Here is a 205,427-nt window from a genome sequence, read left to right as displayed (position 1 = left end):
ATCCTCTGCCTTGCGGCGCCGGCACACCGGGTTCTACTCCTGGTTGGGGCGCTGGATGCTGTCCCGGTTGCCCCTCTTCCAGGCCAGCTCTCTGCTATGGCCCAGGAAGGCAGTGGAGGATGGCCCAAGTGCTTGGGCCCTGCACCCCATGGGAGACCAGGAGAAGCACCTGGCTCCTGGCTTCGGATCAGCACGATGTGCTGGCCGCAGCGGCCATTGGAGGGTGAACCAACGGCAAAAAGGAAGACCTTTCTCTCTGTCTCTCTCTCTCTCTCACTATCCACGCTGTAAAAAAAAAAAAAAAAAGAAAAGAAAAAAGAAATACTCTCTGCTTATTTGACCACAGTAATAGGTATTCAGGGAGCGTATTCCATTGTTATCATCAAATTAGTGTGCATTTATCTTTGTACACCAAAATAAACTTGTTTTTAAAAATATTTATTTATTTATTTGAAAGTCAGACTTACACAGAATGGGGGGAGAGACAGAGAGAGATCTTCCATTTGCTGGTTCACTACCAGATGGCCGCAATGGCCTGGGCTGGGCCAGGCTGAAGCCAGGAGCCAGGAGCTTCTTCCAGGTCTTCCATGTGGGTGCAGGGGCCCAAACATTTGAGCCATCTCCGCTGCTTTCCCCAGGCCATTAGCAAGGAGCTAGATGGGAAGTGGAACAGCTGGGACATTAGCCAACACCCACTTGGGATGCAGGAATTGCAGTCAGGGACTTTACCTGCTATGCTACAATGCTGGTCCCCTCAAAATGAATTTATTTTTATTTCTTTATTTTTAATTTTTTTAAACCAGGGGCAGATGTTTAGCCTAGCAGTTAAGACACTGGTTAAGACACCTGTGTCCCACATCAGTATGTCTGGATTTCATTTTTTTTTTTAAGAGTTATTTATTCATTTATCTGAAAGAGGTACACACAGAGAGAAGGAGAGGCAGAGGGAGAGAGAGGTCTTCATCCTCTGGTTTACTCTCCAATTGGCTGCAACGGCAGGAGCTGTGCTGATCTGAATCCAGGAGCCAGGAGCTTCTTCCAGGTCTCCCACGCGGGTGCAGGGGCCCAAGCACTTGGGCCATCTTCTACTGCTTTCCCAGGCCATAGCAGAGAGCTGGATCAGAAGAGGAGCAGCCAGGTCTTGAACCACCACCCATATGAGATGCTGGCACCGCAGGTGGTGGCTTTACCCGCTACATCACAGCGCCGACCCCAAAATGAATTTGTTTTAAAAAATTTTCTTAATCTATATGGTAAAGAACTAAGGGTAGACTTTAAACACTGAAGATGACCTTCAGTCAGTAGCCAGCTAGTCAAAAACCATGGTTCTCAGTCATACAAGTGCAAGGAAATGAATTCGACTGCCAACCTGAGTGAACTTGGAAGTGTATCTTCCCAACATGAGCCTCCAGATGAGAACTCAACCCTGACCAACATGTAATTGAAGCCTTGTAGAGGATCCATCTAAACCGTGCCTATCTCCTGACCCGTAGAGACTGTGAGATAATAAATATATGTGTTTCTAAGCTCCCAAGTCTGTAGTAGTTTACCATGCACAGTAGATAACTAATGTACTCTTGCTGATAGATATTTGAATTATTTAAGGTTTTCTGTGACTATCTGTTACAGTAACATAACCACTCTCATCCATGTGTCCTGAATAGATTAGTTTCTGTAGGATAAATAACTCAAAAAGGGCTTTCTAAGGCATAGGATATGTCAGAAAAGATTGAGATAGTAAATACTTTAAGTTCTTTGGGTCAAATTATCAATGTTGCAGCTATTCAATTCTGCTGTTATTGTACTAAAGCAGTCATATGCCTATTCTGTGGTACATGAATGAACATGCTTTCTGTGTTCCAACAAAATTTTATGAACTCTGGCCTTTTCACCAAGATGGCGCTGAAGGCGAAGAAGGAAGCTCCTGCCCCTCCTAAAGTCGAAGCCAAAGCAAAGGCCTTAAAGGCCAAGAAGGCAGTGCTGAAAGGCGTCCACAGCCACAAGAAGATCCGCACGTCCCCCACCTTCCGGCAGCCCAAGACACTACGCCTCCGACGGCAGCCCAAATACCCTCGGAAGAGCGCCCCCAGGAGAAACAAGCTTGACCACTATGCCATCATCAAGTTCCCCCTGACCACGGAGTCTGCCATGAAGAAGATAGAAGACAACAACACTCTGGTGTTCATTGTGGATGTCAAGGCCAACAAGCACCAGATCAAACAAGCTGTGAAGAAACTCTATGATATTGATGTGGCCAAAGTCAACACCCTGATCAGACCTGATGGAGAGAAGGCATATGTGCGGCTGGCTCCTGACTATGATGCTCTGGACGTTGCCAACAAAATTGGGATCATCTGAACTGAGTCCAGCTGGCTAATTCTAAATATATGTTTTTCCACCATAAAAAAAAAATTTATGAACTCTGATAAGTCAATTTTGTGTAACAGTCACATCACAGGATATTAAACTTTTGATTTGTTTCCATCACTTAAAAAAGGAAAAATTTTTCTTGGATTGCAGACTGTACATAAGTAGGTGGTGGGACAGATTTGCCCATGAGCCATAGTTTCCAGACCCTCGGGACAGTTGCATCTTCAATTTAGAAGATGGAAAAATGTTGTTTTCTGAAATGATTGTACCAATATTTCTGGCATCAGTAGTGTGATGTCTACTAGTTCTCTCATGGCTTCCTATCCTCACCCACACTGGGATGATCAAACTCCAACGCATCATGCCATTGTGCTGGGTGTCCAGGAGTCCCTCATCTGCATCTTCCTGGTTATTACTGAGGCATGGTAATTTTTCATATTAATTAACCACATATTTGTCTTGTGAATGCCTCTCAAGTCTTCTCTGCCTTAGAAGGGAAGATTTGGCTTTGCATTATTGATCTGAGTTATTTCTATTTTTACACAGGCGGATTTGAAGACTGTCGTTAGATGTGCTGTATCTTCTCCCCGTGCTGGGTTTGTTTTCCTGCCTTTTGTGGTGGCATCAATGCAATATTAAGCTTTCAACTTCAAGAACGAGATGAATCTTTGTTTTTATTCATATTTTCGTTTATGTTCTTGGTAGTTTATGGTTTACTTCATATGTCTTTTTCCTCAAAAATCGTCTATTCTTTATTAAATTATCTCATAATAGCTGATGGGCTTTTTGTTTTTGCATTATATTTTCTTTTTTTTAAGATTTATTTATTTATTTGAAAGTCAGAGTTACCCAGAGAGAAGGAGAGGCAGAGAGAGAGAGGTCTTTCATCCATTGATTCACTCCCCAATGGGCTGCAACAGCCAGAGCTGTGCCAGTCCAAAGCCAGGAGCCAGGAGCTTCCTCTGCGTCTCCCACATGGGTGCAGGGGCCCAAGGATTTGGGTCATCTTCTACTGCTTTCTCAGGCCATAGCAGAGAGCTGAATCGGAAGTAGAGTAGCTAGGACTCGAACCAGCACCCATATGGGATGCCAGCACTGTGGGCAGTGGCTCTACCCACCACACCACAGTGCTAGTCCCCAATATATATCTCCTTTATGGGTGGCAGGGATCCAATTACTTGAACTATCAGCATCTCTCCCAGGGTCTGCAGCAGCATTAGAGTCAGGAGCCAGAGATGGGTACAGAACCATGGCATTCTGATGTGGGATATGGGCATCTTAACTGATGTCTTAATTACTAGCCTGAATGCCTACCCCTACATTGCTTTTCAAACATGTGTGTATATGTATGTAAGTATGTAATGTCTGTATGCCTTTTTGTACCTACATGAATATATAGGCAGAAGTGATAGAGAGCTCTGGAGGTGAGGCTAGAGTAGGCACGATGGGCCAAGAGTGAGCAGAAAGAAAATAACTAGTGGGGATTGGTATCGTGGCTGAGAGGGGTAAGCTGCTGCCTGTAATGATCTTATATCAGAGTGCTGGTTTGAATTCTGGCTGCTCTGCTTCTGATCCAGCTCCCCACTAATGTGCCTGGAAAAACAGTAGAAGACACCCCAAGGATTTGGGCCCTTGCCACCCATGTGGAAAATCCAAATGGAGTTCCAGGCTCCTGACAATGGCTTGGCCCAGTGCCAGCTGTTACGGCCATTTGAGGAATGAATCAGTGGATGGAAGATATGGCTGTGTGTGTGTGTGACTTCTTCTCTTTCTCTGTAACTTTTCCCAAATAAATAAATCTCAAAAAAAAAAAAAAAGATTGATAAAAGTAGATTAGAAGAGAAAATGGATTTATTAGGGTACTTCAAAAATTTTGTTGAAAATGGAATGAAAATGTTTATTTTTATTCATTTTGAAAAGCAGAGAGAGAGAGATTTTTTTTTTTTTGACAGGCAGAGTGGACAGTGAGAGAGAGAGACAAGAGAAAGGAGAAAGGTCTTCCTTTTCCGTTGGTTCACCCCCCAATGGCTGCCGCGGCCGGTGTGTTGTGGCCGGTGCACCGCGCTGATCCAAAGGCAGGAGCCAGGTGCTTCTCCTGGTCTCCCATGGGGTGCAGGGCCCAAGCACTTGGGCCATCCTCCACTGCACTCCCGGGCCATAGCAGAGAGCTGGGCTGGAAGAGGAGCAACCGGGACAGAATTCGGTGCCCCAACCTGGACTAGAACCCGGTGTGCCGGCACCACAGGTGGAGGATTAGCCTAGTGAGCTGCAGCACCGGCCTGAGAGAGATATTTAACTGCTGATTCACTTCCTAATTGTCTACAACAGCTGGGCCTGGGTCAAACCAAAGTCAAGAACAAGGAAATCAAACTGGTTCTCTCACGTGGGCAGCAGCAACTCAAGGACTTGAACCATCACCTACTGCATCTCGGTTTGTACATAAGCAAGGAGCTGGAATCAGCAGAGCTGAGACCTGAATCTAGGAACTCTGACGTGAGATGTAAGCATCCCAAGAAGGTTATTAACTGTTGTACCAACTTGGAAATCCATACATAGTTTTTTATAATAAACACTCATGAATTTTGGATGATCCTTTATAGAAGGTTTTCCAACTTTTTTCAACAAAATAAATTTAGCTTTCGACTCTATTTTCCATGAATTTTTTGAAGTCCCTTTGTATGTGTGCAAAGGTAGTTGTGGAATGTCAGGTTACAAAATAACATAACTACATTAATATTGATGGGTTCCCGTCTAGTTTCCCACAAATGCTTATCCTGAGAGGCAGCAGGTGATGGCTTAAGTAGTTTGGTCCCTTCAACCCATATGAGAGACCCAGATGGAGTTCCAAACTCCTGGCTTTGGCCGTGGCATTTCAGGACTGTTTTCTCTACATTTGCCTTCCTAATGAGAATTTCGTATTAGTTATGTAATTAGTCCACTTTTGTAAGAGGATTTCTACTCTAGTCACCTGGTCTGAGGGCCACACGTGGAGGTAAGACATGAATGCCAGAGCTCCATGTGATGAGCCTCACTCTACCTCAGCCTACAGAAGTCTCAGCACATGCTTGAAGGAGATGCCTCAACTCCTTCCCACATCTGCAGGGGCAGGGGGTTGATGCAACTACTAGAAATGAATATGTAGAGATCAAAGACTAAAGAAGCAATAGAGAAGAAGACATTCAGATGAAAAATAATCAAGTACCATTTCCTACCAAACTGGCAAAGGTTTGTCTACTGACTCTATGCAATATTGGCATAGGGTAAAAGGACAGCAAGGACAGTTGAGGCTTGAGAAGTTAGTAGAAGCCATATGAGGGGCACAGGGGCCAGCAGAAGGTTAAAGCCCTGGCCTGAAGTGCCAGCATCCCATATGGGTGCTGGTTCAAGTCCCAGCTGCTCCTCTTCTGATCTAGCTCTCTGCTATGGCCTGGAAAAGCAGTAGAAGATGGCCCAAGTCCTTGGGGCTCTGCACCCATGTGGGAGGCCCAGAAGAAGCTCCTGGCTCCTGGCTTTGGATCGGCACAGCTCTGGCTGTTGTGGCCATCTAGGGAGTGAACTAGCAGTCTCTACCTCACTCTGTAACTCTTTCAAATAAATAAAATAAATCTTAAAAAAAAAAAAATGAGCTGGTGCTGCAGCTCAAAAGGCTAATCCTCCACCTGCGGCGCTGGCATACCGGGTTCTAGTCCCGGTCGGGGCACCGGATTCTGTCCCGGTTGCTCCTCTTCCTGTCCAGCTCTCTGCTGTGGCCCGGGAGTGCAGTGGAGGATGGCCCAAGTGCTTGGGCCCTGCACCCGCATGGGAGACCAGGAGAAGCACCTGGCTCCTGCCTTTGGATCAGCGCGGTGTGCTGGCCGCAGTGCGCTGGCCGCAATGCGCCGGCCGCGGCGGCCAGTGAGGGGTGAACCAACGGAAAAGGAAGACCTTTCTCTCTGTCTCTCTCTCTCACTGTCCACTCTGCCTGTCAAAAAAAATAAATAAATAAATAAAGAGGGGCATAGCTTTGTCAAGTCCATTAAGGAGCTTATAATAAGAACAGGGCAGGCCAGGGTCTTGAGCAGCTGTTCTAAGGGGAATTCACTGAGAGGCAACCAAACTGGGAATGGGCAGAGCAGTTAGGAGGTGGTGCAGCATTCAGCTAGGTATTTCAGTTTCTTGGAATTGTGACAGCAGTGAGACTGGAAACAAATGGATGAGTAAGATATTGAAAAGAGATCTGACAGGTGTTGGTGATAATTGCATATTCCTTTTTTTAAAGATTATTTATTTGAAAGGCAGAGTGGTAGAGGGAGAGAGAGACAGAGAAAGAGAGAATTTCCATCTTCTGGTTCACTCCCCAAATGGCAGCAATAGCCAGGGCTGGGCCAGGCTGAAGCTAGGAGCCTGGAATTCCATATTCTGTGTGGGTGGGTGGCAGGGGCCCAAACACTTGGGCCATCCTCTGCTGCTTTCCCTGGTGCATTAGCAGGGAGCTGGATCAGAAGTGGAGCAGTGGGAACTTGAACCAGTACCCATATGGAATGTCGGCATGACAGGCACTGGCTTTGCTTAGTGTGTCACAATGCCAGCCCCATAACTGCATATATTCTGTTTTTTTTTTAAGATTTATTTATTTATTTGAAATTCAGAGTTACACAGAGAAAGGAGAGGCAGAGAAAAAGAGAGAGAGAGAGAGAGGTCTTCCACCACTGGTTCACTCCCCAGTTGCCAACAACAGCTGGAGCTGCAACAATCCGAAGCCAGGAGCCAGGAGATTCTTCTGGGTCTCCCACATTGGTGCAGGGGTCCAAGGACTTGAGCCATCTTCTACTGCTTTCCCAGGCCATATCGGAGAGCTGAATTGGAAGTGGAGTAGCCAGGACTCGAACCGACACCCATATGTGATGCCGGCACTGTGGTGGCAGCTTTATCCTCTACGCCACAGCGTCGGCCCCTGCATATATTCTGAAGGGGAGTACAGGACGGAGCTGGTATCTGTATTAGCTAGGGTTCAATCTGCAAAGCCATACTTTTTTTTTTTTTTTCTTTTTTATAGGCAGAGTGGGTAGTGAGAGAGAGAGACAGAGAGAAAGGTCTTCCTTTTTGCCGTTGGTTCACCCTCCAATGGCTGCTGCGGCCGGCACATCATGCTGATCCGAAGCCAGGAGCCAGGTTCTTTTCCTGGTCTCCCATGGGGTGAAGGGCCCAAGCACTTGGGCCATCCTCCACTGCCTTCCCGGGCCATAGCAGAGAGCTGGCCTGGAAGAGGGGCAACCGGGACAGAATCCGGCACCCCAACCGGGAGTAGAACCCGGTGTGCCGGCGCCGCAAGGCGGAGGATTAGCCTGTTAAGCTACGGCGCCGGCCGCAAAGCCATACCTTTATGGAATAAATTTATGGAAGGCTTTATGGAATAAGTTTATTAAAGGAACTAAATGTTAAGAAGTTTGTGGGAGAAGGTGGGCAATTGACTCTCTGAGAAAAAGAAATGTAGGATTAGGAAAATCTCAGTCTCAAACCCAGGGACTTCAGCTACCGAGGTGGGACTATTAACAGGAGGACGATGGAGAAGAGTCGGGGAGTATTTGCTTCCGTGGGTCCTCAGGCAGGCAGCGGTGGTAAGCCTGGGGCTGCTGCTGTTCAGCAAGGCCTGTACTGGGGGGACAAGCTGAAGGCAGAATGAAGGTGGCAACGGTAAGCTGAAACCTGCTAACACTTCTGCCTTTGTAAGTAAACTCGTGGGATGATGACAGCTCCAGATGTCATGTCCCCCCAAAACCCCACCCAAGTTCCTTTTAGGCCAACTCTACTGTGGAACCACACAGGAAAAGAGATTCTGGGGAACATAGCTTGCAGCCTAACCAAGCTGATGGTAGAAGGAGATTCTAGAGTGTTAGTCTGTTTTCATTACCTTTGGCTTTATTGCTTCACAGTGTTCTGAACTGTGACAGAGGTTCCAAGTGATGTGTGTACATTCCCCACAGGGAGGTGAGCCATCCAGGCCGGGGGTCCTGCCACCACCACCACCACCACTCAAGCTGGCGGGTCAGAGCTGAAGAAGGATAAAGCCGGGGCAAAGACAGCTTAGCAACTCCAAGTCATCATGGAAATGAACAGTGCCCTAAGGTACAGTGTCTGGATGTTAGCTGGATAACAGATGTAGTCAATAAATAACTGATAGTACTTTTTTTTTTTTAAAGGTATATTGATTTATTCTGAAGGCAAAGTGACATAGTAACTAAGGAAGTAATTCAGCTTCCATTTGCTGATTTACTCCCTAAATGCCTGTAATAGCCACTGCTGGGCCAGGCAGAAGTCAGGAGGCTGGAACTCCATCCTGTTCTCTCATGTGGATGGCAGGGACTGGAGTACTTAGGCCATCTTTTGCTGCTTTCCTGGGCACATTAGCAGGGAGTTGGATGAGAAGTAGAGCAGCTGGGGCTTGAACTGGAACTCAGATGTGGAATGTGGACACCACAAGCAGTGGCTTAACATGTTGTGCCTCAATGCCTGCCCTGGCAGTATTCGTTTTCCTCTAGTTTCTTAGTAATCATGTGAAATCTTGGCCTTCTGTTAGACTATCACACTGAGGAGTGATATATTACGGTACGTTGTACAAAGGAATACTTCCTTCTCTATGCCCTTATTCTGCTGCATTTAAATATAATTTATTATAGATTGAATATTCCTAATAAAAAAATCTGAAATGTTCCAAAGCCAAAATGTTTTGAACACCGACATGATGCCACAAATGGGAAATTCTACATCATGAAACCTTGTTTCCAGCATAAACTTACTGAAGGTTTTGCATAAAATCACATTTAGTCTATGTGTATTATTAAGTGTATAAAACATTAATACACTTCACAGAGTTGGATCCTATTCCCAAGGTATCTCATATATGAAAATATTTCATAATCTGAAAAATATATGAAATCTGATACATTTCTGGTTCCAAGCATTTCATTTTATGTTTTATTTTTAATTTTTAAATTTTTAAAAAATATTTATTTATTATTTATTTGAAAGTCAGAGTTACACACAGAGAGAAGGAGAGGCAGAGAGAGAGAGAGAGAGAGAGAGAGAGAGAGAGAGAGAAAGAAAGAGGCCCTTCGTTCGCTGGTTCACTCCCCAACTGGCTGCAACGGCCAAAGCTGTGCTGATCTGAAGCCAGAAGCCAGCCGATTCTTTTGGGTCTCCCATGCGGGTGCAGGGGCCCAAGGAGTTGGACCATCCTCCACTGTTGAAGCATTTTAGATAAGGTATATTCAACCTGTATTATGGCTGAATCAGCATCTGAAAGATGATGCATGACATTCTAAGAGTGGCTCTATGTTTGAGAGCTGTACTATGACTTTCTTCTAACTTCATATAAAAAAATGAAGTTCAACAAAAGCAATTGACTCCAGATCAAATTATGGCAGTATGGTACTTTATGCCCTGTCCCAAGAGCCCATCAAAGCTCATAAAAACTATATTCTTTCGCCGGCGCCGTGGCTCAGTAGGCTAATCCTCCGCCTTGCGGCGCTGGCACACCGGGTTCTAGTCCCGGTCGGGGCACCAATCCTGTCCCGGTTGCCCCTCTTCCAGGCCAGCTCTCTGCTATGGCCCGGGAAGGCAGTGGAGGAGGCCCAAGTGCTTGGGCCCTGCACCCCATGGGAGACCAGGATAAGCACCTGGCTCCTGCCATCGGATCAGCGCAGTGCGCCGGCCGCAGCACGCCTACCGCGGCGGCCATTGGAGGGTGAACCAATGGCAAAAAGGAAGACCTTTCTCTCTGTCTCCCTCTACTGTCCACTCTGCCTGTCAAAAAAAACAAAAAAACAAAAACAAAAACTATATTCTTTTATGAATGTTACCAAAAATAGTAAATAAAATGTTTGAGAGGTAGGTGCTTGGCACATAGGTTAACACATCACTTGGCGATGATGGCTCAAGTACTTGGGTCCCTGTCACCCACATAGAAGACCTGAATTGAGTTTCAAGATCTTGGCTTTGGCTTGGCCTAGCCCTGGCTATTGCCATTTTAGGAGTAGGTCAATGAATGGAAGATCTCTGTGTTTTGCTCTTTCCTACTCTCTTATCTTTCCAGCTTTTTAAAAAAATTTTTAAATAAAATTTGCACATATTTTATCTAAGATTTAATGGGCTGTGTCTCAGATTTTCAGTCAACTTTCAGTTGGCTTTTTTTTCTTTTTAAAGATTATTTATTAGAGAGGTGGAGAGAGGGAGAGACAGAGAGAGGTCTTCCAATCACTGGTTCACTTCCCAAATAGCTGCAATGTTTGGAACTGGGCCTATCTGAAGCCAAGAGCCAGGAGTGTCTTCCATGTTTCCCATGTGGGTACAGGGGTTCAAGCAATTGGGCCATCCTCTGCTGCTTTTCCCAGGCCATAAGGAGGGAGCTGGATCAGAAGAGGAGCAGCCAGACTTGAATAGGTGCCCATGTGCGATGCTGGAGCTGCAGGCAGAGGCTTAAACTACTACACCATAGCACCGGCCCCTCCAATTTTCAAATGGAATGAAAATAAATACCTTTAAAAATTTTTGTGGGGGGCCAGCACAGTGGCATAGCAGGTAAAGCTGCTGCCTAAGGAGCCAGCATTTCATATGGGCACCAATTGGAGTCCTGGCTGCTGTTCTTCCAATCCAGCTCTCTGCTATGGCCTGGGAAAGCAGTAGAAGATGTTCTAGGCCGGCGCCGTGGCTTAACAGGCTAATCCTCCGCCTTGCGGCGCCGGCACACCAGGTTCTAGTCCTGGTTGGGGTGCCGGATTCTATCCCAGTTGCCCCTCTTCCAGGCCAGCTCTCTGCTATGGCCCGGGAAGGCAGTGGAGGATGCCTTGCACCCGCAAGGGAGACCAGGAGAAGCACCTGGCTCCTGGCTTTGGATCAGCGCGATGTGCCGGCCGCAGCAGCCATTGGAGGGTGAACCAATGGCAAAAAAGGAAGACCTTTCTCTCTGTCTCTCTGTCTCTCTCACTATCCACTCTGCCTGTCAAAAAAAAAAAAAAAAAAGATGTTCTAAGTACTAGGGCCCCTGAACCCACGTGGGCAACCTGGAAGACGCTCCTGGCTCCTGGCTCTTGGCTTTAGATTGGCATATCTCTGGCCATTTCAGCCATTTGGGGAGTGAATCAGAAGATGGAAGACTTCTCTCTGCCTCTCCTCTCTCTGTCTGTAACTCTATTTCTCAAACAAATAAACAAAAAAATAAAATTTTTAAAAACAATCTTTAGGGGCTGGTATCCTGGCTGCGGCACTGGCATCCCATATGGGTGCCGGTTCTAGTCCTGGCTGCTCCTCTTCCAATCCAGCTCTCTGCTATGGCCTGGGAAAGCAGTAGAAGATGTCCCAAGTGCTTGAGCTCCTGCACCCACGTGGGGGATCCGGAAGAAGCTCTTGGCTCCTGGCTTCGGATTGTTGCAGCTCCAGCTGTTGTGTCCAATTGGGGAGTGAACTGGCAGATGGAAGACCTTTCTCTCTGTCTCTCTCTCTCCTTCTGCCTCTCCTTCTCTCTCTGTAACTCTGACTTTCAAGTAAATAAATAAATCTTAAAAAAAATTTTTTTTAGATATTTGATATATATGTGTTTTGGTGAAAGAGCTTAAAAGTTTTGTTAGGACCTAGTTTTTTCCCTTCTATATTTGCCAGTCCATTTTCTTTGAGGAGTCCTCTTCCTCCTTCCCCCCACTAACTGATAATCCCCTTGGATGTGGACCCCATGCTGGTAACTCAGTCTTCTAGGTCAGATTCTGTGGTCTCGTGATACCATCTCTACCTAGATGAAGAACTAGACTCCTGATTGTGCACTACAAGGGGAGTCTGTCCTTGGCTCCAGTTGATCGGTTAAATTCCTTTTATTAATGGCTTGGATGGCACTGTGAACTTTTCCTCTCATAGCTCAAAGAGTAGCTTGCAAACCTTATCCTATGCATCTTAGCATCTTGGCCTGTTGTAGTTATTGAAGAAATGACTGAATACTGTCATAGTTTGAATATGATTTTGGCCCCAAACTCTTCAGGACCAAACACCAAAATTATCACTTAATGATACTAAGAGGATGGAAACCTAATCCAACTATAGTGGTTAGGAGGTGAGGCCTAGTGGGAGGCCATAGGTCATTGATGGTGTGCTCTCAGAAGGTAATTCTTTGAGAGGATTGTTAGAAACCTGAGTGGGGCTGATCCTTGCTCTGCTCCCTGGCTTGTCACATAATCTTTCCTCCACCATTTCTATCTCCAACCCCACTAGATGTTAAGACAATGGGAAGGTCTAGTCTTGGACAAAAATGTGAGCTAAATGAAACTTTTCTCTCGATAAAATCAGTTGCCTTAAGCATTTTGTTGTCATAATGAAAAACTGACTCATGTAGGTGTTGGACAACATGGTTGATGAAACTGAACTGTTTACGAAATTGATGAAATTTGGAGATTGGCTTTAAAATAGGAAGTGAGGCCAGCTCCCATTTGAAATACAAATCTTAGATCTCAAACAGACACCTTAGTATACCTGGGATAAAATACGGTTACTTCTCTTAGTATTTGTTGGATGGCCAGTCGACTTTGTAAAGATTTTGCTTAATTTCTTTCAGGCCCATACACATCATTTTCTGACTGGTTGAGTACTCATTATGTGTTTTGTGGGCAAATTATGGAAAGGTAGATCAGAATATTGACTTCTGGACCTATATAAAATTTTGAGGAGTCAAAGCAAATTGTAATTATAAAGACTTGCTTGTAGACACTCTTATTGTATTATTCCTGGTATGTAAATATCTTTTACCCTCTTTGCAGAGTGTTTTGGAAACAGAGGAAGTGGAATTTAAGAAAATCAATATTTGATTCAGATGTGTATCTTCCACTTTCAATCAGCAAAAAGTCTTCTAAAAAGAAAAAGTCAAAACTCTCGAAAAGAATTAAAGACCAGGAGGAGCAGCAGGCCCATGACCTCATGATCACATTCCCCTGTTCCACATGCAAACAGGAAATTGATATACCTGGTATTTTTGGTCATAAAAAGCAACATATAGCTTTGGCTACGTTGGGTTTCCAATGGATGGGTGGAAAGACACCACAGCTCTCAATGGTTGCTAGTCACAGACAGTTTATAATTTCTAAAGTAATGTCATCTTTTATATTCAATGAAAAAATCCTACAGATAATTAACGATGCTTTTGAGGTACTTAGGAAGAAACAAATACCAGGATACTATAAGATTTTAGATAGCATTGACAGGAGCTCCACAATCTCTCAAAAAATCTGTCATCTGTTAATTAAAGGAGTAGCTATTTGTGAAGACGGGAATTCTACATGGAGGCATGACATGAATGATAAATACACTATAATGAATAACTTTGGCAATAAACCCAATGTGTGTTTTTTTGGTTTGTTTGATGGATATTATGGTACTGCAGCAGTCGACCTTGCATCAGTGGAACTACCAGTTTTACTCCTCCATCAACTTGCCAAATTTGATCCTTCCTACCAAATGACACCCGAACAGCAACAAATGATCGATTCCTTTCATACCGTGTTTAGAAAAGAATACACAGCAATCGAAGATCTCTTCTCTTCCATACACAAAAGGACAAGAGGGCTGAGGAGTGAGTATGAGAACATACACAAAGCCTTTGCAAAAGCATTTTGGAGAATGGATAGACTTTTACGGCTTGGAAGGAAAGAAGTATCTAGGATTCGATGGAGTGGCTGTTCTGCAGTTACTTGTATATTAGAGGGCAGCATTAAAAATCCTCAGGCTAAAAAAAATTGGAAAGCAGCCAGTAACACTGATAGATTGACAGTCCCTTCTCCGACGACGCCACAGATAGTTTCTGGAGTATTACACATTGCAAACACTGGTATGTACATTGAATCACACTATATAACAATTTAGCATAAAATTTTTAAATTTATTTTATTTGAAAGAGTTACAGAAAAAGGGACAGAGAGACAAGGACAGTGATCTTCAATCCACTGGTTCACTTCCCAAATGCCCACAACAGCTGGGCCTGGACCAGGCCAAAGCCAGGAAACTAAAACCCAATTCTGGTCTCCCATGTGGGTGTCAGGAACCCAAGGACAGGAGTAACATTAGTAGGAAGCTGGAATCATAAGCAGAGCTGGGATTCAAACCCAGGCCCTTTAATATGGGATATGGAGGTCTGAAGTAGTTTCTTAACTGCAGTGCCAAATGTCCATCTTACCTTACCATTTTTGATTCCTAGACCCAAATCCTTCTTGCTTCCAGAATTATTTAGTGATTTACTGGTGCCTAGAAATTTCATTGACCAATTTAAGAAACAATAAATAGCCACAGTTTAATTGCAGATTATAGGCACAAAAATAGTTGTAATTATTTTTCAGAGAGGCACAGATATAATGTGATAAAAAATTTGCATTTTCTAAACACAGTAGCTATGAGTTGTTGATGAAGATGAAAAGTAAATCTACTACATATGCTTAGGCTTGAACAATATGAATGCATTTCACATACTTCCTTTCAGGAAAATGGAGTTACAGATGGAGAGAGGGAGAGACAGAGGGAAAGGTCTTCCATTCACTGGTTCACTCTCCAAATAGCCACAATGGCTGGAACTGGGCTGATCTGAAGCCAGGAGCCAAGAAGCCAGGAGCCAGGAGCCAGGAGCTTCTTCTGGGTCTCCCACATGGGTACAGGGGCCCATGCACTTGGGCCATCTTCCACTGCTTTCCCAGGCTGTTAGCAAGGAGCTGGATTGGAAGTGGTGTAGCCGGAATTTGAACTAGCACATTTATGGGGTGCCAGTGCCACAGGTGGTAGCTTAACCTGCTATACCACAGTGCCAACCCTAGAAAGGTTTATTTTTTAAATATTTTTTAAAATTTATTTTAAAGGGGGAGTTATATAGAGAGAAAGAAAGAGAGAGAGAGAGAGAGAGAGAGAGAGAGAGAGAGATTCACCTTCCATCTGCTCATTCACTCCCTGAATGGTTGCAACAGTCAGGGCTGGTCCAGGATAACTCCAGGAAGCTCCAGGAGTCTGGAGCTTCCTCCGGATCTCCTACGTGGGTATAGGGACACAAGCACTTGGGCCATCTTCTACTGTTTTCCCAGGCATGTTAGCAGGGTGCTGGTTTGGAAGTGGAGGAGCTGGGTCTCTAACTTGTGCCCATATGGAATGCCAGCGTCACAGGTGGAGGCTTAACCTGCTCCACCATAACGCTGGCCCCAGGTAAGTTTTTGATGATTAACATAGTTGCTCAAACTGTTTGGTTATTCTAATAATAAATACATTTGTAATAGACCATTCTGATGCTCACTGGACAAGTAGTTTCAGTTTCATCACAGAGAGAATAACACATAATTCATGCTTCAGTTTTATGGGTATGTATTTTTTTTCTATAATATTGGCTGTGTTATTTTAAATTTATTTCACAAAGCAATTGTACTGATCATCAGTGCTTAAGGTCTTAGCCTAGGAGCTTTCCAAAATGGAAATTTCAGAAGTTAAAAGTTTTTGTCAAAGTCATCCTGAGTTCCAGGAGACGCTAAAGTAGGATTCCACTATCTTTTTTATGGATGAATTACTGTTAGTGATAGTGTTCACTTATTCAGCACTGAGTACATAATAATTTCCACTTTTTTTTTTTTTTTAATTTTTGACAGAGTGCACAGCGAGAGAGAGACAGAGAGAAAGGTCTTCCTTTGCCGTTGGTTCACCCTCCAATGGCTGCCACGGCCAGCGCTGCGGCTGGCACACCGCGCTGATCCAAAGGCAGGAGCCAGGTACTTATCCTGGTCTCCCATGGGGTGAAGGGCCCAAGCACTTGGGTCATCCTCCACTGCACTCCTGGGCCACAGCAGAGAGCTGGCCTGGAAGAGGGGCAACCGGGACAGAATCTGGCGCCCGGACCGGGACTAGAACCCGGTGTTCCTGGCGCCCCAGGCGGAGGATTAGCCTAGTGAGCCAAGGCGCCGGCCCACATTTAGTCGTCTAACAACTCTCTTATCTGACGATATCTACATATTGTTAATTCAGTGTTTCCGATGAGAACATGGACACTTGGGAAAGTGAGATCATTCGTTTAAGGTCTCAGATATGAGGGAATTGAACTGGAAATCAAGGCCACTATATTAAGTAACCTCTCAAGGGAATTCCTCCCAGAGTGTAAGGAGCCTGGGCCCCAGGGAGTGGGACTTTGTAGCAGAGATGGCTTTGTGAGGACCAGATACTTACAAATATGTTTGAAATGTCAAGGTCCCTGAAAGTTTTGTCTGAGCCAAATGTGAAGTTTTCAGATAAAGCAATATCCAGAAGCCAAGTGCGATGTCTGTTACTCTGAGATGCTACATGGCTTCACAGACTGATAGTTTTCAGATTTCAGGCCAATAGGAGACCTCAGTCATAGCCTTGGAATTGGGACCCCTATTAGAAAATTTCATTAGATGTCAGTATTACTGTAAAATTAAGTGAGAGATGGACGTCATCATTAAATGTCTAGTACAGAATGATTCACTGTTTCAAGACTCGTTACCATGTACTTGGTTCTGATATCCAGATCAAACACTTGGTTGGATTTAATTTTCAGGCCTACACAATTGTTTTAAACTGATTTCATGCAGGAATTCCATATCTTAATAGAAACACATATACAGGAAAAAAATTCATATTGCAAAAGGGAGAAGCTGAGGTCATGATTTATATTACACAAAAGAGTTCTTGAAAAAAAGGCATTTAAAATGGGTTTCTTACAGCCAACTAAAAAAATGAATTTTCACACAAATTTATCACAACATATTTTGTATTTTTTTTTTAAGATTCATTTATTTATTTGAAAGTCAGAGTTACACAGAGAAAGGAGAGGCAGAGAGAGAGGTCTTCCATCCTCTGGTTCACTCACCAATTGGCTGCAATGGCCGGAGCTGTGCCGATCCAGAGCCAGGAGCCAGGAGCTTCTTCCGGGTCTCCCACATGGGTGCAGGGGCCCAAGGACTTGTGCCATCTTCTACTGCTTTCCCAGGCCATTGCAGAGAGCTGGATTGGAAGTGGAGCAGCAGGGTCTCGAACTGACACCCATATGGGATGCTGTCACCTTCAGGCCAGGGTGTTAACCTGCTGTGCCTCAGCGCTGGCCTCATATTTTGTATTTATAAAGCAAGATCATTGATAGGAAGGAAATTAATTTGTGTGTATGTGAGTGTGTGAAATTCCTGAGAGACTAGTGTTGTCACAACTCTGGAATTAAAAAAAATAATCTTTACCTTATGATGAAACGTTAGAGTGAGTATAATGATTAAGCCACTGAATAAATATTGAATTTGTGTTTGTGGAAAAGGTACTCCCAAACTGATATTCTTGATTTTTTTTTTTTTTTAACAGGCAGAGTGGGCAGAGAGAGAGAGAGAGAGAGAGAGGTCTTCCTTTACCATTGGTTCACCCTCCAATGGCCGCTGCGGTCAGTGCGCTGTGGCCGGTGCACCGCGCCGATCCGAAGGCAGAAGCCAGGTGCTTCTCCTGGTCTCCCATGCGAGTGCAGGGCCCAAGGACTTGGGCCATCCTCCACTGCACTCCTGGGCCACAGCAGAGAGCTAGACTGACTGGAAGAGGAGCAACCGGGACAGAATCTGGCGCCCTGACCGGGTCTAGAATCCGGTGTGCCGGCGCCGCAGGTGGAGGATTAACCTATTGAGCTGCGGCGCTGGCAGATTTTTTTGTTCTTAGCACTTCTCATTTATATTGTATTTTACAATTGTTTTGGTATTTTTGTCTTTTACATAATTTAATCATTATAAGATGAATACACATACACATGCTACCGGCAGGGGGAGGGTGGCAGAGAGAAAAGTTGAAATTTTCCTTAGTATATAAGATAAGGTAACTGCATGTAGGACTATTCGAGGACCAAAATGCTTCCCAAAGTGGCTGCACTATTTTGCTATCCCAACAATGTGGATGAGGGTTCTTATTTTTCCACATTCTCCTCATATTACTCTTTTAGATCTGGCCATCTTAGTATCAAGTTCTGTCTTATTCTGATTTTGATTTGCATTTCCCCAATGACTAATGATGTTGAGCCTTTTCCATGAGCTTATTAATCATTTGATTATCTTCCTTAGAGAAATGCTATGCTATTCAAATATTTTGTTTATTTTCAGAATCAGGTTGTTGTGTTTTTTATAATTTATATACAAATTCTTTATCAGATATATGATTGGCGATGTTTCCGTCCATTCCTTAAATTGTTTATTCACTTTCTTAATGATGTCCTTTGAAGCAAAAATGATTTTAATTTCCATGAAGTCCAATTTATCAATTTTGCTGGTGTTATTGCTAGTACATTAGGTGTTAAATATAAGAAGCCATCATTAAATGAAAGGTGAAAAAATTTACACTTGTGTTTTCTTCCAGGAGTTTTATAGTTTTATCTTTCACATTCAGGCTTATGATCCATTTTGAGTTACGAGATAGGGGTCCAACTTCAAAAATTTGCATGTGAACATTAAGATGTCCTAAGACTGCTTGCTGAACAGATTTTTTTTTCCATTGAATTGTGATATTGCTTTTACTAAAAAGCCAATTGATCAATGTAAAGGCTTATATCTAAGGTCTCTATGTTGATTTGGTCCCATTGATCTGTAAGTCTATTCTTATACCTTATCCTTGATGCCTCCAGCAATTGGATTCTCCAGCTTTGAAATTTTCAACTTTGAGCTTTAAACTTTTCTTTTTCAAGATTGTTTTACATATTCTAGGTCCATTGTTTTCCATATAAATTTCTTTTTTAAAGATTTTATTTATTTATTTGAGAGGTAGAGTTACAGACAGAGAGGGAGAGGTCTTGCATCCACTGGTTCACTCCCCTAATGGCCCTTGGAGATGAGCTGATCCAAAGCCAGGAGCCAAGAGCTTCTTCCGAGTCTCCAACATGGGTGCAGAGGCCCAAGCACTTAGGTCATCTTCTACTGCTTTCCCAGGCATTAGCAAAGAGCTGGATCAGAAGAGGAGCAGCTGGGACTGGAACCAGCACCCATATGGGATGCTAGCACTGCAGGCAAAGGATTTATCTACTGCACCACAGTGCCAGTCCTTCCATACAAATTTAAGATCAGCTTATTAGTTGCTAGAGTCCAAGGGGGACCTCCCATCCATTGGTTCAGTCTCCAAATGACTGTAGCAGCTGGGGCTAGGCCAAGCTGAAGCGTGGGGACAGGAACTCAGTCCATATCTCTCATGTTGGTGGCAGGGACCCAACTACTTGAGCTAATACCCTGCTGCCTCTCAGGGTGTGCGTTATCAGAAAGTTAGAACCAGGAGCAGAGCACTCCGATAGGGATGTGTGCATACCAAGCACAAGTGCCCCCCTTATACTTTATTCTGTTTGATGTTACTTTAAATGTTATTTTAAATCTTTTTTTAAACCAGAGCGTTTATTGCTTGACTAATTGTTGAAATTCTCAAGATGAACTGGCTGCACCAACTGCCCTCTCAGGTTTAGGTGTTGTTCCTTCATGGAGTCCAGGCCTGAATCTGTGGTATACAATTTTTAGGTGCCTCATCCGACCAGTCCCAGTAGTATTTTGTCTTTTAGCCTTGGCACTCCAGTTATACTTTCTCTTGTTCTTGGCAGGGTAGCCACATTTGCCACTGGTCGACTTCTGAAGGTGGTGGGCCTTAGAGCCGCAGCGGTGGCACAGCGTGTGCGTCTTGTTGCGATGCTTTCCAAATGATAACATTTCCTTCGTCATCTCGCTTCTGCAGCCAAGACCAAAAAGCCCATAGTTTTTTTTTTTTTTGGACAGGCAGAGTGGACAGTGAGAGAGAGAAACAGAGAGAAAGATCTTCCTTTGCTGTTGGTTCACCCTCCAATGGCCGCCACGGCCGGCGCATGGCTCTGATCCGATGGCAGGAGCCAGGTATTTCTCCTGGTCTCCCATGGGGTGCAGGGCCCAAGCACTTGGGCCATCCTCCACTGCACTCCCTGGCCACAGCAGAGAGCTGGCCTGGAAGAGGGGCAACCGGGACAGGATCGGTGCCCCGACCAGGACTAGAACCCGGTGTGCCGGCGCCGCAAGGCGGAGGATTAGCCTAGTGAGCCGTGGCGCCGGTGAAATAGACTGCTTTTGAACTCACCAATGTTTTCTTCTATTTGATCTAGCTTGCTACTGATGTAATCAGCCTTTAATTTCATTTTTCATAAAAGATTTATTTATTTATTTGAAAGGCACCGCTACAGAGAGAGGAGAATAAGAAGGAGGAGGAGGAGGAGAGAGAGAGAGTGATAGAGAGAGAGAGAGAGAGGAAATCTATTCACCGGTTGACTCAACAAATGGTCACAATGGCCAAGACTGGGCCAGGCAGAAGCCAGGAGCCAGGAGCTTCATCCCAGTCTCCCACATGTGTGGCAGGGACCAAATACCTGGTCCATTTTCTTTCTTTCTTTTTTTTTTTTTTTAAATTTTTGACAGGCAGAGTGGACAGTGAGAGAGAGACAGAGAGAAAGGTCTTCCTTTTGCCGTTGGTTCACCCTCCAATGGCCGCTGCGGTAGTGCGCTGCGGCCGGCACACCGCGCTGATCCGATGGCAGGAGCCAGGTGCTTCTCCTGGTCTCCCATGGGGTGCAGGGCCCAAGCACTTGGGCCATCCTCCACTGCACTCCCTGGCCACAGCAGAGAGCTGGCCTGGAAGAGGGGCAACCAGGACAGGATCGGTGCCCCGACCGGGACTAGAACCCGGTGTGCCGGCGCCGCAAGGCGGAGGATTAGCCTAGTGAGCCACGGCGCCGGCCCTGGTCCATTTTCTACTGCTGTCCTAGGTGCATTAGCAGTGAGTTGGATTGGAAGTGAAGTAGCCTGGACTTGAACCAGTGCTTACATGGGATACCAGTGTTGTAGGTGGTAGCTTAACTCACTGCACCACAATGCCAGCCCCTAATTTCACATTTTTAATTTTACCTCTCAGTGGGTTTTTTCTTGGTGTTGTTTGATTACATCCCTTTTTCAAATCTCTCTCTCAGAATATTGAATTGCTTCTCCATGTTCTCTTGGATTTTGTTGAGTTGCCTTAAAATCTTGAAATTTGGGGCTGGTGCTGCAGCTCACTAGGCTAGTCCTCCACCTGCGGCGTGGGTACCCTGGGTTATAGTCCCAGTTGGGGCGCCAGATTCTGTCCTGGCTGCTCCTCTTCCAATCCAGCTCTCTGCTGTAGTCTGGGAAAGCAGTAAAAGATGGCCCAGGTCCTTGGGCCCCTGCACCCACATGGGAGACCAGGAGGAAGCACCTGGCTTCTGGCTTCAGATCGGTGCTACGCCGCCCATAGCGGCCATTTGGGGGGTGAACCAATGCAAGGAAGACCTTTCTCTCTGTCTTTCTCTCTCTGTCACACTGTCTATAACTCTACGTGTCGAAAAAAATCTGCATCCAAACATTTGCAAATTTCAATTCTTAGATGGTTGGTTTCTGGCACCTGATTTTGCCCTGTGGGTGAGGTCACAGTTCCCTGGAAGTTTTTTGGCATTTTAAAAAAGATATTTATTTATTTACTTACTTATTTGAAAGTCCGAGTTACAGAGAGAGGGAAAGATAGAGAGAGAGCTGTTCCATCTGCTGGTTCACTCTCCAGATGGCCAAAATGGCCCAGGCTGAGCCAGGCTGAAGCCAAGAGCCAAGAACTTCATCCAGGTCTCCCATGGGGATGGCAGGGGCCCAAACACTTGGGCAATCATCCACTGTTTTTCCCAGACCATCAACAGGGAGCTGTATCAGAAGTGGAGCAAGCGGTACACAAGCCACTGCTCACATGGGATGCTGGCATTGCATGTGGCAGCTTTACCTGCTGTGTCACAACACTGGCTCTTCCCTGGAAGTTCTTGATGCCAGTTTGTATACGATGTCATCTGTGCATTGAAGCACTAGTTATTAGGGAAATCTGGGTTTGTTCGTGGATGTTTTTCTAGAAATTCTAAGCACTCTATTTTCTCTGAGCCTATGGCTATTTCAGGGCTAGACAGCACCCTATGTTGTGGGTGTTCCAGGTTGCTGGGGATGTATTTTTACAGACTCAATCTTAGAACACTTCCCCAACAGAGATTTGTCCAGATCTGTAGCTGATGAACTGAGAAAGTGTCTGAAAAGGGGAAGTCCGTCCTTCCCTTGGTATGTGGTAGGCTTAGACTTCTTGCGCTGTGTCCATGAATTCCACAATGCTAGATTGTATCCAGAACCCTTAGCCCACCAAGACCAAAGCTTACTCTGCTATGGTCTGTCTGCTGCTGAATTGGGCTCACCACCTGATGCCACATCTCCTGGCAATTGGTGATGTTGGCTGGTGTGTAAAACTGCTCATCTGGGCCAAATTATGGCTCAGCAGGTAGTCACTGCCTGCAGTGACAGCATTCCATACAGGCGCTGATTCATGTCCTGGCAGCTCCACTTCTTATCTAGCTCTCTGCTAATGGCCTAGGAAAAACAGTGGAAGATGGTCTCAGTGCTAGAGCCCCCACTACCTCCCTGGGAGATCTGGAAGAAACTCCTGGTTCCTGGTTTCTGCTTGGCCCAGCTCTGGCTGTTGCTGCCATCTGGCAAGTAAAGCAGTGGATGGAAGACTCTCTGTGTGTCTCTCACTTTCTCTCTCTGTAGCTCTGACTTTCAGATAAATAAATACATCTTTAGACAAACAACAAAGCTCTGCTCTCCAGGACCATGGAACTCTGCTGGGCACCGAGGCAGATCTAGATGCCCCATCTGCAGTTGCTAGCCTGGGGACAAGGACCGTTAGGATCTATTCTTTGCTGAGTTCTATCTACCTGGCACCAATTCCTAAAGAAGCCTTCTGATTCTTTGCCATTTGTCCAGGGTTGCAGGAGAAGTGACAGAGGTAGCTCCTCATCTCAGGCAGGCTCTGCATGGCTCACACCTGGATCTTACACACATCAACCCCTGTGCAATGCTGGGGGTGCACACCAGACCTGCAAGAGGCTGGTGGTGATGAACATCAAAGCAAGATTTTTCAGTGGGCTCAGGTCTCCACCTGATACCTACTGGGTCCAGTCCAGAGACTGTCCACAAGTAAGCGGCCCCATATATCGGAAACCACTAAGATCTGCCCAGCACTGTGTCCCACAGCACAGCCCTGTGTTGCCAGGTTTCTGCCCAGGTTGGGTCTCCCAGATTGGCACCATGCCGGTCACACCTGGGTTCCACGTTTAGAGGTCCTGACAAAGTCCAGGAAGCGCCCACATGCCCCCAGAGACTGGCATGGTGTACTATGCCAAAATGTGCCTGACCTCCTGGAGTGCAGGCCTCTGCCTGATATTGGACAAGTCTGGGTTCAGTCTGTGACCACTGGCCAGCAGCTAGAGGCCTTTGGACTGTATCGGGGCCGGGGCTTGACCCAGCAGGCCAGGCTCTGAGCTCAGAGGTTTGGTCCTACGCTTCCTCTTCTGGCTTTTCTGCACAGCTGGAGTTTCACATTCTGTACGTGCCTGGCTGAGGAAGCTTTAAATTATCACCCCACAGGTGAGTGGGGAAAGCCAGGGCTGAATCCAAATGAATTTTTTCGCAGTGAGCCTGACGCTGGGTTTCAGTCTCCTCCCTATCCCAAGCAGGAGGCATCCTGCCTGCCACACACCGTGGAGTTTCAGGGAGGTGTGACCGAGGCAGCTGTTTCCTTCTTGTTTTCTTTCTTTTTCTCAAATTTAAATTTATTTCTTTTATAAATAGTCATTTTATTTAATTGAAAGAGAAACAGGGTTGAGGGGGAGAGAATAAAAGAGAAAGACTAAGCTTCTATCTGCTGGTTCACCCTGAAAATGGCTGCAATGGCTAAGAGGGGGTCCAGGTCCAAACCAAGAGCCAAAAACTCCACCTGGTTTCCCATGTAGGTGGCAGAGGCCCAACTACCTGGGCTGTCTTCTCTTGCTTTCCCAGGTGCATGGAATGCTGGTGTTGCAGGTGGCAGCTTTACCAGCTGTGCTACAATCCCAGCCCCTTTGTTTTCTTCAAGGAGACTTTTCTTATGGTTATAATAAGACAAGGCACTCTGGCCTCTCACCTGGCCTTGGTAGCTGTGGTGAAAGTGACAATGTGTGTGTATTCCTCGTTACATTGGTCTCTTTGTGGGGAAGTGCTCACTGGAGCCTGTTGCTCAGCTGTCTTGTCAGTTCCATTCATTATCTTTATAATTTTTTAAGGTTTATTTTATTTTAAAGATTTATTTACCTATTTGCAAGTCAGAGCTACACAGAGAGAGGAGAGGCAGAGAGAAAGAGAGAGAAGGAGACGTCTTCCATCTGATGGTTCACTTCCCAGTTGGCCCAACTGGATTGGAAGTGGAGCAGCCGGGCCTCGAACTGGCTCCCAATATGGGATGCAGGTGCTTCAGGCCAGGGTGTCAAGCTGCTGCGCCACAGCGCCGGCCCCAAGGTTTATTTTACTGAAAGGCAGAATTACATAGAGAGATCTTTCATCTGCTACTTCATTCGCCAAATGGCCACAACAGCCAAGGCTGGGCCAGTCAGAGCCAGGAGCAGGAGCTTCTTCTGGGTCTCTCACATGGGTGCAGGGGCCCAAGCATTTGGGCCATCCCCCACTGCTTTCCTATGTACATCAGCAGGAAACTGGATTAGAATCAGAGCAGCCGGGGCATGATCTGGCGTCCATATGGGATGCTGATGCCACAGGTGGCAGCTTTACTCGCTGTACCACAGTGCTGGCCCCTCACTCATTATCTTTAATTCATTTTTTCTACAAATTTTGGGCTACCTTTGTATTATGCTGTTGTTTACAAGGACTGTTTAGTGATGTCTGTTAGTAAGTGTTGCTTTACAGTATTCATGTTTTCTAGTTCCTTGTTGATCTTTTTCTTAGCTGTTCTATCCATTATTGAACACAGAATGTTGATGATGTCAACTACTATGACAGATGGATTATCTATTTCTGTTGCCATTCTGTCCATTTTTGCTTCTTACATTTTGGGATTCTGTGCTTAGGTGTATGTTTTTATAATTATGTCTTGTTGATAGATTTGATCTTTTCATTGCTTTAAATGTTCTTCTGTCATTTGCAATAATTTCTATATTAAAGTGATGATACAAGTAAATTTGTTCCAGCTCTTCTTTGCTTATTGTTGGAGTAGTATATATGTTTTCATCTTTTTACCAATTATTTCAACTCAGTTATGTCTTTGAATCCACAGAGTCTATTTAATAGCATATAGCTGAGGGGCCGGCACTGTGGCATAATGGGCTAAGCCTCCGTCTGCAGCGCTGGCATCCCATATGGGTGCCATTTCTAGTCCCGGCTGCTGCTCTTCCTATCCATCTCTCTGCTACGGCCTAGGAAAACAGTAGAAGATGGCCCAACTCCTTGGGCCCTGCACCTGTGTAGGAGACCTGGAAGAGACTCCAGACTCTTGGCTTTAGATCGGTAGAGCTCTGGCCATTGTGGCCATTTGGGGAGTGAACCAGCAGATGGAAGACCTCTCTCTGCCTCTCTTCTCACTGTCTGTAACTCCACCTCTCAAATAAATAAGATCTTTAAAAAAATAGCATATAGTTGAGACTAGTTTGTGTTAGTTTTCTGTGACTGTTAGGAAATTAAATAAATTTGGTGACTTCAACAATAGAAATTTATTCTTTCACAGTTTGAGAAGTCCAAAATCGTATAGACTGAATCAAGATGTGAACAAGGGAGTGTTCCTTCCAGAGGACCTACTGGAGAATATATTCCCTGCTTCTCACAGCTTGTGTTGGCTGACAGCTTTACCTGATTGTGGCAACATAACAGCAATCTCTACTTTTGTAGTCTCATTTCATCTACATTTTCTGTGTCTGTTGAAAATCTCTCTTCTGATTGTATTTATGACCCACCTGGACAATCCAGTAGGTACAATTTAGGCTTATTAATCACTTCTTTGAACTATTTACCAATAGGGTAACAAACTTGATATCTTAAGGACCATTATTTGGCCTGTTACCAGCTTTTCTTTTTGTCTCCATTCTGCAAACCTCGGACTTTCAAATCCACTTATATTTAATGTAATTACTGGGGTCAGCATTGTGGCAGCTTAGCTAAAGCTTCTGCTTTTGATGCCAGCATCCCAAATGGGTGCCAACACCAGATGCTCCACTTCCAATCCAGCTCCCTGCTAATGCATCTGGGAAAGCAGTGGAAGATGGCTCAAGTCCTTGGGCTCCTGTACCTATGTGGGACACCCAGAAGAAGCCTCTGGCTCCTGACTTCAGTCTGGCCCAGTCCTGGCCATTGTGGCCATGTAGGGAGTGAGCCAGTGGATGAAAGATCTCCCTCTCTGTCTCTGCCTCTCTCATTTTCTCTAACTGTGCCTTTCAAATAAATAAAATAAGTCTAAAAGAAAAAAATGTAATTATTGATAGGGTAGGATTTATATCTTCCATTTTTCTGTTTTGTATTTGTCTTATGTATTTTGATCTGAAACCAGGAGCCCAGAGCTTCTGGGTTCTCCCTCATGGGTGCAGGGGCCCAAGCACTTGGGCCATCTTCTACTACTTTCCCAGGCCATAGCAGAGAGCTGGATCTGAAGTGGAGCAGCCAGGACTAGAACCAGCACCCATATGGGATGCCGGCGCTGCAGGCAGTGGCTTTACCCTCTATACCACAGCGCCGGCCCCTATCTATTTTTTGATCCTTTACTTTTTCATTACTGCCTTCTTTTGTATTAAATACATATTTTCTGGTATACTGTTTTCATTTTTGTTTCTTTAATTAAATTAAAAATTTATTTTCCTGGTAATTGTCCTAGGGATTAAAGTTAACCACTTAAAAACAATTTGCCTTAGATTAATGCCAACTTAATTTCAATAGTATACAACATTTTTGCTCTGGCATAGCTCTATTCTGTATGCCCCCCACCCCTCCTTTGTACCTCATTTTCATACAAATTACTCCTTTATACATTGCAAGCCTACAAACAGTTTTTTTTTTTTGGGCAGGCAGAGTGGATAGTGAGAAAGAGAGACAGAGAGAAAGGTCTTCCTTTTTGCTGTTGGTTCACCCTCCAATGGCCGCTGCGGCCGGCGCATCTCGCTGATCCGATGGCAGGAGCCAGGTGCTTCTCCTGGTCTCCCATGGGGTGCAGGGCCCAAGCACTTGGGCCATCCTCCACTGCCTTCCCGGGCCATAGCAGAGAGCTGGCCTGGAAGAGGGGCAACCGGGACAGAACCCGGCGCCCCAACTGGGACTAGAACCTGGTGTGCTGGCGCCGCAAGGCAGAGGATTAGCCTGTTAAGCCACGGCGCCGGCCACAGTTTTTTTTTTTTTTTTTTTTTAGATTTTATTTTATTTATTGGAAAAACAGAGTTACAGAGAGAGGTAGAGCCAGAGAGAGAGAGGGAGAGAGAGGTCTACCATTCCACTGGTTCACTCCCCAAATGACTGCAACAGCCACAGCTGAGCTGATCCAAAGCCAGGAGCCAGGAGCTTCTTCCAGGTCTCCCACACAGGTGCAGGGGCCCAAGCACTTGAGCCATCTTCCAATGCTTTCCCAGGCCATAGCAGAGAGCTGGATCAGAAGTGGAGCAGCCAGGACTTGAACCGGCACCCATATGGGATGCTGCCACTGCAGGCAGCGGCTTTACCCACTATGCCACAGTGCTGGCCCCAACAGTTTAATAGCTATTATTCACAGAGTTTCCTTCTGAATTCAAGAAAAAAGATTTAAAACAAAATACATTTTTGGTGTGTTTGATATTCTCTTTATAGTTACCATTCCTTGTCTAGATTTGAGCTGCTGTCTTCTGTTTTCATTTTAGCCTAAATCACTTCCTTTCACTTTTTCTTGAATGCCACATATGCTAGTGATTAATTCTCTCATTTTTTTATTTGCCAATGCCTTATATTCTTCACTTTTTAAAAGTAGAGTTCTGGGGGGTGACTGATGCAGTAGCTAAGATACTGCTTGTGATGCCTGCATCTCTTATCAGAGTGCCTGGGTTCAAGTCCACTTCCAACTCCAGCACTCTTGCTAATGCACCCCCCGCCCCCAAGAAGTAGCAGCAGGTGATGCCCAAAGTAGCTGGGTCCCTACCACTCCTGTGAAAGGCCAAGATGAGCTTTGGGCTTCTGAGCCTGGCTCAGCTCTGGTTGTTGCAGGCATTTGGTGAATCAATCAGTGGAAGGAAGATTTATTTATTTGTTTGTCTCTCTCTCTCTGCCTTTCAAATAAATAATGAACAAATAAACACATTTGTTTTAAAAGAGTAGGGGTGGGCCAAGTCTTCTAGCACAGCATTTTCAATCATCATTTGTAATGTTTGTATTCCATATCAGAATGCCTAGAGTACTCTGTGTTTCTTTTCTTTTTTTCTTTTTTTTTTTTTGACAGGCAGAGTGGACAGTGAGAGAGAGAGACAGAGAGAAAGGTCTTCCTTTGCCGTTGGTTCACCCTCCAATGGCCGCCGCAGCTGGCGCGCTGCTGATCCATAGGCAGGAGCCAGGTACTTCTCCTGGTCTCCCATGGGGTGCAGGGCCCAAGGACTTGGGCCATCCTCCACTGCACTCCCTGGCCACAGCAGAGAGCTGGCCTGGAAGAGGGGCAACCAGGACAGAATCCGGTGCCCCAACCGGGACTAGAACCCGGTGTGCCGGTGCCACGAGGCGGAAGATTAGCCTAGTGAGCCGTGGCGCCGGCTCTGTGTTTCTGATCCAGCTTCTTGCTGTTGCATATGGGAGGCAGCAGATGAGGGTCCAAGTACTTGGGTTCCTGGCACCTACATAGGAGTTGTGGCTAAAGCTCCTGGCTCCTGGCTTTGGCCTGGCCCAGTCCTGGCTGTTGCAGGTATTAAGGAAAAGCACCAGGGGGTGGGTGGGGGTCTCTCTTTCTCCCCCTCTCCCACCCTCCCTCTCCATCACTGTCTTTCAAATAAAAAAATAAATCTCAAAAAAAAAATTACAAAAAAACCCCCCAGACATTTGGTGCAGTAGATAAGACATGACTCTGGATGCCCACATCTCGTATTGGAGTTCTTGGTTCAGGTACTTCCCGCTAATGTGTATTCTAGGAGGCAGTAGTTGATGGCTCTGTGACCCATGTGGGAGACCCAGAATGAATTCTGAGCTCAGCCTGGCTCAGCCACAACTGCTGCAGGCATTTCAGAATGAATCAGAGGATGAGATCTCCCTCTCTCCTTCTACACAATACATAACACTGTTAACAAAGGATAGGTCTGCTGGGTATCAGATTCTAGGTTAATGTGCACATAGAATGTCAGCAACACAAGCAGTGCTTAACCTGCTGTGCTACAGTGTCACTCCCCTAGTTACTATAGCTCTTGTCACGGTTATATCATTTCTCATTCCTTTAAATTTAAGATATTTTTGTCTTAATATTAAAAATACACTTATTGTAAGTAGCATATATTTGGGTCTTGCTTTTTGATCCACTCGGACAGTCTCTGCCTTTTAATTGGGTGCCTAGTTCAGTCATATGTAATGTAATTGTTGGCATGGCTGGATGCAGATTTATCATTTAGGAATTTTTCCCTGTATATTTGATGTGTTGTTTGATTCTCTCCTTTTTGATGATCTTTATAATTATTTTTGCATGAATCCAATCTAACTCATTTCAGTTATTAGCTATTACTCTTAATTGTATTATTTAGTGGTTCCTTTGGAAATTATATTGTATATCTTTCTTTTTTCAGTCTATATAAAAGTAATACCATATCACTTTACATAAAGAATAAAATCTATACAATAGTATACCTTAATTTGTTCCTTCTCAGACTTTATGTTATTTGCTTACACATTTTTATATGAGGGAACTTTAAAAAGTTCATGGAAAAATGGAAGAAAAATAAGTTTATTTTGGTGCTATAATGTATGCATATATACATATTTTATGTGTAACAAATATTTGCTATCATTGCCATTTCTTTCAACAATTATCTTTGGCAGATTTCTATAAGAAAAAGATATATGCACCCATACTACATTCATGGTATTCTTTTTTTTTTGTATAGATTTGGTAGATCTATTTGGTATCATCTTCCTTTTGCCTGAAAACTTTTCTTTGCATTTGTAATATAGGTCTTCTGTAGATTTTTCCCTTTAATAGCCCTATATTGTTTAATAATTAGATTCATTTAAAAGATATTTTCTTAGCAATTATTAAAGACCTAGTTTCACTGATGAATTCTAATAAACATTTAAAGACAAAATATGGGGTGGGAATTTGACTTAGAAGTTAAGACACTCCTTGGGATACCTCAATCCAATATTTGCATGCTTGTGTTCAAGTCCCAGCACCAGATCTGATTCCAGTTTCCTGCTAGTGTGCACACCAGGAGAGAGCTGGTGATGGCTCAGGTAGCTGGGCAGGTGCCACTCACCTGGGAGACACAGACTGAGTTCCTGGTTCCTGTCTTCGTCCTGGCCCAGCCCAGATTGTTGCAGGCACTTGGGAGACTGAACGGGAATGCCCTCACAGTCTCCCTGCCTTTAAAATAAAATAAATGAAATAAAAATTAAAATGTAGGATGCTCTCCATTTAAAATTTTTTAAAGAAAAATAATAGCACAATAAGATATTCTTTCAGAAAACAGAGAATCAAATGCTTTCCAACTCATTTTAAGAGACCAACATAAACCTAGTATCAAAACTAAATGTAATTTTCAGAAAAGAATCAGAAGTATAGCCTTAATTGATGTAGGTGGAATTATTATTTAGATTATAAAATCTAGGAATAACATAAAAATAAAATATGAACCAACAGATTTTTCTTCTCCTTCTCTTGTGTATTTCCTTTCCTAAAGGAATTTGTACTTCTCTGTCTTCATAATGGTAGTTATCAACATACTTCTAAGGATTCCCTGCAGTGTTTCTTGTGGTCTGGTCTGGTGATCAATTCCTTCAACTTTTGTTATGGAATATCTTTATTCTTCCCTCACTTCTGAAGAACAACTTTGTGCAGTATAGTATTCTTGGCTATCAATTTTTTAAAAAAATTTTCAAAGATTTACTTGAAAGGCAGAGTGACAGAGAGGGAGAGTCAGAGAGAGAGAGAGAGAGAGCTTCCAATGACTTGTTCACTCCTCAAATGGTTGCAACAGCCAGAGCTGGTCCAGGATGAAGCCAGGAGCTTAGAACTCGTATGTAGGCAACAGGGCCCCAAGTATTTGGGGCCATCTTCTATTGCTTTCCCAGGTGCATCAGCAGGGAGCTGGATCAGAAATGGAGCAGCCTGGACTAAACTCTAACACAGGATACCAGCACCACAGGAGGTGGCTTAACCTACTGAGCCACCATGCTGGACCCAGTAATTTTTCCTTTAGAATGTTGAATATTTCACTCCATTCTTTCTTGGTCTGTAAGGTTTTGTCAAGAAGTCTTGTCGGGCCGGTGCTGTGGTATAGTGGATAAAGCTGGCGCCTGTAGTGCCAGCATACCATATGGGCGCCAGTTTGAGTCCCAGCTGCTCCACTTCTGATCCAGCTCTCTGTTATGGCCTGGGAAAGCAGTAGAAGATGGCCCAAGTCCCCTGCATCTGCATGGGAAGACCTGAAATTAGCTCCTGGCTCCTGGCTTTGGATCGGCTCAGCTCTGGCTGTTGCGGCCATTTGGGGAGTGAACCCGTGGATGGAAGACCTCTCTCTCTCTGCCTCTGCCTCTCTGTAACTCTGCCTTTCAAATAAAGAAATAAATCTTTAAAAAAAATTGTGTCATTAATTTAACAAGAGTTCTCTTATAAATGACTTGATGCCTTTCTTTTGTTGTTTTTAGAATTTTTTTGACAGTTTTAGTTGAATATTTTAAATGTCCTTTGAACTTCCTGCATTTGGATATTCATATTTCTCCCCAAGTTTTCAGCAATCATTTGATTGAATATGCTTTCTATGGTTTTTCCCCTCTTCTGAAATAATCATAATGCAAATGTTTAATAGTGTCATGTAACTCTCACTTTTGTTTGCATATGATTGGATTATTTTTAAAGAAAAAAAAAACACTTTCTTTAACCTGAGAAAATCTTTAACTGTTCAGTTTTTCTACTAAGGCTCTCAAGTATACATATATTATTATTATTATTATTTGACAGAGTTAGTGAGAAAGAGAGACAGTGAGAAAGGTCTTTCTTCCGTTGGTTCACCCCCAATGGCTGCTACGGCTGGAGCTATGCCGATCTGAAGCCAGGAGGCAGGTGTTTCTCCTGGTCTCCCATGTGGGTGCAGGGCCCAAGCACTTGGGCCATCCTCCACTGCACTCCTGGGCCACGGCTGAGAGCTGGACTGGAAGAGAAGCAACCGAGACTAGAACCCAGCGCCCATATGGGATGCCGGTGCCGCAGGCAGAGGATTAACCAAGTGAGCCTTGGCGTTGGCCCTCAAGTATATTTTCTAAATTCCATTTTTTAAATTCTTTAGCACAAAAACTTGATTTTTTTTTAATTTATTTATTTGAAAGAGTTAGAGAGGTGGGGAAGACACAGAAAGAGAAAGATCTTCAATTCGCTAATTCACTCCCCAAATGGCTGCAACAGCCAGGGCTGAGCTAGGCCAAAGCCAGAAGCCAGGAGCTCCATCCAGGTCTCCAATGTGGGTGGCAGAGGCCTAAGCCCTTAAGCCATCCTCTTCTGCCTTTCTCAGGCCATTAGCAGGGAGCTGGATCAGAAGGGGAGCAGCCAGGACACAAACCAGTGCCCATTGGTATGTTGGCATTACAGGGACTGTACCTACTAATCTACAGCACTGGCCCCACATTTCTGTATCTTGCTAAATTGCTCATTCATGAATTGTCTTCCTAATTACATTGTGATTGACTTCATCACAGTGAATTCCATTAAAATCATTATTTTGAGATGTCAGGCAATTAATTGATTTCTATTTTTATAGACTGTTGCTAGATTTATTGTCTCTTCGGAGGTACAGGGTACCTATTTTAAAATGCCTTGTCCCCCCTATACATTGATTTTTGTGCACCTGGTGCGCCATTTGTTTCTACCAACTTTGTAAGGTGGCTTTTGCAGAAAAAGGGTCTTCTGCAAGTCAAGTGTACTAATATGTTGGCTGGATGTGCTGTTGTTGACTTTGGTTCCGAGCACTTTTTTGTAGTAAGCAAGTAGTTGTTTCAGATGTAATCAATGGTAGCAGTGTCTACAGGTGTCTTAATGGCCTAGGCCTTAGGGAATTGCATAGAGTTGGGATTCAGGTCTTCCAGATCAGATAGGATCACTGGGAACTCTGGGTTTGCAGTGCCATTGTAGAATAACATGCCTGTCAGTTTTCTTCCACGAGTCATTTTAGTGCATGGTTTGTGTTGTGGGCCCAGGTGGGTGCACTGTAGTGTGCCCAGTATTGGTGTGCAGTGTCTCAGTGCCTGAGGGCTATATAGGTCACGTCACAGGGCATTCAGGGGCTAATCTACTCAGGATGCCTGCCCAGCTGCTTCTTGGGGCTGAGTGCGCAGGGTTGATCCTCAGGGCCTCAGTGTGCCCAGCTTCTGAGAGCAGACTGTTCAACTGGTTTTTATGGCCACATAAGGTGGACAGAGCTCCATGTTTGGTCAAGGAATGTACTAACCGCTTGCTTCCTAGTGGTGATGGTACATATGTGGGCCCACCTGGCTGCTTCCCAGAGTAAAAGATGCATGGATAGGGCCCCTGAATGTCTTCAGAGCCGTGGGAAGGTGGGCTGGATCACCTTGGATTCGCAGGGCTGAGATGGCAGAGCTACTGACAGCTGCTGCCTGCTCCCAGTTGGGCCAGGTCTCAAGGCTGCTGTGCTGCTGTGTCTCTGCTCTCCTTTTGTAGTCCTGTGCCCCATTTCTTGCCCCACTCTCCAGGAAGTTTTTTTCCTGTGTTGTTAGAGCTTGAGGGTAGAGGTTTTTTTTTTTGTCATCTGGCTAACGCAGCTTGAGGCTAGCATGCAGGTAGCTGACTTGGCACTTAGAACTGGACTTAATTTTTTGTTTCCCCCAAGGGAGTAGCACCCTTCTCCATGCTGTGCTTCTTGGAATTGGGGGAGGGATGTTGCAGTCAACTCTTTCGATCTCCATCTGACAGCAATGCTTCACCCACTTAGTCTTTCTGTCCAATCATATTAACTGCACAAACCTCAGCCTTCTAAGCCTAAATTCTTATACCTAAAAAAATTGAAGGCTTAGAATTGCACTTCCATAAGCAACAAACATCCAATTTCAGGTATAGAACCATGTTTAAAACCAGAATATCCGCAAACTGATGAAACCTTTACTTAATATATACTAAATCGATCTTCTGTATATAATTAAAAATGAATTTTTTTTTTTTTTTTTGACAGGCAGAGTGGATAGTGAGAAAGAGAGACAGAGAGAAAGGTCTTCCTTTTTGCCGTTGGTTCACCCTCCAATGGCCGCTGTGGCCGGTGCATCACGCTGATCCAAAGCCAGGAGCCAGGTGCTTCTGGTCTCCCATGCTGGTGCAGGCCCCAAGGACTTGGGCCATCCTCCACTGCCTTCCCGGGCCATAACAGAGAGCTGGCCTGGAAGAGGGGCAACCGGGATAGAATCCGGCGCCCCAACCGGGACTAGAACCTGGTGTGCTGGCGCTGCAAGGTGGAGGATTAGCCTGTTAAGCCACGGCGCCGGCCAAAAATGAATCTTGATGTGAATGTAATGGGAGAGGGAGCGGGAGATGGGAGGGTTGCAGGTGGGAGGGAAGTTATGGGCGGGGGGGAAAGGCCATTGTAATCCATAAACTGTACTTTGGAAATTTATATTTACTGAATAAAAGTTAAAAAAAACCAGAATATCTTCTTAGGTGAATCTGGCATAATATCCAAAGAATTTTATTTTTCCATGATAATCTCCAAACATCACTAACCCCCATCTAAGAATAAGTAACTTCTTAATAAATCATAACTTTTTATCAAGAAAAATTGACTGCTTGAAAATTATGCTCCTAAGATCATTTTCCCTGACTAAAACAAGAGCTTCTTCCAGGTTTCCCATGCAGGTGCAGGGGCCCAAGGACTTTGGCCTTTCTCCACTGCTTTTCCAGGCCATAGCAGAGAGCTGGATCAGAAGTGGAGCAGCCGGGACTTGAACTGGCACCCATATGGGATGCCACTATTGCAGGTGGCAGCTTTACCCGCTACACCACGGCACTGGTGCCTAGATGTTATTCTTCACTAGTTGTATTTTAATATTAAATGCAATACAAAGGATCTTCAAAAAGTTCATGGGAAACACGTCATAGAAAAAAGTTTTTGCACTAATCTTTTAATTTTTGACAGGCAGAGTGGACAGTGAGAGAGAGAGAGAGACAGAGAGGAAGGTCTTCTTCCTTTGCCATTGGTTCGCCATCCAATGGCCGCTGCGGCCGGCGCATAGTGCTGATCCGAAGCCAGGAGCCAGGTGCTTCTCCTGGTCTCCCATGCGGGTGCAGGGCCCAAGCACTTGGGTCATCCTCCACTGCCCTCTTGGGCCACAGCAGAGAGCTGGCCTGGAAGAGGGGCAACCGGGACAGAATCCGGCACCCCGACCGGGACTAGAACCTCGTGTACCGGCGCCGCAAGGTGGAGGATTAGCCTGTTGAGCCACGGCACTGGCCTGCACTAATCTTTTAATTCTACCTCTCGTGAACTTTCTGGAGTACTCTTGTATTTTAGAATCTAAAATTTGCTTAATTTAATGAAGGATAAATTGCTCTCCTAGTTTGAAACCAACATTATGGTGAATTGTCCAGTAGTATTGTCAATGCCACACATTTAAAAAGTATTTTACATGGCTTGCATTCTTAGCATTGAAACACACAATTATTAAACAGTATACTGTCTATTAAATCTTTGGGATAAATTTTTTTTTTTTACCAGTTACGTCACAACACTGGTCCCTAAAATTTCTTGTTCTAAATAACTTTTTTCAGGTAATGTGCAAGTAGTCTTATGCAGAAATGGGAAAGGTTTTTGTCTAACCAAAGAACATACTACGCGAAACATAAATGAAAGAAGAAGAGTACTTCAGAATGGAGCAGTAATTAGCTCAAATGAACCATACGGGCTCCTAGAAGGGGAAACAGAAATCACACGAGGACTTGGATTTCATGGAAATCTCAGACTGAAAAAATTCGTTATCCCAGCTCCTCAAACTACTTCTGTCCCCATTGATGACTTATGTCAATTCCTTATCTTAGCTACTAATGGACTTTGGGAAGTTCTGGACAAAAAGGAAGTCATTGCACTGACAATAACAACGTTCCAGATATATAAAGAAACATACTATTCTACCAAGCAAAACAAACCTCTAGCATCCAATACATCTCTGCTTCTTCCAATCAGTGTACCAAGCATCAATAAGTCAGAAAGTCACATCAATGTGCTGTTTAAGTGTAAGTCTGAATCTAAAGAATACATGTCAACTACAAATTCAAGTAATTTGTTGGGTTCAAAATATTCAGAAAATTTTTATAACCCTGAAAATGTTCAAATATTTCCACCTGAAATGACTAATCATGAACCCTGCAGTGAGAAAGACTGTACAGATGGTGGTAACACAAGTGAAAAAGAACTATGCACTAAGAGTTTCTATGAAAGTGCAGCTGAGTATGTTAGCCATAAACTTGTAAATGCTGCTTTAACTGCTGGTTCCAGAGACAACATTACAGTTATGGTAATATTTCTCAATGGAATTAATGATCAGTTTCTGACATAAAGAAGTTCCAATTATCCAGAGCACCAAAATATAATGCCAGACACTTCTTCAATGAGCCAAATATTGGGAAACTCCATTAATACCATGCAAATAATTGTTAAGAACACAGTAAAGAAAATATAAAAGCAAAGTTTAGGTTATATAGTATCATTTGTATATGTTCACTGCTTTAAAATCAAAAAAGAAAAAAACCACTACTTGCTTTTTATACCACTTTATTCCAACCTGAGCACCTCAATATAAAACTAAACACTGGTGAACTGTTTTCCTTACTAATTCTGAATTACTGTAATGTACAAGTTCTGCTAGCAGTTCAACACTTAAATAGATTAAATCATCTGACACATGGTAGATTTCATATAATGAAAATACCTAAAATAATTAGTGCAATATACTGAACCGATCAAAATAAAATGAACTTTGGAAAACAAGGCTGTAAGATTGTTACTACCATTGCAATACTTATGTTACAAATTACAGGAATATTGTTTATTATGGTTCTTCCCATGTAAGAACAACTGAAACCCCTTCATTTCAAAGGGGGAAGAGAAGTTAATTAGATGTTTTAGTAACTGTACATTTTGTATACTTTAAGCAACTCTTAAATATTACAGAAAAGTAATAAACATACGGAGACTACAATGCAGTACCCTATTTACAGTACAGCTGAAGATCAAATTTAAAATAATCAAGTTTAAATGTACATAATTGTTAGTGCATTGACTGTATTATGTTCAAAGGGAACAAAGGCTCCCTCCTTGCCCCCAAACAAGACCTATGTAATAGCCAGCAGTGATTAAATAGAAATCACAGATACCTGGTTTCACATATATATTTTTTTCTTGAAGAGCTCACATGTCTGAAGGGGAACACTATTCACTAAGTGGCATTTATCAGTTATCATATCCCTAAAATATGATGGGGTTACATTTGAATTTTTTACCCATTTAAAAAGTAACAGGACTGGTTATAATTTAGATGTCACTAATGCTCATCTTCCCCCAGTCCTCTGGAGGTTTTTCTTGTGGTTAATTTATTAAAATGTGCACATGTACTTTAAGTACAGATACCAAGAAAAATTGCTATTTGTCTGAATACTGTATCTAAGCATAAATATGCTCAGAATCTCCTAAAAATGTTTTCTGAAAAGCCCAAATAAATTCCAAGTCCTTTTCATAGATGACTACTGTGTTAGTTTGGAGAAAACTGGCTCATTAACTGAGGGTCCAGATAGTCATTGGTCTCTATTTCTAGTGATGAGAAATGATTATTACCCTTAACCTTCCAATGAAACAAGTGTACACACAGTACTCACTTTCCCTTTCTATTGCTGAAACATTAGTCAGAGGGACACATGCATGTTATTAAAAATTAAGTTCAAAAACACTTAAAATAATTCTGTATTAGAAACCTGACTCTATCGTAAGTCTCTTCTTTTTGGAAGTCATACTGGGCCGGTTAAATGCTCCAATTCCACTGTTATTTACATTTAGGAAGCAGAAGAATTTTCCAGCTAGTTCAAACTGGAGGTTTAGTTACTACAACACTGACTCCTGGTTGGTTGTGTAGGTTCAGTGAGGTCTACTCCTCTTCCTCTAGCAGAATTTCCTCCTGGATTCTGTGGTTCATTCTTTGGCAACTTTTTAGCTATGAAATAAATTTTCAAAATAAACAAAATTAGAACATTCATATTAAAACACACAGATCCTAAACATGACTACAGCTATATATAATTCTTTACATAGATTCATGTAAATGTCAGAAAAGCTTTAACTTATTTCATAATTATTAATACTTTTAATATTTAAAGATTATCTCCAGCCATTGTGTATAAAGCTCATGTAAAAATGTTTTCTGGACTGGCAACATTTTGAACAAATCAGGATATAAATAAATTTCATTATCACCACCACTACCCTAACACACTTTTTCCTCTACTTATAACCTAATTACCACTCAGAATGACAGATTATATATATCGCATTTTCTTATCAATTTCCATGGCCTCTTCTCTTTCCTTCAGTCAGATTTTCTCCACTTATGGGCTGATAAAGAATCTTAGTATGTTAGTGCCTAACACGTAAATGGCTTGACCCTGAAGTCTCTGTCTCTAAAAACTAGCTCTCAATTCTGTTTTCGTCAGATTTCTTTAGCTTTTCAGAATTGGACAAAACCCCTTAAAAACAGCAGTTACTCTGCTAAATTCTATAAAAGCTAATGGCTGTTAATTTATCCACCAGATGATGTCTGTCTCAATCCCCCAAGATTTTGTATGTGTTGGATTTACTGTTTGAGAAAGAGTAATATTAAATATGCTTAAGTGTACTGACTGTAATAAAGGTAACCGGACACACTAGTCTCTATCAATCTCGGGGATGGCCTATTATAAGACTAACTTTACCATAGTCCTAACTCAGGTTACTCAGAAGTTGAATGTGCTGCACTTCAAATCACAAAACACTTAGCTATATTTTGGATCTTTTATTTGTTCTACGTTTTCCAATCAGCATTAATCATCTGCGGAATTCTGATTTTGGACCAGGTACCGGGTACAAGAACTAGGAGAATCGAAGTTTGGGAAGAAAGCCTGTGCTTTGGTCACTACTTTAGGAATGGCAGCCTACATGGTAATATGGAAAAATTTCCAGTTAACACATACCCTTGATGAACGGTGAACACTCATAACAGGGACATTTGATCGGCTAGCATTATGAATTACATTATATTTAATACAAACTTAGATTTTCATTCATTTCTCCCTTTGGCATATTTCTCTATGGGCTTCCTTTCTAAAAGATTTATTTATGTGAAAGACAGGGAGAAAAAGAGGAAGTTATCAAGATCTTCACATGCTGGTTCACCCCCAGATGGCAGCAATGGCCCAGTAAGTCTTGTGTGGATGTATTTTCTTCTTTTTTTAAGATTTATTTTATTTACTTGAAAAGCACAGTTACATACAGCAAGGGTGAGAGAGAAACTGGTGGTGGGATGGGGGAGACAGAGAAATATATCTTCCATTTGCTGGTGCACTCCCCACATGGCTGCAACAGCCAGGGCTGGGCCAGGTCAAAGCCAGGAGGCAGGAGTTTCTTCCAGGTCTCCCACATGAGTACAGGGGTCCAGGGACTTGGGCTACCTTCTGCTGTTTTCCTAAGCACATTGGCAGGAAGTTGGATCGAAGTGGAGCAGCTGGGACTCAGACTAGTGCCCACATGGGATGCTGGCATTGCAGTTGACAGCTTTATCCGCTATGCCAACACAGGACCCCTCTAAAATTACATCTGAGTGAGGTTAGAAGGGCGAAGGAAAAAAATTGGAATGCACACCTTTTTAGTCCCTGAATTGGTTAAGAATGGTGTGATTTAAGTTATTGATATTGTGAAGGAAACAGGACAGCCACAATTCCACTTACACTTAGGATTTCTTTCAGGAAACACTGCAGTTTAAGGAAAAAAAAAAAAAAAAAAAACAAAAAACTAATCTGTAGGCTAATTTCTGCCTAGAAAGTGACCTTATCAGCACATTTGAATTAAAGACAGAAATTAAAATACTGAAAAAGAAATCAAATTATGTCTAAATATTACATTAATAGTTTTGAGTGTATCTTCCTTTTATAGTAGTCTCCCCTTACTTGCAGTTTGTTAGCCATAATTCCATAATGTGTAGACAATCACAGACAAAAATATTAAATTGAAAAATCCAAAGATATAATTCATAAGTTGAAATTCACATGTCCTTCCTGAATAGTGTGATGAAAGCTGGCATGATCTTATCATGTCTGCGTGGGATGTGAAATCCCCTTTGTCTAAAGGCCCCACGTTATATACCACCTGCCCACTAGTCACTCAGTCACTGTCTCTGTAAAGATTGAGTGTCCTGGGGTTGGTACTCTGACGTAGCAGGTTAAGCTGTCTGCAGCACCAACACCCCATATGGAAGTTGGCTCAAATCCTGGCTGCTCCACTTCCCACCAAGTTCCTTGCTGAAAAGACAATTGAAAATTACCCAAATGCTTGGGGCCCTGCAACCACGTGGAAGACCAGAGTGAGCCTCATTGGCCACTGCAGCCATTTGATGGAAGATCTCTCTCTGTCTCTCCCTCTAACTCTGCCTTTCAAATAAATAAATCTTCAAACAAACAAACAAAAAACTGAATCGGCCTTGTAGTGTTGGTCATCAATTAATCCTCACCTTACTTAATGCCTGGAAGCACAATGATGATACTGGCAATTTGGATGTGCCAGAAAAGCTACATAGTGCTTCCTTTAAGTGAAAAGATAAAAGTTCTCAACTTTTTAAGGAAGAAAAAAAATTTGGTGCTGAGATTTTTAGTAAAAATAAATCTACGAAACTGTGATGAAGGAAAAGGAAATTCAATAGTAGTTACATTGCTGCAGCTCAAAAGGCAAAAATTAGATGGAAATAGTCAGGCACTACTTTGGTTTCAAGCATCCATTGGGGGTCCTGAAATATATCTCATAAAGAGATACCAGGGCACTACTGCAACAGAAAACCACACACTTATGCAAATTTCTCAGTGAAACCTTTGGAAAAACTGCTTGAATTATCAAGTCAAAACTCAGGCTTAACTCATCTGGAAGAAACTTCCCTAAACTGATAGTACTGCAATTTCATAGGTAATAGTATTTCAAATTTAAAAATTCAAAAAAGCATTACTTGGTTAAAGAGACTCAGAAAAGTAGTACAATCATAAGAAAAAAAGTCAAGAATTTTTTTAAATGGAGATAGTCAAATCAACGTTCCCTACTTTTTTGGCCTATATAATTTGAAGACATTATTAATCTCACCTATTGCCATGAATATTTCATTTACATTCATCGATGTTTTAGCTGATGTCTCCATGAATAATAAACTGTTGTCATCTGCATATGACTGTGCTTCCTGTTCGTAGAAAAGAGACAAATCTTTTGGAAATATTTTTTCACAACACACATTTTTCATGAACTTTCTGAAGACCAATTGTATGCATGATTTCAAAGTTTTTTTGCACCAAAATAAACTTACCTTTAATTCTGTTTTCCACAAACCTTTTGTTACTAAGCCCACTTTATTTTTGTTATAAAAAAGATGCCTTTTTGTTACTACTGAACCTTGATTAACTATAAACAACTGCATAATAAGTGATCACAAAGGAAGAGCACTGTATAAGGTAACTGTAATGGAATATATCCTCTCTTGCCTGAACTTCTTACACAATCCCTTGCTTCATTTGGTTTTACATTAAATCTGCTTTGACATAATGAGTCCCAGAGGGGGTAAAATTATCCTTCTAAATATAAAAACCACCTCCATATTTAATGCTGAATGGCTTCTACAGCAACATAATTTTGAATATCTCACAAATCCTTCCTTTGAGAATTATATTACTGTCCCGTATTTTTGTAATGTTTCAGTTTACCATATACAATTACCTTTGATCCTCACAGCTGTTGTGAGGAGCAACCAATTATCTTTCCCATTTGACAAAGAAACAAGTGAGTTCCTTTGAACCATGACAGGGCCATTTATAGCTATAATTTAAGTGCTCTCCCTACCAGTTTATGCTGGAGAGCTAACTGTCTTGGGGAATATAATAGATAATATAATACCTTACATGGTTGTCTCAAGAATTAAGTGAAATGTAATCTACTCAGCTTAATACCTGATGGTGCAAGAAATAGTTTTCTTTCAGTTTATGTATTCAATCTATCACATATTCAATTAAGAAAATGATGCCATCACTAACATTATACACCTAATGGCCATAGCCAAACTGCAAAAAGAGCAGGAGTTCAGGAAGTTTTAAGTCTAACTAAAGATTTGCTTTGTTTTTAAATGATTGCAGGATGGATATTTTTCCTAGTGGTTAAGATGCTGGTTAGGATGCCTGCATCCCGTGAGAGGCAGGGGTGATGGCTCAAGTAGTTTGGTTTCTGCATTCATGTGCTTGACCTGGCTCCTGGATTCAGCTGGGCTTAAACCTGGGCTGTTGCAGGCATTTGAGTAGTAATCTGTGGATGGGAATCTTCTGTCAAGACATTTTAAAAAAACAGAAAAGCAAAAATGAGAAACATCTCACCAGTCCTATTTTACAGCAGGGAACATTCTAGATTAGCTACTGTAGATGACATAAGATAACAAAGCAGATTGTTGAGATTTTATTTTTGAATGTCCTTTTAAGAACAGTCACCTGAGTGTGTTTAGTATGTATGTATGTATATACTAGGGGGCTTCAAAGAGTTTCTAGAAGCCATGTTTTATGGAAAACTTATGCATGGATTTCAAGGGTTTTCGCACAAAAATGAACTATTTTATTTGTTCATAAACTTTTAAAGCACCCTAAGTATGTGGGCACACCTCTGAGTTGATACATACTGGGAGATGAGTAAATGCTTGGGAAGTATACTAGTTCTCAAGTATGTGTGGGAGGTAGAGGACAATCATGTTTGCTTTTATATACTTTACTCTGAATAATTATTTCTTTAATTGTCAAGGTCAAGAAAATCTGAATCAATTTATACATCGCTACTGATATTCACAAAAATTGAGTGCCTTCAAGTCAACATTTACTTACCTGGAAATCTACCGCTCTTTTATTTGCTAGGTCAGCCTTGTTTCCTGATAATGCTATTACAATGTTAGGACTTGCTTGCCTCTGAAGCTCTTTAACCCAGTTTTTTGCTCTAGCAAAGGACTCCTGTTAAACAAAGAAACAGTTATTTGGCACAGGATCAAAAAAATGGTTAGCAAACATCTTTGTGAGATAAGGTTTGAAAAACTGTCCGATGTGTGACTCTGGGACAGACAATCTCTTAGGATCACTGTGTAGTTTGAGATACTTTCAGCTTAAAGAAATTTTTTTAAAAGTTTTTTTTTTTTTTTTTTTTTTTTTGATAGGCAGAGTGCACATTGAGAGAGAGAGAGACAGAAAGGTCTTCCTTTTCTGTTGGTTCACCCCACAGTGGCCGCGGCCGGCACACCGCGCTGATCTGAAGCCAGGAGCCAGGTGCCTCTCCTGGTCTCCCATGTGGGTGCAGGGCTACCCACTGTTTTTATTTATGGATTACAGCATGACATTTCACTACATGTATAAACGTGTACTGCTGGAGGGAATGTAAATCAGTACAGACACTATGGAAAACAATATGATTTCTTAAAAACTAGAAATGCAATCAATCAAGGTGTCCATCATCAGATAAACAGATAAAGAAAATGTGGAATATACACATTATTCAGTCATAGAAAGACTGAAATCCTGTGATCTGCAGCAGAATGGATGGAAGTGGAGGACATATCAGGTTTGTAAATCAGGGGCTGGTATTGTGGAGCAGTAAGCTGGTCTGCTGCCAGCACTGGCATCCCATATGGCTCCAATTCAAGTCCCGGCTGCTCTACTTCCAATCCCGCTCTCTGCCAATGGACTAGGAAGGAAGCGGAGGACAGCCCAAGTGCCTGGGCCCCTGCACCTATGTGGGAGACTCAGAGGAAGCTCCTGTCTCCTGATCGGCCCAGCTCCAGCCACTGTGACCATTTAGGAAGTGAACTAGTGGATGGAAGACCTCTCTCTGTCTCTCCCTCTCAAATAAGTAAATAAATATTAAAAAAAAAAAAAGCAGTATCAGACATACACAAGTATATCAGAGCTTTCAAAAACAAGCAATCTGAATTTGGAAAGGTGATTTATAACAGAGGCTGGGAAAGGTTGGGGGGATAGAAATTCGGAAATTGGGTACCAACTTGGAGTGTGTTGGAAGGAATAAGTTCCTAGTGTTACATAGCATAGTGGGGAGATTATAGTTCAAAATAACCTCTACTATATTTCTATGAATAAATAGAAAAAAGTTCTAAACCTTCATGTTATTTTAAAAAAATGATTAATTCACAAAAGCTTTGGCAGAAAGCTCTTCACTGGCTATCAAAAAATAAAGGCATTTCAAAATATTTTCTCTAATCAAAATTCTGAATAACAAAAAGTACCAATAGTTTCACCATACAATGCCCCTGTACCCACCTCATTTGTAATGTCGTAGACAACGATGGCTGCTTGTGCTCCTCTGTAGTACATTGGTGCTAGGCTATGGTATCGCTCTTGACCAGCTGTATCCCAGATTTCAAACTTTACTGTTGTGTCATCAAGACACACAGTTTGGGTTAGAAAAGCAGCTGAAAGAGAAAATGCCTATAATAAGTTAATCATCCCCCTCCAAATGTTTTCATATCTGGAAACGTGGAAAATCGATATATTACATACTCACACAGTTAACAGTGGTTTAAATATTTGCAAAATCTGTGATTCAATGCTAGGTACATATAAGACGCTGGTAAGTGACATCACAAATTGAAAGTTTTTCCTCCACATTTTAAAGTCTGTTACAGTATTAATTAAATTTAAGATCACATTTCTGGGGCCAGTGCTGTTGCACAGCGGGTTAACGCCCTGGCCTGAAGCACTGGCATCCCATGTGGGTGCCAGTTTGAGACCTGGCTGCCCCACTTTCGATACAGCTCTCTGCTATGGCCTGGTAAAGCAGTAGGGGATGGCCCGGGTTTTTGGGCCCCTGCACCCTCGTGGGGGTCTCAGAGGAAACTCCTGGCTCCTGGCTTTAGATCAGTGCAGCTCCGGCCATTGTGGCCAACTGCGGAGTGAATCACGGAATGGACGACCTCTGCCTCTCCTCTCTGTGTAATTCTGACTTGCAAATAAATAAATAAATCTAAAAAAAAAAAAAATCACATTTCTAAATTACTTTACATTTTAAGAAATGGGTATACTACTAGTCGCCAAACAATTCATGGAAAATATTTACTATGAAAACCCTGGGGCCAGCATTGTGGTCTAAAGGGTTAAGCTGTCACCCCATATGGGCACCAGTTCACTTCCCATCCAGCTCCCTGCCTGGTGCACCTGGGAAAGCAGAGAAGATGGCCGAAATCCACGGGCCCCTGCCTTCAGCTTTGCTTAGCCCTGGCTGTTGTGGCCATTTGGGGAGTGAACCAACAGATGGAAAACCTACCTTTCTCTCTCTCCTGCTCTAACTCTGCCTTTCAAATATAATTTTCTTTTAAAGAAAAGAATATTGTGCATGAATTTCAAACTTTTTTATACCAAAATAAGCTCATCTTGTTTTCCATTCCATGCTTTCTTAAGTTTCTTTACATAGTTACCTTTGAAAGTGGGGGAAAATACATCATCAACCCTCCACATTCTTAAGCCCTGCATTGGTGGATTCAATCAATCATAGATAAAAAATACACGTATCTAAAAAACCAGATAGTTATAGACCCCCCTCCCACCATTATTACTGCCTAAAAAAAAGTATAACTATTTACATCATCTTAGATATTACAAAGTAAGCTGGAGATGATGTGTGCTGGTTATATGCAAATACAAAGCCATTCTATAGAAAAGACCTGAGCCTCTACAGATTTTGGTATCCTTATAGGTCCTGGAACGATACTTCATGGACACCAAGGGATGGCTGTTTACTTACAATCACCATCTGTACTGGTGGCACTATAACCTGTTTCATTTTCCTGGTTTTTTTATTTGCACACTCTAGTGATTTAGTCCCATTCCACTGCCACCAAAAACACTTTAATTTTGGTAGTGATTATTACCTGACCTAGATTTAATTTATTAAACAGTTTCAATATCTACTCCTACTACTTTCATTCTTTGTATTAACAATTTTTTGGAGTTGTGTTTTTCCTTTATTCTAATTTTAACATTAAGAAAGTACCACTAAAATATGATACTTTATTGTTAAAACAAAAAGATCCACAAACAGCCAGTTTTAGCAGCTTGCTGGATGACAAGTCACATCACCTTGCAATTTGTTTCTTCCTATAACATCTGATATGCTCTTCTGTTTTACTTTTGGTTCAGGGTGAAATAATCAAACCCTTTTCACACACCTGCCACGGACTCAATAATATTTTCTAATACCATCATATCATGCAAGAAAATTATGATCCATTTCTCTACACTGAGTGTAGTGATGCCAATCTTTTGACATTAGACAAATATGTTGAATAAGCCACATCTAATTAAACACAACTTTTATATTAGACATAACATTTATTCTCCATGCCACTTTTAGTGGGTCTTCTGGTTTCCATTGTTAGTAACAGCAACCATAACCTGAATTTCACAAACATTGGCACTGGAAATGTTTTTTCAGCTAGATCCTAACTCATAAGTAAATAGTAATGTTTTAAATATAAATGCTAATTAAGTTCAAACTCCTTATATTGAGCAAAATTAACATTAAATCTTTCACTTTATACAAAATCTTGCATTTATGTTAGTGGATTCCCAAAAAGTACTGCATCACTCTTTCCCTGTCATGAAGGTTTTCCTTTTCAAACATAAAACTTTTACAGTATGCTTTTTTCATGAAATGGAAAAGATGGATCATAAAATAAGACTTTTCAAGTACGCCTGTGATGTATGCTCACAGAAAAGTTGAATTAAATTTTCATTCAGCCTGCTTTCTGTTGGATATACTTTGACTACAAAGTACATTAGGAGTATGGGGCCGGCACTGTGGCACAGCGGGTTAATGCCCTGGCCTGAAGTGCTGGCATCCCATATGGGCACCGGTTCGAGACCCGGCTGCTCCTCTTCCAATCCTGCTCTCTGCTATGGCCTGCAAAAGCAGAAGAAGATGGCCCAAGTCTTTGGGCCCTGGTACCCGCGGGGGAGACCCGGAAGAAGCTCCTGGCACCTGGCTTCGGGTCGCTGCGGCCAACTGGAGAGTGAACAAGCGGATGGAAGACCTCTCTCTCTCTGCCTCTCCTCTCTCTGTGTAACTCTTTCAAATAAATAAATATTTTTAAAAAACCCAAAACAACAACAAAAAAGTACATTAGGAGTAAAAACATTCATTTGTACTTCCATTTATCAACTCTGAAGGAAGCGTGGTCTGATTCTAAAGCCAGTTACTGATAGAAATTTTTTCATAACTGCATGTACAAAAAGGCAAATAAAAGAAAAAAAAGTCAAATAAAATACAAGCAAAGAAATTTCAACAAATACATTAAAAGAACAATAGCCAATTACAGACTTTCAGAAACACATTATTATACTATCATTCTAAAAAACAAACTTTTATTTAAATAAATTATGAGTATTTGAATTGACATCCATACCTAATAAACACATAAGAATCTTCCTTAAAATTTAGCAAATGTACCATCCTTAAGCCGGAAATCAGCAATTATTCTTAATAGCAAAGCTTTGAAGTAATTTCTTTTAATGTGAGAACAAAGCTAGAATGTCTATCAATACCATAATTAAGTAACATTTCATATCTATATTGTAAGTAATATATTAGTGTAAAGATACTATTTGAAAGAAACAAGACCATCATAAAAACCCAAAGGCATCAGCTAAAAGATAATAATGTTCTTTCATTCAGCTAGAACACGCTGAAGTTAATAGCCTTATAGTAACACACTGCCAATAACCAGGTGAAAACATGTTATAAGCAGAATGATTCCAATCAGATTACCAAAGAAAGTAATTCCTTCCTAAACTCTGCTTAGAAACCTCTCTCCTACCCTAGTTAACTCTTAACTCCATACTCCCAGAGATCCCTAATGTTTCACTGGTTTATGTATCTTTTTCATCTACGTTGGGAGGTTCCTTGAGAAATAACTATTAGCTCTTCCACTGTACCCACCAACTAATAAAAATCCCAATCCATACAGATGTTTGAAGTTAACAAAAGATGTGGAACTATTCATGGATATTTTTAGATACTATGTGAACAAGGAGATACTTGGCAAATGAGAAAAAAATGTTGCAAAAGGCCTCTCTAAAAGTTATTATAGAGCTTGAGCATCTTAATATGAAAACACAAAATCTTAAGTGCTCCAAAATTGAAACTTTTTGAGGTGCTGATATAATGCTCCCATGTGGGAAATTCTAAACCAGGAAACTATTTCATGTACAAATCAAAAACACTTCTAAAATTACCTTCAGGCTACATGTGTAAGGTGTACATGAAACATAAATGAATTGTCATCCCCAAAATATCTCATTATGTACATGCAAATATTCCAAAATCTGGAAAAAAAAAACAAAAAACAAAACCACAACATAAAAAGTATTTCTGGTGACAAACATTCTGGATAAGGGATACTCGATCTGTATAACTGAACACAATCTCAAATAAAAACACCACCAACATAGGTTGTTTAATTTGCTAACATTGTATTATTGTTCATGTGATACAGTAAACAAAGTTAAACTGTGAGGAGGAGAAAAAGATCAGTATTAATGGCCCGAAGAGCACATTTTTTATGTCAATTGAGAGTTGCAGTGTCACAAGGACAAAAATATTATTGGAACAGGATAGCCCAGTATTTTAACAAACTGATAATGTGTAACATACTCCAAAGCTTTCATGATGCCAAAGTTATCAAGTTTCAAGTATTACTAGTGTTCACTTTTATCTCTACAAATAATTGAACTATAACTGACATTTAAGTGATGCCTTAAAATCAATGTTCAGTGCTCCTAAAAATGCATTACTATAAATTTATTGTTATAAAAGCAAATGCTGCCGAAGTGCAAGCTACTACACATCAATGTTGTAGCAACATTAACCAACCACAAACTTACCTGAATCTGCAAAACCACTTTATTTTATCCAAAACGTCTATTTTCTGGCTAAGAACCATCACTTAGACCTCTTCATTTTCTCTTCACTTCCATCACCAGCACTAGCAGTTGGTTTTCTTTTCGGGCCCATATTTCACAAAGAAACAGCTTTTATCACTTGGAGAGTTACTGCGTACGCGACGACAAGTAGAGAAAAACAAAGCTGTGTTGAGATGCGGGTGCTGGCCTGTCTGATAGGCTTCCTCTTTGAGCTACATAATCGGCTCCTATGGGCAAGCCTGGCAGCAAGGACTAACATTTCACCCTCAGCAAAACTACAAATTACTTTATCACAGACCTTGGGGTCAGTTAATAGCTGAAACTACACAATTCTGCAAATATCAAAGGCCTTCAATGTGTAATAAATAATGAGACACTGCCAACACACTGAGCAAAGGAAAGAATATCCAAATCAACGGTATTAAGACAAAGATTAATAAATAAAAAATAAAGTGAAACCTATGACCAGTTAGCCTATTACCAAAATGATTCTACGTAAGTAAAACAGAAGAAAAAATAGAAAAACACAAAACCCAATACCAACCCCAAATTAATATTTATCAAATTTGCCAGGAAAGAATTACCTTACTATAACTGATCAAAAAATCCCACAAAACGCTACCAGGTTTGACTACATAAGAATTTGAGGCTTTGGGTTTGCAAAGCACAAACCATACATGCAAAACACAAGGGAAAACACATTAGAAAAATTTTGACAAAGGATGCTAGGGATTAGTAATTTCAATATGTAGAAAACTCTTAAAAATCTTGGACAAATCTTTAAAAGCTTCCATCATAAATGCATAAAGACAATTCAGGAAACGAGTAACAGAAAAGTAGTCAGCATCACTATAATAAAAAAAAAAAATACCCACACAGCAAAAAATAGTTATCACTTAACTTAGCAAAATGAATAAAGAAAAAAATGGCAAAAAAACCAGGCCCTGGAGCTGGCGATGGTACAGTGGGTTAAGCCACTGACTGCCATGCTGGCATCACTTTATGGGAATACCAGTTCAAATCTTGGCTGCTCTGCTTCTGATCCAGCTTCCTACTAATGTGCCTAGGAAAGCAGTGAAGATAGCACAAGTGCTTGGGCCTCTGCCACTCAGTGGATGTGGCAGGAAATACAACCATGTAATCAAGGAAGAACGGCATTTCAATTAAGAAAGAAAGAATAAAAAGCAAGGATAAAGTGCAAAGCATATACACTAAGAATAAATCCGAATAGAAAATACCCTAAAAGCCTAACAACAAAATATTTACTACAGAGATTATATATAAAAAGAATGATCTTCCCAAAAGTAAATCCATCTCGGGGGCAACCTAAAAATACTAATTATATAGGATTCATTCTTAAAAATCAGTGAGCAACTGATAAAAATTTGGTATCTATGTAAAGAACTCCTACAGTTCAGGAACTACCAAAAATCTTGATTAGAAAAGATACTGAAACAGTCAAGAAACAGATGAGAAGATGTTCAACATCAGTATCATTAGAGAAAAGAAAATGAAAACCTATCAGTATCATTTTACTGCCATGAAGAATGACTATTACCAAAACAGGAGAAAATGAGAAATTGGAACCTCTGTATAGCTGCTATGGCACAATATGGAGATTTCTCAGAAATATTTTAAATAGGGAGTGTAGGGGAGGAAGTGTCACTATGTTCCTAAATCTGTATATGTGGAATATATGAAACTTTTTTTTTTTTTTTTTGACAGGCAGAGTGGACAGTGAGAGAGAGAGACAGAAAGGTCTTCCTTTGCCGTTGGTTCAGCCCCAGATGGCCGCTGCGGCCAGCGCACCGCGCTGATCCGAAGCCAGGAGCCAGGTGCTTCTCCTGGTCTCCCATGGGGTGCAGGGCCCAAGCACTTGGGCCATCCTCCACTGCACTCCCCGGCCATAGCAGAGAGCTGGCCTGGAAGAGGGGCAACCGGGACAGAATCCGGCGCCCCAACCAGGACTAGAACCTGGTGTGCCAGCGCCGCAAGGTGGAGGATTAGCCTGTTGAGCCACGGCGCAGGCCTGAAACTTCTATAACTTAAATAAAATTAAATACTATAAATAGAATTACTATATGACCCAGCAATTACACTTCTGAGAATGTAGTCCAAAGAACTGAAAGCAGAGACTCAAATAGTGGTTTTTTTTTTTGATAGGCAGAGTGGATAGTGAGAGAGAGAGACAGAGAGAAAGGTCTTCCTTTTTGCTGTTGGTTCACCCTCCAATGGCCGCTGTGGCCGGCACATCATGCCGATCCGAAGCCAAGAGCCAGGTGCTTCTCCTGGTCTCCCATGCGGGTGCAGGGCCCAAGGACTTGGGCCATCCTCCACTGCCTTCCTGGGCCATAGCAGAGAGCTGGCCTGGAAGAGGGGCAACTGGGATAGAATCCGGCACCCTGACCGGGACTAGAACCCGGTGTGCTGGCGCCGCAAGGTGGAGGATTAGCCTGTTAAGCCACAGCGCCGGCCTCAAATAGTATTTGTAACCAAAGTTCACAGCAGCTTTGCTCAGAATAAAGGTGGAAGCAACCCCAGTGTCTAACAATGGGTAAATAAAATGTAGTAAGAGTACGCATGTGTGATGGAACATTATTCAACCCTAAAAAAAAAAAATTCTGACTCACATGATACAACAAGGATGAACCCTGAGGGAATTATACTGAAAGAAATAAGCCTCTCAGAAAAGGACAAGCACTCTTGATTCTATTTACAAGATACCTAAAGTCATCATCAGAGACAGAAAGTAGCATTATGGTTATTGCCAGTGATGGGGTTAGAGGAAAAATAATTTTTAAATAATTGGAGAAGACAAATAGTTCTGGATGGCTATACACCAATGTGAAAGTATTTAATACCATTGAACTGTAAATGGCTAATATGGTAAACATTTGTGCTGTGTGTACCTTACAAAAATTAAAGAAAAAAAAAAAAAAGCAATGAGCAACTTCTAAAGGTAAGAACTGCCAAATTACACTCTTGGAAACTACAGAGGGAACAGTCTACATGAAAAATAAAGAACCAGTTTTTCTCCAACACTGTCCAGGAAAAAGGGTATTATTTTAAAAAATTCATGCAATTTTCCCCAGAAATATTATAGCTTGAAAGTGTCATAACCAATTCTCCCAAAGGATTCATTAACCAGGAAGGACATAAGCTAGTCAACATGTCACCAGCTGAATATTATCAAACTAGGTATTACTCATGATACATTGCTTTAAAATTACTCTTAAACGTTTGCTTAGTATTGTTAATGCCCAATTCTGATGACCCTAACAAGGGTTAGGAAAACTTTTTTTTGCCTACAGCTATTTGGATATTTATAACACCATTTTTGTGGGCCATACAAAATTACCAATTTAAAAATTAGCCTGCTATAGATTTACTGAATTTTGAGTCCTGCCTGCAGTTGCCTTGGCAGGGCCAGACCAAATGACTGTGGGACTTATAAGACATTCTCCACCCCTGCCTTAGAATGAACTGGTAAAACCAGTACTTGAACCTTGAGAACTAAGAGCCCATAGTTACCTCACCAAAGGGCACAATACTCATGAAGTCTTTGCTCACCAGACTGATTTAACAGTGGAAGATGGCCCGGGACCCCACACTCATGTGGGAGACACAGAAGAAGCTCTAGGCTCCTGGCTTCAGATTGGCAGAGCTCCAGCCATTGCAGCCAATTGGGGAGTGAACCAGCAGATGGAAGACCTCTCTCTCTGCCTCTCCTCTCTCTGTAATTCTGACTTGCAAATAAATAAATAAATCTTTAAAAAAAAAAATGAGAGAATGGGAAAAGGCTGCAGCAAGCTAGTTATCAAAGGCTCTCAAATATATATATATATATTTTTTTTTCTGGCCAGGCAGTATTAGACAATGAGAGAGACAGAGAGTTCTAGACAGTGAGAGAGAGACAGAGAGAAAGGTCTTCCTTCCTTCCATTGGTTCACTCCCCTAATGACCGCTATGGCTGTCACCGTGCCAATGCAAAGCCAGAAGCCAGGTACCTCCTCCTGGTGTCCCATGTGGGTGCAGGGGTCCAAGCACTTGGACCATCCTCCGCTGCCCTCCTGGGCCACAGCAGAGAGCTGGACTGGAAGAGGAGCAACCAGGACTAGTACCAGGTGCCCCAAACGGGACTAGAACCCGGGGTGCCAGCGCCACAGGCGGAGGATTAGCCGAGTCACGGCGCCAACCAAAGGTTCCCAAATATAACAGAAAAAATAATTACATTTACTCCACTTTAAGGGGCTGTCCCTATATATGAAATGCTTACGAAATGTTTTATCTTGGGGTGGGTGTTAACAGCAGTTAACTGTCTAAGAGCAGTTACTTGAGATGCTACTTGAGATGCCCACATCCCATATTGGGAGTGCCTAGGCTAAAGTCTAGCTCTGCTTCTGAATGCCCAGCTATTGATGGAAGATCTCTGTCTCTTTTTACCTTTCAAATAAAATAAAAACCAAGAAAAAGTATTTTTTAAAAAGTCATCTTATCTTTATGCAACTGCTACTGTATGCATTAACAGTCCTTGGGGAGAGCACTGTGGCACAGTGGGTTCACAGCACCATGGATTCAGCCACAGAGTGCCGGTTTGAGTTCCAGCTGCTCCATTTCTGATCCAGCTTCCTGCTAATGTGCCTAGAAAGGCAGAAAATGGCTCAAGGAATCGAGCCTTAACCAGGATAGAGTTCCTGGCTTTGGCCTGGTCTAGCTCTGGCAGTGGTGGCCAGATGGGTAGAGAACACACAGATGGAAGATCTCGCTGGCTCTCCCTCTCATCTTTAAAAAAAACAAAAAACAAAAAAAAAGCAGTTCTCAGGCTGGTGCAGTGGTGTAGCAGTTAATAAGCCTCCACCTGTGAAGACCCTGGCAGCAGAGGATGTTCCAAGTACTTGGGCCCCTGTACCCATGTGGGAGACCCAGAAGAAGCTCCTGGCTTCAGCTTGGCCCAGCCCTGGTCATGGTGGCCATATGGAGTCAATGAGCAGCTGGAAGATCTCTCTCTCTCTGGCCCCTCTTCTATAATTCTGCCTTTAAAAATAAAATAAAAAATAAATCTTAACCAAAAAAAAGCAACAAGAGTCACTTTCGGTACAACTTCAGAAAAAACAAAGTAGTCCTACAGTGTTTTATCAAATTCTTATACAAGGACAGCATCGAGGTTATTTTTGGAAGAATCCTTCTTTCCCTTAGTAACAGTACCATCCCTTCCCTGCTTAGTAATAACACCCCTTTATTCTGGCTCAAGAACCTAGCACAAAGGACAGGCACCATGGCACAGCAGCTTTAGCAGCTGCCTGAGACCCCCAAGCATCCAGAGTGCCAGTCTGAGCCCCAACTACTCTGCTTCCAATCAGCTCCCTTGGTAATGCACCTGGAAAGCACTGGATGGTGCTTCAAGTACTTGAGTCCCTGCCACACGTGTAGGGGACTGAATTCCTGGCTTTGGCCTCATCAATCTGTGGAAGTTATTTGGATCTGGGGATTGAACCACCAGATGGAAGGTTTGTCACTGCATTTCAAATGAATAAACCTTAAAAACCAACCAAACAAAACCATAGCACATAATATTTTCCAGCTCTCCAGGGAGTCTCCCAGACCTTAAAGAATCTCTGGTCTTGAATGTGATTAAAAATAAGCCTATCTACAAAGCTTAAAAGCCCTACTCTGAGACTTTTATACAGTAAGAATGGAAAAGGTTAAAGGAGGAAGAAGAGATAGGGAAGAGTTTAAATTTCAGATTATCAATCACAGGAAACCTATAATCCCAGAAAGTAATTATTTATGCCAAAACACCCAAAAAAGAGACAAAAAGGTGACAGAGGCTGGCATTCTTTTGCTCAGTCAATAGATTCCATTTGGCTCAGTAACCACATCTAGAAATCAATCTTAGAGAAACAGGTACAGGGGCAAAAATTCTAGGATAATACCCACTATTAGATGATCACCTTCTAAAACAGCAAACAAAACTACAAGGGGAATGGTTAAAAATAAAGTGCATTACTAGGTACTAAAATATGAATGCAGAATACTGAGACATTATCATTAGTGAAATAGAACACAATAGCATGATTACTGTCAATGAATTTTTAATTACCATGAGCTTATAAACAGTTCACAAAAAGTCAAACACTGTGCTCTAAAATATGTCAAGATGCTCAACCTCGTTCACTGGGAAAAGTGAAGTTTCATCTACAAGAACGGCAAGATCGCAAATGCATAAAGTACACTTATGTACTAAGTACATTATGTACTAAGTACACTATGATAATAGGCATTATGTACCTTGCTGGTTGAAGGGCAACTGGAAAAATTCATAAAAATTACAAATGTATATAACCTTTGACAAAGTAACCCACTCCTGGAAATTTATACTACAGACATACTTACATTATGTGAAAAATGACTATTTATTTATTATTTATTGTAGCACTATAATAGCCAAAGACATAAAACAATCTATAACTAGAGCTCTGATTAAACATGTTAGTAAGATCCATGTATTGGAACACTGTAACAGCCAAGGAAAATGGGGCAAATTGTATTTTCTAAGATGGATGCACCAAGATTTCCCACATCACATCTTGTAGGATGACACAACCCTCTCTTGAATCTGTACAGCTTGTGACTAGAAGAGAATTGTTACTATGCAACTTCCTGGGGCTAGGTCATAAAAAGGCCAATTCAGCTTCCACTTAGTACTTTTGGGACAGTCTTGTACCCACCATAACACTGCAAAACACCTGGGCCAGATGGCAGGGCCAAACATCCATGTTCTAGCTGACAGCCCCAGCTGAGGCATCGACCAAAAAACTGCACCAACTTCCTGGTATGTTAAGATGACTTCAGATCCAGTACTGGCTGCAAAGGCATAAGACCACAGAAACACTAAGCTGACACAGTAAGCCCCACTCACCAGTAAGCCACCCAGAACCATGAGGGATGGCAGAATGATTTTAAATTTTTAAGTTTTGGTGTCATTTGTTTCTCAGCAATATTACAGGAGGTCTGGTAAGTTTAAATTTTGAAAAAAAGAGGGACAAGATAGATTTTTAATAACTTTATAAGGATATACAACAAATTAATATCATCTCTGGGAAATAGAACTGAGTGGATTAGAAGACAAGGAGGCCAGCACCATGACTCACACTCAGTTATCATCTGCCTACGGTGCTGGCATCCCATGTGGGCACCGGGTTCTAATTCTGGTTGCTCTTCTTCCAGTCAGCTCTCTGCTGTGGCCCGGGAGGGCAGTGGAGGATGGCACAAGTGTTTGGGCCCCTGCACCTGCATGGAAGACCAGGAAGAAGCACCTGGCTCCTGGCTTTGGATTGGCGCAGCGCCGGCCATAGCAGCCATTTGGGGAGTGAACCAACAGAAGGAAGACCTTTCTCTATGTCTCCCACTGTCTATAACTCTACCTGTCCAAAAAAAAAAAAAAAAAAGACGAGGAGACTTTTCACTGCACACTCTTCAAAACTTCTTGAATTTTGATTTGAAAGTAACAAAATAGTTAAAATTTGAAGTATGATGTATATGATAATATAAAAATTAAACAGTGGGGGCTGGTTCAAGTCTCAGTTGCTCCACTTCCTACTCAGCTCTCTGCAATGGCCTAGGAAAGAAGCAGAAGGAGGCCGAAGTTTGGGTCCCTGCATCCGTGTGGGGGACCCAGAAGAAGCTCCTGGCTCCTGATTGCGCAGCTCTGGCTGCTGCGGCCAATTTGGGGAGTGAACTAGCAGATGCAAGACCTATCTCTCTGCCTCTCCTTCTCTCTCTGTGTAACTCTGACTCTCAAATAAATAAAAACATCTTAAAAAAAAAAAAAATGGCCGGCGCCACGGCTCACTAGGCTAATCCTCTGCCTGCGGTGCCGACACCCCGGGTTCTAGTCCTGGTTGGGGTGCCGGATTCTGTCCCGGTTGCTCCTCTTCCAGTCCAGCTCTCTGCTGTGGCCCAGGAGTGCAGTGGAGGATAGCCCGAGTGCTTGGGCCCTGCACCCACATGGGAGACCAGGAGGAAGCACCTGGCTCCTGGCTTCAGATCAATGCAGTGTGCCGGCCGCAGCGGCCATCTGGGGGTGAACCAATGGAAAAGGAAGACCTTTCTCTCTCTCTCTCTCTCTCTAACTCTGCCTGTCAAAAAAAAAAAAAAAAAAAAAGAAAAGAAAAAGAAACAGTGGTGGTAATTTAGGAGTATGGGTAATTTAAATTTTTATCTAATATCCTTTTGATTTTTTAAAAAACACTTTCATGTTATTTTTCTTAAGTGATACATAAAATCAAGAGGGAATATATCTATCAAGTATTTTACAGAATGGTTGCCATACATACCCTAGTTATAACAAAGAAAACATAGACTTGCATGCATACACACAGACACGCATGCTGTCACACTCTCAACTCCACAACATGGGTGGTGTTGAAGAAACACATTTGTCTTGAATTTTAGCAGTAACTTAGTTGGAAAACATCAGGCAAACTCCTTGAGCTATTGGCCTTAGTATTTTCTTCTATATAAAATGAGTATTTCCAGATACAGCCATGTAAGGTATACATGAGACTTATGAAAATGTCATGTAAGTTCTATGTAATGCAATTCTAACAAGTAACCATCTTATAGTATTCCATCTTAAAATTACCCTGTATTTCTTAGAAATCACACTTTTCTAAAATCTACAAATTACTTATGAATGTGATGGGAGACAAAGAATTCTATTTATGTTAGATCTCAAACAGAACTGACAGCAACTAAGTAAGATATACTCTGGTTTTAGTTTTAGACAAAGATAACTATTTTTTGACAAAGAACAGCTGAAAGCAACTGATAATTACACAGACCAGAGTCACTTATCAGATTACGTTCTTTGCAGTCCAAAGAGTATCTGGTATCTTCAACTGTCAAAACTGAGGCTAAAAGACCGTTAAGTGACTGGTTCCTCAGCCTGCATCCACCCTTCCTTCCTCACCTATTAACTTTGAAAAGGAGATGAATGTTGTTCAGCAACACTTGAAATATCGTTTTTGCAACATTTGTGAGGTACTAAGAATTGCAACATTTGTGAGGTACTAAGAATTATTTATCTTCAAAATCCAACATGTGACTTCAACAATATTCATTCTCACCTCAAGGAATTTATTAATTAGGTAGCCAGAATGTATGTTTACATCAAGATAGTCAATAATTTAAAAACAAAAAATGGGGGCCGATGCTGTGGTGCAGTGGGTTAAGCTGGCACTGGCTTGAGTCCTGGTTGCTTCCTGATTGAGCTACCTGCTAATGAGTCTGGAAAAGCAACAGAAGATAGCCCAAGTTCTTGGGCCCCTGCACCCACGTGGGTGGGTGATCCAGAAGAAGCTCCTGGCATGCAGCCATTTGCAGAGTCAACCAGCGGATGGAAGATCTCTGTCTCTCCCTCTCTCTCTAACTCTACTTTTTGAATAAATGAATAAATCTTAAAAAAAAAAAAATCTCTGGAATTACTCCTGTTACTTTCCTCGATCTTAGACTTTCCTAGTCTGTATAAAAAGGCTATTCTACAAGACGCAACAATGCCTCCGAATATTATCTTATCATAAACTCAGCATGCTTCAAAGCAAGATTATACAACATCAATTATGGTATACGACCTCAAAGAAGGAATGGAATAGGTTTCGAAAAATTCCACATTTTTACTAAAGTCAGAGTTTTTTCTCTATCTAAAGGTAATTTTAAAAAGCTTCCCACTCCACAGCACCCACTGTTATCTGAAATCTACTTTCTTTCATATGCCTCTCATTTCATCAATGAAAAGATCAACAAGAAACCTTAAATATTCAGGACAGAGAAAAACCAGAAAGCTAGCAAAAGAGACTAAACTCAGCCAAAACAGATCTCAAAGTCCATTCAATAAATTTTATGCAAATTTATAGACTTCTTGAGAATGTAACACTTCTTGAGAATGAATACACTTCCTTTTTATGTGTATCTTCTTTTAGGAGGACATATGCTCGCAAAAGGTTGGAGATTTAAAATTAATTTTAAAAGTGACATGTAACATCAGATTATACTGTATGGTTATTCAACATGTCTACCATACTAAACAAGCGGTACATCTTTTATTGCCACTACTGAGTAGTTTTAGAAACTTAGATATATGAATTTTAGACAACCTAATTATTTCTTAGTATACAAAATACAAGCAGTAAAGTCAGTGAATCAATAGAGTCCATTCACTAAGAGCTATTTGACAAAATCACTCTGCAAAGCAACTTAGAATACTTCAACAGCATCACAGAATATTAACAAATGAAGGCACAGCAAAGGGGCAGGCGCTATGGTGTTGCTGGTAAAGCCACCGCCTGCAGTGCCAGCATCCTTTGTGGGTGCTGGTTTGAGGCCCAGCCGCTCCAATTACAATCCAGTTCTCTGCTATGGTCTGAGAAAGCAGCTGAAGATGACTCAAGGGCTTGGGCCCTTGCACCTGCATAGAAGGCCTGGAGGAAGTTCCTGGCTTCTGGCTTCCGACTGGCCCAGCTCCAGCAGTTGTGGCCATTTAAGGGAGTGAACCAGTGGACAGAAGATCTCTTTGCTTCTGCCTCTCCGTAACTCTGTCTTTCAAATAAACATAAATCTTTGAAGAAAAAAATAAAGACATAGCAAAAACTGACATTGATGATTTCACATCTAGATAAAATTTTTAGCTTTTTAAAAAAAATCTGACACACACACACACACACACAACCCATAACTCCCATTCACTGGGTTCAGCCTCCAAATACTTACAACAGTTGCTGACTTACAACTCACAGGAATATTAAAATAGTCACACCAGATAATATTTTGAACTAGGAAATCGGAGAGCTGACATTAAGACTACTAAAGGGTGATTTTCTTTGGGTCTTAAGTGACACAAACCAATACAGAAGGAGCCAGTGCAGCTGCCACCTACAGTGCTTCTTTCAAATAGGTACTGGTTCAACACCTGGCTACTCCTTTTCTGATCCAGGTCCTTGCTAATGTGCCTGGAAAAGCAGCAGGAATGGCCCAAGTCCTTGGGTCCCTGCACCCACGTGGGACTCCTGGGTTTGGCCTTGCCCAGCTTTGGGCCGTTATGGCCTTTTGGGGACTGAGCCAGCAGTTGGAAGATCTCTCTACTGCTCTTTTTCTGCTCTTCTAACTTCCCATACAGGTGCTGGTTCAAGTCCCAGCCGCTCCACTTCTGATCCAGCTCTCTGCTAATGCGCCTGGCAAAGCAGTGGAGGATGGCCCAAGTCCTTGGGTCCCTGCATGCGCACCACGTGGGAGACCTGGAAGAAGCTCCTGGCTCCGGATTGGCTCAGCTCTGGCTGTTGTGCCCATTTAGGAAGTGAATCAGCAGATGGAAGACCTCTCTCTCTCTACCTAACTCTGTCTTTCAAATAAAATAAATCTTAAACGCTTACTACCGTAAGAACCCAAGTTACTTAGGCCTTTTAGTCTATTAGGAACTGTGATCAGAACTTTTGCAGGCATTATTTAACTCAACCCTCAAATAATTCTTTCAAAGAGCATACAATGATTTCCATCTCATAAAAGGCGATAATAAATGAGTATGACTTGCCTAAGACCACGCAGCTCCTATGCGATGGAGCTAGAATTTAAAACCAAACACTCTGGAAACAGGGTCCACTTTCTTAACCATAATGCTTTGTAAATTTATTTTTAAAAGACTGATTATTTGAATGGCAGAAAGCAAGCAAGCGAGCAGTGTGAGCTGGGCTAGGCCAAAATCAGAAGACTGAAATTCCATCCAGGTCTCCCACGTGCATGACAGGAACACAAGCACTTGGGCTGTCTTCCATCATTTTCCCAGGTGCATTAACAGGGAGCTGGATCAGAAGCAGAGTAGCTGAGACATGAACCAGCAACTCCGATATGGGATGCTGACGTCGCAAGCAGTGGCTTAACCTGCTGAGCCACAATGCTGGTCTGTACAATGCTTTATTCTTGAGAAAGACACCGTCACAAACTGTTTCAAGGTAAATGTGTTAATAATAAGTTTAATCCCTGTGTGTAACTCTTTCCAATAAATAAATAAATCTTTAAGAGGAAAGAGAAAAAAGAAAAGAGAAGAGAAGGGAAGGGAAAGAAAGAAGCAGAATATGATCCAAGTACTTGGGCTTCTGCCACCCATGTGGGAGACTAGGATGGAGTTTTTGGCTCCTGGCTTCGACTTGGTCCACACCAGGTTGTTGTAGTCAGTTGTGGAGTGAACAAGAGAACCGAAAATCTCTTTCTTCCTCTCTCACTCTGCCTTCCAAATAGATACATTTAAAAGAGTAAAGCAATTATTGCATTTGTAGAAGACTCAATCTTTACTATAAACAAGTTACTCAGAACACTTAAAGCAGTGGTTCCCAAATGCTGATACACATCAGAATCATCTGGAGAACTTGCTATAACCTGGATTGCCCGCCTGGCCCCACTGTTTTGATTCAATATGGGAATTTGTAGTATAATAATTTCCTAGGTGATACCAGTCTGAGTCTTGTGCTAAGTGTCTCAGGAATTAATCTCTGTACAATACATATTTAAAAGAATTTAATATGCACTGCGAAGGGGTTACAAGTTCCAAGCCCATTTGTCCCAGATATTTAACCCAGAATGTGTGATTTTCAGGAAATGCTGCCATTGACAGTCAGATGGTTTAAGGTAAGATCGATTGGGCCCAAACTGCTTCTGAAGAAGGTAAAAATTTCTTGAGGTACTATTTCATTTCAACTGCTTCTGGAAGAGAGAGCAGTCTGAGAACCACTGCTGTTAAAATCACTGCACTAGTAAGAGGAATTATAAGATTTCCATGTACAGTTCTGTCACCTAAACTTTAGAGTCTATTTCTCTTTTGATTAGTGCACATAAGATTAAAACTGTGGTATGAAGCATTTCTCTACATAAGAAAAAAAACTGCCAAACTACACATTACTGTTTATCTTACAAAGAGGATCTATTTGTTTATAAACATCATGAAAATATTTATAAGACTATAAAAGGGAAAGAAGGAAGATAATCCCTTGAGGCTAAGGGTCCTAGTAAACCTTTTAGATAAAAGAAACATGTCATGCAAACTTAAAATCTTTACAAGAGTTAGAACTCCACAGACTGCTAAACTAGCTAGCTAGTAAGCTCATCAAGAATCTTACCAGGGGTAGGGGCATGTGGTATAGCCTTTAAGAAAAGGCCTGGTATGCTCCCTTCCCCTATTGGAGTGTCTGGACTGGCGTTGTGGCTCCACTCCTCAATTCTAGCTGCCTACTAATGAACACTGTGGGAGGCAGTAGGTGACTGCTCTAGTATAGGTCCTTGCCACCCACAGCGGAGACCTGGACTAATCCCAGCTCCTGACCTTGGCCTGATCCAGCCCTGGCTATTGTGGGCTATTTGGAGAGTCAACCAGTGAACAAGAGATCTCTGTCTCTGTCTCTTCTTTTCAAATAAATAAATTAAAAAAAAAAATTAAAAAGCGTGCCTTAGGGTCAAGAGGGTATATGGTATGGCCAACCAACAAGGATTCTTAAAACTCTGTTTTTATTTTTAGGAAGAATCACAAATTATAGAAGGTTCTATAACCCACAAAATTCAAGAGTGCAGCATTAAGATCTCCACCCTGGAAATAGACTAAAAATTAAAATAAGCCTTTGAGGTCAATACCCAACATTACTAGATATAAACAGCTGACTAACAAAAACAACAGAAATCAGATTCTGAAACGTAGTAGTTAGCCAGGTCCATTTGTTAGATAACATCTACCAAACACCAATCACCTACAAGTTATGGACACTGGGCTTAAGTTCAAATAGCTCAAACTTAGAGGCAGAGAGACCCTACATCCACTGGTTCATTCCCCAGATGGCCACAACAGCTGGAGCTGTGCCGATCCAAAGCCAGGAGCTTCTTCCAGGTCTGTCAGGTGGGTACAACAGGGGCCCAAGGACTTGAGCCATCCTCTACTGCTTTCCCAGGCCATAGCAGAGAGCTGGATTGGAAGTGAATCAGCCGGGATTTGAACGGGCACCCATATGGGACACTGGTACTGCAGATGGCGGCTTTATCCGCTATGCCACAGTGCTGGCCCCACTCAAATCTTGAAATGCTTAAATTATCATAATCTACTCTAGTTCCTAAAGAGCTGTTTAGCAAAGTGCATAAAATGGGAGTGGGAGTGGGGCACCAGTGGATTAAGTTACACTTGGGATAAATGCATCCTACCTTGGAACACTGTTTCTAGTACCAGCTGTTCTGCTTTGGATATAGTTTCCTGCTAATATGCCTGGGAAGGCAAGGGATGACGGCCCAAGTTCTTGGATCCCTGCCACTGATGTGGGAAACCCAGATGGTATTCTTGGCTCCTGGCTTTGGCCTAGCTCAGCCCTGCCTGTTTTTGGCTTTTGGAAAGTGAACCAACAGATCGAAGATTTCTTTCTGTCACTCTTTCAAATAAATAGTGTTAAATGGAAACACAGACTACATATACACGTGAGTGTGTGTGTGTACATATAGATATATACACATATCAGAACAGATGAATATTTACAATGCACTGATATGGGATTAGTTTTCTCCTTTAAATATGCTTTTTGATGTGCATTAGGAAAAAAACTTAGGGGATAACTGGATTATTCAAAACAAAATGAAAATACTAGTCTTAGTCTCAAGCTAAGTGTCTCAGGAATTAACCTCTGAACTACAATATGTATTTCAAAGAGGAGTTAATATGCACAGCGAAGGGGAAGAATGGTAACAAACAGAAAGTTCTAAACCCATTTGTCCCAGACATTTAACCCAGATTGTATATGTTTTTGCCTTAAACAAATGGTTTAAGGTAAGATATATTTGGCCCAAGTTACTTCTGGAGAAGGTCAAAATTTCTTGAGGTACTATTTCATTATGAAACAGATGTAATAAAAAGACACTAAAAAGGATGTGTAATATAAAGTGCATTAACATTCTTTAAAACACTTGTGACTCAAAAGGCCCATGATACAGACATTTATGATGTTCAGTAATTACAAAAAGCGTAAAACAATAAAAAATAAACATACTCTAACATGGTATACAAATGAAAAGCTGATGATCACCATTATACTGCTGAGTCTATTAAACTGGAAATATTCATACCGCTTACTAGCATGTTTCCCTTATAGGAAAAAGTAAGGAAGACTTCTGTAATTTATTCTACTAGAAGGGTCTGAGATTATAAGTAAAATTCAAGCACATTTGGTTCAGAACATCTGCCAAATGCACATTATAAAGTTTTGCTTCTAAAAGATGGGTTCCAAGTTGGCATACAACAATGGTTATGTATTTGTCTTGTATTTCGAAAGTTTGCCTTTATAAAAACTTACATTCATAAATACCTTAAAAAATATAGTACTGCTCAATTTCATATGCTTTGTAAAACACTGTGAATCACGAAGTCCAATGGTTCCCCGACATCAAATTCAAAAGCTTCATTTCACAGATCAAACTGAAGTTGAAAAGAGATTCCCTTGCCCCTGCTATATTGTTTCTTTGATTAGATTCAATTATTTGATTTCCAGTCTTGACAATAATTTACTGTGTCCTTTTTGTCTTTATCTTTTCTTCCCCTCATTGCCCTTCTACCATAACTGTGTGCAATGTTCTTTTTCCTCTTCCATCTTTTTCTCCAGGTTCCACTTTCCTGTATTGTCTGTTTCCATTAATTACTCACTTTTTCCTTACCCTAGAAACAGTCATTTGTATATATCCTGATAGTGTATAATTAAACTTAATTTTATAAATTGGCATAATTATAAATAGTTCAGTTATACAGAATTAGAACATAAGGCTAACATTTTTTACTATTCATCCCAAAACCAATTAACAGTACAAACATGCATTTATTTGGATAAGCTTCTAATTATGATCAAGAAATACATACCCAATCAAATCTCATTACTTGGACACTGACTCTACTCATGTGTGTATGTGTGTTTCAGCTAAAATACAACCATTAGTCACAAAAAAATAAAAATGTAAACTGGATGTCATTGTAACAAAAACCAAGGTATACTTTAAAGTTTAAATCAGCTAAATATCTCTTTTCTTGACTGTACTGCCCACATAGGTATTCACAGACACCCAACTGGAACACCAAAATATTTGTGTCAATGTATGATTCAAACAAACGAAGCAGGGAATAAAGAAAATCTCACCCCCAATGGTACTCTCTTGAAATTCATGAAATTGGCCTTTCACAAAACGAAGCACTAGGCTTGATTTGCCAACAGCAGACTCTCCCAGAAGTACTAGTTTGAACTGGCATATTTTATTTCCAGTATTTGGCCCGTTGGGTCTTGTTGCTCCTCGATTAGCCATGTCCAAATTTAAAAGAAGTCCCTAATTTCAGACTCTTAAATTAACTTCCAGGATGCAAGGTGCCAATTTTTTTTTCTGGAGATAAAGAAACCTGTAAAGAAACAAATATGCAGTAATTAATATACAAATCAGTAAGCCAAAGTAAATCTAATGACGACTATTAATGCCATCCACTGGTTCACACCCTCAAATGCTGGCTATTAATAGTCAGGGCTAAACCAGGCCAAGATGGAAAGCCTGGAACTTCATCCGGGTCTCTCACATGGGTGGCATGAACCCAAGTACTTATGCATCACTTGCTGTCTCCTGTGGTGTGTATTTTCATGAAGTTAGATCAGCAACAGACCAGAGACTCAGTCCTTCTGATATGAGATGGGAGCGTCCCAAGAGGTGTCTTAACCAATGGGCTACAATATTCACCTCTCACTATCTTTTTTTAAGTAACAATTTAAAGTTGTAATATGTGAGCCTAAAATCAGTCTGTAATCTTCAGGTTTTTTTTTTTTTTTTTTTAAACTAACCTTTACCACAGCCTCAACTTTGTGCCAGGTAGTGTTTTAGTACTTCAGCACAGCCACTCTACAACCTTTTAAAGTTAGTTACTATTACAGTCTTTATAAAGGAGGAAACAGAGGCATAGAGAAGTAACATGATTGAGGTCACATACTTACTGTGACAGATTTGAGACAGAGATGAGTCTCAAAGCAAGGCAACCTGAGAGGTGACTCTAGAATTCAGGATTAAATACTTGGGTTAAAATTGTTTTTTTGGGGGGGCCGGTGCTATGACGTAGCAAGTGAAACTGCTGCCTGTAGTGCCAGCATCCCATATGGGTACCAGTTTGAGTCCCAGCCTGCTCCACTTCTGATCCAGCTCTCTGTTCTGGCTTGGGAAAACAGTGGAAGATGGCCCAAGTCCTTTGGCCCCTGCACTCACGTAGGAGACCCGGAAGAATCTTCTGACTCCTGGCTCCGGATTGGTGCAGCTCTGGCCATTGGGGAGTGAACCAGTGGGTGGAAGACCTCTCTCTCTGCCTCTCCTTCTCTCTGTATAACTCTTTCAAATAAATAAATAAATCTTAAAAAAAAATTGTAGGAAATTAATAAACAGAAAGCTCTTAGATTCCCACAATTTATACTTATTTGAAAATCTGTTATTACATGCTTTTCAATCATGGTAATTTTAGGGAAAACATTTTAAGGAGCCCAGTGCTGTATGTGTAGAGGCTGAAAGATGTAAAACTATCCTCACATACCATTCACAGAAATGCTAATAGCATTCTCTAATGTGGTGCAACTATTAGTGACTTATTTACCGATACTACCTTTTTTGTAGTTTTTGGGATTACAATGTATGCCATTATTTTCTATTAAACAACACATTTGGAGAAAACTAGCCTGAAGGTAAATTCTTTTCTTACCAGTATCTAAAAGTGCTCATTTTTTTCTTTTTCTTTTTTTAAGATTTATTTGAAAGGCTCAGTTAGAGAGAGGGAGAGACAGAGACAGGTCTTCCACCCGCTGGTTCACTCCCTCAAATGGCCACAACTGAAGCCAGGAGCCAGAAAAGCTTCTTCCAGGTCTCCCACGTGGGTACAGGGGCCCAAATACTTGAGCCATCCTACCAGCTTTCCCAGCAGGGAGCTGGATGGGAAGTACAGCAGCCAGGAATTGAACAGGCACCCATATGGGATGCTGGCACTGCAGGTGGCAGCTTACCTGCTACATCACAACCACAACCAAGGCCCCCAAATGTGCTAATTTTCAATTTCAAAGGAATTAGCAAATATTTGAAGAGCACTTTTCAACCTACTCACATCTTCAATAAAAATGATTATATGCTTACTAATAAAATATACCAAATATGATTTCCTCTCTAAAAATGTAGCTATACTTCACTGAGTTACCTCATATAAGAAATTTGCCTTCCCTGTAAAATTTTAGTTTTTATGAGACATATTATTGACAATTCACTAATATATTGATCTCTTAATTCCAAGCAATTAAGATCACTTCTTGGCTTTATCCAAAACTCCAGCTTTGAAGCGTCTTTGTTTTAACAGCACATGCTGATATATTTACAGATGAAATGATGTTTAAGCTGCTTCCAAACATAAGGTACAGAGGCTGGCACTGTGGCATAGAGGATAAAGCTGCTGCCTGCAGTGCCGGCATCTCATATAGGCGCTGGTTCGAGTCCAGGCTGCTCCACTTCTGAATCAGCTCTCTGCCATGAACTGGGAAACCAGTAGAAGATGGCCCAAGTCCTTGGGCCCCTGCACCCTCATGGGAGATCAGGAAGAAGCTCCTGGCTCCCCGCTTTGAGTCAACGCAGCTTAGGCTATTGCAGCCATCTGGGGAGTAGACGAGCGGATGGAAGACCTCTCTCGATCTCTCCTCTCCTCTCTCTGTGTAACTCTTTCAAATAAATAAATCTTAAAAACAAACGAACAACACCATAAGGTACAAATAAAACTACTTCCCCATACTGTCCCAAACACAGTAAACTTGGGAGTCCAATCCTGGTAGCACCAATTTCTGTCTGGGCCAATTTTTTAATTTTCAAACTACATAATTTGCATAGTTGCCAGTTAATCACGCGATACAATATATATATATATAATCTCTAATACAGTACCTATCATACAGCAGGGTTTGAATGGACAACTAAAGTGGCCCTTTGGTTACATGTCAAACACCAATAGAATGTCGTATAGGCTGAAAACGCACCAATTCGCTTTCAGGGACATAGTTGAAACACTTCCCAACAGTCTCTTATCTACAAAACTGCAGATCACTTATCAAGGATACCATGGTCTGAATTTCTACAGTACTTCTGAAAATTTAGGGAAAACATCAGACACCCATAAAAAAGTCAAGAAAGATTGTGATTTACATTTGCCTTCTAAGTTTTGAAGCCACTGAATCTTTATGCTACAAGGATCTCTAACAGGAAAAAAATCAAAAACAGCGTAAGGTAAAAACTGCGTGCATTTACTCGTATTCACACTTACTGAGAATTCTCCCTTGTTTTGCCAAACAAGGACTTTGCATTGTATGCATTTTTAAACTTGGAAATAACTAGTGTTCTGTAGTGCTCTTTTGCTCTTTTTAGGTCCTCTTTGATCAAAAAATCACTGGGTACTCATTTTGTGCCTGGCATGGTTGCCAAGTACTTTGCTTACAACAACCTTAAGTGTTCCAACTATCTGCATTCGACAGTGAAAAGAACAAAGTTTCTGAGGAGTCCAGAATATTCCCGGAGTAGTGTAACAGTTTGATTCCACTTAAGCCAGGCCAAAAAAAATCAAATACGTGAACTAGGATGCTAGGAGCTTAAGAAGTCTGAAAGTCTCGGGGGGCTGACCAGTTTCCAGGGAAGACAGCATCAGGGCACGTCTCCTGGTTTACCCACCAAGGGAGCTAGCTGTACGGCAGCCCAGTTACCTTTAATTTCCTTAAAGCTGCGGCTCTCCACATGCCAGTCTCCAGAGCGGTTGTCTGGCTGAGCCTCCTAGCCCTTCCATTACCCATCTTTCGAAGGTAGGCGGAGCTCCCCAGACCCACACCTGCCCTAGGCCCCGCTCCCTGCTTGCAACACCTGAGCAGCTGAGAGCCGACTCCGGATCGCCCGAACAAACAGTACCAGCCAGGGCCCTGGGCCGTCCCGCCACCCTCCTCCCTTAAACCTGCACGGCTCTCCCTGGGACCCCCGGGCTGCCTGGAGAGGCCGGGCGGAACCACGGCCTCCGGTACTCTTTCCGCGGCGCCATCTTGAGAAGGGAAGAGGGTGACACCCGTCGGCTCCCTCACCCAGTCCCCAAGTCGCGGTCTCCACCAGAACCCCTGGCGGCATGAGTCACCAGGGCTGGCAGGCCGACAGGCCCGGGTGTGGTAGCTCTGTGGTCCCGGAGACGGGCACCAGCCGGGGAGGACGTGCTGGGGGCGCCGCCGCCCGCACAGCCGCGGGCAGGATGGAGACCGCGGCTAAGCCCAGCTGCAGACCCGCTCTGCACAGCGGAAGGCCGGTCTGGTTACCTGGGACTGCGGCACGCCGAGCCGCGGCGCCGCAGCTCGCGGGCGGCAGGCGTGGCCCGAAGGACGGGAGCGAAGCGGAGGCTGTGGCGGCGACGGCGGCGTCTCCTCGCGTCGCTCGCCTCACACCGGACCGTGCGGGGCTGGAGCCGTGGTGCCGCCCCTGCCGGGCTCCGTCTCCGCCTCTCCGCGCTCCGCCTTTCTCTTTCCTTTCTCCTCCTCCGCCGCCGGCGCTCGAGTTCCGACGAATTCTTCCTCCTCCTCCTCCTCCTCCTCCCTCCTCTGCCTCCTCCCCTCAGGCCGGCCGCCGGCTCCTTCAAGAACCAAAACACAAACACTCAAGTCCCAACGCGGGAGCCACTTCCGCAGCCGGGCGCCGGCCCCGCCGCCACGTCGCTGCGCGCAGCGAGAGACGCCGCTTCGTCACTTCCGGTCGGCGCCAGTCCGTCCCGCCCCATCCGCTTCCCCGCCCCTCTCGAGGCGCACCCAGCCCAACCGGGGAGGGGGCGGGGCGCGGCGGGCTGTCACGTGGTTCTGCGCTGAGGCGGGTTTCACGGCCTTGTTGTGTCTGCGCCGCGCCGGTTGCGCGCGGCCCCGCCCTCGCAGCTCTTTTGTCATCTGGGCGGAGGCCTCTGGGCTCCGGTGACGGGGGGGTTGGGTGGGGTCTCTCGTGCTGCCCCGCTTTGGGGTAAGACCTAAGGCACTGGAGTCTGTTGCGCCTAGCCCTTTGTAAGTGTGAGCTCACAGTCCCCTCCATCCCGCCCCGCAACACCCCAATCCCGGTGACTTGGCCTAAGGGGGTTTTTTGAGGGAAGCTGTAACAGGAGACACCCCTACTGTGTCCCTGGGGCCAGGTGTGTCTGTAAAGGAAGGTAAGTCGTTTGTAGTCGCCGGCAGGAAGCTGGGGCCTTCTGCGTCCTAAAGCCATCTTTAGTGGCAAAGCGTTAAAACAGTTTGCACGTCTGAAGAGTTTACCAGCTTTTGGTAGGGCGTGCGGAAGGGTACATGTTAAGCAAAACTGTTGTTTAGATTTCCCTTTGGGAGTTACAGTACTAAACGTTTTACAGTAGGTACAAGTCTTTGTGAAACCAGCTTGTTAATCGTCGTGTGGGCACATTCACACTAACTTCCCAAACTGGTCTTCACCCCTGTGAACCTGGCACATGGCCAGGCAGCTAAGAATCTCCAGGCATAGCTTTGGAATTAATGAATGAGGCGTGCCTGCTTTACAGGTATCGCATTCGAAGCACAGAGATTGTGTAACTTGTACAAGACTGGGAATTTTTTTTTAAGATGTGTTTATTCAAAAGGCAGAGTAACAGAATATTTCTTCCATCCACTGGCTCACTTCCCAAGTGGCTGCAATGGCAGGGCCTGGCCTATGCTGCCAAGAGGCTTCAGCTCCTTCCTGGTCTCCCAAGAGAGTATCAGGGGCTAAAGTACTTGGGCCGTCATCCCCTGCATTAGTGAATAAGGATTGGAAGTGGAGCAGCCTGGATTTCAGACTAGCTGTTCAAAAGGAAATTCAGCATTGCAAGTGGCAGCTTAACCTGCTGCCTGTGCCTTAACCCTCTGTGCTACATACAATGCTGGCCCCAGAAGGTCAGTTATTATACAAAGTTCCAGTGAAAGACCACAACCTGAGCTGCTTGTTACTCTCTGCTCTTAAGCATGCTTTGGTAAAATCCCAGATCATAGATAGTTTCTGGAAAGCATCTAGAACCAACCCCTCTCCCCTTGAAAATTCTTTTGATATTGATAATTTGGTGGAAGGTTGTTGTTTTTTTTTCCCCAGAATAAGGGATACTTTGCAATTTATAATTTACAACTTACAGTCCTGCTGTGAAGGCATGAATATTGTCTTTGGAGTGTATGTGGGCTAAGGTATCCTGTGAGTGCTTGGTCAACATTGTGCAATGAAGATGATTTGAACCCTTGACTAACTAGCTAGTCTTTCAGATCAACTCCCCAGTTACCAGAAGAGCACAATATGGCATATGTAAATGGTATCTGTGGCACTGCATCCTGAAAGGCCTGTTCTGATATTTTTCATAGCTCTAGGACGATCCCAGAAAGAATCAGGAAATAGGATATGTCACATTGGTTTTGTCATGTCAATAGCATGTCCCAAGCCAAACCTATTCCACTGCAAGCCTGTTTGCTTTGTTTATTCAGTGCCATTAAGAACCTCTGTCACCCAGACTTGGAACTACAGAATCATTTTCAGCTCTTCTTTTCTTCCCCATAAAGCACTGGCCATTCTGTTACTAAAAACCCTCAAATCCCCAAATTTGAGAAGTAATTCAAATGCCTGGACCATAGAAGTATTCTTTTTTTTTTTTTAATATTTATTTATTTATTTGAAAGAGTTACGCAGAAGAGAGGCAGAGAGAGAGAGAGAGTCTTCCATCCGATGGTTCACTCCCCAACTGGCAGCAACAGGGGAAACTGTGCTGATCCAAAGCCAGGAGCCAGGAGCTTCCTCTGGGTATCCCAGGCGGGTACAGGGGCCCAAGGACCTGGGCCATCCTCTGCTGCCTTCCCGGGCCATAGCAGATAGCTGGATCTGAAGAGGAGCAGCTGGAACTAGAACCGGCACCCATATGGGATGCCGGTGCTTCAGGCCAGGGTGTTAACCCACTGCACACAGCGCCAGCCCAAAGCATTCTTTTTTTTTTAAAATTTAATTTTATTTTTTTGACAGGCAGAGTGGATAGTGAGAGAGACAGAGAGGAAGGTCTTCCTTTTTGCCGTTGGTTCACCCTCCAATGGCCGCTGCGGATGGCGCATCTCGCTGATCCGAAGCCAGGAGCCAGGTGCTTCTCCTGGTCTCCCATGGGGTGCAGGGCCCAAGCACTTGGGCCATCCTCCACTGCCTTCCTGGGCCATAGCAGAGAGCTGGCCTGGAAGAGGGGCAACCAGGAATAGAGTCCGGTGCCCCAACTGGGACTAGAACCCGGGGTGCCGGTGCCGCAAGGCGGAGGATTAGCCTGTTAAGCCACGGCGCCGGCCTCCAAAGCATTCTTAGAAGCAGAGTGAATGCATATTCCTTCCTTTTCAATCTACTCTTTACAATTAGATGGTCACTCAGCTACTCAAAAATATTTGGTGGTTTCTCATTATTTGCTAAATTGAGTCTAAAGTTCTTCAACGCTAATTCCAACTCATGTTTCTTTCATTCTGTTTCCATTTTCTTGTTTTCCCCAAACTCTTGCTTTGTCCTCTGACCATATCTCTACTCTGTATATATTGCCTGCATGTTCCCAGCTTGGCAAGTTTGATCATTTTATTCTCTCTTCCTTGAATGACATTACTGATATCACTTCTGGTATCACCTTTACCAACATGCCAGCTCCTTTGGACAGTCTGAGGATATTTCTGCTGGATTTGGTCTTTTTTTCTCTAGTTTCACAGTCCTTTGCTTTACCCTATAATGGTGTTCCTAAACCTGCTTTATTTTATATACAGAATGCCTGGATTTTCCTCAGCCTTTCATTCCGCTTAGGATCATACAGCTTGTAAGGACTGAGGCCATCAGTCATCATTTCAGTTCCTCACAGAAGACCTTTCGTAGATATGCTCGGGAACCAAAGTGTTTGTGAGTTTAATTATATTGAGAATTGTGAACATTTTACATAAGAAGGCAACACAACACATGGAGTACTAGAATTTATAAATTGCTGTGAACTCTGTCCTTCCATCTTCACTTTTTCTACTTGTTTTTTCTTTTTTAATATTTATTTGAGAGGTAGAGAGAGGACTCTCATCCATTGGATCTTTCCCCCGAATACTCAGCTGGCACTGGGAACTGGGAACACAATCTAAGACTCCAGTGTGGGTGGAAAGAACCCAATTACTTGAGGCATCAAGCACCTGCATTAGGAGGAAGCTGGAGTCAGGAGATGAAGCTGGGGATTGAACCCAGGTACCATAATATAGGATGCTATATTCTTACCACTAGGCTAAATGCCCATCCCTCATTTTGCCTTTTTTTTTTTACAAAAAATAAAAACATTTATTATTTATTTGAAAGAGTAACAGAGAGAACAAGGGAGACAAGATCTTGCATCTACTGGTTCATTCCTCAAGTGGCCTGACAGCCAGGGCTGAGCCAGGCCAAAGCTAGGAGCCTGGAACTCCATCTGGGTCTCCCACATGTGTGGTAGGGGTCCAACTACTTGGGCCAACTTCTGTTACCTTCCCAGGTACATTAACAGGGAGCTGGATCTGAAGTGGAGGAGCTAGAACTCAAACTAGCACTCATATGGGTTGAGGGAGTCACGCATCACAGGTGGCATTTAATTAGCTGTGCTACAACTCCAGGTCTTTCATTTTGCTTTTGTTTAATCTCCTTCATGAAATATTTCCCACAGTATTTTACAGGTTAGTTATATTTGCCCTGTAGGGTAATGCCTCAGTGGCTGTCATTCTTAAAGATCCTGTGATAGTTTTTGAGAAACTGAAAATCCCCTGGGGTAGGCATTTGGCACAGAGGTTGAAACACCTAAGGAATGCCCACATCCCTTTTTAGAGTGCCTGTGTTTGAGTCCTGACTCTGTTTCCAGTCTAGCTTTCTGATGCATCCCCTGGGAGGCAGCAGGTGAAGGCTCAAGTACTTGGGTCCCTGCCATCAGTGTGGGAGACCTGGATTAAGTTCTGGGCTCCTGGCTTTGGCTTGACCTACCCTGGATATTGTGGGCAAATGGGATGTGAACCAAATGGATGGAAAACCTCTTTCTGTGTGTCTCTGTCTCTCTGCCTTCAAATAAATGAAAAAGAAAGATGAAAAGCCACAGTAAAGCTTTACTGTTATATTTCCACTTAGATTATGCCCATGATTTCTTTCCTAACCCCAAATATCTGAGAGGGACTAACAATTGTATATATTTCATTGTCAAATGTGGAATCCTACCAATTAATACAACTTGTTAAGGGAGCAACAAAGGGGCCAACATTGTGTCATGTCAAGTAAAGCTGCCATCTGTGATGCCGGCATCCCATATGGGCACTAGTTCAAGTCTTGGCTGCTACACTTCCAATCCAGCTCCCTGATAATGCATTTGGAAAAGCGGTGCTTGGCCCCTGCACTCGTGTGGGACACCTGGACCAAGCTTCTGGCACCTTGCTTCGGACAAGCCCAGCTCTGGCCGTTGTCCATTTTGGGGAATGAACCAGCAGATGGAAGATATCTTTCCCTGTCTCCCTCTCTGTCTGTAAACTCTGCCTTTCAAGTAAATAAAAATAAATCTTAAAAAAGACAAAAGGGAGCAACAAAATGGATAGGCCTAAAGAAAGTCATAAAGATTTAATCTCTTCCCTTAGTGATTACATTGCCTTCAAATATGTTGCCCAAACACCCAGTCACAGGTTCCATTGCCTAAGTTACCACCCACAAACACCCCTTATCCTCTGTCTTTTCTTGGAAATCTCTTCTCCCTTGTGTAGATGAAGAATGAATTTGCATAGATGACAATAAATGATTATATTTACTTTTAACTGGGACTACATGAAGACAGTTTTTTTTTTTTTTAAATGGAGACAAAGCAAGTGATAACTCTAACATTAGTCATGTTGCCAAGGCAGTGGGAAAAAGACTGTACCCTTGAGCTCCTTATGGTTAATTTAAAAAGCTGTGTCTTCTGAGAGCATCATTCAGGTCTCAGCTCAAATGTCACCTATGGAAGGGACACTTAAGACACTAATTCCAAAGTGGTCTCCATATCAAAACATCCTGTTTTTTTTTTTTTTCTGACCATATCACACCGCCTGAAATGATTTATTGATTGGTTCACTGAATGGCTATCTATCCTTACTAAAATATAAATTCTATAAGTTAGGGAGTTAGTAATTTTCCATTGTATTCTCAGCACTGACACATTTTGTAGGATGTGTGAATTAAATGAGCCCTTATGCAAACATCCTGAATTATACAGTCAAGTCATTTAAAAAACAAGAATATATTCATGACCTAGAAAATTACAGTTTTTATAAATGTGAAATACTATATACATTTAAATTATAGGATTATTTATTTGAGAGGTAGAGTTACAGAGATAGAGAGAGAGAGAGACAGAGAGAAAGATCTTCTATCCACTGGCTCACTCCCCAAATGGCCACCACAGCCAGGGCTGGGCCAGGCCAAAGCTAGGAGCCAGGAGCTTCTTCTGGGTCTCCCACGTGGGTGCAGGGACCCAAACACTTGTGCCGTCTTCCATTGCTTTCCCAGGCATAAGCAGAGAGCTGGAGTAGAAGTGGAGCAGCCAGGACAGGAATCGGTATCCATATGGGATACTGGCGCCACAGGTAGAGGCTTAGCCTACTATGCCACAGCGCTGGCTCCTAAATACAGGATTTTATGATGTTTTTATAGAGACTGGGATCCTGTAAATCCCAAATTCTAAGTGAGGTGTCCCACATCCCTACGTGTAGAGCATGACAAATAATTATCAAATATACTTTCATTAAAATATGATAGAAATGTAACCTCAGTTTAAAGAAAACTCCATTTAAATAAAACAAATTTGTCACAAGATTTTTAAAACACAGGATGTATTATCGTGTAATATATCTGAAACTTTATTCACTTTAAGTGTGCATGAAAGCTTAGTTATTAATCTTTTAGATGTTCTCAAGGACTTTAAGATGTTTCTATACCACTTCTGTGAAGTATAATAACTTTCTAGAACATAAAGTAGTTCTTGAGAACTAAAATAACTACATGCAGTGTGAAGGTACTTGAACAGAGAAGGTACCTGAAGGAAGTGGTCTCCACCAGAAAGTTTATTTGTGCCCTGATCACCGGTAAAATTAAAAGGCCAATGACCAGGAAGAAGCCAATGGCTTAGCTATCCTGACAGGACCGCGTTGCTTGGGGAACCAAAGAACGGTGGAAATTTTTTGCTCTAGTGCCGAAAGTCACATTACTAACGTTCTCTTGCCCCCAATAACTAGTAACGAAACAGGGGAGTGGGGGAGATGGGCGGGGACCTGCGCCAGGAGGAATTGCACGCCAGGCCCCGCCCCTGTTTCCCAGGCAACCGGGTAAACACACTCCTTAGGCTTTCCCACTGTGAACTCCACTAGGTGCTGAGAGGCAAGCAGGAAGCTGTGGGCAGGGAGTCAGAGTGGAGATGTGCTCTTTTGTGAGAGTAGGGACCCCCAAGGTGTTGAGAACTTCCTTGGAGCCAGATACAGCTTTTCCCTTAGAGACGAGTGCTCTTGGAGAAATAAAGGTGCCTGGAGGGAAATCTCTTGGCGAGGAGGTTGGACTTCAAAATGAAGGAAAGGATGACTTAAGAAACCGGAGGGTCTTCAGGGGAAAAAACTCTCCCTTGCAGTCGGGACTCACTGTAGGATTAGGAAAAGATTCCCGCTGTGGGGAGATCCCTGAGGTTAGTTCTAACTATGAGAGGATGGCATTACCAGAAACAAAATCTCCACTAAGTAGGAGGTTTGAAATGGAATTAGAAAGACAGAATATTTCTAGGATCCCTATGGAGAGGGGTAATTTAGGGGTCGATAGGGTCTCAGCCTCACAGGATTCAAAACTTTCTCTGGGTGTGTTACCAGGAAGAGTGGGGTTAGGGAATGAGAGTCTTCTGGCAGGGTATCCTCATGGAAAGATAGCACAGCCTCCACAGGGCACAGTGTGTGGAGGTCCACAAGCTATAAATAGCAGGAGAGGTTCTGTGGCTAGTGGCTCTGAAGGGATTGACGCCTTAGTGGGAAAGCAGCCTGCTTTGGGTATGGAACAGAGACAAGAACTGGAAAAAGAGTCTACTTGTGTTATAATGGAACCCAGCACGGAGATGAAGCCTCCTGTGGAGGTTGATATTGGGCTACCGCAAGCAGAGGAACCAGGTGAAACTGAGAATACCGAGCCCCAAATGGGCTTGGTGATAGAACCTCCCCAATGCCACCTTGTACAGCAACCTGAAGAGAAAAAGGAGGCTGAGAACATTGAGCCGGGAGTGGAACCTCCAGATCGCATCAGGCCCATATACTACGGGAAATTTTTTGATCGGACGCCTTGCTGGCCAAGTGTAAGTTTTTCTAATACTTTCTAACAACTATATAAATAACATCTTGATTAAGAGGATAAAAGAGAGACTTGTTTGGGTTTGTGGAGAAAAAAAAAACCTCTCAAATATTTTATCGGGATTCTACTATCCCTTACCCCACTGAACTCTTTTCAGATGTTACCTTGACCACCTTGGATTCTCTGCCCCCTCCTAGATGTCAATTTTGTTTTCTGTACACACCAATGGTTCTTCCTGACTTTCCCTTTTCACATTCATTAAATCCCTGAATCTTCATTTTCTCAAATTTCTCGCATGTTAAGACATATGGGAATATAAGTTGTATCCTAATATTAATACTAGATGGAAACATTTCTTTTCCCACTCATTACTTAGTTGGTGAGTTATTTTTCTTTGAGCAAAGACTGATAGTGGCCATTGTTCTGGACACAGAGCAATAAAAAATAAAAAAGTCCATGACCTCTGCCCTCTAGGGTTAGGCTTATGCCAGTGATGGAGACAGAGAATTAAATTAATATTATATACATGTCTAAATGATTGGAAAACAAATGTGATTACTGCATCCTAGAAGACGCCCTAAGCTCAGTGGAAAGATTATACAACTCTGTTTGGAGGAGATGGGAAAGGCCTAACAGGAAGTAGTGCTTGAGCTGACATTGAAAGATGTAGTATTTAGAAGATGAAAGAATGAGATTAACAGAAGGCTTCCATAGCCTTGGCAACTCGTGATGGGAGCCTAGGGTGGTTACTGGCACCATAAACTGGAGTGTCAATTTGTTGGGTCAACAACAGGAGTCACTGTGCACTTGCTCCTCATGTGGGATCTCTGTCCTTAAGGTGCTATACATTGTGATTTAATGCTATAACTAGTACTCAAACAGTATGTTTCACTTTGTGTTTCTGTGTGGGTGCAAACTGTTGAAATCTTTACTTAATATATACTAAATTGATTTTCTGAATATAAAGAGAATTGAAAATGAATCTTGATGTGAATGGAAGGGGAGAGGGAGTGGGAGAGGGGAGGGTTGCGGGTGGGAGGGAAGTTATGGGAGGGGGAAGCCATTGTAATCCATAAGCTGTACATTGGAAATTTATATTCATTAAATAAAAGTTAAAAAAAAAAAGAATGAGATTAAAGCATTTTGGACTAAGAAGGACACGCTAGATAACCAAATCTTCTTGTGTTTTAGAACCATAAGTAATTCTTTAACCAGGAGGGTGTTGAGAAATAAAGATGCGGAAATATATAGAAGAAATCTGAAGGTAAAGAATACATGGGATAAAACATGTGGAAACATGTTTATTTGAAAGTCAGAATTACATAGAGAGAGAAGGAAAGGCAGAGAGGTCTTCCATCTGCTGGTTCACTCCCCAGCTGGGCTGCCGTGGCCGGAGCTGTGCAGATCTGAATCTGGGAGCCTAGAGCTTCTTCCAGGTCTCCCACGTGGGTGCATGGGCCCAAGACTTGAGCCATCTTCTACTGCTTTCCTAGGCTACAGCAGAGAGCTGGATCGGAAGTGGAGCAGCTGGGTCTCAAACAGGCAACCATATGGGATGCCGGCACTACAGGCGGAGGCTTTACCCACCATGCCACAGCAATGGCCCCTAAATAAATCTTTATTAAAGAAATATCATTCTGGGGGCCGGCCCTGTGGTGTAGTGGATTAAGCTGCCGCCTGTGGTGCTGGCATCCCATATGGGCTCTGGTTTAAGTCCTGGCTGCTCCACTTCCAGTCTATCTCCATGCTGATGTACCTGGGGAGCAGCAGAAGATGGCCCAAGCCCCTGGGCCCCTGCACCCATATGGGTGACTTGGAAGAAGCTCCTGGCTCCTGGTTTCAGATCAGCTCAGCTCTGGCTGTTGTGGCCATTTGAGGAGTGACCCAGCACATGAAAGATATCTCTGTCTCTCTCTCTCTGTGACTCTGCCTTTCAAATAAATAAATAAATAAAACCTAATATATATATATATATATATTTCTGATAATATGGTCTAGAAAGGAGAGATATTCAGTAACAAGTAGAACTTTAGAAGATCCTTCCAAAATAATGATGTGCTGAAATTAATGTAGAAATAGTAAAAATAGAAAATGAAACTAGAAAGTGTTGTGGATCTATGTGGTGAGAGTGAGGGAAGTAGGTGGGTAACCTAGGAGTTTCTACACTGGTAGTAGTTTCTTTGGAAGCCTGGCAAATAAATATCCAGTGTTGCCTATCTGCTATCTTGAAATAGCTGGAGGAGAAGCTAGGGATATAATTATTAATGTGAAAAAGTGGAAACCCTGAGTAAGGATGGAAAAGAAGATATAGGCAAGAAACTTGGGAAACACTATGAGGCAGTCAGTGAAAGAGGTGACAGTGAGGTAAGTTTTTGAAGCAAAGATTTACTTATTGTTTACCTTCAAGGCATATCAAAATTATGGTCATTCAGTAAGTCTGTTCTTTTGTTCAGTGGAAGGAAGGCTAGATGATGAAATGGGGGAATAAGTCAATCAAAGAAGAAACAGGCAAGTCGGAGAGGGTAGTACTCAGGAACATAAAAGAAGCATCCTTAAGTCATTCTGGAAATAAAGAAAGATTCCACATCCTGAGATTTGAGAATTAAACTCTGCTTCAGCTGAATTTTGGCTGAATCTGCAGACTTTTGTTCCCTGGAGGACTCTTGTCTTTGACCCACTTTGCTTTCTGATTCCGTCATTGGATTTCCCCAGCCACTGTCTTTTTACTTGACCATACCTGCTTCCTGTTTCTGTGTTGGTTCTGCAGTTTATGGTTTCTAATCTGATCTCATACAGATTCACACTCCAGCTTCTGGTTTCCAAACAGGCAATTCTAAAATCTCTACTTCCTCTTATTTTTTACACCCTCCTTTCTAAAGATAACAAAGCAGAAAAGAGGGTTAAGGAGAGAGCCACTAGGAATGGCAAAGCTTCTCTGATAAGGCAAATAGGATAAAGATTGGTTAACTTTGGGTCTTAAGGAAATAAGCAACATTGTAGAATGGCATAATAAAGGGAGAATTCATATTATGTTACCAAAAAGTGAACGGAATATTGGAATTAGAGACTATTGTGCAATTTTTCCCCAAAGGAATGTGTCAGTGAAGAGAAGGGAATAAGGATTTCATTAGGAATCTATTTATTTTGTGAACCAAATAGGAGTTTGAAATAACACAAAGTGAAAAATGAGTGGAATCGGATTCTAAATAAGCAGGAAGGAATAGAATTAGGAACACTGGAAACAGAAGGTATTATCCTTCACAAGAAAAAATATCTTCCTCTTAAGATAATTTCTTTTTTTTTTTTTTTTTGACAGGCAGAGTGGACAGTGAGAGACAGAGAGAAAGGTCTTCCTTTTGCTGTTGGTTCACCCTCCAATGGCCGCCGTGGTTGGTGCGCTGCGGCCGGTGCACCGCGCTGATCCGATGGCAGGAGCCAGGGGTTTATCCTGGTCTCCCATGGGGTGCAGGGCCCAAGGACTGGGGCCATCCTCCACTGCCCTCCCTGGCCACAGCAGAGAGCTGGCCTGGAAGAGGGGCAACCGGGACAGAATCCGGTGCCCCGACCGGGACTAGAACCCGGTGTGCCGGCGCCGCAAGGTGGAGGATTAGCCTAGTGAGCCGCGGCGCCAGCCAAGATAATTTCTTTAAAATATGTTTTTGTGTAGGATCTCTGTGCTTAATGCGTTGTACTATGTGAATTAATGGTATAACTAGTACTCAAACAGTACTTTACACTTTGTGTTTCTGTGCGGGTGCAAACTGTTGAAATCTTTATTTAGTGTATACTAAATTGATCTTCTGTATGTAAAGATAATTGAAAATGAATCTTGATGTGAATGGGATGGGAGAGGGAGCAGGAGATGGGAGGGTTGTGGGTGGGAGGGAGGTTATGGGGGGAAAAAGCCACTGTAATCCAAAAGCTGTACTTTGGAAATTTATATTTATTAAATAAAAGTTAAAAAATAAAATATGTTTTTATATATTTATATATTTGAGAGGCACACACACACAAATAGGATGAAGGGGAGAGAGTGAGAGACAGCACACTCATCCACTGGTTTACTCCCCCAAATGCTAGAAATGGCTTGGACTATGCCAGGGGCCAAAGCTAGGAGCTGGGAACTCAACAGATCTCCAAAGTCTGTGTGGCAGGACCCAACTTCCTGAGCCATCATCTGCTGCCTCCCACGGTCTGCACTAATGGAAAGCTGGAATCAGGAACTGGAGCTAAGAATTGAATCCAGGCAGTTCAATGTGGAGCAAGGGTATCTTAACTGGTATTTTAACCACTAGGCCTGCATTAAATAATTTTTATTTAATAAATGTTAATATTTATTTTTATTTTAAACCAAAATGTTACAGAAAATTATGAAAACAACTGTAATCTTCAGTGCCTGTTAACACTTTTATGCGTTTTTTTTGAAAAGATTTTATTTGAAAGGCAGAGTTACAGAGAGGCAGAGAGAGAGAGGCAGAGGCAGAGAGAGAGAGAGATCTGGTTCACTCCCCAAATGGCTGCAATGGCTGGAGCTGGGCTGATCCGAAGCAAGGAGCCAAGAGCTTCTTCCAGGTCTCCCATGTGGGTGCAGGAGCCCAAGGTCTTGGGCCATCTTCTTCTTCTTCTTCTTTTTTTTTTTGACAGGCAGAGTGGACAGTGAGAGAGAGATAGAGAGAAAGGTCTTCCTTTTGCTGTTGGTTCACCCTCCAATAGCCACCACGGCTGGCATGCTGCGGCTGGTGCACTGCGCTGATCCGAAGCCAAGACCAGGTACTTCTCCTGGTCTCCCATGCGGGTGCAGGGCCCAGGGACTTGGGCCATCCTCCACTGCACTCCCGGACCATAGCAGATAGCCGGCCTGGAAGAGGGGCCACCAGGACAGAATCCGGAGCCCCGACCGGGACTAGAACCTGGTGTGCCGGCGCTGCTAGGCGGAGGATTAGCCTATTGAGCTACGGTGCTGGCTAAGTCTTGGGCCATCTTCTACTGCTTTCCCAGGCCATAGCAGAGAGTTGGATCAGAAGTGGAGCAGTTGGATCTCGAATCGATGCCCATATGGGATGCCAGCACTTCAGGCGGCAGCTTTACCCGCTGTTCTGTAGCGCTGGCCCCTTGATGAGTTTTTTTTTTTTTTTTTTTGACAAAGCCTTGATGAGTTTTTATTAACACTTGTTGGTGGTCACTGTATCAACATCACTATTCATGGAGCCTCACAAGTATTACTTTATTTGCTCTTAGAACAATTCTATGAAGCATTTTCTACTACTAAATTCTATTTTACAAGTGAGAAAATAGACAAGTTAATTTCACCAAAATTATAGCATTAGAAACTGGTAAGATTTTTTTTTTTTTTTTTTTTGACAGGCAGAGTGGATAGTGAGAGAGAGAGACAGAGAGGAAGGTCTTCCTTTTTGCTGTTGGTTCACCCTCCAATGGCCGCTGCGGCCGGCGCATCTCGCTGATCCGAAGCCAGGAGCCAGGTGTTTCTCCTAGTCTCCCATGTGGGTGCAGGGCCCAAGGACTTGGGCCATCCTCCGCTGCCCTCCCGGGCCACAGCAGAGAGCTGGCCTGGAAGAGGGGCAACTGGGATAGAATCCGGCGCCCCAACCGGGATTAGAACCCGGTGTGCCGGCGCCGCAAGGTGGAGGATCAGCCTGTTAAGCCACGGTGCCGGCCAAGATTTGGAGTCACAAAATGCTGACGTGAAACTCTGAATGTTTTTTTTTTTTTAAATAAAGATTTATTTATTTATTTAAAAGGCAGCATTGTAGACAAAGAAGGAAAGACAGAGAGAGAGAGATCTTGCATCTTCTGTTTCACTACCCAAATGGCCACAACAGCTGAGCTGGGTAGTTTTGAGGCCAGGAGCTAGGAACTTCATCCAGGTCTCTCACGTGGGTGCAGGAGCCCAAGGACTTGGGCCATCTTCCAGAGTTTTCTTAGGCACATTAGCATGGAGCTGGATTGGAAGTGGAACAGCTAGGACATGAACTGGTACCCTTGTGGGATGCTGCTATTGCAGGTGGTAGCTAAACCCACTACACCACAACACTGGTTCTCAAATCCATTTTTACAATGTTGTCTTATTGAGCATAAAAATTATTTAGATTTTTCATTAATATTTAATAAGCATTTCACTGTTACTACAAACATTTCATAAACATTTTTGAAGGGTAAAAAAAAATCCCTTTAAGCAAATATTTGATTATTTACTTAATTGATTCTGTTTATTTGTAGGTATTTAGTTTTCTTCCAGAATTTTCTGTCAAGGGAGTTTGTCTATAGGGGCTGGTGTTGTGGTGTAGTAGGTTAAGCTGCTATCTGTGATGGTGGCAACCCATATGAGTGCAGGTTCAAATCCTGACTGCTCCACTTCCAATCCAGCTTCCTGATAATGTGCCTGGGAAAGCAGCAGAAGATGGTCCAAGTGTATGGATTCCTGCCACCCATGTGGAAGACCTGGATGGAGTTCCAGGCTCTTTGCTTCGACTTGCACCAGCCCAGGCTGTGGTGGCCATTTGGGGAATGAACCTGTAGACAGAAGATGTCTCACTCTCTCTCTCTCTTTCTCTCCCGCCCCCCCCCCAATTCTGCTTTTAAATAAATTTTAAAAAGTCTTTAAAAAATAAATAAAATGATTGATTTTCTAATATAATTATCTTTACATTTCTGGACTAAATTATTCTTGGTTGTGATATATTGTTTTTATCATGTATTCTTGGATTTGATTTGCTAGTGTTTTACTAGTATTTTTGCATGTTTAATTCTTGTCAAGTTTAGACAGCAATTTCCCTTTTTGCTGTCTTTCTCTGGGTTTGATATTCTGTCTTTTTTAAAAAAAAGATTTATTCATTTATTTGAAAGTCAGAGTTACACAGAGAGAGGAGAGGCAGAGAGAGAGGTCTTCCATCCCCTGGTACACTCCTTAATTTACTGCAATGGCCAGAGCTGCGCTGATCTGAAGCCAGGAGCCAGGAACTTTTTCTGGGTCTCCCACGTGGGTGCAGGGGCCCAAGGACTTGGGCCATCTTCTACTGCTTTCCCAGGCCATACCAGAGAGATGGATTGGAAGTGGAGCAGCCAGGACTAGAACCGATGCCCATATGGGATGCTGGCACTTCAGGCCAGGGTGTTAACCCACTGCGTCACAGCGCCGACCCCCATATTCTTTCTTTCCAGCTGTCTTCATGCTTTGTTTATATATTGTATGTATTATCTACTTCTTGTAGGGTTGGTAGAACACATACAGCTGAAAGAAAAAAGGGAGGTGATACCCAACATCCTGACCAAAGGATGGGATGGTGTTATGGGTTGGATAATAGTTTGGATGTTCCTCAAAGGCCCATATATTAGAGACTTTGTCCCCACAGTCTTACATTAATGATTAATGGATTACTGTTAATGGTTGATAGATTATGAGTAGATACTTGATCTAGTTATGGCTTCTGAGAGGAAGACCTCATAGTCATTTGGAACTTGCCCTTTGAAGGCAGTTCCTGTTAGAAGGTTTGTTATATATGCAGTGTGCTTCCTGTGTGTTTATGCTTTCTGGCTTACCATGTGTTCATCCCTCTGCCAATGCATGACTTCACCAGATAAATGAACCATTGGTGCGGGCAGATCTTGGACTGTGAACCTCCAAACCATAAGCCGAAATAAAAAGTTCCTTTCAGTTATTTTAGTTAAAGTAGCAAAAAGTTGACTAACACAAATGGTAAAGTATTTGATATACCTGAGTTCATTCAAGTCTCAGAGTAGGAAGTTCCAGTAGACATATGATTTTATAATATTGTAAGTATCATGCAGAGTGATGTCTTATATTTTTCCCTTCTCTACATTAAGAGAATCTGGTAGCTATTTTGAGAATGGGTAGAGGAAAACGGGCCGCCCTTTTATAAATTTTGTAGGACTTTCCTAGTTATGCAGGCACTGGTACTGGAGAATAATGTGCAAAGATTAGTTTTGTCTGAATTTGCAAAACCAATTTCTGCAGAACTCTGGGAAGTAGGTGGTATCATTTGTTTCATGAAGTTAGTGACTTCTATGCAAAAAGAAATTGATTCCATCACTCCTGACTCTGAGATACTCGGAGTTGGTGATCTCTGTGAATAAAATAGTTATCTTGACCAAGGACCAATAGGAGAGATGGAACCATGAACACTAACCTATAGTGAGTTTGGAGAGTTAGAAGGCAGCATGATGATTAAGAGTCTGTACATCTTCAGCAGCTGAAAATGATCTTGTATCAACCTTCCTGAGCTGACCTGAATATGAAGAATTAATTGTGTGAGAAGTGAAAGAGGTAGTTGTTCATTGAAAACTGTAATATTGGGCCGGCGCCGTGGCTTAACGGGCTGATCCTCCGCCTTGCGGCGCCGGCACACCGGGTTCTAATTCCGGTTGGGGCGCCGGATTCTATCCCAGTTGCCCCTCTTCCAGGCCAGCTCTCTGCTGTGGCCCGGGAGGGCAGTGGAGGATGGCCCAAGTGCTTGGGCCCTGTACCCGCATGGGAGACCAGGAGAAGCACCTGGCTCCTGGCTTCGGATCAGCACGGTGCGCCGGCCGCGGCGGCCATTGGAGGGTGACCCAATGGCAAAGGAAGACCTTTCTCTCTCTGTCTCTCTCTCTCACTATCCACTCTGCCTGTCAAAAAAAAAAAAAAAAAAAAAAAAAAAAAAAAAAAGAAAGAAAACTGTAATATTAAGGGTTCTGGGAGGAGGTGACCAAGCAAGGTGGCACTGGGTGTGGTTAGGGACTGAGATGGTTAGTATAGTTGGGAGTTGATTACAAACACTGAGCCTGAGCTTATAATAAATATATTTAGGACAATAATGCAAAGTTGCTTACTGATGGAGAAGAGGTGGATATGGAAAGAAGTAGGATAGAATGAATCCTATTGTATTGGATTGTAGTTGGCAGTATTTGTAGAAACTTATGATATATCTATGTCTGTGTCCATAGATGCTATTTATACACATTTAACTAGAAAGAATATTATATACTTCTTAACAGATGCATGTATTTCTGGAGTGTTTATATACCTATACATTTTCTAATTCTATCCTTTGACCTAGAAATAATGCTTATTCCCCTCCTTCCATAAATCTTTTATTTAAAGAATATAGACTTCATGGATTTCATAAATATAACTTCAGAAACATAGTGATTCTTCCCATTGTACCTGCCCTCCCACCCACACTCCCACCCATCTTCCTCTTCCCTCTTTTATTCCCAGACTTATTTTTTACTAAGATCTATTTTTAATTAATTTTATGCACAGAAGATTAACTCTATACTCGTTAAAGAGCAACAAATTGTATGAAAAAAAAAAAAAACTGTTCCTCAACAGTCAAGACAAAGGCAATTCAAAGTCATTGCATCTTGAAGTTAATTTAACTTCTTTTTGTAAGCATTCTTTTTTTTTTAGAAACTTAGTTAACTTTAAAGAAGAACCCAAGAATGACACATCTTTTGTGAGCACTTAGACATAACTATAACTTATGAGACGTAAGAATATCCTACACTTAATACACTAAAATGAAATAAATCTTTGCAAACAAGTTTTACTATTAACTCTCATAATACAACTCTTTGAGGACAGAAGTCCTGCATGGGAAGTTAGTGCACAGTGACTTCTGTTGTTAATTTAACAATTAACACTCTTATTTATGATGTCAGTGATCACCCAAGGCTCTTGACATGAGCTGCCTAGGCTATGGAAGCCTTTTGAATCCACAAACTCCATCAGTATTTAGATAAGGCCATAAGCAAAGTGGACGTTCTCTTCTCCCTTCAGAGAAAAGTACATCCTTCTTTGATGACCACTTCTTTCCACTGGGGTTTCACCCACCAAGGTCAATCATGTAGGATGCTTTTGCCACAGTGTCTTGGCTTTCCATGCCTGAAAAGTTCTTATGGGCTTTTCAGCCAGACCAGAACCTTGAGGGCTGATTCTGAGGTCAGAGTACTACTTAAAATGATTGTCATTCTGAGTCTGCTGTATGTGCTGCTTCCCATGTTGTAGCATTCATTAATTTTAATTCTATTATTATTTTTACCAAACAGTTAATCCTATCCATATGATCACTTTAACATTTAAAATGGTATTTGTACCACCCAGTTTTAGGGAATTTGGGGTCCCATGGCAAGTTTTTAAACTGTACCCTTAGAAGTAAACCCATAGGAATATATGTATAACTATACAGCTTTACAGTTATAAACTTCATATGCTTCATAATTACAACTTTAGGAACATGGTGATTCTTCTCACCATACCTACCCTCTCACCCACACTCCGACCCCCTTCCTCCTGTCTCTCTTATTCCCACTCTTATTTTTTAGAAACAATGTTTTGTAGTTGTACTGAGCACACAAAAATCCAGATCTTGATATCTAAATACCATTCTCTATTAAAAGGAATCAGGGATGCTTGGAAAATAGCCGTCTGTAGCACTGATGCATGCATATATAACATGGGCCTGGAACACCTTTCTAAGATGAAAAGTAGTAAAAGTGTTAAAGAATGATGTAAATATGAAAGAAGCTTGAAGGGGTTTTCATGATCCCAAATGGGTATTTGAGCAGTGAATACAAAAGAAATCCATGAGTTCATACTGATATAAATATATGAATGAATAAATGAACAATGAGAAAAGAAAGCTTTCTTGCAGCATAATGCTAATTAATATGTAACAGGAATGTTGAAATTAACAACCATCATAGTAAAAATGATTTAGGCAAGATTCATCAGTAGTTATTAAACAGTAAGTGAAAGTTTGTGGAGTAATTGGATATTTTATGTGGAATAATTATTAGTGACAAAGGAAAAATAACTTCATGGTGGAGAAAAATTCATTTAGTGATAAAAAAGTAGCACCAATAGGACAAAATGACAATGTGTGCACATAGCACTGTTTCTTTAATCTTCCTACTAAATATGCATAACTTAAATCTAACTAAGAAAACATTATTCAAGGGGCCAGCCCTGTGGCACAGCTGGTTAAGTTACCAATTGTGATGCCGGCATTCCATATCTGAGTGCTGGTTCAAGTCCTGGTTACTCCACTCCCAATCCAGCTTCTTACTAATATCCCTGGGAAGGCAGCCCAGGATGGCCCCAGTACTTGGGCCCCAACCATCCAGTGGAAGACCAAGATGGTGTTCCAGGTTCCTGATTTTGGCCTGGGCCAGATTTGGCTGTTGCAGTCATTTGGGAAGTGAACCAGAAAATGGAAGATCTCTATCTTTCTCTGTCTCTTTGCTTCCCTTTCCCCCTCTTTCTCCCTTTCAAATAAATAAATAAATCTTTAAGAAAAAGAGAAAGCATTATTCAAACCCAAATTGAGGGACATTTTACAAAATAACTGTACTGTTCAAGAAATGTTAAACAAGGAAAGCTTAGGAACTCTTCTAGACTGAAGGAGACAAAAGTGACAAGACAGACGCCATGCATGTGAGGTTGTCATAAAGGTATCTGGCTCAGATCTCACTTCAGAGGACCTGCTGTGCATAGTTGATTGATGGCCTTTACTCTTTTCCTTCATGGATCTACTTCAAAGTTCAGCAGACCACAGTCCCAATGACTGAACATGACTGGATGCAAGAACTGATTCTGTTTGCCCAACATAGGGTTCCTGTAATGGGAAACTTAGTTTTGAAGACCACACACTGGCTTATAATAATCCCTACTAAACTCAGCACTTGGAAGAAGGTGTAGTGGAAAGTTGTGAGTCTGAAAACAGAAGGATTAGTTGGAAGTCTGTATTTAGGGTACTTGGGGCCCTCGTTCCCCTTCTCTGTCTTGTGCTACTCTTAACTCCCTTCTCTTCCACATCAGCTCCCAATACCTTCCACCAAAACTGTGGATTTATTTCTCCAGAGGGGTTTTTGGAATCAGAGGCATCAAGCCCAGGAAATGCCAGGAGGCAGCTCTAGGCTGAAAACTGGGCATACGTAAGTAATGGTGTACTTTCTGTAAGGCAGTTTCTTTACCTTCCTCAACCACTGGATCCCTGAAGGGCCAGCATCCAGGAGTGGAGCCAGTCCTCTGGCCAATAGGCCGTGGGTGGAGAAGCAGTAGCGTTTTGTGATTAAAAGAAGGGATTTCAGGGCTGCATCCCATATGAGTGCTGGTTTGAGTCCAGGCCACTCCACTTCCTGTCCAGCTCCCTTCCACATCCAGCTGATCTGCCTGAGAAGGCAGCAGGAGATAGCCCAGGTGGTTGGAGCTCTGCTACTCACATAAGAGTACAAGATGGAGTTCCTGGCTCCTGGCTTCAGCCTGGCCTAGCCTCGACCTCTTTTCTCTCTCTGTCACTCTGCCTTTCAAATAAATAAAATAAATCTTAAAAAAAAAAGAGAGAGAGATTTGACAGCCAGTCTGCTTGTGTTCAAGTATCTGCCAACAAATAAGTATATGCCTTAGCTAATTCACAGTGCAGATGGTGACAATAGCAATAACAACTTCATGGAGACCACTATGAGTATTAAATGAATACATATATAAAATGTTTAGAATAGTGTCTAGCACATACTATGTGCCTTGTAAATTTCAACTATCATTACCATTATTGGTGCTCTCTGGAAAACTGGAGCAGCGTAGAGTATAAAAGAATTGATATTGGGGACCCTCCCAAAATACTTTCTTATCACCTTATCTGCCTATAGGGAACAAAAACCCAGTCAATAAGCCCTGCAAGACACACAGAGCTGATAATTATTTTGTGGTGCTTAGTGTTTTAATATGAAGGATCACCTTAAAGTTTGAAAAGGAGAGGGAAGACAAATTAACAGAAAATATATACACAAATGTAGAGGAAACAGAGAAAAATAAATACATGTTTACATTTACCTGAGATTAAAATGTAAGCATTTTCCATTTATCTGAAAGATAAAAGATATTATATCCGTAAAACAAGATTAGATATTTTAAAAAACAACTAGAGACAAACATTATATTAGAGAGAGAGAGAGAGAGAGAAATGATTCACTCTCCAAATGCCCTCAAATAGCCATGGTTGGGCCAGGGCCAAAAGCTGGGAGCCAGAAAGTCAATCCAAGCCTCCCTTGTGGGTGGCAGAGACCCAATCATTTGAGATATCACTGGACCTTTCTAGAATTTAAATATAGCTGCTGGTATTGTGGTATAAGGGGTAAAGTTGCGTCCTGCGACACTGGCATCCCACATAGGTGCTGATTTGAGTTCTGACTGCTCCACTTGATCCAGCTCACTGCTAAAGGCCTGGGAAAAGCAAAAGAAGATGGTCTAAGTACTTGGGCCCCTGCTAGCCACGTGGGAGACCTGGATGAAGCTCCTGGCTCCTGATTTCAGTCCAGCCCAGCCCTAGCCATTGCGACCATCTGGGGAATCAAACAGCGAATGGAAGCTCTTGCTCTATCTCCACCTGTAACTCTTTCAAATAAATACATCTTAAACAGATTTGAATATGATAATAAAAATAGAAATTCGGGGGCCGGCGCCATGGCTCACTTGGCTAATCTGCCTGCGGTGCTGTTATCCCATATAGGCACCAGGTTCTAGTCCCGGTTGCTCCTCTTCCAGTCCAGCTCTCTGCTATGGCCCGGGAAGGCAGTGGAGGATGGCCCAAGTGCTTGGGCGTCTGCACCCGTGTGGGAGACCAGGAAGAGGCTCCTGGCTTCAGATTGGTGCAGCTCCGGCCGTAGCAGCCATTTGGGGGGTTAACCAAGGGAAGGAAGACCTTTCTCTCTGTCTTTCCCTCTCACTGACTGTAACTCTACCTGTCAAATAAATAAATAAAAAAATCTTAAAAAAAAAATTAGAAATTTAACAGAGGGGCTGGTGGTGAGCCACAGCTTGCAATACTGGCGTCCCATATAGGCAATGGTTTGAGTCCCAGCTGCTCCACTCACTTCCAATCTGGCTCCCTGCTAATGTGCCTGGGAAAGCCTCAGAAGATGGCCCAAATACTTGGGTTCCTACCCACATGGGAGATTCAGAAGAAGCCTCAGGCTCCTAGCTTTGGTCTGGCCCAGCCCCAGCCATTGCAGCCATTTGGGTGAGTGAACTATTGAATGGAAGATCTTTCTCTGTCTCTCCTTCTCTGTTCTCTACCTTTCAAATAAATAAATAATTCTGTAAAAAAAAAAAAATCAACAAAGAGAGGTGAGTGTTGTGCAATGAATTGAGCCACCAATTGTGACACCAGCATTCATTGTCAGAGTGCCATTTCAAGTTCTGGCTGCTCGGCTTTCAGACCTGCTGCCTGAAAGCAGAGGGTCTGGGAGGGTACTGGATGGTTGCTTAAGTACCTAGGTCTCTGCCATCCTCTTGGGGATGTAGATGGAGTTCTGTACTCCTGCTTCTGCCTGGCCCAGATCTGCTGTTGTCATTTGGGGAGTGGACCATTTGATGGAATCTCTCTCTCTCCCCCTTTCAGATAAATAAATGAATACATCCTTAAATTCAACAGTGGATTGGAATTTAAAGAGAGACATATGACTGGGTTAGCCATGGATGAGACTTGTTAAACATACTAAGACACTATAGAGGTTCACTTTAGTCTAGAAGTTATGATGTCTGCATCTCATAATGAAATACTTGCTTTTGATACCTAACTCTTTTTCTGGTTCTTCACTTCATCTTGTTGATTATGACCAGGGTTCAGTTCCCAGCTCCAGCTTTGGCACCCTTCTTCCCATCCCTGCCTGCCTTCTGTTATGGGCATTGTTATGGGCATCTCTCTTAAATAAATAAATTTAAAAAAAAATTTAAAAGACATAGTAGAAAGAAAGTAGATATAAATGGATTTCATTTTTGTGTGCCCAGTCAAAACACAAGACAATATAGAAACCTGATCACAACTGATTCTCAAAATTGTTTTTCGAATCTGTGATGAATATGAAGGGCACTGCTGTCCAACAGAATGTTTGTAATGATGGAAATGTAGAATGTGTATTATCAAATATTTGGAAGGAAATTAGACCAGGCATGAATAAAATTACCTGTCAGGCCATGGATTTGTCAATCCAACAATTATTCTTTGCTTTCTTGTATCTCTTTAACCATCTATCACCCAAATGGTGGTTGCTGGAATATCACTATTATCTTCAGTCTTTTTTTTTTTTTTTTTTGACATGCAGAGTGGACAGTGAGAGAGAGAGAGAGTCAGAGAGAAAGGTCTTCCTTTACCGTTGGTTCACCCTCCAATGGCCGCTGCGGAGGATTAGCCTATTGAGCCGTGGCGTGGCCTATCTTCAGTCTTACAAGGTTGCCTCTCCATTGAATTGTTAGAAAGGAAACATTTTCCTCTGCCCTGGGTTGGTAACTGGGAACATGTGAGTTAAATTAAGAAAAGACTGACGAGAAAAAAGGAATGCAATTCTTATTAATATTTATATGCTTGGGAGTTCATAGAAAATAAATGATATTCAAAGAAGTGGTTAGAATCAGGGACTTATATAACAAAGGACAGAGGGTTTGGGCTTCCAAGAGTATAGAGAAAAGACTAGGAAATATATGGGGGAGGGCCAGCACCACGGCTCAGTAGGCTAATCCTCTACCTGCAGTGCCAGCACCCCAGGTTCTAGTCCTGGTTGGGGCACTGGATTCTATTCCAGTTGCTCCTCTTCCAGTCCAGCTCTCTGCTGTGGCCTGGGAAAGCAGTGGAGGATGAGTGGAGGATGGCCCAAGTCCTTGGGCCCTGCACCCCACATGGGAGACCAGGAGGAAGCACTTGGCTCCTGGCTTCGGATTGGCGCAGCACGCTGGCCGTAGCGGCCATTTTGGGGGGTTGAACCAATGGAAGGAATACCTTTCTCTCTGTCTCACTAACTCTGCCTGTCAAAAATAAAAAAAAAAAAATAAAAAAAAAGAAATATATGGGGGAACTAATGGAAGATAAGAACTAGGTTAGTAAGATGTGTTTATGCAAACTTATATTGGTCAACAATTCCTCTCCTGTGAGCAGTTGCTCTTATCTAACTGTGTTTTCATTGTAGGCATTTTGACAAAAGGAAATTTATCTTTGCCTTTAAGCAGGAAAGGGAGAAGAAAGAGAACTGTCTATTTGTTGATTCTTGATGTGGATGAGGCAGGGAGTCAGGAAGGGAAAGGAGTTAAGGATTGCCAACACCCAAGCCTTGTGCCCTATGCAAATCTCATCATCTTCCATGGCATTTCAACATGGGTCATCATGTAGCTAAGCCTCACTTTCCATCATGCTCCCATCACCATGACACCTTCCTAGAGACCTGCACATGAACTGCAGCCCTGCCAAAATCTCTCTCTTGGATCTTCAATCACACCTGGCCCTGAGCACCACCCCTAACTTAAGGGGTGACCTGAACCTATGTGGGGTCAATCTCTCTTTTGAGGTTCCCCACAGTGACATTTGAGTGTGTACTTTTTTCTTTTGCCTTTTTTTTTTTTTTTAATTTGGCAGTTATTCCAGTGAGTGATTATTCATTCATTCATTCATCTGATAGAGCTATAGCCGGGGGGGGGGGGTTTCCTTCATCTGCTGGTTCTCCCCTCAAATGCTGGCAACAGCAAAGTCTGGGTGGGGCCAAAGCAAGAAACTGAGAATGTTGGGGGGGGGGGAGTTGGAGTTGGGTGGGATGGGATGGGGGAAGGGGGACCCTGGCTAGACTTTGTCCAGGTTCTTTTCTCTATGTATAAAACTGTTCAAGGAGGAGACATAGATAGAGGTGAGCAGTAAAGCAGGATTTATTTTAAGAGAAAAGGAAAGTATACACTATGATTGTGGGCAAACTTATGAGGGAGAGCTGCAGTTAATAAATTTCAGAATTGGGGCCAGTACTGTGGCTTCATGGGTAAAGCCGCCCCCTGTGGCATCACATATGGGCACTGGTTCGAGTCCAGCCTGTTACATTTCTGATCCAGCTCCCTGCCAGTGTGCCTGGGAAAGCAGAGGAAGATGGTCCAAGTATTTGGCCCCTGCACCCATGCGGGAGACCCAGAAGAAGCTCCTAAATCCTGGGTTCCGATGGGCCTGGCTCCAGCTGTTGTGGCTGTTGGGGGAATGAGCCAGCAGATGAAAAGTCTCTGTTTCTCTGCCTTTCAAATAAATAAATAAATCGTTAAAACAAACAAACAAAAAAGATTCTCTCTTAAATGTTGATGGTTCTCCCTGTAAGAGGAATTCTGTGCATAACACCTAACATAATTAAAAAAACCTTTCACTTATCCATCTACATCCATCTATTTATATATTCATCCATTCATCTCTCCATTTATTTAATTAATCCACCCCCTGCCAGCCACATGTATATATTTATCCATCCATTCCCCTCAATTCTCAATCTCTCTGATATTCTCTCTCTCTCTCTCTCCCTCCTTCCTTTCCCAGGGACCCAGAACATTCTTTATGAGAAATTTCTTTCTTTTAGTTTTTAAGAGAAAAATTTACACTCCCAAAAATAGACAAAGGGAAAATAGATAAGAGTTGCCTTTTTGGGAATGACACAATGAGCCACTGTAATCTTTGTTTTGGGCAGAGGAAGGACAGATAAGATCGAAATTAGAATCAAGTAGACAAAGCCAAGTGAGATTTGGGCCATTCACTGAAGGGACTGGGCCAGAAGTGTGTCAGAGTTAGTGTATTGATAGAAACATACGCACCCACAATTAGACACACTTAATTCTTTTTTGGTCTTAGCTTTAGTGCCACTTCATTCCCACTTCACTGGTGATGTAGTTTAATGAATAATTATCCTGTGAGCTGTGACAACATTGCTTCTGAAAGTTGAATTCACAAGCATGTCACAGAGGTTCCTTTTTTTTTTTTTCCTTAAAGATTTATTTATTTATTCGAAAGGCAGAGATAGAGAGAGAGAGGGAGGAGAGCAGAGAGAAAGATCTTTGATAAGCTAGTTCACTCCTCAAACGGGCTCAATGGTCGTGCTGGGCCGATCTGAGGCCAGGAACCAACGGCTTCTTCTGGGTCTCTCTCGTAGGTGCAGGGGCCCAAGAACTTGGGCTATATTTGGCTGCTTTCTCAGGTGCATTATTAGGGAGCTGGATCTGAAGTGGAGCATCTGGGACTCAAACCAGTGCCCATAAGGGATGCCAGTGCCATGGGTGGTGGCTTTACTGGCTACACCTCAGTGCCAGGCCCAATTCCAGAGGTTCTGCAGCTGTATGCATCACTGACAATGCTGGTAGCATAAAAAGATACCTAGGATTAAAATACATGTATTTTATTATGTTTTTGTTGAATCTGGGTTGCTTTAGAATTAATATTCATTTTTTTTCATGTAAGTAGTTGAAACTTTTCAGCGTCATTGGCCAAGTCTGAAGTAAATTTTATTTTGCTCTTCAAAATGCTCCACTTCTTCTCTGACCATGATCTATTATGGCTTCTTTCCTTAGGCTGGGAAAGTTATTCCTATTGGACACAGAGTTGCAACTTGCTTAACTGAAAAACTTCCTAGGGTGAGCACTTCCAATATACCTTTATATTTCTATTTTTGATTTCCACATAAGTCTTAAGAGAGAGACAATTCTCAATGTGCCGTATGGATGTTGTATAAATTTAATGTGGTTAAGTGGATACCATCCAAGAGGAAACTGCAGGCTTAGAATTTCTAGCTCCACAAAAACTGCAAGGGATTCCATCTATTTCAGTTGGAATAATGGTATACTTCTAACCTGGATAATACTTCCTGCTTGTTCCTTAAATATAACTTTATAAATATGTTCTAGGTTTTATATAAATAAACAAATGTTTTTAGGGAAATTTTCAGTATTTGGAGCCTTTGTTCCCAAACACTTAATGTAGGTGTGTAACTAGGAATGTTCATTGATTAGTGTATTTCAGTTCTGTTGATATTTTAAAACTATCTTTACTAATTCTATTTTGTTGCCTCACTCGTTGTAGCCAATTACTCCAGAAGAAGCAAAAAAGTATTACAACTTCAGATATCCACCTCCTGGAGCAGAGAGAGTATTTTATGGCAGAGCAAATGATCCCCAAATTGCACCTTACTTGACACATGGAATAAGATCTAAAATTTCAATACCGGTAACTTCTTTTCTTTTTTCCCCTGTGTGTTATTAATATACCAGTGTGACAATGCACTAATGAGGTATTAGTGAAATGTATCAGTTCCAGTCTCCTTTCCTGCCAGATTTTTTTTTTTAATCAGCCTTTTCTCAATCTGTCCTCTTAAACTGTTAATGTTGAGCAGTGAACAAACTCTAGGCAGCAGTAGCCAAGGTGGTGTGAAGGAATTAATGGTTTAAGTCACAAAATATTCTGCCCTCAGATGCTGAAAACCAAGTTGCACCTCATTTTTCCACAGTCAAGAGAAGTGCTGTCAGGCCTCCTTAGAGAATGAAGAGGACAGAGCCTCGGTGACCCTACAGGCACTACAGAGTACTTATGTAGACAGGAGCGCAGGTGCAGTCAGAGTGTTATTTCCTGATTACCTGGCTGGCCTGGGAGGAGAGCTGGCTTGAAGAGGAGAGGATGCAAAATCAGTGGATGAATGAGAAATTGAGAGGACATTCAGAGCTATCAACATCTGTGATTTTAGATGACTGAGCAGTCTCAGCTTACAATGCAGATTGTGTCATGGACGTGCGGTATGAAGTGGTGGCCACAAGTGACTGGGCTGAGTCGAGGTTCATTAGGACCCAGAAACAAAGGTGGTGTGAAAATGTGACACCGGCCTTGCCTTTGACCCCAGTGGGGAACTGGAGGCATGCCAACTTCAGAGTAGGACTCTTATCCTGTTCAGAGTAGGACTCTTATCCTGCTCCATCAATGAGAGAGAAAGGGATCCAAATTACCAAGGCAGAGGCATTTCTCTTGGTTATTGCTGTACCCACTCTATCTCTTGGTCAGTGCTGTACCCACTCAAGACTCTATCGAAGTCTTGCAATTACTGCTACCCTTGGTGAATTCAATAATTTTAACCAAAATTAGAGCAAGAATTTGTTGGATGATTTCCGTTACTACCTCGAAGTCTGTCCATCTAAAGATGTGTGATTTTAAAATGCGCGACCATCTTCAAGTGTTGTTACAAGGGTGAGTTAAATGTGGAAAAAAGCGTATTGTAAATTACTATGGAAATGAAATGAATAAAAACGATAAATCTGCTGGTATGTTACCATTTCTCATATAAGAAAATAACAGGTAGGGTAAGAAAAGTATTGCTGAATATCTGACTGACACTGCTTTTATTAAAATAGCCAATTAAATATAAAGGATGGAATAAAAAAGTTCTTTTCATTCACATTGAAAAAGAAAAAAAGAGGGGCCAGCGCTGTGACACAGCGGGTTAACATCCTGGTCTGAAGCGCCGGCATCCCATATGGGCACCAGTTCGAGTCCCAGCTGCTCCACTTCCAATCCAGCTCTCTGGTATGGCCTGGGAAAGCAGTAGAAAATGGCCCAAGTCCTTGGGTCCCTGCATCTGCATGGGAGACCTGGAAGAAACTCCTGGCTCCTAGCTTCGGATCGGCGCATTTCCAGTCATTGCAGCCAATTGGGGAGTGAACCATTGGATGGAAGACATCTTTCTCTCTCTGTCTCTCTGTCTCTCTGTCTCTCTGTCTCTCTCTCTGCCTCTCCTTCTCTCTGTGTAACTCTGACTTTCAAATAAATAAATAAATCTTTAAAAAAAAAAAAGGAAAAAAAGAATGTTATTTCCTCTTGGTAGACTGGACAGTCTTAATTCAAAAGATCGGGTCTATGTATCTGGAAATAAAATGGTTCTTGTGCTTGTTTTTATCACTTTTCTTGAATATTTGAATCCAGTAATTTCGGAGCTCTTTTCATAAAACTTTTAGTCAATTGAATCTTTTTTTTTTTTTTTTTTTGACAGGCAGAGTGGATAGTGAGAGAGAGAGACAGAGAGAAAGGTCTTCCTTTGCCGTTGGTTCACCCTCCAATGGCCGCTGTGGCCAGCACATCACGCCGATCCAAAGCCAGGAGCCAGGTGCTTCTCCTGGTCTCCCATGCGGGTGCAGGGCCCAAGCACTTGGGCCATCCTCCACTGCCTTCCCGGGCCACAGCAGAGAGCTGTCCTGGAAGAGGGGCAACTGGGATAGAATCCGGCGCCCCAACCGGGACTAGAACCCCCGTGTGCTGGCGCTGCAAGGTGGAGGATTAGCCTGTTAAGCCACGGCGCCGCCCCCTGAGAGATTGTTATTTAGGTGTGTTTAAGCTCCTCGGTCTCAGTCCTGACAGTTAATTTTAAGGGGAGTGAAGCCTGTGTGATGATAAAATGTTTTTTCCATAATTATTTATTTTCCTCTCCCCAGCTATTGATTAAGGTTTCAGTTTTCCATTTAGCATGCTTTTTGTTAATACATCTGTGCATTATATGATTTCTTTAGGCAAGCACGTTGATAAACCCACAACCTATTACCACATTTCAACAGAAAATTAAAGATAAAAAGGAATCTATATATTTTACCAACCAACGGGCACCATTAGGGAAATCGTATGATCAAACACCAGCATTGCCTCAAGGACTGGATGTAATCAATACTACATTTGGAACGGCAGTTGTCAGAGGTAGTAAAAAATAACTGGAAAAATAATTTTCCAAGTCTTCTTGGAAAATTGGATTAAATATAGCATTGGTTTGGTATTTGGTGATGGTCTAAATCAGAGGGTGGGGAACCTGTTTTCTTCCAGGGATCATTTAGATATTTATAACATCATTTGTGTCCATATACGGTTATCAACTTGAAAATTAGACTGCTTCAGATTCATTGAATTTTCAGTCCAACCTTCAGTTGCTTTGGTAGGGCCAGACCAAATGATTTTGCAAGCTGGATGTTCCCCACCCTTGGTATAAATGATGGTTCTAGAATGAAAGATGTGATCATGGCAAGAAAGTTACTCTTAGAACTAAAGTCCTTAGAATTTACATGTGCCAAGGCAATAGAAATTCAGGTTTTGGAGTAGAGATGTCAGTGAAGAGAGCAGACATAGGTTAAGACAGGGAGGAGACTCAGAAAGTTGGCTCCCCAGCTGTGAGGACTGCAGTTTTTTCTACTAGACATACATTTGTGTGTTTTATTTCCACTAATGCCTCTGATGTGTTCATTTCAATTAGCTGTTTATGAAGCAAATTCTTAGAGGAAAATAAGTTTGGTGAATGTTAAAGGAGATGTTGCTTCACAGTGTTATTTTGAGTGGGATCACCTTTCTGGTATTCTCAAAAGAGAGGAAACTTATATATACTGTGAGGTAGAAAGGAAGAATAAAATTGTGAATGTGGGTACCTTTAAAATTATTGCATAAAACAATGAAAATGAAATAATTCACTGTACGCAAAAGTGGGGGCCACCCGTTATGGGAAAGCAGCCATTAAACAGACTTCTTACCTAGATTTGAGACTAGTAGTACTAGAAAAGGTCTTTCTCCCTCATTTCAGATTTCCCTCATGCCTCTTGCTGCCTTGAGGATGGAGACACAGATGAAAACAGACTCATGGTATGGGTTTCAGCCCACAGCTGCCAAAGTTCACGCCATGGCAACCCAATGAGGCATCAGGGTTTTTAATTTGTGAGTCAGATTTGCTTAGATCATCTTGAGAAGTCTGGAGCAAACTAAAATAAAAATTGCCCACAGATTCTCAGGACAGGGAATTTAACTTGGTTTGGAACATGGTTCGGGACAATGTAAGCAATTAGCCAAGACAGGGTTTTTTATTCTTTAGAAGTCTAGGGAATGACCAGGTAAAGTGGGATTCCCTAGCACCACAGCACCTAGACTGGTTTTGATTTTCCTGATAAATCTGTTACACTGACTCTGTGGTCTTCCAGAATATCTCTGCAGTTGTACGATCAGTGTGCTTCACTTGTCATTTGTCTTAGTCAAATAAAATACATCATAAATAAATGAAAAAATACATTAAAACTGATTTCATTAATTCCTCCTTCAGAATCCTCTGCTAGAGATGTGGTGAATCCACCAAAATCCTATGAAGAAGTATATAAAGAAAGAAAGGAAGGACATGATTTGTATGTTGTTTCTCACAATGATTACTACGTAGGTAAGTGTCCATCAGTGTAAAATCTGGGATCCTTAGCTTTATGAAGAGTAATAAAGGAGATAATGTGCATCACATGAGATGCCTGACATATTGTAGGTGCCCAATAAATGATAGCATCATATTGTTCATAAGGCCACACATCCCAATAGATGGGAACATATATACTTATGCGTTTTATATGTAAAGTATAGAAATATATGTATCAATAAAAGGAAAGAAGCTGTTAAGAAAGATGAAATGTTAGTCTTGTTTTAGTGCTTTTAGGTTTGAAAATTTTAGTGCTTGGGGCTGACACTGTGGTATAACAGGTAAAGCTTCTGCCTGTGGTGCTGGCATCCCTTATGGGTGCAAGCAGCTAAAGATGGCCCAAGTGCTCGGGCTCCTGTGGAAGACCAGGAAGAGACTCCTGACTCCTGGCTTCAGACCAACTCACTTCCAGCCATTGTGGCCATCAGGGAGTGAACCAGTAGATGGAAAATCTCTCTCTCTAGCTCTGTATTTCAAATAAGTAAATAAATCTCAAAAGATTACAGTACTTATTCAAATGTCAGGCTTATTCTAAGTGCTTAGTTTTATATGAAGCATCCTGGGTGATAGTGAAAATCAGGTTCAAATCCTAACTCCTCCATTTACTGTCTTTTAGAACTTGGGCAATATACTTATCTGATCATCATCTATTTTTTAAAAAATTTATTTATTTGTTGAAAGGTGGAGTTACAGAGAGGCAGAAGCAGAGAGAGAGAGAGAGAGAGAGAGAGAGAGAGAGAGAGAGAGAGAGAGAGATCTTCCATCTGCTGGTTTACTCCCCAAATGGCCACAGTGGCTGAACTGGGCAGATCCCAAGCCAGGAGCCAGGAGCTTCTTCTAGGTCTCTTATGCGGGTGCAGGGTCCTAAGGACTTGAGCCATCTTCTTCTGCTTTCCCAGGCCATAGCAGAGAGCTGGATCAGAAGTGGATCAGTTGGGTCTCAAATAGGCAACCATATGGGATGCCAGCACTGTGGGCAGCGGCTTTACCCACCACACCTCAGCGCTGGCCCCCTCATCATCTATTCTTACCTTTCAAATGGTTATAGTGTGGATTAAGTGAGTACATGGAAAATATTTAACATGATGCCTGGAACATAGTGTTTGTAACTATTAGCTATCATTATTAAGTGATTGTGTCTTATAGTAAGTAGCTATCACTAGAATTATTCTATAGAACTAAACGGCATTCTATTTTGTAGTGTTGTAAAATAGAATGTAACTGCCAGTATGTTGATGCTGAGTACATTCCTGGTGAGTATTAAGAATTAGACTCTGATAACTGTCCTGAAAAAGCCCAGCGATTGTGCATGATTCAAGCACTCAGTCTGCAGGAGCTAGAACAAGAGCCACAGCACAACACCCTCTCTTCCTTGCTCTTTATTTTTTATCTCTTTACTTTTCTCCCCTATAACTTCACTGCCCTCTGACACCGTACTGCCTTTCTATGCTCTTACTCCTAAACTTTTGTGCATAGCTGACGCTTGTCTCCTGCCCCTCTTCCTCTACTGTCTACCATTGCTTTTTTTTTTTTTTTTTCAGAGCCAATCTCTGCTAGTTCCCTTCACTCCCTAACTCGTTCCCAGACCTGATATTGTCTTTCCCCTCCCATTCAGACTGCCACTGTTTCTACTCATTCGGACACCGCATTCCTTCTCACAACCTTGACTGCTCTCCCTATCTCCCCTTTCTACTTCCTCAGCCCCATCTCTCCCTCTCTTCCTTCCTCCCTCCTTTTCTCCCTTCCTGTCTTGTGATATTCATCTTTTGTAAAAGTTTAGCATCTATTGAACAATCTAGTATAATGCCTTTTAATTTTTTAAAAAAGAACTGTGTCAGTGAATATGTATACTAATATATATACACATGTACATATGTACCAGTATAGACAACCTATAATGAGATATCATTTAATAGTTTAAGGAAAATTAGTGCAGGTTTTTATTTTATATTTTGAGAACTTTAATGTGCCATAACATGACTGATATTACCTTCATTTATCAAGTTTTATAAAGTTTCATTAGTGTTACCGGTCACAGAGGGGAAGGCAGTTGCTGGAGCGAGTCTCGTGGGTTCTTTTTCTCAGCTTAGTATAGAAATTAAAAGCCAGGAAACAGTTTGCAAAGAGGCAAAAACTTTTATTTGATTGGCAAGTGACAGAGAAAGCGTCTGGTCTAAGAGGAGACCAGGCAGAGTACCCGAATGGGACACAGGCTTTGAGGAAGTGTCCCAGGTTTTTAAGGCATTACTTACTATCTGTTTGTTGGGTCATCCTGTGGGGGTGCCCACTGGACAGGGGGTTTCATATATGTATGTTGATTGGCTTGGTGCTCAAGGAGGTAGCAGGGGTTTCCTGGAGATTGTCTGTCTCTTTAGAGACTCAGCCCCCTCCTCTGCCAGCTCTGGGTGGAAGATTGCAGCCACCCTGGAGGTGTGATTTAAAGCCACAAGGTCAACAAGAAACCTGGATCTCCTGGAACCAGTCTGACTCTCCCCAGGGGCTCAGCCCCTTCCCCTGCCAGCTCTGAGTGAAAGATTGCACTCACCCTTAAGGTGTGATTTAAAGCCACAGGGTCACACAAGCAGCACAAGAAGCTATTAGCTGGGGAGATGTCAGTTGGTCTGGAGACAGGCTTTCCAGCTACAGCTGGCAGCTTGCTTGTGAAAAACATTCTACCTATCTCTGAGGGGCCCACAGCCCCACAGCCCCATTGGATGGCCTCAGTAACTTGAAAAGTCATAGAATCTGATCTTTTAAATATTGTCCTTATTTTTACACAGGAAAGTATTTTTTATTATCTATCTACCTATCTATCTATCTATCATTGTAGACAATTTAACTATCATTAAAAAACACAAGAAGGGGCCGGCGCTGTGGCGCAGCAGGTTAATGCCCTAGCCTGAAGCACTGGCATCCCATATGGGAGCTGGTTCTAGTCCTGGCTGCTCCTATTCCAATCCAGCTCTCTGCTATGGCCTGGGAAATCAGTAGAAGATGGCCCAAGTCCTTGGGCCCCTGCACCCACGTGGGAGACCCAGAAGAAGCTCCTGGCTTCAAGTTGGCTCAGCTCTGGCCATTGTGGCCATTTGGGACGTGAACCATCAGAAGGAAGACCTTTCTCTCTGTCTATCCCTCTCAATGTCTGTTACTCTACCTCTCAAATAAATAAATAAAATCTTAAAAAAAAAAAACAAGGAGAAAGCAAATATAAGTTTGAAATCCCATTGACCAGAGATAATTATAATGAATAAATTGAACATTTTTCTAATCCTCATCCAATGAGCCATTTATTTATTTATTTATTTTTATTACTTTTGACAGGCAGAGTGGACAGTGAGAGAGAGAGAGAGAGAGAGAGAGAGACAGAGAGAAAGGTCTTCCTTTGCCGTTGGTTCACCCTCCAATGGCCGCCACGGCCAGAGCGCTGCGGCCGGCGCACCGTGCTGATCCGAAGCCAGGAGCCAGGTGCTTCTCCTGGTCTCCCATGCGGGTGCAGGGCCCAAGCACTTGGGCCATTCTCCACTGCACTCCCGGGCCACAGCAGAGAGCTGGACTGGAAGAGAGGCAACTGGGACAGAATCTGGCGCCCCGACCGGGACTAGAACCTGATGTGCCGGCGCCCCGCAAGGCGGAGGATTAGCCTATTGAGCCACGGCCCGGGCCAGATGAGCCATTTATCTTTAGATAAACGGGATGGTACTCTCCATGCCTTTGAGGAACCTGCTATATACATTTAAATTCTTTGACTTAAAATAATATGTCAAGGGCAACATTCAATAGCAATAAGTATAGATCTATAATATCTTTCAAACACACCTAACTGTAGTCATGGCTGAAGTGATAGATAAAATGCAAGGCATATAGATATATACAGTATTCAAAGAAAGTCACCTACAATTCCCACTCTTCCACGGATGACCCTTTCATTGATGTTTTTCTTTACATGTTCATCTGTATGAGCATATGTGTGTGTTGCTTCACACCATTGATAATACATTTTTTTCCATTTGTTGTTTTTTCTTAGTCTTTTTTTTTTTCTTTTTTTGACAGGCAGAGTGGACAGGGAGAGAGAGACAGAGAGAAAGGTCTTCCTTTTTGCCGTTGTTTCACCCTCCAATGGCCGCCGCGGCTGGTGCGCTGCAGCCGGCGCACTGCGCTCATCTGATGGCAGGAGCCAGGTGCTTCTCCTGGTCTCCCATGGGGTGCAGGGCCCAAGCACTTGGGCCATCCTCCACTGCACTCCCTGGCCACAGCAGAGAGCTGGCCTGGAAGAGGGGCAACCGGGACAGAATCCGGTGCCCCGACTGGGACTAGAACCCGGTGTGCCGGTGCCACAAGGCGGAGGATTAACCTATTGAGCCACGGCACTGGCTGTTTTTTTCTTAGTCTTATGAAATATTTGGATTATCTTTTTGTATCAGTATCTATTTTGGATTTTTCAATATTACAAAACTATATTATTGTTAATATATAGCTTTTTTTTTTGACAGGCAGAGTGGACAGTGAGAGAGAGAGAGAGAAAGGTCTTCCTTTTTCTGTTGGTTCACCCCTCAATGGCCGCTGCAGCCGGTATGCTGCTGCCGGTACGCTGCGGCCAGTGCACCGCGCTGATCCGAAGCCAGGTGCCTCTCCTGGTCTCCCATGCGGGTGCAGGGCCCAAGGACATGGGCCATCCTCCACTGCACTCCTGGGCCACAGTAGAGAGCTGGACTGGAAGAGGAGCAACCGGGACAGAATCCAGCGCCCCAACTGGGTCTAGAACTTGGTGTGCTGGCGCCGCAGGCGGAGGATTAGCCTAGTGAGCCGTGGCGCCAGCCTATATAGCTTTTTTTTTTTTTAAAGATTTATTTATTTATTTGAAAGGCAGAGTTGCAGAGAGGCAAAGGCAGAGAGAGAGAGAGAGAGAGGTCTTCCATCCACTGATTCACTCCACAGATGACCGCAACAGTCGGAGCTGCGCTAATCCAAAGCCAGGAGCCAGGAGCTTCTTTCCAGATCTCCCATGCAGGTGTAGGACCCAAGCAGTTGGATCTTCTTCTACTGCTTTCCCGGGCCATAGCAGAGAGTTGGATCGGAAGTGAAGCAGCTGGACTCAAACTAGCACCCATATGGGATGCTGACATTGCAGGCAGCGGTTTTACCCACTATGCCACAGTGCTGGCCCCAATATATAGCTTTGTGGATGGGGCCTGTTGTTCCCTTAGGTTTCATTCCTGGGTTTCTGAGCATTGGAAATTTTCACTCTAGATATCAAATTGTCAGCCTGAATAACTGTTTTAATTTGCCTTCATGATTTGAAAGGTGTATATATATATATATAGAGAGAGAGAGAGAGAGAGAGAGAGAGTGTGAGAGAGAGCGAGAGAGAGAGAGAGAGAGTGTGTGTGTGTGAGAGAGAGAGAGAGAGAGAGAGAAAAGACCAAGAAAGGAGATATTTTCCATATATTGATTCATTCCCCAGATGGCCTGCCTCAGCTGGTGCTGGGCCAGGTTGAAGCCAGGAGCCAGGAACACCATCCTGATCTCCCACATGGTTGGCATGGGCCCAAGTATTGGGCCAACATCCACTGGTTTATCAGACAAATTAGCAGAGAGCTAGATTGGAAGCAGAGCAGTCAGGACTTGAACCTGCTACACTCTGATATGGGATGCCAGCATTGCAAGCAACAGCTTAACCTGCTGCACTAGAATACCTGCCCCTGTTACTATTTTTATTTATATTATTTGGGTTACTATTGAGACTGAATTTCTTTTCCCTATCATGTCTTACCCTCATGGTTGTTCTCTAGTTTCAATGCTACTTTCTTATCTAGAAATAGTAAACTACCACCACATCAAGTCTAGGGGCCAGCACTGTGGCTTAGCAAGTTAAGCTGCTGTCTGCAATGCTGGCCTCCCATCTGGGCACCAGTTTGAGTGCTGGCTTCTCTATTTCCAATCCAGTTCTCTGCTAATGCTCTTGGGAAGACAGTGGAAGATGGACCAAGTGCTTTGGCCCCTTCATTCACGTAGGGGACCCAGGAGAAGCTCCTGGCTTCCAGTTTCAGCCTGGCCCAGCCCTGCCCCTTGTGGCCATTTGGAGAGTGAACCAGCAGATGGAAGATTCTCTCTCTCTCTCTCTCTCTCTCTCTCTTTCTCTCTCTCTCTCCCTCTCCCTCCCTCCCTCCCTCCCTCCCTCCCTCTCTCTCTCTCTCTCTCCCTCTCTCTCTGTGTATGTGTGTGTGTGTGTGTGTCTTCCTCTCTGTAACTCCGACTTTCAAGTGAATAAATCTTCAAAAAAAAAAAAAAAAAGACTTGAAAAAAATTCAGCATCAGACCTTAAATAAAGGAGACTTCACTATTGGATTCTCAGCCAACAGTCATCCTTTCAGTGTTACCAAAATGAGTTAAGTGATTACAGTGAAATACAAAGATTGCAAATGTTCTGATGATCTCACTAAAGCTTTGTGAGAACGGCTACTAAACTCCAGCCTCTTCAGTCTTAGCATAGTGGAAAGTTCTGCTGGGTTCCCAAAGTGTGGCAATTCTTCCTCTGATCTTCAGGATTTCTGTAACAATGCAAGGACCTGTGTTTTTATCACTAATATCGTCCTTCAGTATAATTTCCCTACTTACTTTCAAAATATTGAGGTCCTTTGCCATTAAAAAAAAAGATTTATTTATTGGAAAGGCAGAGATATAGAGAGAAAAGGAGAGAGAGAGAGAGAGGGAGACAGAGACAGAGAAAACTCTTCTATCTGCTGTTCACTCCCCAAATGGCCACAATGACCAGGGCTGGGCTGATCCGGGGCCAGGAGCCAGGAGATTTTCCATTTCTCCCACGTAGATGCAGGGGTCCAAGCACTTGAGCCGTCCTCCACTGCTTTCCCAGGCACATTAGCAGGAAGCAGGATTGTAAGTGGAGCAGCTGGAACTTGAACTGGCATCCCATATGGGTATTGGCACTGCAGGCAGAGACTTAACCTTCTGTGCCACAGTGCCAATCCCTTGCCATTTTTAAGTTGGGGTGCATTTTTTTTTATTGAGTTGTATGTGTTCTATATAAATTTAAATATTATTCCCTTATCAGAGATATGGTTGACAAATTTTTTTGTAAGTTGCCTTTTCCTTTTGTTGACTGTTTTCTTTGTTGTTTAGAAATTTTTAGTTTGATGTAGTTCTATTTGTTTACTTTTGCTTTTGTAGCCTGAGTTTTTTTTTTTTTTTTTCATGACATCCAAGAAATCATTGCCAAAGCTAATGTCAAGAGGCTTTTCCTGCTTTTCCAAGGAGTTTTATGGTTTTGGTTAGGTATTTTATTTAATTTGAGCTGATTTTTGCATACAGTGTAAGGATCTAATTTTATTTTTTGGCTTGTGGAAATGTGATTTTTCAAGCACTAGTTATTAAATAGATAGATTATCCTTTCTCAATTGTGTCTTCTTGGTGTTCTTGTTGAGAATTAGCTGTCTAGGATGGCGCTGTGGGTTAAGCATGCCTGAGGCACCAGCATCCCATATGGCTGCCAATTCAAGTCCCAGCTGCTCCACTTCTGATCCAGCTCCCTGCTGATGGCCTGGGAGAGCACTAGAAGATGACCCAAGTTCTTGGACCCTTTATCTGTGTGGGAGACCTGGAAGAAGCTCCTGGCTGTTAGCTTTGGATAGACCCAGCTCCAGCTGTTGTGGCCATTTAAATAAATGAATCTTTAAAAGAAAAAAAAATAGCTGACCCTATATGTTTGAGTTTATTTCAGGGCTCTCTCACTGTTTCACTGGTCTATGTGTCTTGCTTTTATGACACATCCATACTATTTTGATTATTATGGCATTATAATATGTTTTTTAATTTCAAATTTTTCTTTTTCAATTATTTTGGCTATTTGGGTCTTTTGTGTTTCCATATGAAGTTAGGATTTTTTTTTTTTGTATTTCTGTGAATAATGGTGTTGAGATTTTGATCTGGACTGCATGGAATCTGTATATTACTTTGTGTAGTATGGATATTTTAATAATATGATACATTTTCATTTTTTTGTGTCCCTTTTTTTAATGAACACACATAGATTTAATGCTTTTTTAACATTTTGCCATAATCACATCATATGTACTATTTTTAAAATAATATAACATTCTTAACCATTGTTTTGACAAAGGTATAAAACAAAATTTCTCTTAAAAATTATTTATATGAAAGGAGGAGTCACGGAGAGGGAGAAGCAAAGTCAGAGAGAGAGAAGTCTTCCATTCCTTGGATCACTCCAAATGCCTAAAATAGCCAGAGCTGGGCCAAAGTTAGGAGCCAGGAGCTTCATCTAGGTCTCCCTTGTAGGTACAGGGGCCCAAGCATTTGGCCCATCTTCCACTGCTTTCCCAGGCACATTAGCGGGAGCTGGATCAGTATTGGAGGATACAAGACTCAAACTGGTGCCCATATGGAGTGCTGACACTGCAGCCACAGTGCTGGACCCAATATAAAACCAAGTTTTACAAAGCTATATTTGCAGCAATACTGACACACACAGGCATTTCTTTTTCTTTTTCCTTTTTTTTTTTTTTTTTGGTTTCTTTGTTTTCTTTTTTAAGAATTTTAGCTCCCACATATAAGGGAGAACATGTAGTATTTGTCTTTCTTGTACAGCTTATTTTACTCAACATGATGTCATCCAGTTGCATACATTATTTATGTCCTCTTTGATTTTTTAAATCAGTGTTTTATAGTTTTCACTGTATAGACTTTTCAACTCCTTGGTTAAATTAATTCCTAAGTATTTTATTTATTAAAATTAAACAAATTATTTGAGAATCAAAAGGATGCACATATGGAGAGTAAGAGAGAGAGAGAGAGAGAGAGAGAGCTCCTATCTGATGGTCACTCCCCAGTGTCCACAGTGACCCTGGGCTGAGACCCAAGCCAAAGTAAGGAACTCACTCTTGGTCTCTCATGTGGATGACAAGAACAAAATTACTTTAGTCACCACTGCTGTTTCACAGGATCTGCTTTAGCAAGAAGCTGGAATTGGAAGCTAGAGCCAAGATGACACTCCAGTATGGGCTGTGGACATCTTAATTGGCATCTTGACTACCAGGCTAAATGCCCACCCCTCACTTAATTTTTGTTGTTATTGTAAATGAGATTTTTTCTTGATTTCTTTTGTGATTAGGTCATTATTTTTGTATAGAATGCCACAGATATTTGTGTATTGACTGTGTCTTGTAACTTTACTGAATTCATTTATTAACTCTAACAGTTTTTTTTGATGGAGTCTTTGGGGTTTTCTCTTAATGATTTTTGAAATATTAATGTAAGGAACTTTGGGCCGGCGCTGCGGCTCAATAGGCTAATCCTCTGCCTTGCGGCGCCGGCACACAGGGTTCTAGTCCTGGTCAGGGAGCCGGATTCTGTCCCGGTTGCCCCTCTTCCAGGCCAGCTCTCTGTGGAGGATGGCCCAAGTGCTTGGGCCCTGCACCCCATGGGAGACCAGGAGAAGCACCTAGCTCCTGCCATCGGATCAGCGCGGTGCGCTGGCCGCAGCGCGCCAGGCGGCCATTGGAGGGTGAACCAACAGCAAAAGGAAGACCTTTCTCTCTGTCTCTCTCTCTCACTGTCCACTCTGCCTGTCAAAAAAAAAAAAAAAAAAGAAATATTAATGTAAGGAACTCTGTGTGTAGCATCCCACTGGTCTTCCAGTTCACATAGGGAAATGCTTTTATCATCTGTAGTCAAATCTGTGCAATTTCCTGCACTGTTTCAATACCGTTGTCCAACTCTTATTTTTTAATGTCATTGGGAACATAATGTGCTTGTTACAAGATAAGATTATTTGCGTTACTTAAGCCAGAAGTCTTCCTTTCCATTTCCTTGACCTCCACACCCACAGGAGAAGCAAAGAACCGAAAATATGATCCATCAAGTTTCCACAGGTTTAACTTGTATGGCGTTGCAACACCACATTTTAATGATGGACGAACCATGGCTAAAACTTTACATTGGCTCCATGAACTGCAAATGTAAGTTTAATTATACTGCGTTCAGGAATAAGTATTAGATATTCGACATATGGACCTAAAGGAAAGTTTATTTTCTATATTTTTTGAGGAGGTAATAGATTGACATGATTCAATCATAAAATTAATAGAAATATACAGTGAAATGTCTGGTCCTCTAGAGATAACCATGAAACTTTCCTTTGTGTTTCTGAAGTAACTTTCTGAAGTTACTTCATGCCTTTATAAGTAAAGGTAAATACATGAATATATATTTTAAATATATGGGATCAACTCTATTTGTGTTTCTTAAAGATAATGGGCTTTTAAATCTCTACCAAGATGATTATGTCACATGTAATTAACCTGACATTTATCATTCAGCATCTGATTATCTTACTTCACTTTTGTAAATTGTGACCTTTTTATGTTTTCATTCTATATGTGACTTCTTCCCCAGGAAATCAAGGTGGGATCAGTTCTTCATTTTTTGTGTTATGTTTTATTTTGAAGCAATGCTTAAACTTTGAGAGGTTTTCTGTTATCTTAAAAACTCTGATTGTCAACAGTAGTGTAGTGAATTGAAGATTTTGAATAGTGGTGCCACTTTCTTCCAAGAGATAAGTGCTGGTTCTTATTTCCAGAATTTATTAATATTACCTTATGTGGGAAAAAGGTCTTTGAGATGTCATTACATTCCAGGTATTGAGATGAAGAGGTGATTCTTCATTGAGATGAAGAGGCCTTAAATACAACGATAAATATCCTTAGAAGGGCATAGGGAGAACTGACACCAAAGAGAAAGAGATATCCAGAAAGACGGTGATATGAACAAGGAAGCAGAGATGGAGTGATGTGGCTGGCTATAAACAGAGGGATGTTGAGTAATGTCAGCAGCTGTCAGATTTTGGAAGAGAGTGTGATATGGATTCTTCCTTAGAGCTTTTGGAGGAAACATGACCTGCTGACACCTTGTGTCATAATTTAGGCCTCTGGAGGTATAAGAGAATACATTTGTGTTGTTGTAAGTACCAGTTTATGGTAGTTTATCATAGCTCCCAAAGGAAATAAATAACCACAGTCCTGTGTAATGGTAGGGGTAGATCTATTCTGCTTTTTTTTTTTTTTAAAGATTTATTTATTTATTTGAAAGACAGAGTGTTACAGAGAGAGGAGAGGCAGAGAGTGAGAGAAAGGTCTTCCATCTGATGGTTCACTCACCGAATGACCACAACAGCTGGAGCTGGGCTGATCTGAATCCAGGAGCCAGGAGCTTCTTCCGGGTCTCTCACATGGGTGCAGGGGCCCAAGGACATGGGCCATCTTCCACTGCTTTCCCAGGCCATAGCAGAGAGCTGGATTGGAAGTGGAGCAGCTGGAACTCGAACCAGTGCCCATATGGGATGCCAGCGCCACAGGCGGAGGATTAATGAAGTGCGCCACAGTGTCAGCCCCAGGGTTTTAATCATTTGCTTAAGAGCTTACAACTCAGAAGGACTGGGGTAGGAAGGAAACCCAGGCAGTTCAGCTCCAGAAACTGCTCTTTACCATTGCACCTGGCTTACAGGCACAGGTTATATGTTCACCTGCTTTCAGGCTTTTTTTTTTTTTTTTTAAAGATTTATTTATTTATTTATTTGAAAGGCAGAGTAACAGAGAGAGGGAGACACAGACAGAGAGAGCGAGAGAAAGAGAGAGTAATCTTTCATCTGCTAGTTCACGCCCCAAAGAGCAGCCATGGCAGGGATTGGCCAAGACCGAAGCCAGGAGCGGCAACTACAACTTGGGCTATCTTCTGCTGCTTTTGGAGGCAATTAGCAGGGAGTTGGATTAGAAGTGGAGCAACTGGGACGTATATGGCTTTCATATGGTATGTGGGTGTTGCAGGTGGCATCTAACTTGCTGTGCCACAACTCTGACCACCTGCTTACAGGCTTGCAATATGATTTTCATTCCTCTCCATTCCTTTGTTAGGAGTTTCTGATACTTGAATTATTCAAAATAAACATGGTGAAGCACACACAGAAGAAATGTGTGAAATAGTTTTTTAGGATATAGAAGAGATATTCATAACAAGTATTCATTAATTTATCATGACTAACATGGTTAAATCATGCACAAAGGAAGCATGAAGATATGATTTAAGTTTTTTTTGTGATTTAAGTATTTAATGACTATATTATAGGGATTTATAATTAAATATAATGTACAAATGTATACTTAAGGGAGATAACAAATATGGATTATTAATTTTTAAAGGTTTAAAATATGGACTTGCTCTCATTTATGAAAGATGTGATGTGAAATAAGTACATTAACAACAGTGTGAACTTCAAGAATGTCCTGAGAAGGGCTGGTGCAATGGCACAGTAGATTAGCAAAAATCAAAACCAAACAAACAAAAAGAACATTCTTAGAGCAGCAACTTAGGGGCATTAACAAGGAAGTATTTATCAATGATTTGGGATATTATAGACAAATACTAAGTTTATGAGAGTAATACGCAGTGTGTTGTCAGTTCCTTCAAGAGAACATTTTTCACTCATGGAAAATGTTTTATTTGTTCATACATTTTGTGTCATGAAACCAATTGGAATATTACTGCTAAAGGAGTAGAAATACACTTTATTTCTTTAAGATTTTTTTTTTTTAATTTAAAAAGCAGAGTGACAGAGAGGAGACTTTCTATCCATTGGTTCACTCTCCAAATGGCCACAGGGGTCAGGGCTTGGCCAGCCTAAAGTCAGGGACTCCATCCAGGCCTCCCATGTGATGGCAGGGTCTGAAGTGTTTGAACTATCTTCTGCTGCCTTCCCACACACATTAGCAGAGAGTTTGATTAGAAGTGAAGCCAGGACTCAAACTGTGTTGCCAGTGACAAAGGTGACAGCTTAACTTGTGCCACAAATACTGGCACAAATCTTCATTCTTTTGGTTTGCTGGGTGTAAAAGAAAGTTCATTACTTCATTCTTCAGTGTGATTTCTATTATAAACTTGGAGCCAAACATGTTTCTTTACATTTTGAGGCATCTAATTTAAGGGATATATTTCTTCTGTAAGACACTGTCTGTTTATAGTCTATGACCATTGGTTTAAATAATCAGATGGTAGTATGTGTGTTTGAGTGGCTGAATGAGTGAATTCACTGGCACACAAAGACTTGATCTGAGTTGGTTGGTGAGGGCTGTGAGGCTGTGTAATGATGATACAGTTATTGATATTCTGACATAACATGACTGCCCATAGGTAAGTTCTGATTCTCCCAGAAGCATAATCCAAGACATTTTAGAGTAAAATGTCTTTGTTCTTATCTTCCCTGAATGCTCTTAATTACTCCCCTTGGAGCTGGTTCCTAGATTTCAACTCTATTTGTTCAAATTATGACCTTTAAACTGCCATTGATTCTGATTTTGCTCATGTTCTTTTTATTTTTCTCCCTCCCTCTCACAGTAGGAGAGGAATAGAGAAATAAGAGGTGAATTACTTTATGTTTCTTCTTTTGTTTCTCCACAGAGTGTCACTCTTCTCCAGAAAATTATTCGGTTCAGTCTTTGAATAGTATGAGAAATATTTTTAAAAGAAAATGGAGATTTAAGAATTTAATGTTCATTATTTTTAGTTTTACCAAAGCAATAGAGAATTTATTAATTTTAATGTTACTAAATAGTGCTGTTGTAATTTTGTGGTTTTATAAATAAATTTTATTCACTGAATCATAATGATAGAAGTAACAAAATTGTATTACAGAAAATTGGCAAAATAAAATCACCCATAATGTTGTCACCTTAATTCAACCATTATTATAATTTTAATGTAGGTATTTTTCTTGTGTGGATTCCTATGTAGATTTTTGTGTAGTTTTCACTATGGTGCAATCCCATTTTATGTCTTGATTTTTCACTTAACATAAAATAACTACCTATGGATATAGCTCTATGTTTTTCATAACTAACATTTAAAAAGTATGTAGAGCTCATTCTTGTTAATGTGACCCAATTTAATCATTGTTAGTGTTCATGACAGCATTATAATTATTTTTCCTTTTTCCGTTATAGTCTAAGAGGCTGCAAACATTTTTATACATAAAACTTTTCAACATTTTTAATTGTTCTGTGCATTATTACTTTATTGGTTCTCAGATGTAGATAAAAGGGCATAAGCATTTTTATAATTTTTGATTCATATTGCTGAATTATAGGAAATTGTATTTACAGACTGAGTGTTTTATCAGAATTTTCCCAACTTTAGATTCCCTCCTCCTCCCTTTCACTATATGTATGTATGTATGTGTATACACACACACACAAATATTTGCTTGTTTACTAGAAAAACACTTTGCTATTATTTTATTTTGTTTTTATTATAAGAGCATATTATAATTTCTCCATACACTTGCTTACTGGATGTAAGTTGTCCTTTTTTTTTTTTTAAGGATTTTATTTATTTATTTGAGAGGTAGAGTTACAGACAGAGAGGGAGAGACAGAGAGAAAGGTTTTCCATCTGCTGGTTCACTCACCAAATGACCACAACAGCTGGAGCTGGGCTGATCTGAATCCAGGAGCCAGGAGCTTCTTCTAGGTCTTCAACATGGTTGCAGGAGCCCAAGCTCTTGGGTCATCTTCTACTACTTTCCCAGGGTTTTAGCAGAGAGCTGGATTGGAAGAGGAGCAGCTGGGACTTGAACTGGTGCACATATGGGATGTGGTGCTGCAGGCAGAGGCTTAGCCTACTACACTACGGCACTGCCCCCTCCTTCTTTTTTAAGATTTATTTATTTATATGAAAGGCAGAGTTTCAGAGAGACACGCAGACAGAAGAGGAGATCTTCCATCTGCTGGTTCACCTCCCAGATGGCCACAATTATCAGGGCTGGGCCAGGCTGAAGCCAGGAACCTGGAACTCCATCCTGGTCTCCCATGTGGGTAGCAGGGGCACAAGCACTTGGGCCATCTTCTGTTGCTTTCCCAGGTGCATGAGCAGGTAGCTGGATCAAGTGTGGAGTAGCTGGGACTAGAACCTGTGCTCATGTGAGATCCTGGCATCTCCTGTGGCAGTCAAGCTACCACACCACAATGTTGGACTCAAGTTATCTTTTTATATCCTTTTGTTGTGGGGATGGTAATCCTTAAATTATGTTGTGGAGATCAAGAGCCCTAGCTGGACATAAAGATACCCCCAGCGGGGCTGGAGTTGTGGTATACCAGGTTAAGCCTCTGCCTGCAATGCCAGTGTCCCATATGGGCGCCAGTTTGAGACCTGGCTGCTCCACTTCTGATCCAGCTCCCTGCTAATGCACCTGGGAAAGCAGTGTAAGATGGCCAAGTCCTGGGGCCCCTGCACCCACTTGAAAGACCTAGACAAAGTTCCGGGCTCCTGGCTTCAGCCTGGCTCAGCCCTTGCCATTGCAGCCATTTGGGGAGTGAATCAGCAGATGGAAGATCTCTCTCTCTCTCTCTCTCTCTCTCTCTCTCTGCCTTTCAAATAAATAAAAAATAAAATAAACCTTTAAAAAAGAGAGAGGGGGGCCAGCGCTGTGGTGTAGCGGGTAAAGCCACTGACTGTGGTGCAGGCATCCCATATGGATGCTGGTTTGAGTCCCAGCTGCTCCACTTCCAATCCAGCTCTCTGCTATGGCCTGGGAAAGCAGTGGAAGATGGCCCAAGTGCTTGGGTCCCTACACCTGTGTGGGAGACCTGGAAGACGCTCTTGTATCCTGGCTTTGGATCGGTGTAGCTCCAGCCTTTGCCACCAGTTGGGGAGTGAACCAGCTGATGGAAGACCTCTCTTTCTCTGCCTCTCCTCTCTCTGTGTAACTCTGACTTTCAAATAAATAAATAAATCAGAGAGAGAGAGAGAGAGAGAGAGAGAGAGAGAGAGAGAGAGAAATGTTCTATGTGCTGATTCACTCCCGAAATGGCTACAATCCCTGGGGCTGGGCCAGGCTGGAGCGAGGAGCCAGGAGCCAGTAACTTCTTTGGGTCTCCCACGTGGGTGCAAGGGCCCAAGCACTTTGGCCATCTTCTGCTGCTTTCCCAGGTGCATTAGCAGGGAACTGGATGGAAAGTAAAGCAGCCAGGACTCAAATCAATGCCCTATGGAATGCTGATGCTGCAGGGGGTATATTAACCCGCTACACCACAGCCCTGGCTGCAAAACTTTCTTTTTAACCTAGAATTTTTTCTTTCTTTCTTAACAAAATTTTATTTATTTATTTGAAAGAGTTACAGAGAGAGAGAGAGAGAGAGAGGTCTTTCATCCAGTGGTTCACTCCCCATGTGGCTGCAATGACCTGGGCTGAGCCAGGCTGAAGCCAGGAGCCAGGACCTTCTTCCATTTCTCCCACATGGGTAACAGGGGCCTAAGCACAAGGGCCATCTTCTTCTGCTTTTCCCAGGCCATTAGTAGGGAGCTGGATCAGAAGTGGAGCAGCCATAACTCAAACTGACACCCATATAGGATGCTGGCATTGCAGCCACAATGCCACAATGCTGGTCCCAGCATAGAATTTCTTTTGAAACTACATTTGTTCTTTTTAAGTTACAATGATACCATATGCATGTTTAGCAGCTGCAAATACTTTAGGTACTAGATATTAGGTTTTAGGATTTTAGGGTTCCAAGGAGGTGAAAAGGCGGTTAGTTAAAGGAGAAACTTTATTTTGGGAGGGGTAGATTGGGGAGGGTAAAGAGAGTGGGCACTGAGCCTGCCAGGACAGAGGGCAGGGTTTTGTAGCTAGGGTTTATTCCATTTGAGTAGCAAGCTGAATCCCTTCTTAAACTGCTTATTGGGGGAAGTGCTTAGTGCTACATGGACCTTGATAAGGAGGGTGGGGGATGCGCATCAAGGAATTGAAGTTTACAGTGATGGTCTTAGCAGTTTGGAATGTCCCAGGTGGGGGGCTTTCTTGAGTAGTAAACATTGTAGTAGCCTTTAGATGATCTATCTGTGCCCAGTTTAATCAGGTTTGGGGGTTTAAGCCTTATCTCTTAACATTAGAGATACCTAATTATTTTCTAATTTTACAGGAAAAGAGGAGCCAAGATTGTATCCAAGAGAGTTGATGATTTCAATGAAAAGTTTCAGCATAAACTTGGAAAAGTTTTAGATCCGTAAGTTAATGATTAACTTCATAGTGCCAGCGTATTTGCATCAAATTAAAAAACACTCTTGTGGTAAATGTTAGTTTGTTAGATTCAGTCTATTAAATAACATATCATTCTTTCGTTGTTACTTAGCAGAACTCTGGTAGTTTCTTTAGAATTTGCGATTCCAGGAGAATGGTGAGTTCTCCAGTAAGGAGCTAGCCTTTGGAGAGCAGGGAGGGAGAGTTTTAGGTAAGGATTTATTTCTGGGAAGTCAGAAGTTTAACTCATCGTGTTTACATTTTGCTCTGTCTTCTCTGTTTCTATTTCACTCTCTACATTTCCATCATTTTGCTTTGAATGTGATTTTTTTTTTTTTTTTAATCTTGGCTGTGAAAGGCAGTGAAAGCATTCGCCATTGTTCATGGAAGTGGAAGATCAGACAAAAGATCAGTTGGAGAACTTTTGCTTGATCTTCCTAGTTTGGTTATGGGAAAAAATATAGGCTACTAAGAACATATGGCAAACATATTTGAAGTTCCAGGGGTGCCCTGTGGTGGGTATTTTAACTAAAGGCTTTGTTTTCTTTGACAGTATTGCAGAAACAATGAATGTTCCCCCAGGCCACACATTTGGAGCCTGTCTCCATCCTGAAGAGTATGGTAAGTATATAAATTCTCTTTAAAAATAAACAACTAAATCAAAACCCTCAAAGTTATATGTTAAGTTCACTGTCGTCTTCTTTCAAAGCTTCTAGTTTTAAAGGCTTAATATTTTGCATTAATGAGAAAAATGTGTAACACAAGAAAAGAATTTTCATTTTATGTTTGAAATAGGTACATTTTAAAGCCCTTGTAATAAATATCAAAAGTGTAGGTCAGGGTTTGGATTTGTTTAGAAAATAAATTTAGGAGCTGGTGCTATGACATAGTGGGTAAAGCTGCTGCCTGTAGTGCTGGCATCCCTTATGGGCACGGGTTCCAGTCCTGGCTATTCCACTTCCCATCCAGTTCTCTGCTATGGCCTAGGAGAGCAGTGGAAGACAGCCTAAATCTTTTGGCCCCTGCACCCATGTGGGGTACCTGGAAGAACCTCTTGGCTCCTGGCTTTGGATCGGTGCAGTTCTGGCTGTGGTGGCCATCTGGGAAGTGAACCAGCTAATGGAAGACCTCTCTTTCTCTCTCTGCTTCTCTGTAACTCTGCTTTTTAAAAAATAAGTAAATCTTTAAAAAAAAAAGAAAATAAATTTAGACTGTATTTGACATGCCCAAATGAAATGAGACAGCTTTTGAACGAATTCAGATGTTGTTCTAGGGACTTGTTACTATTGGTATCTCTAGGAGTTGCTTAGATACAATTTCGGGTGCTACCCCAGACCTACTGCATCAGCAACTGCATTTTTTAAATATAAGATTTATTTATTTTATTTGGAAGGCAGACTTACAGAGAGGCAGAGAGAGAGAGAGAGAGAGAGAGTGAGAAAGAGAGAGAGAGAGTTTCCATCCACTGGTTCACTCCCCAGATGGCTGCAATGGCCAGAACTGTGTCGATCCAAAGCCAGGAATCAGAAGCTTCTTCCGAGTCCCCCATGTGGGTGCACGGGCCCAAGGACTTGGGCCATCTTCCACTGCTTTCCCAGGACATAGCAGAGAGCTGGATCAGAAGTGGAGCAGCCAGGATTTGAACTGGTGCCTATATGGGATGCGGCACTGCGGGCAGCAGCTTTATCTGCTACACCACAGCGCCTGTCCCAACAACTGCATTTTTAACAGTATTTTCAGATGAATTGTAAGCACATTGAAATCTGAGGAAGCACCCTTCTATCACCACATAGTTCAGACCCACTCTTGCTCCAGGAAATCAGCCAGTCGGTCCATAAAGTGACAGAAGAAACATATTAGGATTTTGTCTTATTTCTAAGCCCAAGTGGGGTAGAAAATGTGCTACAGCTTATCAAGACTGGGCTATATATCAATAGTTTTCTTTTTGAAGGTTTGTTTATTTATTTGCAATGCAGAGTGTATATATGTGTGAGAGAGCTAGAGCTGGAGTGAGAGTGTTGATTCACTCCCCTAAAGAGCTGGAACAGTGTGGCTGGGCCAGGGTGAAGCTAAGAGCCAAGGATTCCATATAGGTCTCCTATATGAGTGCTAGGAGCTCAAGTACTTGAGCCATTACTGACTGCTTCTCAGGTGTATTAACAGGGAGCTGGGTCAGAAGCCGAGTAGCCGGGACTCAAATTGGCACTCCTATGAGATGCCAGCATTCCAAATGGCAGCTTAACCCTCTGCGCCACAACGCCTGCCCCAAATATTAATAATTTCAAAAAATAATAAATACCAGCCTTGGTGCTATGTAGTGTCACTGTGAAAAAAGAACCTTTTTTTGAATTCATAAATGGGCACAGATTAATTCTACTTTGGGTTCTGGCTGCTTCTAACTATGTTTGGGATTAACTGATAGCATTCATTCTGTGGAAAGCTACAGGGTTTGCATACTTCCAGGGACATATGGGGTATAGTTTTCTCTTTATTCAGGAAACTTAAGGCAGCTGCACAAGGAATACCTCCTTCCTGGGGTTAGTGACTATGTTAAGATGCCTCCAGGAAGAGTGCAGTGACAGTCCTTAAAAGGCACCAGGGCAAAGGCAAAGTGAAGAAGATGCTGTGAGTAGACAGTGGTACCTCATAGTTATGAGTTGCAAAAATGGTACAGTTGAGAAACCTGTTCTGCTTTTCTGACTGCCAGCTAGGTCAGGATCTTTCTTAGGGCCAGAGCTTGTACTTTTTCTTTTATTTGAAAGAGAGAGAAAGGGGGAGAGAGAAAGGAGAGAGAGAGATGGAGAGAGAGAGAGAGAGACAGAGAGAGGTCTTTGATCTGCTGGTTCATTCCCCAGGTGAGCACAACAGCCAGGTTTGGGCCAGGCCAAAGGCAAGAACCCAGAACTCCATTTGGGTCTCCCACATGTTACACAAGAACTTAGGCCATCTTTCGCTGCCTTCCCTGGCACATTTGATTGCAGTTCTTCTGAAATAGTTCCTGAGAAATTGCAAGTGATTTGACATCAGCTTCATAAATATTCTTTTGAGGCTGGGCTAAAAGAAGGCATAAGCATAGGTCTCACGTACCAGGCAGTTAAATCTGACGGGGTCATGGTGGGAAACATGGGAGAAACAAGCACTGAAATGACTTTCTTTATATGTTAATGGAGAGGAAAGACACCCTAAAGATACAGAAACACTCAACCAAGAGCCATCTGGTTGAAGAAGAAAGACCTTCCTTACCTAAATGGCCATCCAAAGAGTTTATGTCTGAGGAAGGGGTGTGAAGGAGGAAAAGAGGCCATGCATATTTGTCAGAACTCTGCCCTAGCAGTGTTGCGTTTCACTCCCAGAACCCTTCCTTCTCCTCCTCCTCCTCCTCTCCCTTCCCTGTTCCCTCCCCTCCCCCCCTTCTTCTTCTTTTTAAAGATTTATTTATTTATTTGAAAGGCAGAGTTACAGTGAGGCATAGGCAGAGAGACAGAAAGAAAGGTCTTCCATCTGCTGGTTTACTCCTCAGATGGCCCCAAAGGCCGGAACTATGCCAATATGAAGCCAGGAGCCAGGAGCTTCCTCCAGGTCTCCCACATGGGTGCAGGGGCCCAAGCACTTGAGCCATCTTTTACTGCTTTCCCAGGCCATAGCAGAGAGCTGGATTGGAAATGGAGCAGCCAGCACTTGAACTGGTACCTGTACAGGATGCTGGCATTGCAAGCAACGTCTTTACCTGCTATGCCACAGTGCTGGCCCCAGAACCCTTCTTATATCTTGTCCACTTGAGCATGACTTGATGGTAACTGACCCCATTTCAGATGCCCTTGGTCTGAGGCATTGGCTTGTCCCTGGAACCAGCATTAGTTGTGAGTTTCTCACACACAGCATCTATCCAAAAAAAACAAGACTTTTCTCAACATGTGCATAATTAGTTCTTGGTTTGATAATAAATAAGCAACTGCAGGAACTACAGAAACTATTGAGAGATCCTTGATTCACCATTAGGAATTAAGCATACCTCATGCAGAGTAGGTGTAATATTAGTTGTCTTAAACTGCAACCAATGTTGCAATTTAAATTAACCCATCCAGGGCATCCCAGACAACTGCCAGCATTGCTTGCTCCAGGAAAGCTGAGAGTTCTTTTCTTTTCTTTTTTTTTTTTTAATTTATTTGACAGGTATAGTTATAGACAGTGAGAGAGAGAGACAGAGAGAAAGGTCCTCCTTCTGTTGGTTCGCTCCCCAAATGGCCACCACAGCTGGCGCTGCGCTGATCCAAAGCCAGGAGCCAGGTGCAGGCCCAAGCACTTGGGCCATCCTCCACTGCCATGCTGGGCCACAGCAGAGAGCCAGACCAGAAGAGGAGCAACCAGGACTAGAACCTGGTGTCCATATGGGATGCCAGTGCTGCAGGTAGAGGATTAACCAAGTGAGCCATGGCGCCGGCCCGAGAGTTCTTGTAAGAAGTCGGAAAAGGTGTAGGCCAGTAGAAACTGAACAGAGGGAGAAGGTCTCCCCTGGTGACATTCACCAGTCTACCACATCTGAAGCAAAGTGGTCAACTCTAAGTGGGTGTGCAGCCTAGGTCTCTTAGTTAATGGAACTGTGGATGAGCCAGTGGTGATATAGAGGAAGCAGGATCGAGAAATAGGAACTTCATATACAGACTAAAGGCCAACTGGAGACTCATGTTAAGAGGCAGTAAGGAACTTGAGTTTAGCTTTTACAAGCAGTCCTAGAAGTTCAGCTAACTCCAGGGCACAGTGAAGGGCCCCTAGCTTTCATATCCTTGAATTGTTAGATGAATGTCACCCAGGAGCCACTCGAGGGTCTTAGGAAAGGGCCTTGACAGCTCAGTGGGGCCAATGATGCCCCAAACCATTCATTTTTTAGATTTCTTTTTTTTTTAAAGATTTTATTTATTTATTTGAGAGGTAGAGTTACACAGTGAGATGGAGATACAGATAGAAAGATCTTCCATCTGCTGGTTCACTCCCCAAATGGCTGCAACAGCCAGAGCTGCACCCATCAAAAGCCAGGAGCCAGGAGCTTCTTCCCGGGTCTCCCATGTGGGTGCTGGGCCCAAGGACTTGGTCCATCTTCTACTGCTTTTCCAGGCCATAGCAGAGAGCTGGATGGGAAGAGGAGCAGCCGGGACTAGAACGGGCACACATATGGGATGCCGACACTGCAGGTGGAGGATTAACCTGCTGTGCCATGGCACCAGCCCCTAGATTTCTTTTTAACAGAGAAGTAACATAAAACAGAAATATTGATCTTTATCAATTACTTGATGTACTTTTTCACATACAAGGATTTTGACGTGCTGCACAATAGTGTCAGATATGAGTTCCTTTTTTTTTTATTTTAATTCACAGAGGTTGCTAAATCTCTCTCTTAAATGGAAACAGTATTGATAGACTTTTAATTCATATAAAAGACTTACTTTTCCTTCTCTCTTCAATAGGAGCCGGTGACCTCATCCATAATAGACTTCCCAGTGAATATCTTCGAGGCAAGGATAGACAGCGAGCCCTGATTGCAGCAGTTCGACACCACTTGAAGAAATTTAATTACCAAAACTTTGACACTTTGCTGGCAGCCTTTAGGCACTATGACAAGGCAAGTAGGAGAGCAGAGGCTATGGTGTAATGCATGGGCTTGTGGTTCCCAGCAGGCTTATGTCAATCAGGGCTCAGCAGCTGGGGCCCATGGGCTACTACCTGTTTTTGCAAATAAAGTTGAACTGGAACACAACCATGCCTATGTTGTTTTAAGTCAGGTCTGTGGTTGCTTTTGCAAATGCAGAAGTTGAGTGGTAGTATCAAAGACTGTAGCCTGCAAAAGAAAATGATGTAGATGAGTGATTGTTAAAATGTGGTTCCGCTGCTGTCATCTGTGTTACCTAGGAACTTCGTAGACATGCACATTCTAAGGCCCACCCCAACTTGCTGAATTAGGAACTCTGACTTGGAGCCTAGCGATTTTGACAGATGGTTCTGGCTTTGTGGCACAGTGGATTAAGTCTCTGCTTTGATGCTGACATCCCATATCTGGGTACTGGTTTGAGTCCTGGCTACCCCTATTCTACCATCTTTCTGCTGAAGCACCTGGGAAGGCAGCAGGTGATGGCCTAAGTACTCTGGCCCCTGCCACTCAATGGGAGAACCCATGGAGTTCCTGGCTCCTGGTTTTAGCCTGGCCCACCCCTGACCTTTGCTGTCATTTGGGGAGTGAGCCACTGGATGGAAGATCTCTCTTTCTCTACCTTTCCATCTCATTCTGTCACTCTGCCTTTCACGTAAATAAAATCTTAAATAAAATTTTACTAATTATATAAGGACAACCATCTACAAAGTAGTAATCAACTACATTTTCCTCAAAAGCATATTTAAAAAACTAAGTGTTTGGTTTTTAGTAGAGGCCAATTTCTTTTTCTTTTTTCTTTTTGGATTTATTTTATTTATTTGAAAGACAAAGTTACAGAGAGAGAGGCAGAGCCAGAGAGAGAGGTCTTCCATCCGAATTCAAGAATTCATCTGCTGGTTTACTCCCTAGCTGGCCGCAATGGCTGGAGCAGTGTCGATCCGAAGCCAGGAGCCAGGAGCCAGGAGCCTCCTCCAGGTCTCCCATGTGGGTGCAGGGGCCCAAGGACTTGGGCCATCCTCCACTGCTTTCCCAGGACACAGCAGAGAGCTGGATTGGAAGAGGAGCAGCCAGGACTCAAACTGGCACCCATATGGGATGTCGGTGCTTCAGGCCAGGGCTTTAACCCACTGCGCCACAGTGCCAGCCCTGAGACCAATTTCTATTAATAGCTTCAGAATTAATCTTCAGAATTAAAATAGGAAAGCTCAAATAACTATGTTTCACACTTTCCTCAAATCTGGACATCTCCCAAATATGATGTTTGCGGAAATTTACATGTCAGTGACATGACTAAGAGAACCTGCCACACTACATAGTGCCTGGCTTTTAAAAATTCTTCATTTTAAATGTAATTGTAAGAAATATGATTACTTTAACAGTTGTTGATTATCTGAGTAAACCACTAGGCACATTCCTTATGATGAAATTAAATTAAACAGGAAGGAAATTACTTAGAGTCATTTAATGCTGATATGCCGTTTAAACAGTTAAATTTTACTGCGCATAGTGTAGTGCTCAGAGTCCTTAAGGAGCATTTTTTCTGAGAGGCTGCACTGAGGGTCTAGTACAGCTGTAGATAAGTTTTATTTCAATCCTGCATTACCGAATGCCTAAATTTAATTTAATGGAAAAAACAATGCACCAAACAATTATTTCCTAATTGAATCTTCTTGGCTTATAAAATTAATTCTATTGTTTATTGAGCACTCAAAATACAACTAAAGGGGCCAGTGTTGTGGTGCAGTGGGCTAAGCCTCTGCTTGCAATACCAGCATCCCATATGAAAACTCTGGTTCAACCTTTACCTAATATATACTAAATTGATCTTCTGTATACAAAGAGAATTGAAAATGAATCTTTACATGAATGGAAGGGGAAAGGGAGGGGGAGGGGGGAGGGTTGCGGGCGGGAGGGAAGTTATGGGAGGGGGGAAGCCATTGTAACCCACAAGCTATACTTTGGAAATTTATATTCATTAAATAAAAGTTTAATAAAATAAAAAAAAAAAAAGAAAAAAAAATAAATAAATTAAAAAAAAAAAAGAAAACTCTGGTTCAAGTCCCGGCTGCTTTTCTTCCAATGCAGCTCCCTTCATACATGCCTGGGAAAGCAGAGGGAAATGGCCCAAGTACTGAGGTTCCTGCCGACCACTTGGAAGATCCTGATGGAGTTTATAGTTTCCGGCTTTGGCCTGGCCCAGTTCGAACCATTGTGGTAGAATAGAGTGAGAGTTGAATGCTACGATAACGTCAGAGATGCAACCAGGGATTTTGGCTGTTAGCTATCATGGACTATGTAATTGATGATGGATGGCCTTAGCAAGTCAGTTGATGATTTTCTCTTTGTATAAACAATTGTCTAATAAGCATGTGTAGAACTCAGTAATTCATGCTCACTTAAGGAATACATTTGTTGCCAATATGTAAACATTGTTAACTTAAAACTACAATAGTTTGCTAAAATGAATTTGCTGATAGGCCTTGGTATTCTCAGTTAAGTTCAATAATTGTGTCCAGTCCTTGCTTTTGGACGGGTTGCATGGAGTCAGTCCAACTTGTTTGTCCGTGCCACCAGCCAAGGGTGTTTGCTCACCCCGTTAAGTGGTGATGATGGGGGTTGGGAAGACATCCAAAGGTATACCATGTGATCACTCTCTGCTAATTCCAAAGCATTTCTTGATGTGGTTGTGGAGAATAGCATTCAAATTGTGGTCAGAATTGCCAGGCATTCATTTCTATTTGTAGTGCTTCTGACAGTTTGGAGGAGCTGTGTGAGAACATTTTTCTTTATGTTGCAATCTTCAATGGGTGTTCTGAAAGATAAAGTATCATAATGTCCCTCACTCCCCTGAATATCCTAGATCTATGATGTCTTCTCACCAAGAACACCATTGCTACTTTCCTTCTGTTATCACAAAATTGGTGCATCCCATTTCAGTAGCTATAACTTTATTTTTTATAAATTTGAAGGGCAGAGCATCAGCAAGAGAGAGAGAGAGATAAAGAGGCATATTCCATCCATTGATTCACTCGCAAAATGTCCACAATAGCTGTAGCTTGGCCAGACTATATAGGTCTCCTACCTGGATGGCAAGGTATTGGGAAAGTATCTTCTGCTGCTTTCCCAGGTGCAGTAGCAAGAAGTCAAATCAGAAGTAGAGTAGCCAGGGTTCAGATCAGTACTTAGATATGGGATGCCAGTATTGCAAGCAGCAGCTTATCCTGCTACACCATAGCACTGGTTCTTGTAACGTCACCTTTTCTCTTGATTATTCCCTTTTTTCACCCAGACTTTTGGGTGCAAGAGGGGCAAAGGAATTTTTAGCAAAGTTTCAGATGCCCATTTCATTTGCTATTTTGGCCATTATAGGACTTGGTGAGCAATGCACTCAATCAAACCCAAGACCACATCAACCCAACAAAAGAATCAAGTGGCTGAAATATTTGAATCCCTTAAAATCCTGTTTGTGTCTGGCTGCTACCAAGAGGTTAGACCACCCTTGCTGCCTTGGGGTTGCTACTCAGGGGGAAAAGATGTGTCATAACAGGAGGGACAGTTATGATAGACTCCTGCATTTTCAAAATAGGCCTTTAAAACCCTCACTTCTCTTATTCTGATTATTGTCCAGGAGGCAGCCGAGATGTAACAATTCTTGAGGATAGTAGCATCATAAAGCAACCCCAATAGCTGAATCCAGACACCTCTTTACCCTGCCCAACCTGGGACTATATCCAAAGTTATGATAATTTCAGTCTTCACCTTCTTATAGTTTTTCCACATACATGCATATCTGATACATGGGACCTTTGATACTCCTTGGGGACAGAGAGACTTTGGTTGCACTCCTAATCTTCTTTCTGCTTAAAACAGTTAAATTTGGGGTAAGGGTAAGGGAGGGACTATGGGTACAGAAGGCTAGGGTGGCTCAGCACCAGGAAGAGAGAAACATTTGGGGCTGGGCAGTGTGGCACAGCTAGTTAAGCCATTGGTCTGCCATACCAATATCCCATACTTGAGCACCAGTTCAATCTTGACTGCTCTGTTTCCCATTCAGTCCTTGCTAATGTGCCTGGGAAAGCAGCAGATGATGACCCAAGTCCTTGGGCCCCTGCCACTCACATGGGAGACCAGGATGGACCAAGCTTGGCTGCTATTGCAGCCATTTGAAGAGTGAACCAGCAGGTGGAAGATCTTTCTCTGTTTCTCTCTCTCTCTCTGTTACTCTGCCTTTAAAATAAATAAATAAATCTTAAAAAAAGAAGCTCTAACTCTGAATTTTGGGTGGTATGGTGATGTCATGTAGCTCAATGAAACAAACCACCAATGTTTGCAGTCCACTGAAAGCCCTGTTTAAAGCAGCAAAGTTGTTACTGACAACATCTGTTTCAGTTTTGGGGATCTCTTGATTCAATAGCCATACCCCATATTGCTTTTCAGCCAGGGATGTGGGGTTTGCAATTATGGTTGACCTAGGCTTATAGCAGAGACTTTTAAGAAGGAACCTACCTTACCTGGGGCATTTGCACCTCCATCGTCAAGACACTGTTTCATTCTGTTTCAACACAGTGCTTAGGAAAGCTTTCTAGGAATGAAGGTCTCACTGTCAAGAATTTGCCTAGAATTCATAGGGTCCATCTCATTGGGCAATTTCTCATTCTCCAGGAGTCACCTCCCCCAGCACTGTAAATCTAGTCTTGGGTGGTATGAGCTTGATTACTGCTCAATGACTCATTTATGGTTTCCTTTGGGAGAGATTTCCTTTCTGGGAAATCTCCCTGGGACGCCATACCTCCTTTTTTTTTTTTTTTTTTAAGATTTATTTATTTATTTATTTGAAAGTCAGAATTACACAGAGAAGGAGAGCCAGAGAGAGAGAGAGAGAGAGAGAGAGAGAGAGAGAGAGGTCTTCCATCCGCTGGTTCACTCCCCAATTGATTGCAACAATCAGAGCTGAGCTGATCCAAAGCCAGGAGTCAGGAGCTTTGTCTGGGTCTTCTCACACAGGTGCAGGGGCCCAAGGACTTGAGCCATCTTCCACTGCTTTCCCAGGCCATAGTAGAGAGCTGGATCGGGAGTGGAACAGTTGGGGCTCGAACTGGCACTCATATGGGATACCGGCACTGCAGGTGGCGGCTTTACCTGCTACAGCAGCTATGATCCACTGCAAAACAACACCCTCTCTTCCCCAACTTAGACCTTTACCATGATCCGTGAATGGATTTGAGTTTGGCTTGATAGAATGCAGGAGGGTGAATGATATGCTGCCCCAGCTATTGCCATTCCTCCGTAGCAAGCATTGTGTGTACCACTCCCTCACCTCCCACATGAATTAGCTCCTCAGAAATGCCTTCACACTCAGCGGTGGTCCTTCTGCACATAACTGTTGTCTGAGAGGAGGCAAGACTTCTGCCCTCCTACCCTCTGCAAATGGCTCTTTTTTTTTTTTTTAATAAAGAGTTACAGAGAGTGACAGAAGTAGAAAGAGAAAGAGAAGGAGAGAGAGAGACACAGAGAGAGGGGGGGGTGTCACTCTTCAGAGGTCTTCCATTTGTTGGTTCACTCCCTAAATGGCTATAAGGTCTGGGGCTGGGCCAGGCTAAAGCTATGAGCCCGGTGCTTACTCTGGATCTCCCATGTGGATGGCATGAACTCAAGCACTTGGACTATCTTCCGCTGCTTTCCCAGGCCATTAGCAGGGATTGGAATCGGAAATGGAGCAGCCGGGACTCATGACTCCAACCGGCACCAATATGGGATGCCGGCGTCACAGGTGACAGCTTTACCTGCTATGCACCAGCCTCCAGAAACTCTTAGGGACAGTTGTTGCCATGAGGGCTGAACACCAGACTTATAATGTGTCCTTCTTGTCTATATGAGTTTTGTCAAAACCAGGAAACTGTCATTGAATCCACCTCCCTTGTATTTGGCCTTCAACTACCTTCGCAATTCCTCCTCATTAACAGGCAATGCAGTAAAGGACCACTTAGTGCCCAGTGGGAACACATGAGGTGCTGAAAACTTCATAAGCATGGAAAGTCATAGAGAGCTGTCAAAAGTGCACAACATTGGGCAAATGAAATGTCAAACCCAAATCATGGTTTTGTCTGCGCTATCACAATGTAGACAGCGTGATTTAAAGAAAATGATTAAACAAAAAGGATGAAAGATTCTGAGCCACATCCTTCTCCAGCCAGTACTGTGTGTATGTATGAGGTCGACGCGAAGAGGGTCACTGTCACTTAACATTTAACTCATCTTCTGTGAAGGTGGAAATCAAGTATTTGAATTTATGTTAGAGGTATTTTTTTTTCTTAAGCAAAATGATAGAGATGCTGCCCACTCTGTTCTGGAAGACAATGGTCATTTCTTTCTTTTTTGTGCTTCCTGTCTAACAGAAGGGAGATGGGATGATAGATAAAGCAGAACTGCAGGAAGCTTGTGAACAGGCCAGCCTGCATTTAGATGAGACCCTCCTGGACCAGCTGTTTCACTACTGTGATGTGGATAATGACGGCCTTATTAACTACCTAGAATTTGCAAATTTTCTTAACTGGAAAGACAAAATGCTTCTTAAAGAGTGTGAAGAGAGGGTCATTATTAAAGGTACTTAACTTTTGAAGGTTTGCTGAATTCTTGATATTTTCATTTTTTAAGGAACCCAACTCTTGTCAACTTTAATATCATATAAAACATACATATTTATAAAATTATTTATTTATTTATGCATAAAATATCTGTGGAAGGGTGGGAAGGAATATGATAATGTTTAGTTCCAGAGTCTCACTCTTTAATCTGTCTTTGTATCTTTTGAGTTTGGAACTTTGTATTTTTCATTCAAAAAGATTAAAAGCAAGATTTTTACATAGAAGCTCAAAACAACAAAGACAGTTCCTCAGAAAAGTGTTTGAAAACCTTTGTATTAGAGTAATTAGCCTCTCTCCCTCAGGAGAAATTAATAGTGAAACAGAATTTGACATAAGAAAATTTGATTTTTAAAATTTTGTACAAAAGTTACAATAGTCTTTATGTTTGGTTCAAATATTTTTGTGTTCACATATTATCTTCCTGTATAATTAACCATGTATGAGGATTAATATATACATATGTAGTGTGTCTATTTATATATGAGGAGCCTTCAAAAAGTTCATGGAAAAATGAGATTAAAAGGTAAGTTTATTTTGGTGGGAAGATTTTAAAAATCCATGCATAATTTTTTCATAATAATGCATTTTCCATGAACTTACTGAAGATTCCTTATATGCATGGATTTAAATTGTTTTTTGAATCAAAATAAACCTACCTTTAATTCTATTTTTCTTTGAACCTTTTGAAGTAATTCTTATTTTAAGCATATCTAAAATTACAGTGAATGTATTTTTTTTTATCTTTTTAAAATTTAACTTTAAAATTTCTACATGAAGAGATATTTTCATGAATTCAATCAATTCTATTTTTAGTTCTTTCATGCTAATGTGAGAATATTATTTCTCCACTCTGAAATTCAGGTTGTTTCTAGATATTTTTATAGGAATATGGGTTATACAATGATTATCATTTCTCAAAAAGATTTCTAATTATATTTCCTTTCTTATGAATGTTATTATGGTCCCAGAAGTAACTGTCCCTCTGTTTTCATTTTACCTTTCTAACTGATCATACCAATTTGCAACCTTATCAACCAAAGCTAAGCAAAGATTTTATATCAGTGTTGTTACCACTGTGTGTTATTTCAAACATTCTTATAATTTAGTTGTTATATAATGGTACAGTGCTTGCTTTAATTTTTGTATTTGGATTGTTAGTGTTAACTTTAAAAGGTTGTGTATGCTTTTATTTCCTCTCGGAATATCTTTCCTCTAAAAAGTGAAGGTATTACTGTTTTCACTTTTATTCCTGGATCAAGCCTTTCTGCAAGGTCAAAACCAGCTTTTGGTCTTTATTGCTGACTTGAACCCTTAGGCAGGGTGTCCTGGACAGCCTTTCCCTATCACCAATAGGAAAGTGCCAGAATATTCTCTACTTAATGTTTTACAGAAAACCCTCTCACAAATTAACAGGGCATGATGGAGTTTTTATCTTCTTGGCACAACTTAGAAAGGAGTGGAGGATAAGAAGAGGCTTGTAGTCAAAGCAGATAGTTCTTAAATTTTTTTTCCCTGGTGTTTGGATTCCAACGGCATCAACTATGTTCAGCAGAGTTCATGAGAAATTTTCTGTTTGAATTTCAGGTTAAAAATTGCACAGCAGTACTCAGCAGGTACAGAAGGGGCCCAGGAATCTTTTGTCAAGAATTTGCTTACAACAGGTGCTAACTTAACTGTCAGCTCTCAGGTACCCTCTGAGAGTGGCTTTCTGTTTCTTGAGGAGTTGTTCCCAAACTTTGCCTAGCTTTTGCGGTGAGGGTAGGGAGGTAGGATGAGATGATCTGGAACTCTGGATCTGAGTACTCCCATGGTGATGATGGGGGGAGACCTAGCTGAACCAGGATCCTGGCCTAGTCTTTGGTGAAAGGCACACTTCCCTCTGCTTTCTAGTTCTGGAGGGAGAAACGCCCTCTGGTGGTATCTGTGTAATAGCTGCATCTTTTAAAATGGTGTCTTAGGAATTGACAAAACTGAACTTCAGTACTGACTCAACAATGCAAGTACATCAAAAAAGAAAGGGAGAAGTTGGGAGGGAGTGAGGAAGGGAATATCATTATATTCTCAGAATTGTATTTATGAAATATATTAAATCTGTTAAAAATAAAAAGCACCTAAATAAATATTAAAAAATACGAAAATAATGCAAATCTATCTGCAAAAGAGGATGGTCTTACAATTTCAGCTCTACCTCAGGGTTTTGTGGGTTCTAGTTAAATAATCAGTTTCTGGGCTCACAGTGAGTTCTGATAACCTCTCTGGGTATTGCAATAATACATGCTTTTCCTACTCCCATCAACTATGTGTGGAATTTTCAACTCCAAATAATGTCTTCTCTAATCTCTCCCTAGGATACAGTCATAGAAATAACTCATGTAGTTAATGTTAGATATTAAAAAAGTCCTAATTTAAAAAAAAAGAAAAAGAAAATAAAATAATGGATTCTGTTTTCATTTTATCTCTCCAATTTGAAATTTTATTTTAGGATAAAGTGAGTGAAGTGGCAAAAGGAAACACTAGACTATGTTAAGATTTCTTGCTATGTGACGTTAGCCTGAATGTCCATTCCACTGTGGAATTGGCAGAGGTTCACACTAGCTCAGTTTCCATTGGCAAGAAGAGATTCACTGAGAAAGCTCATTTTGTGGCACCAAAAGTAGTAATGTCTACCTGGACATTTTTTCTTAAAGGTAGAAAACCAGATTGTGCGAACCTGACTGAGGCTAATGTTGAAGCATCTGAGGCAACTTTCCTGGTAAAGCCTGAAGATATTGTCTTAAAAGAACCGGGAAGCTCAGAGAAGACTCTCCGGACACTTCCGAGACCAAGTGATAGGGTTTCTAAGCATTACACAACGACTTCCTCTGAGATCAGTGCTGTGGTAGGCGCTGTGCCTTCTATCTGTAAGTATGCCATATTGTTTGATGAGTTTTGAAATGATCAGTAAGCATGGAAACAAAGTATCATTAGTCCTTACACTGTCCTCAGCCTCCATCTCCTTTAGACCTAAGTCTCTCAAGGCCTTGAGTTTGCATTCTATTGTTATGAATCTTTCCACTCCCTTTAGAATTGTACTGTTCATGGGCTGGCTGTAGCTCAGCAGTTCCTTCGACAACATTAGCTACTTAAGAATTGTACTGTTCAATAGAAATATAATTGGAGTCTTTTTTGCATTTTAAAATTTCTAGCACATTAAAAATGGCACATTCTAAGAAAGAAAATTTGGGAGTAAGCATTTGGCACGTGGTTCAGCTACTGCTTGGGACTCATGGCCTAGGTTTGAGTCTGTGCTCTGCTTTCTATCCAGCTTCCTGACAACAACGCACATCCTGGGAGGAAGAAAATGATGGCTCAGTACTTGGGTCCCTGCCATACAGGAAGGAGATCTGAGTGGAGTTCTGGGCTCCTGGTTTCTGCCTAGCTGAACCCTGGCTATTGTGGGCATTTGGGGAGTGAACCAGCAGATGGGAAATCTCTGACTCTCTGTTTTTGTCACTTTATCTTTCAAACAAACAAACAAACAAAAAATATGGGGAGAGAGACATTGGCACAGTGGTTAACTTGCCATTGGGATGCTTGCTTCCCCTGTCAGAGTTCCTGGCTCTAGTCCTGGCTATTTCACTTCTCATTCTCTCTTCTATGTCTCCCTCTTTTTCTCTGTTATTTAAATAAAAATGAAAAGAAATATTTTAAAAGTTAAAACTTAAAAAACAAAGAAAATGTGGAAGTAGTATTATCAATTGCTGGAGGATGGACAGTCTCTTCAACAAATGGTGTTGGGAATACTGGATCTCTGCATGCAGAAGTAAGACCCCTACCTCATGCCTTACATGGAAATCCACTCAAAATGGATCAAACACCTAAATCTATGGCTCAATACCATCAAATTATTAGAGAACATTTGGAAACCCTGCAAAACATTGGCATAGGCAAAGACTTCCTGGAAAAGATCTTGGAAGCACAGGCAATCAAAGCCAAAATTGACAAATGGGATTACATCAAGTGGAGAAGCTTCTGCACTGCAAAAGAAGCACTCAGAAAAGTGAAGAGGCAATTGACAGAATGGGAGAAAATATTTGCGAACTATGCAAATGATAAATAATTAATATCCAGAATTTATAAAGAGCTCAAGAAACTCAACAACAACAAAACAAACAATCCAATTAAGAAATGGGCAAAGGATTTGAACAGGCATTTTTTAAAAGAGGAAATTCAAATTACCAATAGACACATGAAAAGGCTCAGTATCACTAGCCATCAGGGAAATGCAAATCAAAACCAAACCACAGTGAGATTTCACCTCATCCCAGTTAGAATGGCTTTCATACAGAAATCAACAAACAGCAAGTGCTGGTGAGAATGTGGAGAAAAAGTAATCCACTATTGGTGGGAATGTAGACTGGTGCAGCCACTGTGGAAGACAGTATGGAGATACCTCAGAAATCTGATAATAGACCTATCAAATGACCCAGCCATCCTACTCCTGGGAATTTACCCAAGAGAAATGAAATCAGCATATGAAAGAGTTATCTGTACCCCCATGTTTATTGCAGCTCAATTCACAATAGCTAAGATGTGGAATCAACCCAAATGTCCATAGACTGAAGACTGGATAAAGAAATTATGGGATGTGTATACCATGGAAGACTACATAGTCATAAAAAACTTGAAATCCTGTTGTTTGCAGCAAAATGGATGCAACTGGAAACCATTATGCTTAGTGAAATAAGTCAGTACCCAAAAGACAAATACCATTTGTTTTCCTTGATCTGGGGTAACTAATAGAGTACTTAAAATGTAATCTGTAGAAATTGGTAGCTTTGGGATCCGCAAGGAGAGAAGGCCTACAATTCTGGGAATGGAGAGTCCCTACCCACACTTCTGGGGAAGAAAAGTCCTTTCAAGGTCCCCATGGGAGCCTGAAGGTCAACCAATGAGGATCAGACCTGCCTCAACCTTTAACACCCATACCCTGTATCTATAAAAGGAGCCCTCCCAACCTCTGATGCGTGACTTCCCTGGCCCCCCCTCTATTGCTCTGTTGGGACCAGTGAACCTCGCCCGGGAGCGGAATCCCAATAAAAGCTTGTGAATTAATTGATTCTGCCTGGGAAGATTTGTTACGCGCCAGACACCTTGCAGAAATGATATGGACACTTTGAGATGTGATGATTTTTGAATAGCCTTTGTCTTGATTGTTGAGGAACAGATATTTAATTTTTTTTATTTTTCCATACTATTTGTTGAACTCTTTACTTAGTATAGGGTAAATCTTATGAGTATAAAGTGAATTGAAAATAGATCTTTGTATAAAATAAGAATGGGAATAGGAGAGGGAGGAGGGAGAAGGGTGGGAAGAATTACTGTTTCTAAATTTGTCTATATGCAATGCATGGCTTGTAAAAGAAAGTAATTTTCATAGTAAACATTTAAATATTATTTCAGCTGTTAATCAATATAAAACTATTAAATATTTCTCATTATACTTTTATACTTTCAGCACATTTCAAGTACTTAGTAGCCACTTGTGGTGGGTGGTCACTGTGTTATACAGTTTAGTTTTAGAATGTATTATGCAGTTTAGTTTTAAAATGTTTGTTTTTCTCCCTCATTAATGACCTAGGTTACCCTATTTGTGGCATACCTACCATTCGATCTGATATTCCTGCACCCCGAATTCGTCGCATCAGTGATAGAACTAACTATGGGGAGGAGGGAAATGCTTACTCGTTACTACAGCCTACCATTTTTGCCCAGAAAGGAGTGTTTGAAAGAGATTTCTTCAAGACCAGATCAAAAGAAGAGGTATAGAATACTACTTTCTTTATACATTTATCTGTTGATGGATAGTAAGGTTGATTTCATATCTTGGAATATCAGACATGTGAATGTTTACTTGTTTATTAGTGTCCTATAAGTCTCATAGGCTTTCTTCATTTTTTTTTCTTAAAGATTTATTTTATTTCATTAAAGGCACAGTTACAGAGAGAGAGGGAGAGACAGAGAGACAGAAAGCGATCTTCTACTTTTTCACTCATCAAATGGCTGCAATGGTCAGAGCTGGGCAGGATTGAAGCCAGGAGCCAGGAGCTTCCTCTGGACTTCCCACATGGGTGCAGGGGCTCAAGGACCTGGCTCATTTTCTGCTGCTTAGTGGAGCAGCTGAGACTCAACTGGCTCCCATATGAGATGCCAGTGTCACAGATGGCAGCTTTACCTGCCACACAACACCGGCCTCCTTTCTTCATTCTTTTTAACTTTGTTTTTGTCCAACTGGATTATTTTGAAAGACTTACACTCAAGGTCAGGATTTTTCCTCTGTTCTATTCTGCTGTTGAGGCTCTCAACTATACTTTTTTTTTATTTTGTTTATTGAGTTCTGTAGTGCCAAGATTTCTGATGCATCTTTTTTGTTCTTTAATCTATTTCTTTGCTAAATTTCTCATTCATATCATGCATTGTCTTCTTAACATCTATAGTTTGTCTGTATTCTCTTGTATCTCATTACGTTTCCTAAGTGTCATTCTCTTGAAGTCTTGTCAGACATTAGTTGATTTCCATTTCTTTGCATTCTGTTGCTGGAGAGTTATTATTTTTCTTTGGAGGTGTCATGTGCCTTGTTTTTTGAAAGGTTCTTGTGCCCCTACATTGGTTTTCGTGCATCTGATGAGTCAGTTGCTTCTACCAGTTTTAGACGGTGGCCATTAAAGTATTAAGGTTTTTCTGGCAATGTACCCTAGGATATTGGTTCAATATGCTATCTTGGTTTTGGCTCCAAGTGGATTTTCTAGTGTGGCATCTACATAGCTTCTTTAGCTATAATCATTGTTTGTGATGTCTGCGAGTGTCTCAGTGGAATAGGCTGCAGGGGCAGATTCATTGGCAACTGTACAATGGACTTGGCTGTGGGTGTAGGGCTCGCATCCATGTCTTATGAATTATATGAGTGTGGTGCCACCCCATAGGCCTAGGTGGATGCAGTGAGTATGTCTAGTATGGGGTGCTGGTTTGCATCTGATGTCTGTACAGGACCTTGGCAAATAGTGTGCCCAGGTGGGGATACCTATCTGTTAAGCTGCACAGGTAACTTCATGTAGAGGTTTCATCCCTACTTACTTAGAGTCTGCTCAGCTCCTTTCTGGGGCCAAGGATGGGTATACAAGGTTGAGTGTCACTTGGTGGGGTCTCAGTGTGCTAAACTTCTGAGAATGGACAATGAAATGCTTCTTGGGGCCACAAGAACAAGATAGGGTTGCTCAGTTGCTTTCTAGGGGCCTTGATGGGCTGATCCACTCAGGAAAGGCTATGCTGTTGCTTTCCATGGCTGAGGGTGAAAGGTTGGGGCCACTTGGCTGCCTGCAGGACAGCAAGAGGGTGGATGGGGCTGTCCAGCTGTTTGCAGAGAACCTCTGCAGAATAAGCGGCTTAAAGTGTGCTCTCGAGTTCTACCTAGAGGTATGTGAGTGTTGGCAGGGCCTCCTATCAAGTTCACAGGGCTAGGCTATAGAGCTGCTAGGAGGAGCTGCCTCATAAGAACTAGGTGGGTGGGGTCTCAGGATGGGTTTTCTGTAGTTAAGTCCAGTAATCCAGCAGCTGCCATATTAGACTAATGATCTGTAAGAGCCCCACTGTCCTCCAGTGGTAAATGCCTCAGGTGTCTGTGGTGTGAGTGGCAACCACTGGGGGCCTCATAAAATGAAGTCCCTTTTAGGTCGGGCTGATCTAGAAAGCACATGGCAGGGGCTGTGTGCTTAGTTACCTTCTGTATAAAGTCATCCAGTATCTCCATGCTCTGCAATTTCCTGAGCTTCCTTCTCTTCTCTTCTCTTCTCTTCTCTTCTCTTCTCTTCTCTTCTCTTCTCTTCTCTTCTCTTCTCTTCTCTTCTCTTCTCTTCTCTTCTCTCCTCTCCTCTCCTCTCCTCTCCTCTCCTCTCCTCTCCTCTTTTCAAAAAAGATTTATTTATTTATTTGAAAGTCAGAGTAACACACAAAGAGAAGAGGCAGAGAGAGAGAGAGAGAGAGAGAGAGAGAGAGAGAGAGAGAGGTCTTCCATCTGCTGGTTCACTCTCCTATTGGCCACAACAGCTGGAGCTGAGCTGATCTGAAGCCAGGAGCCAGGAGCTTCTTCTGTGTCTCCCATGCAGGTGCAGGGGCCCAAGGACTTGGACTATCTTGTACTGCTTTCCCAGGCCATAGCAGAGAGCTGGATCAGGAGTGGAGAAGCTGGGACATGAACTGGCGCCCATATGGGATGCTGGACTGCAGGCAGCAGCTTTACCTGCTACGCCACAGCATCGGCCCCTTGAGCTTCCTTTCTTATTCTACTCTCTGGTGATGGAGGTCTTCCCCTATTCTGTACCTCTTGGAATTGAAGGGCGGGGTAATACAGCAACTCTTTCTTTTTTCCTTCTTCAAGGAATCTTTTATAATTATTAAAATCAGGTACTGTAGTCTCTCACCTGACATCCTCAGCTCTTGTAAAGAGCTGTTCAAATTAGTGTCTCTGTGGGGAGACAATGCTGCAGGATCTTCTTATTCCACCACTGCCTTGCTCTACCTACCAATATGTAAGATTCTTGATAAATAATGTTCAACTTCCTCCATCTCTCATGTATGAGATTCTTGTTGAATCTTCTTGAAGTAGAATTTTATAGGAAGCTTTTCACTCATGTTATATATTCACTAAATCCCTTGTATTTAAAATTTTTTTTTTCCCAAAACATTTAGTACTATTTTTAGTTGAGAAAAAGAGAAAGGACCAATCTCTTCCTCGTGTAAGTTCCTGATGGCTTTAGGCCTCTAGAACCAAGGCATCATGAGAATGGCCACTCTGCCACCCTGATTGTCTACTGCTACCACACAGCTCAGATTATCTACAACACACTTTGATTAAAAATGCTCTGTCCCATTGCCACATTATACGTCAGGTCATGTATCTGTTTTTTTGTTTTCCTCTCTCTCTTTTTAAACTCAAAAAACGTGGTCCCATATCCCCAGTGATTCTCTCCCTTAGGAGAAGTTGGAAGCAATTGTCTCAGAATAACCACTGGCGTGCTGGGGACCGAGAGTGACTGTGGAGCTCAGTCAGCCCAGCCCGTCCAGATCTGCACTCATTTGCAGGTGCAAAATCCAGGGAGCAACAGTTTCTTCAGCACCTTCAAATCCAGATTTGGAAAGGATAGAAAGAGACGTAGGCTACCCTCTCAACCCAGAAGGGTTGACTTCAAAGCTTACTAAATACTGACTTAATGAACGACGGTTTCATGTCAACAATGCATTCCCACTGACACTAGGGAGAGAGGGAGGGAAAATGAAGAGCAGAGGCCCCCAGATGAGGGAACCAGTATCTTTCCTAGGGGATCAGAGTGGAGATACCCCAAGACTGTGTTTTTCCTTCTCTCAAATAAAGGATTCTTCAATCTTCTGGCCTAGGATTGCCAAAAGGAATTAAGACCTCCTGCTTATCTCATGGTGCCTAAACATGCTTTTCATTCTAGATTAAAAAGTAAGAACTGAATGCTGGTTGGAATAATAATGTTAAGTTGGGAATGCAGGGGTTTCAGGGAGACCCCACCCCCCCAGGTCTTGTAGCTGGCCACTACACTGCTGATGGAGTGCTAAGTTAGTGGAGCAATGCCTCCTGAGGAGTGGGAAAGGAAATGGGGAAGTCTGGCATGACCAGGACAGCCTGGGAGCTTTTCTTTCACATTGCAGGGCATTCTTTACCTACCCTGGTTGGGAAAGTCACTGCTAGGCATGGACATATTCAGGTGTTTTTGCCGTGTTGTTGTTGCACTTCCTGGAAGCTCTACTCTTTGAAATTTCAGTATTTGATTTGAATTTGAGTAGTGTTTGGTTTGTATTTGGTTACACTGCTGATTTCCCATAAGAGCACATCATTTCTTTTTTATTTATTGGAAGCTTTTATTTAATAAATATAAATTTCGTAAGTACAGCTTTTGGGTTATAGCTGTTCTTCCCCCCATAACCTGCCCTCCCACCCCCAAACCATCAAACCTCCTACTCCCTCTCCCATCCCATTCTTCATTAATATTCATTTTTAATTATCTTTATATACAGCACATCAACTCTATACTAAGTAAAGATTTCAACAAATTGCACCCACACAGACACACAAAGTATAAAGTACTGTTTGAAGACTAGTTTTACTGTTAATTCTCATAGTACAACACATTAAGGACAGAGGTCCCACATGGGGAGAAAGTGCACAGTGACTCCTGTTGTTGATTTAACAATTGACACTCTTATTTTGACATCAGTGATTACCCGAGGTTCTTGTGAGCTGCCAAGGCTATGGAAGCCTCTTGAGTTCACAAACTCCTACCTTATTTAGACAAGGCCATAATCAAAAAGAAAATCAAAAAGAAAGTTCTCTCCTCCCTTCAGAGAAAGGTACGTCCTTCTTTGATGGCCCATTCTTTCCGCTGGGACCTCACTCACAGATATCTTTCAAGTAGGTAATTTTTTTTTTTTTTTTTTTTTTTTTTTTTTTTTTTGCCACAATGTTTTGGCTTTCCACACCTGAAATGATCTCATGGGCTTTTTAGCCAGATCTGAATGCCTTAAGGGCTGATTCTTTTTTTTTTTTTCTTTTCTTTTCTTTTTCTTTATTTCTTTTTTTTTGACAGGCAGAGTGGATAGTGAGAGAGAGAGAGAGACAGAGAGAAATAGGGCTGATTCTGAGGCCAGAGTGCTGTTTAGGGCACTAGGGCACATCATTTCTGGGGATTCTTTTAATTGTGATTATTTAATGAATGTATTCTGCAACTCATCTGTTTCTTTGGCTTTCCAATTTGCTCTTTAATCTTTTCACTTTTTTCCTCGTATGCTTTATAAAAATGAGTGACTTTCTTCTGGTAAATTTAATTTATTTTAAAATTTTGTTTTCATGTCTGTTATTCTCTCTACTCATTATATCCTTTCTTCTTGCATTCATTTTATCCTTTCTTCTTGCTACTAGTTCTTACTTTCCTTTCTTATATTTTTCCTGGGACATTAAAAACAATGTTTCTTCACTCCCTTAATCTCTCCTAATGGTTATCACTGTAGCGAGATTATGAGTAACCCAGTTTGCTGGTTTGCAGTGTACCAACTTGATTGTGCATGCATTCTCTCTCTCTGGCATCTGTACACCTATGGTTTTAGTTAAGGTTTACAATGGGTCTGTTAGATACATTTTATAAATGATTCTATTTTAAAGAACAGAAAACTAACAATCAAAGGGTTTTTGTGGCATATGCAAGGTCATAGTGACAATAAGAAACGGTGATGGAACTCAAAACTATTAAGTCTTCTATATTCAATTCTTTTTAATTGAATCTTGCTGCTTGTCTTTAAAAGGACCAGAAACACTTAGAATTGAATTTATATATTAGTTAGTATAGTTGAGCATTCTTATATGCAACATAACAAAATGATTCCTGAGATGAAAGTACTGGAATTCTGATGTTTTTCTCATTTTATATATATGATACATACTCACACACACACACACACACAAGCAAATACATGTGTACACACATACTTTTTTGAATAAACTGCAATATTTGTAGATTTTTTTGTAGAGGTTTTTTTTTTTTATATGTACGAATACTTTTATTTGGGGATAATCATTGATTCATGTGCAAGCTTCATTTTTGCAAGTTCACGATTTCTGTCATTGTAATCCTTTTAATAATGTTATTTATTTATTTTTTTATTATTTAATAAATGTGAATTTAGAAAGTACAACTTTTGTATTGTTGTGGCTCCCCCCCCCCACAAAGGTTTTTAATACAAATTTTAAAATATATAAATCTTTGTCTGCCTTTAAATGCTTTTTTGTAGATTGCAAAGATATTGTGTAACATTGGTGTCAAACTTTCTGATGAGGAATTTGAAAATGTATGGGATCTCGCATCAAAAAAGCATCACAGAGGCGAAGTTTGTGTTGAGACCATCAGGAATGTTCTAGATGAGCTACAGCATACAGAACGGATCAAGTACAAAGCAACCATGTGATATTCTGGACTTCATTAATTGGAACAAAAGAATTCTTAAATCTGTGTTCATCTAAAATGTTCAATGTATAGTGGTTTTAGCTATTCTGTAAGAATTCAGCAGTGTGGTAGGACTCATATGCCTTTATGTGTTGCTATTAAATTAAACTTTGGATTCTATATTTTATTGTTTTCTTTCAAGTATCGAAGAACTTGACAAGTGCTTGCAGAGTTAACTGTTATCTTTTCAAAAGCCATAGCTCAGGATGATGTGAGAAGCTTGGCAATGCTTAGTAAGTAGACCTAAGAATTCCATCTATTTTGGTTGGTTGTCTGAAGTCTGAAGTCTGGTTTGCGATGCCAAATTCATTTTTCTTTCAACATTTCCTTATTCTTCTCTTTAGTCTTCACTATGATACGACTTGAGCTTAATAGGTATTTTAGTCTGTGAGCATCTTAGGAAAATAAACTTGATCAAAAGGAGCAGAATTTTGATTAAAAAAAACTGGAAATTCTAGCAATTATATAAAGGGCATTAATTCTCAATAGTTATTTATGGCCAGAAAAGTACATCGTTGATGTATCTGAAGAAGAAACAGCTGACCTGCCATTAGATGTAGCCTTAGAGGGTTATTAGTAGCAAATTTTCTGAATCATTCCCCTGTTGTGGATTTTTAGATAATTAATTAATTAATTGATTTTCATTTTATTGGGTAAGACAGAGGGATAGAAAGAGAGGAATCTTCCATCTGCTGGCTGACTCCCCAAATGCCTACAACAACCCGGACTCGGCCAGGCTGAGCACAGGACTCTGGAGCTCAGTGCTGTTCTACCACATGGATGTCAGGGATCCAAGTTTACTTGAGCCATTGTCTGCTGCCTCTCAAAATGCACATTAGTGTGGAACTGGATCAGATGTGAAGTAACTGGGATTTGAACCCAGCACTCCAATATGAGATGTGGGCATCCCAAAAGGTAACCCAAGCACTGTGCCAAAGTCCTGCCCTGTGTGTGTTTTTGTTTTAAAGATTTATAAAGATTTATTTATTTATTTGAAAGAGTTACACAGAGAGAGGAGAGGCAGAGAAAGAGAGAGGTCTTCCATCTGATGGTTCACTCCCTAATTGGCCACAATAGCTGGAGCTACACTGATCTGAAGCCAGGAGCCGGGAACCTCTTATGGGTCTCCGAAGAGGGTGCAGGGATCCAAGGACTTGGGCCATCCTCTACTGCTTTCCTAGGCCATAGCAGAGAGCTGGATAGGAACTGCAGCAGCCAGCTCTTGAACCGGCGCCCATATGGGATGCTGGCACTTTAGGCCAGGGCATTAACCCACTGTGCTACAGCGCCAGCCCCAGAGACAGAATCTTCCTTCTACTAGCTCATTCCCTAAACGGCTGCAACAGTGAGTTCTGGACCAGTCCAAAGCCAGGAGCCAGGAACTCCATCAAATCCATTTGTGTCTCCCACTTGGGTGGCAGGGGCTCAAGCACTTGGGCCATCTTCTGCCTTCCAAGGCACGGTAGCAGGAAGCTGGATTAGAAGCAGAGTAGCTAGGACTCTTAACACTTGAATATGAGATTCCAGCATGGCAAGTGGTGGCTTAACCTGATGCATCCTAATGTGGCCCCCTTCCTTGTGTTTTGACTGCTGTACAAATTCAGTAACCAGGCCAGGATCAGGTGGGAATGGTGATGATGTGATACCGGGATAATGTGTTCTTTCTGTATGTCAAATAGGTACTTGTGTTGGGTGGACTCATGACTGAAGCTTCCTCAGTATAACTTAATTGATTGAATGATCAGTAATATAAATTCTCTCAGTATTTCCTGGTGGTAGACCTTGATCAGTTTGCCATCTATTAGAATGAAAAAATGCTGTTTAACTTACATGTTATGGTTTTGTTACTATTACTAAAATAGAAGGAGAACTAAAGCTTAAAAAATTGTTTTCTCTAACCTCTAGAAAAAATAATTCTATAATAAATTTTTATATGGCTAATTTATGCTAAAATTTTATCTTTTTTGATGATAATTTCAGACTTACAGAAGATTTAAAGAAGTAATACACAGAATTATGTAAGATGTGCTGGAACCTGTTTTTAAAAAGGACGCCCAGGTCAGAGCCACAGACCTTGCTGGTTCTAAGCTGAAAAGCCCTTCACTTGGCCCAGCTTCCAAAGTGACCACCACTGCGGAGGGGATGGCCAAGTAGGGTCAGTAACATTGCAGGCAGAACTGTATATTTCCTGTTAGAGTTGCCACCTGCCTTTACCTGGCCAGCTCTCCTCCCAGGCCAGCTAGGTAATGGAAGTCAACAGGGTGCCTTTCCCAAGAGGTTCACATCTCCCTTATGATGTACCCCACCCACCAGATAATTATCAAGCCCCTTCTGTCAGGTTCTATTTGCCTCTCAATCAGAAAACTTAGTTGTGGCTTAGATAGCACCTTTCTTATGTTCTCCAATAATGACTCTACCCTTTGTTCTAGACCCTGTCTAGCCCACTGGGGCCTCATTCCTTTATAATCATAGCCTCTATCTAACATCAATGGCTCTACTCCTGACCTGTGTCTATTGATGGTCCTCTTCCCCACTCAATGTTGTATGATTGTTCAGGATTTTCTCCATAGACAAACCCCTCTACCTGCAAAAGTTGAGTGGCCTTTCTCCCAGTATTGGTTGGGATCAGCTTTAAACCACGTCCATCAAACAGTCCTCACAAGGGTCCAGAGACCACCCCCCATTTCCTCTCCTCTATGAAATCCTCTCATTACCTGGTTAATGCCACTCTTAGGATCATTGGTTACTATTCTCACCCTGTCTTTTATACTACAGTGTCTGTTTAAGTGTTTACAGGAGTTGATAATGGAATGAACCAAGGCCTTCACCAACCCTGCGGTCAACCAAATGCTGTTGTAGGGATATACTTGGCTCCCTACCCAGGAGACAGGAGCTTGAGACATCACCCCATGCCAGCGAAGAGCACCTAGTCACCCCATGTCAGCAGGATGTAGCTGTAAAGACAGATAATCATCCCTCTACCCCTCTTGGACTTTTGGGACTAATGTAATCCCATACAACTTCTGCTATATATAAAACAAAAGGGGGGAATCTTACTAAAATGGCGCAGACTTATCTATGGTGTGATGTACACGCTGACAACATCTAGCCCCCGCCGCCATTGCTAGAAGCCAGGTGGCCACATGGCCTAACCACCAGTGTCAAGCTCCACCCTCATCCTAATGGGATTCGCTGCTCCTGCTTCCCTGCCCACCCTCCAGCAAAGTTTTAAAAGGACCTGCTCCTGAACACGTGGTTCTGCTCTCTCTCTTCTCTCTGCTCTGCTCCTCTCTCCTTGCTTTCCTGTCTTGCTCCCTCTAGCTCCTCTCCTCTCCTCTCTCCCTCCCTCCATCTCCCAATCTATCTCTCTCTTTATCTCTCTCTTAAGCTCTCCTTCTCCCTCTTTTCCTTCTTCACCTCTTCCCTTTGGTCTGCTGGGTTTTCCCAATAAACTCTTTCCCTTAAATTTTTTTTTTAAATATTTTAATTTTATTTATTTGATTTTTTTTGACAGGCAGAGTGGACAGTGAGAGAGAGAGAGACAGAGAAAAAGGTCTTCCTTTTCCGTTGGTTCACCCTCCAATGGCCGCTGCTGCCGGAGCACTGTGGCTGGCGCGCTGTGCTGATCTGATGCCAGGAGCCAGGTGCTTCTCCTGGTCTCCCATGGGGTGCAGGGCCCAAGGACCTGGGCCATCCTCCACTGCCTTCCTGGGCCACAGCAGAGAGCTGGACTGGAAGAGGAGCAACCAGGACAGAATCTGGTGCCCAGACCGGGACTAGAACCTGGTGTGCAGGTGCCGCAGGCAGAGGATTAGCCTAGTGAGCCGCGGTGCTGGCTATTTTATTTATTTGAAAGGCAGAGTTACAAAGAGAGAAGGAGAGAGAAAGAGGGATCTTTCATCCATTGGTTCACTCCCCAAATGGCCGCCACAGCCAATGCTAGGTGAGACCAAAGCCAGGAGCCAGGAGCTTCTTCTGGGTCTTCAACATGAGTGAAGGGACCCAAGGACTTAGGCCATCTTCTGCTGTTTTTCCAGGATCATTAGAAGGGAACTGGATTGGAAGTGGAACATCCAGGACTCTAAATGGCACCCATATGGGATTCTGGTGCTGCAGGTGGCTGCTTAACAAGCTATGACATAGCACTGGTCCCTAAAAAACTTTAAAAGATTATTTATTTTACTTATTTGAAAAAGAGAGGCAGAAAGAAAGGGAGAGGTCTTCCATCCCCTGTTATTCCCCAAATGCCTTCAACAGCTGGGTCTGGGTAGCTGAAACCAGGAGTCTAGAACTCAGTCTGGGTCTTCTACAAGTGTGGAGCCATCATCTGCTGCATCCAAGGATAAACATTAGCAATAACTGGGCCAGAAGAAGAACTGATACTCAAACCCAGGTCCTCGGATATGGAATGCAGGGGCCAGCACTGTGGCTTACTAGGTAAAGCTGCTGCCTGCATTGCCTGCAACCCATATGGGCCCTGGTTTGAGTCCCAGCTGCTCTACTTCCTGTCTAGCTCCCTGCTAATGGCCTGGTAAAGAGGTAGAGAATGGTCCAAGTGCTTGGGCACTTGCACCCATGTGGGAGGCTGGGAAAAAACTCCAGGCTCCTGGCTTCAGATTGGTCTAGCTTTAGCTGTTGTGGCCATTTGGGGAATGAACCAGTGGATGAAAGATTCTCTCTCTCTCTCTCTCTCTCTCTCTCTCTCTGTCTGTCTCTATTACTGTGCCTTTCAAATAAAAACATCTGAAAAAAAAAAAAAACCTGCTGTGCAAATGCTTGCACCTTGTGACCTGTTCTTAATGGCTCATGAAAGCCACGTGTGAGCATCGTTTCCTAGTCTGTGTTTAGTGACATCACACGGATAGCTATGGTGGAAATATTTACACCAAGGAAACCAACAAGTTCCAAAAAAATCAGGGATTATCCTCCTTCTCTTCTGGAGAACTAGTTAAAAGTTTACCATCAGACCAAGGCATCCATATAACCACCACCTACCTATATGCACACACACAAGGTAAAAGTAGATTGCAGACACATTACCCTTTAGTGCTAAATATCTTGTGTGTATTTCCTGAAAACAAACATAAGCACAGGTACAATTTTCAAAATCAGGAAATTAACATTGCTATGGTGTTGTTAACTATAGACTTTATTCAAATGTCTCCAATAATCCTATCAATGTTATTTATAGTGATGATTTTTTTCTATATTATGTTGCATCCAGCCTATAATCACTTGATATTTTTAATGGTCATATCTCTTTAATATTTGAGACAGTTCTATTTTTTTAAAAAAATATTTATTTATTTATTTGAAAGGCAGAGCAACAGAGAGAGAGGGAGAGATAGAGATCCTGTATCTGTTGTTTCACTCCCTAAATGGCTACAACAGCCAGTACTGGGCCAGGTCAAAGCCAGGAATCAGGAATTCCATGTGCATCTCCCACTAGGGGGCAGGGGCCCAATTACTTGGACTATCCTCCACTGCCCTCCTAGGCACATTGGCAGGAAGCTCAATCAGAAGCGGAATAGCAGGGACTTGAACCAGCACTCCAATATGGTATGCCAGGATTGCAAGTGGTAGCTTAACGCATGGAACCAGATGGCTGGCCCTGATTCTTCTTCTTCTTTTCTTTTTTTTTTAAAATAACTTATTTTATGGGGCCAGTGTTGTGGGATACAGTCACTGCCTGAAGCACTGGCATCCTGTAGGGCGCTGGTTCAAGTCTGGCTGCTCCACTTCCGATCCAGTTCTCTGCTATGGCCTGGGAAAGCAGAAGAAAATGGCCTAAGCCCTTGGGCCACTGCACCCATATGGGAGACCTGGAAGAAGCTCCAGGCTCCTGGCTTTGCATCAGCCCAGCTCTGGCTGTTGCTGCCATTTGGGGAATGAATCAGTGGATGGAAGATCTCTCTCTCCCCCTCTCTCTCTCTCTCTCAATCATCCAACTGCTGGTTCATTCCCCAAATGGCTGCAATGGCCAAAGCTGTAGCCCTGATTCTGTCTTTAAGCTTTATTATCCTGGATCTTATTTATGAGTCAATTTAATTATTCTGTAGAATATACCTTATTAAATTAAAATTTAATATAGAAATTAAGCTATTTAAGATTATTTATGAAGCATACATTTTGCTCTCAAATTTATTTTTGAACTATATCAAATCTAATCCAAATGTTATAGACAGATAATCATAATTATTACAATGTATTTCAATTTTCATTCATTTCAAGATTTTTTAAAATTTTCTTTTTAGTTTTTTTTAAATCTATTTGACAGGTAGAGTTACAGACAGTGAGAGAGAGAGACAGAGAGAAAGGTCTTCCTTCCATTGGTTCACTCCCCAAATGGCCACCATGGCCGGCGCTGCACCAATCTGAAGCCAGGAGCCAGGTGCTTCTTCCTGGTTTCCCATGTGGGTGCAGGGGGCCAAGGACCTGGGCCATCCTCCACTGGCCTCCCAGGCCACAGCAGAGAGCTGGACTGGAAGAGGAGCCACTGGGACTAGAACCCAGCGCTCATATGGGATGCTGGTGCCACAGGCGGAGGATTAACCAAGTGAGCCAAGGTGTCGGCCCCTCTTTTCAGTTTCTTCCTTGATCCATTGGTCTGCAGTGTTTAATTTCCATATATTTATATTGCTTCCAAAGTTTTCCTGTTACTGCTTTCTAGATGTATTACAACATGGAGAGAAGAGATATTTGATATGATTTCTGTGTTTTTAAATCTGTTGAGACTTGTTTTGCAATCTACTATTTTTTCTGCCATGGAGGATTGTTCCATGTGCTGTTGAGAAGAATGTACCTTTAGGTTCAGTTGATCTCTGTGATGCAGTTTAGCCTTCCTATTTCTTTGTTGATTTTTGTCTAATGATCTGTCCATTTCTAAAAATGGGAGGGGTATTAAAGTCTCCTATGGGAAAGTGGGCCATTGACAAAACAGTGAAGACATTGCTTGGGATGCCTGCATCCTATATCAGAGCCCCTGAGGTCAGATTCTGGGTTCAAGTCCCAGCTCCACTCCCAACTTCAGCTTCCTATCTAATGGGCTACCCCAGAATGCAGCAGGTGATAGCTCAAATACTTAAGTTCCTGTCACCCATATGGGAGACCCAGGTTGGGTTCCAGGCTCCTGGCTCTGTCCAGGCTCATCTCCAGCTGTTGTGGGCATTTATGGAGTGACCTAAGACATGGAAGATCTGTTTGTTAGTCTCTGTCTCTCTCTGTTTCTTCACCTTTCAAGTAAATAAAAATAAATTTTAAAGCCTCAACTATTATTGTATTTGAGTCTATCTCTCTGTTTTGTATACTTGAGTTCTCCAGTAGTGGGAGACCTGGAAGAAGCTCCTAGCTCCTGGCTCCTGGCTTCAGATTGGCCCAGCTCCAGCCATTGAGACCATTTGGGGAATGAACCTGTGGATATAAGCCCTTTCCCTCTCTCTGCTTTTGTCTCTGCCTCTCTGTAACTCTGCCTTTCAAATAAATAAATATTTTTTTTTTTAAAAAAAGACATCAGAGTCTAAGCATCTGCATGAGTTTTGGGGCAAGAAGTCCTACCATACCCATAACACTTTCTGTCACATTTAAAATCTTGCTTAGTGTCTTTTTCATTTGAATGATTTATGTTTAATTTTTAAAATTACTTCTATATCTCTTTCAAGTATCTCTGTTAGGATGTTAAATCATTTCTCTGTGTTCTCTTGAAGTTCACTGAGTTTCTTTAAAGCAGTTGTCTTGGCTCACTCATCTGAAAATGTCAGTTGTTATCTGGTCAGTTTATGCCACTTATTTTGTGAGCCTCCTTGGAAGTTCTTGATACTTGTTGGCCTGTGACATCACTACACATCAAGGATTTTTTTTTTCTGTCCTTCATACTTCATTTGTGGCTGTCCTAATTGGAATTGTAAGCAGTATGTTTATTTTTTTTTAAAGATTTATTTTATTTGAAAGAGTTACAGAGAGGTAGAGACAGAGGTCCTCCATCCACTGGTTCATTGCTCAGATGGCCGCAATGGCCGGAGCTGTGCTGACCTGAAGCCAGGAGCCAGGAACCAGGAGCCAGGAGCCAGGAGCCAGGAGCCAGGAGCCAGGAGCCAGGAGCCAGGAGCCTCTTCCAGGTATCCCATGTGGGTGTAGGGGCCCAAGAATATGGGCCATCTTCCACTGCCTCCCCAGGCCACAGCAGAGAGCTGGATTGGAAGAGGAGCAGCCGGGACCAGAACCGGTGCCCACATGGGATCCTGGCGCCTCAGGCCAGGGCTTTAACCCGCTGCCCCACAGTGCCGGCCCCAAACAGTACGCTTACTCTCTGAGTCTATGGACACTTGTGTTATTTCAGCACTAAGTCAAAATTTGGGCCAGTCTGCTGCTGTTGTGTTGTCACTGTTTTGGTACTAGAGAATGTCCAATCTCAGATGTGCCTCAAATCTTCAGATGATGTATTGTTCAGAATGAACTGGAGAAGTGTCTAGACAGAATAGTCACAGGCTTCTTTCTGGGGCTAGAGTGGACGCAGATGTCTGGTCCAGTAGCCACCAATGCCACAATGCTGGATCACATCCCAGAGACTAGTGGAGCACAGGGATGGGGCCAAATCCCAAACCACTGTGGTCAATCTGTTGTTGAGGTATACTCCCAGCCTTAGCCAGCAGTGGCAAGTAGTGTTGGGTGGGATATAAAACTGATCAACTGAAGCCACAGGACTGCATTTGGCACCAGGGCATGTCCACAGCTTCCATCTGCAAGCACTGGACTAGAGATGGGGACTGTTAGTATCTTCCCAGTGTTTGTTTTTATCAGCCAAGATTAGAATCCCTAAATATAGTCCTGTGGTTTCTTTCTTTCTGTCTGCCCAAGATTGAGGGAGGTACATTAGGGGCAGTCCTTTGGCTGCCCAGGGCAGCATAAGCCTCACCATACCTCGACCTCATAGTCACCAGACCCTACACAATTTAAGATCCATGTGAGGTTGGCAGTGATACAAGCCAAAGTAAGTCCTTCTGACTGGAAAACAGGTCTTCATCTGAAACTGGGGCAAGTCTATGCACTACATCAGCAGGCACTGGCCTGGATTCTGCAGGTCTTATGAAGGTGAATTTGTGCATGAATATTGGCTCAAATTGCTGTCTCTCTGTGGGACAATCACTGGAGCATCTTACTCAACTGTGGTCTTGCTCTACCTCCTGACCTGCAGTTTTAGGAGGCCAGATGTGTCATATGACATACAAGATTTCAGATAGCTCATCAATTCCATGAAACAAACCAATCCTCAGCCCTGACAGCAGTTACTTCAGTGGAGATCATGCTTTCAGAACCCAATACGTGTGTCACAGCAGAGACTCCATGGATCTGAGTGTAGGAGGAAGATGGAGAAAAATCTTGATTTCAGCCTCACTAGGATGCTTATAGTGTCTGTCACATAGCCAGAATTTATGACCCTTAGACTTTTAATTAATTTGGGAGAAAAGAGGTTACTTATGGAGCCAAGCATTTGCCACATCTGGGCTGAGAATCTACTTATTCATATTTATAGTCTCCTCTTTTTGAGGAGTGGTTTTTGAGACATTATTTCCTTCTTGCAATGTTTACAAATTTGCAACAGGAGCTTGGTCATAACTTATTAAGAAGTGTCTTTCCCTATACAGCCTTTTGAATTTCTCAACTGAATTGAGTGGATTTCTTCAATCCTATGCTCAATGGCTATTTCTGTGGATTATTGCTTTGGAATTGCTTAAGATTCAGAAGCCCACCTCCTCGACGTTTGCTTCTCCTATGAATTAAACCATCTAGAGTCAAAGTGGGATATGTAACAGAGGTGATTCTTGATTCAGATGAATCAAGTTGAGCTGATTAATGGTTTGCTCCCTGCCCTATATGTGAGATGACTTTGTGATGTTTCTCTGGGCAACCACAATTAAAGGTTTGAGCCTCATTACTGTGCTCTGTAGCATAACAGTATATGAATTACTGACCATTTAAAATTCTCACCTGCTAAGGGCTGTTGTGGTGCAACAGGGTGATGCTGACATCCCATAGCAGATTGCTGGTTCAAGTCCTGGCAGCTCTCTTCTGGGAAAGCAACAGAAAGGGGTCCAGGTCATTAGGCCCCTGGCACCTGCTTGGGAGACCTGGGTGGGGTTTTAGTTTCCTGGCTTTAGCCTGGACTAGCCCTGGCCATTGTGGCCATTTGGGGAGTGGACTGGCAGATGGAAGATTTTTCTCTTTCTCTCTCATTCTGCCTTTCAAGTAAATAAATCTTTAAATTTCCCCCTCTCCTAATGTCTAGAAGGTTTATGTACATGGAAAGACTCTTCTCTAGAATCAAATTCTTGTCTCAGCTGCTTTTTACTGCATCATGGCAACCCTGCTATCATTTGAAGTTGCTGCCACCCACAGAGTACACCAAGTGTTCTAAGTGAAATTTACAGTTAAGCTGCATCAGACGACATGCAGAAGCCTCCCCTGCCTATTATAGGCCTGCTGGCTGGTGTTGTCTGCCAGATGTCTGGCTGAGAATTTTACTAACGCCTCTTGGGACTTTCTTTATAAAGGTTGTCTTTCCTAATGTCAGATGAATTGGAAACTTTCTAATTTACCTTTATTTAAAGCCAGCATTTTCTAAGAAAGTCTAGCCTGATTTACAGCATCAAAGATTTTCTATGGATGTTGAATTGTTTCAGTATATTGTTTAGAAAAGAGTATCCTCACATGAATTAATTGCCTTTGCATACATGCCAAAAGTTAATTGGTTACGTTTGTGTGAGTCTATTTGCAGCCTCTCTATTCTGTTCCATTGATTTATGTGCTTATCCTTTCACCAGTACCACACCGTCTTTGTTATGAGAGCTTTGGAATAAGCCTTGGAGTCAGTTAGTGTGAATTCTTTACCTTTGTTCATTATTCAGCATTCTTTTGGCCTTTCTAATTACTTTTTTCCATTTTAAAATTTACTCATTTCTTCAAAGGTATTGCTTGGGTTCTGGTTGGGATTGTGTCAAATTAATAGATAAGTTTGGGGAACGGATATCTTATCGCATTCTAAGTTAAGCTTAGCTCTAACCTCAGCTTCAAGTCATAAATTCCCTGTTCTTGTCTACTTTTGCAATCACTCAATTTCTGGAGTATTGTTAATCTGTTACCACTTCAATAATCCCTGGTATTCTCCTTGTAGAGTTTCACCTGTTCCTTTGTTCTTTCTTCTGATTCTAATGTCTTCTCCATCCATTCCATTCTGCACAATGTTGCCACTACTATACCTTAAAACTTTCAAAGATTTTCTTGTATTGTAGAGCATAAAATATAGATGATTAATCTAACAGTTAAAGGCTCTATGTATTCTTAGTGTTTCTTCATGACATCATTTTATACTGTCCCTTTTCATATAGTCTTAGCTTCTGCAAAAACTGAACTACGTAGTGGTCCTGTGACTGATAACCAACATGCTCAAAATTTTTGCCTGGAATCTTTCCATTCTCCCTGCTTCACCTGCATATGTAAATTCTATGTCTTCTTCTTCTTCTTCTTCTTTTTTTTTTATTTGACAGGTAGAGTTAGAGACAGTGAGGAGAGAGACAGAGAGAAAGGTCTTTCTTCCATTGGTTCACTCCTTCACTCCCCTAATGGCCACTATGGCTGGCGCTGCACCAATCTGAAGCCAGGAGCCAGGTGCTTCTTCCTGGTCTCCCATGTGGGTGCAGGGGGCCAAGGACCTGGGCCATCCTCCACTGCCCTCCCAGGCCACAGCAGAGAGCTGGACTGGAAGAGGAGCCACTGGGACTAGAACCCAGCGCTCATATGGGATGCTGGTGCCACAGGCGGAGGATTAGCCAAGTGAGCCATGGCACCGGCCTCTATGTCTTCTTTAAGAAGTAGTTCAAGATTTAATTTTGCCACACAATTTTTTAGAATTATTATCTAGTAAAAAACAATCCACTTTTTCTCAAAACTTGCTTAGTCCTCTCTGTATCTTTGTAAGACAATGATCACTTTGTATTTTGTATTGATAATTAGCTATATATTAAATTATAATTAATTCTGTATATTAAATTAGCTATATATTAAATTCTTTTTTTTTTTTTTGACAGGCAGAGTGGATAGTGAGAGAGAGACAGAAAGAAAGGTCTTCCTTTTTGCCGTTGGTTCACCCTCCAATGGCCGTTGCAGTCGGCGCATCGTGCTGATCCGAAGCCAGGAGACAGGTGCTTCTCCTGGTCTCCCATGCAGGTGCAGGGCCCGAGAACTTGGGCCATCCTCCACTGCCTCCCCGGGCCATAGCAGAGAGCTGGCCTGGAAGAGGGGCAACTGGGATAGAATCCGGTGCCCCAACCGGGACTAGAACCTGGTGTGCCGGCGCCGCAAGGTGGAGGATTAGCCTGTTAAGCCACGGCGCCGGCTGCTATATATTAAATTCTACATTAAATTATAGTATATTCCAGTAGAATATACTTGACAACATAATCTAAATTTGATAAATTTCTTGATTTACATTACCTGGCATATAGTAATCTATCAATAAATCTTTGATGATTTAATGGAAAATATACTTAATAGATTAAACAGTCACAATAATATGCACTCAATCACAGAGTATTGGAATGAGAAGATCATACACGCAAATTCCTGACTAAGCCATCTATAACCTGTGTAAGACTTAGATGAAAAAAATGTTAAACTCTTCCTCTTTTTTTTTTTTTAACATTTGTACATTGGGTTCCTAGGGTTAATTCTGCACTGATATATTTTGAGGAATATTCATTCAGTAGACGTTTATGGAGCACTTAGCCAAATGAATAAGGTATTTTATGAAGGAGGGAGAAACCAACAGTTGAGTAAGCTAAGAATTGGTTAGAGCATGTAGACATCACTGGCAGCCTTGGCAAGAGCTCTTTTATGCCTCTGGTGATGGTCACAGTTTCATGAAAATGGGCCCATAGAAGGTTAGGAAGTGACTAGCGGAGTGAGAATAGAAAACACTTTTATAGTATTTACTATAAAGAGGACAGAGAAATGAAGCCTTTTAAAGCTATGAGATTGGGGGGCCAGCATTGTGGCATAGCGAGTAAAGCTGCTGCCAGTGACGCTGGCATTTGGGCACTGGTTCTAGTCACGGCTGCTCCAGTTCTGATCCAGCTCCCCGTTAATGCACCTGGGAAAAGAGTGGAAGACAGACCAAGTCCTTGGACTCCTGTACTCATGTGGGAGACCCAGAAGAAGCTCCTGGCTCTTGGGCACCTGGCTTCAGTTTCGCCCAGCCTTGGCTGTGGCGGTCATTTGGGGAGTGAACCAGCAGATGGAAGATCCCTCTGTCTGTAACTCTGCCCTTCAAATAAGTAAAATAAATCTTAAAACAAAAGCAAAAACTATGAGGTGTGTTACTGCACCTTTTGGTATTGATGGGAATCGTGCTATAGTGAAGAACAAAGTTGTGATGCAGAAGTAAGAGCAAATACTTGCAGGAGCAATGTTGTTGAGTTGGGAACAAAGGTTGGGATACAGTGCAAAGGTGGAGGCATTTCCCTGGGTCACTTGCCCGTTGGGCAGGAAGAGAAGAGGAAGACAGCTTAAATGTATCAAAGGCTCATTGGCTGGAGTGAGGCAGAGAAGGGCCTATTGAAAGTTGGGAGAGATCTGAGAAGGTATGAAATGATTTTCTTAGGGAGTGCTGCAGTGAGTTGACTCAGGAAGTATTGTAGTACTGCCAGCCCCTTTGAATTTTGTGACTGCAAATTTAAAGAGAGACTGAGCACTTGGCATTGTGTTTTTCTTCTGTTGGTTTTGTTCATATACAAGTGTTAGTTTTATCCAGAGATTTGGATTTAGCTAGGGTTGAATTTCATTGGTTGAATTAGATAGCGGGAGGGAGGGACAAAGGAGATGCATTTATGCAAAGGAAATGATTCTAGGGATGTACCATAGAAACTAGATGTGGAAGGAGAAAGTTCAGAGATAAGATGATACTGAGGGGGCCGGTGCTGTGGCTCAGTAGGTTAATCCTCTGCCTGCAGTGCTGGCATCCCAAATGGATACCAGTTCATATCCTGGCTGCTCCTCTTCCAATCCAGCTCTCTGCTATGGCCTGGGAAAACAGTAGAAGATGGCCCGTACGCTTGGGCCCCTGCACTGGTGTGGGAGACTCGGAAGAAACTCCTGACTCCTGGCTTTGGATTGGCTCAGCTCTGGCCATTGTGCCATTTGGGGAGTGATCCCCAATAGGTGTAGATGGAAGACCTTTCTCTCTCCCCCTCTCACTATCTGTAACTCTCTCAAATAAATAAATTAAATTAAAAAAAAAAGAGTTGGTACTGCAAAAAATGGTAGGACAGATGTATTGGGTCATCCTAGTGGGTCAAAAAATTGTAGAGGAGTTATATACATATACATACATACATATGTCTGTCTGTCTATCTATCTGTCTCTAAAGAGAAATAGGGGTTAGCAATCATAGTGGAGGTGGCAGCATTATTGGTAATGGCAACATTTAGGATGTGATGATAGGACTGACTGACTGAAGCAGGTGAAGAACAGGATCATTGATAGAGAGGAATTCTGGAAAGGCAAAGTCTGGTGTTACAATACATGGGTCACCCACATGGAGGTTTGTTGCCGTTGATTTCTCAACACTGTTGCAGTGGGTTCGTTTCTGAGAGGAGCAGCGTGGGGGCAAGAGGCGTGGAGTCACCACACAGACTCCGGGAGTCTGGTGAAAGTAGGCCTGAGGCGAGCAGCCTGCAGACTCGTTTGTTTGAGGTTGTACAACAGCGTATATAGCCAAGACCAGCCAATCCGATCAAGGGGCTGTCTATGCCCCAACCAATCACAGCCTGTTGCCAGGCAGTTTCCAAAGCCATCCAATCACAGCCTGTTGCCAGTCAGGCTCTTGTTGCCAGGCAGTTTCTGAAACCATCCAATCACAGCCTGCCGTCAGTCAGGCTCTGTTGTCATGTGGTTTCCTCTGTTGTCATGTGGTTTCTAAAGCCATCCAATCACGGCCTGTTGCCAGGCAGTTTCTGTTGTTAGCGGCCATCTTAGCATGACCTTTTCACCTCAGTGGCTATCTTGGCATGAACTTTTCACCTCAGCAGCCATCTTGATATGACCTTTTCACCTCAATCCACCACATTTCCCCCTTTTTGTTTATTTTTGAGCAACGGGAGGCATGATTCTTGGCCATACCATTGTTGACCCCGTTTCCATGTGGTCTCCGTACGCAGCTGTGCCTGTCTTAGGTTGTCCCCCAGGGGATCTTACCCGTCATTGACTAACCGGCGCTCAAATCGAGAGACCACAGGATTGCTTGCTCAGATAGGGGTAGGAATGAGGAATAATGGTTATCAGGAATGGCATGACCACACACAGGCTGTGGGCCATTTGAGTGGCTGACCAGAGCTAGTGGGGTACACAACAGTAACAGATATGGCTTTGGGCAGTTTCTCAGGGTAGGATGATAGGGCAGGTGTGTCTGCTAACAAGGCGGAGTCTCGGTCTTGTTCAGCTGGTTCTGGTTGGCTGTCAGTTGCAGGCTTGATGTTTCTGGCTGGTACCCAAATGGGCTGTTCCACATTCTCTGGAAAGACACAAGCATATCCTCGATCTTTGGTTAGCAGAGGGTGTGGTCCTTTCCATTCTCCTGTCAGGGGGTCTTTCCACCTAACCATAGCGGCTGGGGTCTGGGATGGAAAGGATCCCCAGTGTTTGGTTGTCATCACTGAGAGAGAATATAGGTAAGGTGGTAGAAAAGGATAGTGACCCAGGTTACATATTCCTTTGAAATTATGATGAAACTTACACATCCTATTATTTTAGAATAATGCATATACACATACAATTTTTTATAAAATTATTTAAAATCCAATTTTCTGTGAACTTAAAAAAAGATTTATTTATTTGAAAGAGTGACTGGAAGAGGGAGAAACAGAGAGAAATCTTCCATCTACTGTTTCACTCTCCAGATGGCTGCAACAGACATGTCTGGGAGAGGTTGAAGCCAGGGGCCTGGAACTCCATCCTGGTCTCCCGTATGGATGACATGGGTCCAAGTACTTGGGCCATCCTCTACTATCTTTCCAGGTTCACTAGCAAGAAGTTGGATTGGAAGCAGAGGAGCTGGGATTGAAATCATCACTCCCATATGGGATGTTGGTGTCACAATCAGTGGCTTAACCTGATGCCCCACAGTGCTGACCCCTACACAGAAGTTTTTGATCATGTAATATTTACTTCCTCATTCCCTGTGGATAACTCTCTATATCAGGTGAACTTTAAAAATACTTCTGGTTGGGGCTGGCCCCGTGGTGCAGTAGGTTAATCCTCTGCCTGTGGAGCTGGTATCCCATGTGGGCGCCGGTTCTAGTCCCGGCTGCTCCTCTTCCAATCCAGCTCTCTGCTGTAGTCTGGGAAAGCAGTAGAAGATTGCCCAAGTGCTTGGGCCCCTGCACCCACATGGGAGACCAGGAAGAAGCACCTGGCTCCTGGCTTCAGATCGGCACAGCTCTGGCCATTGCAGCCATCTGGGGAATGAACCAATGGAAGGAAGACCTTTCTCCCTCTCTCTCTCCTTCTCAATCTCAGTAATTCTACCTCTCAAATAAGTAAATAAATAAATAAAATATTAAAAAAAATACTTCTGGCTCCAAAATTTAAAATTTATCCTAATATAATTACAGTATATGTCATTGTTATCTGCCTACATATCTATCCATCTATCCATTCATCCTTCCATCTATCCATCTGATTAATCTTCATTTCTCTGTGTTTTGATTACATGCCCTGTTTGGAAGAATGCTGTCCTCTGAAAGGAGAGGCAAAGAAACATATTTCCCCATTTTAAACGGCAGGGGGCACTCTAGCATTTCCAAACTTAGCAATGAGCCTTAACTGACTGTAATAGAGCTGTAGCCTACTAAATTTTAGGTACTTTCAGATACAGAGATGTTAAATCGGAAGAAGGAGAATGTTTATTGCTGAACTTCACAAAAGTCAGAGTTATCCATGTAGTTTCCTTCTTTGATTATTTAGCAGTAGAAGTTAGGTTGAAGAGGAATACTTTAAATAGTAAGTTAAAGGCAAGGTTTGTTGGGATCAACAGAGATCATGGAATGTCATCCATCTCTTACGGAAGCAGGTAAAGCAGTGTGAAATATTCATGTGGTATATAACAAATATACGAATATATCACTACATGCTCCCTAAATCTTGTATCCATAGTATTCAGTATAGTCTTAGGAGTAAAATACATCAAATGGATAAAAGCTTAAAAACTGCTGTTTCCAGCCTCAGCAAATGGACTGGGTACATTTTATTCACAACATAGCTAACAGACTGAGAAACTTGTTAGAATTGTTATGTAAGCCGATGAAGGGTAATTTTTTAAACATAATAATTGCTCATGAAAATTCATCATGGCTTGATGTGAAGAGCTGGCCTAGTGAGAGGTGAACACCCTAATCATAAACCAACAATGAGGATGGACTGGAAGGACATTCTTCTGTGATGAAACATTTACAATAATAACCATGTAAAAATAATAGGATCTATTTAAAGCTCATTTATTTCTCAGCTAAGTGGAAATTTCCCATCACTCAAAATGCTAATATTTCCTCCTAAAACCCTAGGGATAATCCAACTCATGTGTGTTCAGTGAAAAAAAACTGGTTAAAATAAGCAGGTGATTCTGTTTTAATAATATCTGTCCTGCCAGCAATAAGACAGTCTCAGTTGCAAATAAATATGTCAACAAACATATTTTCTTTAAAGCACACAGGGTCTCATATCATTCCCAAATTAGCCAATTAGCATGATGCTATTGGAAGATCTAATTAAAAAGTGCATTTAGACTAAGAAATGTTTCCTGAGAGTAATCGGGAGCTTACAGCTTTTATTCTACCTGTAATTACTCTGCCTGATTTTCCACTCTGTGGATAGAGGTGAACATACCTTCACTGGGGCAAAGGAAAAGGCTTTTCATTCTTCCTTGCCGAGAACTCATATACTAAATCAATATCTTTAACTGACTCTGGGGGTCAGCTCTGTGGCATAGCGGGTAAAGCCACTGCCTGCATTGCCTGCAACCCATTTGGGCTCCGGTTCAAGTCCCAGTTGCTCCACTTCCAATCCAGCTCTCTGCTATGGCCTGGGAAAGCAGTGGAAGATAGCCTAAGTCCTTGGGCCCCTGCACCCACATGGGAGACCCTGAAGAAGTTCCTGGCTCCTGGCTTCAGATTGGCCCAGCTCTGGCCATTGCAACCATTTGGGGAGTGAATCAGTGGATGGAAGAACTCTCTCTCTTTCTCTCTCTGCCTTTGTCTCTCTTTTCAAACAAATGAATAAATCTTAAAAAAAGGTCACAGCTAATATCTTGTGTCTAAGTGGTTAGAGGGTGGTTAGCTAGTACACTAAGAATACTGTTTTGTTCAGAATGCAGCCAATATGGTTCATTCTGTTAGAAACTTTTTTTTTTTTTTTGACAGGCAGAGTGGATAGTGAGAGAGAGAGAGAGAGACAGAGAGAAAGGTCTTCCTTTTTGCCGTTGATTCACCCTCCAGTGGCTGCTGCGGCCGGTGCATCTTGCTGATCCGAAGGCAGGAGCCAGGTGCTTCTCCTGGTCTCGCATGCGGGTGCAGGGCTCAAGGACTTGGGCCATCCTCCACTGCACTCCTGGGCCACAGCAGAGGGCTGGCCTGGAAGAGGGGCAACCGGGACAGAATCCGGCACCCCAACCGGGACTAGAACCCGGTGTGCTGGCGCCGCAAGGCGGAGGATTAGCCTGTTAAGCCACGGCGCCAGCCAGAAACTTTTTTTTGAAAGCATATTGTGTCTCGGCTGCTCTACTTCCCATCCAGCTTCTTGCTGATGGCCTGGGGGAAAGCAATGGAGGATGGCCCAAGTGCTTAGGCCCCTGCTACCCATGTAGGAGACTTGGAAGAAGCTCCTGGCTTGTGGCTTCTGCCTGGCCCAGCCTCGGATGTTGTGGCCATTTGGGAGTGAACTAGTGGATGGAAGATCCATCTCTCTCTCTCTCTCTCTGCCCCTCCCTCTCTTTGCAGCTCTTTCAAATAAATAAAAAATTGTAAACAGCTCAGGAAAAAAGTGCTACAAACAGTAGGAAATTGTGCACAATCAGCATTTAAGTGTGGAATCACCATTTCAGATTTTTAAAAAAGATTTATTTTATTCATTTGAAAGACAGAGTTCCAGGGAGAGGTAGAGACAGAGAGGGAGGTCTTCCATCTGCTGGTTCACTCCCTAGATAGCTACAATGGCTGGAGCTGCGCCAATCTGAAGCCAGGAGCCAGGAGCTTCTTCCAGGTCTCTCACGTGGGTACAGGGGGCCAATGACTTGAGCCATCCTCTACTGCTTTCCCAGGCCACAGCAGAGAGCTGGATTGAAAGAGGAGCAGCTGGGACTAGAACTGGAGCCCATATGGGATGCTGGCACCTCAAGCCAAGGTTTTAACCTGCTGTGCCACAGTGCCGGCCCCACTATTTCAGATTTAAAGTGGCCTTGATTTAAAGGAAATGACTTTTGACTAAACAATACCAACAAATAAAAATTTCAGTATTCATTTAAATGGAGCTATAAACTATGCTTTTTTGATTGATTGATTTATTTAAAGAGTTGCAGAGAGAGAGAGAGAGAGAGAATGCTTCCACCTTCTGGTTCAATCCCCAGGTGCCACGATGGCCAGGGCTGAGTGAGACTGAAGCCAGGAGTCAGAACTTCTTTGAGGTCCCCTATGTAGGAGGCAGGGTCCCAAACACTTGAGTCATCTTCTACTGTTTCTCCCAGGCCACTAGCAGGGAGCTGGATTGGAAATGGAGAAGCTGGATCACGAACCGGAGTGCAAATGGGATGCCAGCATTTCAGGGCTGGGGTTGTGGCAAAGTAGGTTAAACCATTGTCTGCAATCCTGGCATCCCATATAGGTAATGGTTCAAGTCCCGGAAGCTTCACTTCAGATCCAGCTCCCTGCTAATGTGCGTGGGAAAGGAGCAGAGGATAGCCTGAGTGCTTGTGCTCCTGTACCCATGTGGGAAACTGGGACAGTGTTCCACAGTCAACAGGAAAGATTGTGGCATTAAAACACTCATTTATACTTTTGTGCATTTCAACAGTGGTGTTATTTCTGGGGAAGCTTATAAAGCATGAGGTTGGAGGCATAACTTAAATGGGTGTTGAGAGGCTAAAATAAGAAAAAGTAAAGAAAGAATTAAAAAAAAAAAGACAGTACACCAGAGAAGTCCCTTTGGAGATAGCCAAGGGGCATTTAAAGGAACCATAAGAAGGTCAACAGTATTTAAACCACCTTTTTTAAAAAGGAGATTTTTTTGGCTTAAAATATTTCACTCTAAATGAATTCATGTCAGTTGTCAATGAAAGAATGTCACTAATCCACTGTGAACACCTTTTGCAATGTAAATCCATGCTTTTTTTTTTTTTGCAGGCTGAACTTCAACCTAGCAATTATTAACAGATGTTATAGTCTAAAGCTCAAACACATTTTAGTAATTTTGAAATTGATTTGCATACAAACCAAATAAAATTTACATAACAGATATTTCACCTAAGACTGTGGGGGACACTTGAGCCAAATCTTCTTTAAGATATATATATATATATATATATATATATATATATATACATATATATACATACGTACATACATACAAACATATATATATATATGTTTTAATAAAATTGTGGCTGTCTTTACTTTGTAAGAGGGAAACATCAATGAATCAAGTCTTCATTAGTCTAACTTCATGCTTTTGGAAGTTATAGATTTTAAAGTAATGTTAATTTTGAGAAAATGTATTACATATAAGATGACTTTTAAACCCACAAATATTACCACAGATATCTGAAGTACTTGGTGAAGCATCTAAATATGCGTAGTTGTACAAAGGAATGGAAAGCAGGGAAAAGAACATTGGCTTCTCCTTTCCTGTTTGGAAGAACACACGAAGATGTGTAAACCGATAGGAGAGATTTCTCCTTTTAAGAGACTCAGGTTTAAGGAGTGGTGAAGAGTAAGTTCCAGTGAAACTGGGAAACTCTGGGGGCACCCGAATCTGAGCTGCAGGAAGTAGAAAGATTCCTTAGCTGTCATGTGAGCCTAACAGCACCTGGCCTGTCTTCTTTGCTGCTTGTCTGCCAGCTTCCAGTCCCGTAGTATACATGAAGTTCTTCGTAAAGCACCCTACGCACCTGAACATCAGCAGGGGAAGAAAGTTGGGGAAAAGCAGGGCTGTGGCATCGCTTTTCTCTGAGCAGCTGCAGGGAGGTTGGAGTGCTGGTCATGCCGCTTGCTAAATTTTCTGCTCCAAATTCTTTCTTGGCCTGCTTCTTCCACAAATATGAAAAGAAACAATGTTAGTCTTTCATTGTTTTTTTTTCTTGACTTGCTGCCTGCCTTTCTGTTTCTGTCTTTCTGTATATATGTTTGTACACATATGTATGTATATATATACATGTGTATATGTGTGCATATGAGAGTTTCACATAGCATAGTACTTCACTCAACTATTTCAGCATCACATCCCTATGTAATCACAATATGATTATCAGACAGAAGTAATTTAGATAAATTAAACTAATTAGACATTATTACTATGTAACATTCAGTCCATATTCAAATCACAATATGCACTTTATGGCTATTTTGATTTTTAAAATCAATGATCATGTACTACATTTGGTTATTGTGCTCATTAACTTCCTTGTTTTGTTGTTTTGTTTTGACATCTTCAGAGTCTAGGCCAATGTCCCTGAGTTTGGATTCATCTGATTATTTCCTCAGGATTAGATTCAGGTTAAAGACTTTGATGGATTCCTCTCAGTTACATCAATAGGCATATGTCATTTTGTGTTGTTATTGATAGCATTAAATTTGATCACTTTGGTTAAGGCGCTGTCTTTAGATTTTTTTTTATAAATGTCATCTTTTTGCATTGTGTGGTCTCAGTGTATGGTCTCTGGAGTGATACTTTGAAACTAAGATATCCTGCTTCCCTCCACATCTTAAGGAACATACAATGATGACCTATATTGAACTCAGTTATAGTAACATTATTTGAAAATGATTTTATTTACTATTGCCAGCTGCATGCCAGAATAATAGAACATTGCCTTTTTAAGTCTTAATAGCTGTAGTGAGGAAATAATGAGATTTGGGACAAATGTACTAGTCCACAGAGAAAGGCTCTATGACAATGTGAGGACTAATGTGGCATGGAAGTTTAAATATTGTGAGAAAATGATAATAGTTATGAGTTTGGAAATCTGGCCAGAAGCCAGATCTGGTAGAGACCATGGTTTGTATTTTATTTATGCCTTTTAAGTTGGAAGTGACATTTTGGTAACAGGGATTGGGTTCTGAAGGTTGTAGGAATCCTGAAAATGAAAGAGTGAAACAGAAGAGAGTGATAATTCTGAGTAGATTTCCCACTGCGGTCCTGATGAGTGGGAAGTCAGAGAGGATAGCGACAGGCTTCCAGTGAGAATGAGTTAGGGAGGAAGATTTAGTGGGTTATGAGGTTGCTGGCAAATAGGTAGAGAAAGTAAGGGATTGTTTGGGAATTGATGGTGGCTGAACACCAGGGAGGCAGACAAGGAACAGGTTCTGGGAGTGCCCAACATCAGGTAGCATTGTCTCTAGGCAGGCTCTGAGCTCTGCAATCTAGGCTATGAGGTGGCGGCTGGAATGCAGTACTGAATAAACAACTCACATAAAACAGGAATTCAGAGCCAGAGGGTGATAGTCTCAAGTGGGCATTTTGGGAATCTATTCTGCTTGCTGTTTTATACCCCATGAGGTTGTTATTATTCTCATTTGTACATTTTATCTTACAGAGAGGTTAAGGAATTGTCCTCAAATTGGCACAGCGAGATTCTAATCAATTTTTCAGACTCAAAATTCAGGATTCTTGGCCGGTGCCGCAGCTCACTAGGCTAATCCTCTGCCTTGTGGCGCCGGCACACCGGGTTCTAGTCCCGGTTGGGACACCAGAGTCTGTCCCGGTTGCTCCTCTTCCAGTTCAGCTCTCTGCTGTGGCCAGGGAGTGCAGTGGAGGATGGCCCAAGTGCTTGGGCCCTGCACCCCATGGGAGACCAGGAGAAGCAACTGGCTCCTGCCATCGGATCAGCACGGTGCGCCGGTTGCAGCACGCCAGCTGCGGCAGCCATTGGAGGGTGAACCAACGGCAAAGGAAGACCTTTCTCTCTCTGTCTCTCTCTCTCACTGTCCACTCTGCCTGTCAAAAAATAAAAAATAAAAAAAAATTCAAGATTCTTTTCTTTTTCTTTTTATTTGTTTATTTTTTTTTGACAGGAAGAGTTAGACAATGAGAGAGAGAGACAGAGAGAAAGGTCTTCCTTCCGTTGGTTCACCCCCCAAATGGCTGCCACAGGCGGCGCTGTGCCAATACAAAGCCAGGAGCCAGGTGCTTCCTCTGGGTCTCCCATGCGGGTGCAGGGCCCAAGCACCTGGGCCATCCTCCACTGCCCTCCAGGGCCACAGCAGAGAGCTGGACTGCAAGAGGAGCAACTGGGACTAGAACCTGGCACCCACATGGGATGCCAGCACCACAGGTGGAGGATTAACCAAGTGAGCCACGGTGCTGGCCCTTATTTTTTTTATTTGACAGGTAGAGTTATAGACAGTGAAAGAGACAGAGAGAAAGGCAAAATTCAGGCTTCTTAACCAGAATGTCTTGAATGTGGTCCCTGGGCACCAAGAGCTTAGAGCCTGAGAAAAACTTATATGTGGGTATCCACATATAAGAAAAGTAGAGTGGTATTGGTTTGTTGAGGAATGATAAATCTGTGGACCCTGGGAATGGAGAAACCTTACAATATAGGCTTTGTAGCGCCAAAGACTGCTGCTTATTTGGCATCCAGCACAGAGCTTCCTGGCAACTCCACTACTCCTCACCCCAAGTAGGTAATTCATCTTGAAATGGAAATGTCTGGCAATCTGCACCCAGGCAAACCAGCATGCATGTACCTCTGTTGTTAGGAAGGGCAGATGGGACTTTCCAGGCAAGGGGACAGAGGCGGAGGCTCAGGAAAGAGCTCTGTGTGACTTAGCCCTCCACATAAAGGAGGAGTCGGGTAGAGGTTCAGAGGATCTGGATGGTGAGGAGCTGTGTGTTGCTGCTCAGGTAGGGATTTCTAGTTCTTGCAGCATTAGATATAGAAGGCCACAAGTCTGGTTAATTGGGAAAAGCAATGAGTCAAATGGGACACAATCTTGACTAATAGTACCTCTGTTAATTTCACTGAAAAGGAGTTATCACATTCATTCATTTGTCTCTCCATCAACTCGTTTACTCATCAATTAATATTAAATTAGCAGCTACAATTTAATCATGCTCTGTGCAAGGCTCTTGGATTACAGTGCTGAAAACATAGTCCCACACATCAGTCCTCCTGGAGTTTTAAGTCTAGTTACGGAGCTAGATTTAATCAAGTAATAAAAACAAAGCTGATACTATAACTGACAAGAAAACTGGAGCTGTATAGAGTACAAGGAAGGTTTTCTTTCTGTTAAAGATTTGCTTGCTTGTTTATTAGAAAGACAGAGTGACAGAGAAATAGAGATCTTCCATTTGCTGGTTCCCCAAATGGCTGCAACAGCTGGAGCTGGGCCAGGCTAACGCCAGGAGTCAGGAGCTCCATCCAGTTTCCCACATGGGTGGCAGAGGCCCGAGCACTTGAGCCATCATCGTCAACTTTCCCAGGGGCATTGACAGGGAGTTGCACCAGAAGTGGAGCATCTGAGACTCAAACCAGTGTTCTAATATGTGACGCCAGCCATTGCAAGTGATGGCTTAATCTGCTGTGCCACAACACCCGCCACAAAAGAAAGCTTTTTTTTTTAAAAAAAGATTTATTTATTTATTTGAAAGTCAGAGTTACACAGAGAGAGGAGAGGGAGAGAGAGAGGGAGAGAGAGAGGGAGGGGAGAGAGAGAGAGAGAGAGAGAGAGAGAGAGAGAGAGAAAGGTCTTCCATGCACTGGTTCACTCCCTAATTGGCTGCAATGGCTGGAGCTGTGCCGATCCGAACCCAGGAGACAGGAGCTTCCTCTGGGTCTCCCATGTGGGTGCAGGGGCCCAAGGACCTGGGCCATCTTCCACTGCTTTCTCAGGCTACAGCAGAGAGCTGGATTGGAAGTGGAATAGCTGGGTCTTAAACCGGCTTCCACATAAGATGCTGACGCTTCAGGCCAGGACGTTCACCCACTGAGCCACAACACTGGCCCCAAGCTTTCTAATGGGTATTTGAATGATTATATACCTTTTAACATTTTTTAGGTTTATTCATTTATTTGAAAGGTTTATTTATTTATTTGAAAGGCAGAGTTACAGAGGGAGAAGGAGAGACAGAGAGAGAGAGAGATCTCCCATCTGTGGTTTACTCCCCAGATGGCTGCAACGGCCAGGGGAGAGCCAGGAGCCAAGAGCTTCATCCAGGTCTCCCACATGGGTGGCAGTAGCCCAAGTACTTGGGTCCTCTTCCACTGCTTTTCCCAGGCCATGAGTGAGGAACTGAATCATAAACGGAATAATCAGGACTAGAACTGGAGCCCCTAAGGGATGCCAGTGTCACAGGTAGTGGCTTTTTTAAAAATTAATTAATTTCTTCGAAAGTCAGAGTTGGGGCCGGCACTGTGGCACAGTGTGTTAATGCCGTGGCCTGAAGTACCATCATCCCATATGGGCACCGGTTCTAGTCCTGGCTGCTCCTTTTCTGATCTAGCTCTCTGCTATGGCCTGAGAAAGCAGTAGAATATGGCCTAAGTCATTGGGTTCCTGCACCCACATGGGGACCTGGCTTCAGATCAGCTTCAGATCTGCGCAGCTCCAGCCGTTGTGGCCATCTGGAGAGTGAACCAGCGGATGGAAGACCTCTCTCTCTGTCTCTACCTCTTTGTAACTCTGTAACTTTGTAACTTCTAGAAGAATTTAATCTAAGCCAACAGAGATTGTGGGACTTCATTACCTATAAGACACATTCTCATCTCACAGACCTTACTTTTGAGAAGGAGATGGGAAGAACACTCCAGCCAGAGGCTAGAACACACCCCAAGGGCCTTAGGAGGGGGAGTCTGAGAGTACAGGGAACTGCAGGGGACCAGTGTGGCCAGAGAAGAGATGGAGAGCATTTGGTGGTAGGTGAGGCTGGGGAGGTGGGCCAGGGAAAAACCTTGCAGGGTCTTGTTAACTATGTGAAGAAGCGTTGTCCAAATTCTAGGAGAAATGGGAAATCTCATAAGTTTTCTGGGGTGGGATATGTTTAAAGAATCACATTTGAATTTAGAAACAATGACTGTGGCTGTAGTAGGAAGATGAATTGTGGGTGGAAGGAGGTTTAGTGAATGATGGCTATAATCTCAATCTTAGTTAAGACTCTTCTACTTAGTTAAAAAAAAAAGGTTTATGTATTTACTTGAAAGGCAGAGTTAAGAGAGAATGAGAGACAAGAGAGAGGTTTTCCATCAATTGGTTCACTACCCAAATGACTACAACAGCAGGGGCTAGGCCAGGCTGAAGTCAGGAGCTGGGAGTGCCATCTGGATCTCCCACGTGGTTGGTAGGGGCCCAAGTACTTGGGCCATCTTCTGCTGATTTCCCAGGTACCTAACTAGGGAGCTGGAATGGAAGTGGAGTACCTGGCACTTGAACCAGCTCTCATATAAGATGCTGGAATTATGGGGGCAGCTTAATCTGCTATGCCACAATGCCAGCCCTGGGAATATTTTATTTTTTAAAACATGTTTATATGTATTTATGTGAAATACATAGTGACAGGGAAAGGGGAGATCTTCCATCTTCTGGTTTACTCCCTAAATGCCCATGATAGCTAGGGCTGGGCTGGTCAAAGTTGGGAGTCAAGAACCCCACCTGGTCTCTCACATAGGTGGTAGGTACACAAGTACTTAAACTATCATCTGCTGCCTTCCAGGGTGTGCATTAGTGGGAAGGTGACTTGGACCTAGGCACTCCAGTAAAGGATGTGGGGATCCCAAGTGGCAGTTTAATCCACTATGCCACAATACCAGCCCTGTATTAAGAATATTTTATTTTCAAAATTTTTTTATTTTCATTTTTTTAAATGCATTTATTTTCAAATTTCAAATACAATGTTAGAAAAGTTACTTGATAATGATTAATATTTACAATTTTCTTTTGTTTTTTTAAAATTTGCTTTACAAGAGAGCAGCAAGATGGTGGAATAGGAAGGGAGCACATTGATAGTTCGAGAAGACACATGTTAATAAAAGTGGAGATACTGCAGGGTCAAGGAAGAGTAGGGGATGAAACAGCAGAGGAAACTCTTCCGGAACTAGTGATTCACAGTGGACCTGCGTGGAGAGCGGGGGAGCCCAAGTTCGGGACACCAGCGGCAGACTCAACGCACCAGCGCTGGAATGCGAGGTGAGCCGAACCTCAATAGCCTGAGATACCAGCGGGAAAGTGGAAAGAGGAGACTAGAGGGAATGAGGCTTGAAACTCCGCAGGGAAAAGTTCACCAGGCTAACTAGAAGAGAGAGAGAGAAAAAAAAAAGTGACTGATACGGACACAAGTTTCTCTCTCTCCGCTCACCACTCAAAGGCAAGCAAGACAAAGAGCAGGCGCCATTTTGGACATATGTCATAAGCAGGGCGACCTCAGGTCTGCACAGCCCCTGAGCCTAGCAGAAAAACCTGACTCTGGGGGGAGGGGTGAAATAACAGGAGATTAGGATCTAACTTGGCAACCCAGTGGGAGACTGCGGGAGAATTGGAGCCCACACTGAGGGCAGCAGAGGTTCCCTGTGTGGTCCTTGGGAAAGAGCTTCCAATCTCTGGCTCCTGTGGGTATATCATTTGCCTGCTAACTACCTCCAATTATATTCAGCTGTGTGGAATTACTTCCCTTTTGAATCAAAAAAAAAAAAAAAAAAGAAAGAAACAGAGATTTACCACGCCTATCTGGGAGTGTCATTTTTGACACACCCTCAACCCTGAGGAACCAAACACAGCTCTCAGTCCACACTCATCTCAAGCCTCTAAGGCTCCACCGAAAGCAGACAGTCCACTTAATATAGAGCCATAGTGTAACAAGAAAAAACACCACAGTGAAGAAACCAAATTTCTCCAATATGCCAAACAACAAACGCAAAAACCAAGCTAACAAGAACAAGGAAGACACTATGACACCCCCAAATGAAAAAGACATCCCAATTCAAGATTATGAAGATGATGAGATAGAAGAAATGCAAGAGGCAGATCTCAAAAAATTGATAAGAACATTAAGAAGTTCTCAAAAACAAATTCTTGAACTGTGAAATCCTTAATGGACAAGATAGAAAATCTCTCTCATGAAAATGAAATATTAAGGAGGAATCAAAATGAAATGAAACAACTAGTGGAACAAGAAACTGTGATAGTGACGAGAAATCATAATGAAATGAAGAATTCAATAGATCAAATGACAAACACATTAGAGAGCCTTAAAAACAGAATGGGCGAAGCAGAAGAGAGAATATCAGACTTAGAAGACAGAGAACAGGAAAGGAAACAGGTAAACCAAAGAAAAGAAGAAGAAATTAGAAATCTAAAAAATATTGTCGGGAATCTACAGGATACTATTAAAAAACCCAACATTCGGGTTCTAGGAGTTCCTGAAGGCATGGAGAGGGAGAAAGGATTAGAAGGCATTTTCAGTGAGATACTAGCAGAAAATTTCCCAGGTTTGGAGAAGGACAGAGGCATCTTAGTACAGGAAGCTTATAGAACCCCTAATAAACATGACCAAAAGAGATCCTCACCACGACATGTTGTAATCAAACTCACCACAGTGAAACATAAAGAAAAGATCCTAAAAGGTGCAAGACAGAAACGTCAGATTACTCTCAGAGGATCTCCAATTAGACTCACAGCAGACTTCTCATCAGAAACCCTACAAGCTAGAAGGGAATGGCGAGACATAGCCCAGGTACTAAGAGAGAAAAACTGCCAGCCCAGAATATTATATCCTGCAAAGCTTTCATTTGTGAATGAAGGTGAAATTAAGACTTTTCATAGCAAACAGAAACTGAAAGAATTTGTTGCCACTCATCCTGCCCTGCAAAAGATGCTTAAAGATGTGTTACACACAGAAACACAGAAACATGGTCACCAATATGAAAGAAGGTAAAGGAAGGAAACCTCACAGCAAAAGATCACAGGAAGCTCAATTTCTCTTTGACATAGAATTAAACTCTGATGCTCTGTTAAAGCAATGTGTTAAAGTAATCTATTATGTTCTCTTGATGTCTGTTAAATTCTAATTGTTCAAAAACAGCTGAATTCTTATTAAGAGCTATGTGTTATTTAAATATGTGCTTATTTTCAAAGATTTGAATAATCACCTTGTAACAATGATCAAATTTGGTCTATGTTATGTCATGATTTTAAGGAATCTTATTTCAACCAGATATTTTGGATTTTGAGCCTTCTTGGCATTCTTGACAGGCATTCAAAAAATCAAAGTTTCAAACAATCTGGACTCTAAAATTTCCAGTAAATCTTGGATTTTGGTTTTTCCAGTTTGGGCCCAACTGAAAAAATCGAAGGACCTATGTCTCTCATCTTATAGAGACACCAACTAATCAGGCTATTTGGATTATAGTAGAAGTACTGTCAGGATGTGACGTGGTACTAAATTTTAAGTTTCCATAATGGAAAATGCTATTAATACAAATGTTTGAGAATTAAAAAGTCTAATGATCTTGTGTTACTAGACATGATAGTTATCTTAATGAGAAAGCCCCAGAAGCCTAAAGGGTTAAATACTTGTAAAATCCTACAGGTGCTTTCAAAAATACTGTGAAGTAAGCAAGTGCCTCTTGTTGGTTGATGAGTTTATAATTTTAAACATGGCGACTTAAAGTCTTTTGTCATCCACAGTTATATATGATTTGCTGCTCATAAAACTAAAGCGTTGTTGGTTCTGTGTTTAGCTGTCCTCCTATAGGTTCCTATGGACTTTTTCCAGCCACTTCTATTGTATTCAGTACTTTGGGATGGCTCTGTAAACAGATGAAGCCAATAATGTATTAACAGTACCAACTGAGAGAAAGTATGGTTAACTGAGGTTACTAAAAACAAAAAGCAATTCAAATCAATTGGCAATCTACAAAAAGAGTTAACGATTTTAAAAGCTATTATTAAAATTGCTATATTGGTCTATTATGCTATGTTATATGTGTGTACATATTGTATGTCCACATGGGTAAATTTTATTAAGAGTTTTATTTTAAATGGCTTATAGATAAGATTGTCCATAAATTTAAGCTGCTAAAATTAATCAAAGATACATGTTAATTCGTGTGACCTGAATCTGTGTATCATATGTTTTAAACTTGTTGGTAGAAAGAAACTAAAAACATTTTATATGGTTGTGCTTAAGTTTACTGGTTAAACAAACTACACCATCTTAGATATTTAAGAGGTGTTTCCAAATACATGATTCTTAACATTTATAGATGGCATTGGACCTTCTGGTGAATGTTTTCTTAAGTTGTTATCTAATGGTTGAAACTGTTTGCTAAGTATTCATGTGATATTACTATTGTCAGCAAGCGATCTAGGACTTGCTCCCTCATTTCTCTATTCTAAGCCCAACTTGTTCTTTCATTTCTCTATTCTCCTCAAGGTAGGAAACTAATTCTATTATGAAGGAATCTGTAGGATGCACAATTTAATCTTTAGACCTTATAAAAAAGATGGCTAACATTTTTCTGTACTAGCATAGCCAAAATAAGAGCTTAAATAATAATCTCATAGCTAGATTCACTTCGCCATCAGCGAAGTATACAGTAAGTAGAAAAAACCCCCATTTCAGACCAAAGGGAAAGAAAGTTTTAAAGTGAGAATATAATTTTCCTCATGGGCATTGTCTACCTTAGAAAAACTACTACAGAACATGCCTGTGACTATAGACTTGTAGTTCAGGCCACCGAAGATTAGAGATGGGACACGGGCACTCCCTTGACTTGCATCCTCTGGTCTGCTTTAACACAAACCAGGAGGAAAAGAAAGCTAGGCATCAGAAGCAATGGGTGGCAGGCCTATTAATGGCTGATCTGTACAGTGATCTGCCCTCAAGGAGACCCAACAGGCCAGTCCACTGCAGTGGCTTTCAAAGTAGTAAGCCTGGGCTTCAGCAGAAGTCAGCTTGTGAAGAGCCCTGGCAGCTCTGCCAAGAGTTGGATCACTGAAAATGGACCTGCCCTGGAGTCGAAGGATGCCCAGGTCAGAGCCACAGATCTTATTGGCTCTAAGCTGAAAAGCCCTTCACTCAGCCCAACTTCCAAAGTGACCACTGCAGCTGAGGGGATGGTCAAGTAGGGTCAGCAACATTGCAGGCAGAACTGTAAATTTCTTGTTAGAGATGCCCCCTGCCTTTACCTGGCCAGCTCTCCTCCCAGGCCAGCCAAGTAATGAAAGTCAACAGAGTGCCTTCCCCTAGGAGGTTCACACCTCCCTTAGGATGTACCCCATGTGAAGAGATAGATAGGTCTGGGCCTCTGAACTTACAAGGCCTAAAGCCCACCAGATTATTATCAAAGCCCCTTCTATCAGGTTCTATTTGCCTCTCAATCAGAAAACTTAATTGTAGCTTAGACAGCACCTTTCTTAGCTCCTCTAATAATGACTCTGTCCTTTGTTCTAGACACTGTCTAGCGTACTTGGGCCTCATTCCTTTGTAATCATAACCTCTACTCTACCACCACTGGCTCTACTCCCAACCTGTGTGTACTGATGGTCCTCTTCCCCACTTAATGCTGTATCATTGTTCAAACCTGGTAAATGCCACTCTTAGGATCCTTGGTTACTATCCTCACTCTGTCTTTTATGACCTTGTCTAAATATGATCAGAGTTGGCAAACTTGGAAGGCTTCCATAGCCTTGGCAACTCATGACGACAGCCTAGGGTGGTTACTGGTGCCATAAACTAGAGTGTCAATTTGTTGGGTCAACAACAGGAGTCACTGTGCACTTGCTCCTCATGTGGGATCTCTGTCCTTAATGTGCTGTACATTTTGATTTAATGCTATAACTAGTACTCAAACAGTATGTTTCACTTTGTGTTTCTGTGTGGGTGCAAACTGTTGAAATCTTTATACTAAATTGATCTTCTGTATATAAAGAGAATTGAAAATGAATCTTGATGCAAATGGAAGGGGAGAGGGAGCAGGAGAGGGGAGGGTTGCGGGTGGGAGGGAAGTTATGGGAGGGGGAAGCCATTGTAATGCATAAGCTGTACACTGGAAATTTATATTCATTAAATAAAAGTTAAAAAATTGCTTTACAAATAAGCATAAAATAATATAAAATATGTCAATAATATATCCATATTAGAATTTCAGTAAGTGAAAATGAAATTATATTTTCTGATTTTCTTTTTTAAACTTTGAGTCCTGCAAGCTTCATGTATTTCATATATACAGATTTAGGAAAATAGTGAAACTTCCCACACTACCCTTCCTCCCTCCCATGCTCCAACACTTCTTTCTCCTTCCCCTTCCATTCCCACTCTTAATTTTAGAAAGATCTGCTTTGTTTACTTAATGATCATAAGGTTAACTTATACTAAGTAAAAGAGTTCAACAAATAGTGTGAAGAGAAAAAAACCACTATTCCTCAACAGAAGAGACAAGTAAGTATAAACAATCGTCAAATCTCAAAATGTCTATATCACTACATTGCATTTTAGGTACTGTATTAGTTACCCCAAATCAGGGAAAATATGTGATATCTGTCTTTTTGGGACTGGCTTATTTCACTGAGTATAATGGCTTCCAGTTGCATCCATTTTGTTGGTGAGTAGAATATATATAGCTGAGTAGTATATACACCATATATATACTGTGCAGTCCTCACTGTGCAGATTCCTGTGCAGTTGGTGGCACAGATGAGTGTTGCACCCACTGGAGGATAACAACCGTGCATCAATCACACCTACAGAGGTGACCATTCCTGCCCTTCTGTTAATAGTAGATCTACCATGACCAACTTGGGTGTTACCCTGGATACTTGCCCTGTGCTGGAGCACTGACCAGAACTCCCTGGCCATACCCAGCACACACCTCTGGGTATTCACTGAAAATGCAAACATTCCACTAAGCCACAGAGTCATAGTCCAAAGATAAAAGCCATCAGAGGAAAACAACCCAACAATTATCTCTACAAATGCCTAAAAATAAACACAGAAACTCAAGAAAAAAGAATAAGGAAGACAACATGACCCCCCCCCTCCCCAAGCAACACAAAAACACTTTAATAACAGAATGTGAAGATGAAGAGATTGATGAAGTGCCTGAAATGGAATTCATAGGATTACTCAGAAGCAATGAGAAAACAAATCCACAAATTAAAGAAATCTATACATGACATGAATGAAAATTTTTCCTATGAAATTGAGATTTTAAAGAGAAATCAAAATGAAATATTAGAATTGAAGAATTCAAGAGATCAAATAAAAACTGGTGGAAAGCCTTAACAATACACTTAGTGGGACAAAAAAAGAGAGGAAATTAGAAAAATTAAAAACAGTGTTGGAGATTTATGGGATACTATCAAATAACTGACCTATGGATCTTAGGAGTTTCTGAGGTATATAAAGAGAGGATGGATTAAACTGCCTATTTAGTGAAATAATTACAGAAAATTTCCCCAATTTGAATAAAGAAAGGGATGTCCATGGGGCCGGCGCCATGGCTCACTTGGTTAATTCTCTGCCTGAGGTGCCGGCATCCCATATGGGTGCCAGGTTCTATTCCTGGTCGCTTCTCTTCCAGTCCAGCTCTCTGCTGTGGGAGGGCAGTGGAGGATGGCCCAAGTGCTTGGGCCCCTGCACCTGCATGGGAGACCAGGAAGAAGCACCTGGCTCCTGACTTCAGATCAGCGCAGCGCCAGCCGTGGTGGCCATTTTGGGGGTGAACCAATGGAAGGAAGACCTTTCTCTCTGTCTCTCTCTCTCACTGTCTATAACTCTACCTGTCAAATAAAAAAAAATTAAAAAAAGGGATGCCCAAATAAAGGAATCACATAGAACTCATAATAGACATGACTAGAAAACATCCTCACCATGATACACTGTAGTCAAATTTTCCACAGTAAAACATAAAGAAAAGATTCTAAAATTTGCACGAGAAATACCACACCACTTGCAGAGGATCTTCAATTAGATTCACAGCTGACTTCTCATCAGAAACTCTACAGGCTAGAAGAGAATGGCATGATATATTCCAAAGCTTAAGAGAAAAAAACTGTAAACGCAGAATACTGTACCCTGCAGAGCTCTCAGTTATGAATTAATGTGAAATAAATACCTTTCATAGCAAAGAAGAATTGAAGAATTTGTCACCACTCATTCAGCCTTACAAAAGATGTGTAAGGATATGCTACACACAGAAACACAGAGTCATCATTACAGAATAATGTGAAGGCAGAAAATCTCCCAGTAAAAGTGCAAAGGAAATCCAAAGTAAACAATAGGAATATTTATGGAATTTTGCCAGGGTCAAGTCATTACTTATCAATAGCAACCTTGAATGTAAGTGGTCTCAACTCTCCAGTTAAAACATACAGGCTGGCTGAATGAATTAAAAAAGAAGACCCATCTACTTGCTGCATACAAGAAACACACCACACCAACAAAGATACACACAGACTAAAAGTTAAAGGATGGAAAAAGTTATTCCAAGATAACAAAAACCAAAGAAGAGCTTGTGTAGCCATCACAATATTAGACAAAATAGACCATCAACTGTTAAAAGAGACAAAGAAGGATACTACGTAATGATTAAGTGATTAATTCAACAGGAAGCTGTGAACATAATAAATGTATATACAATGAATTACAGGGCACCTGGCTATTTAAAAGAAATGTTAATGGGTCTAAATGGAGACATGAACTACAACACAATAGAAACAGAGGACTTCAACACCTCATTTTCATCAATGGACAGATCAACCAGGCAGAAAATCAACAAAGAGATTATAGAACTAATTGACACTATGGCCCAAATGGACATAACTGATATCTAGAGAACTTTTCATCCCACAGTGGCAGAATACACATTCTTCTCATCAGTGCATGGAACTTTCTCTAGCACAGGCCACATGCTAGGCCATAGAGCAAGCCTTAACAAATTTAAAAAAATTGGAATCATAAGATGCATCTACTCTGACAACAAGGGAAACTGGGAATCAACAACTCAAGAATTTCAAGAATATATGCAAACATATGGAGACTGAACAACATGCTACTGAATGAACAATGGATCATAGAAGAAATCAAAAAAGAAATAAAAAATTTGTGGAAATGAATGAAGATGACAATACATTTACCAAAACTTATGGGATACAGCAAAAGCAATGTTAAGAGGGAATTATATAGTAATTGGTGCCTACATGAAAAACTGGAAAGTTACCAAATAAATGAACCAATGTATTTCAAGGACCTAGAAAAGCAACAGCAAAACCAACCCCAAAAATAGTAGGATGAAAGAAATAATTAAAGTTAGAGAAGAAATAAACAAAACTGATACGAAAAACCCAATATGAATGATCAGTGAATCAACGAGCTGTTTTTTTGAAAAAATAAACAAAATCGATACACCATTGGCCCACCTAACCAAAAAACAAACAAAAAAAGAGGCAGAAGACTCAAATCAATAAAATCAGAGATAAAAAAGGAAATGTAGCAACAGATACCACAGATATAAAAGAATCATCAGGAATTACTACACAGAGCTGTATGCCAACAAATTGGGAAACCTAGAAGAAATGGGATAAATTCCTGGATGATTTTATGAAATATATAAAAATTGAGTCATGAAGGCACAGAAAACCTAAACAGACTAATAACCACAACAGAGCTTGAATCAGTGACAAAGACCCTCCCAAAAGAGAAAATCCCATGACTAGATGGCGTCACTGCTGAGTTCTCTCAGAAATTTAAAGAACTAATTTCAAATCTCCTCAAGTTATTCAAAAAAAATTGAGAGGGAATCCTCGCAAACTCCTTCTATGAAGTCAGCATCACCTTAATTCCTAATCCAAAAAAAGATGCATCAGAGAAAAAAAAAACTATAGACCAATGTTCCTGATGAGCATAGATGCAAAAATCCTCAACAAAATAATTGCTAATTGAATCCAACAACACATCAGAAAGAGCATTCACCTGGACCAACTGAATTTTATCCCTGATATGAAGGGATGGTTCAACATTAACAAATCAGTGTGATCACATCAACATATTGAAGAACAAAAACCACAATTGCCTCAATAGATGCAGAGAAAGCATTTGAAAAAAAAATCATTTCATGATGAGAACCTTAAGCAAATTGGGTATAGAAGGAACATTCTTCAACACAATCAAGGCAATATTGACAAACCCACAGCCAGCATCTTATTGAATGGGGAATAGTTGGAATCATTCGTTTTAAGATCCAGAACCAGCCAAGGATGGTTGCTGTCACCATTGCTATCTAATATAGTTCTGGGAGATTTAGCCAGAGCTATTGGGCAATGAAAGAGAAATCAAAGGGATACAAATTGGAAAGGAGGAAGTCAAACTCTCCCTATTTGCAGATGACATAAATTCTATATATAGGGGATCCAAAAGATTCCACTGACAGCTGTTGGAACTCATAAAAAGAGTTTGATAAAGTAACAGGATATAAAATTAACACGTAAAAATCAATAGGCTTTGTACACAAAGAAAATGCCATGGCTGAGAAAGAACTTCTAAGATCAATACCAATTGCAGTAGCTACAAAAAATTTTAGATACCTTAGAATAAATTTAACCAAGATGTCAAAAATCTCTATGAGTATTACAAAACATTAAATAAAAAAGTAGAAGACACTAAAAAATGGAAAAATTTCTATGTTCATGGATTGGAAGAATCAACATCATCAAAATGTCTATACTACCTAAAGCAATTTACAGATTCAGTGTGATACCAATCAAAATACCAAGGAAATTCTCCTCAGCTATAGAAAAAATGATACTGAAATTTATATGGAAACATAGGAGACCTCAAATAGCTAAAGCAATCTTATACAGCAGAAACAAATCCAGAGGCACCATAATACCAGATTTCAAAACATAGTACAAGGCAGTTATCATCAAAACAGCCTGAAACTGGCACAAAAAAGACTTGTAGAGCAATGGAACAGAATATAATCTTCAGAAATCAATCCACACAGCTACAACCAATTTATCTTAGAGCTATAATCAATCCCTGGAGCACGGATAGTCGCTTCAACAAATGGTGATGCAAAAACTGGATCTCTGCATACTGAAGTATGAGGCTAGATTCCTGCTTTAAAACTTACACAAATATCCACTCAGAATGGATCAAAGACCTAAATCTATGATCCAATAGCATCAAATTACTAGAGAACATTGGTGATATTCTGGAGGAAATTGGCATAAGCAAAGACTTATTGGAAAAACTTCAGAGGCACAGGCAATCAGAGCCAAAATTGACAGATGGGATTACATCAAATTGAGAAGTTTCTGCACTGCAAAGAAAATACTCAGCAAAGTGAGGAGGCAACTGACAGAACAGGAGAAAATATTTGCAAATCATGCAACTGATAAAGGGTTAATATCTAGTATATAAAGAGCTCAAGAAATTCAACAACAACAACAACAATAACAATAAAAAACCAGTCCAGTTAAGAAATGGGCAAAGGGCTTGAATAGGAATTTTTCAAGAGAGGAAATCCAAATGGCAAATGACCCTTGAAAAAAAATGTTCATCACTATCAGGGAAATGCAAATCAAAACCACAATGAGGTTTCATCTCATTCAAGTTAGAATGTGTCTCATACAGAAATCAACAAACAACAAATGCTGGCAAAGATATAGGGAAAAAGGTACCCTAATTTACTGTTGGTGGGAATGAAAACTTATACAGCCACTGTGTAAGACAAAATGGAGATGCCTCAAAAATCTGAATATAGTCTTACCATACGATCCAGCCAACCCACTCCTGGGAATCTACACAAATTAGAATTCAGCATATGAAAGAGTTATCTGCACTCCCATGTTAATTGCAGCTCAATTCACAATAGCTAAGATATGGAATCAACCCAGATGTCCATCAACTCCTGACTGGATAAAGAAATTATGATATATGTACGCTATGGAGAACTACTAGTAAAAAAAAATTAATCTTGTCTTGCAAAAAAATGGATACAACTGGAAACCATTATACTTAGTGAAATACATCAGTCCTAGAAAGATAAATACCATATGTTTTCCCTGATATGAAGTGACTAATAGAGAATCTAGAATGTAATGTTAAAGTGAAATGGACATTTTGAGATTTGGTGATTGTTTATATCTCTTGTCTCTAGTATTGAGGAACAGTGTTTTTTTCTTCATACTATTTGTTGAGTTGTTTACTTAGTGTAGGGTTAACCTTATGAGTATCAAGTAAAATGAAAATAGATCTTTGTAAAAATTGAGAGTGGAGAATGGAGAGGGATAGGAAGAAGGGTTGGAGTGTGGGTGGGAGGGAGAATAGAATGGGAAGTACCCCTATGTTCCTAAATCTGTAGACATGAAGTACATGCAATTTGTATACCTTAAATAAAATTTTAACAAAGAAACCAGAACGATAAATGCCAGGGGGTGAGGAGGAGAAATTGGGACCTCTGCCAAGTTTTCCCTCAGGACAGATCAGAGAAGGTGTGGTGCCAGGCTGTGTCTCAGGAGGGAACAGAGAACTAGTGTCTCAGAACTAGTTCTCTATTAGAAGTCTTGACGTTGCTGTCCATTTGAAAAATCTTTCTGGATGGCCTCATTATGACCTCTTTTGAGACATCTAGACTTTAATCGCCACCTTCACAAGGGCGGTAACTGCAGAGACCCAGTCTAAGCAGCACGCAGACAGTCACTGCCCACTTGATGGCTTCCCAAAGGCAAACACTCTTTTACCACTGCTGGAAGCCAATTTCAGTGCTTGACCTTCTATTTTTACTCCGCTATTTTCACCTCTACCAGCGTTATCATGGGGCTTTCACTTATTTCTATCTACAAGCTGGCATTTGAATGAAACAGACCCAGCCCTTTGCACAGCAGATCCTCCTTATATTTTGCACTGGCTGGTTGTAAGGTGGTATCTTCTCATGCACAAGGGGCACAAAGCATATTGCAGGGATGTATCCTGATTACCTGTCAGTTGTTCTGTCTGTCCAGCTTGTTTTGCCCTATAGGATACATTAATAGCTGGATGTATTTATGTAGGAACTGGAATTTTCCACTTACAGATGATAGAGATGAACCAGTGGCCCCCTCCCTGCTCTGCAGTTGCTCCTCACCTGAAGAACTGCTTTGCGAAGTCACTAATGTTGATGAAAACATTTTTATTTCTTCATATTATTTTTATAATGTATTTGAACAGGTGCACATGAATATTTTATTTTAAGAGCCATACTACAAAAGTTAGTGAAAAGTTAATCTCTTTCCTATTTATGACCCCTGTGCCTATCTCTTTGCTTTGAGGCAACCATAGTGACTGGTTTCTTTTCTTTTGGGGGTTATTTCACCTCCTGGTTTCATTACCTAGTTACAGTCTCATTGATATAATATTTTGTTTTTCCCCCAGAAACATTTTATTTAAGGCATACAAACTTCATGCATTTCATATGTACAAATTTAGGAACACAGTGATTCTTCTCACCTTACCCTCCCTCCCTCCTGCTCTCTGACCCTTCTTCCTCTTCCTCCTCCTATTCCCATTCTTATTTTTTACTGTTTTCATTTTGCTTTATATACATAAGATTAACCTTACACTAATTACAGAGTTCAACAAATAGTATATATATTTAAAAAAACTGTTTCTCGACAGTCAAGGGCTGTTCAAAGTCACAGATTCTCAAAGTGTCAATATATTTTAGTTTTAAAAGTATGAGTAACATAACCTAGTTAGGTTCCAGCTATGTAACCTAATGTATTCCTTTCAATGGAATTCTCTGTTTTTAGGGTCAAAACCAGGATCTATGATTCCACATAGTTTTCCAGATCAGAAAATGCTTTATTTTCCCAAGTCACTTGTAATAATAGTCAATATACATAACACATACAGTCAGGTTGTTTGAGCATAAATTTCTCCATAGCATCCAAATAGTCCTACCAATGTCAATTTCCTGGTTTAGTGTTAGGTGGAATGTCACTGTATTGAGGAAGCTGGGAAAAACACTTTACAAGATGTCTCTGGGTTATTTTTCCAGTTTCCTGGGAGACTATTTATTTCAAGATAGAATGTTTTAAAATAAAGCCCAACAAGAATACTACTCATAAAAGAGCGAGGGAGACAGAGAGAATAGATAAAGAATGAATATATTTCAGCTCAGAATTTTTTTAAAAAAATTTATCCATTTATTTGAGAGAGAGGGAGAGAGAGAGAGAGAGAAAGGGAGAGAGAGAGAGAGAGAGAGAGAGAGAGAGAGAGGTCTTCCATCCACTGGTTCACTTCCCAGATGGCAGCAACGACAGAAGCTGTGCCAATAAGTGCCGACCCCTCATCTCAGATTAAGAAAGAAAATCTGAGAGGTCATAGAAGGGTTTAGGGGGGTCTCTTGAGCAATGCAGTCCCTCAGCCAGGGTTACTGAGATCTAGTGGAAAGGGAGAATGAAAAAGGCTTCTTAATAGCTCTGGCTGTGAGAAGGATCACGTGGTCCAGCCATTCTGGTCTCCTTGATTGTCACATCAACAAGGGTTGGAATAAGCTTCAGCTAACCAGGAACAAAGAGGGAACATGGCACCCTAAAGTTGTGAAGGCCCAGAGGGAGAAAACTCTGGCATGATTTTTCTCAGTGTCTCCGCACATGAAGCTCACTAGTGCCAATAGCACAATCCTGGGCGTGCAGTGCAGTGCAGCCAGGCTGCGTGGGAGACCGGCCTCAGGCTGGACCTGTGAGTCTGCCTCGCTCAGGGTGAGCCTATCTTTCTCCAACTTCTGCAACCCCCACTAGTCCCACAGCGCCACGTCAGCCTGATCATGCGTGGGCACCAATGGGGCTGCTCTCAGGGCTCAGGGTGCAGCTGGGGGCGCCCAGAGATGTGCAGACTTGCCTGAAGATGGAGGAACTCTGGTGGCTCACATCCGGACCCCCATCAGCGGTCAGAGAAGCCCACGTTGAGGACCAGTTCCGCGAATTTCAGCCAGTAGGGTAGAAGTAGTGGATGCAGACCTGGTGGAGGCTGATTGTGGGGTGGGTTGGGGACTAAGGGCACCTTGCTCTCCGGCGAGCAGAGACCCAGGTTCACAGGTCGCAGACGGCCTTGGCTGGGCAGCATCCACAGCAGGTGCATGAAGACTTCGACGTCGTGGTGGTGCTGCGCCGCCCCCAGGAGCCACACGGCTAGGGCGACTCCTGGATCACCACCTCACTTGCTTCCTGGCGCCAGGCCCAGCAGCTCCCAGTACTCTGTTGCCTCTGGGTGTGGGTGGGATCCCCCAGCTGCACAATACACCTGTGTTTGGTGGTTGGCATCTCTAGACATCAAAATCCTAGTGACTAGTTTTTTATGCAGCCTTCATGAACATTCTTGGCATATTCTAGCATCTACATATACTGTCCTTAATGATGCACATTTCTGTAATCCACATTTATAAACTTAATTTAAATATTTACATAAAATACTTCTGTGAATTTAAACCAATGTTTTAAAATATGCTGAAGCATTTCCTAAACTTGAAATGTGTTTGGGTTTTTTCACTTATCTTGATTTTTTGAGCAGCAGGCAATTATCTGTAGATTACTATTTTATTTTAAGATTTATTTTTTTGACAGATAGGGAAAGAGAAATAAAGGGAGAGAAGGAGAGAGAGAGATATATATCTCCATCCACTGGTTCACTCTCCAAATATTGGCAATGGCTGGGGCTGGTCCAGGCCAAATCTAAGTGTCAGGAACTGTATCTGGGTTTTCTACATGGGTGGTAGTGGCCATTTTCTGCTGTTTTCCTAGGAGAATTAGCAGAGTTGGATAGGAAATGCAGCAGCTGAACTTGAACTTGTGCTACCTGGAGATTCTTCACTAGACTTTGAATGATCCAAGCCACCATAATAGATTCTACAGAAAGAATATGCCAAGTCTGAGACTTCAGCATTGCTGCCTTAGGAAGCTTTTTAAAAACGTCATTAAAAAGATTTTTGGCCGGCGCTGTGGCTTAACAGGCTAATCCTCTGCCTTGCGGTGCCAGCAAACCGGGTTCTAGTCCCGGTTGGGGCGCCGGATTCTATCCCGGTTGCCCCTCTTCCAGGCCAGCTCTCTGCTATGGCCTGGGAAGGCAGTGGAGGATGGCCCAAGTCCTTGGGCCCTGCACCCGCATGGGAGACCAGGAGAAGCACCTGGCTCCTGGCTTCGGATCAGTGAGATGTGCCGGCCGCAGCGGCCATTGGAGGGTGAACCAACGGCAAAGGAAGGCCTTTCTCTCTGTCTCTCTCACTATCTACTCTGCCTGTCAAAAAAAAAAAAAAGATTTAAAAAAAATTTGTATTTACTTATTTGAGAGGTAGATTTACAGACAGACAGATGGAGAGAGCAAGTTCTTCCATCTGCTGATTCACTCCCCAAATGGCTTCAATTGCTGGGGCTGGGCCGATCCGAAGCCAGGAGCCAAGAGCTTCTTCCAGGTCTCACACGTGTGTGGCAGTGGCCCAAACACGTGCAAAAGGATATTTCTTTGCATTTACTTTGAATTTTAAAATAATTTTTTGCCTTTCCCCCCAGAAACCTTTTTTTTAAGGAGTATAAATTTCATGCTTTTCATAAATGTAGCTTCAGGAATATATTGATTCTTCCCACCATATCTGCCCTACCACCTAAACTCCTAATCCTCTTTCTCCTCCCTCTCCTATTCCCATTCCTATTTCAATTAACTTCATACACATACAATGAACTCTATACTAAGTAAAGAGTTCAACACATTGAAAAAAAATGTTCCTCAACAGTCGAAGGCTGTTCAAAGTCAATGCATCTCAAAATGTCAATATCCCTTTTATAGATTACCTTTTAGGTGCTCTATTCGTTATCACAAATCAGGAAAAACATATGGTATTTGTCCTTCTGGGGCTGGCTTATTTCACTAAGTATGATGTTTTCCAGTTTAATCAATTTAGTTGCAAATGACAGGATTTCATTTTGAACTGCTGTATAGTATTCCATGGTGTATATATCCCATAGTTTCTTTATCCAGTCTTAAGTTGACAGACATTTGGGTTGATTCCATATCTTAGCTATTGTGAATTGAGCTGCAATAAACATGGGGGTACAAATAACTCTTTTATTTGCATATTTCATTTCCCTTGGGTATATTCCCAGGAGTGGGATGACTGGGTCATAAATCCCAATTGTTAATTTTGGCTTTGACTGCCTGTGCCTGGGGGTCTTTTCCAAGAAGTCGTTGCCAATGCCTATATCTTGCAGGGTTTCTCCAGTGCTCTCAAATAATTTGATGGTGTCGGGTCATAGATTTAGATCTTTAATCCAGGTTGAGTGGATTTTTGTGTAAGTTGCAAGGTGGGGATCTTGCTTCATACTTCTGCATGTGGAGATCCAGTTTTCCCAGCACCATTCATTGAACAGACAGTCTTTGCTCCAGGAATTGATTTTAACTCCTTTGACAAGACTAAGTTACAGACACATAGGTTGATTTTTGGCACTTCTATTCTGTTCCATTGGTCTATCCATCTGTTTTTGTACCAGTACCAGGATGTTTTGATTATAAGTGCCCTTTGTATGTCTTGAAATCTGGTATTGTGATGCCTCAGCTTTGTTTTTATTGTACAGGATTGCTTTAGCCTCCATATGAATTTCAGCATCATTTTTCCCAGATCTGAGAAGAATGTCCTTTGTATTTTTATTGGTGCTACAATTGAATCTGTAAATTGCTTCCAGTAGTATGGACATTTTGATGATATTGATTCTTCCAATCCATGAACACAGAAGGTTTCTCCATTTTTTAGTGTCTTCTTCTATTTGTTTCTTTAATGTTTTGTAATTCTCATTGTAGAGATCTTTGACATCTTTGATTAAATTTATTCCAAGGTATTTGATTTTTTTGTAGCTATTGTGAATGGGATTGATCTTAGAAGTTCTTTCTCAGGTGTGACATTGTCTGTGTATATAATGGCTATTAATTTTTGCATGCTGATTTTGTATCCTGCCACTTTACAAAACTCTTCCATGAATTCCAATAGTCTCTTAGTGGAGTCCTTTGGATCCCTTATAGATAGAATCATATCATCTGAAAACAGAGATTGTATGACTTCCTCCTTCCCAATTTGTATTCCTTTGGTTTCTTTTTCTTGCCTAATGGCTCTGGTTAAAACTTCCAGTACAATATTGAATAGCAATGGTAAGAGTGGGCATCTTTGGCTGGTTCTGGATCTCAGTGGGAATGCTTCCAATTTTTCCCTGTTTATTAGGATTCTGGCCATGGGTTTGTCACAAATTGCCTTGATTGTGTTGAGGAATGTTCCTTCTATACCAAATTCCCTTAAAGTTTTCAAGAGTCTTGTATTTTATCGAATGCTTTCTCTGCATCTATTGAGATAATCATATGCTTTTTGTTCTTCAGTCTATTAATGTGATGTATCACATTAATTGATTTGTGAGTGTTGGGCCATCCCTGCATACCAGGGATAAATCCCAGTGAATGATCTTTCTCAGGTGTTGTCAGATTTGGTTGGCTAGTCTTTTGTTGTGGATTTCTACATCTATGTTCATCAGGGAAATTGGTCTGTAGTTCTCTTTCTCTGTTGTATCTTTTTCAGGTTAAGGTTGTGCTGGCTTCATAAAAGGTGTTTGGGAGGATTCCCTCTCTTTCTATTGTTTGAGAAGAACTGGAGATAGCTTGAGAAGAATTGGAGTTAGGTCTTCTTTAAATGTCTGGTAGAACTCAGCAGTGAAGCCATCCAGCTCTGGCCTTTTCTTTGTTGGGAGGGTCTTTATTACTGATTCAACTTCCATCTTGGTTATTGGTCTGTTTACATTTCCTAAGTCTTCATGGCTCAATTTAGATAGGTTTTATGTGTCTAGAAATCTATGTCTTTCTTCTAGGTTTCCCAGTTTGCTGGCATACTGTTCTTTGTAGTAATTTCTGATAATTTTTTTGTATTTCTGTGGTGTCTGTTGTTACATTTTGTTTTTCATCTCTAATTTTATTGAGTCTTCTCCCTCTTTTTTCTTGGTTGGTGGGGTCAATAGTATGTCAATTTTGTTTATTTTTTCTAATAACCATTCTTCTTTTTGTGATCTTTTGTTGTATTTTTTTGTTTCAATTTTTTATGTCTTTTTTAACAGTTTATTTTCTCCTAGTAGTTTTGGATTTGGTTTGCTATTGTTTTTCTAGGCCCTTGAGATGCTTTGATAGCTCATCTGTTTGATGCCTTTCCAATGTCTTTTTTAAAAATATTTTAATTTATTTTTTAAGGAATACAAATTTCATAAGCACAACATTAGGAATACAGCTATTTTTCCCACCATACTCACCCTCCTACCCACACTCCCACCCATCCTGCTTCTCCCTCCACCCTTCTCTGTCCCATTCTCCATTAAGATTCATTTTCAATTAACTTTGTACACAGAAGACCAACTCTATACTAAGTAAATATTTCAACAATTTGCACACACATGCACACACACACAAACTGAGAACTAGTTTTACAGTTAACTCTCATAATACAACTCATTGAGGACAGAGGTCCCACGTGGGGAGTTAGTATACAGTGACTCCTTTTTTTAAAAGATTTATTTATTTATTTGAATATCATGGTTACACGGAGAGACCAGAGGCAGAGAGAGATAGAGACAGATAGATAGATAGAGATAGAGATAGAGATAGAGATAGAGATAGATAGATAGATAGAGAGAGAAGATATCTTCCATTCCATGGTTCACTCCCCAATTGGCCACAACCACCAGAGCTGCACTGACCTGAAGCCAGGAGCCAGGAGCTTGCTTACTCCACACAATATTTTTGAAAGCACCTGTAGGATTTTATAAAACATTTAACCCATTTAGGCCTTTTGGCCTTTCTCATTAAGATAACCATCATGTCTGGCGATATGAGATCATTAGACTTTTTAACTTTTGGACATCTGTATCAGTAGCTTTTTACATTATCATAACAAAATTTAGCACCACTTCACATATTGACAGTACCTTTAATATAATCCAAATAGCCTTATTGGTTGGTGTCTCTGCAAGATGAGAGACATATATCCTTTAATATTTCCAGGGGCTCAAGTGGAAATATCAAAGTCCAAAGAATTTGGAACTTTAATAATTTTGAATGCCTGTCAAGGATGCCAAGAAGGCTTAGAATATCTAGCTGAAATAGAATCCATTAACATCATGACATCCCTTAACATCATGTAATATAGACCAGATTTGATCACTGATACAAAGTGATTACCTTAGATTGAGTATATATTCAAACAAACCATAAAAAGATTGAGCTGCTTTTAAACAATCAGAGCTTAACTGAGACATGAAGAGAACACAATAGGTTACTTCAACAGAACAAAAAATCTGTGTCTCTTTGGTCATTCCAAAAATAAGAAATAAAATCTTAAATATGAGTTAGCACATGGAATCATCCCATAACATGGAATAATTTTAACAGAGTAAGAACTAGGGAAGAAGAAAAGAGTTTACTGCAGATGGCTAGAAAATAGAGTTTGGTCAAACAGTGCCAGTCCTTGTAACTACCTAGGTTGGTGACTAGGCAGGTGAAGTCACAAAGAAACAGAGTGGGGGAATAAAATCCTTCCCAGTAAACCTCCTCTGAGGTATACAATACATAGGAAGGACCAGACAGAAGTGACTCAAAGGGGAGACTCAAGTAGGAAGATAGGGGATATCAGAGACATGCTGAGACTTGTCTACGCAAGTTCAGGCCATGTGGGGACTTACGAGAGTCTAGATTGAAAAGCTACCTGTCTGCAAACAGGATAATTAAACTTTAACAGAAATAATGAATGAAATATCTAGGAAATACTTGCTAATGGGACCAGAAAATTGAATTCGTAGAAACTGAGGAGGCCTGGAGAGGTACAGAAAGCACTTAGAAGATCAGAGAGAGACAGGGATTTTGTCAGGATCTGGAGTAAAGGAAAGACCCATTGGGGCAGGGAGCCTGGAGCCCATGGCCTCGCTCCAAGCTGTGCCCAGTCTCACCGATAAATTTACCTCTGAGGCAGGAAGAACAGACTGCAGTTTTTGGATGACTCCCCAACAGGTCATCGGGGTGTGGTGTTCAGTCAGGGAGTCCTTACAAAATGCCAGAGAGTGGCCCTTGCTTAAATTTTAAGATTTGCTCCAAGCCCGTCTCCCATTCGTGCGTGTTGGACAGATCTCTGTGACAGGAAGTTGAGTTGGACCAAACCAACATTCCCAGAGCTCGAACTAGAAGTATGAAGAATGGAGCCTCTGGCCTTATAGCTGATGTGGACTTCAAAAGGGCAAGGGATTTGCTCCCTGCAGGAAAGTGCATTTACCAGCCCAACACCATTCTGGTGGTCAGGGTCTGGTGCCTGGGCAAGAGACCTTCTGAAAGCACTGGTGTGTAGCCCCAGCCAGAATCCATCAGTTACCTCAGGGCTTTCTCCTGTTCCCATGTGAAGGGCCGATCCACACTGGAGAACAGAGGGGTTAGGATAGACCTTGCCTTAATCAGCAAGCCTTGCCCCTGAGTCTTAAGATCAGCATCTGCACTAATCACTTTTAACTGGCTGACAGGTATGTGGTACTTTTAAAAAGATGAGAGGGCCAGCGCTGTGGTATAGCGGGTAAAGCTGCAGCCTGCAGTGCCAGCATCCCATATAAGTGCTGGTTTGAGTCTCGGCTGCTCCACTTCCGATCCAGCTCTCTGCTATGGCCTGGGAAAGCAAAAGATGGTCCAGTCCTTGGGCCACTGCACCCGCGTTGGAGACCCGAAAGATTCTGGCGCCTTGCTTTGTATCAGCACAGCTCTGGCTGTTGTGGCCAACTGGGGAGTGAACCAGTGGATAGAAGATTTCTCTCTGCCTCTGCTTCTCTGTAGCTCTGCTTTTCAAATAAATAAATAAATCTTTAAAAAATTTTAAAAAATATGAGAGAGTTACTATGAAGAGAGTAAGACTCTCTGAAGGAAAAGCTAGAGCAGTCCACGTGCTCACCGGTATGACGGGATGATCCGACACTGGCTGGAATTGAACTCCAGTGGGATTTGCATCATGTTGGCATTGCTATCTGAGTCACAGCACCAAAATGTTAAGGGGAAATGGTGGAGAACATATTATTATCTTGGTTCTTTGTATCACCTGGAAGAAGAATTTCCAAGCCGACCCTCAGAGAGATTTAAAAGAGATTTATTAGGGTCAGAGACATCCAGCTAGGGTGGCATCCAGGGAGGCTTCCAAGAGAGGGAAAACCCCCCTTACTGCATTTTTAATGTAAGCTGCTTAGTACATGTTCAGGAAATCAGCAGGGTATAAATGATTTATCTCATTATTTAGTGTCACATTCTCCAGAGGGCTGTGAAGTACTATGTGTTGCTTTAGCCACAGCACATTTTTGCCATCCTTGTGTTGTCAATTTCAATTAGGGCTGAGGACATTTAATGAATAGTTGTGGGTGGCCAGGGGAGGATCAGGTCAGATAGGCTGATGGGCATTTTGACAGGCTAGCATATTCTTCAAACCAATTTATTGCTATTTTAATTACTTTGGCAGCTCTCCTTAGAACCCTCTCCAGGTCCCTCACATTAAAGTCTTCTCATCAGTGCAACCCAAATTATCAATGATTAAAATGTCATAAACCTTCCAGCTGTCTTCTAGGCTCATCATATGGATGGACTCTAACATTTTTATAGTCTGAGATGTCAAGCTGATTCTCTGGTTGCCATTGGAAACAGTTTAGTCCTCTTAAAACACCGAATATGCTCTTCAGGTCAATGTAGCATATTCATATTATGACTACTGAATAAATCAAGTTGGACTAATGAATATTTTATAGAGAATTCAAAGAGGTTTCTCATCAGAAATTTGTACATTATAATGGGCACTGGGAAACTAACATAAAGAGATTTGTATGTTGTTTGACTCAACCACTTGTAGAATTAAATGTATTTTTGACTTTGTTGGGATATGGAGAATATAAGCTTAAATAAGTATGTGACCATACACACACACACGCACACACACACACACGGGCACTTCTAAAAGTCCATGGAAAAATTGAATTGAAAGATACTTTTATTTTGATGCAAATTTTTTAATTGGCTCATAATATTTTCCTTATATACATCGCCATAAGCCATTTGATGATCCTTTAAATGAGTTCATTTCATTTTTTTGCATGAAAATAAACATCTTTTTATTCACTTTTCTGCAATCTTTTTGAAGAACCCTCATTTTATATGCATGTCTCTGTGTCCACCCACACAAACATTTATAAATCATTTTCACATTTAGAAATGGTCATGATATAATTGTGGGGGAAGATCTAATTTGGATATAGTAGCAGCCTTGGGAGTATAAGAGAGATGTAGGTAAAACAAAGCAAAAATGAAGAAATTCCTAGAATTTCCTCTGAGACAAAGCAAAGTGGAAACGGAGCAAAGCTGGCTTGAGAAGAAGGAGCAAGCAAGCCAGTTGGTCCATTTTTTTTAAAAAAAGATATATTTATTTATTTGAAAGTCAGAATCATGGGGGGGTGGCTGAGAGAGAGAGAGAGAATCTTCCATTTGCTGGTTCACTCCCCAAATGGCTACAACAGTGGGGGCTGGGCCAGGCTGAAGCCAGGAGCCAGGAGCTTCATCTTGGTCTCCCATGTGGGTGCAAGAGCCAAAGTACTTTGGCTATCCTCCATTGCTAACCCAGGCACATTAGCAGGGATCTGGATTGGAAGAGGAGCTGCCAGAATTGGAACAGGTGTCCGTACGGGATGCTGGTGCAGTGGATGGCAGCTTAATCTGCTATGTCAAAGCACTGGCCCCCTAGTTGGACCATTTTGCCTCCAGTGCAATGTTTCCTACATGGTATCAATCTTGGCTTTTTTTTTTTAAAGGTTTGTTTATTTATTTGAAAGTCAGAGTTACACAGAGAGAGGAAAGGCAGAGAGAGATAAAGAGGTTTTTCATCCGATGGTTCAACTCCCCAGTTGGCCGAAATGGCCAGAGATGCATTGATCTGAAGTCAGGAGCCAAGAGCTTGTTCTGGATCTCCCACATGGGTGCAGGGGCCACATGTTTTTCCAGGCCACAGCAGAAAGCTGGATAGGAAGTGGAGCAGCTGAGTCTTGAAAGGCGCCCATATGGGATGCCAGCACTGCAGGCCAGGGCATTAACCCGCTGTGCCACAGCCCGGCCCCCCAAATCTTGGCTTCTTAAAAGGCTCCAACTGTTGAGATCTGAGGTGTGATTGAATGATGGACACACAGGATGGGGAAAGAAGTAGTATTTCTGGTATCTATAGCTGTATCCAGAACCTTTCCAAAACCCAATGCTTTATTTTTTTTTTATTTGAGAGTCAGAGTTACACAGAGAGAGGAGAGGCAGAGAGAGAGAGAGAGAGAGAGAGAGAGAGAGAGAGAGAGAGAGAGGTCTTCCATCTGCTGGTTCACTCCCCAATTAGCCACAACGGCCGGAGCTGTGCCAATCCAAAGCCAGGAGCCAGGTGCCTCTTCCAGTTCTCCCACATGGATGCAGGGGCCCGAGGACTTGGATCATCTTCTACTGCTTTCCCAGGCCATAGCAGGGAGCTGGATTGGAAGTGGAGCAGCCGGGACTCGAACTGGTGCTTATATGGGATGCTGGCACCTCAGGCCAGGGTATCAGCCCACTGTGCCACAGCGCAGGCCCCAAACCCAATGCTTTAAAACAACACCCATTTATTGTTTCCGATTCTATGGGTCAGGAAACCCAGGCAGGACTTTGTAGACCTCCAATCATTTTGGTTGAGCTCATTCATGCAATGCTGCACACCTGAGGGCTGGTGGGGCTGGGAAGTCCCAGATGGCCTCACTCATATCTCCACCTGTCTGTTTTCTTTGTGTGGTGTCTGTTTCCATCAAGATGGTACAGAGTTGAGTATGTGGTGACTCAGGGTAGTAAGAAAGCAAAAGTAGAAGCCAGTGTTGTGGTGTAACAGGTAAAACCACCACCCGTGATACCATAGGGACATCTATAGGGGTACTGGTTCGAGTTCCAGCGGTTCCACTTCCGATCCAGCTCCCTGCTAATGGCCTGGGAAAGGCAGCAGAAGATGGCCCAAGTGTCTGGACCTCTGTATTCATGTGGGAGACTCGGAAGAAGCTCCTGGCTCCTGGCTTTGGCTTGGCCCAGCTCTGGCCACTGAAGCCATTTGAAGACTGAACCAGCAGATAGAAGATATGCATCTCTCTGTTTCTCTCTCTGTTTTTCTCTCTCTCTAACTCTACCGTTCAAATGAAGAAAAGCAAAAGTGGAAGTTGCAGGCTTCTTAAGACCCAGGCCAAGAATTGGCACAGTGTCACTTTTGCCAATTCTGTTTGTCAAAGCCAGGCCCCGTGCCCGCCCATGCTAAAGGAGGAACGTAGACTCCACCTGTAGCTCGGAGGCGGTGCATGGGACCACAGAAATTGTGGGTGGTCATCTTTGCAGATAGTTTCTCATAGACAGTGGCTCAAATTTGTGCTACAGTTGCCTGGTGCCTTTGCCTTCTTATAGGCAGTAGTGACAAAGTTTTCCAATTTTACGGGGGCAGAAGATAATATTCTGGTCTACTGATGCCTTTTCCTTCCATTCTTTGAGAAGAAAAAAGGTGCAGAAGGGAACGTCCTGGTTTTGATCTCAGACCTGAATTCTTGCACTCATTTAACTGTTTGGGAGCTGTGTGATGTTGGGCCCACTTTATACCCTGTGGACATTACTCAACTCCTCTCTAGTTGGTAGTCAACAATACCTCCCTTCTAGTGTGGTGCTGAGATGTGATTGAGATTACTTATACAGTGTGTAGTCCAGTGCCTAGTAAAGTAAGTGCCTTCCCTTTCCCTTTGACTTGGGAGAGGCATACCTGTGTGCTCATAAGGAGGGTGAGCATGCAATTTATTGTCTAAAGGTACTGCTGAGTGTGAAAGGAAGCATTAATAATCACAGCAGATAAGAGGCATAAGCAAGGAGCATCCGAGGCAAACTGGGTTATCCTGGTCGGAAGGACCTGCAGATCAGGGGCAAAGAGGGCGGTGACTGTTACCTTTGTTGAACGTTTTCTAGGGTTTGTTTATATTTGAATGTGTCCTAAATGAAAGCTATAACACAGATGAGGACACTATCCAGAGAGTCAGAATTCATAATAACTGCAGGAGAAGATTGTTTGCATTCTATTACCCTGCATTTTTTTTTTTGTTGTTGTTGTTGGGGATGATGTATTTTACGGCAAATTTATCTTCTGTGTGAAGATTAAAACAATAAACTCACAGAAAAATTAATCAAATTGACTGGAGAGCACCTTCTACACACACACTTCTCTCTTTAGATCCTGTTTAAATCTCTGCATTACTAAAAGTTCAATTCTGGGAAAGAAAAACTGAGAGAAAGTCCAGGGGAATTCATGTCCTTAGAGTCTGGTACAGAAAGTTACGTTCCAAACATCTTGATGGGGACAAAGCAGTAATGACAAGTCCCATTCCAGACAAAACATCTTAAAGTATTGTTCGTAAAGAAAAATATCAGGCCCATAATGTTAATGGGAAGCTGTTTTGAGAGGTCTGTAGGGTTTATAGACTCTTGTGAGTCCTTAATAGAGATGTAGAGATGGCAGAGGAATGGTACAAGTTGAAACTGAATAAAGATGATTCCAGTGGTGTGTTATCATCATTTCAGGTATGATGTTAAATATTAGGTCCATCTAGAATAGAATAGCAGAACTTCAATTTTTAAATTTTTTTTAACTTTTATTTAATGAATATAAATTTCCAGTGTACAGCTTATGGACTACAGTGGCTTCCCCCTCCCATAACTTCCCTCCCACCCGCAACCCTCCCCTCTCCCGCTCCCTCTCCCCTTCCATTTGCATCAAGATTCCTTTTCAATTCTCTTTATATACAGAAGATCAATTTAGTATAAAGATTTCAACAGTTTGCACCCACATAGAAACACAAAGTGAAACATACTGTTTGAGTACTAGTTATAGCATTAAATCACAATGTATAGCACATTAAGGACAGAGATCCCACATGAGGAGCAAGTGCACAGTGGCTCCTGTTGTTGACCCAACAAATTGACACTCTAGTTTATGGCGCCAGTAACCACCCTAGGCTGTCGTCATGAGTTGCCAAGGCTATGGAAGCCTTCCAAGTTTACCGACTCTGATCATATTTAGACAAGGTCATAAAAGACAGAGTGAGGATAGTAACCAAGGATCCTAAGAGTGGCATTTACCAGGTTTGAACAATGATACAGCATTAAGTGGGGAAGAGGACCATCAGTACACACAGGTTGGGAGTAGAGCCAGTGGTGGTAGAGTAGAGGTTATGATTACAAAGGAATGAGGCCCAAGTACGCTAGACAGGGTCTAGAACAAAGGACAGAGTCATTATTAGAGGAGCTAAGAAAGGTGCTGTCTAAGCTACAAGTAATTTTTCTGATTGAAAGGCAAATAGAACTTGATAGAAGGGGCTTGATAATAATCTGTTGGGCTTTAGGCCTTGTAAATTCAGAGGCCCAGACCTATCTATCTCTTCACATGGGGTATATCCTAAGGGAGGTGTGAACCTCCTAGGGGAAGGCACTCTGTTGACTTTCATTACTTGGCTGGCCTGGGAGGAGAGCTGGCCAGGTAAAGGCAGGGGGCATCTCTAACAAGAAATTTACAGTTCTGCCTGCAATGTTGCTGACCCTACTTGACCATCCCCTCAGCTGCAGTGGTCACTTTGGAAGTTGGGCTGAGTGAAGGGCTTTTCAGCTTAGAGCCAGTAAGATCTGTGGCTCTGACCTGGGCATCCTTCGACTCCAGGGCAGGTCCATTTCCAGTGATCCAACTCTTGGCAGAGCTGCCAGGGCTCTTCACAAGCTGACTTCTGCTGAAGCCCAGGCTTACCACATTGAAAGCCACTGCAGTGGACTGGCCTGTTGGGTCTCCTTGAGGGCAGATCACTGTACAGATCAGCCATTAATAGGCCTGCCACCCATTGCTTCTGATGCCTAGCTTTCTTTTCCTCCCGGTTTGTGTTAAAGCAGACCAGAGGATGCAAGTCAAGGGAGTGCCCGTGTCCCATCTCTAATCTTCGGTGGCCTGAACTACTAGTCTATAGTCACAGGCATGTTCTGTAGTAGTTTTTCTAAGGTAGACAATGCCCATGAGGAAAATTATATTCTCACTTAAAAACTTTCTTTCCCTTTGGTCTGAAATGGGGGTTTTTTCTACTTACTGTATACTTCGCTGATGGCGAAGTGAATCTAGCTATGAGATTATTATTTAAGTTCTTATTTTGGCTATGCTATTGCAGAAAAATGTTAGCCATCTCTTTTATAAGGTCTAAAGATTAAATTGTGCAGCCTACAGATTCCTTTATAATAGAATTAGTTTCCTACCTTGAGGAGAATAGAAAAATGAAAGAACAAGTTGGGCTTAGAATAGAGAAATGAGGGAGCAAGTCCTAGATCGCTTGCTGACAATAGCAATATTACATGAATACTTAGCAAACCGTTTCAACCATTAGATAACAACTTAAGAAAACATTTACCAGAAGGTCCAATGCCTTCTATAAATTTTAAGAGTCATGTATTTGGAAACACCTCTTAAATATCTAACATGGTGTAGTTTGTTTAGCCAGTAAACTGAAGCACAACCATCTAAAATGTTTTTAGTTTCTTTCTACCAACACGTTTAAAACATATGATACAGAGATTCAGGTCACACAAATTAAAATGTATCTTTGATTGATTTTAGCAGCTTAATTTTTTGGACAGTCTTATCTATAAGCCATTTAAAGTAAAACTCTTAATAAAATTTCCCCATGTGGACATACAATATGTACACACATATAACATAGCATAATAGACCAATATAGCAATTTTAATAATAGCTTTTAAAATCTTTAACTCTTTTTGTAGATTGCCAATTGATTTGAATTGCTTTTTCTTTTTAGTAACCTCAGTTCACCATACTTTGTCTCAGTTGGTACTGTTAATACATTATTGGCTTCATCTGTTTACAGAGCCATCCCAAAGTACTGAATACAATAAAAGTGGCTGGAAAAAGTCCATAGGAACCTATAGGAGGACAGCTAAACACAGAACCAACAACGCTTTAGTTTTATGAGCAGCACATCATATATAACTATGGATGACAAAAGACTTTAAGTCGCCATGTTTAAAATTATAAACTCATCAACCAACAAGAGACACTTGCTTACTTCACAGATTTTTGAAAGCACCTGTAGGATTTTACAAGTATTTAACCCTTTAGGCCTCTGGGGCTTTCTCATTAAGATAACTATCATGTCTAGTAACACAAGATCATTAGACTTTTTAATTCTCAAACATTTGTATTAATAGCATTTTCCATTATAGAAATTTAAAATTTAGTACCATGTCACATCTTGACAGTCCTTCTAATATAATCCAAATAGCCTGATTAGTCGGTGTCTCTATAAGATGAGAGACACAGGTCCTTTGATTTTTTCAGTTGGGCCCAAACAGGAAAAACCGAAGTCCAAGATTTACTGGAAATTTTAGAGACCAGATTGTTTGAAACTTTGATTTTTTGAATGCCTGTCAAGAATGCCAAGAAGGCTCAAAATCCAAAATATCTGGTTGAAATAAGATTCCTTAAAATCATGACATAACATAGACCAAATCTGATCATTGTTACAGGGTGATTATTCAAATCTTTGAAAACAAGCACATATTTCAATAACCCATAGCTCTTAAGAAAAATTCAGCTGTTTTTGAACAATTAGAATTTAACAGACATCAAGAGAACGTAATAGATTACTTTAACACGTAGGTTTAACAGAGAATCAGAGTTTAATTCTATGTCAAAGAGAAATTGAGCTTCCTGTGATCTTTTGCTGTGAGGTTTCCTTCCTTTACCTTCTTTCATATTGGTGACCATGTTTCTGTGTTTCTGTGTGTAACACATCTTTAAGCATCTTTTGCAGGGCAGGATGAGTGGCAACAAATTCTTTTAGTTTCTGTTTGCTATGAAAAGTCTTAATTTCACCTTCATTCACAAATGAGAGCTTTGCAGGATATAATATTCTGGGCTGGCAGTTTTTCTCTCTTGGTACCTGGGCTATGTCTCGCCATTCCCTTCTAGCTTGTAGGGTTTCTGATGAGAAGTCTGCTGTGAGTCTAATTGGAGATCCTCTGAGAGTAATCTGACGTTTCTCTCTTGCACATTTTAGGATCTTTTCTTTATGTTTCACTGTGGTGAGTTTGATTACGACATGTCGTGGTGAGGATCTCTTTTGGTCATGTTTATTAGGAGTTCTATAAGCTTCCTGTAGTAAGATGCCTCTGTCCTTCTCCAAACCTGGGAAATTTTCTGCTAGTATCTCACTGAAAATGCCTTCTAATCCTTTCTCCCTCTCCATGCCTTCAGGAACTCCTAGAACCCGAATGTTGGGTTTTTTTAATAGTATCCTGTAGATTCCTGACAATATTTTTTAGATTTCTGATTTCTTCTTCTTTTCTTTGGTTTGCCTGTTTCCTTTCCTGTTCTCTGTCTTCTAAGTCTGATATTCTCTCTTCTGCTTCACCCATTCTGTTTTTAAGGCTCTCTAATGGGTTTGTCATTTGATCTATTGAATTCTTCATTTCATTATGATTTCTCGTCACTATCACAGTTTCTTGTTCCACTAGTTGTTTCATTTCATTTTGATTCCTCCTTAATATTTCACTTTCACGAGAGAGATTTTCTATCTTGTCCATTAAGGATTTCTGTAGTCCAAGAATTTGTTTTTGAGAACTTCTTAATGTTCTTATCAATTTTTTGAGATCCGCTTCTTGCATTTCTTCTATCTCATCATCTTCATAATCTTGATTTGGGGTGTCTTTTTCATTTGGGGGCGTCATGGTGTCTTCCTTGTTCTTGTTAGCTTGGTTTTTGCGTTTGTTGTTTGGCATGTTGGAGATATTTGGTTTCTTCACTGTGGTGTTTTTCTTGTTACACTATGGCTCTATATTAAGTGGACTGTCTGCTTTCAGTGGAGCCTTAGAGGCTTGAGATGAGTGTGGACTGTGAGCTTTGGTTCCTCAGAGTTGAGGGTGTGTCAAAGATGACACTCCCAGGTTAGGTGTGGTAAATCTCTCTTTCTTTTTTTGATTCAAAAGGGAAGTAATTCCACACAGCTGAATGTAATTGGAGGTAGTTAGCAGGCAAATGATATACCCACAGGAGCCAGAGATTGGAAGCTCTTTCCCAAGGACCACACAGGGAATCTCTGCTGCCCTCAGTGTGGGATCCAATTCTCTTGCAGTCTCCCACTGGGTTGCCAAATTAGATGATAATCTCCTGTTATTTCACCCCTCCCCCCAGAGTCAGGTTTTTCTGCTAGGCTCAGGGCTGGTGCAGACCTGAGGTCGCCCTGCTTATGACGTATGTCCAAAATGGCGCCTGCTCTGTCTTGCTCGCCTTTGAGAGGTGAGCGGAGAGAGAGAAACTTGTGTCCGTATCGGTCACTTTTTTAATTTTTTTCCTCTCTCTCTTCTAGTTAGCCTGGTGAATTTTTCCCCACGGAGTTTCAAGCCTCGTTCCCTTTAGCCTCCTCTTTCCGCTTGCCTGCTGGTGTCTCGGGCTATTGAGTTTCGGCTCACCTCGCGTTCCAGCGCTGGTGTGTTGAGTCTGCCGCTGGTATCCCGAACTTGGGCTCCCACGCTCTCCACGCAGGTACACTGTGAATCACTAGTTCTGGAAGAGTTTCCTCTGCTGTTTCATCCCCTACTCTTCTTTGACCCTGCAGTATCTCCACTTATATTAAACTGTCTCTCCCCCGGACTAATCATGTGCTCCCTGCCTATTCCGCCATCTTGCTGCTCTCTTAATTTTTAAATTTTAAAAATTTTATTTTTATTTATTTGAAAGGCAGAAAGAGAGAAAGAGAGAGATCTTTCATCCACTGGTTCACTTCTTATAGGCTTGCAATAGCTCAGGCTGGGCCAGGCTGAATAAACTGATTAATTTTTAGACTTTGTTATGGATATTTAGTTTAGTATGCTTGAAGATGCATTAGGGGTAGCTTAACATGCAGTAGGTTCTTTTTTTTTTAAAAGATTTATTTATTTATTTTAAAGTCAGAGTTACACAAAGAGAGAAGGAAAGGCAGAGAGGGAGAGACAGAGGTCTTCCATTTGCTGGGTCACTCCCCATTTGGCCAAAATGTCTGGAGCTGCACTGATCTGAAGCCAGGAGCCAGGAGCTTCCTCCAGGTTTCCCACACAGGTACAGGGGCCCAAGGACTTGGACCATTTTCTACTGCGCTCCCAGGCCATAAAAAAGAGCTGGATTGGAAGTGGAGCAGCTGGGATTTGAACCGGTGCCCATATGGGATGCAGGCACTGCAGGTGGCGGCTTAACCCACTAGACCACAGTGCTGGCCCAGTAGGTTCTTAATATACATTTACTACATCTATTACCAAGGTAATAACTTTCCTGTTTAAATTTGGAAATCAGCAGTGCAGGAAATAATGTGTAGAAGCACAAGCTTACAATAAAACTTGCTATTCCTGGGTAGACTTTCGGCACAGCAATTAAGACATCTGCTTGGGGTGGCCACATCTGTATTAGGAGTTCCTGAATTCAAGTCCTGGCTCAGCTTCCTGCTAAAGCAGACCCTGGGAAGCAGCAGTTGATGGCATTAGCATTTAGGTCACTGCCACCCAAGTGAGTTAATTCAGTTCTTGGCCCATGGTCTTGGGCTGTGGTAGGCATATTGGGAGTTAATGCATAAATGTCTATCTCCTTGCTTGTCAGATAATTATTGTGTTTAAAAAGAGGCAGGAGAAATATGATCATGTATAAATATACATATTTGTTTTAGAGAATTTATGGGAAATGCACATTTTTTGGTAATTCCATTTTCCATGAACTTCTTGCAGTACCCTCATAAATAGCTTTTAGTATGGTTCCTGACATGAATCTGGAGATAATATATTTTTTTTGTAATTTCAGTTGGTTGCAAATGTTTTACTTTTTTCCCCTCAATCTCAGATGATTGCTTGATGTAGTGTAGAATTCTGGGTGAACACCTGTTTTCCCATTTTGGAGATGTTTATTGTCTCTGGCATTTATTTAGGGATATGCTGGTAAATGCTTCCCAGAGACCAGGAAAAGAAATCTGATTTGTAGCATTTATTGATTTCTGTGGGATAAATACTCACACCAAGTCTGATTTCAAGCTACTAACATTTGGATGATTGGCTCACAAAATTCCTGGAAATTTAACCATGGCACTTATGAGCTGGTGCAGGCTGGCTGCAGTTTACTGCAATATTTACTATTGTTGATCATCCTTATTTACTTTTTTGAAAATCAGAGAGAGAGAGAGAGAGAGAGAGAGAGAGAGAAATCTTCCATCTGCTGACTCATTCTCCAGATGGCTGCAACATCCATGCCTAGTGCAAGTAGAAGCCAGGAGCCCAGAACTGCATCTAGGACTCCCACGTGGGTGGCAGGAACCCAAGTAGTTGTGCCATGTTCCACTGCCTTCCTACGAGCATTAGTTGGGAGGAGGATCGAATGAGGGGAAACCAGGACTTGAATTGGTGCTCTGATACGGGATGTTGGTGTCTCAAGCTGTAACTAAAAAAAAAAAATGGTACTTCGGAACAGGAGGCAGGTGTTCCAAGTGGTGGATTAACATGCTGTGTCACAACACTTAGTTAATATTTATTTATTGTCCATTGTGGCACTTTTATATGCATTAACTCACTTAATCCTCCCCCAAAAACTATTATGTATAAATTGCCATTCACCCAAACTATTATATAGTTGTCATCCCTACTTCATACTTAGGGATTCTAAAGTTTTGAGAAGTTAAATGAGTTGTAGGGCAAGTGTTGTCGCAGTGCCTAGCCTATTCCAGTCCTGAATACTCCTCTTCTTATCAAGCTTTCTGCTAATGCGTCCTGGAGAGGGGGCATTCGATGGCTCAGATACTTGCAGCCCTGCCATCCACATGGGAGATCCAGATGCAGCTCTGAGTTCCTGGTTTTGTCCTGTCCCAGTGCCAGCTGTTGCAGGCATTTGGGTGATGAACCGAATGGGAGATCCATCTTCTCTCCCCCACTCTCATCTTGTCTCTCTTTCATACTGTCTTTCAAATAAATAAATATATAAACTTAAAAATTCAAAAAATTAAATGATTGGTAAAATCACAGTTAAGAGGAGCAGAGCCAGTACAAAGCCTATAACCAGGCTCACTCAAAAATCACTATCCAAGCCAGGCTCTTCTGTCTTTTAACTCTAATAACCATTACATTAAACTGTGAACATACATATATAAAAGTGCAGAAATAATAATGGAATGGCATGGTGAATTTTACAAAATGAACAAGCTTATGTCCAGATAAAAAGCAGTATGAATTCCATTTTCTAGAAACTCCATTTATATACTGCACATGTATTCTCTACTTTGAATTCACTTATTGATTTTGGCAATTTATTTTTATTTTTATTTTCTGTGCACATGATCATTTCTTCTATAAGTAATCGCCTTTTTTATTTCTTTCCAATTAGAATTCATTTTTCCTTACCTCGTCCTGTGGGTAGGGATCCTTATGAAACATTATTTAGATATAGTGAAGCAAGCATCCTTTAGTGTAGACTGAAGTATTACTAGAATAAATGAAAACTATGTTGATATGTTATCTATTTTGTATTTTTGTGTTTTCTTTCCCAATACTTTTTTTTTGACAGGCAGAATTAGACAGTGAGTGAGAGAGAGAGACAGAGAGAAAGGTCTTCCTTCCGTTGGTTCACCCCCCAAATGGCCGCTGTGGCCGGCGCACCGAGCTGATCCGAAGCCAGGAGCCAGGTGCTTCTCCTGGTCTCCCATGCGGTGCAGGGCCCAAGCACTTGGGCCATCCTCCACTGCCTTCCTGGGCCACAGCAGAGAGCTGGACTGGAAGAGGAGCAACCGGGACAGAATCTGGCGCCCCAACCAGGACTAGAACCTGGGGTGGCGGCGCCGCAGGTAGAGGATTAGCCAAGTGAGCCATGACACCGGCCTTCCCAATACTTTTGATTTAGATTTATTACTTTATTGACAAGATTTATTTATTTATTTGAAAGGCAGAGTTAGAGAGGTATTCTACCAGCTGGTTCACTCCCCAAATGGCCACAGCGGTTAAAGCTGCGCTGATCTGAAGCCAGGAGCCAGGAGCTTCTTCTGGGTCTCCCATGTGGGTGCAAGGTCCTAAGGACTTGGGCTGTCTTCTGCTTTCCCAGGCCATAGCAGAGAGCTGGATTGAAAGTGAAGCAGCCAGGACTTGAACCTGTGCCCATATGGGAAACTAGCACTGTATGCAGTGGCTTTACCAGCTACACTACGGTGCCAGCCCCTGACAAGATTTATAAGAACAAATTTAAATCAAAGCCCTCAGTTAGTTGCCCATTCCACTCATCTGTATTAAATATTTCTATAATGTCTTAATAACTTTATCAAAAAACATGTTAAATCTGTGAAAATATATCTAATACATATCAATTTTATGCAAAGACTTTTTTTTTTGCTTGAAACAACATAAAATGATGGTCTAACAGTACTAGAGGCTAGAAGGCTGAAATCAAGGTGTTGGCCCGGATGTCTATTGATTCTAGGGAAGAATATTTTCTTGCTTGCAATCCTTGGTGTTCTTTGACTTACAGTACAGGTACACAACTCTTGTCAAATGACCATCTCCCTGTGTGTCTAATTTTTATGGAAAGTATTTAAAAATGTTTAATTCACAATAATTGTACAATTTATGAACTATAATATGATATTTCCATACATGTATACCTTGTATACTGATTGAAATAGAGTAATCAGTGTTTCCCCATGGATGTTACTTTATAAACAGAGGCTTGGAGCGTCTTTCTTCCATTTTTTCATACACTATATGCTAGGTTATTGTGAACTATGGTCTCCCTGCTATGCTGTGTAACACTAGGAACTTGCTGCTTTGCTCTAACTCTGATTTGATTCCCATTATCCAAGTTTCCTCTTTCCCCCCAACTCCTTCAGCCTCTAGTAATCACTATATTCATATTGAGCATTTTTAAGCTTTTAAATATGAGAGAGAGTTGTGATATGAGGGATAGTATGTGATATTTCTCCTTCTGTATCTGGGTTATTTCACTTAACATGATGTCTTCCCGGTCCATTCCTTTGACTGCAAATGAAAGATTCCCATTCTTTTTTTTTTTATTAAACTTTTATTTAATGAATATAAATTTCCAAAGTACAGCTTATGGGTTACAATGGCTTCCACCTCCCAAAACTTTCCTCCCACCCACAACCCTCCCCCCTCCCGCTCCCTCTCCCCTTTCAATCACATCATGATTCATTTTCAATTCTCTTTATATACAGAAGATCAGTTTAGTATATATTAGGTAACGATTTCAACAGTTTGCCCCCATATAGCAACACAAAGTGAAAAAAAATACTGTTGGAGTACTAGTTATAGCATTAAATAACAGTGTACAGCACATTAAAGACAGAGATCCTACATAATATATATATATTTTTAAATTAATTAATTTTCTATGCCATTTCCAATTTAACACCAGGTTTTTTTTTTTTTCATTTCCAATTATCTTTATATACAGAAGATCGATTCAGTATGTAATTAGTAAAGATCTCA

At 41.9% G+C, this 205,427-nt stretch overlaps 4 protein-coding genes across 4 annotated transcripts; 2 read left to right on the top strand and 2 right to left on the bottom strand.

The window, feature by feature from the left end:
* The first annotated feature begins 8,452 nt into the window (after window positions 1–8,452).
* Window positions 8,453–36,983, top strand: PP2D1 (protein phosphatase 2C like domain containing 1). The gene is made up of 3 exons (XM_062182426.1): window positions 8,453–8,475; window positions 13,146–14,209; window positions 36,199–36,983. Exons 1-3 carry the CDS (start codon window positions 8,453–8,455, stop codon window positions 36,981–36,983), a joined length of 1,872 nt encoding a protein of 623 aa, XP_062038410.1.
* On the bottom strand, window positions 19,785–20,075 carry LOC133749817 (large ribosomal subunit protein eL37-like). Its single transcript, XM_062179165.1, has one exon. It carries the CDS (start codon window positions 20,073–20,075, stop codon window positions 19,785–19,787), a length of 291 nt encoding a protein of 96 aa, XP_062035149.1.
* A 181-nt stretch (window positions 36,984–37,164) lies between the features above and the next one.
* On the bottom strand, window positions 37,165–70,356 carry RAB5A (RAB5A, member RAS oncogene family). The gene is made up of 6 exons (XM_062215184.1): window positions 70,047–70,356; window positions 65,847–66,100; window positions 44,995–45,146; window positions 43,558–43,680; window positions 41,792–41,885; window positions 37,165–38,630 (listed from the first exon to the last, which is right to left on the bottom strand). Exons 2-6 carry the CDS (start codon window positions 66,007–66,009, stop codon window positions 38,515–38,517), a joined length of 648 nt encoding a protein of 215 aa, XP_062071168.1. The 5' UTR covers window positions 66,010–66,100; window positions 70,047–70,356; the 3' UTR covers window positions 37,165–38,514.
* A 6,817-nt stretch (window positions 70,357–77,173) lies between these two features.
* EFHB (EF-hand domain family member B) lies at window positions 77,174–142,518 on the top strand. Its single transcript, XM_062215173.1, has 13 exons — window positions 77,174–78,085; window positions 96,452–96,514; window positions 96,960–97,103; window positions 99,425–99,605; window positions 100,984–101,094; window positions 110,981–111,110; window positions 118,115–118,198; window positions 118,766–118,833; window positions 123,675–123,829; window positions 130,252–130,459; window positions 133,188–133,400; window positions 136,121–136,302; window positions 142,345–142,518. Exons 1-13 carry the CDS (start codon window positions 77,174–77,176, stop codon window positions 142,516–142,518), a joined length of 2,625 nt encoding a protein of 874 aa, XP_062071157.1.
* Window positions 142,519–205,427: the final 62,909 nt, after the last annotated feature.

The sequence above is a fragment of the Lepus europaeus genome, chromosome 2, assembly GCF_033115175.1.
Source record: "Lepus europaeus isolate LE1 chromosome 2, mLepTim1.pri, whole genome shotgun sequence".
NCBI classification, from domain to species: Eukaryota; Metazoa; Chordata; class Mammalia; order Lagomorpha; family Leporidae; genus Lepus; species Lepus europaeus.
This window is presented reverse-complemented; position numbering and strand designations above follow the sequence as displayed.

Bases quoted from the DNA above. Each gene is read 5' to 3' on its own strand.
- EFHB (XM_062215173.1), top strand. From the start codon at position 77,174: ATGTGCTCTTTTGTGAGAGTAGGGACCCCCAAGGTGTTGAGAACTTCC. The intron at 118,834-123,674 runs GTAAGTATATAA...TCTCTTCAATAG, and splicing joins TCTCCATCCTGAAGAGTATG to GAGCCGGTGACCTCATCCAT. The intron at 136,303-142,344 runs GTATAGAATACT...GCTTTTTTGTAG, and splicing joins AGACCAGATCAAAAGAAGAG to ATTGCAAAGATATTGTGTAA.
- PP2D1 (XM_062182426.1), top strand. From the start codon at position 8,453: ATGGAAATGAACAGTGCCCTAAG. The intron at 8,476-13,145 runs GTACAGTGTCTG...CCCTCTTTGCAG, and splicing joins GAAATGAACAGTGCCCTAAG to AGTGTTTTGGAAACAGAGGA. The intron at 14,210-36,198 runs GTATGTACATTG...AACTTTTTTCAG, and splicing joins ATTACACATTGCAAACACTG to GTAATGTGCAAGTAGTCTTA.
- LOC133749817 (XM_062179165.1), bottom strand. From the start codon at position 20,075: ATGACGAAGGAAATGTTATCATTTGGAAAGCATCGCAACAAGACGCAC.
- RAB5A (XM_062215184.1), bottom strand. From the start codon at position 66,009: ATGGCTAATCGAGGAGCAACAAGACCCAACGGGCCAAATACTGGAAAT. The intron at 45,147-65,846 runs GTGAGATTTTCT...TTTCTCTTTCAG, and splicing joins TCAAGAGAGTACCATTGGGG to CTGCTTTTCTAACCCAAACT. The intron at 38,631-41,791 runs GTGAGATTAATA...TTTATTTCATAG, and splicing joins TGAAATATTCATGGCAATAG to CTAAAAAGTTGCCAAAGAAT.